We start from the raw sequence: 288358 nt of genomic DNA, 5'->3' as shown, positions 1-288358 counted from the left end.
ACTGGACACCACCAAGGGCTAGCAGAGGTGAGGAAGGATTCTTCCCTAGAGCCTTCAGAGGGAGCAAGGCCCTGCTGACACCTTGGCTTCAGGCTTCTAGCTTCCAGAACTGTGAGAAAATAAATTTCCATTGTTTTAAGCCACCCAGTGTGGGTAGCTGGTTATGGCAGCCTCAGGAAACTAATATACTCAGCAAGGGGAGTAATTGGAAGAGCAGAGTTGGGAGGCAGGCACTAAACTGGCCTGATGAATGGGACCTGTGGATTTTCTCCTTCTGTTCCTTACACGAGAACAAAATCTACACTCCTAGTACTCTCTCTGTGCTACAGAAGAAGATATGTTCCCCACTGACAAAATCATGCTGCAGCAAGGGGACTGTCCATTCGATTAGCCCCAAGGGGTGCCAGAAAGCTACGGAATGACACATAAACATGGAGTTTCACAAATATCACCATCGGAGACAGAAATTACGTGCCATCTTAGGCTTCCAGGAAGAGCCATCATAACCTCAGGGAGGGAGCACTACAGACATCAGCCAGCAACCTGACTCAACGTTGCTCTTATGGATGAGTCAGCCATGTTTTATGCAGATGCTGGGGTTTCTCCCATCCTGATTTGCATGCAGAAGCCATGTACAAGCACCCCGTCTCTTCAGGGTGCTTGGCAGAGCACAGTGCCTGGTAAATAGAGCAAGAAGAAGATCTTAACTACCCTGCTGGGCTAATCAGGCAGCAGGCAGGATGAAGCAGAGAGCCTCTGTGGAAGACTTGTAAGCGGACTTCCTTTCATCCAGGGCTCTGTCTTTACTGTACATGCTCAGAGCATAATGCACTTCGATTCCTTCCTTCCTTCTTGCCTAAAGCTTTCCCTCCTTTTATTTACTCATTTTTATTACCAAGTGATATATGAAATAGTCTCATTGTAAAAGATCTGAGTACAATGTAAGTAGATATAAGTAAATGGGATATCTTCACTTCCTTCCACCCCACTCTCTTCCACAGAGGTAACCACATTAGTACACATCTTTGCAGTCTTTCTTCTGTGCACTTAGATAGTCATATTAAATAATCTGTTTATTTTCATCTAAATGGATCATTCTATATGTGGTATTTTTACTTGCTTTTTTAACTCTACAATATATCCAATAAATCCTCCAGGGTCAATAATATGCCTGCCTCGTTCCTTTTAATGACTGCATGTATTCCACATAGTTTATTTATCCTTGCCAAAATTACTGGGCATTTTATTGCTTCCACTTCTCAATGTTATGCTGCAATGCTGCAATGGACATCCTTGCATAATACCTACCTGTGCTGGAATAAAGTTTGCTTTAGATAGATTCACAGAAATGATCCAACAAGATCATTTCTATGAATCTAGGCATTTTAACCTTGACAGATATAGCCAAATTACCCTCTCAAATGGCTGTAGCAGCTTATACACTCCCCCCAGAAGTGTGGCCCTCATCCTCATCAACTGGACATCATCAATACTTATAATTTTCTCAGTATAATAAACAAAAATATCTTGTTTTAATTTGCATTTTCTTTGTTACTGATGATTTTGAGCATCTGTTTATAAGTTTATTAACTACTTATTTTTATTCCTTCAATGTGTCTTTTCATTGAGTTGTTGATCTTTGGGTTTGCAGCATCCCACTTTCCCTACTCTGCATCTTACTACTTGTTATGTTTTGGCAAATATTCTTCCCACTATTTTTCTTGTATTTTAATTTGTTTATAATTCATGTTAGAGTGATTCATTCAACAAATATTTACTGAGAATCTACTCTGCGAAGTGAACAAACCAAATATTCTGGTAAAAAATACTCCTAAAGTTTTACCTAAAATTTCTATAGATTGTTAAATACATTGGGCTTTTGAATTTATCTGGAATTTAGAAGTACTTTCATACAAGAGATGTGTCTTTAGCTTTTTTTTCCAAGTGGAAAAGTAATCCAAAACTTACCCCTTGAATAATCTATCTTTCCTTTTCTGATATACAATCTTTATCATAACCCATATTCCCATACATAATGGGTCACTTCGGGAGGGTTTTTTCTGTTGAACTGACTCTTCTCCTCTTCCTGAGTCCACATTAATCACCGCATGTGTCCATCATGAGGCCTTGATTTGCTATCTAATAGAACAAGGACCTATAGTTGTTTTTTTACATATTTACTGAGTAGTCTTGAGGACTTTCTTCTGCAGATTAGCCTTAGAATCAGTTTATTAAATGTCACAAAGAGTCTCATTGAAATTTTGATTTGAATGTATATATTAATTTGTGAAGAATTGACTTTATTAACAATGTTAGCCAGAAACATGGAAAGTCTCATTTTATTGAGCACTTTGTAAAATCTACTCTACAGTACCTCCACAGTACAATTTCACAGTTTTATTTTTATAGATCTTACACATTTATTGTATGTTTATTTATAAGTAATTTATGTTATTTATATTGTAAATGATAGCACTTTTCCCCATTAAATTTGAGAAATAGCTACTGCTTAAGTATAAAAAGCTATTGTTTTAGGATATTAATCCTGTATCCAAGGACAAAAGCCATTATTAGTTGTTGGGAGGGGTTTGAAGGGGGTCAGGTGGAGAGCTTGGAGAGATCCAGAGAGGACAACACCAGGTTTAAGACAGGATCTGGAGCTCTGAGAAGGAATCCCGTACCCCTCAGCACCCTGGGCTTGGCTGAATGGAGTGAGGTGTAGGGGCAAGACAAAGAAGTCTCAGAGCAGTTTAGGGGAAGTGTTCTGTTTGGAGCGGAGAACGCTGAAGAAATGGTGGCACGGTGTGTTCAAACAGAGATGAAGCCTTAGCGAGTATACGCAACTTTCCCCGAGGCTGAAGCATGGCACAGAAGAGGCTGAGCAGTTTCTGCCTGTCCCAGTGGTGAATACAGAAGTTCTGAGAACCAGTGAGTGAAAGAGACCTGGAGTGCTGACCACAAAGGGCAGAGTCTACAAATGTGCAGGACAGACCATGCTGGCAACCACAGGTTGTGACAGCATGCGCCAGTGCACACTCAATGTCCAGGTGGGACAAGTTACACTCAGAGAGGGTGCAGTGGAGAAAGAGGCCAGCAATCAAAGGCCAAACCACATAAGACAAGCCAGGGTAGGACTGTGCACAAGAGAGATGCCCCACTCACTGCTATGATGGTATGTAAGCTTCCCCTGCCTCAGGATGCCATTCTGGGGATGGGGAAGCTCTTAATGTGGGAAAGATACCCCCAATACAGGGTATGCACATTCAAGTGACTATGTTTAAATTATGATTTTGCTGAAAGGGATCAAATTCTAAACTGGCAGATCCTGAGTTACCCTGAAATGGCAAGACTAAACTTTTTGCCCTCAGAGGAAATAGAAGCTCATAGCAAGTTGAATTCAGTCATGGGGAAACAATATTACATTTCTGCACATCTGAGTCATAGTGTGTAAGTTTTTAAATCTTTTTCATGCTAATTTGATTTGTGTGGTTATGTGGATCCTGTCAGACATGTAATCTTTGTCCTCTTGATGTGTGCCACCACGTGTACACACACTGGACTATGTTGCACAGTTTTGGGGATAAGGTTAAAAGCTATAGATTTTAAGTGAGAAGAATCACTGTGTCTTACAGAGTAACATTCCTGCACAGAAAGCAAGAACTCTGAAAACTAAACTTCCAAATATGCCACTTCATTTAACACTGTTTACATGCAACCTATTACATGAGTATTCTTGAAAGAAAAAGAAAAAAACAAAGATCAACAGCTCAGTCCAATTTTGTACCTATGGACACGCAATGATGGAATAGGGAAATGTGAAAAACATTCCCTCAAAGCTTCCCAGGCAAATTATGCTGCACATCTGCATTTTTACCTAGGAGACAAAGAATGATTAAAAGTTTGATTTTAAGGTTCCAGTTCTAGGTAGGATGGACTAATTGCACCCCATCCTTTCTCTCTCACTGAATGCAGCTACAAAATCTGGACAGAATATGTGTGGCAGCTATTTAGAACTCTAGAAAGTAAACAGTGGCAGGTAGATTGAAAAAGAAAACAAGAATTCAAAGGACCACTGAACCAGTGTTGAGTTCACCATGCTTTTCCCTCTGGTATCTCCGGACAGAACTTGGAGCCACCTGAAAGGGCGTCAAGCTGGACAGAGAACGCTCCTGGAGACTCTCCTAGTTAAGGCTTGAGGAGCAGAAAAGGGAGTTCTGGCAGTAATATCAGCAGCATCCAGGGGGCCAGAGATTTCTTTCCTGGAAGGTTTGTAACCTAATTTCTTTAATAGGTAAAAACTACTCATTATGTATATCATATTGGGTGAGTTTTGGTAATTCATGGTTTTTTGAGGAATTGGTCCATTTCATCTAAGCTGGCAAACTGATGTACCTAGAGTTGTTCTGTGGGGTCTTAGTGATATCCTCTCTTTCCTTCCTGATATTGGTAATCTGTGTCTTCTGTTGTTTTTCTCCATCATCCTTGCTAGAGTTTCGTCAATTTTCTTGATCTTTTCAAAGACCAACTTGTATTTTCATTGAGTTTCTGTGTCATGTATTGATAAAAGTAGTAACTTCGGTGAATCTCAGAGTTATCAATGCTGAGTTCCAGAAGCCAGTCTCAAAAGATGACATACTATTTGATTCCATTTATATGACATTCTCAAAACACAAAACTATATCGATTATGGAAACAGATCAGTGGTCCCTACTGGTTAGGGGAAGAAGCTCTGACTACAAAAGGGAGATTTTTGGGGTGATGGATCTGGTCTGTATCCTGACTGTGGTGGTAGTTACACAAATCTGTTTATGTGTTAAAATTCATAGAACTATACACCAAAATAAAGTCAAGTTTACCATATGTCCATGAAAAAATTAAATTTAAAGTGACTCCTAAGTTTAGAGGAGCAATAAGACTTTGGTTGAAGAAGTTTCCCAACTTGAAAATGTATATCCAATTACATAACTGTCCAAGTAATTAGTTTCTCAATGAAATATTTCTCTTCTTTAATAAATTTTAGGTCAACATAAAAATATGGTCGATTGTACCTCCTTTCAACAAGGTTTTGGGGAAACGAGCACTCTCATCTAACATTAGTGGGGTAAATTACTATAAGCTGTTTGGATGGATATCTACTACTAAGGAAATGTAACATGTGTATACCTTTTGATCCAACAATTGCACACCTAGGAATTTCTAGTACAGATATACTTGCACAAGATGCAATAATGTACACATAAGCATGCTTAATGCAGCATAATTTATAGTAGCAAAATACTAGAAACAAAATCGATGTCCATTAATAAGCAAATTATATACATGCATACAATTAACTACCAGAAACCATTTTCAAAATGAGGCCAATCATCAATCATTGATATTGAAAAATCTTTAAAATTGTTAAGAAAAAATAACCAGGTAAAGAATAATATATAGAGGATAGTCTCATTTTTGTTTATAAAAGGCCTTATTTATGGTGGGGGAGTTTGAATATATCTAAAAATTCCCAGAAGAATATATAAAATATTGCTGACAATAGTTATTTCTTTGGGGTGGGCTTGGAGATACAAGGTAGAGGAGAAAGTAAATAGTTTTACTTTTCGTTCATCACTTTTCTAAACTTTTGGGAACTCTACAAACATGATATTACACTCATGCATTGCTAAATGACGGGGACACATTCTGAGAAATGTGTCGTTAGGCGATTTCGTCCTTGTGCGAACGTCATAGAGTGTACTTACACAAACCTAGGTAGTATAGCCTACCACACAGCTAGGGTATATGGTACTAATCTCATGGGACCTTCGTTTTATATGTGGTCCATCATTTACCGAAATGTTGTTATGCGGCACATGACTGTACTAAAAAACTATTTAAAAAATACTAGTAAGACATAATAGTGCCCTTGTTTGGAGTTTGTTAATCAGGACAGCTGACCTTCAGCCAACCCTGGAAAACACCATTCCTGGAACACTCATAGTCAGAGAGATCTTAATAAACTCAGGGCAAAGTACCTGAAAGTTGGTCCTCACCAGTGAGTGAGATGCGAATACAAGAAAATGTTACTCTGAAGAATGACACCCTCCCTGCCTACTCAAAGGCAGTCAGACTTTAAAAGACATCCCCATACCAAGGGGGAAGCTTTCTGGATTCTGCAACCAGATTTTTTGGTAAATTCACAGATGAGTCCCAGGGGTTGGATCGAGTTTCTCTGTGTCAGCAATATATAAACCCTAGTTTAAAATTTTTTTGTGGTTTACATTAAAGTTAACATTTCCAGGACATGCATAAAAGAACACAGAAATTCTTGATACTAGAAAACATCATCACCACTAATAACAAAACTAGGTCTGTGATCTTGAGAAGATTACATAATTTTTGTTCATGCATGTTCATGTCCTTAACAACAGGGGTCTAGGTGACGGGTAAGAGCCTTGCCAGTTCACACAATTGGTGAGTCACCATGTCTGGTTTAGAGATTGAATCTAACACAATTCATTTTCCCCAATTCAGATTCCAGTTGTCATTAGGTTGAAATTGGCCAAGAGTCACAGGTCAATCTTTAAACCACTTTTACGAAACATTGTAAGTTTTGCATTGGTTGTTCAGATTTACTAATTGTAGCAGCAAAGCTCTTAAGCAACAAAGTCTTCACAAATTTAATTTTTTAAAATCTATTAATTGTTGAAATACATCTTACTTTAGAGATAAATTTATATTTCAAAATTGTGTGTGGCCTTAAAAAATCGTTCATGATATTTAATCACCAAAGGACCGTTTATTATAAATGTTTACTGTAAAATTGTCCAAATATTTTAAAATATATAAACACAAATATCAAAACTTGGTAGTTAAGGGGTAAAAGCTGGGCACAGCTGTTTTTCTCAGGCATGTGCATTCATTCTCATTATCCAGCACATTGCTGTACACAGAGCCTCCTGATTACCTCTGTACTGTTACTTCTTCTCGGATGCTTGTCCCAACTCTATTCCAGCCTCTCCCCAACAGCTTGACCTCGCTGGACCTCCCACGTGCAATGCTGTCCCTGTTTTCAATCCCACACCTTTCCTACCCTTTCTCTGCAGCATCATCGCCCACAGCAGCCGTGGGTACCCTACACCAGAACAAGCCGCTGACTTCCCTGCACTGGCCAGACAGAGTCTGCTCTTGAGGGGTGGGTGAGGGAAGGGGGAAGAATAGGGGAGACAGAGGAGGAGGGAGGAGGGAAAGAGCAGAATGGAGGGGGAGAGAAGGGAAAAGAAGATAGTTAAAGGATAGATATGTTGGTTGCTAGTTTGCCATACATGTTCAGTTTCTTCCTTCTCCACTTAAAAACTCTGCCTGGAAATAATTTCCTCATATTTGGAAAAGAAAGATCCCTTGAATGAAAGCAAGTGACATAATATGTGCTAATCTGATCTCTGATGAGAAACTCATTTGTTGCCTACATTTCAGAGCCCTGGGAAAGCTGACATGAAGGATAGAAGGATTTCAGGGCAGGCCATGAATTTTTGAGGTGCATTTCAGGAGCTCTCCTCCAAACAGACATAAAAGCAGGCTGGCTACTGCCTGGCACAGTGACCAGGACAAAACATCATGCCACCCAAGACCACCAGTGAACACCCTCCTCCCAACGCCCCCAGGGGATGACCAGATATTTTTAGGGAGATGTTTCCCAGGCTGACTTCTCCAAGAGCTCATCAGGAAAAAAAAAAAAAAAAAAAAAAAACAAAAAAACGCAGTTCAGAACACCAGAGCTTGAAAACAATTACCCAGAAAACATATTTATTTTAGAGAGCTTGATGGGTGGAAAAGAATCATGCAATCTTCAGTAAAGTGACCAGCAAGATTTCAGTTTTGAAACCTATCTGCTTCACTCATGCCCCCAAGACTGAACCTCCCATCCTGAACCATTTACTATAACAAGCTCACCATCAAAAGAAACCAGGCACCTGGCGATTACGTTTCCAGATACTTAACCATCCAATTTTAATACCCCTCTTCGAATCTAAAATAAATGAGTAAGATGATGGGGAGGGGAAGACACAGGAGGCTATAGCAATAATGACTTTAAGGAGGACCCAGGCCAACAAATAAGAGAGGAGATGTTACATAGCCCTCACGGGAGAGAGAAACTCCACCTGCCCACAGATCTTCAACTCCATCCATTTCTTCCCTGGCAGGTGAAACTGAAGAAACAATATCTATCCTTGGACATTTCATAGCAAAAGTAAACCCACGGATCAACACTTGTATTTCATTTGTTTGAAGATGGACTTGTTAGGGTCAAGCCAATGCTAGGGAGAAAAAAAAAAAAAAAAAGCAAAGATTGTGGATCAAATAGCTGGACCGTATGATGCACACCTAGTAACTGAAAGGAATTTAAGAAAGATTTTCTTTTTTCAAAGTACAGCCTTGATTACCATAGATATTCCTCAGGGTTCCACCCTCTGAAGATCAACATGAGCAATTTGGCAATAACAACACCACAGGCAAGGGTGTAAATTACAGCAAACTAACACTGTCAGAGGAGTATTTGAGTCATACAGTTGCTGGGAGAGAAGGATGGGGGGAGATGACACAATGAAATGGGAGGTTCTAGTGGCTTCAGTTGACTCCTAGGTGATTCTTTTTATTTCTAATTGAGGTAACATTGGCTTACAACATTATATAAATTTCAGGTGTACATCATTATATTTTGATTTCTGTGTAGATTACATTATGTTAACCATCCGAAGACTAATTACCATCCATCACCATACACATGTGCCAGTCACCCCTTGCAGCCTCCTCCCTCCAAGCTTCCCTTCTGGTAACCACCAACCTAATCTCTCTATTTATGTGTTTGTTTGTTGTTGTTATTGTTGTTTTTATCTTCTGTTTATGAGCAAAATCATACAGTATTTGACTTTCTCCCTCTGACTTATGTCGTTTGACATAATACCCTCAAGGTCCACCATGTTGTCGCAAATGACAAGATTTCACCTTTTTGTTGGTGAGTAGTATTCCATTGTGTATATATACCACATCTTCTTTATCCATACATCGCTTGATGGGTATACAGTTTGTTTCCACGTCTTGGCTATTGCGAATAATGCTGCAATGAACAAAGGGGTTCAACGTATCTTTACAAATTTGTGTTTTCACGTTCTTTGGATAAACACCCAGCAGTAGAATAGCTGGATCATACGGTAGTTCTATTTTTAATCTTTTGAGGAATCTCCATACTGTTTCCCATAGTGGGTGTCTCGGTTTGCACTCCCACCAGCTGTCTATGACTGTTCCCTTTCTCCATATCATCTCCAACACTTGTTATTTCTTGTCACGTTAATTATAGCCATTTTGACAGGCATAAGGTGATATTGTAGTTTTGATTTGCATTTCCCTCATAAGTAGTGATGTTGAACATCTTTTCATGTGGCTGTTGGCCATTTGTATATCTTCTTTGAGAAATGTTCAGATTTTTTTGGGTCTGCCTGGTGGCACAGCGGTTAAGTTTGCATGTTCCACTTTGGTGGTCTGGGGTTCACTGGTTCAGATCCCAAGTGTGGGCCTACACACTGCTTAGCAAGCCATGCTGTGGCAAAAATCCCAAATATAAAGTAGAGGAAGATGGGCATGGATGTTAGCTCAGGGCCAATCTTCCTGAGCAAAAAGAGGAGGATTGGCAGCAGATGTTAGCTCAAGGATAATCTTCCTCAAAAAAAAAAGTTCAGATTTTTTACTCATTTTTAAGTTGGGTTGTTTTTTTGTTGTTGTTGAGATGTATGAGTTGTTTACATATTTTGGATACTAACCCCTTGTCAGGTAAATGGTTTGCAAATATCTTCTCCCAATTGTTAGGTTGTTTTTTCATTTTGTCAATGATTTCCTTTGCTGTGTGGAAGCATTTTAGTTTCATGTACTCCCATTTGTTTATTTTTTCCATTGTTTCCCTTGCCTGGTCAGACATAGTATTTGAAAATATGCTGCTAAGACTGATGTCAAAGAGCATAGCGCCTATGTTTTTCTCCAGAAGTTTTACAGTTTCAGATCTTACATTCATGTCTTTAACCCATTTTGACTTAGTTTTTGTGTATCATGTAAGATAGTAGTCTGCTTTCATTCTTTTGCATGTGGCTGTCCACTTTTCCCAACATCATTTATTGAAGAGATTTTCCTTTCTCCAATGTATGTTCTTGGCTCCCTTGTCAAAAATTAGCTTTCCATATATAGGTGAGTTTATTTCTGGGCTCTTGATTGTGTTCCATTGATCTGTGTGTCTGGTTTTTAAAAAATTTTTAATTACTTTTATTTTTTTGTGAGGAAGATTAGCCCTGAGCCAACATCTGTCACCAATCCTTCTCTTTTTGCTGAGGAAGAGTGGCCCTGAGTTAACATCCACATCTATCTTCCTCTACTTCATATATGGGATGCCTGCTTGCCACAGCATGGCTTGACAAGTGGTGTATAGGTCTGCACCCAGGATCCAAACTGGTGAACCCTGGGCTGCCAAAGTGGAACATGCGAACTTGACCACTGCACCACTGGGCCGGCCCCCATCTGTGTGTCTGTTCTTGTGACAGTACCATGTTGCTTTTGTTACAGTAGCTTTGTGGTATATTTTGAAACCAGGGAGTGAGATACCTCCAGCTTTGTTCTATTTTCTGAGGATTCCTTTGGCTATTTGGGGTCTTTTGTTATTCCATATAAATTTTAGGACTTTTTGTTCTACTTCTGTGGAAAATGTTGGAACTTTGATAGAGGTTGCATTGAATGTGTCGATTGCTTTAGGAACTATGGACATTATAACTGTTAATTCTTCCAGTCCAAGAGCACGGAATATTATTCCATTTCTGTGTGTCTTCGATTTCTTTCAAAAATGTTTTATACTTTTCAGTGTACAGGACTTTCACCTCTTTGGTTAAATTTATGCCTAGGTATTTTATTCTTTTTGTTTCAATTGTAAATGGGATTTTATTCTTACTTTCTCTTTCTGCTACTTCATTGTTAGTGTACAGAAATGCAACTGATTTTTGTATGTTGATCCTGTATCCTGCAACATTACCGTATTCATCTATCATTTCTAAAAGTTTTTTGGTGGATTCTTTAGGATTTTCTATATATAAAATCATGTCATCTGCAGTGACAGTTTCACTTTTTCCTTTCCAATTTGGATCCCTTTTATTTATTTTTCTTGCCTGATTGCTCTGGCTAGGATCTTCCAATACTACATTAAATAAGAATGGCAAAAGGGTGAATTTCTACATGGGCCCTTTAAAAGCAGGCTTTTTCTTTGCCTTATGTTCGATGCTTCTGGTGGTATTTGCCCCTGTTGTTAACAGGCAGCAAAGCCACATATTATGACACTTGCCTTAGCTGTGCTGAGTTCAAAAGCTGCTTGTGACAAAGCTCTGCTGCTTAGATCCCCTGCTCATCCAGGGAATGCTTCATCCCTTAAAATTGCTCCTGGTCATCAAGTGCCACATTTAGAATGTGGCTTTTTCCTCTCCAGAAAGGAATTTCTGTCTCTTCCAGCTCAGTCAGTGCTGTCCTTATGGGGGCTTTTTTAAATCCAATGTCCAGTTCTCTCTCCAGGCTAATTGTTCCAAGGGTAGTTGTAAATGTCTTGTGTCCATGGGAGGAGGTGAGTTCAGAGCCCTCCTACACCACCATCTTCCCAGAAATCTCCTAGGTGATTCTTTGAGCTCCATTGCTCTGGGCAAGCCACAGATGGCTAAAGACTTTGACATCCATGACCTCAAAGAGTCACAGTCCAAGACAGCATCAGCACCCTGCTCCCCTTCTGGGCAGCCTCCCTTCAGGTTAATAGTGGGCCAAACCCACATTAGCCCTGTCGCACACAGGCAATTCTTCCTCTATGGTCAGGAGGAAGAAATGATTTTAAATATCTTATTTCAGAGGGCTGAAGTAATCAAGAAGAAAAATTAGCTCTGTCACAAAACAAGGAAGCACCAAGACCTGGGAAGCACAGAATTGTGTTAGTGACAGGTGTTTGAAGCAGATACCATGCTGGTCCCAGTGGCTGGCTCTCTCTGCACCACGTGTGAAGGTCACTTCAACATGCTGAGAACCAGGCCGCTTTTGATATTACTAACCAAGTTGTCCCTGAAGCTACTTAGGGAACGTTAGGAAGTGTCACTTTATACACCTTCAATTTATAAAGACATAAGAGGGATACTGTTGGATATGCATCAAGAGGTCAGAGAGCCCTCACTTAGGGGGTGCCCTGCCCTCTTGATACTGGGGAGGAAAGAAGAGGAGGGAACTTACCATCAGTTGAGTGCTAATACCTCACTCTGTCTCATTTGTGTCATGCAGCAAGCTCGAGTTTCTATATTATCCCCATTGTTTGATGTAAATACAAAACCATAAAGTTTAATAAGAACCAACATTTTCTGAGTGCTTACTAAGTGCCTGGTGCTATTCCAGGAATTTCCATGGGCTATCTTCACTGTCCCACTTACAGATGAGAAATCTGGGGATCAGGATGTTATACAACTTGCCTAAGGTCCCCGGTGAATAAATGTTGAAGCCAGCATGCAGTGGGATTCCAGAACACAGACTCATGACCTTGGTCATGTGCCCTGTGGATGGGTCGAGAATAATGTACAGTATTCTGCTCAATGAACACTGCCTCTTTCCACAGGAACTGAAAAGTTGAGGGGTCAAATCAGTAGTTTCCAATCCAGGGTGTCAGATCAATCCAGTCTACAAAAACAAGAATGGGGCGGTCTTTTAACTATTTCAAAATCATGAAGAATCTAACAGAAAACCATACATTTACCCCTGACATGCTGCACAAACAAACTAAAATTGCAAGTATTTTTGCTTCTGGCCAAAATTATATGAACTCATTTTGGGAACCCTGGTTATCTCCATTTTTGCCGATTTTTTTTAATGTGGTAAAATACGTATAACATGAAATTCACCATCCTAACTCTTTTTAAGCATAAAGTTGCGTGGTATTAAATACATTCATAATGGTGTGCCACCATCACCACCATCCACCTCCAGAACTCTTTTCATCTTGCAAATGTAAACTCTGCACCTATTAAACAATAACTCTGCGGTCTCCCCTTCCTCCTGGCCCCTGGATACCACTACTCTACTTTTTGTTATTCCTTGTAATCAGAAATTATGCTTGGTCTTTACACTGAACAGGAGAAAATGTATTGATTACACAACTTACCAGCTATATCACCTTGTGAAACGTGTTTAACCTCTCTGTGTCTCAATTTCCACAAGTATAGAATGGGAATAGTAATAGTGCCTACCTTGTAGGGTTGTTGTGAGGATGTTAAAAGTTAATAAACATTATATACAGGCATATGAAAAGTAATCAATCCTTGTTTCTTGATGCTGTCGTTACCTAATAAGTACAGTTTAATTGGGAGAGACATCATTCGATATATGGGACTCATGGAAGAGAATAATAAAAGGGGCCTCTGGTGATGAAATCACTTTTCCAGAAATAAATAAATAGCATCATTTAGAACTACAGGGAGAAAACAAATAGCATGCAGAGATCAATACCTATTGCTATTGTCTCACAGAGGGAGGATCACCAGTCATCTTGCCAATAAAGTCTGAAATATAAATATATTTTCCAAATTCTCTTTGCTTGGCACCCTTTGAACTCCTTGGCCCTTCTCTGCCTAGCTTCAACCTACCTCTCCACCTTTTCTCTGCCTCCAGGGATGACAGGTGAGATTCATTTGTGTGCCCACACTAGTTAGTCAACGGCCATCTCCCAGGGCTATGAGGAGGATCCCAAGACTGGGTGAAGGCTCTGTGGGAATGAGAGCCATGATGGATTGGCTGTGTCTTCCTGGAGGGGTAGGGAACATTTGAGGTAGGTCTCAAAGGTATTCACCATCTGTGTCCTAAATCAACTATTTTCCCTAAATGAACTGGCCTCCTCGTTGTCCTAGGAAACACCTGCAATTTGTGATCCGTTTGACCTTCCTCCTCCTCTCGGCCTGTTCACATCCTGTCCTTGCCTCCCAGGCCTCGTGTGTCTCAGTTACCTGTGTCCACAGAGTGATCACGACATACTTCTCCAGGACAGCTCTTCTTCCCAGTGGGACAGTTATGGGGTACAGAGCCCTAAGGAAAATAAGCCAGCGGTAACCATGTTTCAAGGGGTTACAGGAAATCATTTCTCCAAAGAGGGTGAAGCTCAACCTGTTGTATGTATTAATGTTTAAAAACCTGACTGGCCTATGGCCCAGCAGTTCCTTTATTCTCTAATTTGCCTATGTGAACAAAGAGGAACATAACAAGGATTTTCACTGTGATATTACATAAAATTACAAAATATTAGAAATAACATTAATGGCATTATCAGGCAAATGGTAAAAAAAAAAAAGCAAACCAACAACTGTGGTCTGTTCATATTCTGGATGATTGTGCATCAGTGTTTTATATGAGGTAGATCTTTATGTGGAATATGGTTAGATCTCTGAGGCACACTGTGGGATAGAAAAGGTGAGCTGCAAAATTTGTAATTATGGCCACAGTTAGTTTCCAAATCACGCACGGAAATGCCCCAGGGAAACAGCCATACTAGACGTCTGTCGGACACCATGTGAACCATGAGCTGGAGGAAGTCCATAGTTGCAACATTAGATCATGCGATATTCCTTTGATACCATACTTTTCGCAAAGCTGGGTTTCTAGTGGCTGCTGTGATTAAGTAGCATGCAGAAATAGATGTGGAACAGGCAAGGACTGTGTCAGTATCTAATCTGATCCCAGGGTTTGAGAAGCCATGGAGTGCCCGACAGGCACACACCTCCTGTTAGTAAGCAATTGTGTTTAAGAATGAACTGAAAATACTATTTTCCTGTGTTTAATGTTTCAATTGGCCACTAAGGCCATAATGGCCATGTTAGGACCTAAATACTTACTAAGTTGCTTGGATCTAACTCTTATAAATATCCTTTTGACCCAGGGCACCAGGAAATAGTTACTAAGATACTAAGGGAGCCATATACGGAGAAAGTTTGGGAGCTTCTGAACTATGGTATCATACAATTGATATGTTTTCTTTTTTAAATAAAAAGTACAAAACACTACCATCCATTTTCAAAGAATACAGAATAAGCATCTAAATGTATTTCTAAAGATGTGAAATGATACACACTAAACTGACACCAGTGAGGGTGGGTAACAGGGAGAGAACAGAAATTCAGGGGTGCTGGTCAGAGGAAACCATAACTTTCCTGTTGTTTCATCTGTGATGTTTTAACTCAAACTTTTTACATCTATTGGTGCATTACATGAATAATTAAAATTCAATTAAAAAAAAGAAAGAAAGGTAAGTTCTACTAAGAGGATAAGGGTGGATTTCACATAATTTAGACTCAAGAGGAAGAATTTCATACATAACAGGCAGATGCCAAATCCAGCTGAGCACCCAGGGCTGACACTGCCGTCCAGGTGAGGAGCCAGCAGGCCTGGGTTTGAACCCCAGCTCTGCCGCTTACTAGTGGTGTCTTCCTCTCTCACTCCCCGCCCCACCTGCCCTCTGCTCTGCATGGTCAGATAGTTCTCCTCCCCGTTTTCCTTTTTCCTTTCAGAGTTAGGGTTGGGCAATGAAGTCGCCTGTTCTACACCAACAGCCCCTGCTGTTACTGTAGGTACAGACGGATAACACGCCTGTGAGAAAATAACCACGATCTAGTGACTTGCTGCTTAGATATGAAGCTCAGAACATTTATTGCACTGCTACTTTGCTTTCAATTGCTACTTGGAATATACGCTATTTTTAAAGTCTGTTTCCGTACTGGAGACTGATACTCCCTAAGAGAGGCAGAAAGGAAAGCCTGCCAACCAAATATCTGAATTTGTGGCTGTTTACTGTAGCTGAAACCTTCATTTCCTCAACTCTCATTGAGAATAAAAATTGCAAAGGCTAAGGAAGCTAAGATTCAACCGCTGATTCTCCGACTGACCTTGGGGAGTAAGATGACCCCGTGGCTGCCTCCCTCAGCCTGATGTGAAGGTTCAGGAAGGCGTCTGCAGAGGCACTGTCAGGGCTCTGCCTAGGACCCTCGGGTGCCCTTCCCTTTAGGTACACAGCCATCCCACTCTTTTCAGGAAGGCTGCCCTCAGGTCACTGAGTCCACTGCAGGGTGAGGTGAGCCTCCCCACTCCCCCACCCACAGCAGAGCAGCTCTTAACTAACAACTGACAGGGTGGGAGGACAGACACCTCTGCTCCCTCGCCCCTGGGCCGGGAAAACTCTCAGACGTGACCTCCACTGCTCCAGGGCTCCTCTGTGGCCTGAGCCCATGTTCCCATCTGCACGACTGTGCCGCCATCCACACTTGCAGGGCCTCCTTCTCCTCCCTGTCCCAATCCCCCCTCTCCTGTGAGTCTCTTCCTGGGAACACTTCCTACTAAGACTGGAGTTTTCGTCTCAGGATCTGCTTCCAGGGAACCGGACCTGAGACAGCCTCCCTAAGTCTCCCCAAGAAACTGCCCTCCGTGATGTTTCAAATCCTTCCCTTGGGGTTGCTTTGCCTTAGGCCTGAGCCCTGGGAACCTGCAAGGCCCCTGTGAGAGGGCCCAACTGAACAGGGTTTTCAGTAGTGACATCTGGCCTGAACACTTTTCAAGTGATTTCTTAGAACAAATGCATTTTGATTGACAGCAGCTTGAAGAAAAACAGGAGGAGCAGAAGGAGCTACACAAAAGGGTGAAAAGCAGAGAGAGGCCTGAACCCTCTAGGCCCTGATTCCCTCACCTGGGACCTTGGGGCAGGGGCAATAGAGTCCAGGACCCTAAGAGTCCTTCAGTCAGCCCTCACGGTCCACATTCTCTGAACCTGAAGGACCAGAATGTTGCCAACAGATGTTTCTTTCTTTGTAATTTGCTAGGCCCAGCTGCAGTAAGCCCTAAGAAGGTCATTTTCTCTACCACATCCTAGAAATTGTGCGTTTTTTGGGTACTTTTTAATTTTGGTTTGTTTGGGGAAAAAGAGGGTGGGTGTGAGGTGGTGATTTGTGACAAAGTAGATTGATTTTTAATTTGGTAGCTGATGACACCAAAAAAAGGTCTCCCAAATGTAAGCAATATAACACTTAGTTATCTCTGAATGTTGGGATTCTGTTGAAATGGATTCAGCCTATGATTATAGAATAAATTACACACCTCTCGGTTCTCTCTCTCAAAACCCTTGATGCCCTAAAGCAGAATAATCTGTAGCCCAGAGAAATGTGTCAGATATCCAATGGGGCTTTAAACAGAATGAACGTACCTCCCCAAACAGGAGCTTGTTTCTCCCTCTGAGTAACGAGATCCAAAATCTGACAAGTTCCCAACACAGCCCTAAAAAGATACCTGATTCTCACGTCTCCCCTGGACAAAGCCCCAGACTAACTCAGTCTCTGCTTTATATAGCCAATTTATGCCATTTCTAGGCCCTTTGGCCTCTTTTAGGGGAAAGAATGCCATCTGAATGAATGCAGCCTAACAGTGGACAGTGAAGTGAGGGCCAGGCCTAGTGATTTAGCTACAGCAACAATGGTTTCCACTCCAGGTTCAATAAAATTGACCACACAACACCACCACCAACAACAAAAATATCTGTATATCAGGTACACTCAAAGGTGAGTGTCCTTTTGGAAGTCAATCTGCATAAAAAAATCTTCATTGCTTCCATGTAGTATTTTTTCCTCCTTCAGCCATAACTGCCTTTGCATTCTAGGTTCTCGGGGATGAGCTAAATAGAAGCAAGAGCCAGGAGAAGAAACCCTGTAGGAAACAGAAGTGGCAACAGGAAGCCTAAGAAAGCAGAAGCAGTAGTCTTTTTTTGTAAAAGAATAGATAGTAAATATTTTAGGCTTTGTGGTCCACATGGTCTCTATCAGAACTGCTTGACTCTGTTGGTGGAACATGAGAGCAGCCACAGACAATACATAACTGAATAGAAGTAGCTGTGTTCCACTAAAACTTTATTTACAAAAATAGATGGGGCAAGCCTGACCTTTGTGTTCCAGCCCCTGCTCTACATCCACACAATCCTTAGTGTTCACCTAAGAAAAAGCAGCAGTTGTCTGAAAATGCAATAGAGGGTGTAAAAACATTTACTGTTGTTTATTTTAAAGTACATCAGGATACCAAAGTGCAATTGTAAGGGAAATTATGAGATTCCTTCAATCTTGTTACAATGGATTTTACCGCTGGTAACAGCTGCTGTCAAGCCATAAAAATTTCACATTATCACCAAACTGTTCTAAGGTTAAAGATCTCTTGGTTGTCAGACCTATGGACCTTTTCAAACTCTTTAAATCATGGAATAGTAAAAAGATCAGTTGCATCTGTTGAAAATGTGGACTAATTCATTTAAACAACAGCCCTATGGTATAGATACTACTACTATCCCCATTTTACTGATAAGGAAATTGAGGCATAGGTTAAGGAGTCTGATAAAGTCATGAAACCAGCAAGTGGCAGGGACAGGATTTGACCCAGTCTTATTGGTGTCAATGCTCTTAGCACTTGAGCAGTAATGTCCTCCAATCCTTCTTCCTCCTTGATGTTTGAGACTGTGGTCCATTCCCTTTTATTGTCTATAACCCCCATTGCTTCCAGAACGTCTCTCTCTCCTCTCCTCGTTCCATTCTTTCTGCTCCATATGTTCCTCCTCAGTCTCCTTCGCTGGTATCTCTTTCTGGATCATCCTTTAAAATATGGATGTTCTTTAGCTTTCAGAGTCTCCTCTTGTTCTGTACTCTCTCCCTCAGCTCTGCAATCCATTCTCAGGCTATGAAGTAGTGGAGACCTCATGGGCTCCAAAATCTCCATTTGTGACCTAAATGTCTCCATTAAGCTTCAGATCCATATTTGCAACTATACACTGAACATCTCCACCTCAGCATCTCACAGGCATCCCAAACTCAACATGTCCAAAACTTACCACCTCGCCCCAAACCCACTTTCTTTGTACAGTTTATTTGGGAAGTAATTCTACCTGCACTTGGAACCAAAAGTTGCCATGTAAGAAGTCCAAACACCCTGCTAAATAGCATGTGGAGAGGCCCTGAAACCACATGTGGAGGGAGGGGGGCCCCCAAGTCCTACCTTCCAGCCATCCCCATCAAGGCAGCAGGCATGTGAGTGAAGACATCTTGGATTCCCTGGACTAGCCCAGTCCAGCCATCAGCTGAATACCACTGGGTGAACCCAGTCAACACCATGTGGATCAGAGAAATCACCCAGCTCAGTCCTGCTCAAATTTCTTAATCACAAAATCCTGAGATATAATAAAATTGTGCTGTCTTAAGCAATTGAGTTTTGGGGAGACTTGTTACACAGCAATAGATAACTAGAACTCTCGCTCCTTGTTACGGACTGAACACTTGTGCCCCACCTCCATTCATCTGTTGAAGCCCTAACCCCTAATGTGATGGTATTTGGAGGTGGGGAATTAGATGGCAATAAGATTTCAAAGAAGTCAAGAGGGTGAGGTCCCCATGATGGGATTAGTGTCCTTATAAGAAGAGGAAGAGAGACCAAAGTGTGCTCTCTCCCTCTCTCACTCTCTCTCTCTGTCTCTCCCTTCACCCCGTGAGGACACAAGGAGAAGACAGCTGTCTGCAAGCCAGGAAGAGAGTGCTCACCAGGAACCAAATCTGTGGGCACCTTGATCCTGGACTTTCCATTCTCTAGAACTGTGAGAAATAAATGTCCCGTTTAAGCCACCCCATCTAGGTTGTTTTCTTACAGCAGCCCAAGTTGACTAAGACACTCCTCACTGTTACCCTCCATGGCTATAACATACAGTTAAACCTCTGAAAGACACCTGCTGGAGCATGTGTGAAAAAGAAATAAAAGTCTGCTTCAAATTGTCACTTCCTAACCTGTACTGTTTTTATTTCCCCAAGTTATACATCACAGTTATATTCTAGTCTTCTTCCTACCTTGATTTAAAAATTTGCTTTAAAGCTATTTTGAAACTTCCAAACCTGCTGGGCTCCAGTCAGCTCTGATGTTCTTGCCTGCTGGAAGCCTCCAGTGAGTGCTTCTCTCTCTAGTGATGGTACTTAAACCTTATCTCCCTGATTAAGTTCTGTCCTCATCTGAACCAGGCCCAGGAGGTTCCCACCACAAGAAGGAAGACTGCCTGACCTTGGATAGCCTCCTGTTTTTTCCTAACTCAAATTGGGATAAAATGGCATTTTCCCATCTCACTCATTCTTGTGTCTGCCTTTTGGCAAATAAGATAACCAGGTCATGTGTTTGCTCTTCCCACCACTAAAATTATGTCATCCCAGTTGGCTAAGTGACTTCCAGACTGCAAGCTGTCCTTATCAGGTATCCTATGCCTTCCCAGGTGAGGGCTTCAGGTGTAGATGGAGTCAATCATCAGCCATCACTTTAGTAAAACACCAAATTCTGATTTCTGCTGAAGGAATATGACAATTTCCCCAAATATGTCAGTGTTAACACCCTGCGTCACAATTCAACCCCTAGAGGATTTATGCAATTTTCAAGCTGTGATGATAGTGCTGTTTTCCACAACTTGAGCATCCAAAGTCCTTTCCCATCAAGCCAAGTTACTTGTCCATACTCCTTCTCAAAATGAGCATCCAAGGAGTCCCGCCTTTTAATACCCTGGAGACTTAAAAATAAAAGAGGACTTATGAAGGAGACAAATTCATGGCCAGTGACTTGAGGCAGCAGTACACCCTTCTCTTCAGTGCACGGCTGCCCTAAATCTTAGGTACCACTCTTGTTCCTAGTTACGAACATCTGTGAAGCATTTGGCCCAGGAGCAGGAGGCACCTTTCAAAGGCAGGAGTAGTTGGTGGGACATAATGCTGCCTGGCTTCCTGGCACCATCCCCAGAGTGAAATCCCAAATCACTGGGCCTGCTTTTATTCCATTCCAGGTCATCCCCAAAGGTGCCTCCAGAACAAGCAAATTGCTCTGACACGGAAAGGTCTTTTCCCATTATTAACAAAACTCACTGATACGTTCACTAGTTCTTTCTGGCTGCCAACATAAAGACCCCATGGCTGTAATTACATTTGGAAGGAGGAGGCATCAGGGTTCATAATATCATTGCATCTATGATCTCCCAGGTCATCCTATCAGAAAGCCTGTCTGGTGGCCACATGGCACACAATGCCCTAACACAAGGGTGCTTGGGGAGATTGCCCCAGATATGTGCATTTCCAACGTGAATTTGCTGTCTTTGAGTATGAGTCAGAACGGTTCTTAAGTTAGGAAAGTCAATGACACAGATGTAAGATGCTTAGAAATAGGGAAATTAAAATCAAAAGCACTGGGTCCATCTCCTGTAGACTATACATCAACCACCTACAACCACGTCCTGGTATTTCTCCTCTGGGTGGGCTGGGGGTGGGGTACTTCCTCAGTTCTTAGGTGCTGTGTGTGGCTTCCCTAGCTGGGTTTGGGGAAAGGGAAAGGGTGCAAGAACAAGAAGGGAAACTCAGGACAATGGACATCTCAAAGCGTAGCCATAGAAACTAGAATTAGGAAATCCAACTCATTGTTTCAAAACTTCATCTTTCCAAGGAGAAGTCATCCAAACACCTGAGCAGAAGTGGTGGAAACAATATGCTGGATTTAAGAAAAAATACCTGGACTTATGCCAAGTGCTATTTTTTCCTTCTGGAATTATTTCTTCCAGAACTTCTAAATGTATAGTCCCAGAGTTCTCCATCAGTAAAATGAAGGGAATACCACCCACCTTTTTGCTAATTCTAGACAACTAAGATTATATGAATTCCTCAGAAGACGAATGTGGTGGAAACTCAAAGGGATTTGTATTGACCACTATTTAATGTGAACTCCCTACATCAAATTTTTAAAATAATGGCAATCCTGGGCACTTGCCATTAAAATAGCAGAAGATAGTCATCATTTACTGACTCAGTCCTCACCACTTTCAGAGCATATGCGGTATGAGACATCTTGTCGACCATATGGTGTTCCACATGTAAGAGTGCTAAATATTTAATATTCCACAATGGTTTACTGTCAATCAAGTCAGGAAGAGCTGAAGGCAAACTCCTACATCCCACAGCAGAGGTAAGTTCCACTTCAGTTTTTCTAACTACCTTGATTTTCTCTGTTGATTAGCTTTTGTCCAAATTATTCACTGGTTTTATTTCCCATTAAGAAAAGTATACCACCTGGTAAAAACCCAATGCTGGTCAATTAATCTCTGCTTAAAACTCCCATATCAGGACGTCTTTGTGTCTTTGATGAGCCCATTTGTCTAATTACCCAAGGCTCACTTTCCCCCTTCTCTCCCCAAAGATCCTAATAATGGCCTTCCTGCATTTGAAAGAAGTTCTTATGAACATTTATAGGTGGTGTTTTGTTGTTCTTGTCATTGCTAGGAAGACTGGCCCTGAGCTAACATCTGTGCCAATCTTCCTCCATTTTATGTGGGATGCCACCACAGCATGGCTTAATGAGTGGTGCTAGGTCTGAGCCCAAGATCTGAACCTGGGAACCTCAGACTGCCAAAGCGGAGAGGGTGAACTCAACCACTATGACACCGGGCTGGCCCTTATTTCTAGGTTTTAGATTTGCTAATCATGGCTATATTTCCTCATGCAATTGTCTCACCTAGACCTAGCCAATGCATAATCATTGTAATAATAGTAACAAATACAATTAATAACAATGATAACATACACCATGTTCTTAGTATATACAATTTGTTGAGCATTTACATATCTTATCTCTAATTTCCATGTTAACCTTACATGTAGGCATGGTTCTCTGTTTTAACAATCAGCGCAGGGACTCAGAGAGGCTCAGTAACTTGGTTAAGATCACACAGCTTACTAACTAAGCAGCAGAGACGGGATTTAATTCATAACTTTCTGAGTGCGAAGTCCATGAAGTTTTGGGCAGCACCTACTCTGCAGCCCATGTGGAAGCCACACTCATGCTGTATCCTCAAAATCAAAAGGCTATAACAGCTGTGTGATGCAGGGGAGAAACAGAACTGTTCAGGCAGCCCTCTAAGCAACTGAATGGATACATCAGATAAGACAATTTTATTTTGGGTGGCCCACAGTTTTTCCATTAATCTACTACCCAAATCTGGACAGCAAAAATTAAGCTAACCCATCAAAATGTAAAGAACAATGAAGCATGCCAACCAAAGGCTCCTCCTTTCTTAACTTAAAAAGAATAATTTTAGACATATTTAAAAGTTGCAAAAATAGTTTAAGTTTCACCCATCTTCCCCTAATGTTAGCATGTTGTATAACCATAGTACAATTATGAAGATTAAGAAATTAATATTAACACATTACAATTAATAAGTAACACTTAGTTACTACTAACTAAGGTACAGACTTCATCTGAATTCACCAGTTTTCCCACTACTATACTTTTCTCTGTTCCAGAATCCAACCCTGGATCCCACATTACCTTGGTTGATGCATCTCTCTAGTCTGTGAGTGTGCCCCTGTCTTTCCTTTTCTTTCATGACCTTGACACTTTTGAAGAGTATTGTAAGTTATTTTGGAGACTATTTCTCACTTTAGTTTGTCTGATGTTTCCTCAAGATGTGAATGAGGTCATGCATTATTGGGAAGAATACCACAGAGACCATGTGTCCTCCAGTTCATGAGATCAGGGAGATGCGATGTTGGTGTGTCTTTACTGGCAATGTTAATCTTGATCGCTCGGTTAAAGGGTGCCTGTCAGGTTACTCCACTATACAGTCATTTTCTTCCCCTTTGTCATTAAATATCCTGAGGGCGATACCTTGACGCTATGCAAATCTGCTGCTTCTCCTCAAACTTTTGTCCACTAATTTTAGCATTTGTTGATGGATCTTGCCCACAATAGTTATTATTGTGGTTTCAGCGGCAGTTTTCTATTTCTCTCATTCCTTCAACATTTATTATTGGAATTCTTCTGTAAGAAAGAGCTTCCCCTTCTCCCTCTTTTATTATTTATTCAATTATTTTGTTTATGTCAGTATGGACTCATGGATATTTATTCTGTGGAATATAGTCCAAAAATATTGTTATTTATTTTTTCTGCTCCACTTGTTCCATTGTGGCCTTGGGCAGTTCTTTCAGGTTGGCTCTGTGCCGTTCCTAGTGCCCTATCTTTTAGTTTTTTGAGTACTTCCTTACTTTCAGGTGCCACGAGATGCTCCAGGCTCATCTTGTGATTTCCTTGTCCCAGCGCTAGATTCAGACATTTCTGCAAGGAGCCCATGTTCCTTTTATTGCAGAATAGTATTAGAAACCAATATTGGGGCCTTGAGTGTGCTCATTGCCACTGGGTGTCGTTGCTGCTAGGGCATCTCTGTGGACAGAACTTGGACACACGCACACACATATATATTTATTTCCGCATCCATCTACATATTTTTTTTAAAACTGAATTCAAACTGATATCCCTGATTCCAATGGTAAAGACTTCTCTTAATATTTTGTCCAATATCTTCCCAATGAAAGGGTCAATAGAAATGAAGAAGGCTTGTGCATTTATCTGGTTTCCAGCTATTGTCCAGGCCAAGGGTCAGCAAATTATGGCCAATTGTCTGTATTTTGTAAATAGATTTGTTGGAACACAGCCACATCCATTAATTTAGGTATTGTCTATGGCTGTTTTCCACTAGAACAGAATAATTGAGTAATTATGACAGAGGCTGTACAGCTCACAAAACTGAAAATATTTTCTGTGGTCATTTACAGAAAAGGTTTACAGATCCCTGGTCTAGGCTATGTTTCAGATTTTCATTTGGGAGATGGAATGGAAAGAATGTGGGTTCAAATCTCAACCTTCCTCCAACAATTACTAGCCATGAGGCCTTGGGCAAGCCACTTACCCTCTCTGCACCTCTGTTACCTCCTTTGTTGCAGTGTTTTGGGGAAAACTAGAGATCACGTGAAGAAAATTCCTGGCACATGATAGATGCACACCTAATGGTAGCTAGAATTCTGTAGGTTTGCTGTTTAAAACTTAGAATGTAATTTTGCACAAAAAGTCTATTTTTAGTGGTGTTTAGATGCCTAATATAGTCCACAGAGTCTGTCTGGCCCATAGGGATTAGAGTTGGAACCATAATCCTAAACTCAACACTCACTCCCTCACTTACAAGCTGTGGGACCTTGGGCAAGTAACACATCTTGAGCCTGTTTCTATCTCCATACAAGAGTAATATCTTTACAAGCCATAAGAAGTTATGTCTACGCATATCTTTATGCCCTGGTCCCCAACACTGGTAAGAAGACCAAAGCTGGGATGACTTCATCAAAAATAGAATCAAGATGTGTTAAAACACATATTCTTGACGTTAGTCCCAGGATTCTGATTCAGGAGGTCTGGAATAGGGTCCACACTAAGCATTTTTAGCAAACACCTAAGGTGAATTTGTTACAGGGTCAGTTCACGAGTAGAAAATGCCACACAAATTCCCTCTGTGACCTCATGTCAGCTTTTCATCCTTACTTCAGGATCTTGCTTCATTCCTCTCATTCAGGGAAATGTGTGGCCCATTAACATTTCCTGCCAGTTTAATTTTGAATGAACTTGGAGAGTTTACTTCCTTTCTAAGAGAAACCACCTGAGGTAGCTCAAAAGGGACAAAACATCAGAATGAGATTTGTTTTTAGATTTCTGTAACTGTTTTTAACTCAGGATGCTCAGATGACAAGCTGTATCTGATGATAGCTGAATCCAGTGCCCAAAATACAATCAATGAATATAGTCTCTTTTACAGATTTACTCCTTAATTCATCCATCAAAAAGAGGATGCTGCCGGATCAAATCACTGAACATAACGCATGAGTTCATCATTTTATGACTGGATTGCCAAGCTCTCTGAAGTAGTATCTATTGTGGTGGACAACCCTCACCATGTACAAGACACATGAGATGTGTGGGTCAGGGCAAACCTCGTAATGATGTGGGAGTGAGCAGACCTTGATTGTGCCTGACAGCTGCTGCTAGCATTTTTCTCTGAAGATGTTCTCAAAAGCACAAGAAACGTTTTTTTTTTTTTTTTAATGATTATACACAGCAACCAATACATACTCTCCAGCAATAACTCCTTAGACTACCTAAGACCTTGAGAGAAGGAATTGCCACTGCAGACAAGGTGGCAACTGGAGTAAGCAGTGTGGCTGAAACAGGGATCACTGCCTTCCTCGAGAGCAGGGATCCACATACACACCAATAATTGAAACATGGGCAGAGAAGGCGGAGAGAGGACCCACCCTCATCACACTTAGAGGCTCCTGAAGTAAAGAAATTACAAACAGAATCCGAAACATGGTGGCATAGTTTAGATCAGAGCATCTCAACCTCTCTCTGGTGAGAGACCAGTCCTGGGTTTTGTTCCCCCAATCTATTTTGAACCAATACTTGTAAAGAACACAATGAAAATAAGTCATTCTTAATTTCTGTATTTATGTCATGCACTAGTAACAAAGAGTTCACATTCCAGCAGTCCACAGACCAGATCTTGACTAGCACTGGTTTACATTTTTAACACATTAAAACTATTACAATAGTACTCACAACATTTTAGTACAGTATTTGTAAAAACCATCAATCCACAGTGCACTACAGGTGTGAGGACCAGTATTAGGACACAAGTTTGTAAATGTGTCAAACCCAGGTCCAACACCTGTGCCCCAGCTGTACAACTTCAGTCTGCCTATGCATCTCCATTCTGTATGTGGAAACAGAAGAAAACAACAACATGAGGCTCTGGGAGTAGTATCAAGTCTCCCAATTACTACAATTTGCATACTGGCAGGAAGGAGCACCGGCTTATCTAACACCACACCAGACCTGAGGATGGGAAGTTTTATAAAACGCAAACCACGTTATAGTAGACATTGTTGATTGATTGCCCAGCATCCACACACTCCTTTGTCTTTCCTACTAGAGCTGAGATTTTGTTCAGGTATGAGCATGTGTGTTCACACACATAACGTACACATACGCACAGGAACATGCAAAGCTCATGAGCCGCAGTGAATTATAACACCCCCATCCCCTACCCACCTCCAGGGCTCACAGTCGGCTGCTAAAGGGTAATCCCACCCCTCTTGTCTGATTGGTTCAGGAAAGGACACATGACCCAGTTTAGGCCAATGAGACGTGAGGAGCAATGGAGGTTTCTGGGGTGGCTCTTGTTTGCTTTTCTAAAAGAGCTTCAGGAAGACACTTTGTCTTCCCTCTGGACCTTGTTATACAAAGGGCTGAGGCCTGGAACTGCTGCAGCCATCTTGAATCAGCTGAAGGATGAAGGCAACACAGGGTGGAACCAAAATATTCACAGAGAAGTGAACTTGTGTCTCCAGATTACCAATCATGAAGGTCACCCTGAGTGTGACCTTCTGGGGATGCCAACAAAATTCTTGTTGTTTCAGCTAGTACGAACTGTTTTTTCTGCCTCATGTACACAAAATGTTCACTTAGGAGAGAATGTGAATCAATGCCTCAGGCCACGTAGAAGCGTGCACAGGGGACAGCAGTGCTGGTGTGAAACACGGCCACAGAGGTTATCCACTAAAGAACCACAGAGGCAGTCCATCTACCAACAGGTTCTATTTGGCCAGCACAGTATTTTTAAGTTGGGAGATTGCACGTAAAATCTGGATGCTGGCTGTTCCTGAAAAGCTGGAGGATCTGGAAGCTGGACCATAAAGCTCTGCTTGAGCTCAATATCAGCTGTCCTTCCGTGGAGAGTGAATCCTGCAGTCCACCACGTTCCCACCCATCCTAGTGTCTTCCACATCTTTCAACACTTTCTGTACTCCTGGAAGAAGCTGAGTTTACAACCCTCATCTTAGGAAAACTAGAGGCTTCTGAAAGAGTTCCTTGAAAAAGTTTTCCTTAAAAATGCTTGGGAACATCTTCACAGCCAGGAAAAGTCCTCAGTCCACAGCTTTGAGCTGCTTTCTAAGGTTGTCCATCCACTGAAGTCCTAGGATGAGGGGGAGGAAGAAGGGCCCAACACAGAACAGACTTTAGGGAGGATCACTGAGGAGAGGAGAGCAGGCAATGGCCGGAAGAAGCGGAAGCACAGACCCGGGACCCTGGAAACAGTTCGTCCAGGGGCTGGCACTGTGCTCCCAGGAGCCCATTCTGGCAAACAGAAGTGGGGCTGTGAGACCTTGTCTTCTGATAATAAAGGCTGTGAGGTTATTGTTCAAAGGGCTCTGTTGCTTGGCACCCTGTGCCTTCTTGAAGAGAAGGGGCAGCCTCCGTGGATGCACATGTGGGGAAGAGCAGAAGTGTCAGTCTCTGCTGATTATTCTACCTGGGAAGGAGGAATCCAACCCCCATAGGGATACCTAGAAACTCCAGAGGGATTCTAGACAACCACAAGGCCCTAAACAGGAAGTGAATCCTCAGGGCTCACTGCCAGGAGTGTGTCTTCTACGGACAGGTGGTTGCATTTCTTTCATGAATTAAGAGCCTCAATCCATTTACCTTCATAGGAAGATAAACCAAGAATAGTAATAAGAAATTGGTGAACTAAATATTTACGCTTCTACTGTGAAGAACAATTATTCGTTAATTTAGGAAAGATTGTGGTTTGACCGAACAACAAAAAAATGCTCTGTTTATACATCTGCTAAAAAATTTGAAGCATTTTTGTATAAATTCACATATTTTCTTATGGTAGGGACCTTTGCTTTACCCAAAACAGAGCATGTATTTAGAACGGAATTAACTTTTGTAATTGAGTTTTAAATAGAAAGTGATGTATTGCTTTGTTAATATTTCTTTCCCATTGCAGACAGTAACTGGTGTTTGATATTTGGCTGTGGTATAAATTCAGAAGATTGCATCACCCCAAGACAGAGAGGAAAATTTGTTTAAATGGGGAGAAATGTAAAGAAAAACAAGAATAGAGGGTACTCTCATGGTTGAATCCCTGGTTCTCACACAGAAATTAAAAGTTACTTTGATTTGTGTTATTTAAACACTTTCAGATGAATGAAGGTTGACGCCAAGGTTTGGGCAACCTGCAGTACCTAATTCTGCGTACACACACTACATAGTAATAATAAGTATATTATGGCTAAGGTAATTGAAAGTCTAGGCTCGATTGATTAAAAGCATTTTTTTACACAATAAACAATCATAAGTTGGGGGATGGGAGGGGCATGGCTATGACTGTAGGAGTGACCTAAAACCCAGAAAATACCAAAAAAGCTACCACCAAAGCCAGACACTCATTGGGATAAAAAAAATCAATAGTTACATGAAAGTGAGCATCTGCCTACAAAACTAAAGGCAAGACACAAGTGACTGCCAAGCCCAGCCAGGCCCTTAGGTAGAGAGTCAAAACCCAACTGTCAATCTCAAGTCCATGGTGGCCCCTATGCACTCTGAGAAGACAGAAATATACTGCCATCCTCACAGCAAGAGGCTTAGAGGTACAAGGCTGCGGAAGATAAAAGGGCCCCAAGGAAGAAAGATGATGAAACAGTCCAACTACCAGAAGAGAGAGCAACCAGAACAGGTTGAACCCTGTATTGTTTGGGTCCTGAATGGTGTCTTCTGAGGGAACATCATGGTTGTCTAAGCAGGCAGGATGCTTGGAGCCAGTAATGTTTCATTCTGTTTTTCTCCTGGGTGTTCCCCACCTCCGTTACCTCTCCTGTGTTCTACAGCTTTCATTCTAAAAGATGGCTTGAGTGTCTGTGCTCAGTCATGGGTTTGTTTCTCTTCTGACTGGCACACAGATCCATCCCAATGCTTGGGGAATCATATTTGGTGTGTCAGTTCCTCTTAGCAATTTCTGCCAAAGCTCAGTACTCAAAAGGGTCTTCCTTCCCCATCTTTTTTTCTTCTTGCTGTTTCAAGGTTTAGTGCCACTGCCACACCCAGTTCCTGAAGCCATTCACCTCTGAATAATTCAAAAGTTTTCCAACTCCAATTCTTCCTACAATTTCAACAAGGTATTTTTTTATTTTAAGCTGAGGACATCAAGGCTCTGAAAGCCTAATTAACTCATCCAAGGTCAACACAGCTAGAAAGTAGCAGAGTCAATATTTAAACCCAGGTCTGCTTGATTTGGTTATTATATCCCAATTTTTTAAATGTCTAAAAAGACATAACTTCCTCAACTTGATAAAGAAGATCTACAAAAAACCTATAGCCAACATCATACTTAAGGAAACTAGATGCTTTACCCATAAAATCAGGTCAAAGCAAAATGTCCCCTCTCACTACATCTATTCAACATCATACTGGAAGTTCTAACTAATGCAATAAGATAACTAAGGGAAACAAAAAGTGTACATATTTGGAAGGAAGAAATAAAACTGTCTTTGTTTTCAGATGACATGATTGTCTATCTAGGAAATCCAAAAGAATTGACCCAAACAATGATCTCCTGAAATTAATAAATGATTATAGCAAAGTTGCAGGATACAGGGCTAATATAGAAAAATGGATTATTTTCCTGTATACCAGCAATGAGAAACTGGAATTTGAAATTAAAAACACACCACCATTTACATTAACACCACCCAAAAGTGAAATACTTAGTTATAAATCTGACAAATATACACAAAGTCAATGTGAAGAAAACTATAAAACTCTGATGAAGAACTCAAAGACCTAAATAAATGGAGAGATATGCCATGTTCATGGGTAGGAAGACTCAATATTTTTAAGATATTTGCTCTTTCTAACTTTATTACAGATTCAATGGAAGCCCAGTGAAAATCTCAGCAAGTTACTTTCTGTACATAAACAATCTGATTCTAATATTTATGTGGAAAGGAAAAAGATCCAAAAGGGCCAACACAATATTGATGAAGAAGAACAAAGTTGGAGGACTAAAACATTTCAACTTCAAGACTTACTATAAAGTTACAGTGATCAAGATAGTGTGGTGCTGGCAAAAGAATAAACAAATAGAGCAAAAGAGCAGAATACAGAGTCCAGAAATAGACCCATGCAAATATAGTCAACTGATCTTTGACAAAGGAGCAAAAAGGCAATTCAATGGAGAAAGGATAGTCTTCAACAAATGGTGGTAGAACAACTGGACACCCACATGCAAAAAAAAAAAAAAAAAAAACTATAAAAAACTAGACACAGACCTTACACCCTTCACAAAAGTTAACTGAAAATGTATCATAGACCCACATGTAAACACAAAACTACAAAACTTCTAGAAGATAATATAGGACAAAATATAGGTGATTTTGGGTTTGGTGATGACTTTTTATATCTAATATCAAAAGCATGATTCATGAAAAAAATGATGTTGGGGTCCATTAAAATTTTAAATCTCTTCTCTGCAAAAGAAACTGTTAAGAGAATGAAAAGACAAGCCACAGACTTGGAGGAAATATTTCCAAAACACTTATCTGACAAAGGACTTGTGTCCAAAATATACTTCAAAGAACTCTTAAAACTCAACAATAAAAAGACAAACAACCTAATTTAAAACTGGACAAAATATGTTAATGGGCAACTCACCAAAGAAGATATATAGGTGGCAAATAAGCATATGAAAAGGTGTTCCACATTACATATCATTAAGAAAATGTAAGTTAAAACATCATTGAGAAACCACTACACATGTATTGGGTGGCTAAAATCCAAAACGTTGACAACACCAAATGCTGGTGAGGATGTGGAGCTAAAGGAACTCTCATTCACTGCTGGTGGAAATGTAAAATGGTACAGCCACTTTAGAAGGTAGTCTGGTGTTTTCTTACAAAGCTAAACATAGGCTTACCATTCAGTTCAGCAATTGTTCTCCTCAGTATTTACCCAAATGAGTCAAAAACTTATGTCCACACACAGACCTGCACAAGTTTATAGCAGCTTTATTCATTATTGCCAAAAATTGGAAGCAACCAAGATGTCCTTCAAGGGGAAATAAACTGGTACATCCACACAATGGGATGTTATTCAGTGATACAAACAAATAAGCTATCAAGCCCTGAAATGAAATGAAGGAATATAAATGAATATTGAAGAATGAAAGAAGCTGGTATGAAAAGCCTACATATTGTATACATACATATTGACATTCTGGAAAAGGCAAACTACGGAGACAGTGAAAAGATCAGGGGCTGCTGAAGTTGGAGCGGGGAGTGAACAGGTGAAGCACAGAGGACATTTTAGGGCAGTGAGACTGTTCTGTGTGATAGTTTGGTGGTGGATACAGGACGTTATACATTTCTGAAAATCCATAGACTATATAACAAAAAGTGGAACCCTACTATAAGCTGCAGACTTCATTGAATAATAATGTATCAATATTGGTTGATCAATTGTAACAAACATACCAAACTAATGCAAGATGTTAATAATAGGAGGAATTGAGGGTTATGGAGGGACTATATGGGAACTCTGTACTTTCTGCTCAATTTTTCTGTAAACCTAAAACTACTCCAAAAGATAAAATCTATTAATTAAGGAAGGAAGGGAGAAAGGAAGGGAGGAAGGGAGGGAAGTTTGGAAAATAAAGAAACCCACAGAGCACCTCAGGGGGAACATGAACATAAAAATTCCAACTCAGGAAATTGACCAAGAAAACAATCTTGTAATTTTTCCAACTAATATGGGACATAAGGATATTTTCTTTCATTATTTAAAGTTCCAAATGGGAAAAATACATCCTTAAGTGATCCTCACTCCAGTAGCTCAGACAAGACATTAAGCAAAGTGCTTTCAGAAATCAGCTGTCTTCATGGATCAATACTTCCTGAATTTAAATAGATCTTCATTTAATACCTGCTTTTCCCCTTAGTCTAGCCTTTGAGCTGCAACATTCATTTCTCTAACAAGCCTTGTGAACTGACAGGGCAAGCCCTCTGGGCCTCGTGGTCTCCCTGAGCTGCACCAGGAGACACCAGCATCCTCTCCTCTTCTCTCTAGATCTGAATCGGTAGGCATTTGCTCAGAACCTCCTTAGAACCTGGCACGGTGGGCCATGCCCTTTATTTCCATTACCTCAACTCTTCATCTGATTTAATCCACTGGAGCTTGTTGCTTTTCCATTTTCTAGGAGATGAAGATCAAATTTAGGTTGGTTGAGTAACCTGCCTAAGGTCACACAGGAAACTAATCGCAAAATTCAGGTTTGAATCCCAACCTCTGAGTTCAAAGAGAAAGTACTAGAATTGTTATCAGTTAGGGAGCAGTACTAACTTTCATACTAAAAGGTGAAGAATCACGGAATGTTGGAGTTGGAAGGTACATAGAGAAAACCCGATAATTCAAAGCCCTCATTTCAGAAATGGGGAAATTGAGGCCCAGAGAGGTTAAGATGAAATAACACAAATTAGTGTTGGAAATTAGATTTAAAATCAAGAGATGGAACCAAGATGTATCAGTCAGCATAGGTTAGGTTAGGCTGCAGTAACAAAGAATTCCAACACATCAGTGGGTTAACACCACAAAGGTTTATTTCCATCTAGAATCCATAGCTATGCTGATTAGCCAGGGGAGGGCTTTTCTCGTCATTGCTTAGGGGTCAGAATGATGGAGACCTCCTCTTGACAGCAGCTTCAACAATCACCCCAGCGGTGGGAAGGGAATGTGCTGAATCTCACACTGGCTTTTCAACATATGTCACTTCAGCTCATTAGCCAAAACAAGCTAAAAATCTTGCCTAACTTTAAAGAGGGAAGGAAACTGAAATTCCATCATATGCCCACAGGATGAGAAATGGAATTCTTTTGAAGAATCTTAATACCTATCATAGAAAAGCTGCTCCAACACTTTGCTTACTTAGCATAATATGCCAGGTTTGCCCTCCAAAAGAGTATTTTTTAAATACTTACCTAAAACAACAGCATTGCCACTGATTTTACAATTCTCACAAATTTACCTTGAGCACCTCTATAATGATTGAAGGAATTCAATGAGTTTGGAGTGCATGATCCAACTGAAGTACCTGCTAATCATATTATTTAAAAAATATCTTGAGAATATAAGGCTCCAAGAAAATCTGGCAACAGTCAATTAGGAGCTGCCATTCATACACAAGGAGAAAAAAGAGATTGCTTCTGTTTATGGAATTCTAGCTTAATAAGAAAGATGAAATTCCTCCAGAAGTTGCACACAGGTTGTCTACACTGAGCTCAGTAGTTTAAAAACAACCAAGTCTGATTAAGCATAGGACTCTTCCATAGTCCTGGCTATCTGTTGAGAGCCTGGAGCAGAGGGATTCCCAGTTTCTGAGAAAATCTGACAGGGAAACTCTTGGTCCAACAAGGATGGTGAGGTAAAGTAGGCAGAACAAGAGGTCATGGATGGTTTGTGGAGAAATCCAAAACCTCTTACACAGTCAGCTAGGCTTCACTCAGCTAGGAAAGAAATTTCCTCAACCCAGGCCAGTAAGAAAAGATGACTGAACAAAGGCAGAGAGATGAATGTAATAGAAGACTGTGCACATGTAGCCCTTACATATCCATGGGCATCCACATGGCTCAGTCTTTGCACGCCTCAGACACATTTAAAGAACCATAGATCAATAGCAAAACTGCTTGGAAAGAAATGCAATTCTTCTTTATTTATTTTCAAGGAATATTTAAGAGAATCCGTGATCTAACCCACAACACCATTTCCCAAAGCCCTTTAGCCTCTCCACATGTTCTTGTACCCACCAGGTGCTGGGAAAACACCTCTTCCTCCAAAATTCCCTCCCCAGTGGCAAACCCACAGGCTTTATCTTTCATCTCACCATCCCCTGCTTCTCCCCTATTGATATGGAGGTTGGTGGCCTCCTTTACAGTAAGAAATTATCTTTTCTTTCCAGGAGAGAGGAGGAAGGGGAAACTGTGAAGGCCAAGCAGAAGGGTAGCTGAACACTCCTGTGTGCTCAGAACTACAAGGGTAACATGGTTTCACAGAACACGTGCAATGTCCCAAAGCATATCACTGTCATGTTCTGTGCAGTTTGCCTGAGAAGCGCTCTGATGAAGTTGAGAATACCGGGCAGGGAAAGGAGACCCCACTGGACAACAGTTTAGCCCTAGAATGTCTCCACTACTTGGCATACACATGTCTAGACAAGGACACCCCCACCAGAAATTATAATTCAGTGTGATAAGTAATACAACAAAGGTCGGAACAATAATAGGAATAACAACTAAAAATTACTGACTGCTAACTATAAATACTAAGGGCAGTAAGACAGAAGAAAATAACTCACAAAGGAACCCCTATCAGGTTTTCGGCGGATTTCTCAGCAGAAACCTTACAGGCTAGGAGAGAATGGAATGCTATATTCAAAATCCAGAATGACAAAAACTTTCAGTCAAGAATACTCTATCCAGTGAAAATCTCCTTCAGATATGGTGGAGAAACAAAAGCTTTCCCAGATAAACAAAAGCTAAGGGAGTTCATTGCCACAAGATCCCCCACTACAAGAAATCCTCAAGAAGGCCCTCATACCTGGAAAAAAAAAAAAAAAAAGGACAGGGGCGACAAGGCCCTGGGCAAGGAGATGAATACATAGGCAATAATCAGAAAACAGTGGCTCTGTATCAGAACAGGTTAGGACACGCTTAATTTTAACATCAAGGGTAAAGAAAAGGAAAACACCAAAACAAAAATGATCTCTTTTTAACTACAAACTCACAACACAAGATGGAAAGAGATATGACAAAAATAACTTACAGAGGGAAGAGGAAAGGGATGGAATCAGTATAGTCTAAGGAAATAAGAGGCTATCAGAAAACGGACTCAGTTATGAGATTTTTTATACAAACCTAAGGGTAACCACTAAACAAAAAATTACAATAGAGACATTTACAATAAACAAGGAGAAAACAAAGAAAATCAACAGAGAAAAAACTACCTAATCAAATTGGTAGTCCAAAATACACAGGACAAGAAACAAAGGAAAGGGAGAACTGGGAAATGTCTGACAAGGGAAGTATTAAGCCCTCACATATCAATAATCACTCTAAATGTAAATAGACTGAATTCTCCAATCAAAAGACACAGAGTGGCAGGATGGATTAAAGAACAAGACCCACCAATACGCTGCCTCCAGGAAACAAATCCCAGCTCTAGAGACAAACATAGGCTCCAAGTGAAGGGATGGAAGACAATACTCCAAGCTAATGGCAGACAAAAGAAGGCAAGTGTTGCCATACTTATACCAGACAAAGTAGACTTCAAGATAAAGCTGGTAAAGAGAGACATAGAGGGGCAGTATATAATGATAAAAGGAAACCTCCAGCAAGAATATATAAAACTTATAAACATGTATGCAACCAACACAGCAACACCAAAGTATATAAAGTAACTATTCACAAACCTAAAAGGAGATATCAACAGCACCGTAAGAGAAGGTGACCTCCACACCTGGCTTACATCAATGGGTAGATCATCCAGACAAAAAGTCAACAGATAGTAGACTCAAACAAAACTAAATCAGTTGAACTTAATAGATATATAGGGAGCCATCTATCCCAAAACAGCAGAATATACATTCTTCTCAAGCACACATGGAACATTCTCAAGGATAAACCATATATTGGGAAACAAGGCAAATATCAATAAATTTAAGAAGATTGAAACCATATCTACTAACTTTTCTGACCATAATGTCATGCAACTAGAAATCAACTATGAGAAAAAAAGCTGGAAAAGGAACAAAAATGTGGAGACTAAAGAAGATGCTACTGAACAACCAATGGGTCATCAAAGAAATAAAAAAAATATTTGGAGACAAATGAGAATGAAAACACACCATACCAACTCTCATGAGATGCAGCAATAGTGGTCCTAAGAGGGAAATTTATAGCAATACAGGCCCACATTAACAAACAAGAAAAAGCTCAAATAAACAACCTTAAACTATACCTAGCAGAATTAGAAAAAGAAGAACAAACAAAGATGAAACTCAGCAGAAGGAGGGAAATAATAAAAACTAGAGCAGAAGTAAATGAAATTGAAACAAAATAACTGTAAAAATGATCAATTAAACAAGAAGCTAGTTCTTGGAGAGGAGAAAGAAAATTGACAAACCCTGAGCCACACTCACTAAGAAAAAAAGAGAGAAGCCTCAAATAAATAAAATTAGAAATGAAAGAGGAGAAATTACAATGGATACCATAGAAATACAAAAGATTATAAGAGAATATTATGAAAAACTGTATGGCAACAAACTGGACAATCTAGAATAAATGGATAAATTCTTAGACTCTTACAACATTCCAAACCTGAATCAAGAAAAAATAGAGAATCTGAATAGATCAATCAGAAGTAAAGTGTTTGAAACAGTAATCAAAAATCCTGAAAAATAAAAGTCCAGGACGAGAAGTCTTCTCTCCAGAATTCTACCATTCAAAGACAATTTATTATGTATTCTCCTCAAACTATTCCAAAAAATTGAGGAAGATGGAAATATTCCCAACACACTCTACAAGGCTAAAATCACCCTGATCCCAAAGCCAGACAAGCACAACACAAAGAAGGAAAATTACAGGCCAATATTGCTGATGAACATAGACACAAAAGTCCTCAACAAAATATTGGCAAACTGAATACAGCAATACATTAAAAAGATCATACACCATGATCAAGTGGGATTCATATCAGGGACACAGGAATGGTTCAGCTTCTGCAAATCAATCAATGTGATATACCATATTAACAAAAGGAGGAACAAAAACCACATGATCATCTCCAGAGATACAGAGAAAGTATTTGACAAGATCCAAACCCGTTCATGATAAAAACTCTCAATAAAATGGGTATAAAAGGAAAATACCTCAACATAATAAAGGCAATAAATAACAAACCCACTGCCAACATCATACTCAATGGGGAAAAGCTGAAAGCCATCCCACTGAGGAAAGGAACAAGACAAGGGTGCCCACTCATCACTCTTATTCAACATAGTACTAGAGGTTTTGGCCAGAGCAATTAGGCAGGAAAAATAAATAAAAGGAATCCAAATAGGCCCTGAAGAAGTGAAACTCTCACTCTTTGCAGGCGACATGATTTTATATGTAGAAAACCCTAAAGAATCCATTGGATAACTATTAGAAATAATCAACAACTACAGCAAAGTTGCCACATACAAAGTCAACTTACAAAAATCAGTGGCATTTCTGTACTCTAATAATGAACCAAGAGAACAAGAACTCAAGAATGTAACCCCATTTACAATTTCAACAAAAAGAATAAAATATCTAGGAGTAAATTTAACCAAGGAGGTGAAAGACCTATACAAGGAAAACTATAAAACATTACTGAAAGAAATTGATAAGCACATAAAGAAATGGAAAGGTATTTCATATACATGGATTGGAAGAATAAACATAGTTAAAATGTCCATACTACCTAAAGAAATCTATAGATTCAATGCAATCCCAATCAGAATCTCAATGACATTCTTCACAGAAATAGAACAAAGAATCTTAAAATTCATATGGGGGAACAAAAGACCCCAAATAACCAAAGCAATCCTGAGAAACAAGAACAAAGCTGGTGGCATCGCAATCCCTGACTTCAAAGCATATTACAAAGCTATAGTAATCAGAACAGCATGGTACTGGTACAAAACAGGCACAAAGATCAATGGAACAGAACTGAGAGCCCAGAAATAAAAGCACACATCTACAACAGCTCATGTTCAACAAAGGAGCCAAGAACATACAATGGAGAAATAAACCCTCTTCAACAAATGATGCTGGGAAAACTGGACAGCCACATGTCAAAGAATGAAATTAGATGATTATCTTTCTCCATACACAAAATTGGACTCAAAATCCATCAGAGACTTGAAGGTTAGACCGGAAACCATAAAACTTCTAGAAGAAAATATAGGCAGTACACTCTTTGACATCAGCCTTAAAAGGATATTTACAAATACGCTGTCCACTCAGACAAGGGAAACAAAAGAAAAAATAAACAAGTGGGACTTCATCAGTCTAAAGAGCTTCTGGAAGGCAAACAAAACGAAGATCAAAATGAAAAAACAACCCAGCACCTGGGAGAAAATATTTGCAAATCATATATCCGACAAGGGGTTAATCTCCATAATATGTAAAGAACTCATACAACTGAAATACAAGGAAATAAACAACCCAATCAAAAAGTGGGCAGAGGATATGAATAGACATTTTTCCAAAGAAGACATACAGATGGCCAATAGGCACGTGAAAAGATGCTCAACATCACTAATCATCAGGGAGATGCAAATCTACACTTAGATAGCATCTTACGCCCATTGGAATGGCTATAATCACCAAGACAAAAAATAATAAATGTTGGAGAGGTTGTGGAGAAAAGGGAACCCTCATCCACTGCTGGTGGGAATGCAAACTAGTGTAGCCATTTTGGAAAAAAGTATGGAGATTTCTCAAAAAACTAAAAATAGAGTTACCATATGACCCAGCTATCCCACTACTGGGTATTTATCTAAAGTACTGGAAATAAAAAATACAGACTTATGCACCCTTATGTTCATTGCAGCATTAGTCACAATAGCCAAGATGTGGAAGCAACCCAAGTGTCCAGTGACTGATGAATGGATACAGAAGACACGGCATATATATATATATATACACACACACACACATATACCATATATATATGTATACATATACCATATATACATATACCATATATATACACATATATATGGTACACGTATACATATATACTCATAAGTACATATATATACATATATGTTTATAACATTTATTCTAAATAGTTTATAACATTGTGAACTTCAGTTGTAACTTAATATTTGTAAAACACTATATAAATGTGCCCCTTCACCCCTTGTGCACACCATCCCCCCCGCTTACCCCTGGTAATCAGTAAATTGTTCTCTTTGTCTGTAAGTTTGTTTATACTGCACATGTGAGTGAAATCATATGGTGTTTGTCTTTCCAGACATGGAAAGACATGTATACCGGACATGGTATATATATATGTGTATACATAGACATATACATATACATATACATATACATACACACACACACACACACATATACATATATATACATACACACACAGTGGAATACTACTCTGCCACAAAAAAGACATAATTGTCCCATTCACAGCCATATGGGTGGACTTTGAGGGCATCATGTTAAGCAAAATAAGCCAGACAGAGAAAGACATAATCAACATAACCCCAATCCATCACCCTGAGAGTCTCCCTAGGCAGCTCCAAGAATGCTGCAACAAATTATATACTCCACTCTGTTCCCCCAAATAGTCACTTCTGTGCAGGTCAGCAGCCCATTGGGGACTGCAAAAGTTGTGGGTCCGCAGGCATGAAGGTTAACTTCCTCTCTGCTAGGCTCCCAGAGAGCAGCCATGATAGAGGTGGGAAGCTGAGCAGAAAGGCCATGAATACAGAGGCAGAGGGTGCTTTAATAACACACAATGTGAAACCCAGGACAAGAAGTCAGGCACATTGAACTGAAAGCTCACTCTTGATTTTTCAAGTTACTGGTTTGAGAACGAGATCGGCTGCCCCACTCCTGCTGCCCTTGGCTTGCACCTTCCTTTCTAGCATTTCACTCCATCCAACTGGATCTCTGTTTATGAAGCTCCTAATTGCTTTCTGACTGTGGCTCTCTGGCTTGTCACCCAACTTCTGCTCTCCCCCAAGGAAACAAACAACATTCCATCAGCACAGGGAAATCTCTACCAGCTTCTTCCCATCTTGGTTCAGAAAAAGATGGACAAGAACTTTTGTAAGAGAATGTGAGACTCTTCAGATTGGCCACAACACACTCTCGTGTACAATGACAACCACCCAAACTTCTCAGTAAGAGCTAATATTTTAGCTCATATTCTGTGCCTGGCACTGTGCTAAGCCATTTACATGTATTAGCTCATCCAATCCTCACAATCACTTTGGGAGATAGCACTACTATCATCTCCACTTCACAGATGGGGAAACAGAGGCTTGAGCAAAAAATATGAGCTGGACTCAAGACTTACACTGTCTTCTGTGCCTCTCTAAAGCTTCTGCTGTTTTCTACCAAGTCACAGGTCGTCAAACACTGGTGTGCACCTTCGAGAACATTTCTTTTTCAATGAGCTCTTCTGTTACCAACCAACCAGTCTCTCTCACAGTTTTCCTGAATATTCACTGGACTAAGTGTGAAAGTGATGGACAGATACCCACCCCTCATTTTTCTGCTGACAGCCTTCCCTCCAGGTCATAACCCCTCCTAAATCTGTTCTCACTATGAAAGGGACAAAATTCTTCCTGGGTTAATGATTTTTCACCAGGATCTTTCCTCTCACAAATGAAAGGGCCAGGAAACCCTACATTCTCTTCCTAAAAACAGCAAATTTTCTCCCCTCCACCACAGGACAAATAATGCAGCCAGGCCAGCCCAGGAGGGTGAGTTGCTTTGTAGCTAGTTTTGCTGATGCTCTGGGTGTTTGGGAACATGATTCTTAATGACACAGCTCCTCCCTGGAGTGCCTCAGAATGTCTGGGGCGGGAGTGAAGATCCTCATCTTCTCACCTTCCTCCAGGGCTGTAACATCACCTGCCCTTTAGAGACCTGGCTTCTCAAATAGTCAATTCCCATCTGTGTCTAAGACTTCAGGCTATTTCCTCTCCCTGGCTTTTAACAAAGTCATTTTCGAGTTGTAAGATGAGGCTAACTATAATAATTTCAGCTAATATGTTAGAGCTTCCATTTTTCAATGCCAGCTTGTTCTCCCTGTGAAAGTATATTAACCCTCATGTGGAACTGACTTCCCGGAGTATCTTATTGTGTAAATCAGTCCCTACTGTTGCAGGAGGAAAGGGTTAGAGAGAAAGGGATGAGAGATTCTATTTACTGAGATTTGCTATGAGCAAGCTGTGGGCTGAGTGCTTCACCTATAGGATCCTACTTAGCAACAATACTATGAGGTAACCTCATCTTACATTTGAGGACACTGAGGCCCAGAGAAATACTAAAGAATTCCTCCAAGATCCAATAGCTACATTTCAAACTCCAGTTTCATTTCGTTCCAAAGACCATGGTTCTTCCATCCCATCATGCTATCTCCAATGTGTGTCCAGAAATGTCTCAGCTGTGCAGTGAGGGGTGGAGGAGGCAGGCTGCGGTTTAAGTAGGCTGATCGGAGTACACCTCATTGGGCAGATGATATTTCAGCAAAGACTTGATGGACATCAAGGCATCAGGTATGGAGATGAATAAGGAAACTCATCCCAGGTAGGAGAACAGGTAGGCAAAGGTGCTAAGGCTGGAGAGTCAGGATGGGTCTGAGGAATGTCGGGGGGCTGGAGTGTGGCTGGGGTAGAGTGAGCCAAGGGGACAGGAGCAGGTGAGGTCAGAGTGGTGAAGGTGGAAAGATCCTATTGGACAAGGAGAAGGTAGGTCCCAATCTGCACTAAATGATTCAACCCCCAACATACTCTAACAATGACTTGAAGCATTATTTACCAGTTCCTCATGGAGAGAGGGAGGGAAGAAGTCCTCAAAAGTCCAGACTCTTACTCTGCCAGATACCCCTTTGTAAAACTAGGCTGCTGTTTTGTCTAGGTGAGTAGAGAAGAGAGGGGTAGAGGAGGCCAGAAACCTGAGTTTCTTAATTTAATATCTTAGATGAGAAGCAAGCTACTTTAGATACAACTATTTCACTAAAACTCACTATTATGCATTATTTCACATCATCAAAGAGGGGTAAACACTAGAAAATATGCAAATTTTCACCTCATTCATTAATCCATGAGACATTTTGTGTCTAAATGCAGAAACCCTCTAGGAGTCAAGCTACCCATTCACATTTTATCTCAGGTTATTCATGATTCTTCAAACTCTGCACCAATTCTGGAATCAGTGTATGCACAGAAATGGACTTTTATCAGATAATCCTCCACACATAAGGCAGGACTGTCCTAGCTCCCCTTCTTGTTTTTTAAGTAAATATTTTTATTGGCATAACAGATATAAAGTACACATACCATAAGTACACAGCTCAATGAATTTTCACAAAGTGGACAAATCTGTACATCCGCCACCCAGATCAGCAATGAAACATGACCAGCTCCTCCAAAGCCCCTTCATATCCTTCTGTCATCACCTCCCGAAAGAGTATCCTCTACTCTGATTTCTGTCATCAGTTTTGCCTGTTTCTGAACTTTACTTGAAAGGAATCCTATGTATGGTTCTTGTTGTGTCTTGCTTCTTCAGTTCAACATGATTTCTGAGATTCATATATGTTGTTGTGTGAAACCATTCATTCACTTTATTGTTCTATGGTATTTCTATTTTATGGTGTTTGTATTTTATAAATATACAATTTGTTAATCCATTCTACTACTGACAGACATTTGGGTAGTTTCCAGTTTTTGATTATTACAATAAAGCTGCTCTGAACATACTTGTACTCATCTTTGGTGAACATATATAATCATTTCTACTGGAGTGGAATTGATGAGACACACAGTGTTTGTGTGTTTACCTACAGTATATACTGCCAGAGAGCTTTCTAAAGTGGTTGTACCACTTTACACTCCACAGGCAGTGCATGAGAATCCTTCTTTTTAAACATGTTTAGTTAATATAGCTTTTTGGTAGAGTGGATACATATGCTACAACTGTGAGACAAACAGGAAAGCAAGCTTCTCTATTCCAGTGATGTGGCTTTTGCCAGGACTGACCAAAGAGTAGCCTTTGTGAGAAGCTGACCATGTTGGCTAAATGATGCTTTGAAAACATTTTATCAAACATCAAAATATGGTCCAAATAAAGTTAATGCATTTGGCAGACATTCTTCCATATTTAATAGGCTGCAAATAACTCTGCCCAACAAGTCAATTCATTTAGCTATGCAAGGCTGTATTTTGAAATTGACTGATCTAGTTTAGTATATTAAAGTATGTCTATCTTTTGAAGGGGCCAAGTGGTAAGAACTCTTAAAATTATTTAGGCTCCAAACCATTTTCTCTCATACTTTATGGTACAGAAATCTAGGGAGCTGGCTATCTATTTTTCCAGGTGCCAGAGCAGAATGGAAGGCCTTTCAGTGAGGAATGTTGGCCCTACTCACAGAACGCCCTCTATCCATGCACAAGGGAGAAGTGTGCCAGCCACTGACAGGTAGAAATACAAGGACACACCAGAACCTTCAATGTTCCCACCAATATGTCAGCTCTGCCATCTGCATGACACAGCACATGAATCTTTAATAAACAATACAGCTGAACGTTGAATTCCTAGAAGCAAAGAGTAGAATGGTGGTTACCAGAGGCTGTGGGGGATGTAGGTCAAAGGGTACAAACTTTAAGCTATAAGACGAACAAGTGCTGGAGACCTAATGCACAGCATGGTGATTATAGTCAGTAATACTGCATCGTACACTTGAAATTTGCTAAGAGAGTAGATCTAAGCATCCTCACTACATACACACACACGCTAATAATAACTGTGTGAACTGACGGATGTGTGAATGAGCTTGATTGTGGTAATCATTTCACAATGTATATGTATATCAAAACATTGCATCGTACACCTTAAATATATGCAATTTTTATTTGTTAATCATTCTTCAATAAAGCCAGGGGAAATTTTACAAAAAGAAAAATTAACAAATAAATAATACAGCTTTTCAGGACTCTGGGCACTTGCCTGTCAGAGAATCTAACTGTGAAAATGACTGATCTGCCCTCATCAAAAGTCTGCTTCAGACTCATGGTATTTAACAGAATCATCCTGCCTACCTATTCCTTAGATTCTCCCAGTGTGTTCGGTTAGATCATCAGAAATCCATGGGAGTAAACCTTATTATTTATGCAGAAGTGCCTTCACTAATCTCAAGTGGGTGACAGATGGTTCCTTAACTCTCAGAGAGGGGCAACAGAAGAAATAACTATTCAAGATTTCTCTAACTCATGTCAAAATGTAACCAAGAACATTGCCCATTATATCACCCAATGTCTGTTATAAGACTTGATACAAATCATTCTTCCTGAAATAACAGAATTATAGTCCTAGCAGGAACCAGCCAGGAGGACCATGCAAAGCACTTGGATTCTCTTTCTGCTCTGTCTTCCAGAAAGCTTAGAGTTAGGGTTTGTGCTCAATTGAGAAAACCCTACTTCACACAGAAACACAGACAGACACACACACTCACACGGTCAAAAGGCAAGTCTAGAGAGACGGAAAGTAGATTAGTGGTTGCCTGGGGCTGGGCATGGGAAGGGGGAGTGACTGCTAATGGGTATGGGATTCCTTTTCTGGATGATGGAAATGGTCTAAAATTAGATTGTGGAGATGGTTGTACAGCTGTGTAAATTTACTAAAAATATCATTGAACTGACCTCTCAAAATTTAATGGTATGTATATTATGCCTCATTAAAGCTGTCTTAAAGAATCAATCTGAGATGGATCATAGACGTAAATATGAAAGGTAAAACAATAAAGCTCCTGGAAGAAAATATCATCATGATCTCGGAGCAGGCTAATATCTGTTGGTACTCTTCCTCTTTTTGCTTGATGAATACTGTCCCTGAGCTAACATCTGTGCCAATCTTCCTCTATTTTGTATGTGGAATGCCACCACAGCATGGCTTGATGAACAGTGTGTATGTCCGTGTCCGGGATCAGAACCAGTGAACCCCAGGACACCAAAGTAGAGAGTGCGAACCCAACCACTATGCCACTGGGTCAGCCCCTAGGCAGAGATTTCTTAAACAGAACACTAAAAGCACTAGTCATATAATAAAAACAATGATAAAATAGACTTCATTAGAATTAAGAATGTCAGTTAGACAAAGGACATCAATAAGACAATGAAGAGGCAACCAGAGGCTGGGGAGAGATCTTTGCAATATTTCTCTCTGACAAAAGACTCATGTGCAGAATGTTTAATACACTCCTACAAATAAACAAAGAGACAAACACTCCAATTTTAAAATGGGCAACAGACTTGAACAGGTAGTTCAGAAAACATAGAAAGATATCCATTTGGCCAACACACAGGAAAGGTGCACAAATGTCACAGGTATCTCCATCCTTACTTCTGCATCCCTATGCCTTCCACTTTGTTTAATGGTGTTTTTCTCTCTGTTATACAATCTGATATTCATATTTACCAAAATCCCAACAGGAAGCAGAGGGCACACTCAATTTAGGATATTGCAAGAAGGTTTCCTTTCCAAAGAGATTTTTACAATTGTGTGAGTTGGATGGAAGGGCACCACCAGAGGTAGTGTGGGCACTGGGTAAGGAGCAGCAGAACTGTCACCCCCACCACACACACATACCCCAACCAGGTGTGAATGGACGAGGGAGGAAGCAGGTACCGGGGCCCAGTGGAGAGAGTTGTGTAGAGGAGCAGCCTCAGGTGAAGCAGTGACCACGGGTCCAGTAACACAGCCAGCCCAAGGCCACCTCACAGGGAAGGAGGCAGAGAAAAAATACCTAGACCTCATTCTCTCATCCTTGTGGCCACCTGGCTGGGGCTCCCACTGGTCAAACCGAAGTGGAAGCCAAAGGACAAGGTGGATCTTGGTTCAATGTCCTTGATCAGGTCTGCCTCCTGGGGCAGAGTAGGTAGAGTGTGGCTCAGGAGGGGTGAATGGAAGAGATCTGGAACTCCCTTGTAAGCTGCCTGGAATCTCTTTTAAAATATGCAGGGAATAAATAATGAACAAATACCACAACCAGTAAAACTAGGCTCCTGGAACAGGAACAGGAGATACTTTGGAGACATTATATTAGCTTTTCATGGGCAATTTGTGGAGGAGAAGAAGGAAGAGGCAAAGTGTAGTCGTTCATTATTATATACCCAACAATGATAATGCCCTACTCAATTTATTTTCTATTGATTGGACGTAGAGTTCGTTCCTGTCCAAAAGTGAATTGACATCCTCAGCAGTAGTTGGTACAACTTCTCCACAAACTCATTTCGGAGCCAGCATCTGGCACTTGGGGAAGGTTATTATCCCGGAGAGATGCAAAGCAAATCTCCTCTTCAATAGGTAGCCCTTAGTTTGAATCTTACAGCCTTTCCCTGGTCTCCCCCCATCACAACACACTTCCTCAGCCACCTCGTCCCACCCCAGTGAGCCCACTCTCTTTTCTTCATCGCTTATTCTATCTCAGTTCCCAAACACAGTCTCCATTAGTGCAGGATCCGAGACATTGTCTGTACTGACTTTCTTAAAAGGCTTTAAAAGTGTCCATCGAGAAGCATGCTGATGCATTCTTCTGTTTCACAAGCCTCACCCTGCAAGGTGATCCCAGACTCTGCTCAGCTACTTCCTGTTCTAAACTTCTCTGCATTGTGGTACAAAGCAAACCAAGCTGTTCCATGCAGGAGGCTTCTATGAACCTGAAATAATCTTGTATCCTCATCAAGGTATATGTGTGTCATCTCCTCCACTGGTGTGAAGGTTCACACGAGCAGGGGCCTTGTCCGTCGCGTTCAGCTTGTATCCTCAGAGCCTCACACAGTGCCTGGCACCTAGCAGGCTAAATGTATGTTGAATAAGTAAACAAGTAACTGGATGTGACGTCTTTTCTCTGACTTCTCCTTTAGCAGCACTTGGCCTTAAGTCCGCCACCCACTCTAACTCAGCTACCTTTGTAATGAAAGCCCACTTGTGATAAGTTAAGGCGAACAGAGGATACGCCTTAAAGCATCTCTCTCTCTGAAAAGCTTCCTAGCCAGCTGCCGGAGCAGAGTCCGCCATCTTGCTTCAAGTCACACATGTTGTGCTAAGACAGCCAGCTCAACAGCCAGTCCACATGCAGCCACCTGACCACACTATTTTATCTGGCCCACAGCATCTTCCCAAACACATTCACCAAATACCACTCCTTTCTTCCCTGACTCAAACCTCTCTAATGTTCACCACACAAGAGAAAACACCAGAGCTTGGCCAGTGGTAAAAGTTAAACAATTGAGCACTGAAAGAAAAATTATACAATGATATTTTTAATTTTTGAGTTGAAAGGGACATTAGAGATCATCTGGTCCAATAGCTTTCAAAATTTTAACCACTACCCACAGTAGGATATACAGTTTACATCACAACTGAGCACACATTCATTCTTTAACATACATATATATATTGAATTGGTGCATGTGACTAGCACTTTTCTAGATGCTAAAAACACAACAGTAAACAAAACAGATTTTAAAAAAACCCGCCTGCTCTCATGGGGCTTACATCCTAAAATCAACTCACCTGTGTGTGCGTGTGTGCGTTCGTATCTTTTGTTTGCTTGCTTGCTGATTTGTTTGTTTTAATGTTGATCACAACCCTCTCAATTATTTCCCAGGCTCACCAATGGGTCATAAACCATAGCTTGAAGACTGCTAATATGATCCTATGTTTTCATTTTGTAGATATGGAAACAGGTTTAGAGACACTGAAGTCATCGGGTTTGACTTTGAGCCCATTAGCTGGAAGTGCCTGTACACATCCGAGTGGAGATGTCCAGGAGACATTTAAATGCACAGGTGTGAGGCTCAGAGAAGATGTTTAGGATGGAGATACAGCCCTGGGAAGCAGTCAGAGAATGAATGAAGTGTTGCAAAAAAAAGTGTATAAGCTCTTTTTTTTTTTTTTTTAACAGTGTGCTGTAGCATGTCCTGAGGAACACCAACATTTAAGGGATGTGCAAAGGAAGAAGATCAAGACAGTCAGAAAACCAAGGGAGAATGGAGGGAAGAAAGTTCCAAAAAGGACCACAGCATCCACATTGCAAAGAGGTAAAATAAGGCTGACAAGTGAGCATTTGATTTGGAATTAGGGACGTCTGGGGACCATGGCTCCCAGAGCAGTTAGAGTGAGCCAAGGGCAGAAGCCAGGCCACCGCCGACTGAGACGTGAATGGTAGACACTAAGGGTAGACCATGCTTTCAACAAACTTGACATAAAAGGAAGGAGTGAGCAACAGCACAATAGCTGGAGAAGAGGGAGATCAGAGGGTAGGAGAAGGATATTTAAAGCAAGAACGACAGAGACATATTCACACGGCTGAGGGATAAGAGCCAGTAGAGCCTGAGAGGCCAAATGTCAGAGAGCAGAGCAATGAGAGATTACGAGACAGGGAGTTACAAGAGCACAGATCAGAGACCAGGTTTGGACAGGAGGAGAGCAAGCTCTCCTGCTGAAACCGTGGGAAGAGGGTGAGCTTGGAGGCAGAAGCAATGAATTCTGGTCATTTCAAAATATATACTAATATTGAATCATTATGTTGTACACCTGAAACTAATATGTCAATTATATCTCAACAAAAAATCTGTATTTTTCATCATTGTACATAATAGTGTAGGAAGCTTCCAAGCCCTGTGATACAAGTTATAGAATACACAAACAGCAGCCTGAATGTACTCTTTCTCACCCAGGTTTCAAGGAGGAAGCTCATTTCCTCCTGTAAAGAGCCTCAGGCATCCCACAGCTGGCTCCTCCATTCAAGTGGCCTCAAGCAATGGATTCCCTTAAGGGAGAACAGATGCCCCTAAAGCAGAGATCTTTCAAACTTCACGCACATCAGATTCCTCCAGAGGGCTTGTTAAAACACAGATTTGGGGCTGGCCCCATGGCCGAGTGGTTAAGTTCACGGCTCTGCTTTGGCAGCCAGGGTTTTACTGGTTGGTGATGCTGGGCGTGGACCTAGCACTGCTCATCAGGCCATGCTGAGGCGGCGTCCCACATAGCAGAACTAGAAGGACCTACAACTATGTACTGGAGGATTTGAGAAGAAGAAGAAATAAAGATTGGCAACAGATGTTAGCTTAGGGTCAATCTTAAAAAATAAAATAAACACAGATTCATAGGCCCCACAGGATTTTCATTTCTAAGGAGTTCCCAAGTGTATTAGTTTCCTAGGGCTGCTGTAAGAAATTACTACAAATTGAGTTGTTTAAAACAACACAAGTTTACTAGTTCATAGTTCTGGAATTCAGACTTTAAGTCCAAGATGGGTCTCACTGGGCTAAAATCAAGGTGTTTGCAGGCCTGTATTCCTTCGGGGAGGCTCTAGGGGAAAATCCATTTTCTTGCTTCTTCCAGCTTCTGGAAACCACCTGCATTCCTTGTCTCATGACCTCTATTCTTCATCTTCAAAGCCAGTGATGGCTAGGCAAGTCTTTCTCAAATCTCTTTGCTCTGACACTGACTGTTCTGCTTCCCTCCTCCACAGTTTGTTTGTGTGTGTGAGGAAGATTTGCCCTGACCTAACATCTGTGCCAATATTCCTCTACTTTGTATGTGGGATGTCTCCACAGAATGGCTGATGAGCAGAGTTAAGTCCACACACAGGATCCAAAGCCATGAACCCTAGGCCACTGAAGTGGAACGTGCAGGACTTTAGCCACTTGGCCACCTGGCTGGCCCCCCTCCTCCACACTTAAAGACCCTGTGATTAGAGTACATTGGACCCACCTCGATAATGCAGGATACTCTCTTTATCTTGAGGTCAACTGCAAAGCAACTTGAGGTCAACTGAAAAGAAGTCATCACAGGTTTCATGATCAGGAGTTGCTGGATGTGTGTGTGTGTGATATGTATGTGCTATGTGGGTATGGTGGGGATCAGGACAGGAAAGATCTGGGAGGCACGATTCATATTCTGTGTTCACCTTATTCTAAAAATCACTTATAACCTCCAGCTTAACTCTCTCATGTGAATTTGTTTTAGTTTTATTTTTATCATTATTATGATTTTAAAACAAATGTTGATCTTTTACAGCAGTTCTTTGGGGCACTTCTCTTCCAGAGATGAGAGAAAGTGAGTTGAACTATGTGAGAAAACAACCTAAGATAGGCCATGCACTAGAAACTCCGCATGTTCCCTCCACATGAAGATTCATCCGTGGCCTAAAATAGAAACTCATATCCCTCTCCTGTTTGTCCCTATAAACAGATCCACGTTTGCCAAAAACACCATATCTTCACAGCTCTGTTCCGCAAATGATATGTCCAGTCAGTGCTGAGCTCCCTCGAAGATCACGTGCTCGTTATCCTGTAACTCTGCCATAGGCAGCAGAATTCCAGCCGGCGGGGGAGAATGTCTCGTGGGTGGTGACAGAAAAAGGGTGGAAAAGCTAGTGAAGAAGAGAACAACCCACCACATCATCCTGAATTCCTCAAAAGGCTGAACAGCAGAAAGTGGACCAGTTGGCTTGGCACATGTGGGTGTCGGGACATTTACATTTTAAGGAATCAGACATAAGCAAACATAGTTCTACTTCTGCCTCCTGCATTCTCCAGATTAACAGATATGCATATTCCACACTCATTCCCAAAGTAGCTCAATGGTAAGCCTTCCCAGGAATTGTGTTTCCTCAGCCACCCACCCCTCTGCTTATGGCAACAGTAAAGCTAAAGAGATGCTTTTTGATCTAGAAAGACACAAGTCCTTCCTCAGCAGCTCTGAAATAGTCAGCAGAGAACAATGAAAATGGCTGTCATTTGTGGAGGGCCTGCTCTGTGGTTGGCACTCTCTATACAATCTGGCACTGAATCCTCATTTCAGCCTGCAAAGCAGGTATTACTCTCCCTCTATTTTTAGTCCGAGAAATATTTGGACTCTCTGCCCCAACACTGCACATACACACAAAACTTTGCTACAATTTTAGGGGTTCATGGCCCCCCTGAAGACCATTTATAGACCTATAAGTCAAGAGACCTAAATTCCTAAGCTGGCTCTTCTGCCACTCCCAGGGAAGCCCCACAGAAGACCCTTCGCTCCTCCACACAATGAGGTGACACTCCAGTCTCTTCCACTCTCAGGGTCCAAGTGTGGGTCCCTCTCCATCAGTCAGGCAATAGTTAAGGACAAAATTAATACAAGGAGATGACAAGCTCCCCTATAACTGATGACAAAACATTTCTCAGGTGTAATCAAATGTATATTTGTTAATAAATATTTCAATTTTAGAATAAAAGTCATTTGCTATCACACTAAGCTTCATTTGCATTCATCAAATGGCTCTTGGATTTCCCTCATGTCAACAGAATTCTGAGGTCACATGGGAAGAGGCGAGACAGATGGTCACAGAACTCCCTTTGGTGGAAACTGAGGGTCATTCCAGTGACAACAGATGTTTGCATCATTGCTTAGCCATGTATCACCAGTGAGCAGCTGGGGACTGTTTTGTATTGCCAAATTTGATACAAAGAATTTGTATGGAACCATGATTAGAGATGATCAGCATGGAGAAGGTAGAAAAACGAGAGAAGTCTTAAAGTTACAGAACCTGCTTAAGTCATCACAATCACACAAGCGGGATCTCAGAGAGGAACGGGCGGGCAGGTGCAGGGGCTCGACGTAGCTGCCTTAGTCAAATGTATTCAGAGTAATGAAGGGGAAGAAAGAAGCTCTCCTATCTTAAAAACAGAACATTGCGTCACTATAGGAAAACATACTGCCACAGGTAAACACCAAATATAACATCTGTAGCACTGCCACCGTTTCCAAACAGATGCAACCCAGCTGGTTTAGTCTTTGAAAACAAGGAGCTAGTCTCAGCTGTGGTGTGCGTAACTCGACATTCCCACGTTATCTCAGTTAATCCGCAAACCTAGCCACACGAAGCAGGTCTTCTTATTTGCATTTTTACAGGTGTGAATACAAACTTTCAGGGAAATTAAGAAGCTGCCAGGGGCCCATCCGGGTCTCTCTGGCTTAGCAACCAATACTCCATTGTCCTGGGCTATTGCTCAACAGCACTGAAAAAAGAGTTTATGAAGATGAGAGGGAGGAGATTACACCCTTTAAGCAAAATAACTATTGCAGACTGGCAACCTCTTCTCCCATCTATCTACTCTCTACTCACCCACAAGTAGAATGCCCCACACATCAGTCCATTAAAGGATTACTGCAACCATTAAGAGGTTTCTGCTAAAAGTGCTGTGTGAGAGCAGAAACCATTGTGCCCATTATTTGAGTTTGCTGGGTTTTAGAGGATGTACAGTATTTATAAGTTAAAATGGACATATGTTCTAGTTTACAGAATAACAGTTGAGACTATGTTCAAGAGTGAGCTGGGAAGAAGACCCCTTCATGAGCATTAGTGGTCAGAGCTGGAAGCCTGGGACCCGACAAGCTGTGCAAGCGCCTTCTCTCAACCAAGCGACTTAGCTAAAAAGGGGAAGCAGGAGGCTGTGGGGAGAGGCCAGGGCCAGTAACTGAAGGGCCATGGGAGGAGGGCTGGCATGTCATTCACCATCCTCACTGGAGACCTTGAGAATGAAAGGGGACCCTCAGGGACAACCGGAGTAAGTGTGGACCGTCCTGGGCACCTTGTTCATAGCAATGATGGGATGTTTGGACTTTTCCCTGAAAGGAGAGGGAGCCACCAAGCATGGCATAACCCCAACTGGCATGTCTCAAAGTCCATTGTGGCACCTGGTGGAGAACGGGGTCAGAAGAGGAAGAGGCTATGAAACCTCAGAGACCTACTCCATAAGCCATGTGTGCACGTGTGCTTACAAGCATCAGCAAACGAGCCAAAGAAAATCCAGAACCTGGGACTAATTTTAAACCCATTAATCTAAATTGACCTAAATGACCTAAATTAGCAAAAAGAGGTTGAATTTTCCCAATGCCAAAGCTCACCACCCACTCCTCTGCTCCTCCCCTGGCAAGTTTGTTGCATTACAGAAAGTGAAGCCACCCCCTCAGGCCACAGGGCATCATCTGGAAAAGCAGCAAGTCACTGGCCTCAACAGGGAAACAGCCACAAACAGCAAAATGCAGCCAGACATACATCTGTCTGGAGTGTGGGAATCATTTGTTTGTTCAACAGATATTTGTTGAGTGTCTCCTATGTGCTCGGCACTGCAAATATAAATAATGATAAACAGGACACATTTCCTGCCCTTCAGAGACTTACAGACAGAAAGGCAGTTACTGTAACACAGAGTGAGAAGCATGTAGAGGTTGATCCAGGTGCTAAGGGCACAAAGGAGGGGCATTTACAGCTTTGGGAGGAGCAGGTGTTGCCCAAGCTGAGGCTTAAAGTCTTACGACTCCAGGTGAGGTTCCCAGACTCAGCAACATCCTGCAGCACCTGGGAGCCCGCTAAGAATGCAGAATCTCAGGCCTACTCTAGACCAACTGAATCAGAATCTGCAGTTTAACAAGCTCTCCAGGTTATCCATGTGCACGTTCAAGTCTGAGAAACACTGTCTCAAAGGATAAGGACAAGTAAGCAGAGGGAGATAAGAGGGAGAGGAGATCTGAGATGCAGGAAAGAGCAGAAGCAAAATGTCTGGTGAGAGAGAGGGTCTCATGTTTCCACACCGAAGAGATCAACATGCTGGAAACAGAGAATAAGTCACAGGCAAGGAGGGGTCAAAGAAAGTGCTTCCGGGAAGGGACAGAAAGGTCCTTGTGACTCCAGGACCAGGCTAGGTCTTTCCTAAGAGCCCTGGAAGCCCTTGAAAGGTCTCATGCAGGAGACATTTAGAAAGACTGCCTGGCTGCAGTGGGGAAGGGGCAGGTTTGGGGACCATGGAGAAAATTATGCAACCCATCAATGTACCTGGCAGTGAAGACACCAAGGAAGTTAGGTGGCCCTGGGTCAGCTGCTGGTTGGAGGGAGCCAAGAGTCGTCTGGCACAGACTTGAGCACTTGGAAAGGGAGCTTAGCTGCTTATGGGAAACCAAGAAATCTTCATTCTAGAGCCACATGTTGTCCCCTAATTATATTGCTTCCCAGCTCCATTTGTGCCAAAGAAGTAACAAGGAAAGCACTCAAGGGACCTTCACCACTGGATCTCAGTTCCAGGAATGGGGCTGGAGCAGGATTTCCCAAAATCGCCTAGAAATAGGAATTATGTGGGGCATCTGTTGGCAAATCAGATTCCCAGGCCATTGGCACACGCCATGGAATGTGAATCCTGGGGGAGCAGACGAGGTGCTTCCACACAGCAGGAAACCAGAGACCTCTGGGGCACGGTGTGGAGAGCACTCGGCTTCTATCACTGTGGGGGGTGGCACATCGGGGCTCCCCTTCCTCTGTCACAATAACCCCAGAGGCCAGGAGGCGCAGACTTCACTAAAGGAGCCACCACTAAGGGGTTATCCAGTCACCCAATCCTTAGGGAGCCAAACATGGAAAACAGGCTTGCAGGGTCCTGGTTTAGAACAGCCCCTCTCGTGATGTGCTAAGTGTGCATCTTTGATGGCAGACCTGTTTGTCTCTCTGTATTCATTCACGCAATACTCATCATCCAGCACCTGCTATGATGGGGACTTATTAGATACAGCACTGAATGTGGTGTTTCTGCCACATAAAATAAGAATATCAGTTAATGTTAGCATGAATTGACTCTTGAACTTTGTCATATATATATGTATACATATATACATATATATGTCTGACTCAGTGCCTTTATACTTTTTAAAAAGATGAGTCTAGAAAAAAATGAACAAAAAGCATGAATAGGCATTTCAAGAAACAGAAAACTCACAACGCCAACAAACATGTAAAAAGATGATCAACTGATCAGTAATCAGGAAAATACTAATTAAAAAACAAGATGGCATTTCATTCCCATGAGAATGGCAAACATTTTAAAGTCTGACATTTCCAAGGGTTGGTGGAATTCAGAGAAACTGGAAATTCTCACACCCTGCTGGTGGGAGTGTGAATGAGCACAACCACTTTAGAAAATGATTTGCCATTACCCGGCAGAGGAGAAGATGGACATCAGGAGGACCTCCGCTCTCAGGGAGAAAGTGTGGAGAAAGTCTAGCACGTGCGCACCAGGAGGGATGTACAAGAATTTCTGTAGTAGCATGCTTTGTAACAGAATAAAACTGGAAACAATTCAAATATCCATCAACGAGGGAATGAGAAGGGCCGGCCCGGTGGCACAGTGGTTAAGTTTGCACACTATGCATCGGCAGCCCGGGGTTCACCGGTTCAGATCCCAGGTGCGGACATGGCACCATGTGGCAAGCCATGCTGTGGTAGGCATCCCACATATAAAGTAGAGGAAGATGGGCATGGATGTTCACTCAGGGCCAGTCTTCCTCAGCAAAAAGAGGAGGATTGGCAGATATTAGCTCAGGGCTAATCTTCCTCAAAAAAAAAAAAAAAGAAGAGAATGGGAAAATAGTTCATGTATATACATATGTGCATTTATACACATACACAAACCACACACCTATTATACACATATATTGTACTCTTATGTTTGTCTGATATCTTTTATAAACAGCAACATTTAGTCCCCAGTTGATTTATTACTATTATTATTTCCACCGTTTACTAAGGCATGTGCTAGGTGTTTTCACATATTTCTAATTATCATGAAAACATTGTAAGGTGTAATTGTTACCTTACAGTTGGCGACTCTGAAGTGATGCCTTTAGCCTAAGATCACACCCTTGGGAAACACTGTAGTGATATTTGTACCAATAACCTCAAAGTCCAAGTTCTTTCTTACCAATAACATGGAGCTTTTTCCAGAAAAATCTCAATCAGAATGGGGTATATGTTAAACCCATTATCTTGTTAATGACTCATCACAATAACAAATGACTCCCTCTGATATTGCTCTTGATATGTAGCCCTAATCTTCACTGAGGCTAAAATCAAAAGCAAAATGAAACTTCATGTGACAGCAACTAATAATAGCATGGTCTCCAGGGAAAAAAGTGAAAGCCAATTAAAGTTATCTCTACTTAATCTAGGCTGGATTAATTTGAGCTGGAGTATCTATAATTCACGAGCATTTACATGAATATTCCAGAGAAGATGTTCAGATAAAAAGAAAAGCGACAACAAATACTTGCGTTCACAGTACTGTGTAATTGCCCATCAGCTCCCAGAACAGGTCACTCCTTCCAAATCTGTAGCTCTCCTGCTGTGATGTCTCACCACTACTGAGGGCTGAGCTCCTCGGCCCATGGAGAGTGTGCTTTCAGGTTCCTGTCACTCTGAAGATCTCTCGACCCCGGCTTCTCATCTCAGCCCATCAATTATTTACTCCATCTCCAGCCTCATCTTCTGTCTCGCCCTCTCCCTTTCACCCCTGCCCGCAGATGACAAACATGCTCCCATGACATCCTCAGAAATGCCCCTTCCTTTCACTCCGACATGCCCTCACCCACCAAGCTCTCTCTCACTCCCTTCCCCACCCATCTTCTTGAAAGAACCCACTCTGTCCCACAGTCCCACTTCCTTGCCAGCCTCTCATTTCTTAACCCAGTTTCCTCATCTATAACATGGGGCAATCACATCTCTTCCTAGACCCTTATGAGGTTTCAGTGACAACATGCTCATGACACCAGGTACCAAGTGGGAGCTCATTAGTCCTCCACTTCTTGAAACTCTTTGCTCTCTTGGCTTCCATTTAGCTCCTGTTCTTTTTCCTGAACCTACATCTTTGTCTCTTACCTGTTTGTCATTTGCTCAGGGATCTCATGAGCCACCTAGTTCCAAATATGGCTTCTATGTGGAGAAGAGATGGCTCTCAAGCTCTACATCCAGGTTTGACATCTCACCTGTAAATCAACAGATCCCAAGCCAGAATCACCTTCCCTGATCACACAGAACCTTCACCGACTGCTTCTCCTTGCCACCATTTGCCAGTTTCTTAGACTTGAAACCTTGCAACCTCCAGGAACTCCTTTGTTTCCATCACTAACCACTTACTAAATGCTGTCTTATTCTATATGACCCATGTTTTCATCAAGCCCCTCCTTATCACATTGAGGCTACTTTATCCCTACTCTTGGCCTCAACAACTCCAGTTGAGAGATCTTCAAGAGACTCCTGCCCAACTCATCTCCCTGCCCCTCTATCTCATCCCTCCTCTGTATCATACAAACCACTGCAAAGAGACCTTCCTAAAGGACAGCCTCTTTCTGCCACTGCCCCCTCCTTCTGCAGCTCACTGCATCTCCCAAATAAAACCCAAGGATCAGATCAATTTGGGAGAAAGTGAGTAATCAGTACCAAGAGACATACTGAGGAATGTTTATTTACGTACATGTGTGTATATATATCTATACATATGTGTATATATACATATATATATATATATCGTGTGTGTCTAGATACACACAGATCACAAAGATGTCACTAATGCTTAGAGGAGAATAGAGTAATTAGTAAGCTGACACATCATCAGTCTCTTTGCCTGTTTATTCCTCAAGTAAGAAAATTATAAAATTATGACCATGATAAAAGAAAAATTCTTTTTACTTTCACAAACTTCCTTGACTTTTCAAAAAATTCTTTCATTTCACACCAGAGAGCCAGAAAACATTTGCCTATTATATCCTTTAAGGTTGAAAGCCAAAGTTAGCACACTCCAGGCCCAATGACCATATCTTTGATGTCTCAAAGCCAATGTTTAAAAATTAGAAGCTTTCCCCTAAAATTTGAAAAACTGGGCTCCCTTGCAAACTCACCTGATCAGGTAACAGCAGCTCAGCACATCAGGGAGGGAGCCGGGGGAGAGAAACCAACAGCTGCCCCTTTGGCCAGGCACCCACTCTACTCTCATTAGTTCACTCAGATCACCTGTCTGACCCCACTAGGAATTTTAGCCTTTGATCCCTAGGTTCAGCAACGAGATTTTCTTGTGATTTATATAAAATGACATTGGATCCCTCTGAGACACAAAGCATGTCCTGTAAGTTCACACTGAGCAGTACTGCCTTCCAGATGGGATCCATTGGCCCCTTATGAACACGTTTAAGGAGCGTGTGTGTTCCAGATTCTGCGTTTCTAGCTCATTGGGACTGTCTGATGGTGTGGATCTTTCAGAACGTCGCCCACTTTAGATGCATTGCTTCCCTTGTCCAACAAGACCTCAGCCATAAATGAACATGACGTTGCTGTAAGGTATTTCTTGTTTTGCAAAATGAAAACAGCCCCACATGTGCTTCCAAATGTTTATTATTCCCTGTGAATAACTTATTCTAGTACATTTGCAGGAATAGGAATTAGGAGGACTTGTTCTGCCCTCCAAGATCATCTCTGTCTTCTTAAAAACTCTAGGACAAACAAATTCCAAAGTTTGAATTTATATTAATTTGTTTTCAATGCTTTTCATCCTTAGACTATTTTGATTTTTTTTAATTCTATTTTAACGTTTTACTTTGCATTTCACAGGTAATACTCTTAAACAGCTTTGCAGTTTAGCTTTGTTTCTTTTTTTCAACACTGAGATTAAACATTTGGCATCTCTGCTATTTCAGTTCCCAGGAGTATCAGCTTTTGCTGAACCTACAAAGGTGTCAAAAGTGTCACTTGCCTTGGCTCTCCCTTTTTGGTGATCTGTTGATTTTAATGCCCTTTTTAATTTCTGCAATCTGGAAGCTCCTTTATTATTTTGGTTTTCCCAGTTTTGTGACTACATTTGTTGTTATTTTTCAATACTCTTGCCCCACGGCCTGGCCTGAGTTCTAATTGGAAGTTTCCATTTGCCTTTCAGGAAAGAGCTCTTATCGAACGATCCCCACGTGGTGAACATGCTTGCCTGCCAGCTGCTGGCACAGCGTTCTGCAGAGAGAGGACACCTAGTTACATGTGGGGCTTTGCCTTCTTCAGAGAAACCCTGGGACTCTTCAGAGGAACCCGTGGCAGCTCTAGGCACAGACAATCCTCACTGGGCACTGAACATCCCATTCATTACCTAATTCCCTACCCCTGCTGCCCTCCCAAATCTGGCAGCTGGAGGGGACTGTGCCACACACCTGGCAGGGTTGGGATCAAAACACTGCAATTCAAGAGTCTTCCCTGTGCCCCTGCCCTCTGCATGCCTAGCCTCTTCCCGGGATGATGAACCCTTTTAGAAGCCCTGCCACCACCTCCCCCCCCCATCAACTGCTTCTACAGCTCTGGCCTTGACACTGAGCCAGGAGCAGTGTCTGCCTAAGTCACTGTGCTTCCTCTGCACCAAGGAATCCAGGAATCCACTCCTAGGAGAATGCCAGAGAATACTGCCAAATGGCCATCAGCCACCATGCTTGCCTGGTGGCCCTGGAGGAATGTGACTGTGTGCCCTTTGTGTGGCTGCTGGCCCACAGCCTGGCCAGCCATGTTCCCCCACAGCCCATTCACATTCCAAGGTCTCAAGTGTGAAGCATAGTGAACCCTGCCACCACACCACAGAAAATGTCAACACTGCATCAAGCCCTCTGGAACTGTCAAGGATGTCCAGCCCAGCAGGTTAAACTTTTAAAACAAAGGCTATAGGTCACTCACCCAAAACTTGCAGAAATATCTGTTTTGAGGTGTAGTATAAAAAGGATATAACTTCATATGCAATATAAATTCAAGCACAATAGAAAAGCACTTGATCATTTTCATTCTTAAAATGTTTCTTTACGAAAAAAACAAAAATCTAGGGACAGTAAGAAGTCTAATTAGTGCTTGCTTTGTGCATTATATTAACAAAGGACATGGGTGGAAGTGACCTTTAACCACATCACAAATTTCTGCATGCTCAGCAAGGATGGAGGAAGCAAGAGGTGAGGAAAGACTGTAAGATAAGGGGAAGAGGGATTAGGCCTTCTCCCAGAACCACGCCTGTCCCTCTCCTGTCTTCCTTACAGGCAACACTCTTTAAAGGGGATCCCTCAGAAGCCACCACCTTGCTCAGTTCCGCACTTTCCCCCTTTGCCACCTCCTCTTCAGAGCAGCAGGGGGCGCACTGTTTGAGACTGAAGGGAAGCGGAAGGCTTCTTCACAGACTTCTCTCCAAATATCAAATTCTTTCACAAATATCAAATTCTCCCCAAACCCAAAAAATGAACACTACTCCTAGCTAGGTTGTTCTGTGCCTCGACTACTGGACTCTTGGCCACCTGAGTCTCGGGTAGAGTTCCAGGTCCCTTTTAGGATGTTGCGCCACTGGTCTCCACAGAGCAGAAAAAAAATTTGGTCTGTTGTCCCTGGCAGTGGCATTAGACACAAAGGGACTTCAGTTCACATCTTGGTCCTGGCCCTTCCTGGCTGTGTCACCTGGAACAAGCCACTTGGCTCTCTGATCCTCAGTCTCCTCTACTGTGAATGGGGCTAAGTATCCCTCATTAAGTGAGAGGGTGCATGTGAAGCCCTCGGCCCCCTGCCTGGCACATGGCACCAGCCCAGTAAACCTTGACTCAACCATGCCCTCCTGCTCGACCACAGTAGAACAGTGGGGTTTCTGGATCATTAACTCATTCAACAAGATTGTAAAAGCAAATCAGCTCACACCAAAGCAGACACAGGCCATGTTTATGAACAATTCTCTCCCAATGTCTTAGACTTAAAGCTTAGGGATACTTCTGGTTTCCAATGGAGAGCAAGGGGAAAACAGTGTCACACCACAATCAGTAATTTATGACCTTTCAAGAGAAAACTATAATTAACGTAAGATGCTAACATCTGCATCCTTTATTTAGTTCTTGTTCAGTGCTTACCCAGTTCTGCAGCTGCCCATGTGGAAATTGGACCATCACTCCAATGATGATTTTCTTTTAATCTCTCTTTATATGTATTTATACGATATGGCCCTATTATCACGTGCAACATATATTATGTGTACACGTGCATATGGACCCACTCACATAAGTGCACATACATACACACACACACACAGAATGACAGAACAGTCTGGAATACGCATACTACGTATAAACATGCTTGGCACTCAGGATGTGATGTGAACATCACACAGACCTCATTTCATTTCCTCTCAGTTGACATGCAGTGTGCCCAGGAGCCTTCTGAACTCAAATATCCAGGCCCACCTTGAAAATCCTCCTGTCCAGCCTAGTTTGGAAAAGGGAAGTTCTAACAAAATCAAGTGTCCTACTTAAGAGAAAGTGGTGCCTCTCAAAGTGGGGTCTGAAGCCCCTGCAAACCAGGAAGCCAGTGGGGAGCTCGGGACTCCAGATCAAGAAGCTCCCGTTGAACACTGGGCCTCCCAGTGAGTCACCAGGATACAAAACCCTTCCCGAAACCACAAACACCCTCCACAAGGCTGCCTTTTAGCCACTTCTCCTTGGTAGGAATTATCTTAGTCTGGTAGCTTTCATCTTAACAGGAAGCCAACATGATTGCAATGAAGAATGTTTCATTTATTTGGTTTTTATTTGGGACGAGGGTTGAGGGGTGAAGGGGGAGGCACAAGCAATACAACACTCGTTTCAGTGATTCTCAAATTTTTGAGAATTACCTGAGAGGCTTATTTAAATTGGAGACTTCCTGACCCACCCCCAGATTCCAATTTAGTAAATCCCAGGTGGAAAATAGGAATCTACATATTTTTAACGATCCCCTGCCCCAGTGACTCTAATGTGCTCCTCAGACCACCATATGGAGAAACTGGACAATGCTGGACCATGCAAAAATCCCTAGAACCTTAGAACCTGGCTTGAAACAAAAGTTAATCCCCACAAACTAATTATTAGGAAGAGTTCCTGAATCTGCACATGTCTGGGAATTCCTGGAGCCCCGAGGCCTCCCTGGCAGCCCCTGCCACGTACCCACTCCTTTCACTCACGGCTCCATTGCAGGGAGAGGGGTGGTCAAGTCTCCAGTGACAACAGCGGAACCATCTACTTCGCCTTGTCGTTCTACCAGTTTTCACCTCACGTGGTTGGATGCTCTGTTGTCAGACACACATGCTAAGGATTGTTATATCTTCTTGGAGAATTGGCCCCTTTATCATTATGTAATGCCCCTCTTTATCCCTGATAACTCTCCTCTCTCTGAAGTCAGCTCTGTCTGAAGTTAATATAGCTATTCCCATTTTCTTTTGATTAGTGTTAGCAGGGTATATCTTTCTTCATCCATTGACTTTTAACCTATACGCGCCGTTATATTTAAAGTGGGTATCTTGTAGATGACATATAGTTGGGTCTTATCCTGTGACTCATGGGTCCCAGCTTCAGTCTGAACCCAGCTTACCCTCCTCCTATTCCCAGCAATCCCTATCCTACCCTTCTGATCCGGGACTCTGACTTTGCAGCATCCTCCTTGAGATTAAGCAGTTCCAAAAGAAAGAAATGACCGTGGAAATCCATTAAAACTATTTGTTGTTCTGTCATGCTGCGGGTCCAATCATAGCTCCTGAAACGTAACTAAGTAAAGTAATTGGCACATAAAGCAGTCTGCACAACAGACACTACAAAGGACTTGAAGGGCTTCATGATATTTAACTTTTTCTAAATAAGAATCTAGTGTGTCTGAATTAATCACAGATTTTTATTTCATGAGGTCGAAGTTAGTCAGATTTATAATATGTGTGCCCATGTTCTGTGTGTCTGCGCATGCACAAAAGGTCGACACATCAGCAAAGAAAACGGTGCTTCAGGGGGCAACATGGGGTAATTTGAAAGTTTTCAAGTCAAAAATATAAAATGTTATTGCTTATAAACTTAAAGACACTATAGTCATTTCCTGTATTGAAACCAATTACTTAGAAAGATTCATTTAAAACTGTGTTCTGGAAGTAGACAAAAGCACAATTTTGTTTTTAACTTATACCCCTCCAAATTAGGATATACATTTTCACTCTATGACTGAAGTTTCCCAACCTGGACCAACAGTAAAAAACAAGAGAGCTGCACAGGAAAAGAATAGAGATCCAGATGGTTTTCCTAGAAGCTATCGTCCCTGAAAACAGTCCCATCAGACCACACTGGGAAGAAAGAAGGATCGAGCAAACTGAGACAACATTCAGGCCCTAGGTACCCCTGAAATAGCTAACCCTTTAGAATAAACAGCAAACGAAATCAGAAGGCTGTCCACATGTTCACCATTGGAACTACTTCTGCGACGGTTCCATTATGTACTGTTAAGAAAGATTGGCTGAAATTTGGAAATAAGTAAAAAATATGACTAGGTTTCTTTCAGGTCACATAGAGCATTGTCTTACAAAGCCACATAGGGCACCTGATGCTTTATGGAAAATAACTTGACAATATTTACTACTCTTTAGGGTCCAGCCTGTAAAGTTAGATGTTAACTTGAAGAAGAATGATGAGCTGAAAATAGTTTCCGTCCCATTTTTGTTGTCCCATAAGCCAAAGGCAATGGTTTTATCACCTTATATAAAATTGCATATCTCAGTCCTGTCTCAGGAAACCTTATTTGGGCATTGTTTCATTTCATTGACTGTGTATACCAAAGTCTCCATATTCTCCTTGGAATCAGCTTTGCCTTTCTGCCAGTTCCCTCGTTAATGAGGTAAATAAATCTTTGACACATGCTCACTGTATGTTTGTATAAAAAGAGTCATAATTTTCATTTATTGAAAATTATACTTTGAGACTTTCTTTCTCATTCGGTCCACCCATCTCCCTGCCCTGGAAACAAATGTCTGCTCTATTCTTTCTCACTGAAGTCAGAGCTTGAAAATTACTTGCAAAATACCATAAGCCTTGAAAGGTTCCATTTGGTTCGCATAATCGTCCATCATCACTGACCAAGGTCACAGTGACTCCTCCAGCCAACACCAAACAGCTCTTTCCACAGACCCCACCATCCTCTGACCAGGTTAAGACTCAGCATTTAACCAAAGTGTACAGATCTGGGTCTTTCTTCCTTGGAAGCAGAACAAAGTGCAAAGAAAAGAGAGACAAGACACACTTGCATCTCTTTAAGTCCGGTGTCCTATTTCATTTCGCTCCAGGGCATGGAGTTTGTATCAGACTCATCACTGTAGAAGCATGTGTATGTCACTGGAAGTGACAGAGCAAGGCTAAATGAATGAAGCCGGACTTATCCTCAAGAGCACAAAAGGGAGTGTGGGATAAAGGAAGCCAAGGAAGAGAAAGAATGAGGCCATGCGAGGGCACATGAGGGAAACACACTTAGTTTTGCAGAACCAGCCTCCACTCTCAGCCTCACCTCCCACACACTGGCTGTTCTGGTGCTCTAAGTAGACTCCCAGTGAGGCTGCCAGTGCCAGTGCAAGGCTCGAAATTTCTTCTGCTTTACTATAAGCACACCAAGAAAAGATCTGACTCAGGGAAACACCTTACTAGATTTAAAAAGGGAAATGTATTTTCCAAAGCAAGCCACAAAGTGTGAGGTGGCTAAGTGCATAGAGCATTATCCCAAAGGGACAAAATCCATGAATTCCATTTCTTAAATTGCTGAAATGAACACTGATTGGCTATTTGGGGAAAATCATGACCGTCACTTACAGAAGACGTCTTAAATGCGTCTTAAACAAGGGGACTCAGGAGGAGTCCCAGATGGTTTCCCTCTGTCCTTCAGAAGGGAGGGAGTGCTTTCTCCACACAAATGCGGACTTGTACCATGAGGACTGACAGTGGGCACAGCCTGAATTAGGCCAAATGACCTTATCGGGGGCAAGACGTAGAAACAGCCTTCCTTGTTCTGAGCCTTCTGTGTGTCAGGCAGCTCAGAGCCATTCAGTGGAGCTGCTCCTGCCTCTGGGCTGTGACTCAGCATAGCCTTCCTCCCACACAAGGAATAGTGGCAAATGGTCGCTGTCCAGAGAAATAAGACTCTTCTGGAAGAAGGGAGGAGATGCCTGCAAACCCTCACCCCTTTGTGTGAGCTGCACCTTCACACATGTGAGCTTCTTTTAAAAAGGCGTCTGTGAGTGAGCACTGCTCACTGGACATGCCCATTCTGAGCCCCAGAATCTTGATCATCACTACGTGGGGGCCACACACAGTCTGGAAAACTGTATATAATCATCTATTTCTGACAATATTTGACAAGTGTGGTTAAATATGATTTAGACCATGAAAGCTATAAAACGTTTAATGTCCATAAATGGATAGTGTCCGTACAGGCTCCAGAGTGGGTTAGGATATTAGTTTCCAATTCCTCTTCCTTATGGACAGGGTAACAACATAACCAATGACCACGGGAAGGTCCCTATAATGACTGGGTCTAGATCCTCTGCTCTCAGTAACCACATGCAACATTTCTTCCTCAGGTCTGGTCTACTCTGAGGAGCCTACTTCCGGCTTATTATGGACCAGAGAGAGCCCTCAGTCTTCATCAGACGCAGGCAGTGAACGGTTACAAAGCACTGAAACATCTGTCTCTCTAATGTGACCCACTCCCTGCCTGCTATTTTTCTTGTAGTCAGCTTCTCTTTGCAGGATCAGCATGTTGTGGGGTGGGGAGGGAAGATGAAACTCCTCTGTGAGATAACAGGAAATATATATGTTGGTCTCTGCCCCCGGTTCCTGGCACAGATTTCCTAAAACCATTGTAACTTCCTAAGTGATATAAGTACTAGGAGCATCTTTTATTCTAATATTTGGTCTTTGACCCTGGTTCCTGACACAGAGTTCCTGAATCCCTTGTAACCTCCTGGGTGACAGCAGTATCTTTTGTTCTAATGAGGTGACTCCTGTATGGATCCTGATTGGGAGGTGATCACCAGAAAGACCAAGCAATGATTAGAAGCCTGGAATTTTAAGCTCCAGCCTCCACTCTCTCAAGAAGGGAGAGGTTTGGAATCAGAGTTAATGATCATTCATGCCTACGTGATGAAGTCTCCATAAAAATCCCAAAAGTATGGGATCTGGAGAGTTTCCAGGTTGGTGAATGCATCCACGTACTGGGAGGGTGACGGGCCCCAACTCCACAAGGACAGAAGCTCCTGTGCTTAGGACACTCCTAGACTCCACTCTATGTATCTCCTCATCTGGCTGTTCACCTGTATCCTTTATCATACCCTTTATTATATAATAAACTGGTAAACATAAGTAAGTATTCCCCTGCACTCGGTGAGTTGTTCTAGCAAGTAATTGTATCCAAGGGGGAGAAGATCAGTGGAGCCTCTAATTTGTAGTCAAGTTGGACAGAAGTTGTGGGCAACCTGGGGACCTATACTATTTGTGATTGGTGTATGAAAGGGGTATAGTCTCATGGGACTGAGACCCTAACCCATGGGATATGACACTATCTCCAGGAAAACAGTGTCAGAATTGAGTTAAATTGAGGACAATCAGCCAGTGTCTGAGAATTGCTTGTTTTTGGGAAGGTCCCCTCCCCAACACATGTGGTGTCAGAGCACTGTGAGTGTGAGTAGTGTGAGAGCAAAGGAGAAACCCAGGAGGAACAATGAGATGTTCTTTATACTCTTTTAGCAGGGTTCTTTCTTTCTGTTTGGTGGGCAGTTGAAAATGGGTTTTCTGTTATGTAGAATCTTCTTGAACAGCACCACTGCATACATATTATGAATATTTTATTAGTAGGTAGAGACAGGATCATGAAGAGCTATGACGTGTGCTTTGCTGAGGTGTCTGACATTTACGCTGTGGGCAATGAGAAGCCATCAGAAGTTATTTAGTCAGTGAGTGACAGTAAGTTATCAGTCAGTTCACAAGGTAACATGAGCAGTGGTGTGTGTAAAATAAAGGGAAGCTGGTTGGAAGACCAGATAGGAGACACTGATCTACTATTTCAAATTCACTTCATTGTAATTCAGATGTTTCTCAAGCAAGGAATTTCTTTTCGAGACTCATCTCAAGATTCCCAAACCCACTCACTTCTACCTCAGTGGCACTATTTCCCTGGCATTAGTCATTTTGAGAAACAAGGAAGGTAGTCTTTGGCATCAGCAGGTTTATTGTCACAGACTGGCTGCCCAAGAGAACATTCTTGTCTCTATCAGCAGAAGAGACCAGAGCAAGACTTCTTTCTAGCTGCTGACCACAGGCCTGGTCATTTCAAGGACAGACCTTCACCTCCACTCTCATTCTGCAATCCAAGTCATGCCCAAGGAAATATTTTGGCCAAATTTTCACTTAGATAAAGAAACACATAGCTCCCCTTTTAAATATAAACTTAATCAATGTGTCATGTTGGCATAATAGTCATGTGGTCCCTAGAGTCCAGTGACCGAGGACAGTCTTTGTCCAGTTTCTGACTGCTTCAAAGGACCCCTAGTTCTTCTGTAGTCACCTCTGGACTCTATATCCCTGCAGACATGATTCAGTGGATCAGCTCCCAGCTGGACTACTCTTACAGGCCATCAGCAGTTGTCCCTTCCAGCTTCCTGGTGCAATCTTCAACAATCAAAGGGCATACAAAAATTGACCAAAGGAGGAGAATTAACTGGCAATGTTATATCCCTGGGAAGTGTCAAACTGGGGAAAAGGTGAAAGTCAAAAGCAATGTAAGAAACATAGAAGAAAGTGCACAAAGTTTAGTATCGGATTGGATTCAATCTCAACCATGTGTGCCCATGGGCAACTCACCTCACCTCTCTGAGTCTGTTTTCTCATCTATGAAATGATAACAGGAACCTGTACTTATAGAATTGGGGTCAAGATTACAGATGATATATTGAGGCACCTAACTCAGTCTGTACCTGGGAGGGGTGGTGGCCATCTGGGTGGCTCCCACGTATTCTGGTTCTCCTCTCCTTCCAGGCACATGGTAGAATCGTACTTTCCAGTTCCATTTGAAGTAGGTCTTGGCCATGTGACTGTGTTGGTCAATGACACTTAAGAGGCCCGTGAGATATTTACTCCCTTCCCCACACTCCCTTCCCACTACTGTCATGGTCATGGAAGCTTCGAGATGAAGCCTCTGTCGTCCTGGGTCACCATGTGACCATGATGAGGAGAAGGGCCCTAAAGACCCACAGAGGGCAATACAGCATGAGTAAGAAAGAGACTTCAGCTGCTGAGATTTGGAGTGTTTTTGTTACTGCAGCATGACCTCTCCCATGCTGACTGAGAGACGAAGTACTCAGTGAATTCTAGCTAACGTGATTCTGTTTATTTCAAAATGCTGCCTTCAAAAGGAAGGTGAGAATGCCTGAGGGGTCAAAGACTTGGACTGAACTGAGTGAAGACTGAACCCAAGGCAGTTCACCAGGCAAGGACTCTGACGCCTTAGTTATTTAGACTTAAAAGGAGCAAAAACACATAATCCCACTTCCTGAATCTCAACTATGCTTCCATGAATTAAGGATTTAAATGGTCGCATTGAGTAGGGGGATAAATACACAAAAGAGTTTCTGCACATTAAAATCTCTAGAGTGTGGACCCCAGTCAGAAAGATCATAATCCAAGAATCGAGGTCAATAGCCCTGGAAAGTAACTCTTACGTATTTCCAAAGTTTAAAACTTCTCAATGGATCAGAAACATCTGTTTCCTAATCTAGTGGGAAAAAGCTTAATTGTTAAGTAGTATTCAGCACCCCTAAGCATGAAATTCATTGCCATTTTCCTGGGGAAAAATAAACACACATTAACCCTTCTTCCCTTGTTATCAGAAGATGCCTCCAGCTACAGATGCCACACAGGAGGGACACTTCACAGCCAGAGAGAACAGAATGCTTCCATTTCCTTGACGTTGCCAGAAAAGGACAGCATGAACTCCCAGGTGCTGGCATTCATCCTCACAGACACTAGGCGTAGAAGAAATGAAATATGTTGTACCATTAAATCAACATAGTCTTGTTTTCTTTTCCAGTGACCTACTCCAATATGAAGAACGTGAGCTACAAAGCCGGACAGGCTTGAGTTCAAATCCCGTCTTCACCACTCACTAGCTGTGTGGTCTTAGGCACATTACCTTCTCTGACTCAGTTTACTCACATTTGGAATAAGAGTACCACTTGTGAGGGCCTGTTATCTTCCAGGAGTGAGTGCTTTGTGTGCATTTCATCTTCAAGCCCTTACAGTAACCACATGAGGGAGGATTTATATGGATCTTATGGATGAGAAAAAAGAGGCTCTAAACCAGCAGGAAGTAAAGCTGAGATGCACATTTGGCTCCGTCTGGCTCCTGCGCCTGAGCTCTTATTCCTGAAGACTTTGACTCTGTAAGCCTCCCTCTGGGGTCACAGAAATCACAGTGTGTGTGGTCACTCCCCACGCTGCCTTGACGCCCAAGTCTGCATGCAGCCAGCGTTTGTTTCCTTTCCCTAATTGTCCTCATTTCATCCACCAGCTTTTCTTTATCTTTCCACCTTTTCCCTCAGTGGTGTATCTGCAATATTCCTTCCGAACCTGGAATCTTCAGTAGTCTTAGAAAGACTCTGGGACACATCCGGACCTTCATATTCATCTTGCCATTAATCTGTGAAGATATGAATATCAACATAAATATATATGCCTTTAGCTGTGTAGAAATACAGAAAAAAATAGAAGAAAATGTCAACAGAGATTATCTCTGGGTGGTGGAATCATGGAGGACTTTTAATATCTTTAAGCTTTTTGTATTGTGTCCAAAAGAGACAGAATGCAAATAAGTGTACATTTCTTTGACAAGCAGGAAAAAATCAATAGTTTCAAAGCCATAAAAGGAGATTATTGGGCTCTTTTTAATTTTTGCAACACTTGCATATTGTTTCCAAAATAAACAAGGGTATTTCAGCCACTAAAAATATATTTCTTTGTTCTTGCTTACTTAAAAATATGTTCAAAAGTTGCAATTAATGCACAGGAAAAACATCTAGTCTGCACTTAGATCTGATTAGCTTGATATTCCTTCAATGCTGTGAACAGGCTGCCATAATCATGGGGGACCTGAGACAATGAGCATATATTCCTGTGGGAGGTGGGGAGACCCCCACGCACAGCCACAGGACCTGCTTGCACAAGACAGGAAGCTGGACTTCCATCCGAGAGCCAGGTTCACCCAAGCTCCTCCTGACAAGCCTTTCCCCCACCCTTCCCAAAGTGACCATTTCTGTACAGAAAACCAGGCTTAGGTCTGGCTTAGCTTCCACGTCACTGATGCAATGACTGATGATTCTCCCAGACAGTCAGGGCTGCCTGGACCGCCTCAGAAAATTCAAGCCAGGAATAAGATGCAGCCCGTCCTCCTCACATCTTCCCAGGCACAACAGGAAGCACTGTGTGCTGTCTTTGGAATGTCCTTCAAAAATCATGTGTCCTTCGGCTTGGCATAGGTGAATTTAGTTGTCACTGTCCCAAACCACAGTCAATATAGCCATAGAAAGCTGTGTGTTTGGACCACATTGACCCAAATTGGCAGGGTATCATTAACACCAGGGTCTGGAAGTCACATGCCAAGAAACAAGAGGCTAGAAATCTGCTCTGATTTTGGCATAAGATGTTGTTGAGGCTGCTGTTGTCGACATCTCCTGTTGTCTGTGCAGCCCCTGGGGGGAGCTAAGCCCTGAGAAATTTTTGCCTCCATAGTAACTGATGAATTTTTCCTCTCATGCTTAGATTACATTTCCTTTGTCAAGTTACCTTCCAGAAACCTCACAAATGCATGGCCCACTCACAACAACTGTGCAAGTCACACAGCCTGAAAACCTGCATTCCACTTCTCCCCATGGCTGGACATTCCATTTATCCTGATTCTTACTTTGTGTTATTTCTTAATATTTTGATTCTAGTACCACTTGTTAGCCAACTCAAATCTAATATAAAAATGTAAAATCCTAAATAAAGTCCTATATAAAGGGAGGCAGGACCAAGATGGTGGAGTGAGTAGTCTTCTTTGTCTCTTCCCCTTCGAATCTACAACTAATTGGACATTCACTGGTTAACAAAGGATATCCAGATAGGATCTCAAGATGCCTGAGAGACCCGTGATGCTATACATTGGAAGGTGGATGGACTTCCCCCCGGGAGGAGGTGGAGATAGGTGAAAACTCTCTGACCCCCGACCCCATGACAGCCTAGTACTTGCAGAGGTTCTCTTCCAGTGGACTCCTCCATAGCATTACCATGCACCAAGGGCAGGAGTGTGCACTCACCGGCAGAGTGACGGTGGAAACAGGTGACAACAGCCCTACCTAAGCCCCCCACAATTACACCTAAGCCCAGGGGGAAACTCCAGGGTCCCGCACCTGCCAGCAGGGAAAGCCTCTGCTTGCCATTAGCAGAGAGGCCCTCCCAGCATTCAGAACATTGGGAAGCTCCCAGGGAGCTGATTCCCTGGCAGGGCACTGGCCTGCCAGCCGCTGCCAGGCCCACAGACTCCGGTTGTGCATGGGAGGGTACAAGAGGCACTCAGACTTCCCGTGGATGTGCTTGGGGGCTCTGTGGAGCTCCAGCGCCCAGCTTCACTGCCCAGGGGGAAACTGCAGTGTCCCGCACCCGCCAGCGGGGAAAGCCTCTGCTCACCATTAGCAAGGAGGCCCCACCCAGCATTCAGAACACTGGGAAGCTCCCAGGCAGCAGATGCCCTGGCAGGGCACCAGCCTGCCAGCCACTGCTGGGCCCATGGACTCCAGCTGTGCATGGGATGTTGCAAGAGGCACCCAGAGTTCCCATGGGCATGCTTGGGGGCTGTATGGACTTTCAGTGGAATGGCTATGTGTCCCAGGGGGGAACTCCAGGTTCCCACAGCAGCCTCAGAGAAAGCCTCTGCAGAGCACTAGTGGAGAGATCCCAACTGGCAATCACAAGGCTGGAAGGCCCTGGGGCAAAAGTAGCATAGCAAGGTGAGCTAACCACAGACTGCAGAAGATACCCATAGCTCTGCTGGGACCTATAGTGGACAAGCATGATCTTGTGGGCTCTGACAGTGACACAGCTGCGATTACAGGTGATCCTGCTCCCAACTGCTGGGAAAGCCCATAATACCACTGCAGACCCCAAGGAGGGAACGCATCTAGGTGGTCTGCAACAGTAGGTACCAGCAGGCTGAGGCCCCCTTGCAACTGCCCCCACAACTGACGAGGGACCCCACAGGACCACTGTGACTATGAGGAGGGGCCCAGGTCCAGTCAGTAACAGCTGACAGGGTTCCTCGTTGGTGCAGTCTAAACAGCTTCTCCCCCCCACACACCAGTTGCAACAAGTGGAAGCAGCAACTAAACTCTTTCTCTATGCAGAGGCACAAATACACGCCATCAAGCAGTATGAAAAAATATATTAAATCTCCAGAACAGAAGGAAAATGATAAGTACCCAGAAAACAATCCCAAACACAATGAAATCTATAACCTAAGTGATGATGATTTCAAAACAGCCATTATTAAAAAACTCAATGAGTTAAAAGAGAAATCAGATAGACAACTCAATGAGTTCAGGAGCTATGTCACAAAAGAGCTTGATACTATAAAGAAGAACCAATTAGAAATACTAGAGATGAAGAACACAATGGAGGAGATTAAGAAAAATCTGGACTCTCAGAACGTAATATGGAGGACAGAATTAGCAATTTGGAGGATAGAAATATAGAAATGCTGCAGACAGAGGAGGAGAGAGAACTAAGACTAAAAAGAAATGAAGAAACTCTTTGAGAATTATCTGACTCAATTAGGAGATGCAATATAAGGATTATAGGTATACCAGAGGGAGAAGAGAAGGAGAAGGGGGCAGAAGGCCTGTTCAAAGAAATAATGGCTGAGAACTTTCCAAACTTGGGAAGAGAGATGGAACTTCATGTGACAGAAGCCAATAGACCTCCAAACTTTATCAATGTAAGAAGACCAACCCCAAGGCATATAGTAGTGAAGCTAGGAAAAGTCAAGGACAAAGACAAAATACTAAGGGCAGCAAGGAAGAAGAAAATAACCTACAAAGGAACCCCCATAAGGCTATCAGCAGATTTCTCAGGAGATACCTTACAGGCCAAAAGAGATTGGAAGATTGGAATGAAATATTCAAAACTCTGAAGGACAAAAACCTGCAGCCAAGAATACTCTACCCAGCAAAAATATCCTTCAAATACAATGGAGAAATAAAAACTTTCCCAGATAAACAAAAGTTAAGGGAGTTCATTGCCATAAGATCTCCTTTTCAAGAAATGCTCAGGAAGATCCTCATACCTGAAAAATCAAAAAAAGGAAAGGGGTTACAAAATCCAGAACAAAGGAGATAAGCAGAAGGACAATAACAGAAAGTAGCAGCTCTCCATCAGAACAGGTTAGCAAAAGTTAAATAAAACATTAAAGATAAATGGAACAGAAACACCAAGAATAAATATAACCTAGACATTTTAGCCACAAACTCACAACACAAAAATGAAGAGGAAAAAAACAAATCTGACAATGACAACCTAGAAGGGGAAGAGAAAAGGGATGGAACGTTTTAATTTAAGGAAATAAGAGGCTATCAGATAAAGGACTATCTCACCTACGAGATGTGTTATACAAACCACCTGGTAACCGCTAAACAAAGAACAAGAATAAAGACACAAATTACAAATAAGAAGAAAGCCAATACAGAAATTTACCTACTTGAATTAGGAATCCAATAATCATGGGACGAGAAACAAAGGGAAAAAAAAATCCTGTACAAAATATATAAACTAACAAGACACTGCTAGCAGGCACAGACATGTCAAAGAGGTGCCACCCAGAGAGCACAGCCTGAAAGGCACCAGAGGGGCCTCTCCTTTCCCACCACAACCTCGTCTCAGACGCACGATAGTTCACCATCTGAAATTCACTCATTTAACAAAACCACTTCCTTCTGTTCTTGGCAGACAAAGCAAATACACTTGGGAGGGATGCCTCACTGTCATCCCTGCAAAGAGTTTACTATGATCCTGTCTAATCGCACACAGCCCGGCACAGGTGTGGGTTTAGGAAGAGAGAAAATGTACGAAGAAGGATAATTGAGTTTAATGAAGGATTTAAGGGATGTTTGGGGATCAGGAATATTCGCACAGTGGGGAGCTGCTTTTCTGGGACAAGTAACCTTTTAGACACAGGGCTTCTTGACACAGAGAGGGAGTGGGAAGGGGCTAGGACTTATTTACCTACTTCACAATTTGGTAGAAACATCAAACTCACTCCTATGAGTCTGTGGTGAGGACTTGATGCTTCTAGTACCAGCACTTCATAGCATTTCCGAGCTCACAAGGAGCTCTCTATGGATATTATCTCATTTCATCTTCAGAATGACCCCGTAAGTTTCCCTTATTCTCTTTATTATGTAAATATGAGAACTGTGGCTCAGGGAGGTTAGCGGCTTGTCCAAGGGCACACAAGTTATCTAGTGGCAGAGGTGAGAGAAGAGCATGGGTCCCTTCCACAGAAATCAGCCATAGGGCAGAACCACACGGTGCGGGTGGAACAGACCAGCAGGAAGGCCCAGAGCAGGATGCCCTGGGGGGCACCTGACCTCACTGTGAGTCCACAAGAGCCGGGGCTTCACTCCACGCAGCTGCCTTCAGGGGACCCTGAATACGGATCTCTGAGCGAAACTGTAACTCACACTTGAAAAGAAAACTCTCGTCTGCCACAGCCGACCTCCACCCCTGAGAAAGCACTTGCCACTGGAAAGTCCTTTCCTTGTACTTTTCACCAATTGCCCTTCACTCACCCCGTGAACAGGGAGTGTTTCTGGGCACTGGAGGGGGAGGTGTGAAATTTACTGGACTCCAAATGTTCTAATTTATTTACAATAGAGAATATATGAAAGGGAAGGAAAACACAACCCTGCACAGCGAATTATGTTCCTCCCCACACATGTTGCCAACGTCCAAGCCCTCCCCACAGACGGCAGATCACATTCAAACAAAAGGAGAGAGGTCACCTGCCCTCCTCTCCAGTGGTCCTGTGGGGTGAGCTTCCAGGCTCTGAGGTCGTGGCCATGGTCTGTTGGCTGAGGTTCATACCCTCTCCTAGCAAACACCTAAACCCGGTAGACAGGGATCCTCACCTGAGGAGACCGACAGGGAATTGGACCTCAGGAGTGAGCCAGGCTGGAAGGACCGAGCCATGAGCTGAAGGCACTGCGATGGCTGGTGTGACACCTGTCACGGGAGCAGAACAGGGAGCTGCTGTCAGCATCGCAGGGACACAGGCTATGGAGGAGAGCCTGACCTCAGAGTCGGAGGGTCAGCCCAGAGCAGGCAGACAGCCCCCAGAGAGGGCAAGGGGCACCCAGCAGGGATGGAGGAGACCAGAGGGCAGCAGAGGCCACAAACCCAGCAGTACTGTGGTGCAGGTCAGGAGCTTCCAGACTGGAGACAGAAGTCAATGCTAATGCCACCACATCCGGCTGAGTAACCCCAAATGGTGGGCCCTCACTGTGCCTGTTTCTTAATCTAAGAATTGGAGATGACAGACTTACTTCACAGGATTGTTGTGAGCATTAAACGAGATAATATTTACAAAATGCTGGTGCGTTATCGGGTACATAGTGGGTGCTCAGTGCATCTTTCTTTTTCTTTCAAGACTCTACCGAAAGTAGCAAATTCTCAGTGCCCAAGCTAAATACCTGTAGATGTGTGCTTGGGGTTTTCTGTTGTTTGTTATTTTTAGTTTGAATACCTAAAAGTTGGTTATTGAGTGTGTACAAGAGTACAGTTTCAATGTTACTTCCCCTACAGTCTTCACACCTTTCTAATCTTCCTAAAGGTATTCCTAAATACCCTCCTCTAACAGACATTATGTCACATACCTAAAAAGAAACATCTTTATCTGAGAAGAGGCATGTCCATCTCTGCCACAGTCTCCACTACTCCCTATTGTCTTGTCCCTGGCCCGATTTGCACATTAATGCTACCTGCCTAGACCTGCAGGCATCTGAGTTTGTGACCCCTGCCCTTAAGCCAAGAATCAGAGTAAATGGCAGGCAGAGACCCAGGCATATGAGAGGTGAATGCCAACAGCTCATATTGCCCACCCTCAACCCTATCACAGGCAGCCACAAGTCCACGATGACCACCCTACTGCTAACACAGCTACATCCCCTGGCAGCAGAGCTAAACCCAGCAGAGCAGCTCTGAGTCTTGAGGTGGCATCAGACAAAGGGTGCCTTAGAAAGGTGGGGAGGAAAGGAGGTGCATCAGCAACCTTTTGGGGGCGGTCACTGAAAGCTCAGAACAGAAACAACTACCAAGTTAAGTGAAGGCACATGAGCCAGTGTCTAATCATCTCCCCAAGACCTCGGAGGGGAAAAGATGCTTGAAATCGGACCTGATTTTTAATCTTCCACTTCTCTTTGGCTAAGATGACTAAAGCTATTGAAACCTTGAAAGCACCTCGTCCCACAAGTTCCCCATTATCCTGGCCGCAGTGGAGTGAGCAGTGACCAACACTTTCTTCTCTGGATTTCTTGCAACTCTAGCTGTACAGTGGGAAGAAGCAAAAGCAGACACCCCCCAACAGCAGATCCAGGCTTTGCTAGAGATTCCCGGGTGTCCTGCAGCCTGTGGTCTTGTTCAGCTCACTGTGATGCAGCTGAATGAGCCTTGGGGTTTTATTCACGTGAAACATGACTGTGTTCCAAGCAGAAGGCTGGCTGAGCCCCTGCAGGCAGCAGGGAAGTCAGGAGGCGACACTGCATTTATTGAGGGAGGTGCCCAGTTCTCATGGGATGCTTTGGGGGCTAGTACCATATTCAAAATATGTAACAACAGAGATGACAAGGCGGCCCTGCCAAATAGAACAATTGTCCCAGCAGCCAACAGCCCCCTTGAGAAAGTAGTATTATTATCCACATTTTGTGGTTTTGAAAACCTAGCACAAATATTCAAAAAAGAAACAAATAAAAACCCTGGCACAGAACTAGTGAATGGCTCTGTAAACGTGCGTCCAGCCTGCTGAGAGGCCTGGCCACTGCCTCCAGGAAGACAGAAGGAGGCCGGCGAACAGCTGTAAGATGTCTTTTAGAAAACCGACGTCTGATCTGGCTCCCGGATCACGGAAGTTTCCTGGATGAACTTTGGGGTTTCGGGGTTTTCTGTTTTTACATGACAGGCCATATTTCCACTGGAATCATACAGCTGTCACATTGTAGGGCAGGACTTCAGAAATTAAACCCAAACACAGTGAGGTTCCCTGATGGCTAGTGACAGAGCTGGGTGCAGAACACCGGCCTCTGGCTCCCACTCCAGGAATCTCCAGGCATCAAAGTCTCCGATTTGTGTCCATCTGACCTCCATGGCATCGTGAGCTGTTGCCAACCTCAGGTTCGTCTGCGGTGAAGACAGGTGCAGACATTGCAGCCCTAGCATCACTTTCGTTGGTTGGAAATTATAACCAAGTGACAAACTTCATCTCAGGAGCTTAACATGAAGATTCAGGAACTGGGAACTGGACTAGCAGGGTAGGGAAGGGCAGTGGTGGCCGCTGAGAGTGGAAACTCATGTATTCCTACAATGATCAAATGAAGGCCTGTACCTTGCTGAGTACAGGAGCACTCTCACCTTGATTGGGGCTGTCGGCTTACGATAGTTCACTGGAGGCATTTACTGTAAGCATTTCAAGCCACAGTAATGGAAAAAGAAAGCAAAGCCATAGTGTGTCTATTCTTCACAGTGAATGCCCCTCGAAGGAGGCTACGCTGAAATTTACAGATTTTCACAGAAGCACCCATAAAGAAAAGTAACCAAGCCTGGTGCAACCCAACTGACAATGTTTTTTAAAGCTGAAGCAAGTAAATTACATGGCAAAGCCTGAAATGTCTGCCCTACCTCAGGGCATGCAGTGCACACACACATATACACACACACGCAAGCGCACACACAAGTGCAGTTTCAGCTCCTCAGACACCATCAGCCGCATGCCCACAGCCTCCTTCCTGGATATACTGTGACAGCCACTAAGCTAATGAAATCCCAATGTGACCCTCAGTTTTTACATCTGTCTTTCATGTCTTCCTCCCAAGACCGTTGCTCAGAAAGCAGTGATGGGCAGAACGCATACATCAGCGTTCTTCCTCCTCCTCTTCACAACAGCAGGGTGCCCACGTGGCTGCCTGGAACAAAGACCCTCAGCTCCTGGGAAGGGAGGGCTGGCTATCCAGGGACACGGCAGAGCAGGGGGTTCTGTGGCCACCGGGCCGGGTACCGATCCACCAAGGCTGCTGCTGCAGAGACTGCCTGCCTGTCGTCCTGGGCAGGAGAGAAGAAATTCTGCTTCTCTAGAAGAATGCCGTGCTGGGAACCAAGAGCCAGAGCCAGCAACAGGGACAGCTGAATGGTTGCGCTGGAGAGATCATTCAGAGTCGGAGCAGTGTAAGAAAGACACAATTTCAAATTGGATGGGGGCGATCTTTCCAAACGGATAAAATCTGGGAATGAGGCTGTAATGAACGCCCATTTAAGAAGTACCCACACGTGAAACATCATGTCTGTAGAAGCTCTGGGACGTAAGCAATCCACCACAAAACCCCCCTCAGCCCGAGAGCACTGAGCGCAGCTCCTCGGAGCTGCAAGCAATTTGTTTTCTGGTTTTTATAACCAAAAACCCCATAAAACCTACCCCTTATCCTTTTAACCCAAATGGGTGGAATTTTTCCTACAGGATTATTTTTAAACACTGGAGGGAGATAGTCTTCCTCGGTGATCATCTTGAGAGGCGAGTTAAGTGGGAGTATATTGTCCTTTGTGCCTTTCCATATGTTCCATAAGATGCATGCATTTCTTAGAAAAGGTAGTATTTGAACTTCTTTTAAGAGCAATAGAAGGAAATGTTAAAGTGCCCGAAAGCACAGGTACACATGCACACAAATACACACATCTCACACACATAAATACTAAATACTCCCATTGTGTCTGTATTGTAATGGGACCCACCAGGGTGATTCTCTTGGAAACACTGCAGGGTGACAGAGCCACAGCTGGGTGCAGGCTGCTGCCAGACAACCTGAGGAATCCCTGACAGGGATGCTGACGTGAACTCTTCAGGAGCACTCGTGGCTGGCTTCTTACAGGATGTGCTGTGAAATCAGGTTGAAGGTTTAACCAGGCAAGAGAGTGAAGTGGGAGCTGGCAGGGATGAGGTGAGAAGAGACAGCCATTCCCCTCCTGAAAATGAGTCATCCCCGGGATGCATCCCACAAAAGAGAACTCAAGTCAGATTTGGTCCCTTCCCTGCCCCTCCCTTTGACAGACAAAACAGCCTGTCAGGGAGTCTGTACATTATTAATAACTATTTCAGGGATCCCTGGGGTTTGAGAGTTTAAGAGGAAGAGCTAAGGCTATTTCCTCTGAAAGTCCCAAGTCCCAGGCCTTGATTCCTCTTATAAGACATCAGCAGGGATGTGGCAGCACTAAAGACTCTTGCTTCCTTTCTCTGGGCTCTGAGAACGTTCCAGCAGCTGTGCTGACAGGGGAACAAATACCTGTGGCCTTCCTCCAACAGCTCTCTTCTAGCCAACTGGACCTTTGACGTCATAGACTCCCACATCTACACGAGTCTCCTCTTACACGATATGGGACGTGTGAAAAATCTGGAACAAAATCTATACTCAAAACTTGTTTGCTCAATTTCCAATTCTACTAGTTTATGTTCAGTAGCTAAATAAACCATCCCTGGTTACCTAACTCTTGAGATTCATTTAAACCATGAAATTATATTTTCTATATTTTTAAAGTTTTATTTGATTATTTGTGAATGGACTTTTTCTTTTCTGTCCCAATTTATTACCTTTTTCTCTAAAAACTGGAAAGTTAGATATCACTTCTTAGGCTAAGATTTACCTGGATCATTTGACCTGAGCTTGAGTATATTTGTGAAAGAATTATCATCCGGAATTTTATTCACCTTAAATCTTAGATCTTAAACCTGAGTTCTCAGAATCAGGTTCATCAAAACAGCTACAACACTCACGCAGAAAACTAATTTAACTCAAAGCAACATGTACCGCTGTTTTATTAGTTTATAATCTACTCAAGAGTAAGGTACGTCTAACCTTCATTATATACCCTCAAAAATATATTAACAAACAGATGATTGGAATCAGGAAAGAAATCTGATGTAGAAAGTCATGAAAAAGTTCTAACTCTGCACCATACTGAGTACTCAAAGTGTCAGTAGTGAGACTGAGGAACTAAACATTTAATTTTAAATAATTTTAATTTAGAAACTGATGCCCATTCAGTTATTGGAAAATTTTAAAGTATATATAGAACAACTTGGGTATGTGAGTCTACTTTTTCAACTGTGAATTCTGTAAAATCTAAATACAGATCTAGTATTTCTGATGAAAATTTAGCATCCCACTGCAGATACAAAATACACATAGGAGGGATGGATCCAAGATGGCACCGTGAGTAGTCCTCTTTGTCTCTCCCCCTTCGAGTCTACAATTATTTGGACACTTATCGCTTAACAAAGGATATCCAGACAGCATTTCAGGACGTCTGAGATACCCTCGCGACTATACATTGGAAGGCGGACGGACTTTCCTCCGGGAGGATGTGGAAATAGGTGAAAACTCTCTGACCCTGACCGAGCAGCCTAGTACCCGCAAGCGGCTTTCTTCCAACGGACGCCCCCAGAGGATCTACGCACATCTGGGGCAGGAGCGAGCACACAACAGAGGAGTGACGGTGGAAACAGGTGACCAGAACCCTAGCTAAACCCCCCGCAATTACTCCTAAATGCAGAGGGAAACTTTGGAGTTGCACACCTGGGCCCATGGGGAGAGTCTCTCCCCGCCATTGGCGGGGAGACCCCGCCTGGTGTTCACGGTGCCCGGAGGGTCCCAGAGAGAGTCGCTGAGGGTACTGAGGTCTCCCGGCTGCCACTGCCGGCACGGTGGGGCTAGGGATTGCCGGAGATCTCCGAGCGGACTGGGGCTGGGTGAAGCTCCAAAGACTCCACGCACCGGAGGGGAAGCTCCGGAGTTCCGCCCGCCGGTGCAGCAGACAAAACTCTCTGTCTGCCATTAGCGGAGGGGCCACGCCCAGCATTCACGGCTCTGGGAAAGCCCCAGAGAGAATCCCAGAGGGTGGGGCGCCCCCCAGCTGCCATTGCCCGTCCCGTGGGACTAGAGATTGCCGGAGATCTCAGAGAGTACTGGGGCTGGGGGAAGTTTCAAAGGCCGGCTCTGTGTCCCGGAGGGGAAGTTACAGAATTCTGCCTGGGCAGCAGACAGAGCTCTCTGTCTGCCATTAGCAGAGGGGCCACACCCAGCTCTCAACTCCGGGAAAGCCCCGGAGAGAATCCCAGAGGGCGGGGCGACCTCCAGCTGCCATTGCCCACCCCATGGGGCTAGGGATTGCTGGAGATCTCGGAGAGGACTGGGGCTGGGGGGAGTTCCAGAGACCCAGCTCCGTAGCCTAGGGGGAAACCCTACAGGCTCACAGCAGCCTTAGGGAAAGCCTCTGCACAGCACCAGTAGAAAGCACCCAGCTGGCAGCCACAAGGCTGGAAGACCCCAGGGCAAAAGCAGCATAGCTAGGGGAACTAACCACAGACTGTAGAAGATGCCAATAGCTCTCCTGCGACCCATAGAGGACAAGTGAGATTTTGTGGGTGCCGACAGCAACGGAGTGACAAATATAAGTGATCCCACCCCTGGCCGCTGGAAAAGCCCATAACACCGTTGCAGACCCCAAGGAGGGAGCACATCTAGGTGGGCTGCAACAGTAGGCACCAGCAGCCTGAAGCCCCCCTGTGATGGCCCCCACGGCAGAGGAGGGAATCCAAAGGACCACTGTGACTACGAGGAGGGGCCCAGGCCCAGTTAGCAACTGCAGACAGGGTTCCTGGTTGGTGCAGTATAAACAGCTGCTCCCCCACTGCAGCAGCTGAAACAAGTGAAAGGAGCAACTAAACTCTATCTCCATGCAGAGGCACAAATCAACAACATCAAGCAATATGAAAAAATACATTAAATCTCCAGAACAGAAAGAAAGTAACAAATACACAGAAAACAATCCCAAAGAAAATGAGATATATAACCTAAATGATGATGACTTCAAAACAGCCATCATTAAAATACTCAATGAGTTAAGAGAGAATTCTGACCGACAACTCAACGAGTTCAGGAGCTATGTCACAAAAGAGTTTGATACGATAAAGAAGAACCAAACAGAAATATTGGAAATGAAGAACACAATAGAGGAGATTAAGAAAAATCTAGATGCTCTGAACAGTAGGGCCGATAATATGGAGGAAAGAATTAGCAATTTGGAAGAGGGCAATATAGAATTGCTGCAGGCAGAGGAGGAGAGAGAAGCAAGACTAAAAAGAAATGAAGAAACTCTCCGAGAATTATCAGACACAATTAGGAGATGCAACGTAAGGATTATAGGTATACCAGAGGGAGAAGAGAAGGAGAAAGGGGCAGAAAGCCTATTCAAAGAAATAATGACTGAGAACTTCCCAAATCTGGTGAGAGAGATGGATCTTCAGGTCACAGAAGCCAATAGATCTCCAAACTTTATCAATGCAAGAAGACCAACTCTACGGCATATAGTAGTGAAGCTAGCAAAAGTCAACGACAAGGAGAAAATACTAAGGACAGCCAGGCAAAAGAAACTAACCTACAAAGGAACCCCCATAAGGCTATCAGCAGATTTCTCAGCAGAAACTTTACAGGCTAGAAGAGAGTGGAATGATATATTCAAAAATCTGAAGGACAAAAATCTACAGCCGAGAATTCTCTACCCAGCGAAAATATCCTTCAAATACGATGGAGAAATAAAAACTTTCCCAGATAAACAAAAATTAAGGGAGTTCATTGCCACAAAACCTCCTCTACAGGAAATCCTCAGGAAAACCCTCATTCCTGAAAAATCCAAAAAAGGAAAGGGGCTACAAAACCAAGATCAGAGGAGATAAGTAGAAGGACAACAACAGAGAGTAGCAGCTCTACATCAGAACAGATTAAACCATGGGACGAGAAACAAAGGAAATTGAAGAAAACTGGAAAATAAGACACAAAATGGTAGTGGTAGGCCCCCACATCTCAATAATCACTCTAAATGTAAATGGATTGAACTCCCCAATCAAAAGACACAGAGTGGCAGGATGGATCAAAGAACAAGATCCAACAATATGCTGCCTCCAGGAAACACACCTCAGCCCCAAAGACAAACACAGACTCAGAGTGAAGGGATGGAGAACAATACTCCAAGCTAATAATGAACAAAAGAAAGCAGGTGTCACTATACTAATATCAGACAAGGTAGATTTCAAAGCAAAACAGATAAAGAAAGATAAAGAGGGACAGTATATAATGATAAAAGGGACTCTCCACCAAGAAGACATAACACTTATAAATATATATGCACCCAACACAGGAGCACCAAAATTTGTAAAGCAACTCTTAATAGAACTAAAAGAAGACATCAACAACAATACAATAATAGTAGGGGACCTCAACACACCATTAACACCAATGGACAGATCATCCAGACAGAAACTCAACAAGGAAATAATAGAATTAAATGAAAAATTAGACCAGATGGACTTAATAAATATATATAGAACACTTCATCCAAAAACAGCAGGTTACACATTCTTCTCAAGTGCACATGGAACATTCTCAAGGATTGACCATATTTTGGGAACCAAAGCAAACATCAATAAATACAAGAGAGTTGAAATAATATCAAGCATCTTTTCTGATCATAATGCTATGAAACTAGAAATCAACTACAAGAAAAAAGCAGAGAAAGGTGCAAAAATGTGGAGACTAAACAACACGCTTCTCAACAAACAATGGATCATTTAAGAAATTAAAGAAGAAATCAAATTTTATCTGGAGACTAATGAAAATGAGAACACGACATACCAAATCATTTGGGATGCAGCAAAAGCAGTCCTAAGAGGGAAATTCATCGCAATACAGGCTCACCTCACTAAACAAGAAAAAGCTCACATAAGCAACCTCAAACGACACCTAACAGAACTAGAAAAAGAAGAACAAACAAAGCCCAGAGTCAGTAGAAGGAGGGAAATAATAAAAATAAGAGCAGAAATAAACGATATTGAAACAAAAAAGACAATAGAAAGGATCAATGAAACAAAGAGTTGGTTCTTTGAAAGAATTAACAAAATTGACAAACCCCTAGCCAAACTCACCAAGAAAAGAAGACAGAAATCGCAAATTAATAAAATTAGGAATGACAGAGGAGAAATCACAACAGATACCAATGAAATACAAGAGATCATAAGAGAATACTATGAAAAACTATATGCCAACAAATTGAACAACCTGGAAGAAATGGACAAATTCCTAGACTCCTACAATCTCCCCAAACTGAATCAGGAAGAAATGGAGAATCTGAATAGGCCAATCACAAGTAAGGAAATAGAAACAGTAATCAAAAACCTCCCCAAAAATAAGAGTCCAGGACCAGACGGCTTCTCTGGAGAATTCTACCAAACATTCAAAGAAGACTTAATACCTATTCTCCTCAAACTGTTCCAGAAAATTGAGAAAGATGGAGAACTCCCTAACACATTCTATGAAGCCAACATCACTCTGATCCCCAAACCTGACAAGGACAACACAAAGAAGGAGAACTACAGGCCGATATCACTGATGAACATAGATGCAAAAATCCTCAACAAAATTTTGGCAAACCGAATACAGCAATACATCAAAAAGATTATACACCATGATCAAGTGGGATTTATACCAGGGACACAGGGATGGTTCAACATCTGCAAGTCAATCAACGTGATACACTACATCAACAAAATGAAAAACAAAAACCACATGATCATCTCAATAGATGCAGAGAAAGCATTGGACAAGATCCAACACCCATTTATGATAAAAAACCCTCAGTAAAATGGGTATAGAAGGAAAGTACCTCAACATAATAAAGGCCATATATGACAGACCCACAGCCAACATCATACTCAATGGACAAAAACTGAAAGCCATCCCTCTGAGGACAGGAACAAGACAAGGGTGCCCACTTTCACCACTCCTATTCAACATAGTACTGGAGGTGCTGGCCAGAGCAATTCAGCAGGAAAAAGAAATAAAAGGAATCCAAATAGGTAACGAAGAAGTAAAACTCTCGTTGTTTGCAGACGACATGATCTTATATATAGAAAACCCCAAAGAATCCATAGAAAAACTATTAGAAATAATCAACAACTACAGCAAAGTAGCAGGGTATAAAATTAACATGCATAAATCAGTAGCATTTCTTTACACTAACAATGAACTAACAGAAAAAGAACTCAAGAACTCAATCCCATTCACAATGGCAACAAAAAGAATAAAATACCTTGGAATAAACTTAACCAAGGAAGTGAAGGATCTATACAATGAAAACTACAAGACTTTCTTGAAAGAAATTGACGATGACATAAAGAGATGGAAAGACATTCCTTGCACATGGATTGGAAGAATAAACATAGTTAAAATGTCCATACTACCTAAAGCAATCTACAGATTCAATGTTATCCCAATCAGAATCCCAAGAACATTCTTCACAGAAATTGAACAAACAATCCTAAAATTCATATGGGGGAACAAAAGACCGCGAATTGCTAAAGCAATCCTGAGCAAGAAAAACAAAGCCCGCGGAATCACAATCCCCGATTTCAAAACATACTACAAAGCTACAGTGATCAAAACAGCATGGTACTGGTACAAAAACAGGTCCACAGATCAATGGAACAGAATTGAAAGCCCAGAGATAAAACCACACATCTATGGACAGCTAATCTTCGACAAAGGAGCAGAGGGCCTACAATGGAGAAAAGAAAGTCTCTTCAACAAATGGTGCTGGGAAAACTGGACAGCCACATGCAAAAGATTGAAAATTGACCATTCTTTTTCACCACACACCAAAATAAACTCAAAATGGATCAAAGACCTAAAGATTAGGCCTGAGACAATAAGTCTTTTGGAAGAGAATATAGGCAGTACACTCTTTGACATCAGTTTCAAAAGAATCTTTTCGGACACTATAACTCCTCAGTTGAGGGAAACAATAGAAAGAATAAACAAATGGGACTTCATCAGACTAAAGAGCTTCTTCAAGGCAAGGAAAAACAGGATTGAAACAAAAAGACAGCTCACTAATTGGGAAAAAATATTTACAAGCCACTTATCTGACAAAGGGTTAATCTCCATAATATACAAAGAACTCACACAGATTAGCAACAAAAAAACAAACAACCCCATCAAAAAATGGGCAGAGGACATGAACAGACATTTCTCAAAAGAAGATATCAATATGGCCAATAGACACATGAAAAGATGTTCATCATCGCTAATCATCAGGGAAATGCAAATCAAAACTACACTAAGATATCACCTTACCCCCGTTAGATTGGCAAAAACATCCAAAACCAAGAGCGACAAATGTTGGAGAGGTTGTGGAGAAAAGGGAACCCTCATACACTGTTGGTGGGAATGCAAACTGGTACAGCCACTATGGAAAACAGTATGGAGATTTCTCAAAAAGTTAAAAATAGAAATACCCTATGACCCAGCCATCCCATTACTGGGTATCTATCCTAAGAACCTGATATCAGAAATCTCAAGAGACCGTTGCACCCCTATGTTCATCGCAGCATTATTTACGATAGCCAAGACGTGGAACCAGCCTACATGCCCAGAAACTGATGATTGGATAAAGAAGATGTGGTATATATACACAATGGAATACTACTCAGCCATAAAAAAACACAAAATTGGCCCATTCACAACAACGTGGATGGACCTCGAGGGTATTATGTTAAGCGAAATAAGCCAGTCAGAGAAAGACGAACTCTATATGACTCCACTCCTAGGTGGAAGTTAGTATATTGATAAGGAGATCTGATCGGTGGTTACCAGGGAAAAGGGGGGGGTGGGGGGAGGGCACAGAGGGGGAAGTGGTGTACCCACAAAATGACTAACAAAAATGTACAACTGAAATCTCACAAGGTTGTAATCTATCATAACATTAATTAAAAAAAAATACACATGGGATTTCTGAGACTCAATGTGAAGAAAAATAACGTAAAATCTCATTAAAACTTTTTACCATTGATTATGTATTGAAATGAACATATTTTTATATTGAGTTAAATAAAATATATGATTCAAATTAATTTCATCTTTCTTTTCGTTTTGTATTAGTTTATTGAGGTCATATTGGTTTATAACATTGCATAAATTTTAGGTGTACATTATTATATTTCAGTTTCTGTATAGACTGCATCATGTTCACCACAAATAGTCTAGTTTTCATCCGATACCATACATATGGGCCCCTTTACCCCTGTCATCCTTGCCCCGCCCATTCTCCTCTGGTAACCGCTGATCTGTTCTCCTTATCTATGTGTTTATCTTCCACATATGAGGGAAATCATACTGCATTTGTCTTTGTCTGACTTATTTCCCTCAGCATAACACCCTCAAGGTCCACCTGTGTTGTTGCAAATGTCACAATTTTGCCTTTTGTTATTTCTGAGTAGTATTCCATCGTATGTATACACCACATCTTCTTTATCGACTCATCCGTGGAGGGACATTTGGGTTGCTTCCACACTGTGGCTACTGTGAATAATGCTGCAATGAACATGGGGGGCATAAATATTTTTGAATTATTGATTTCATGTTCTTTGGCTAAATACCTACTAGTGGATTAGCTGGATCATATGGTGTTTCTATGTTTAAATTTTTGAGAAATCTCCATATTGTTTTCCATAGTGGCTGCATTAGTTTGCAAGCCCACCAGCAGTGTATGAGGGTTCCCTTTTCTCCAAATCCTCTCCAATACTTGTTATATCTTGTCTTGTTAATTGTAGCCATTCTGATGGGTGTGAGGTGATGTCTCATTGTAGTTTTGATTTGCATTTCCCTAATAATTAGTGCTGTTGAACATCTTTTCACATGCCTGTTGGCCATCTGTAAATTTTTTTTGGAGAAATGTCTGTTCATATCCTCTGCCCATCTTTTGATAGGGTTGCTCATTTTTTTGTTGTTGAGTTGTATGAGTTCTTTGTATATTTTGGAAATTAACCCCTTGTTGGATATAAGATTTGCAAATATTTTCTCCCAGTTGGTGGGTTGTCTTTTCATTTTGTTGATTGTTTCTTTTGCCTTACAGAAGCTTTTTAGTTTGATGGAGTCCCATTTGTTTATTTTTTGTTTTGTTTCCCTTGCCTGAGTAGACATGGTATTCAAAAAGATACCACTAAGACCGATGTCAAAGAGTATACTGCCTATATTTTCTTCTAAGAGTTTTATGGTTTCAGGTCTTATATTCAGGTCTTTAAACCATTTTGAGTTAATTTTTGTGTGTAGTGTAAGACAATGGTCTACTTTCATTCTTTTGCATGCAGTTGTTTTCCCAACACCGTTTATTGAAGAGACTTTCCTTTCTTCATTTTATGTTCTTGGCTTCTTTTTTTGTAGGATATTTGTCAAAGATAAGCTGTCAAGAGAGATGTGGTTTTACTTTCAGGGTTTTAATTCTGTTCCATTGATCTGTGTGTATGTTTTTGTGCCAGTACCATGGTATTTTGATTACTATGGTTTGTAGAATATTTTGAATTCAGGGAGTAAGATACCTCCAGCTTTATTCTTCTTTCTCAGGATTATTTTGGCTATTCAGGGTCTTTTGTTGGTCTATATAAATTTTAGGATTCTTTGTTCTATTTCTGTGAAGAATGGAATTGGTTTCTCATTTGGATTGTATCTGTGGATTGCTTTAGGTAATATGGGCATTTTAACTATGTTTATTCTTCCAATGCATGAGCATGGAATAATTCTTTCTAATTCTTTATGTCTTTTTCAATTTCTTTCAATAATGTCTTATAGTTTTCAGTGTATAGGTCTTTCACCTGCTTGGTTAAATTTACTCCTGGGTATTTTATTCTTTTTGTTGCAGTTGTAAATGAGATTGTTTTTTTGACTTCTCTTTCTGCTAGTTCATTATTAACGTATAGAAATGCAACTGATTTTGTATGTTGATTTTTTACCCTGCAACTTTACTGTATTCGTTATTTCTAATAGTTTCTGGGTGGACTCTTTAGGGTTTTCTATATAAAGAATCATGTCATCTGCAAATAGAGACAGTTTTACTTCCTCCTTTAAAACGTGGATCCCTTTTATGTCTTTTTCTTGCCTACTTGCTCTGGCTAAAACTTCTAGTATTATTTTGAATAAGAGTGGTGAGAGTGGGCATCCTTGTCTTGTTCAAGTTCTCAGAGGAATAGCTTTCAGTTTTTCACCATTGAATATGATGTTGGCTGTGGGTTTGTCATATTTGACCTTTATTATGTTGAGGTACTCTTTTTCTATATCCATTTTATGGAGAGTTTTTATAATAAATGGATGTTGGATCTTGTCAAATGCTTTTTCAGTATCTATTGAGATGATCGTGATGTGATTTTTATTCACCATTTTGTTAATGTGGTGTATCACATTGATTTATTTACAGATGTTGAACTATCCCTGCATCCCTGGAATAAATCCCACTTGATTGTGGTATATGATCCTTTTGATGTATTGTTGTATTTGATTTGCTAACATTTTGTTGAGTATTTTTCTATCTACGTTCATCAGTGGTATTGGCCTTAAATTTTCTTTTTTGTGTTGTCTTTGTCTTGTTTTGGTATCAGGGTAATATTGGCCTTGTAAAATGAGTTAGGAAGCATCCCGTCCTCCTCAATTTCTCAGAATAGTTTGAGAAGGATAGGTATTAAACCTTCTCTGAATGTTTGGTAGAATTTGCCAATCTGTCTTGTCCTGGACTTTTGTTGTGTGGAGGTTTTCTTTTCTCTGGCTGACATCCCTGAGCTAACATTTGCTGCCAGTCTTCCTCTATTTTGTATGTGGGATGCCACCACAGCATGGCTTGATGAGCAGTGCATAGGTCTGTGCCCATGATCCAAACCCTCAAACCACAGACCGCCAAAGTGCAGCATGAAAAATTAACTACTATGCCACTGGGCTGGCCTGAGGATGTTTTTGATTACTGTTTCAATCTCTTTACTTGTGATTGGTCTATTCAGATTCTTTATCTCTTCTTGATTCAGTTTTGGGAGGTGGTATGAGTCTAAGAATTTTTACACTTTTCCTAGGTTAGCCAATTTGTTGGCATATAGTTTTTCATAGTATTCTCTTACAGTCTTTTGTATTTTTGTGGTCCCTTATAATTTCTCCTCTTTTATTTCTGATTTTATTTATTTGAGTTTTCTCTCTTTTTTCTTATCGAGTCTGGCTAAGAGTTTGTCAGTTTTGTTTATGTTCTCAAAGAACCAGCTCTTAATTTCATGTATCCTTTGTATTGGTTTTTAGAGTCTTTTAAAAAAAATTTCTGCTTTGATATTTATTACTTCCTTTATTCTCCTTACTTTGGGCTTAGTTTGTTCTTCTTTCTCTACTTCTTTTGTGTATAGTATAAGACTGTTTATTTGAGATTTATCTTGTTTGTTGAGATAGGCCTGTACTGCTATAAATTTCCCTCCTGGTACTGCTTTTGCTGCATCCCATAATGCTTGATATGTTGTGATTTCATTTTCATTTGTCTACAGGTATTTTTCAATTCCTCTTTTGATTTCTTCATTGACTCAATAGTTGTTTAGTAGAATGTTGTTTGGTCTCCACATATTTGTAACTATTCCCACTTTTTTCTTGTGGTTGATTTCCAGTTTCATACCATTGTGCTTGGAAAAGATGCTTGATATGATTTCAATCTTATTAAGTCTATTGAGGCTTGCCTTTTTTCCAAACATATGATCTTGAAGAATGTTCCATGTGCACTTGAGAAGAATGTGTATTACGCTATTTTTGGATGGAATGTTCTATATGTATCTACTAAATCCATCCTGTCTAGTATTTAATTTATGGCCATTGTTTCCAGCTTCACCTTCTGTCTGGATGGTCTATCCATTGATGTAAGTGGGGGTTTAAGGTCCCTTACTACTATTGTGTTGCTGTCAACTTTTCCCTTTAGGTCTGTTAATAGTAGCTTTATATAATTTGCTGCTCCTGTGCTACGTGAATATATATTAATAAGTATTATATCTTCTTGCAGGAATGTCCTTATTATCATTATATAATGCTCATGTTTTTCTCTTGCCCTCTTTTTTGTTTTCAAGTCTGTTTGATATAAGTATGGCTACACTCACATTTTTTTGCTTGCTATTTGTTTGGAGTATCATCTTCCATTCCTTCTCTCTGAGCCCATGTTTGTCTTTAAAGCTGAGACGTGTTTCCTGGAGGCAGCATCTTGTTGAGTCTTGGTTTTAATCCATCCAGCTGCTCTGTGTCTTTTGATTGGTGAATTCAATCCATTTACATTTAGAGTGATTATTGATATATGAGGGCTTAATAGTGCCATTTTATCTTATGTTTTCTGTTTGCTATATATTTACCTTTTTTCTTCTTTCTTGTATTTCTGACTGTCATTTCAGTTTGGTGGTTTTTTGTGATGGTTTTCTCTTTATTTATGATTTGTGACCTTCCTCCGATTTTTTGTTTTGTGGTTACCATGAGGTTTGTATAAAAGATCTCCTAGATGAGATGGTCCATTTTCTGATAGCCTCTTACTCCATTAGACTAGGCAGGTTCTGTCTTTTCCTCTTACCTTTCTATGTTTTTGTTGTCACAAATTATTCTTTTTTGTGTTGTGAGTTTGTCACCAAATTTAAGTGGTTATAATTATTTTTGATTCTTCCTTTACCTTTATCCTTTGTGGTATAATTATGTGTTTACTAACATATTTTCTGTCTATTTATCTCCTCACTCAAAGCTTTGTAAACTTTTGCCTTTTTGTTTCAAGTAGGAGGCTTCCTTTCAATATTTCTTATAAGGCAGTTCTGGTGACAATGAATTCACTTAGTTTTGTTTGTCTGGGAAAGCTTTTATTTCTCTTTCACAGCTGAAGGATGATCTCACTGGATTAGAGTATTCTTGGCTGATTGTTTCTGTCTTTCAGTATTTTGAATATCATTCTATTCCTGTTAACTTACAGGGTTTCTGCTGAGAAAGCCACTGAAAGCCTGATGAGAGTTCCTTTGTAGGTTATTTTCTTCTCTCTTGCTGCCTTTACTATTCTTTCTTTGTCATTGACTTATGACAGTTTTAATATTACATGCCGTGGAGAAGGGCTTTTTGCATTGAGATAATTAGGAGTTCTATTAGTTTCATGTATTTGTATGTCCATTCCTTCCCCAGGTTTGTGAAGTTCTCAGCTATTTCTTTGAATAAGCTCTCTGCTCTTTTGTTCCTCTCTTCTCTTTCTGGTATGTATGTTATCCTTATGTTACTTATCCTAATTGAGTTGGGTATTCTTGTAGAATTTCTACATTTAAAAAAAAATCTTAGTTCTCTCACCTCCTCCACATCAATCATGTCTACATTTCTTTTTTTTTTTTTTAAGGTACGCTTTTTGGTGAGGAAGATTGGTCCTGAGCTGACATCTGCTGCCAATCTTCCTCTTTATTTTTTCTCCCCACAGTCACAGTACATAGTTGTATATCCTAGTTGTAAGTCCTTCTAGGTCTTCTATGTGGGCTGCCACCACAGCATGGCTTGATGAGCAGTGTGTAGGTCCGCACCCAGGATCCGAACTGGCAAACCCGGGGGCTGCTGAAATGGAGTGCATAAACTTAATCACTCAGCCATAAGGCTGGCTCCTATTTCTAGATTTCTATCTTTGAGCTCACTAATTCTCTCTTCCATATGGTCTGCTCTATTTTTAATGTTTTCTACATTATTTTCCATCTCATTAATTGTGTCCTTCATCTCCAGAATTTCTGTTTGGTTTTTTTATTTAGAGTTTCAATCTCTTCTGTGAAGTATTCCTTCTGTCCATTAATTTCATTCCTGAGCTGACCAAACTGTCTTTCTGAGTTTTTTGTAGCTCATTGAGTATCTTCATGACAGCTCTTTTGAATTCTCTGCCAGTTTGATTGTAATCTTCTCTGACTTCAAGTTTGGTTTCTGAGTAGCTGTCATTTTCTTTCTCTCCTGCCATGTTACTACAATTCTTGGTGGTGTTTGATGAATTGATCCTCTGTCAGCTCATCGTGGTAGTACTCACCTTTCTTATTTGAGTATAGCTTTTGCTACTTTGGTTCTGAGCTGCTTCTGGTTGTATTTAAGAGCCTACACTTTCACTCTCCACTGCCTCTGCCAGAGGCATCATCAGTGCCCTCCTTGTCCCGCTTGTCCCCCTGAGGTTGCCAGTGCATTGCTGCTGATGATGTTACTGCAGTCTCAGGTGTTTCCACTGGGGTCACCATGCTGCAAGCATTTCTGCTACTTCTGGGGTTGCCTGAGTCTCATGTCCTCTACTGTCTTTCTGTGGGCTCTCCACATTCTCAGATGCTGCTGCTCCTTGTACCAGATGTGCTGCTGCTCCAAGGTTGTCTGGCGGTGCTGGTTGCTCTGCTGTCAGGGTTCTGGGTTTGTGGGTGTTGCTGCTGCTGCCAAGGGCCTAGGGACCTTGGGATTTGTGAGCAGCCCCTGTGGCAGTGGAAGCTAGTGTCAGGGGTGCTGCCATTAGGAGCTGGGTTACCACTTCTGCTGTGGTTCTTGAAGCCTCTGGTCACAGGTTCACCTGCTACTCTGGGGTTGAACAGAGTCTAAGCAAGGAGAGGTCGTTATTCCCGTTCACTCATGCAGCCTTTGTTCTCTGGTGCTAGCTGGCATGTTTTTAAAAATCAGGTCATGGTTGCGCAACCCCAGGAGAATCCGAGTTTTGCATGTTGTCCCCCAAGTTGGAAAGACCTAGCCACTGCTAGGGGAGTGGGAGGAGGCACCCACATTAGATCTGCTGGGAGATGGGCCGGGACCAAGCCGTGCCTAATGTATTTGGTCCTGGTGGGTCTGCTTGCAGTCGTATGGGCTGGGTCCACTAGGGGAGAGGCAAGGACCAACCTACACCTTTGTTTCTGCTCTCCCAGAGTCTGCCCACAGACACACATGTCAATGTGAGGATCCACACCCTGGATCACTGCTGAAAGGAAAGGGGTAGGGGCTGCTCTCATGTTTCCACTTCCTACCAGAGATCCAATCCACCCATCTTCAGAGGTCTAGATGCATAGATCTCTTAGGCATCCTGTTGTGCTCTGTAGGGAATCCTCTGTTGGTCAATGGATGTCCAATTGGTTGTAACCTAGAAGGGAGAGACAAAGGGAATAACTCACTCTGCCATGATGCTGACATCACTTTGACATTAATTTTTCACAGAGAAGAACTACATCCTGAAATTCTTATAAGTGTGCAATGTTCTTTCATGGGAGTGTTATAATGCATTCAGGTTATACAGCTGAGTTATCAAGCTAATGGGTATAATATGCAATTTCTTACAGACATAATTACCTACACTTCTTCTGTAGAAAAATGACACAAATGTGTCAATAATTACATTATACAAAATTAAGCATTTTAAACTAAGCAGTAATGTTTGAAATTGTAGCCAATACCTACCATGAAACCCCATATTTGCTACCTCCAGGTAACAAGGTGCTTGCTGTGAAGGAAGCAGCAAGGCAATCACATCTTCTGCAGCCAAGAGCCCACATTGAGACATGCACCTGATTAAGTGACTCCATGCACTCGAGTAGAGAGGAAAGGAAAACCAATTCCAAGTTTAGTACGACCCTTTTTGCCCTGTAATGAATTTACCTCCTCCTTTCACTGCAACTCTAAATGAGGCACAATTGAAATCAAGCACCAAAATTTGTTACTTATGGAAGTAACTTCTCTGAATTGCCTGAATCATTAACTTCTTTTATTTATTTATTTATGGGCCTTATTCTGGAAAGTATTTAAGACAGGAAACATTAATTGTTTCTAGGTTAAGACTTGGGATGACTCACAAGACTGGGCAATGTCAGTAGGGAGAACACACAAACACCTAAGTTCCAAGGCGACCGCGTCCCATCATAAGTAGTAATGGTACCTACTCTGAATGATGCCTTGTGCTAGGAGCTGGGGATACAGAGGGGAGTACAACAGAGAAGGTTCTTGCGAGTGATGGAGCCTACATTCTGAAGGGGTACCCAGCACCAAAAGGGAAGTTAACATGCCAGGCAGCCTGGCAAAGCTCAAGTCTAATTGGAGAAGAGATGCTCTGAGTATTGATATTTGCCTCCAAACATCTGAATAACCATATTTTATAAGAAAAAAGAAGCAATTCGTGTGGCTATAGGCCATAAATGGCTACTCTTGGTGAAAGTCAGAAGGATGCCAATATGGGCCAATAAAAGAAAGAATTTTTTAATAAATAGACTTGTCCAAGAACAGAATAGAGCGTATTGTAAGGTAACGAGCTCCCAGTCACAAGAGGCACCAGCAGAGGTGGAAAGACTCATTCGGTATGTTACCTGGAAGTTGGCTGTGATGGGTAAAAGCAGATGCTCAGGAACATTGGAAATTCCTTCTCATTTTATGATTCAGGAAACTCCAAACACAAAAAATACCTTGACCATCTCAGCCCTCATAATTTCACCTTTAAATAGAAGCTTTAATGATCATATAATGATATAATAGGCCATAATTTCTTTGGTTTCCTTTCATTCAGAGTCAGAAACACTAAGCACTGATTTCTGATCACTATGCTGTGTTTTGAGCACCAAGTGGCTTCAAAATGCCATCTGCCTCTCTAAAAATCTTTTAAATAAAAAAGCACTGTTGTAATTGCCAAGGCACACCAGCCATGAGGGAAAAGGCAGGTCTGCAAATACTACTGATATTGGAAGCAAAGACTCTCTTGATTAGGCAGAATTTCTATGGTGGCCCCTAATAATGTCCTGCCCTAATCCTTGGAACCTATCACCGTGATGAGAGAACAGTCTCAAGCTTCTGCTGTGCTACGTGGCGCAGTTGACCTTCACACAGGGAGGTTATCTTGGATTATCCAGCTTGGCCAAACATAATCATGTGAGCCCTAGAAGCTAAGACCTTTCTCCAGCTGGTGGCAGAAGAGAAGTCAGAGAGAGTCAGAGCATGAGAAGAATTCGATGCACCATTGCTGGCTTGAAGATGAAGGGGGCCACATGACAGGGAATGTGGGTGACCTCTGGAAGCTGAGGGTAGCTCCTGGCCAACAGCCAAAAAAAAGGGGGACTTCAGTTCTACAACTGAAAATAACTGGATTCTACCACTAATCTGAATGACGTTGGACACAGATTCTTGCCCTGAGCCTCTAGATAACAGCCCAGCCCAGCCGATGCCTTGATTTTGGCTTTGTGATTCCCTGGGCATAGGACCCAGCTGAGCCCACCAGACTGCTGGTTACAGAGCTAATAAATGGGCGTTCTTTTAAGGCACTCACTGTGGTCATTTGTTACACACCAGCAGATAACCAATCCAGAATCCAAATGGTGAAGATGAAGCGTTTTAAACCAGACCTAAGAGTTGGAATGACCGACTCTCACGGGCCACACCTCCACCAGCTAAGTGAACCAGGTGAGTCCAGTCCCTGAGGAGTCTGAGGAAAGTGCACCCTGGTTGACTTAGGTGAATTCATGGTGAGAAAAGGCCCAACTCCACCTCACACTCGTAAAAATGGCTATCATCAAGATGATTAAAAAAAACAAGTGTTGAGAGGATGTGCAGAAAAGGGAATCCTTGTGCACTGTTGGTGGGAATGTTAACTGATGCAGCCACTATGGAAAATGTTATGGAGGTTCCTCAAAAATTAAAACTGGAAGTACCATATGATCCAGCAATGCCACCTCTGGGTGTATTTCCCAGGATATTGAAGACATATATGTGCTCCCATGTTCACAACAGCCAGTATATGGAAATGACCTAAGTGTCCATCAATGGATGAATGTATAAAGAAGATATGGTCTATTTATACAATGGAATAATTTTCAGCTATTAGAAAGAAGGAAATCCTGTCATTTGTGACAACATGGATGGACCTTGAGGGCATTATGCTAAGTGAAATAAGCCAGACAGAGAAAGACAAATACTCTATGGTTTCACCTGTATGTGGACTCTAAAAATTCTGAACTCATAAAAACAGGGAGTAGAAAGGTGGTTACCAGGGGCTGGGGGTGGGGGGAGGAATTAGCGAGACATTCCTAAGGGGTAAAGACTCACCACTAAAAGATAAATAAGTTCTGAAGATCTAATGCACAGCAGAGTGATTGTATTATATACTTAAAATTGCTAAGAAAGTAGATCTTAAATGTTCTTATCACAAAAAAGAAATAATTATGTGACACAGTAGAGGTATGATAGAACACTATAGTGGTAATCATATTGCAGTATATAAATAGATCAAATCAACACTTTACATCTAAATCTTAGACAAGGTTATATACCAATTATATCTTGATTAAAAAAAGAAGGAAAGGCCTAACTCATTCCCACAAGAAGGCCGGGGGGAAGGCACAAGGCAAAGCCCCAGTGGGGGCTCTTGGTGATCAATGCTGGGTGAGACTCTCCAGCTCCTCAGACGAGGGGGCTGCCCTGCAGCTGGTGACAGTGGGAGTGGAAGGTGAATGATAAGGAAACACCTGGGGACCTACTGTAATTTCAGGTGTGCGAGTGTTTTTGACACCCAGATGTACACTGCTCTGCTCAGGTTTATGTTCTGTGGTGACAGCTCTCAGAGAGGAAGAAGGTGGGAGCTGGGGACCAGGGAAGCCCTTGCCAGCTCCCTCTCCAAGGCCAAGACCGTGTTTATCTCCTGAGCTTGAAATTCACACAAAAGTAGAGCTGCCTGTTCTGGACCACTGCACATTCTGGCAGCCTTGGGCGTAACGAAACTTCTCACTACACAGGGCACATCTCCCCTGGAGTAGTGCACTAGCCTCCTAAGGGGTCTCCCTGCCTTTGCTCCTGTCGTCCTGGGCCTACTCTCAATGCTGCAACTGAGGGATCCTCTTAAGACACATAGTCTGAGCTGGCCAGCCTCTACCAGAGCCTTCCAGTGGCCCCCAAGTTCTCCCAGTGACCTGTAACACCCTCCTGGTGGGCCCCCACTCCCTCTCTGGGCTTCTCTCCCAGCCCTCTCCCCTCACTCACTCCACTCCCTCATGTTCCTCAAACACACCACACTCTCTTCTGCTCTAAGACCTCTGAGCCTCTTCTCCTTTCCCGGAACGCTCTTCTCCCAGATATCCACTCAGCTCTCTCCCTCATTTCCTTCAGCCTCTGCTCAGATATCACCTCAGGAGAGAGACCTTCCCAGACCACCTATGGAGAACACCCCTCTTCCCTGCTCTGCTGCACTCTAACCTCTTACCCAGCTTTATCTTCTACACAGACCTCATCAGCACCTGTCCTGACTTTTATTTGCATGAGTGTTTGCTTCCTGTCAGCCTCTCCCCACAGAGCAGAAGCCCCACGAGGTTATCTCGTCTGGTCCACCACTGTTTCCCAAGATCCCCTCTGGGTACCTGGCACAGCGAATATCAGATGAATTAATGAATGAGAGGAAGTCTTCTAGAAGATGATGGTTGGTCAGACTGGGTCAGCTAGAGTCAAACAGCAAGCAATACTGGGTTCTGGAGACACCAATATAGTGGATGTCAGAGTTGCTGCATGAAGTTCAAAGACAGACTTTCCCTATTCATTCTTTCAGTAAACAATTTCCACGCATCTACTTTGTGCCAGGTGTCTATTCCTCTCAGGAGAATTTCTTCCATGTTGGATAAGGAGAGCACCCCTCCTATAATAAGGCACCATGAAACAGGTATTTTACAATGATTCTCATAGTACAATGGAATAGTCTAGAAAAACCCATGCTATTGGGAACTCGTGTAAAACGTGTCATACATATATAAACACATGAGAATGTTCAGAACTGCTAACTTGCAAGGTCTCTCTTGCGTTTTCCAGCCTAATCATTTCCTCAGATTACCAACTTGTTTGTCTTCTTTGGGCTCCTCAATTTAGAATGAGTCCACAAGGAGGAATTTCCCCCTCCAGTCAGATCAGAGAGTGCTTAAGGACATGGAGGCCATGGAAACCCGATGGTGACTCAGGAGGGTTCTATGATTAGCCAGGTGCCAAGGCCATCTGATCGGCAGCTGGGGCCACAGGGTTTACTAAGAGGATGACTTACAGATGGGAGGGGAGTTGTATAGGCTTAGCAGAGGGGCAAGAGGACAGGTGGGGCTGGGAGAAATGGGAGAGCCACCAAGGTCATCCTAATAAAGTGATCAGGTTTCCACCTCATGACTCTACAGCTGCACCTGGTCTGCATTCTCAGCACAAGAACCACGTTCTCAAAAAGGTCAGCTTCAAAATCATCAAAAAGTGATCTGCTCATGGTGCTGCTTGAGCACGTCATGAAGAATATTTGCAAACAGTCTTCTCTTCTCTTGGCAGATTCCCCTTGAGTTGCCTAAATTTTTAAGTTCCTTCCCAGGACGTGGGAAGAAAATTTCCTGCACCGTGGGCTTACAGGTCTGGAGAAGGCAGGTTCTTCGTGATCCCACAGATGTGGCTGTGGATGAGCCTGTGAGAGCCCCGGAGGCCCCACCACATAGAAGCCTCATCCTGGAACAGACAGACAAATACCTACTGGAGGAACGTCAAAGGGGAAGGTGGAGTGTGCCGAGGACAACTTGAGCAACCACACCAACTCGTGATGAACGTCCACTTCCTGCCAGGCCCGGGCAGCTGCCGTGCGGACGGCTCTGACCTCTTCAGCTGCAGCAGCAGGACGACCACCTCACCCCTGGATGGGTCTGCGAATGGTCCTGGCCTGTCCTGTTCTCAAAGAAAAGCCTTCCACAAACTCCAAAAGCCCCTAAATATTTAGCTGGCTCTGTGTACTTAAGAGTTTACTATTTATTAAGAAAAAAAGTTAAAGCTAACAACCAGTTTGTAATGGCCCAAACTGTCTATCAACAATAGAAAAAATAACTAAATAATGTCATATTCATAGAATTGACTCCCATACATCAGTGAGAATTAAAGAATTACAACTACAAGCAGCAACAAGGATGAATCTCAAAAACACGACAGTGTGCCCAGGGAGCCAGACGCAAGAAGACAACCGGGTGCCAACCGCACGATGCCTTTATGAGAAATTCTATGAAGTTCACCAATGGGCACCTCTAACCTATGGTGTTGGAAGCCAGGATGGTGGTCACCCTCCAGCAGTCGCATCCGAGAGGAGGCATGAGGAGGGCTTCTGGGGTGCCAGTCATGGGGTGTTTCTGGATCTGGGTGCTGTCACCCCAGAGTGTTCGCTTTATAAAAGTGTGTCAGGCTGTACACTTATAATTTTACTGTACACTTATAATTCTTTTCCATCAGCATGTCATACTTCAATTGTTAAAAAAGCAGTTCATTGATTGTTCTTTTGAATCTTCTTAATAAACATGTACTGAGTTTACCCCGGCCTGCGAACCCCCATAGGATTGGCCCTATTGTCTCTCTCACCTCATCTCCTGCTGTTCGTTCACTTGTTCACTCGACTCTTAACTGTTATCCTCTCACACCACCCAAGGGTGTTTGCACTGGCTGATGCTTCTGCTTGGAATGATCTCCCCACAGATATCTGCAGGGCCTGATTTCTCACCTCCTGCACATTTTATTCTAATGCAAGGGATTGACGAACTGCAGCCTGTGGCCAAACTTGGTCTACCGCCTATTTCTGTAAATGAAGTTTCATGAGGCACAGCCATGCTCATTCCTTTATGTAATGTGTAGGGCTGCATTTGCACTAGGACGTTGTTGAGCAGTTGGCCAGCAAAGGATAAAGTATGTACTATCTGGCCCTTTGCAGAAAAGGTTCGCCAACCCCTGCTCTGAGGCCACCTTCCCAGGGAGGGCTTCCCTGACCCCGTTTAGAACTGGAATCCACTGGATGTGGAGAAAAGGGGACCCTTGTGCACTGCTGGTGGGAGTGTAAGTTGGGGCAAACAGTATGGAAAACAGTATGGTAGTTCTTCAAAAAATTAAAGAGAGAATTACCATATGATCCAGCAATTCCACTTCTGGGTATTTACTGAAGGAAAAAAATCACTACATTGAAATGATATCTGCATCCCATGTTTGCTGCAGCATAATTCACAATAGTCAAGACATAGAAACAACCTAAGTTTCCATGGATGGAAGAAGAAGAATATTATTCAACCATAAAAAAGAAGGAAATCCTGCCATTTGCAACAACATAGATGGACCTTGAGGGCACTATGCTAAGTGAAATATGTCAGAGAAGGACAAACCTCATATGATCTCAATGATATGTGGAATCTAAAAATAAAAGAATGCATAGAGACAGAGAACTGATTGATGGTTGCCAGAGGCGGAGGCTGAGTGGTAAGTGAAATGGATGAAGGCCGTCAAAAGGTACAAACTTCCAGTTACAAGATAAATAATTCCTGGGGATGTAACGTACTGCAAGTGCACGCTAGTAAAAATTTCAAGAGAAACTGGAATCCACCCCCAGTCCCCTTCCCTCCCACTTTGCCCCTCCCCTCTACATTTCACCCAAAGCGTTTACCAACAACTGGCAGACTCCAGATATTACTGTTGTTGTTGTTGTTTTAAATGTCTCGGTCTCCCCTCAGGAGAATGTAAGTTCCAGGAGGGCAGGGCTTTCTGTGTGCTTTGTTCTCTAACTGTGACCCGAGCACCTCAGCAGGGCCTCACACAGAGTGATAATTCTATAAACGTGTGGAATCAGTGAGAGCACTGGACTCAGCTGATGTGCCAGGTGCCACACTGACCAACTCTATAATCTTTAGCTCATTTACATTCTTTGCCTCATTTAGAGGATTTTTTTTCCTAGTGTGGGTAGGTCTAAGTTAAAATGAGATCTTTGGCAGGTGTAATTTCTTTTAAAATTTCAGTGGATTAGGGGTAGCAGCAGCCATGGTAGAAAGTACCCAATATTAGCATCTGACACTTAAGAGCGGGGATGAGCTTAAGAAAGAGAGGGGTGTGATATTAGGTTTGTCTACTTTAAGCCAAAACAAATTGCAAAGCTGAAGAGCCCCTGTCAAGAAAGAACCATCCTTGGGAGCAGCTCATATGATCATGGGGTCCTATGGCCCTCATCCTGGGAAAAGCAGGAGCTGATGGCAGCAGAGTTTGAATCCTTGGCTCACTTCCGGAGTTGTTTTCCAATTCCTCAGTAAATCTTCACTTTCTCTCACAGTGAAACAGATCCAAGGATGGGATCTCTCAGTATTACTTCTTACAGCTACCTGTGAATTTACAACTATCTCTAAATAAAGAATTTAATTAAAACTACATTTCCAAGGTTTGGCTCTGCTTATCTCTTCATTCTTGAGGACAAAGGAAAGCTGGAAAGCACACATATTCTTCTGTGCTGTGGGCTTGACGTACAGTGTCTTCATAAAAACGCTTGTGGCCTTAGAAACTTCATAACTAATGTTGTAGGCATGACAGGACAACTCTGTAACTGACTTTTAAAAGCAAATTGCTTTGAATCTTCATTTTCCTAGTGGATCGTGTGGTAATTAAAAACAGCCGGTACAGCAGAAGGCCAACTCTGACGGTGGCTAACAGAGTGAGGGCCTGGGCAGTGGTTCGGTCATTGTCCACCATCCCCAGCCCTACAGATGGAAAAGGCTCAGGGTGGGGGGTGCCCCTGGACATGAGGCTGCCTGAGGAGAGTCGGGCTCCAGAGACAGCCCCACTCTCCTCACCTGTTCAAATGTTAACCCCAACAGAACGTCCAGCCACCAAAGGAAACACTTATTGTCAAGATGCAGGTTGCAGCCATCAGGGAAATGCAAATCCAAGCCACAGCGTAAATCCACTTTACCACGTCATACCCACTAGGATGGCTACAATCAATAAGTGAGATAACAGCAAGTGTTCCTGGTGAGGACATGGAGAAATCACAGCCCTCACACACTGTCGGTGGGAATGTAAAATAGTCCAGCCTCTGTGGAAAACAGTTGGCCAGTTCTTAAAAATTTAAACATACGGTTACCACACAAACCAGCAATTCTAGCCACTCCTGGGTAAATGAAAACATACATCCACACAAAAATGTGCACACACGCGTTCACAGCAGCAGTATTCATAAGAGCCAAAAAGTGGAAACAACTCAAATGTCCATCAGCCAATGAATGATCAGCACACTGTGGTAGATCCATACAATGGAATCTCATTTGGTAATAATAAGAAATGAAGTCCTGATACACACGACAATGTAAAGGAACCTGGGAAACCTTATGCTAACTGAAAGACTCCAGTCGCAAAGACCACACGTTGTATGATTCCATCATATGATCTGTCCAGAACAGGCAAATTGATGGAGACAGGAAGCAGATTAGTGGTTGCCTAGGGCCAGGAGAAATGCAGAGGTTGGGTGAGCGACAACCACGGCGGCTGATGTCTCCTTGGAGGGAATGAAGTGTTCTAAAATTGACTGTGGTGACGGTCTCACAACTCTGTGAATTTACTGAACACCACTTTAAATGGGTGACTTGTATGGCATGTATTTTATATCCCAATAAAGCTGTTAAACAAACAGATGTGAGAGGATGCCGCTCAGAGACTCTGAACAGGCCTGACCCTCATTCACAAGATGCACCCGGTCCCTCTTGAAAGTTCTGCCCTGGCCCGGTTACCTCACCAGCCTGAGCCTGGCTGTGGGGCCTGCATCTCCCAGGTTCTCCTCCTTCCCTGCTTAGTGAATGACTTAGGAAATGACCATAAACTGAAGGTGAGGCCTTTTACAAAATACAACGTGCTGTATAAATTCACCATATTCAGCTCAGTTGGTCCCAAAACAGCATAAAGCCGAGGAGGCGGGGAAGCAGTGGGACCCGGAGAAGGAAGGAGTTTGCCAGGACGAGGGCACTCACCAGGCCTCTTACTTCTCTCTGCTGGAGCTCTCCTGGTAGGAAAATGCATCAGACTGAGCACTCTCTGGGCACCCAGAAGGGGAAAATGGCTCTCGGGTATTTGGCAACACATGACGTAACAAAAATAAAAAGACTCACACGCAGGGGCCATCCGGAGAGCCAGGAAAGAAAAACAAAAAGGTGAGACACAGGGCTGATGAAGGGTGGTTTTCTCTCCCCCATTCATTAACAGGAAAATAAATGAGTAACTGCTGAACCTCTCGACTTTAACTTCACGCACAATTTTCAGTTAGGATTCAATGCCAGGAAGCGTTTCTGCCTCTGTACCTAAATGATTCACAACTGCTCAAAACATCTCCCATAAACCTGCATCAGGGATAAACGTGCTCCGCAGCACTCTGTTGACGGGCTCTGTGTGTGTGTGGGTGCGTGTGTGCGCGCATGTGTGTGTGTGTGTGTGTCTCCATCTCAGTTCCTGAAGAGCAGGTGCCTGGTCTCCTACCATCGCCGGACCTCACCTGGAAGGCGGAAACCTGCTCTTTGGCCGGCCCCCTTTCTGAAGGTACCACTTAGCCTGACATCTCTAGGGATTACACTTTAGTTTGTTAAACTTCTTAGTCTTGGACAGAGAAGGGTTCAAATCTCAGTCCCTTACTCACTGGCTGTGGGACTTGGGACAGGATACATCTCTGTGTTCCATTTTCCGCACCTGTAACACAGAGACATGAATTCCCACTTCATAGGGCTGCTTCTAGGATGAAATGAAAGGAAAGGAGCTTAGCAGGGGGGCTGGCACTGTAGCAAGTACTCAGTAGACTGTGGCAGTCCCTGTCACCACTGTCATGACTATTTGGTAAAGTGTGTTCACGTATGGATTCTTTCAGCTAACCAATGTTTGTGTTGAGCACCTGTGGTGTCCCAGGCACTGGGGATGTTCTAGACCCTGGGAAGCAGCAGCATCCCTGGCCCCCCTCTACCTGGGAAGACAAGCAAGCAGGCACCCAAAGGAAGAAGGAGTTAATAATCAGCCATAAGTGCTATGAAAAAGTGACAAGGAGCAATGTGATCTGGAGTGTCACTTTAGAGAGAAGACTCAGACAGTGTGTGCGATGGGGCATTAAAATTGTGTGGTTCCGTAAATGCTCACTGGTTGATCAACTGATTGACTGGAGAACCTTTCTAAGCCCTCCTGCAAAAGTGAGGTCAGGGACCAGTGGACGGACATGCACCTGATAACTTCACTGCATCCCGCTCACACATGACTGAGAAATCTCCAGGCCTTCCCTTTCCGCTTTCCTCCTCCCTGAGGCCAGGCCCCTTTCTTCTTGTCCCCACTGTCTCTGGTCCTCGGGGATCTATGTAAATGACTATTCCTTGAAAGGAATCTCACATGTCAGATGTCTTTCAGCTTCTGTGACTCTTCTTCACACATCACTGAGGGAGTCCAATTTTAAACAGGGTCCTTGGGATGAAAGGTCCTCTCTGAAGACATCCTGAGTCTGAAAGACACAGAGGCAAGCAGAGAAGGGGGAACAGCATTTATTCCAGTCACACTGGAAAGGAGGAAAACAAAATGATGCAACGGAAGCAGTGAGGACATTCCAAAAAACCGGGATGTGAATTCCATTCATCCAGCACAAATACAAGCCCAGGTCATTCTGGCCCATGCAAACTACCCCTCCATGGGGTTGCTATTATTCCCTAATAAAAGATGGTCAACATTGTTTTCTAAAACAGAAAATTCTGGAAGGATGCACCAAAAAAATCTGTGGAGAGTGGTGACCCCTAAGGAGTACATCTGGGCTCTGGTATATGAAGATGATTTATTTTTCATTGAATCATCTTTTGTATTATTTGAACTTTCACTATAATAATCATTAAAGAGAATTATTGTGCTCTATAATAATTATTAAAGAAAAAAGATATTCTCACTAAAATAAATGATGGGAAATTACTGATTTGAGAGGTGCTTTGTATTAATCAATGATTACAAGTTTTAGGAGTTACTATCCTTTGTCTAAACCATTGGATGATCCAACAATGTATAAAAAGGATTACACACCACAATCAAGTGGGATTCATCCCAGGTATGCAAGGCAGGTTTGCCACTAAAAATCAATTAATATAGGGGCTGCTCCGGTGGTGCAGAGGTTGTTTGCACATTCCTCTTTGCCAGCCCAGTGTTCGCCAGTTTGGATCCCGGGTGCAGACCTACGCACCGCTTACTAAGCCATGCTGTGGCAGGCGTCCCACATATAAAGTAGAGGAACATGACCATGGATGTTAGCTCAGGGCCAATCTTCCTGAACAAAAAAAGGAGGATTGGCAGCAGATGTTAGTTCAGATCTTCCTCAAAAAAAAAAAAAGAAAATCAATTAATATAGTCGATCACAACAACAATCTGAAAAAGAAAAATCACATGATCTTATCACATAAATGCAGAAAAATCTTCTGACAAAATCCAATACCGATTCATGATAAAATCTCTCAGTAAACTAGAAATAGAGGAAACTTTCTCAACTTGACAAAAAATAGCTACAAAAAAACCTGCAGCTTGTATCACACTCAATGGGGAGAAACTCACAGCTTTCCACCTAGGATCAGGTACAAGGCAAGGATGTCCCCTCTCACCACTCCTTTTCAATGTCACACTGGAAGTCCTTGCCAATGCAAAAAGGCAACAGAAGGCAATAAAAGGCATACAGCTGGGAAGGAAGTAATAAAGCTATCATCGGTCACAGATGACATGATCATCTATGTAGAAAGTTTGAAAGAATCAACAAAAAAACTCCTGGAACTAATAAGGGATTATAGCAAGGTTGTAGGATATAAGGTTACTACACAAAAGTCAATCTCTTCCCTATATACCAGCAATGAACAGGGAACTTGAACTTCAATCATTGTATGTCACTTATTTCTAGAACAAAGGAAAAACATAGCAGCGGTGACCATGCTCACGTCAACAACGCCTTATCATGAGGAGAAAAGAACCATGCAAACAGGAGTCTGGAGGCCTGGGTCCCGGTCCTCTCTGTCACTCACCAGGTTAAGTGCATCCTTCTCTGCTCTGGACTTCAGGGGATCCTGAGAAAGATGCAGGCATTGGACTAAAAGTCGAGAATCCTTTCCAACTTCGTAAGTCCTCTCTGACAATAAAGGCATTTTTACCTTCTTCAAAGTGACTTATGTTCTACAGATTACAAAACTAACACATGCTTACCAAGACTTCAAATGGTACAGAAGTAAATAGAGAAAGGCAGGGAAATTATCATGTGCTTCTCCCCACCTGGACTTGCAATTCCTCTTTCCTTGCAGAGTTAACACTGCTAAGAGGCTAACACGGTGCTGTCCAATATGGCAGCCACTAGCATGCAGCTATTTACATTTAGGTTTTAGTGAATTAAAATTATACAATGTTAAAAATTCAGTACCTCAGAGATTTAGAAGTCCTCCAAATACCATGGTCTAGGATTGCTAGGTTTTTCACTTCCAGAGGCAACCTCAAAACTACAAGGTAAATTACCATAGAGGACGGATAGAAAATTCTATTGGTATCATCATTCATCTTTTTTTTCTTTGCAATTTCTTAGGAGTGAATTTTAAATTTCAAACTACAAACAGTGTCTGAACCATGCCAAACATGTGAAGGGAACGGAAGATATCTTTCAATTACCTAGTTACATTAGATGGCAAAACATTCATAAATACACGGTAAGTTGATTGCAGTTTTCATTTGGATAAACATTGAGCCACATGTTGACTAGAAGAAAGTAGAGAAGAACTAAAACTCTGTCCTTAGATCACAGGTCTAAGATATCAAGGTGCTTGCTGGCCCAGAAATGCGGTCAGTGCACGGTTTTTCTCTTGTGCAATTAAAAGTGTTGTCAGTGGAGAAGAATTACATCATTTAGGCTACCAAGGAAGATTCAAAAGCAAAATAACAGTAGTATTTAGTGGTGGAGGAGCACACCTAAAAGCTAAGACACCATACCCCATCCTAACTTTGCTAAATATGCAACCATAGGCAAATTACACACCATCTCTGGATCTCAACGTAATCAAATAGCTAATGTACACTATTTCCATAAGACTCAAGGATATCAAGAGGCTTATGAGTGAAGAGAAAGGATGCTGCTAAACAAAGAACCAATAAATACCCAACAGCACCGTAACACTGTACATGACACCTATATACAGATACAGATCACATTATTTTCACAACAATGAGCAGTAATATGTGTACAGACAAGCCCCCAAAATAACATCAGCTGGCAACATCAAGGAAGAACTAGTAGCCAACGTATTAATTAGGTTTTGGTCCTCTCTTCCTTTAATATGGCTAATTATTACTGATTTTTTAAAACTGCTTAATTTTATAATCAATCCATCAAATACAATGATATTGTATTTGAATTTTTAGTTTGTATGTGAAGACCCTGGTTCAGTAAGTCCTTTTCAGACCAACATTTACCACCAAGACCTAGTGCCTTAAAGCCACAAATTATGCTTCTGAGGTGACAGATAATAAACCAAATGCCGATCTGTTAACATGCTAATTGCATTCCCCTGCTACAGAATGACCATATTCCAAACCTTATCATAGTATATAGATATATTCAAACAAAAATATATTGCACATCTAAGGTCCAGGTCATTACGTTACTAATACTAGATTATTTCTTGGAGCAATTTTACAGAATTTGGATTTATTATAATTAATATTCACAATAACCCCCTGGAAAGCAAACAGAAAACAAAATTTGCCAAAGAAGACATCTGAGATATAAATCAATACTAAGCAAAGGATAAATTACTGTAGCCTAACTTGCAAAGCTGTCCCTCATATAACATGTTAACTTTCATTTGGTGCCACATTGACAGAATTTTTAAATGTATTATCTATTTAATGTTCATGACACTGTCTTAAAGGGCAACTTTCCTGGAGTGAAAATCCTGTGCTTGTAACTCAGAACCTTAAGGCTGAGAGAGGCCTTTTTCATTTGCTAGTCCAAGGTGGGAAATGCGGATTAAGAGCAGGAAAATACTTTTCCACTGATAACTCTATTTGGCTGCCTTGTTTGTGGAAGAACATGGAGAAGCTCTTGTTCAGGTCAGAGTTGCCTAATAAAGGAAAAATGATCAAGTACCCTAGGAAAGAAGTCCGAGCTCATAATCCATTGGCTTCATCTACAAGGATGCCCCAAGCAGAAACAGACAAAAAAGGAAGAGCAGCATGATGAAGTTTTGTTCATTCCACATGGTTTCAACCTCCATGTTCATGAACACTATGACTCCCTTATCTGTGTCTCCATACCAGACCCCTCTGCTGACTTTCATTCCTTATTTCCAACTCACTGCTGGGAATTCTCTGCTCAGATACCCTAGAGGCACCTCAACGTGAATACCCAAAATGGGACTCATCATCTCCTCCCCAAGCTGTTTCTCCATTACTCTAGCAGCTCAGGGCCAGCTTCACGGGCAGGTGACCTGTGCATCTGCACAGGCACCGTGTTTAGAAGGGCCCCAACTTAGTTTAACAGTCTGTTGTTGCAATCTTTAATTCTTAACAAGTTTTGAATATTTTCATTTTGTACTGGGCCCCCAAAATTATGTGGCCAGTCCTGTCTCTCCAAGAGTGGCATCGCCATTACTCCTGTCACTGAAACCAACCACCTGGGACTAATCCCTGATTCTGCCTTCCTTCATTTCCACACCCAATCACGCTGTTTCACGCCCAGGGCTTTGTACCAAGCAAAGGACCACCTTGCGTGGAGTGCCTTTTTCCCCTACTTTAGAGAGTTAGCTTCCACTGTCCTTTCATTGTTAATCAAGATTCACCTCTACCAGAGATACTACTGATGCCCTAGTCTGCTACTGACTCCTCTTCTTGGTCCTCCACCTGCATAATCCTGTCCCTAAGTCTGTCATTTTGTCCTTGCGTCACTATCTTGTCTCTCTTCTCCCAACTGACTGAGCCTCTTGATGGCTGATTTTATTTTCTTTTTATCTCTAGTTCCCAGCTCAGTGTTTGGCATATAGAAAATATTTTAAAAATATTTATCGAATAAGATTGATATTATTTCAAAAAAGTCTACTAATTCACTTTTGAAAAACGTAATTGCTTGAGCTGTACAAATGTTCTTCCCTTTTAAAACAAGATTCATTTTCTTCTAAAGCGATCCTCTCATTTCCCTCCTGCACCTTCAGAGAAACTCACCACAGCCAACTGCTCCAGAGCTTATGTTACACCTCGAATGCATTTTTAACCATCCTCCAGGACATAGTCCCTTGGGGTTACTTCTGCAAGTAAGAACAGCTGGCCCCCATGCCTCTGGGAGCTTCCAGACAGTGCTGGCTCATACACAATGAATGGTTTGTGCTGAAAAGTTGCCAGAATTCCTTGGCAATGCCACCAAGATTCCAGGATACAGGAAAGCAAACTGGGAAGCAGAGGGACAAGAAGTCTCTCACTAACCCCAGGCCCCCATTTGCTCTCATGGACCTTCAACAGTCATCAGACTGGCCATCCTAGGAAATCCTGTTTAAAAAACACTCTCTTGATTTGGCTGCAGCAGGGAGTTAAAACGAACCATCCCATCCCCATCATCAGAACCTAGTCAGCATTGGTCATCACCTAATCATTCACTGAACATCTACTGAGGGAAACGCGTTGGGTGAGGTATTATCAAGGGAGATAAGGGTCAAAAAGTCCCCACATTCAGGAAATTAAGAATATTATTATCAGACAGATAAATTTCACTAACGCCTTACTACTCCAAGTGTGGTCCACAGACCAGCAGCATCAGCATCCCCTGGAAGTTTGTCAGAAATGCCAAATTCCAAGGCCCTCCTCAAGACCTCCTGAATCAGAATTTGCATTTTAACAAGAGCAGAGAAGAGCCACATGAACACCCTAGGCCGAGAAGTGCTTACACATCCCTCCCAGGGCTGAATACTGACTCCTTTTAGCTTGAATCGAGTTCAAATCTCAGTTGCAAAACCTGCCATAATGTCTTCTGATCATAATCTCATTTTTTTTTTTCCATCTCTGGACTCCCCATCCGGCTCCCTGATACTTCATAGGAGGAGCGACTTGAATCCTTCATCACACAACGTGGGAACGAGGAGAACACCGTGCTCTCTGCAGAATGCCTATCATGCACACATGTCAATCTCAGATTCACCATGGGGTAAATTCTGATATTTCCATTCCTGCAATGTTTTTAAGTTGTCCCCAAAAGCTACTTACAAAAAGAATAACTTAAAAATTCAAGTGACTAACAGACCTGATTCAGGTGGCTTACATTTTAAACACAATACATTGTTGCTGTACATTTTCCACAATCCAGATGGGTCTCAACGTGTGACATGGCTTTATATAATTATTAGAGTTGAAAAACTCAAGATTCAGCTGGAGAGCAAGTACAATGGGCAAATGCTTACTACAGCAGAGCCTGACGTTGTCCTTACCTTTAACGTTGTGACACACATATGCAAGTATACAGTTACTACTAAGAATTCCAAATACACATATATACATTTTCCGTACATATTGGGTGTTTTTAATTTAAGCGGTATCATTTCAAGCACTTGTACCTTGCAATCTTGGAGGCCAAGATGCATGAGAGCTTTATTTCATTTTGTTTTTTAAAAAATTTTACAGGAAGTTTGCTATATTGACAGTCACTGAAATCAGCAATTCTTAAGCTAGTTAGCCGCAAAACTTCTTTACACTATTGAGGACCTATAGAACTCTTATTTGGGTTGTTTATATCAATATCTGCTGAGAATATTTTTACATACTCAATTTTTCAATCAAATAAAAATAATAAGAAATCCACTGCACATTAACATAAATTACATATTTTTATGAAAAATATATTTTACTTAGAAAATAATAACTAATTTAGTGAGAAAGGGAGCATTGTTTTACATGTTTTCAAATATCTTTTATGTCTGGCTCAAGAGAAGACAGCTGGATTCTCACATCAATTTCTTTATTCAACGTGTTGCCATATCACCTATCACACAGTCTCTGGACGACTCCACTGTACACTTGTGAGAGAACGAGAGTGGAAAGGCAAACAACATCTCAACAAGGGTGACAATACAATTCAATGGAGAAAAAATAGTTTTTTCAAGAAATGGCTCTGGGACAACTGGATGTCCACATGCAAAAGAATGAAGTTGGATACCTGCTTTACACCCTACACAAAAATTAACTCAGAGTGGATCCAAGATGGGGAGTTGCTGTGTGATGTAATTTATATTAAGAAATATACATTTTGTTTTCCTCCCGGTTTCTGACAAAGAGCTCCTAAAACTCTGAATTTCCTAAGAAGTGAGAGCAATAAGGGTGTCTTCTGTTATGTTAAAGAGGTGGCTTTTGGGAAGCACCTAAGGATGGGGGCTGGTTGCCAGGGAAACCAATCAGGTGACTAGAGGATTGGAATTCTTAGTGCCACCCCCTGAGCTGGGGGGTTAAGGACTGGTGATTGAGTTCAATCATCAAGGACTAATGATTTAATCAATCACGACTGTGTAATGAAGCCTCCATAAAAACCCAAAAGGATGGGGTTCAAAGAGCTCCTGGTTGGTGAACACATGGACATGTGGGGAGAGTGGCGTGCTCCTATAGGACATGGAAGCTATGTGCCCTTTCCCCATACCTTGCCCTATGTAGCTCTTCCATAGGGCTGTTTCTGAGTGGTACCCTTTTAGGATAAACTGGTGATCTAGTAAGCAGGATGTTTCTCTGAGTTCTGAGAGCCAGTCAAGCAAATTAATCAAACCCAAGAATGAGGTCATGGGAACCTCCAATCTGTAGGCAGTGAGTCAGAAGCCCAGGTGACAACCTGGACTTGGGACTGTCACCTGAAGGGGAGGGCAGTCTTGTGGGCCTGAGCCCTTAACCTGTGGGTTCTGATGCCATCTCCAGGTAGACAGTGTCAGAATTGAGTTGAATTGTAGGTGCAACTGATGTGGATTAAGGCTGCCCCAGCTAGAGAAGCCCAAGGTGACCTGGCCTACATGCCAAACTATACGACCCAGTGGACTTTTTTATGGTATGAATTAGGACCGCCCCAGGGAGAGAAGCCCAGGGCATCCTTACCTACATGCCGATCTATATGGCCAGATTCGTATCTAAAGTTATATGACCGCACAATAACTAGACCCCATCTGCACTGAAATCACTTAATGACTTTTTACATCATCTTTTCTTTTCTCCAGTAAAAATAAGTCACGTACCCATGCCTTATAAAATTAGCCATAACCCTCAACTCGGGGCAGCAGCAGGAGCTCTGACTGCCTGTGGGTCCTGTCCCCATGCACCAGCTCTGCCTGCCCATGGGCCCTGTCCCCATGCCAACGGGGGCAGCAGAAGCGGCAGCAGCAGAAGCTCTGACTGCCCATGGGTCCTGTCCCCATGCTATTCTCTAAATAAAAGAGCACTACTGCCAGATCTTGAGAGTCTAAGAAATCTTTCTTTTGACTCCTCGGCTCACCGACCCCGCATCACAGCTGGTGTCAGAGAATTGTTGTATGTGTGGGGAAACCCCCTCATACAGTGGAATTGGTACCAGAACACTCTTAGGCTGTTAATGGGTACAGGTGTATTTGGGAGATGATGAAAATGTTTCAGAATTAGACAGTGGTGATGGTTGTGCAGCCTTGTGAATATACAAAAATCCACTCAATTGTACATTTTAAAATGGTGAGTTTATCATATGTCAATTACATATTAACACAACAATGATTCAAAGATCTGAATAGAAGAGCTAAAACTATAAAATTGATATAAGAAAACATAGGCATAAGTCCTCATGACCTTGGATTAGGCCATAGTTTCTTAGCTATGACATCCAAAACATAAGCAACAAAAGAAAAAAAAAACAGATACAGCAGATATCTTCAAAATTTAAAAAGTTTTGACACCACCACCACCAGGAAAGTAAAAAGACAGCCCACAGAATGGGAAAAAATATTTGCAAATCATTTATTGTATAAGCGGTTTGTGTCCAGAATATACAAAGAACTCTTACAATTCAATAATAAAAAGACAACCCAATTTAAAAACGGGCAAAAGATCCAAATAGAGAGTACTCCAAAGAAGATATACAAATTGCCAAGAAGCTCATGTAGAGAAGCTCAACATCAAGGAAATGCAAGTCAAAACCACAATGAGACACCACTTCACACCCACTAAGATGGTATAATCAGACAGACAAGGGTTAGCAAATATGTGGAGAAATTTGAAACCATTATGCACTGCTGGTGGGAATGTAAACTGGGCAGCCACTTGGGAAAACAGTTTGGCACTTCTACAGAAGATTAAACATAGAGTTGCAGTATGACCCAGTAATTTCAAGCCTAGGTATATACCCAAGAGAAATGAACTATGTATTTATACAGCAAGTTTTATAAGAATGTTCACTACAACCTTATTCATGTTAGCCAAAAAGGGGAAACAATCCAATTGATGAGTTAATAAATAAAATGTGATCTATCCATACAACGAAATATTATTCAGCAATCAAAAGGAAAGAAATATTGATATGTGCTACAAAATGGATAATCTTGAAAACATGCTAAGTGAAAGAAGCCAGACACAAAAGCCCACACATTGGACAATTACCTTTTTATCAAATGTGTACAATAGACAAATCCATAGAGACAGAAAGTAGATTAGTGATTACCTAGGGCTGAGAGGATTAGGAGGAAGCGAGGGTATGACTGCTAAAGGGCTCAGGGTTTCTTTCGGGGATGATGAAAGTTCTAAAATTGATTGTGGTGACGCTTGCACAATTCTGTTAATATATTAAATTTATACACTTTGAGTACGTGCGTGAATTTTACAGTATGTGAATCATATGTCAATAAAACTGTTACCCAATAAAAGCAAACAACATCTTTGTACTATTTTGAAATTACTGTGAACCTCATAGATGCCCTGAAAGGATCTCAGGGACTTCCAGGGGTCCCGGAACACACCTTGAGAACCACTGACCCAGACAAAGCGACTACACTAGCTATTGGAGGTCATCTTCCTAGAAGTCATTGCCCCCTTCCCCTTCCTCCTTCTGGAAAGAGGCCTGGGTTTTGGGTATTGACCCCTCCCCCATGCAGAACACCACCAGGAGGGAAGTCGGACCCACCCTGAGTCCCAGGGTCAGGCTCTGGTCACCTTAAGCTAATAGGCACATTCCCTTCCACTGATGACAGTCACTGGTGCAGGGTTGGGCATGTGGCCTAGGAGGTCTGATCAGAGTGACTGCAGGACTTTTGCTTGGAATGCTGAGTCGGAAGAGGTTTCTCTCTTCCTCTGGAGGGGACCCTATGAAAACGTGAGAATTGGAACTACTACAACCATCCCAACAGCAGTCCGAGGATAAAGCCATCACAAAAGGCAGGACGGTCCTTGAATTAAGTCCTTAACCCAGGACTCCTGGATATATGAGCCAGTAAATGTCCTTAATGTTAAAGTCAGTTTGAATTAGAGTTTGCTAGATGAGTGAAAAGCATCCAGCTATATACTGTCCAACCAATGTGGAGCTAACATTGCATTTTCCTCACAGTCAATGCACTCTGCCATTGCTTTGAGGACGTTAAGACATAAGATCTTAGCAGACCATTGAAATAACATTACTTTTTTTCAGAATATATTTAATACAAAGAGTTGGCCCATGTAATCTAGGCCTAAAAACATCAGAGCTGGGCCACAGTATTTAACAAACTGTCTCTCCCTTCTGTTCCTTTTGTGTCTGATTTTCAGTGGACCCTGAATGGCATTCTAGATGAGTTTGATAAAGACAAGTGTGGGATTGTCCTTTTAGCAGAAAAGCTGTGGCTGGGGCCAGCCCCATGGCCAATTGCTTGGGTTCCCATGCTCCACTTAGGCAGCCCAGGGTTCGGATCCTGGGCGGGGACATGGCACTGCTCATTAGGCCATGTTGAGGCGGCGTCCCACATGCCACAACTAGAAGGACTCACAACCAAAATATGCAACTATGTACTGGGGGGATTTTGGGAGAAAATAAAAGCAGAAAAAAAAAGAAAAGGTGTGGCCGTTAGTTGCTCTTGGCTTGGATTTCACAGCAGGATTCTCATGGGGCCCGACACTCAGCTTAGCACATATAGATGTCTGCATGTGACCATCCAATTCCTGCTCCAACAGAGAAGAAACTCGGGGCAGGAGCTACTCCCCTTTTTTAAACTAAATTGATTAGAGTAGTACTCTCCATTCGGATGGTGTTTTGACAGTCACAATGTGCTTTTACACACATCATCTCAGGTCTTGCACAGTCACAAACTGATAGAATTTGGGCTTAAAAACGTTAGATTCTAAGTCAAAGCCTTCCCGCTACTTAGGATTACCTCTAATACACCTTCACATAATATCAAGATAACAGTTGATATTTTTCTCAGCGCTTACTGTGGGCCGGGGACTAAGCACTTGACATATGAGATGGCTTGTAGCTGCCCAGAACCCAGCAATTCAGTAAGGACTGAACTGATATTTAGTAACACAAACTAAGAAGAATTATCCAATAATTTTTCTTGTCCTGGAATTTGATCACACAGAGATTCCCTGAAATAAGCCAGGGTTTACGTAACTTCTTATTAAACTCTCCTGACAGTTTTATTGTAACAATAATTGTAACTCACTTTGACCTATTCTGACAGACACTACTGCTTGCTCAGCCAACAGCCATCCCTGCCCCTCACCACAGACACACACACACCTCTCCATTCCCCCCATTATGGCAAAGTCCATCTCTCGTTATAGAGAGTGAAGAGTGAAGACACCAGACACACACCATCCTAGACTCTTCTGCAGCTAGGGCATGGGTATATGACCCAATCCTGGCCAATGGGATCTGATGAGAAGATTTATGAGGGCCTCCAGAAAAGGTGTTCTTCCATGATTAAAAGAAATGCATGAGGAAATACCACCTTTTATATGGTGGATGTGGTAGTGCCTAGCGACATCCAGAATTACTGCAGCCATCTCATAATCATGACAACTGGGTGACATAGCTGGTGTGCTGAGGATGGCAGAGTGGAAAGGTGGAAAGCGTCTGGGTCCATGCAGAGCTGCTGAACAACACTGAAGCTGCCCTACCTCTGGACCTCTCCTTAGGTAAGATAATAAGTGTCCTTACTATTGAAGCCATGTTAGCTGGCCTGCTGTCTTACTTTCAGCCAAAAGCATCCTAACTCTCAAGTCTCAAGAGGCAGTGCTCCAGAGAAGAAAGGGCTCTGGACTTTGAGTCAAATGACCTGGGTTCTGGTTCACTTACTTCCCAGGTGACCCAAATTGCTTCATCTCTCTGGACCTCCTTTTCCATAGCTATAAGACTGAGATAAAACAGAGATAATACAAGAGAGTTATAAAAATCACAGGAGATAATAAGTATACAACCACTCTGTCAACAGCAATGTTTTACGCAAATGTAATTGATTTTATGTAATAAGTAAACCTTACACTTTTAAAACTGGAGTCATCCGTCTACCCAATTCCCTTATTTTACAAAAGAAGAAACACTGACTCCAATGTCAAATGAGTCACTCAATGTCACACAACTGGTTAGTAACATAACTAAACCACACATCTCCTGATTCCCAATCTAATGTTGTCATGCTACCCTCACGCTGATAGGTAATGAGCTAGACTAAATGCTGGGCACTCATTCATTCAGCAAGTGTTTACTGAACACATACTATATGTCAGATTCTACTCTAGCTACTGGGGACTCCTTGATGAACAACAACAACAAAATATTCCTGAACTCATGGATTTAATAGTGTGGAAAGGAAGTTAATCTATATCTACAAGTATTTGCTGAGTGCCTACTACATGCTAGGACTATGCTAGGTTTCCACTCAAATCCAGATCCAAATTTGCAGCTGATTCCAACAATATCAACCATGTGTACCAGGCTTTGCTAAAGAATGAATAATGTGAAAGTCTACATATTACTCAATCAAAGTCAGCATTAAAAATAGCAGGTTCATTAGAAGGACTTGTGAATACCATGCTGGCATCTGAAAAAGTGGACAGATGGTGAAGATGGCTAGGACTCCACTCCACTTGAAAGAGGAAGACTGAATGAAAGAGGTTAGAGCTCAGCCATGTCCTTCTACAGTCTCCAGGATCAAGGGTTGGCTCAATCCGAAAAGACCAGTAGAGACCATTTAGCGACTCCTTCCCTTCCCCAGGCCTCTGTCTGGTGCCCTAGACTCTGCTTTGCTCCTTGTCAATTTGAATTCCTCTTCCACCCTACCTAAACATTCACATGCAAATGACGTGATGACAAAGAATTCCAGACCCTGTGAAAAAAGACAGAGCAAGTGGCTTTTGGCATCTCCTCCTGGGAATGGCTATCAGGCTGCTGAGACCTGCCATTAGGTCGGTTGTTGGAGAGTTTTCTTTGCCAAAATACAGCACAATATATAATTTGGAAAAAGAATATTTAAAGAATATTTAAAAGCTGTTGTTTTTCAAAAAGAACCCATAAACCACCTCTTGCACAGGTTATGGAGGGAGGATGTGTTCGTCACTGTGCAACAGTCCACACACTCCTTTAACTTGGTGATTCCAAGGAATGGAGGAAAAAGGCAAGGAAGGAAGGAGGAAGGAAGGACAGATGGACTTCCCAGGGTACGTACTGGTGACTCCAAAAGGTTCTTTAAAAAAAAGACTCCTTTTGTTCTCACTCTAAAACAAATGGAAAGTTTCTTGGGACCTTACATCCAGAAGCGCAATTTCAATCCCTGGGTATAGAACACTAGGAAGGTACAAGGTCCAAAATTATCAAAATAAAAACCTTTTAATTCATTTTAATTGGTTAAATGATAATTTCCACTTAGGGGCAGCAAAAGATGTACCACAAAGTGAAACGTTGGATTTTTTTTTCAGAATGCCAAAATCAACATTTTGGAACATGGCATTTTACCTCTTTGGCATCAGTTGGGCAGAACAAACTCTAACTTTCCACACTGTTATTGGGCTGGCACAATTTATTGTTTCCCAGAACACCAGACAACAAATACACCTCCTTTGGGGACGGCTTATCTATTCTAAGCAAGACATAGTCCAGAAAGGGGAAAAAGTCAGGGGCGTTCCCACCAAGTGAGGCTGGACAGGGCAGACAGAGGGCTGAGAGAGCAGAGGAGAACTCCACAGCCCACTCCCTGCTCTTGCCCCTCATTATCGCCATGTTCAGGATGGGTTAAAGGACTTGTACATGCACTTTAGGACTTAAAGCAAAGAGCACGATCCCTCTCTCTGGATCACAGGACAGTACACGGCAAACGTTTCTTCACAACCCTGTGGCAGCAGGAAAACTGCCCACGCTGCTAATCCTTTCATTAAGGATTAAGCAGTGCTTAGCTCAGAATGAAATCAAGATCCTCCAGAACATTCAGTGGGCAGGGAGCCCTGCATTTAAAAGACAGCTCAATCCTGGAGCTTCAAGCCTTGGAGTAGGTGAGAAGAGGAATTCCCAGAGATAAGTAAAGAAATTCGAGTCAGAAGCTAATATGCTGAGCCCTGACATGACTCTTCCAGATTGTGGGCACCGAGTGGGTCATGGCAGCTGGCACACACCAGCCTACGTATACACGCACCGAAAGCGCACACATGCGCCTACACGCCCACACAAACACACACACCCTAGCAGCTCACACCAGATCTCCTGCAAGCACAAAGGCACTTTCTACCCTAGGATGGGGCTGTCAGCAAAACTGCCCTCGCCCAAACAGCTCTCCCTTCTCCAGCTTGGGCGAGAGCGAACGTCCACCAACAATCCAAGGGGCGTTTTTTCTCCGGGACCCAGGTCCCGAAGGGTCCCTCCCTGCCCACCTCACAGCCCTTTTCCTTTGTCTGAAACAGATTTCACAGGATTCCTTCTGAGGTAGCTCCAGTTCCGCGCAGCGCGTGTCCGTCCCTCAACGCTGGAGCTCCGGGCAGCCTGGCCGCTCTCACTCCCAGGAAAAGTCGCCGCCGCCTCACGCGAAAAAAGGGCACGGGAAGGGAGGCGGCAGGGAGCGGGAGTGGATCCCTGGGGCTGAGGACACCTTCGGAGCCCAGGTGCGGGAGCCAGAAACGAGGCAAGGCAGGCTGGTGCATGCCTTCTCCACATGGAAGAAGGGAGGAAGGATAGTGGCGACACACAGGTGCCCCTGTGGGCTCTCAGAGCTCCCATTTCCTGGCGGGGTGGAGGACAGTAGGGTTAGGGTCTCCTGGCAGACAGCTGCCCAGAGCCCCAAGCCTGGCCCCAGCGAGACGTGCGCATAGCATGCTCTCCAGAAAAGAGCCAAGCCGGGTACATGACACTGGCGCCTGTCTGGGACACTGTTCCCCATTGTTTGGTTCGCTCCCAGCCTCAGAGGGCGGAGGAAGTGAAATCTGGCTTTCCAGTTGGCACCAGGGTCCTCGCCCCTGCCAGCACACGCCCACGCGCGGAGCCCCGCCTCCCGCCCCGCGCGTCCCAGGCTCCTTCGTCGTGCTCTACCCACACCTGGATGCTTCAGGAAATATCCGAATCGTTCAGTGCGTTTCACCTCCTGGGTGAGCGATTTGATGCTTGAGCTCGAAAGTGGATCCTTTTCATAGTCCTCCTGCCTCTCGGCACACAGTGGCAGGCGAACATGCACCGCGGCCCGGAGGAGCTAGCTGGAGGCTTGGGGTCGCGGCGGCGCTGGTCCGCGCGGACACCCTCGCGCACGCACCATCCCGACACCGGGAGCTGCCAAGCCACAGGACATCAGTGGAGACGAGCGCCTGCGGCCACACATGCTGGACAGCCGGGTTGCGGCAGGCGGGTCCCTCCCTCGCTCTCCGTCCTCCTCCCTCGCCACCGCCTTGCCTCCACCTCTCCTGCTCCTTTCCCCGTCTCCGCCCCTCGTGCGCGCTGGTGCGCCTCCCTCCGCCTGGGCTCCCTTGCACGGGACGCCCCTGAGCCCGTGACCCCCGGCGGGCGCGCGACGCCCTCACTCCCACGTGTGGTGAGCAGCAGGAGGACAAGACGGAGGGACGGCTGGAGCTGGTGGCCTGGGCGCCCTGGCAGTGGGCTGCACTGGCGTCACTGCATCAGGCTGGGCCCGGCCGCCTCCTGCTCCAGTGGCCATTGCTCTAGGTACTGGTCGCGCTCTTCCCTGCCCGGGCTCCCCTACTCCTCCGTCCCACAGCGCCCTGCTTGGCGGGGCCCCAGGGACATGGCCGCGGGCAGGGATGGAGGGTGATCCCGGCCTACACTCTCGGGGAGGATTCCACCGCGGGAGCGGATTGTTGGACCAGGGGCGAACCCTGAAGAGTGACACAGACCTTGGCAGGGCTACACCAGGAATGTGGCTAATAGCAACAACAATCTTTGTACTCATGGGGATTTTTTTTTAAGACTGTATTTTATTTAATGTTAACCAGGAGTCAGTCTCCTCCTCTAGGAATTTCAGAGCCTTCCTTAACGCAATTTCTCGTTTATGCCTCCCAGCAGCTCCCTGTGATCTCTGGTAGAGCTACCTTAGACCCAGCAAGGGGGTCCCTATCCTGCCCCTCCCTCTTTAGGAACCTTCCTCCTGCTCCCCTTTGTGGAGAAATCCAGATGGGCCCCGTCCGGATTTAGACCAATCTGTGGGTACTGGGGACTCTGGAATTCCCTGCCCGCCTCCACGGTGTTGGGGGTAGCGGATCTCCTGCCCCTCTGTCTGCACCAGGGCGGCTCAGTCCCCCCGTGTGATGTGTCCATAAGCCCAAGGAGGGGCCAAGACTCGACTCTGGAGGCAGGTGGTCGGAGGTTGGACCTGGGGTCCAGGACGTCCTGGAGTAGAAAGAGAAGGAGGGCCTCTCACCCCGCTGCCCTTCCTGAGCTGAACAGGTCATTATCACGGAGTATTTGTTAGAGGAGGGACTTGTCGCCCTGTTCTCAGCTCTTGCTGCAGCTGCCCAGGGCCCCCTCTCCAGAGGTACACCCTGTCCTGGGGCTGGGGGCGAGGTGGCCCAGCCATTTCACCCAACCTTGGCAAACTCCAAGGGGCCACATATCCTCTGGGACACCAAATGGGGTCCACTGAGGCTTGGTGGGGCCTGCACTGCAGTGGGACATCTCCCTCTGCCTGCTCCTGCTCCCTCCCCCTACTGATTACTAATAAATGCCCTACAGGGCAAACTCAGTCTCAGGATCTGCTTCTGGAGACTCCAAACTGTGACAATTTATCAAGATGGGAGGATAGAGTATATTTTATTTGACAGTTGCTGTCTTGATTCTTACATTTGAATCTTTAGATAATAGTGTGTGAGCCCCCATGGTAGCCTTGCCCTGGGCCTGTGAGGGTTGGGGCCAGGCCTGACAGGGAGGTCAGCATCGAGGCTCTGGGAAGATGTGGATTCGATTCTTGGCCTAGCTATTGGCCAACGCTAGGGGTCCTGGGAAAGTCTCTTCATTTCTTTTCTCAGCTTCCAGGGCGAGCACATCTGAGTTTGTTCTGGCCATCTCACAGGTGGCTGAGAAGCTGGATGAGGCAAGGCCAGTGGAGGGCAGGTTACAGTCTGCGGTCTGTAAAGCCCCATGTGCATAGATGAGCTGGCAGTGATAGGACTGTCCCACTCCAGTGTGAAACTGCAACGGGGGTCGACTCATCTCTCCCACCCCAAGCAGCAGATCTGAGACTGGCCAGAAATCAAAGAAAAGTCAACACCCAACACAGTCCAAGCTTTTTTTTAAGGTTATATACTTGTCCATCCTTATTATAGCAACATTTGGCTCCAAAAGAGTCATGTTCAATACCCCAAAATTGTTATGTCACATTTCAAGGAAGCAGAATAAGGACAGTGGGAAAACGAACAGAATGAAGATCACCCAAAGTGGGACTGCAAGGCACAGAAGTTTGAGGAAATGAGAAGAAACCAGGATTGGCCTCCTGTCCTGTTTTGTCATGAAGGCTGGGCTTTAGCTGCTGTAAAGATCTGGTCTCTGGAAGCCCTGGACACACATGGAAAAACAACTAATTACTCCTCATGGTCACCTGGAGTGACGTACCCACTGAAGACAAGGCTTTGGGAAACCAAGTGGCCACAGTCAAAAAAATAACATGAAGAGCAAGAGGAATTCAAGACTGAACTCAAGTGATGAGGTTAAAGCTGGACCACTCAAAGGAATGCAGTGACACGCTCGGAGTCCTGAATGCTCAGCTCAAGAGTTAAAAATCTGTGTTTTCTTAGAACAGAGCTAAAAAACAATTATTAATTGAACTGCAAGGCTAAAACCCAAACTCAAAATTTTGCCTACAAGTTGCCAAATTACAAAGTCAATTGACTTATCAGCCTCCCATATTTCATGTGTGAGAGATAGTTATCACCAGGAAAAAGTGGGAATCTGGGAGTGGAAATGGGGCCATAAAAGAGACTTTGGATAAGCCTAGAAACTCAAGCTCCCAGGCCCCTCTTGGCAGCAGCAACAGAGCCTTTTACCTTCTGTATGAGGCTGTCCCTGCCTTATTTGAGGCCCTATCTGACCTCCCCTGACACAGTTACCTTGGAGAGGGAATTAATCTCCTACCCTGCCCACCAGCCCATCTCCTCTGACCTCTGTCACTCTTAATACTTGGATCAGATGCAGGCACATCTTGGGAGGCCAGTTACATAGTCAATCCCAGGAACAGGAAGAATTGCAAGGTTTTGAGAATTTAAATAGAAAAGTATACATGTGAATGAGCCTAGATTTGTCAATTTGAGTGCACTGTCCAGTGACTCTGGTTTCAATGTATCGTCTAGATAAATTGATTGACTTCTGGACTCAGCTAGATGAGAATGAGAAGGAGGAAATCCCCTGGTATTTGTATAGGAAAAAATCCAAAGAATCAAGAAGAAGGCAATATTGAAGTGCATTTTCACATGTAGCTGGCTCACTTCTCTTGTAACCATGTCTCCTGAAGGGGCCTCCACCAAGGCTTTTGGAGAATCATTGGTGAAAGAAGCACTGCCACCTATAGAAATTACCACAGTGGCTGCTCTCAGTGACCAGGGGTGCTGTGAAAGACAGTGCAGTTGAAAGGAGCTCCCTGGATTAGCAGAGGACAAGTTGTAGTACTTAACCTTCAGTGCTGAGGAGGGTGTGAGGACAGACATGAACAGAGGAGCTCAAGTAGACTTCAGAGTGATGTGACCCACAGAGAATTTGCTGATCACCAACATCCAACTGAGGTCCTGTTTGATCTGTAGGACAGACAAAATGTCTAGGTCTGGTAAACAAAAGGCTGAGTAAAACTCCCCTCCAAAAATTCCCAAATCTGAACCTGTTCCGAGAGATGACTAGAGGCATTTGAGTAAAGGAAAGATGGGCCTACCTGCAGAGTCAGAATTGAGAATGTTGGTTACAACCGGAAGAGCCGGCAAGAGCCAGTTTTTAATAAACAAGTGGCAGTGGAAGAGTGTCTCAGTCTCAGTGGTAGCAGCTGCTGCTCCTCAACAGAAAATTCCTAACCCACGGGTCACCACGCTTGGATGAGCCACAAATGGAAAAAGTGTCCGAGCCACAAAACATTGAGGGTTGTAAGTGTTGTGCATTGCTAAAAAAATAAATAAACATTTTTATAGCCATTAAACGTTGATAATTGAAAAAAGAAATAGGTATAAATCTAAAAGAATAATACAAGATTTGTAGGAGGAATGCTACAAAAGTCTGATGTAAGAAATCGAAAAAAAACAAAGTAAAGGCAGAGATATTCCGTGTTTGTGGATGAGAAGACTCAGTGTTGTCAAGACCAGTTAATCTCAACTTGATTTATGGATTCAATGCAGTTCAAATCAAAGTCCCAGCAAGATATTCTGTGGGTACTGACAAATTTATTCAAAAGTCTCTATGGCAAGGCAAAACACAACACAATACTGAAGAAAAACAAAGTTGGAGGACTGACTTTAAGACTTGATATAAAGCTACATTGATCAAGACAGTGCCTATTAGGAAAAGAAGAAAGAAATAATCAATGGAACAGAAGAGAGCCCAGAAATAAACCTACATAAATGTAGTAAACTGATCTTTGACAAAGAAGCAAAGTCAACCCAATGGAGAATGGATGGTTTTTTTTTTTTCCTACTGTCCTTTTTATGTTCTGGAATAACTGGACATCCACATGAAAACAAACTAATCTAGATACAGACCTAAACTATTCATAAAATGAACTCAAAATGGATCATAGACTTAAATGAAAATGCAAAACTATAGAACTTCAAGAAGATAATATAAGAGAAAATCAAGATAACTTTGAGTTTGGTGATGACTTCTTAGATCGAACACCAAAAGCACGATAAGTCAGACTTCATTAAAATTGAAAACTTCTGCTCTGCAAAAGACACTGTTAAGGGAGTGAGAAGACAAACCACAGTCTGCAAGAAAATATTTGCAAAACACATATCAGACAAAGGACTTGTATACAAAATATACAAACAACTCTTAAAACTCAAAGTAACAAAGTGAATATTTCTATTTAAAAGTAGGCAAGAGATCTGAACAGATAACTGTAGATAAGACTGCACACCTTTTAGAGAGCTAAAATCCAAAATACTGATGACACCCAATGCTGGTGAGGAGGTGGAGCAGCAAGAACTTCCAGTCAGTGCTGGCGGGAGTGTCAAATGGTACAACTGCTTTGGAAGACAGTTTGGTGGTTTCTTACAAAGCTAAACATATGGTTCCCATGCAGTCCAGCAATTGTGCTCCTGGGTATTAACCCAAATGAGTTGAAAACTTGTGTCCACACAAAACCCTACAGACAAATGTTTATAGCAGCTTCACTCATAATTGCCCAAAAGAAACATCCAAGATGCCCCTCAATAGGTGAGTGGATGAAGACAGTGGTGCATCCATATAATGGAATACTATTCAGCAATAAAAGCAAGTGAGCTATCAAGCCATGAAAAGACATGGAGGCACCTTAAATGGATATTGTTGAGCTAAAGAAGCCAGTCTGAAAAAGCTGTAATGCTGTATGATTCCAACTATATGACCTTCTGGAAAAGGCAAAGATGACAATACTAGGGAAAATTGGGGCCCAAAGCCTGGAGGTAAGATATATGGGACCTGTGTGTGTTTTCTGCACAATTTTTCTGTAAACCTAAAAATGCTCTAAAAGAATTAACTGTGTTAAAAATTTGATCACTTGGGGCCGGCCCGGTGGCACAGTGGTTAAGTGCACACGTTCCGATTCTCAGCGGCCCAGGATTCGCCGGTTTGGATCCCGGGTGTGTACATGGCACCACTTGGCACGCCATGCTGTGATAGACATCCCACATATAAAGTAGACAAAGATGGGCACAGATGTTACCTCAGTGCCAGGCTTCCTCTGCAAAAAGAGGAGGACTGGCAGTAGTTAGCTCAGGGCTAATCTTCCTCAGGAAAAAAAAAATTGATCACTCTTCACCATGTGAGGACACAGCGAGAAAGCAGCCATCTGCAAGCCAGGAAGGGAGCTCTCACCTGGGGCCACATTGCCTGGCACCTGATCTTGGACTTACCAGCCTCTAGAAGTGTGAGAAGATAAATTTCTGCTGCTGAAGCCAAAAAAAAATCATTCAAAATATTTTCTTTTGAGGAAGATTAGCCCTAAGCTAACTACTGCCAGTCCTCCTCTTTTTTGCTGATGAAGCCTGGATTTGAAAGTAGGCTTTTCAAGTATAAAATTTGATCTAAAAGAAGTTATATATCAAATTGTCAAAAGTCATCAAATTGTACACTTTTAATGGCTGCATTTTTGTACATAAATTATACCTCAATAAAATAGGTTCACAGAAGCAAACTCAAGCTTTTAATAAAAAATTGAAAATATTTTATTTAGAAGTTTACTGCTTCTTCAATATTTAATATCTTCCCTAATATTTTGTATTTTACCTATGTTATTATAAGTATATACTGAATTTTTTCACCAAGTCCCATATCGATGGCCCCAAATTCCTTCCATCTCAACGCAATGTGCTGTGTAAATTCTACAAATGCCAACAAATGAAAAACTTACACGTGGCAGAGATTTCTAACTATCCATAAAAACATATTCTACCCTTCATTCACAGGGTGTGGGCTGAAATGTTGCTCTCGATTATTCATGCACCCTCTGTATTAGAATTACACACCCATGCCTTTGCTATATGAGTTCACAGTATCTCTCAATAGAGCAGGCAGAGTATTTTCCCAGCCCCGTTGATGTTGGGCTTAGTCATGTGACTTGCTTTGATCAGTGGAATGTGGGTGAGAGTGACTATGTGACACTTCCAGACTGAGTCTCCAGAGGCATCAAGCATTTCTGCTCACTCCTGTGGTCTTCTCTCAGGAGAAGAATGTGCCCCAGAGAGACACTGCCTTTGCCACCTGAGCCCCAGAACAAACCTATGTGGTGCAGGTCTGAACCCAACCCACAGCCTGGCACATGCCCAGTCAACCTGTAGACTAACGGGAGCCTTCCAGCCCAGCCTAGCTTAGAGCAGCTGAACAGCAGCCAACGTGCAAATATGTGAGGGTGTGAATAAATGCTTGTTTAAAAGCCACCAGGTTTAGGAGGGTTTGTTACAGAGCATCATTGCAATGATACTTGATGAACATACATCCTGATAGTACTGTTGCTGGACACATGGTTACCTCACTAAACTCTATGCCCCCTGCAGCTGGATGTTGACATGTGAGGAATTTCTTCCCAATGAAATATAAGTAGAAGTGTTAGATGCCAGTTTCAGATTTGGGCAAGACTATGAATGTCTTTCCTCTTCTGTCTTCCCACTGGCTGGGACCCAGATATCGAAGCCACTCAACCTTGATATTCTACATGATGACAGTGCCCTAAGGGATAATGGAACAAGGATGTGGAAGGATTCTGGGCACCTAGATGACCTAGACTGCTCCCCTCAGAACTGCTGGATGAAAGAGAAGTAAGATCTCTATTCTTTCAGGCAGCATATTTTGAGTGTTTTTGTTAGTCATTTATTTTTACCCTTACTAGTGGAGTTGGGAAACACTGCCTTCTCTGAGAAGTTCTGTGGTGTTATTCCTGGAAACTTAGCCCCAAGTCTGCTTCTCTGTCCCACTTCCCCCTCCCCAGTGATTGGATGAGCCTCCCAATATCCTGTGAATATCACTTCTTTTCTGGCTAATCAGTCACATCAGCTCCCAAAGCTTGTGTGTGACATAGCGGCAAACAGAAGACATAAAGGGAGACAAAAGCCCTGTGAGCCTTTCCTGTTGAGTTCATCTGGAAAAGATTATGACACCCACCATGGGCAAGCTCCTGCTGAATTTCTTAACACAAGGCCTTCCGGACCCCACAGCACCTCCCTTCCTCACTCTCTCTCAAGGATATTGAATCCTTCATCTCTTGGCTCATTCAACAAACTTTATGAAGTAGCTACTACACATCAGACACTGGGGAACAAAGACAAATAAAAGTGTACAGTCAAAATTAACTAGGATATGCTTGAGTAACAAATGACCCTAAAATCTCAATGACTTCAAACAATTTACTTTTTCCTTGTTCTGCATGACCATCCTATGCCAGCTCCTCTCTGGGACCCAAGCTAACAGAGCAATCTTGAGTATTTGCTGGTCATCATGGCAAAGGGCAAAAGGGAAGACTATGGCTGACCACATGCTAGCTTTTAAGGCTTCTGACTCAAATGTTACACCTCATTTAATTGACCAAAGCAAGTCCGTGGCCAAGGCTGACTTTAATAGAGAGAAGTATAATAACAACAGCATGGAAGTATAAAGCTCAGCACAGAGAAGAGCAGTGTATCTTTGCAAACAAGAACACAGTCTACCACAAAGAAGGGCCCAGCCTGCCCTCTTCTCCTCTGTGCTTCCACTGTTCTCTTATGTACTTCTCCATCTGTACCTCCTCTGCTGTCTCACAGTAACTGTGTAAGTGTTCATCCCTTCCCCACTACTGTGAGCTTCACGAGGCAGGGATAATGTCTTATGCATCATCCAAGCCTAGCACATTGCCTGGTTCCTGATGACTCTTATTTATTTGGAGAAGAAAGGAGTAAATGAGTGGATGGAATCAAGGAGTCCTGGTCTAGAGAAGGCAGGAGATCTGCAAGTGAACACACAGAACAATCTGGCTCAATATTTAGGAAGTACTAATGGAATGACAATGGCTGCTTCCATTCAACAGGCTTCTTCACCCAGAAGGTATAAAACTACCTCTAAATTGAGATGAGTGAGGGCATGGGATTAGCATTCATGACAAGTAGGTTCTTAGTTGTGTCACCCTTTATTGCTTGCCTTTGTTGTCAGTCCTTGAAGGAAGGTGCGGAGAGGGAAGATGAAATAACCCTAACTATGGCAGAGGCAGAGACACCAAATTATGCTGATGACAAAGCAGGCCGCAGCAATGAGCTCGCTGATGGAGGCTGCCCACAAGCAGCTGGGAGTCTCCCCACCAGGCATCAGCAAGCTGTGCTCGGGACATGATTCGAAAGCTTAACAAAAACCACATCCCTGGGCAGACCACCACAGGGCACTCAAAAGCTGTGCTCTCAGTGACTTCAACCAAAAATAAATACAGGAACATAAGATTCTGCTACCAGCCCACCTGGAACTTGGTTCTTTTCTAGGCCTTAGCTGCCTTCTCCACCACACTTGGCTCCAAATGGCCTTTAGACATTTCCAAATATTGAAACCAATCCATCAGGGCAAGAAATTGCTGTCATTGAGCCACAGCTCTGTGAAAGAGGGGTTATATCTTTTTGGGGGGTGGGTAAGATAATGTAAAACTTGCAGTAATAATAGAATTACAGAATGGCAGAATTGGCAGAAACTTAGACCAATCACTTAGACTCCCTTAATTTGGATCTCTGGGCTGGAAGTTCCTTGAAGACAGACCCCATCTCCGTTTGTTATGTCCAGTGCCCAGTACAGGTTTTCACCTATAAATGGTGCTCAATAAATGTTTATTATATTCGAGAAGACGTTGGGAGTTGCTAAATGAAGAAAAAAAATGAATGAGAGGGTAAATGAATGAACGCATGCAGACAGTGTTGAAACTGAGACCCAGAGAATGTGGTTTTATGTCCAAGATCACATGGTGACTTGGGAGCAGAGCTGTGATTAAAGCCAGGCCCCCTAGCATCCAGCCAGCGCCTTTTACGGCATCACGAGGCTGTGTTAACCCTGTCTCAGTGCAGGGACTCCCAAGTTCTTTTCTCTCAACTCCCACCCATACTCTTTCTGGCATATGTTTTTGGAATTTCCCTCCACCCCACCCTCACCCGCTGGGTGTCTAGGATCCCATGCTACTTCTCTGGGTTCACAGCTGTCCTGAGAGTGTGCAGGGTAGGGGGACAGTCCTCACAACATGAAAATCCTGCTGCACAGCTTCGGAGTAAAGTTCTAGTGAATGTGGAAGTAAAGGCTGCATGGAACCCGACAGAAAGCCAGGTTAGCTGGTTAGCCCTCAGCTCAGCTCATGAGCAATGTTATTCAAGTGTGAGTGCTGACCTGCTCCCCAGCTGGCTCCTGGGGGCTCAAAGGAAGCCCACAAGGCCCTCCTGGTGGCCCCAGAGGGAAACCTCCTCCCTCTGGCTCCACTGACTCTGTTCTCTTGGCACCCCACCCCACCTAGGCTATGAGCAGGAAGCTTTCCTTGGCTTCCCAACACTTGAGCTGTGCCTGAGTCCTCTCCACTCACAGAGGGTGCGGGCTTTTGAAATGCAAAGCCGGAAAGAAACCTTCTTTTCTCTGCTGTCTGCTAATGATGGAAAAAGTAATAAATGATGGGGCGCGGGGCTGGGAAGACTACCCAATATCTCCAACATTATCCTGCCACAAAGTGCTTGAGGGTCTTCAGAGCACTTAACTGGTGTTATTTTATTGGACTAAGAATATATCTCTAGAAGGTGGCTGCTCCGAGCAATAACATGGACAAAACCCCAGAAAAGGGACTAAATGAAACAGAAGCAAGTGACCTACTCGACAAAGACTTCAAACAAAATATCACGAGGATGCTCACAGATATGGGGAGAAGAATGGATGAACGCAGTGAGCACATCAGTAAAGAACTGGAAGATATAAAAACAAAACAATCAGAAATGAAGACTACAATACTGGAAATGAGAAATTCACTAGAGGGACTCAATAGCAGTGTAGAGGACACAGAAGAACGGATCAGTGAGCTAGACGAAAGATGAGAGGAAATCGCCCAAGCATAATAGAAAAGAGACAAAAGACTTAGACAGAATGAGAACAGTCTAAGGGAACTCTGGGACACTATCAAGCATGCTAACATTCGGATTATAGGTGTCCCAGAAGGAGAAGAGAGAGACAAATTGGGCAGACAATTTATTTGTAGAAATAATAGATGAAAATTTTCCTAACCTGAGGAAGGAAACATACATCCAAGTACAGGAAGCACAGAGAGCTCCAAATGAGAAGAGCCCAAAGAGGCCCACACCAAGACGTATTATACTTAAAATGTCCAAAATTAAAGACAAAGAGAGAATCCTACAAGCAGCAAGAGAAAGGCTACAAGTGACATATAAAGGGAAGCCCATCAGGCTATCAGCAGACTTCTCAGCCGAGACCATAGAGCTGAGAAGAGAATGGCATGACACATTTGAAGTGCTAAAAGGAAAAAACCTACAGCCAAGAATACTCTATCCATCAAGGTCATCATTCAGAATGGAAGGAGAGATAAAGAGCTTCCCAGAAAAGCAAAAGTTAAAGGAGCTTATCACCAAGAAACCAGTTCTGCAAGAAGTGCTGAAGGGGCTTATTTAAGTGGGAAAGCAATGACCACAAATAGAGATTAAAAAAAATTATCAAAAAAACAAAACAACAACAAAAAACCAGGCAATAAAATCACTTGTAAAGGTAAATATATAGTAAAGGTATCAGATCAACTACCTGTGAAGAAAATGTGAAGGTTAAAATACAAATGTACTAAAATCACCTATTTCAATGATAAGAGGGTAATGGATAGACACACACTAAACAAGAGACTATATATGATTTGAAAAACATATAATGTTGGAGGAGGGGAGTAAAAAAGTAGATCTATTAGGAAGAGGACAAGCTAAAGAGTCTATCAACTCCATATAGACTATTATATGCATAGAATACTAAATAGGATCCTCATGGTAATCACAAATCAGAAACCTATAAGAAGCAAGAAAAAAAGTAAGACAAAAGAAATCAAACATATTACTAAAGACAGCCATCAAACCACAAGGGAAGAGAGCAAGAGAAAAAGAAAGGAACAGAGAAGAACTGCTAAAACAACTAGAAAAAAAGTGACAAAATGGCAATAAATACATATTTATCAATAGCTACTTTAAATCTCAATGGACTAAATATGCCAATCAAATGCCATAGGGTGGCCAATTGGATAAAAAAGCAAGACTCGTGTATATGCTGCATACAAGAGACATGCTTCAGACCTAAAGACACTCAAACTGAAAGTGAAAGAATGGAAACAGATATTCCATGCTAATGGCAAAGAAAAGAAAGCGGGGGTAGCAATACTTATACCAGACAAAACAGACTTTAAAACAAAAAGTGGAACAAGACACAAAGAAGGTCACTACATAATGATAATGGAAACAATCCAACAAGAAAATGTAACACTTGTAAATATCTATGCACCCAACATAGGAGCACCTAAATATATAAAGCAATTGTTAACAGACATAAAAGGAGAAATAGACAGTAACACAATAATAGTAGTGGACTTTAACACTCCACTTACACCGATGAATAGATCATCTAAATAGAAGATCAATAAGGAAACACTGGCCTTAAAGGACGCTTTAGACCAGATGGACTTAGTAGATATTTACAGCACATTCCATCCAAAACCCAGAGAATACACATTCTTTTCAAATACCCATGGAACATTCTCCAGGATTGACCACATACTAGGCCACAAAACAAGTCTCAATAAATTTAATAAGATCGAAATAATACCATGCATGTTTTCTGACCAAAAGGTATGAAATTAGAAATCAACTACAGAAAGAAAACCAGAAGGCCACAAAAATGTGGAGATTAAACAAAATGCTACTGAACAACGATTGGGTCAATGAAGAACTCAAAGAAGAAATCAAAAAATTCCTGGATACAAATGAAAATGAAAACACGACGTGTCAAAATCTGTGGGATACAGAAAAAGTGGTTCTAAGAGGGAAGTTTATAGCAATTCAGGCCGACCTCAACAAAGATGAGAAATCCCAAATAGACAATCTAAAAGCACATCTAAAGGTACTGGAAAAAGAACAACAAACAAAGCCCAACAGCAGCAGAAGGAAGGAAATAATAAAAATCGGAGCAGAAATAAACGAAATAGAGACTAAAAAAAAAAAGAAAAAAATTAATGAAACCAAGAGCTGGTTCTTTGAAAAGATAAACAAAATTGACAAACCCTTAGCTAGACTCACCAAGAAAAAAAGAGAGAAGGCTCAAGTAAATAAAATCAGAAATGAAAGAGGAAAGTTTACAACGGACACCTCAGAAATACAAAAGATAATAAGAGAATGCTATGAAAAGCTATACGTCAACAAATTGGATAATCTAGAAGAAATGGATAAATTCTTAGAAACATACTACCTTCCAAAACTGGACCAATAAGAAGTAGAAAATTTGAGTAGACTGATCACCAGTAAGATCAAAACAGCAATTAAGAACCTCCCCAAAAATAAAAGTCCAGGATCATATGGCTTCCATAGTGAATTCTACCAAACATTGAAAGAAGACTTAGTACCTATCCTTCTCAAACTCTTCCAAAAATTTGAAGAGAAGGGCAGGCTTCCTAACTCATTCTATGAAGTCAACATTATCCTGATACCAAAACCAGACAAGAACAACACAAAAAAAGAAAATCACAGGCCAATATTACTGATGAACATTGATGCAAAAAATCCTCAACAAAATACTACTAAATCGATTACAACAAGACATTAAAAAGATCATACATGATGATCAAGTGGGTTTCATTCCAGTGATGCAGGGATGGTACAACATCCTCAAATCTATCAACGTGATACACCACATTAACAAAATGAAGAATAAAAATCACATGGTCATCTCAATAGATGCAGAGAAGGCATTTGACAAGATACAGCATCCATTTATGATAAAAACTCTAAATAAAATGGGTACAGAAGGAAAATACCTCAACATAATCAAGTCCATATATGACAAACCCATAGCTAATATCATTCTCAATGGAGAAAAGCTGAAAGCTATCCCTCTAAGAACAGGAACCAGACAAGGATGCCCACTGTCACTACTCTTATTTAACATAGTATTGGAAGTCCTAGCCAGAGCAGTTAGGCAAGAAAAAGAAGTAAAAGGGGTCCACATTGGAAAAGAAGAAGTGAAACTGTCACTCTTTGCAGACGACGTGATTTTATATCTAGAAAACCCCAAAGATTCCACTAAAACACTTTTAGAAACAATAAAGGAATACAGTCAAGTCGTGGGATACAAAATCAATGTACAAAAATCAGTTGCATTTCTATACACTAACAACGAAGTAGCAGAAAGAGAAATTAAGAATACAACCCCATTTACAACCAAAAGGATAAAATACCTACGAATAAACTTAACCAAAGACGTGAAAGATCTCTACACCAAACACTATAAAACATTGTTGAAAGTAATTGAATAGGACACAAAGAAATGGGAAGATATTCTGTGCTCCTGGGTTGGAAGAATTAACATAATTAAAATGTCCATATTTCCTAAAGCAATCTATAGATTCAATGCAATCCCTATCGATGTTACAACAACATTTTTCACAGAAATAGAACAAAAAATCCTAAAATTTATATGGAACAGCAAAAGACCCCAAATAGCCAAAGGATTCCTGAGAAAAAAGAACAAAGCTGGAGGTATCACACTCCCTGATTTCAAAATATACTACAAAGCCATAGTAACCAAAACAGCATGGTACTGGCACAAAAACAGACACACAGATCAATGGAAGAGAATTGAGAGCCCAGAAGTAAACCCACACGTTTATGGACAGCTAATATTCGACAAGGGAGCCAAGAGCATATGATGGAGAAAGGAGTCTCTTCAATAAATGGTGTTGGGAAAACTGAACAACCACATGTAAAAGAATGAAAGTAGACCATTCCCTTACACCATGCACAAAAATCAACTCAAAGTGAATTAAAGACTTGAATGTAAGACCCGAAACCATGAAACTTCCAGAAGAAAACATAGGCAGTACGCTCTTTGACATTGGTCTGAGCAGCATATTTTCAAGTCCCATGTCCTACCGGGAACGGGAAACAAAAGAAAAAATGAACAAATGGGACTACATCAAACTAAAAAGCTTCTGCAGAGCAAAGGAAAACATCAACAAAATGAAAAGGCAACCTAACTATTGGGAGAGGATGTTTGCAAACCATATATCAGATAAAGTGTTAATATCCAAAATAAACAAAGAACCAATACAGCTCAACACCAAAAAAAGCCAAGAATCCAATTAAAAAATGCGCAAAGGATCTGAACCAAAAAAGACATACAGATGGCCAACAGGCGTATGAAAAGATGCTCCACATCATCAGCTATCAGGGAAATGAAAATCAAAACTACAATGAGGTATCACCTCCCTCTGGTCAGAATGGCTATAATTAGCAAGACAGGAAACAACAAATGTTGGAGAGGATGTGGAGAGAAGGGAACTCTTGTTCACTGCTGGTGGGAGTGCAAACTGGTGCAGCCACTATGGAAAACAGTATGGAATGTCCTCAGAAAATTAAGGATAGATCTACCATACGATCCAGCTATCCCATTGCTGGGTATTTATCCAAAGAACTTGAAAACACGAAGGCATACAGATACTTGCACCCCTATGTTCATTGCAGCATTATACACAATAGCCAAGACTTGGAAGCAACCTAGGTGCCCATCAAGGGACGAATGGATAAAGAAGATGTGGTATTTATATACGATGGACTACTATTCAGCCATAAGAAATGAGGAAATCTGGCCATTTGTGACAACATGGATGGACCTTGAGGGTATTATGCTGAGTGAAATAAGTCAGAGGTAGAAAGTGAAATACCGTATGATCTCACTCATAAGAAGATGATAAAAACCATGGCAAACAAACACATAGCATTGTAGATTGGATTAGTGGTTACCATAGGGGAAGGGGAAGGGGGGAGGGCAAAAGGGGTGATTAGGCTCACATGTGAGGGGATGGACTATAATTAGTTTTTGGGTGGTGAATATGATGTAATCTACAGAATTTGAAATATATTATGATGTACATCCAAAAATAAATAAATAAATAAATTAAAAAAGAAAGAAATGGAGTATAACAGAGAATGTAGCTATTACTATTCACCCAGAAGAGTAATTTTCTGATCGTACATTGCCTCAGTTCACTAGCTACTAAGAGAAAGGATGTTCCTGGCTGAGTTACATCCCTATTCTGTCACTCTCTCATTGAGACTCACCACTGACTGTGACTGCACCCAAAGAACACAGAATGCAGCCTCTCTTGACTACAGTTACAATGCTCGCTCCCCGGGACAGAGTTCTCTACTAGTCAAGACTCTATTAGTTGTATTTGAAAGATGTCTTCTCAAAGGCCTTAAGAAAAGAAGGCTGTGAGAGTGAGAAAACATTGACAGACATGCAACTAAATTTCAGTAATATGAACCAAAACCAGTGATTTAATCCTAATCAAACCTCTGCCTCCCATATTTACTCCGCGAGTTGGCTTCACTGATGCCTCTCACTGCAAAATGGTTTCCCCTATTTTTCAGCTAATGGGATGGCAAATGTGGCTACCAAGAGCTTCTGAGCTTACATGTAACTGCTTTATGAGACTGGAGAGAAGAGAACACTTTTCCAAACCACAGTTGGTCAGATGAGCCAATCAAGGGTAGGTAGGCAGCCTGGCTTACATCTTATAAATGTGGCTGGGGAACTCTGCCACTGTAACTACAGAGAATGGGGGTGGACAGCTTCCTGATAAAGAGGGGATACAGTTGGTGAACACACACATAAAACTGTATGCCAACAAATTTAGATATCTTAGATGAAGTAAATTCCTAGAAATATACAAACTATCAAAACTGGCTCAAGAATAAAGAGAACATCTGAATAAACTCATAGCATGTAAAGAAATTGCAGCAGTGATTTTAAAACTTCCCACAAAGAAAAGCCCAGGCCCAGATGGCTTGACTCATGAGTTCTTCCAAGGGTTTAAGGAAGAAAAGTGCCAATTCTTCACAAACTCTTCCAAAAAAAAAGAAAAGGAGGAAACACTTCCCAACTCATTCTGTGTGACCTGATTCCAAAGCCAAAGACGTTATAAGAAAAGAAAATTACAGACCCATATCTCTTACAAATATAGACACAAAAATCCTGAACAAAATACTACCAAACCAAATCAAGAAACGTATAAAGGATTAATCACCATGATCCCGTAGGATTTATCCCAGGAACACAAGGTTGGTTTAACAGCCCAAAATCAATTAATCATATCAATAGGATCAAGGATAATTCCACATGATAATCTCAATAGATGCAGAAAAAGCACCTGACAAACTCTAACACCTTGTCATGACCAAAACACTCAGCAAACTAGGAATAAAAGGGAACTCTATCTGATGAAAAGTATCTACCAAGAAAACCACAACGAACATCACACTTAATGGTGAAAGACTCAATGCTCTCCCCCTAAAATCAAGAACAAGCCAAATATGTCCATGCCCATCCCTTCTATTCAACATTGTATAGGAGATTTTAGCCAAGGCAATTAGGCAAGCAAAAGAAATAAATGGCATCCAGATTGGCAAGGAGGAAATAAAGCTCTTTCTATTTTGACATGATTTTATGTAGAGAAAATCCTGATGAATCCACTAAAAAGCTATTAGAACTAATGAACAGATTCAGCAAAGTTTCAAGACACAAGAGCAATATACAGAAATCAATTGTATTCTATACACTAGCAATGAATATCTGAAATTTTAATAAAATCATTCCATTTACAATTGCATCAAAAAATAAAATAGGAATAAATTTTTTAAAGAAGTACAAACTCTGAAAAGTTCAAAATATTGTCGAAAGAAACTAAAGACCTAAGTGAATAGAAAGATATCCCACCCCAGGTCAATGGATAGAAATAACATTGTTAAGTTGGCAATATTGCTCAAATTGATCAATATAGATTTAGTGCAATTCCCAACAAAATCCCAACTGGCTTATTTCTTTCACAGAAATTGACAAGCTTATGCTAAAATTCATAGGGAAATATAAAGTGCCCCAAAGAGCAAAAACCATCTTAAAAGTGAACAAAGTGGCCGGTCCCGTGGCTGAGTGGTTCAGTTCATGCACTCCACTTCCACGGCCCAGGGTTCCACCAGTTCGGATCCTGGGCGCGGACATGGCACCACTCATCAGGCTATGTGGAGGCGTTGTTCCACATAGCAGAACCAGAGGCACTCACAACTAGAATATACAACTAGGTACTGGGGGGCTTTGGGGAGAAGAATAAAAAAGAAGAAGAAGAAGATTGGCAGAAGTTGTTAGCTCAGGTACCAATCTTGAAAAAAAAAAAAAGAGCCCAGGTAGAAGACTCACAATTTCCAATTTCAAAAGCAAATTCAATTTCAAAGTTAAAAAGCAATAATGAAGACAGTGTGGCAGTTACAAAAGGACAGCATATAGGTCAGTGGAACAGAATCAGAGTTCACACATCAACCTTCACATTTATGGTCAATTGATTTTCAACAAGCATGTAAAGACAATTCAATGATGAAGGAAGAGAATTTTCAACAAATGGTGGTGGGACAATTTAATATCTACATACAAAAGAATGAAATTGGACCCATTCACATTGTACACAAAATGGATCATAGACCTAAATATAAAGGCTAAAACTATAAACCTGTTAGAAGAAAAAAATAGGCATACATCTTTGTGGCTTTCAGTTAGGCAAAGCTTTCTCTTTTTTTTCTTTTCTTCTTTTAAAGAGCTAACGACTGTAGCCAATCTTCTTTCTTCTTCTTCCTCTTCTTCTTCTCCTTCTTCTCCTTCTTGCCCCCGAAGGCCCCCTAGTACATAATTGTATGTTGTAGTTGTGATTGCCTCTGGTTGTGCTGTGTGGGATGCCACCTCACCATGACCTAATGAACAGTGCCATGTCCACTTATATAAGACACTCAAAGCACAAGGAGCAAGGGAAAAATAGGTAAATGAGATATGATCAAAATTTAAAATCTTTAAGCTTCAATGGACACCATCAAAAAAGTGAAAAGACAGCCCACAGAATGGGAGAAAAAATTTGGAAATTATGTATCTGATAAGAGAATTACATACAGAAAGTGTAAAGAACTCTTACAACTCAATAATAAAATACAAATAACCCAGTTAAAAAATTGGCAATGCATCTTAATAAATAGATCTCCAAATATATACAACTGTCCAATAAGAACATGAAAAGATGCTCAACATCACTAATCATTAGGGAAATGTAAATCAAAACCACAATGGTATACCACTTCACAACCACTAAGATGGCTATAATCAAACAGACAGATAATAACAAGTGTTGATGAGGGTGTGGAGTAATTGGAAGCCTCATACACTGCTAGTGGGAATGTAAAATGATGCAGCCACTTTTGAAAACATCATGGCAGTTCCTCAAAAGATTAAACGTAGAGTTACCATACGATTCAGCAATTCCACACCTAAGTGTATACCCAATAGAAATGAAGACATATATCCACACAAAAACTTTTACACAAATATTCATAGAAACATTATTCAAAATAGCCCCAAATTGGAAAAAATCCAAATGCACATTAACTGATGAACTGATAAAATATTTAGACAATGGAATGAACATTACTTGACAATAAAAAGTAATGAAGTGTGGATACAAGTTATAACAGGGATGAATCTTGAAAATGTTATGCTGTCAAAGAAACCAATCACAAAAGAGCACATATTATATGAATCCTTTTATATGAAATGTCCAGAATGGGTGGGGTGGTTGGGGAGAAATGGGCAGGACTGCTAATGGGTGGAAGGCTTCATTTTGGGGCAATGAAAATGTTCTCAACTTGATTTTCATGATGGTTGCACAAGTCTTTGAATATATTAAAAACCATTTAATTGTACACATTTAATTATATGGTTTGTGAATTGTCTCAATAAAGCTGTTATAGAAAATAAAAAGCAATATTTTAAGTCTTGGGATAAGATGCAGATCATAAAATGTTGAGAGTGAAGCATTCCAGGTTTAATGAAAACATCCAATGGATCTTTAAGAAAGCTTCTAATCCTTAAATTCAGTTAAAGTGATATTGCAGAGTTTATTTCCTCTTAAACTTGCTTTATTAGGCAACTTAGATTTGTTTAAGATTGGGTATTTCAATAGAGAGTTGTCTTTTTATCTTAAAGTTTCAGGAGAGGAAAGGTGTTAACTCCTCTTACACTGGGACATCCCCAAGTCACCAAGTTTCCACATGACACTGTTCTAATGACAATTCTGTGCAAGGCTCAAAACTCTCCCGAGTAGTATTTGTTAGCTAAACAAACAGAAACACAATAAAGTTACTCACGTTATAGGCCCTTGATAATGAACTTAAGGTGAATTAAGCGGTAGAAGGAAATATTGATGAAATGTTCCCTTTCAATTTCAATGCCCTGGAATTGGTAGCTTTTAAAGAGGTTCCAAATTTTATTTCAGAGTGTGAGTGAGTCAGCTCTCAAATTTAAGTTTCTTTCATGACCTAGAATTGAGACCAAGTACAATTAGTGAAGCAGCTGAGAAGATTCCTCAAATAGGTCCAGAAATCAATCCCAGTTGTAAGAGAAATTGCAATTGAGGTAGATACGTCTGCAGCCTCTTTGTGCACAAAGGTTTTGAATGCAGAACACATCTCAATCATAATGAAGCAATATGTTGTTGGGGTTCTTTTCTGATTTTTATTGTTTCCTTCCTTCTACTGATTTTAGGCTTTGTTCTTATTTTTCCAGTTTCTTTAGGTGCACGGTTAGATTGTTTATTTGAGATTTTTCTTGTTTGTTGAGGTAGGCCTTTGTTGCTATTAGCTTTCCTCTTAGAATTGCTTTTGCTGTATCCCATAAATAGTGGCATGTCATATTTTCATTTTCATTTATCTCCAGACGTTTTTTGATTTCTCCTTTGATGTCTTCATTGACCCAATTGTTGTTCAGTAGCATTTTGTTTAATATCCACATATTTGTGGCTTTTCTGATTTTATTCCTATAGTTGATTTCTAGTTTCATACTATTGTGGTCAGGAAATATGCTTGGTGTTATTTCAATCTTCTCAAATTTATTGATATTTGTTTTGTGCCCTAATATATGATGAATCCTAGAGAATGTTCCATGTGAATTTGAAAAGAATGTGTATTCTGCAGTTTTTGGATGGAATGTTCTGTATATATCTACTAAGTTCATCTGGTCTAATGTGTTATTTAAGAGCAATGTTTCCTTATTGATCTTCTGTTTGGATCATCTATCCATTGGTGTAAGTGGAGTGTTAAAGTCCCCTAGAATCATTGTGCTACTATGTATTTCTCCTTTTATGTCTGTTAATAATTGCTTTATATATTTAGGTGCTCCTATGTTGGGTGCATAGATATTTACAAGTGTTATATCCTCCTGTTGTATTGTTTCCTTTATCATTATGTAGTGCCCTTCTCTGTGTCTTGTTCCAGTTTTTGTTTTAAAGTCTATTTTGTCTGATATCAGTATTGCTACTCCAGCTTTCTTTTCATTGCCATTTTCCTGGAATGTCTTTTTCTATCTCTTCACTTTCAGTTTGTGAGTGTCTTTAGGTCTGACATGTATCTCTTGTATGCAGTATATATGTGAGTCTTGTTTTTTTATCCAATCAGCCAGCCTATGCCTTTTGATTGGAGCATTTAATCCATTGACATTTAAAGTAGCTATTATAAGTATGTACTTATTGCCATTTTGTTACGTTTTAATGGATGTTTTAGTAATTCTTCTCTGTTCCTTTCTTCTTCTCTTCCTCTCTTCCATTGTGGTTTGATGGCTTTCTTAATATTATGTTTGGGTTCCTTTCTCTTAATTTTTTATATATTTATTATATATTTCTGGTTTCTGATTACTATGAAGTTCATATATAATAACCTATATATTCAGCAATCCATATTAAGTTGATAGTCTCCTTAATTCGACCTCTTTCTAAAAGCTCTAATCTTTTATTGTCCTCCTCCTACATTTTATGTTTTTGATAGCATAGCTAACCTCTTTTTTTGTGTGTATGTATCCATTACCCTCTTATCATGGAAATAGGCAATTTTAGAACTTTTGTCTTTTGACCCTCATATTATCTTCGTAGGTGGTTGATCTGCTAGATTTATTGTATTTTTGACTTTACCAGTGTTTCTATTGTGATTTTTTTTTGCACAATTTTCTTGTTCCAATTTGTGGTGTTCTGTTTCCACTTAAGTCCTTTGTGCATTTTTTTGTAAAACCGGATTTAACTTGGTGATAAACTCCTTTAATTTTTCCTTGTCAGGGAAACTCTTTATCTCTATTTCTATTCCGAATGATAACCTTGCTATGGAGGGTATTCTTGGCCATAGGCTTTTTCCTTTCAGCACTTTAAGTATATTGCACCATTCTTCTAGCATGTCAGGTTTATGCTGAGTCATTTGATAACCTTATGGGATTTTCTTTGTATGTAACTTGTTGCCTTTCTCTTGTGGCTTTCAGGATTCTTTCTTTATCTTTAATTCTTGACATTTTAATTATAATGTATCTTGGTGTGGGCCTCTTTAGGCTTATCTTGTTTGGTGTTCTCTGTGCTTCCTATATGTAGATGTCTGTTACCTTCCTTAGGTTAGGAAACTTTTCAGCTATTTCTTCAAATAGATTCTCTGCCCATTTTTCTCTCTCTTATCTTTCTGGGACACCTATAATACGAATGTTAATGTGCTTGATTTTGTCCCAGAGGTCCCTTAGACTGTTCTCATTCTTTTTATTCTTTTTTCCTTTATATGTTCAGCTTGGGTGATTTCCTCTAGTCTTTTGTCCAGCTTGCTCATCTATTCTTCTGTATCATCTACTCTGCTCTTGATTCCCTCTGGTGAATTTTTCATTTCCAGTGTTTTATTCTTCATTTCTGATTGGTTGTTTTTATGTTTTCCAATTCTTTGTTGACATTCTCTCTGAGTTCATCCCTTCATCTCCCAAGATCCATGAGCATTCTTATAACTTTTTGTTTGAACTCTTGGTCAGGTAGATTGTTTATTTCTGTTTCATTTAGTTCTTTTTTTGGAGTTTTGCTCTCTTCTCTTACTTAACATATTCCATTGCCTTCTCATTTTGCCTCTTTTCCTGTGTTTATATCTATGTATTAGGTAGGTCAGCTATTTCTCCCAATCTTGGAGAGGTGGCCTTATGTAAGAGATACCTGGTGAGGGTCAGCAGTGTGCTTCCCTCTTGTCACCAGTTCCAAATGTTCCAGGAGTGACCCCTGTGTGGACTATGTGTGTCCTTCTGTTGTGGCAGGGTTGCACTTGCTCACAGTGCCCAGGGAGGCAAGGCTGTCCCCCTGGCAGGCTGGTTGTAATGCTCAGCTGCGTGTGGGTGCTATGGACCCTTCAATCACTTTATTGGGCATGAGGAGCCCCAGCACAGCTGGCTGCAAGATGTATTAAAACATTCCTGTTGCAGCTTTTCTGTTACGTGGGTAGGCCTTGAGTATGGCTGGTTGCTACGCTCAGGAACTTACAATTGCTCTAGGCCTCTGGCCTACAAGCCTCTTTTTCAGCTGTCTCAGCTGAGTGGAGCTGGTGCCAGGCACAGGAGCACCCCATTGTTTCAGGCTTTGGAAGGTGGGACCAATCCCCTATGTGGCTATTCGAGAATCATAAGTCTTCCGCAGCTGACAAGCCCCACTGCCCACAGAGCCATACCCCATTAACCCAGTCCTGTCCCATGCACTCACCCAAACTCCCTGAAGTGGACTTAGTCACCTCACTGCAGAGGCCCCACACACTCCACCAATGCCCCAAACACTCCACCCACTCCTTGTGCATGTCTTGCCCCAAAGAGGCAGACCCACTCACCTAGCTGCAGAGGATCAAGGCACCTAGCCTATGCAGGCCAACAAGTTGCCCAAGGGCTTGCTGTTTGTTAAGGCCAGTCCCTGGCCGAGCTCAATTAAATAAATTAAATCAGTGCTGTAGTGGGTGGGGCAGACCCTTGGCTAACAGGCCAGGTGAAGAACTTCAATGGCATCTGCAAGCACCTGTGTCAGCATGCAGGTACTAGGTCACAATAATGGCTGCTGCCAATGTCTCCGTCCCTGAAGAGGTCTCATCTCTCACTGAGATGCACCCAGCATCTATCAGATGAGTCTCTTTTCACCAAAGGACTGTGCACCTTTCTTTCTGGTGATTTTAGGTTGCTTTCAGAAATGGGTGGATTTGTGTGTGGGCCCTTTAAGAGCAGGCTTTTTCCCCCTTATTTCCCATAGCTTTTCTGTGGGTATTCCCCATGGTAGTTAGTAGCCAGCAAAGCCAGATACTATGACACTCATCTCGGTTGTGCTGGGTCCAAAAGATGATTATAGTGGCAATGCTCTCCTGCTCAGGTCTCCCACTCCTCCAGGGAAGGCTGCATGCCTTAGGATTGCTCCTGACTGGCCATGAAGCACCGTGGCTTTTGAAAGTGGCTATTGTTTTCCTCTCCAAAAAGTAATTTCTGCAACTTCCATCTCAGTCAGGACTGTCCCTTGTTGCAGGGGTTCTTTTTATCCAGTTTTCAGTTCTCTCTCAGGGGTAATTGTTCCAAGAATAGTTGTAAATTCATTGTGTCATAAGAGGAACTTAGTTCAGAGTCCACCTATGCCACCATCTTGACCTCCCTCTTCAACGTGTTTTAAGAATTGAAATTATTGCAGTAAACACTATGCCCTTTTCAAGTGATATTTAGAATCCTCACTAGTCATGACTTAGGACACATTTCCAGAGCAAAGAGTAATTATTTTCCATTCCAAATAATTCTGTGACTTTCAAATCTCCTTTACCCTTTTTGAGAATCCATTTAGGTAAAACTGTATTTTCCTACTTTTACTGCCTTTTCTGCACACGAACTTGTCCTTGTAAAAAATCTAGTTTGCTCAGATTATGCTTCTCCAAAAAAGGACATGCTGGATAAAGTTCACTTTGGAAAACTTCGCCTTAGCCCTACATCACCTTACTGACACCTGGTTCCTCTAAACACAGAGCCGGCCATCTCCCACCCCCTCCACCAGAGGGAGGAGTGGAGATCCTTCCTAGCAATACCATCAGCACTTTTTAAATGCAAAAGCTTTTCCCCCCCAAACTTTCCCTTATTCCTGGACACATTTCTATTATATTTTTCCAAAAGGAAAGTACATTTTCAAAGAATAATTTAAAGCATGTGACCAAATCCATTGGACACAACCCAATCTTCTTCTCACTTTCAGTAGCATTAGAAGGTTAGTGGCTCCTTGAAGCTTTTCTCTTCTTCTCCTGCCTCTCTGGCCGTGCCTCTTCAGTCTCCTTTCATGATGACTCCTCTTCTACCTGATTTCTAACTGTTGGGATTCCAGAGACTCTGTCCAAAATGGAGCTTTTTACCTCCCACATGATCATCCTCCTCCCCTACTCCTCCTTGTCACAGAAATAACCTCTCTATCCACCTGGTTTCTTCAACCAGAAACTAGAAGTCATTCTTAACTCCTCTCTTTCTCTCACTGTCTCCACAACCAACCAATCACACAGTTCTATCAACCTACGAGCTAAGTGCATCTTGAATCCATTCCCTCTCTCCACTTCCCCTACCCAACCCTTGACAATCATCAGCCTCCCAGAACACCCCATCCCTAATGCTCCCCTCCTTCAGACTGTCTCCTACTCCTCCTTCAGGTACCACATTCTTAAGGAGATCTTAAACTTTGAGTCCCCCAAATTTTTTAGTTTGCTTCTCTTTTACTCCATTTTCTAATTCTTTAATAATATGGGTGCCTTTGTTGTATGATGATTGTGTTTTCCTCCACATCAGCACTATCCAATAGAAATCAAATGTGAGCCACATGTACAAATTACGTGTAATTTAAATTTTTCTAGCAGCCACAAATGAAATTAATTTTAACACCTTTTACTTAACTCAGTATATTCAAAATACCTTTTAACATGTAACTAATATCAAAATTATTAATGGAATACTTTATGTTCCCTTTTTTTGGTACTAAATCCTCAAAATCTGTTGTGCATTTTCCACTTATGGCACAGTCAGTTTGGACTGGACAAATGTGAACACTCAAATAGCCACATGGGACTAGTAGCCACCATACAGGACATTAGATTTTAACCTCCCTGAGGCTAAAGACCATATAAGCTTTGCTCACCGTTGTTGCAATAGTACTTAGCAAGTGCCTGAGTATAGTAATTAGGTAAAAAAACGTTTATTAAATGAATGAATACAGAAAATCTCCATGCTCTTCTCCACAGGGTAGCTTTCAGTGAAGCGCATGCTAAAGGTAAGTCTTCAGCTTTCACCACAATCATTCCCAGAAGTAACTGTGTTGATCACTTCTCCATGCGTTAAACTGCTGTCAAAGATACTGTCCATCATCATGTCAGTGTTTCCTACATGGAAAACAAGTCTATTAAATTTTCCTAGAACTCTCTTTTAACAATTGCTATCATTCATCCTTTCTGAGAGCAAGAATCAATAACTTCCTTCTACCAGGGCTTCAACAAAGGAGGCCAGCCCCATCAAATATAGTATCTCTTTTGCTAGTATGTTTTATTCTTCATTTTAATCAGAACTCTCTGAAATTAAGCAGTCATAATGATTCATGAATATCCAGAGCTTTGGTTGGGAATTGGGGGGTGGAGGGAGGTGTGGTGGTTGGTGCAAACTGATTGCATTTCTAACATACTGCATTTTAGGAGCTGTGGAGGGTAAAGGTTCCTGAAACCCAACACCCATTTCCAGAAGAGTAACAACAAAGGTCTACCTACTCATGGGCATTGCTCATCTGACCAGAGGAAGGACTGACACCTCTAGAGATTTATAGACTATCCTGGGGAAATTGAGGAGGAGTGGTCCAAACTTCCACCACATTTCAACCACAGCCTCAAGAGAGGATTATGCAAAATGAGATAGCTCATGTCACGAGACTCGAGTCTCCCAATATTAATAAGCCTTCGTGCAAGGCTGGAGATGGGACTAGCACACACTATGCCTCCCCTCTCTCTTGGATGGTGGCAGAGCCACTCCCCAAGGTACACACATGTGTGCACACATGCATGCCTGTCCCGCTCTGTTTTCCAGCTCCCATAAGCAGGGCACCTACATCCCTACAAGACATTACAACTGTTTTTATGCAGATTGTATTATTCATATTCTACTTGTATATTCTATATTCTATTTTTAAAAGATACTTGCTTAAAGACCGTCTGTTGTGCAAAAAGCATAGATTAGTTTAATTTTAAGGATGTGTTACTGTTAATACTATTCAAGAACACCTTCCTCTGGCAAGTGCCCTCTTTTCTATAGAGAAAACCTTTGAGAGTGTTTTGCACATGATGCTTACAATATAAAGGTGCCCCTGGGCAATCTTTGATAGTAGTGGCTGATGTTTAATGGTGGCAGCAGGACTTCTGCCATTTGAGAGGCAGCAGAGTAGCTGAGAGCCTGGTTCTGAGTCAGATGCACCTGGATTCAAATGTTTGCTGTTTTGAAGCTTCGAAGACTTGGGCAAGTTCCTTAATCTCTCTGCCTTAACTTCTTCATTTGTGAAATGGGAGTGTTAATTTCTTCCTTAAAGACTTTAGTGAGGATTACAAAAGACAATAGATGTATTATATGAAATTATATGAAAGCTGATAAAATATGGTGTAAAAATTGGAATTTAAACTTATATCTCTGAGCTTTGGTAAAGAAGTGCACATTTATCAGAAACATTTTAGTAGTTTTCATGATCAAAATGCCAAAAAAGGCTAAAATTAAACTTCCTTCCAACTTTGACTTGTTCTCTTCCATTTCTAAGCAAGTGAGACACCACACCCTTAGTTTTACACTGCAGGGTTCAATGGTTATATTGGTCCATGGCATTAGAATCTTTTGAGAGCTAGCCAGAAGGAAGGGAACATATTTCTTGATCTCTAGAATGAACAAAAGGCAATGCAGGAAAGCTCTAAAGCAAAAAGGACACACGATCTTTCCTTGTCCTCTGCACCGAACAGTCCCTAAAGACACCACTGTATCTTCCTCTCTCATTTGAGAGTTTCACAGGCAGTCCCCATGTCACAATGGCAGAATTCCAGTGGTTCATTTGTAGAAGTGAGTTATGTGGGACTCAGAGTCCACTCTCCAGGGAAACCATATTATGCATGGTGCCTAGCTATGTTTAGCCCATAATGCTCTGAAGTAGAGTTCCAACAGAACTATAAGACTTGGCCACTCAATGAACAGTATTTTTACAGGGAGATGTGTTCAGGGCTCCAACTAAGGATGCCCGGAATGAGGGACTTGTCCCTCCCCAACTATCCCCGACTTCTAAGTCACCTACTGCAGAAAATCTCCCTACTAGATGGTTGGAAGGAGGATAATGAGGTGTGGAGCTGGACGATTTCAGAGTTTGGGGACTGGGGGATGATGTGTAGTGAGAAGCTGAGAATTCGTCCTTGCTCAACTTCAGAGTACCTCCTGACACGCTTCCTTTCTTTTCATCCACTGACCCTGATAATCGATCTTCTTCCTTCTCCCTCCACAGCCACAAACAACCTCTTCCTTCAGAGAAGAATTTCTCTCTTCTCGTTTTGAATCAGAACAAGGAATGTCTTTCACTTGCCTGGTCCTGAAGCAAATACACAAACTTTGTCAGATACTCTATCGAGTTAACAAAAACAATTTCCCTCTGACCCCCTTCTCAGTATTGTTAGTAGGTTCTACAGGTTAAGGTCAAACCTTAGTCAATGGTCAGTGTTTTTTTTCCTACTTAAGGAACTGGTGTGAGGTTTATCAATATTTGAGGGGGAATCATAGATTTAGGCCTTAATATAAACATTTCATCTAGAGATGTAGCTGATGGAGGTTTAGGGGTGGAGAGCATGACAATGAGGTTGTGTGGCACAAAATAGGGTAAAATGACAGTGTGAGTAGCACCCTCTAGTGTTGAGGAGGAGCTGTGAGTCGGGGGAGGTGCCTGGGAGAAGGGGTGTGTTACAGAGCCCCTCTCTATGCCTTTGCTCTAAGTCCACTCCCACAGGAGCAGGAGACCCAGATGCTGGGTTCGGCTGCTCAGAGACTTGTGAATAAAGTGCTTCAAGGACAGCATCCGGGAATGAAACCACAACTAAGATGCCATCAAAAGGAACCAGGGAGAGAGGTGAAATCCATGTGACAGGTAATGAAATAGGCAGTGGGGGAAGGTAGGCCAAAGCAAGAGATCCTGGTGGAACCTGGAAAGACTCCCGACTCCCAGCCTCTACCTGAGGGAGCACTATAAGCATTTCCTCTTCTAGGATTCTCAGGCTTGAAGAGGGAAGGAAACTTTTGAAGGCACTCATTAGATGTGCATATCATTCCTCAGATCACCACCAGTCTTGCCTGGGCTAAGGACAAGAGTGTCAAAATAGGAGTGAGGAGCGCTTGGAGCATCTGGGCAGGTGAAGCAAGCAGAAGTAAAAGCCACAAGGCTTAACAAACAGGTATAGGGCAGAGTTAGTCATTGGCTGCCTAAATGCCCTTAATTGTTTGTGACTTCAGATGCCTCCTTGGTTTGGCCCTCATTAGCCTTTCTGACTCTGGCTACTCTGATCTTTTGTTGAAGTTGACGTTTGTCATCATGCTGACCCCATTCTAGGTACAGACCAGGTTTTATTCACTGGCCCAGCCCTGCCTCCGTCCTGTCCTATGGAGTGTGATGAGCTATGAGGAGAACCAGTCAGCTCCTGGACTTTCTTCCTTTCTGTCATTTATTTCTTGACTACCTACTATGTGCCAGACACTGCATTAGATGCTGGGGACATAATAGTGAACAAAACTGACTAAAATCTCTGTTGTTATGGAGTTTACCATCTAGTGGAAGAGGCAGACAAAAAAATAATAAATAGCAAAAACACAATCTATGATATATTGTGTTAAAGCTGGAAATGGGTATATGGTGGTTAAAATTGGACATCGGGTGGCAAAAGGGGTGACTTTTGAATAAAAATTTGAAGGAGATTATATTAGTCTGTATTAGAGCTATCCTAGAAGGATACTACAGTCTAGGCACCTCAAACAGCAGACATTTATTTTCTCACAGTTCTGGAGGCTGGAAGTCCAAGATCAAGGTGTTGGCAGGGTTGGTTTCTGGTTAAGACCTCTCTTCCTGGCTTGCACATGGCTCTGCCACTTACTAGCTGTGTATTGTTGAGGAAGTTGCTTCACCTCTTTGAGCCTTGGTTTGTTAATCCATAAGATTTGGACAATAAAGAACCTGCACTGAAGAGGTAGAATGAGGATGAAATTATCTAAAGTACAAAATGTACTAGTGTAGTGTCTAGTCCACAGTAAGTGGCATACAAATATTAGCTTTCATTCTTATAAATGTTTGCCTTCTTGGCAATTATATGTATTGCAAACTAGCCAATCTTTGGTGACTCCAAATGTGTGAGTTGCCATCTCCTCTCTTATGAGGTTCAGATGGGCTTACCAGGCTTTCACAGACAGCAAACAGAGTCAGAGGTCAAAGGGCAAACTAAATAAAAGAGTCCAATAGGAAAACACAAGAGCCATTTGATGGGAACACTTGGTTGGAATACCAAATCCACAGGGCCAGAGGTAGGCTCAAAGTTTGAAGTGCAGAGAGCCATGGTTTGGAGTCAGACAGAGGCGGGGCAGAGTTCCGAGGAAGAAGGAGAGTTCAGAGTGACAGCAGGCTAGGAATGATTGAGAACGTGTCCAGGATGGCTGAGGCAATGCTTCACCTCCCCACTCAGCTGCATCAGGAGAGCTCCATTAAAGGCCCCGGACAGGGTCTAGGATATGTTTGCAGTGGGAGGCTGATGCTCGCCACAGTTCTTCTGGCTCCATAATCTCCCCACAGTGTTAAAGATAGAAAGAACCAAGGTACCAACCAGCAGGCCTCTAATACTTTTATGTGCTCTGGTTTCCCAGCCCAGGCTTCTGGGCTGAGAGATAACATTTGGAGGTGGGTAAAGGTCTAGAGGGACTAGGCTCAGCAAGAATCAGTGGAAGCCAGGGTGAATATGCAGGGATGAGAATAATTAAATCCGAGCTTCCACATAGTAGATAAAGATTTTGAATATGCTAAGGAAGATATATTCCAGTTCTGTGCAGGATTGAGTAGACCAGATGTTTCGTCTCCAGTGCTGCCTCAACCCAATGGTCATCGGTGTGTCTGAAGGTATTTTATGCCTCTCTATTGGTGTTCTGTGGCTTTTCTAGGTGCCAACCATTAGGCTGTTACTAATGATCAGTTAATATGAGAATTTCGGGTAAATAATGGTCTGGAAGCTATAAGAGCTATGGAATTGTCTGTAAGCAATGTTTACAGGCTGCCGTGGAGGCACAGTGCCCTTTGCTTGTGTTTGTGGAACCTGAGGGACCATTTTGTAGGGCAGCTTCTTATTGCCTGGTTTTGTTGTATAATAAAGAATTTGGCTGGTCTTTGTCCCTGATTCCCTGGAAGGACTCTCTAAATCCTTGAGATTTCCTGAGCAATAGGAGCATCTTTATTATTCTTGGTGGGTTCCTGGATAGTTTCAGGGTGAGGGCTGGCCACGCTGGATAGACCCAACCACGGGGTTAGAAGTTTGGGGATTTGAGCCACATTATCCCAGCCTAGACTCCCAAGCTCTGGAGAGGGAGGTGGGGCTGGAGATTGGGTTCAATCATGAGGCCAACGATTCAATCAATCATACCTACGTAATGAAACCACAATAACAACTATGGACACCTGAGCCTCCTAGGTTGTTAATGATACATCAACGTGCTGGCAGGGTGATGCAACCTGAGCACATTAAAGCTTCAGATTTCCTCTCAGATCTCATTCTCTGTGCCTCTTCACTTGGCCACTTCTTAATTGTATCCTTTACAGTAAAACTGTAATTCTAAGTATCGTGCTTTCCTGAGTTCTGTGAGTCATTCCAGTGAATTATGCAATCTGAAAGAGTAGTGAGAACCCCTGAAAGTTTGTAGCCAGTTGGTCAGAAATGTGGGTGGCCTGGGTTATAACACAGGTTTCTTAGTCAATATTAGGATAGATGAAGCCATACTACGGAGTTAAAATGTGACAAAATAAAAAGGAGGTCTACGCATGATGTGAAACAAAGCCAATTAGGAAGGAATCAGTTTGATCAGGACTTTTTGTGAAATGTTCACAGCCCCTGGTAAATAGCTATGCTGGGCCTCAAGTTGTGTGGCGCCTGCATGGGTGTCTGTTATGTTATCGTTTATTTTTCCCCCATATGAGTATAGGCTCCATGAAGGCAAGGATGTTTCTGTCTGTTTTGCTCACTGCTGAATCCTTAGCACATAAACTGTACCTGGCACATAATAGGTGCTCAATATTTCTAGAGTAAGCAAGTAAACTTTCATAATTGAAAAAAACAGCAATATGTTAGGAGTAGAGTTTCCTCCTCTTCCCTGGTCATGCTGCCAATGTTTCCCTACTTTGCCAAGTGTTTCCCAAGATTGCCCCCTGATTCATAACTTTCCTAGTGGGAATAAGTGATTTCTGTCACCTTACAAACCCAAGTGACTCTTCTGGCATGAGACTTCAGGGTTTCTGTGGTGGTGAAGTTTTGGCATCATGGCCCAGCTCACATTCACTTCTTTGGAATTGTGTCCTGCCCTCAGTTCTGGCCTAGGGAGTGAGTCTGAGTGGTCACATGGCAACTCTCTGCACGTCTGCTCCGGTCTGCTTTCAGTAGATCATCTTCTGTGCTTGCATATGTTCAAAATACAACAAAAAACCCACATCTATATGACTGCACAGACCAGTTAGCATCTGACTGAGTCTTTTTATCTCTTAGTTCTAATGTTTCAGAAAGAAAATTTAGCTGAGCCAAGTCTATGAATTGTTGCTTTCAGTTAGGTACAATTATTCTTCCCCAGTCAGTTGCAAGTTACTGGGAGGGGCAGAGAAAGAAGAGGAGAGTCTCCTTGGAGAGGTAGCAGTATGTTGGATGCATCAGTTTTGATGCCATGGGTCTGAGGCCAGGTAGCCAGGATTGGGGTACAGGTGACTAAAACCTTCAACTTCCAGAAGAACTTACTTCTCTTCTTGAGGCTTCAATTATTTGGGTGGTAGTATAGATACACAGGGAAGGAACTTTTAAATTGCTTGATGAACTGTCAGGAATTGCCAGACATTTTTGACTATCTCAGGGACCTGCTTAGTAATTTCTGAGAGATGGCTAAGTGGCATGATAATGTGTTTATACTAGCTGGCCAAGGTGCATCACCTGGAAAGCATTTTTCTCTTTGTCACTTGCCTAATGTGAATGAGGCTCTAGACACTGGAAGTTGTGGCATCATTTAGCCTTCCACCAACAGATCTGGCCAGCAGAAGTGGAACGTGGTCTCAGATGGTGACTGCATTGATGCCCCAGTAGATTTTATATATTGTCACTCATTTTTTCCCCTTACATTGGAGTTCATGGGAAAGAACTGAAATTCCATGGCCTAGATGCAACTGACCTCATCCCCTAGCTGAATCAACAAATGGCATCATTGGCCCCTTGACTGGTAGGGCCATCAAGACCATTGCCTAACACTATCAGAAGACCTACACAGTTCTGTGTCAGTGGTCACTGCTCACCTCTCTGCAATCCATGCAAGCCATCAGAGTAGGTATGTGATATAGTTTCTGTCGAATCTTGAGCTTAGAAGTAAAATAGCCTCCAGAAGTTGCTGGTGCATTTCTCTGGGTGTGATGCTAGGGATGTGCTGGGATATGTATGATGGCAATTAACAGGGGCTTGGTACTCTCCTCCCATCCTTGCCAGCTGCATGGGGAGTGTGAGAGCCGGAACTTTCAACCCTTGTCTTTACTTTCCACCACATCCTCTTCACTCATATGGGCAATGGAAGACCAAGAAAACTGAGAGCCTCAGTTTTTGTTCCAATATATCCCCTAACTTGTGGTTCTCAGGGGATGAGCCAGACCCAGGGATGGGGTATCTTTGAGGGTTCACATATTTCAGGAACTATTGGAAATTGCATCCTGCAATGGCCAAGTTAAAATAAAACAGGCAGACGTTAGGCTAAAAAATCCAAATAGGGCTACATGAGTAGAGCTGACCAAATTATGAAGACAGACCACAGAATGAGGGGAAGCAATGTATGGGAAGGGTAGAAGCAAGTGGAAGAAAGGAAATCTGGAGGAAACCTTTGATCCAGAGTCCACATTCTTGTGGAGGAATTTTATTGGTGTCCATGGCTATTGATGCAGGTGTGCTGGAATCCAACAAAAGAGCCAAAGCAAAATGGATGTGCAGGTCCAGCACAGTTAATATCTAGTCTTTCCAATTCTACATCCTTATCAACTCTCAAATCTTTCCATCCCTCTCTCCCATGCAGTTGTTTCCTAAGTCTTGGAGATTCCTCCTCTTAAAACACTTCTCTATCTATTTCTATGGTGGCCAGAGTGACCTACCTAAAACACAGATTTGAGTTAAGTACCTTCAATGCTTCCTCATTTCCTACAGGATTAAATACTAATGTCTGAGATAGCACATAAGTTCTCCCTTACTTAAGTACCTTCAATGCCTCCCTATTTCCTACAAGATAAAATAGTAATGTCTGAGATAGCATATAAGATCTTGCCCCCGTTTATTTCTCCAACCTCATCTCTCACCACTTCCCCCCTCTCTTTAGCCACAATGACATTGGTATTTCCCGGAACATGCCCGTCTACTACATTCCTTCATGACTTAGTTCCTCTGGATAGTGTCTGGAATGGTCTACTCTTATCTGTCTGGCAAATTCCTACCAGTCCTCTAAGACTTTCTGCCTGAGTTCTTTTCTGACTTATCAAGGCAGAGTTGAACACCCTTCTTCACAGACTTCCTTGCCTTTAGTACCTACTGCAGTGAATTGTAATGATTTGAAAATCTGGTTCTAGGGAGCATGGACCATGTCTAATTAATTTCTGTTCCTTCAGAGCCTGGAACAGTGCCTGACACGTAGTAGGGTCTCAAACTGTCTTTGAATAGGGAAGTAAAATGCTTCGTTTAAAAGGAGGAGGAACTTGTAAACCGGTTCATGTTGTTGATAATCACTTGGATCCAAGATGTGATGTCTGAAGTATGTGATATTGATTCCTTCCTTGGTTCAACAAGTATTTATTGAACATCTACCCTAAGCCAGCCATGGGAATACAATGATGAACAAAAATAGATATGTTCTTTACTGCTCTCGGGGAGTTGAGGATTTATTGGAGGAAACTGTTACTGCATTTGTTTGAAGTATTAAATGAAATAGAACATGTTCTTGGTTGGCCCATGACGTCAGTCGGAGATCTTTCCTAACACAAGGATTTCTGCGGTATGGGGTCAAAGCCTTTGCCTGTTGCACTACTTGGCCTTTATGCATGCTGCAAGTTTGTCTCTAGTTCTTCAGTATAGAAAACCATTGTGGTTGATAACAAATTAAAAAACAAACACATAAAATAGTTGAACATCTTGTTTTAATCCAAGCAAAACTTTGTCTTGAGAAATCTGTAGAGGGTTGGAATACATCAGTGACTTTACAGTGTACCACATACTTTTGCATTTATGTGGTACTTGGTTTTGCTGATGGGAAAACTAAAGGAATACAGGGGGAGCATTCAAGAATCAACAAAACAGGGTCACTTTCTTAGGCTGGAGAGACTCCCTCTAGGCAATGAGACGTTATCAATAAATACCCAGGCAAATAAAGGTCCGAGACCCCCTGCTAAAGCCAGTTAGACACAAACTTTTACCTCACGAAGTTTGACTGGAGGAATGAAAGAGCTGCCAGGTCCAGGCATTTTCAAAATGGAAAAGGAAACAAACAAAATAAAAAGTACCATAGCCCCTTTGAAAATCAGATACGAGAAAGTTTGAACCCACTCAAATCAGGTTCCTATTAACCTGACATCCCCTGAGGGTCGGGTTGTTTCTTTCTCAGTTGGGGTTAACTATAAACAAGCACAGACTTCTAGTCAAGGAGCCCAGTGATGGGCAATTAGGTAGGTCCATTCAAAGGCATGACAGCCAGCATTACAGGACACAGGCATTCTGTCTTAAATGTTGCTTATGACAGAGGTTTACCTTTCTTGAACTTGGCTGTGCTGTTTTTCCCTCCAGCCCCTCAGCTGGAGGGGGTAACTAACTAGGAATTGCTACAGAACAGAGAAGCAATATTCTTCCTCTTGTGGCATGCTGCTGTGGCAGAGACACGCTGCCACAAGGGTTACGCTTTAAAACTCTCTTTTTTTATATATAAAAAGATTGTAAACAAAGCGCAAGGCAAAGCAGAGTTGCAACTTCACCTTGAGTCCAAAGTAGTTAATCTCCTAAATCGAAGCTAAAGTTACTTTATTTAATTAGGAACTTTAAAATAAAATCAAGTTTTTAAAAAGTTATAGGATTATAACAATTAGTCTACTAATATTTTTCCCCTTTTCTGAGGTCTCAAGAGAAAAACAAGTTTTCTTGATCATCTTTTTAAAATAAAAATCGTAGGCCAGGTGCAGCTTTCAAGGTCCTTCTGAGATTTAGGGAAGGAAGGAAATGGGAAAGGATAGAATTACACATTATTTCATCCCTTTTCCCAGTTCTAAACAGAAACCTACTTCATCCTTCTGACAGATTAGTTTTCCAAAAAAGAGTTTGGGCTTTGCCTAAGATCCCTCTGGAGCCATCGTCCTGTCCATTTAAACGCAACCCCGGGAGGGTTAGGATAGTGATACATTTCATCTATAAATTTCAGTGTAAAATAACTGGATATAAAACGTTGGGTTCTCTATCTCAAGGGCAGCCAACATCTACGTACACATGGGCATTGCTTTTCTCAAAATTGGACTCTGTCCATATCCTGAATTAACTTTACAATTATCGTTTGGCTACTTGTTTTGGGTGGGCAGAATTGCAGCTGTGATGAGGGGAGTTCTTGCACTGGTTAGGTGGCCAGGCAAGGTTACCAAGGGGCTCATTCCGGCTTCAGAAAGGGCAGCAGGTCATCCCCACTCGCTAGAACCGGATCATCTCCACTTCCAGAAAGCGGATTGTTCCCAGTCTCAGAAACTGGGAGCAGATCATCCCCACTGCCCGCTCAAGAAGGAAGGCAGTCACTGCCAAGCTCTCTGCCACCTGGGCCTCAGGACTTGACTGTCCCCATCAGACCTTCAGAGGATCTGAATGTGGCCGACGTCTTCATGTCTGCAAGCTTCCCGCAGATGGCAGAGCCCAAGGTGAACAGGGCAGCTGACGTCTTTTGTTTCACGTGGGCCTTGGAGACCTGAACGTCGTGCCAGCTCTTGGGCAGATGCTGCCTCAGCCCCACCAAGGCCGTGAGGTCCAGCTCCCTCTTGAGCTCCATGCAGCATCTCTCTCTGGCTGCCAGCGCATGGTGCAGGACAATTTCCGCCTCCAATTCAGGGAGCTCGGATATGAGCTCCCTTTGCTCGGCCTCTGTGAGCCTCTGGCTAGGCAGTTGGGTGGGATTCCTAAGTGGGCTTAGAGGTCTCTGTCATGGCGCCGGGCACGGACTGAGAAAAAAGATGTTCTTTAAGAGAGTCTAGGGCCAATTCTTGGTGCGGAGAGTTGAACTGGTGGCCAGTGGAGAAATAATCTGCGCCAGCAGAGGCGACATCGAGGCCTGGGGTCAGACTCTCGCCGGCGGGTGGGACTCTAGGCGGGAGGGATCCACGTCTGGGCCGGAGAAGCGGACGCCCAGGCGCTGGGTGGCCGCTGCCGCCCGCGAGGCCCACTTCCGGTGTGTGTGCGGTGGGGGTGCGGGGTCGGCCCGGGATCGCGGAGGCGGAACTTCCGGCGGGAAGGCAACCGCCAGCGGAACCGGCTTGCCCAGGCCTCTCGTGCTGGGAGCGGTGTTGGCTCTCACAGCGGCCTGTGAGGTAGGTGGTGCTGTGGTTATTATCAGAGAGAGAGGTTTGTTCCCTCCTGTCACAGCGGGTGACAGGCTCTGGCCTTCAAGCCAAGTCCGACTCCCCTTAGGACCTCCTTCTGTCACAAAGGCCATTCTAAACCCTTGAAAATCGTTTGAACCCTTTGTACTAAGAGAAGTTTACGAACAAGCCCAATACGTAAAATAAAGGAGAACTGCGCCAAAGTGGGGCAGGGGGCCCAGGAGGTCTGGCCTCTACCGTCCCCGTTTTCCCTTCCCAGGTTCCTGCAGGGGCCTCAGAAACTCCTGGCCCGGCTCGATAGTGGGCTTGTGCGCTGCTCAGAACTCCTGCGTCCAGTGGAGACTGATGCTCGGGGCCCGAAGCATCCACAGCGCCAGGGGCTGGGGAGAGCAGAGCCCAGAAAGTGAGTCTGACCAGTCACAACTGGTATTTTTGGGGGGAGAAGGAGGGAGAGAATGAGCAAATCTGTAATAGTTATGTCAAATTTATGCTTAATAAAAGCAAAGACTATTGTGAGAATTTAGGAAAGAAGGAATAAGATATGCAAATGGACGGTACATGGATTTTCAATATTGTGGTTGGATTTTCTTTCTTTCCAAGCATCCACTGGCATTTTTGAAAGCATGTCTGCCCACCTACGTGGTTATCAGTTGTGGGAGGTGGTCAGCACAGTAAAGTTGAAGCAGTTAGAGTCTGTCAGGATGTCAACCCCCCATATCCCCTGTTTCTACTCAGAGCTTGTAATTGATGCAGTGGAAGAATCAGGACTTCAATCCAGTGAGGGCAGGTGGTCAGGTATCACTTAGCTCCTTGTCTGCCTGCTCATTCCCAGGGAATAGCCTTGAGCAAATTCTAGATTCCAGTGATATTGTCGGACATGCTGGTAGTTCTTGCAAGCGTGATCTTGTGGAACGTGATAGATCCTCAGCAAATTTCAGCAATTTGCCATACTCATGTCGCTGCAGTGAAGCATCTAGCTGGGCATCCAAACCAACTTCAGCCCTCCTTTGGGTTTATCTTCAGTGACCCTTTCACGTAACTCAGTAGTGTCTATTATTGCCTTGCCCTGAAGCATGTGCCTCCCTAGATTGAAAAAATGAGAATTGTTCTTGTTGGAAACATGAAGGCTAATGAGGGATTTTGCTGTGTATATAAAGGCCTGAAAAGGGCAGCAAGGACTGCCTAAAACCTATGGTGTTCCAGAAAGTGGACTTTTCCTCCATTGCCTGCAGAAACACTCGTCGTTTCAGGAATGCTCTGACTCTGAACCAGAAATCCTCTTTCAAAACTGAAGATGAAGGGTAAAGAAGCCCCTGAATTAATAAGCCAAACAACACAGAATGCATATTGTCCGTTCAAAGTTCAGATTCCAAGTGACCAGATTTGAACTTGCGCTTGATTATCCTTCTCTGAATTGTTTCGGCCACCAACCTCACTATGTGTTTTCTTGTTTCTACATTTCGTTGTTAAGCTTTGATTCCCTTTGGTAGACTAATGATTTCCCTCATAGCAAAACTGACCTCACTTCTCTCAGCAACTTTGTTTCCAGATCCCAAATCAAAACATGGCCTCGCGAAGGGGGCCTACCAGCTAGGAATGTTCTGACCTCCCGAGTAGACCTGCACACATCAGTAACACACTGGAACAATACATTTTGTTAGGCTTTGCATAACCACATAAAAACAACACATATTTTGAAAACATAGATCTATCAAGTAAAATTTCACTGAAGTTACAGTGATTCTAACCAGCTGTTTGACTAAACTATCCTCTTAAGGTATAAAATACCAAACTGTTGCCCCATTGTTCTAGAATTTCACGTCTTTAGATTACACAATGAAATAATCTGTATTACATAGAAAGGCTCATAAAACTGTTCGTCTGAAAGAGAAAGGCTTTTGATGTTATTTGGGCACTAAAAGTAGCCACAATATTTGATTCAGTAACCTATGAAGAAAGAATTTGGGAATTATTTTTGATTCTACAATGGTTTGCTGTCTTTGTTTCCAAGGAAGACACTATTGACCCATTTTTAGTAAAGAATGAACTTTGAAGTATTTCTCTAGGAAAGGTGATGGATATATACGAATCCTCTGTAAACGTAAAGGTAGATGGTACAGCAAACTGATGTTTTTTTCCGCCATGTTCAGAAGCCTGTATGTTATGTTTTATGAATAGATTATTGAAATTTGAATATAAAAGCAAAGCCATACACTTCGCTAGGTCCGGACTGTTTGGGGATGGAAGACTTGAGATTGTAGTAATTGATACTGAGAAATGTTTAGGGACTTGTAGCAGTGCCAGCAGGTTTAACCATTTGACTTCTTTCGTTATAAAAGATCAATATGGAGCCTCCTGATTGCATCGACTTGTAAAGTAGTCCACCTTGGTGGTTCCGATTGCTTCTAAAGACCTGACAACTCACCCTGCAGTCTGGTCATTTGCACTGCTAGATCTAACCACAGCGAGTTTTCTAGAGCTTTATTTCTATTACTACAGAACTACTACCATGAACATTTTGTTCATTTTAGCTGAATTCCAGGAGAAGTGTTTAAATATTTAATTGAGCCTGAAAATAAGGGATATAGTTGAAACCCTAATCCAGTCAGAATGTTTCACAAGTAGGAGGGGAAAATTGGTAGTTGGGCTTTTCTCGCAGAAGGCCAGAATATTGTGTCTGATTTCAGTTCACGAGTTGTTTTCACGCTATCGCACATCATAGCCCAGCTCCATCAATAATATATGCAGTGAGTCACCACCCCATAGATATTCTCCAGCCTGAACTGGAGTATTTGCTGCAGTTTACAGCTGCAAACGATATTCCTAGCAATTGCCATATTTCGGTAGTTGAGTTGATCTTCATTTAGGACCAGGATGACATTTCCTTTCAGCAGCCCTCCTACGTGGACTAATTAGCTTTTAAGAAAATAGTTAGGGGCCGGCCCCATGGCTGAGTGGTTAAGTTCATGCGCTCTGCTTCGGCGGCCCGGGATTTTGCTGGTTCGGATCCTGGGCGCAGACACGGCACTGCTCATCAGGTCACGCTGAAGCAGCGTCCCATATGCCACAACTAGAAGGACTGACAACTAAAATATACAGCTATATACTAGGGGGATTTCGGGAGAAAAAGGAAAAAAAAGAAAGATTAGCAACAGTTGTTAGCTCACGTGCCAATCTTTAAAAAAAAAAAAGGAAACAGGTATATTACAGAATAGAATTTTCCTCTCTGAAGCCCAAACTTATTATCAGGATATTAAATTGGAGCTTATTACTCACTGTTATTCATTCTCTTTGGTGGTATATATAATTGTGGCAAGAGTCCCTGGGAGGACCAAGTTAAAATTCAGTATCTTGTTGAATCTGGAGAACCAGCATCCTCCTCCTGCCAAGTGTCCATCTGTGTGAATTGATATGTATGGGATGAAGGGGCTTGTTAAGAAGAATTTTGTGCACAGATCCTCAGAGGCAGAAGAGGAATGACAGGGAGATGGAGGGGTGGAGAGAAGGGAAAGGAAAGTGATCAAAAGATGAAGGAACATCCCTAGATGAAAAATGAAGGTTCTTCTTGTTGGAAACTTGAAGACTGTAGATATAAAGGCCTACAGGGGGTAGCAAGGGCTCCTTAAACACTGTATGTTTTTCCAGAGAATGGACTTATACTTCAATGCTTAAAGAAATGCTAATGGCTCCAGAATTTCTCCTACACTCTGAACCAGAAACTGCCCTCTCAATGCTGAAGATGAAGGGCAGAGAAGCCCCTGAACTAAGCTAAATGAAGGGCAATATGGGCAGACTTTGGGGGAATTTCACACTGGAAGTTGTCCTTACTCCCTTTTCTCATTTGGATGAGGAAAGTGGGGGGAACAGATTCTCCCTTCCCAGAAGTTTTGACCTTTGTTTTCTTTTTACATATTGGTGGATAGCATGTTGAAGATAAGTCCTAGGGGCAACAGTGGGGAGTCATCTAAGAGAAGAAAGTGGGCAAAGCTGGCGCGAGAGCCAGAAAAGACTTGGTCAGTAACAGGCTGATGGATGTAGGTCATCTGTGCTCTGCCAAGGAACCGAGGGCTTGGTGTATTTCTCTAGTCCAGATCTAGAAATTTGGAGGATGCCTTAAAAGGGAGCAGGGGGTTGTAAAAAAGACAAGATTGACACTTGCTTCACATTTATCACCTTTCTTCCCAACCAGCACATTTCCTGAATTACAGCAATTCCAACAAAGACATAGACAGCTGCTAAAATGTCTGCAGGGGACCCCGATTGCTTGACCCTTAACTCAGCAGGAAGATTTAGCAAGAAATTACATCTGGAGGATGCTCAGATTTTGAGTACCAGGAGATACACTGGGCACGGAGAGGACATCTACAGAAAGGACAGAGCTGAAGCAAATGGAAGGGCTGGCCCTGAGCATAGAGGATTCCCAGAAGTCACTGGGGAGACCTGGGGTGAGGGGCTGAAGTCTTGAAGCTTCGGCACTGAAGGTTTAGAACCAGCAAAATGTGGGGCCCGAGCAGTTTGACTTACTTGTATCTACAGGCTTCAGAGGCTTGGGGGCGATCAGGCTATTAATAGAAAACTCATGATCTTTTAAGGTTATGACCATCATGGTGGCTTTGCCAAGGCCTGGCCTCTACTCCCTAGTTGCTTACCTATTCCTGTCTTAAAACTGTCATGTCTGCTATGGCAACAGCATAATTACTTTATTTCCTGGATTCTGGGACACAGTCAAGTCTAAGACATATCTTTGCTTTAATAAGATGTTTCTAGGAGGTAAAACCTCCTATGTTAAATTGTACATTGATTAGAAGATGCAATCCCAATTTTAGAAACATTAAAATGCCACAAAATGTGCATCTTAGAATTGAAGAAATTCAATAGTAATGCAGCTACGAACTCTAATGGCTCTGCCCGATTCTTCTGCTGGAATTCAGAATGGACCTTGATGGTACTGGTTCCTCTTCCCTTTCTGAAAGAAAGGACAGAAGAGAAATTAGCACTTATTAAATATCTGCTATAATAATAAAAATAAGGGAGACCTCTAATATCTATTAACTGCTTATTATGTGCCAGGAATTGTTCTACGTGCTTTCACATATGTTATTTCATTTAATGCTCATAATAATCTTGAGAGGTAGGTATTAGGAATACAGTTAATCTCTGTGAGACTCAGTTTCTCCATCTTTGCAGATCAGGGAACCAAGGTGCCCAGAGAATAACTTGTCTGAGGTAACATAGTTTATTTTGGGATATTAATCTATAAACTTAGGGCTGCTTAGATTTTTTTAAAAAACTCATTTTTTAACTTTTTCTTCTCTTTCTTAAAAATTCTGAAATATATCATGCATATAAAAGTATGTATACTATATGTACCTTTAAAAAATTATAAATAGGGCTGGCCTGGTGGCGCAGTGGTTAAGTGTGCATGTTCCGCTTCAGAGGCCCGGGGTTTGCCGGGTGTGGACATGGCACTGCTTGGCATGCCATGCTGTGGTAGGCGTCCCACATATAAAGTAGAGGAAGATGGGCATGGATGCTAGCTGAGGACCAGGCTTCCTCAGAGAAATGAGGAGGATTAGCAGCAGTTAGCTCAGGGCTAATCTTCCTCAAAAAAATAAAATTATAAGTAACTATGTACTCACCACTCAACTAAGAAATAGACCGTATGTTCCCAGTATTTTAGAAGCTCACTGCATGTCCTTGTCATTCTCTTTCCTTACCCTCAGTTGACCTCTACTCCAAACTTTGGGGAGATCATTCCTTTTTTTCCTGATAAGTTTTTACCACCTATGTATGTATCTATAAATGATGTATTATTTAGTTTTGCATGTTATTTACCTTTATTTATTTATTTTTATTCAGGTATAATTGATGTATAACATTATATTAGTTTCAGGTGTACAACATAATGATTTGATGATCACCATAAGTCTAGTTAACATGGCACCATTTTGGAACTTTATATAAATGGAATCATACCTTATGTATTCTTCTGTGGCTTGCTCATTGATTTTAGATTCTTCCATGTTGATGGTGTTGCTATAGTTTATTCATTTTCACTGCTATATAGTAGTCGATGGTATGCATATAGCACAACATATGAATACATTTCATCTATGTAAATTGTTTACTGAGACATTAAGTGACTTGAAGGTCACTTTCTTTGCCGTATCACCCCTAGCTTCAGGCCTGTCTGAAGTCTATTCCTCCATATACAGTTAATGTTTTTTTGTGCGTGTGACTTCATATTTGTCCATAATAGACTTTTTCTTCCTGAACTATATCCTGAAACATATTTGAAGGGTTATCTCTCCAGCTGCCTTTCTTCTACCTCCCATCATACACTTTATAGTCAGCATATTTATTACTGCAGTTCTGAAAACTGCAAGTTCACCGTGCTCTCTTGCCTCTAGGCCTTTGTCTATATTGCTCTTTCTGACTAGAATGCTTATTTCCTGGCTAACTCTTGCCCACCGATCAGGTTTGTCTGGTTACAAAAGCCTTCCTCCCCTACATTCTAGTGTGGGCCTTCTCCTTGAGCTAACACAGGGGGCTTCCTGCCATCTCCTCAGGGTTTAGTCAGAGTTGGTTTTCCAAAGGATCCAACATATTATGGAATAAAACCTCGTAGTTATACTTGGTGCCTGGAAAGACTGTATAAAAGGTCTGTTTCGTATAATAGTAGCTGTAAGAGGAAACATGGAAATACCACTTAGAATTGTCAGTACTCAATTTTAAAATGTCCTTAGGTTGAGCGTAGGGCACAAATCACATTCTTGTTGGTAAAAAAGAGATGGATAAATGCATATTATTTTATTTTGCCTTCAGGACTTTTGGCTAGATTCCAGAGGACTTTCTCCAAGAACAAGATAAGTCAGACAGAGAAAGCCAAATACCTTATGATTTTCACTCATATGTGGAAGATAAAATAACACCAATAACAACAAACAGACCCATAGACATAGAGAATAGATTGGTGGTTACCAGAGGGGAAAGTGGGAGCAGAGAGAACAAAGGGGTAAAAGTCCCCATTTATTGGGTGATGGAGGGCAATTAGACTTTGGGTGCTGCACACAATGTAGTCTACACATAAATCTAAACATAATGATGTACACGTGAAATTTATATAGTGTAATAAGCCAATGTTACCTCAATCAAAAAAATTAATTGTAAAAGAAGACCCGACCCTCTTTGCCTGGAGTTAGCTCCCTGGCATGGGAAAGAAAACTCTCATTTGCTTCCCTCTTTGTGTTTTTCTGACACCAGCTGCTTATCTATTCAACATCTCACGAAGAAATACCTCAAGGGATGGTTGGAGATGGGAAGTAAACACCAAATTAGTTGCTTATATACTTAAAAAAATAAGCTTTTGATTTTGGGGTAGTTTTAGATTTACATAAAAGTTGCCAAGATTGCACAAAGAGTTCCTATATCCCCTCACCCAGTTTCCCATTTTAATATCTTACATTACTGTGCTAGATTTGTCACATCTAAGGAATCAACATTGGTATATTACTGTTACCTAAATCCCAGGATTTAGATTTCCTAGTTATTCCCTAATGTCCTTTTTCTGTTCCAGGATTCCATCCACAATGCCACATTACATTCAATCCTAGTGTCTTCTTAGCCTCCTCTGGTCTGTGACAGCTTTTTGGACTTACCTTGTTTTTGATGACTTTGACAGTTTTGAATAGGGTTGGTCAAGTATTCTGTAGAATGCCTATCAATTTCAGGTGGTTTCATGTTTTTCTTACGGTTAGACAGGGGTTATGGATTTGGGGGAGGATGACCACAGAGAAGACTGCCATTCTCATCACATTATATCAAGGATACATGCTATCAACACGACTTATCACTGAGCTTACATACTTTTTAATACCTTTAGTTAAACGGTTGGATGGTGAGAGCATAGATGTTGAAGTTGGAAGACTGAATTCAGATCATAGCTCTGTCATTCATTAGTGTGTGACTTGGCAAAGTTAGTTAATCTCTCTATTCCTTAGTTTCCTCATCTGTAAAGTAAGGATAATAACAGTATCTACCTCATTAAATTAGTAAATACATGAAAAGTACATAGAGCCGAGCCTGGCACAGGGGAAGCAGGATATAAGTTTTGACTATTATTAATATTATTGAGTAACACAAAAGTTCTTTGTTTCTTTTATATATGTCTCCCAGACGCTCTTTACCTCAGAAAATTAAACTAATGGTTTTTAGTGATAAAAAAAATCCTGTCAACCTGGGTTTTAAATTTTGAACATGGGAAGATCTTTGTCTTATTGTCTCTTGGGTTTTGAATTATCCCTACAATATCACAGTTTCCCTTAAAATTTGCATTGTCTGCTGATGAGAATCTTTCGCAGGAGACTCCTTTGAGTATTTTCATTATCATTCAAATCTTACAATTTGAATATTCTCTTCAGAGTGCTGGCTCTTGTAGCCATTGATCCACTGATATATTTCTGGTTCTCCAGGCCCAGATGTACAATTCAAATTAATAGTCTATGAAAAAGAGTTATTACTATTTTCTTCCCTTTAGCCCAAGCAAAAGATTCCCAAGGTATGTTTCAGCTTTTATTAATATTACAAATGAAGACCTAATATTGTTCACTGCGTACTTAATGGTTGATCTTAACAACTCCAAATAGGGAAGACAATTGCGTTTATAAATATGTATGTCAGTTTTCTGATGCATTTTCCAGTTTTCTATTTGTAATTCTAAGTGATAATTTTGAATACTCATTCTGAATATTAAAATACATTCTTTTGCTATTAGGGTTTCTGAAAATTTCATTTGAAACTTTGCGAAATGTTTTTTGCAAATCCAAATATGCATGTTTTGATATACTTTTATCTAATGCCTTATATTTTTCCTGAAAATATTATCACCCTGGCTGGTTTGTTTTGCTTTGTTTCGTGGCAATTTTGGCCAGTAGGATAGAAACATTTGTAGAGAATCCATGTGTATGTGTGTGTGTGTGTGCCATGCATAGGCGTGTCATGTGTTGGATCAACAAAGAGAACTTCTACATTTACCTTTAGCAGCAGAAGAAATTTTTCCTGAATACTTACTATGACCCATATACTCTTTTAAGCACTTCACATACAGTATCTCATTTGATTCTTACAATAATCTTGTGAGGTTGGTACTATCATTGTTCACATTTTTATAGATGAGGAAACTGAAACAGGGAGAGGCTGATTAAGTACTGGCCTGAATTCACAGAGCTAGTAAGTGGCAGAACTGGAATTCAAACCTAGGTCTATCTGACTCCAAAGTCCATCCTCTTTCTCTACCATTCATTACATGTTCCCTGGAACATCCCTATTCTGCTATTTTTCTCTTGAGATATGGCATATATAATTAATAATATCTTTGTGTGTATGTGTTCAGGAATATATCCTTCTAGGCTTAATTTTTAAAGTGAGGTATAACATACATAAAGGGGCCAAATTTTGAGTGTATAATTCAAGGTACTTGCACATATGTGCACACCCATGTAACCACCCCCCAGATCAAGACATGGGGTATTTCTCATACTCCAGAAGACTATCTCATGCCCCTTTCCAGTCATAGCCATTCTGCCCACACAGGTAGTCGCTAATCTGGCCTTGATCAACATAAATTTTGCCTGTTCTTGAACACCTATAAATGGAATAATATAATAAGCACTCTTTTTTGTGTGTGGCTTCTTTTATTTAAAATTATGTCTGAGATTTATTTATGTTGTTATGTGTTTATTTTGTTATATCTTTTTATTGCTGTGTATAATATCCTTTTGGAGCTAACATTTCCTTCTAGCTGCAAAAGTCATACATTTTCAAAGTAGAGAATTTGGGTAAATAGGAAAGAGCACAGAAAGGAAAATAAAAATGACTAGTAACTCCACTATCCTGAGATAATTATTTTAAAGCGTTTGACTATACCCTGCCAGGCTTTCTTTTCTATGCATATATGATTACTAGATTTGAATTATATATGCATTTCTGTTTTATAATCTGTTAGTTTCTCTTAGCACTTATCTTGAAAATTTTTCATGTGATTAAACAGATATCTTTCTACAATGATTTAAAAATATTTTAAAAACATTTTTATTAAAAAATTTTTGATGGTGATAAGGGAATATGTAAAGTATTCACAAGACACAAAATTCAAAAGGTACAAAAACGGATGAAAAGCCTCTCTCCTATCCTTACCCTAGCCACCCCTCAACCTCCTCCCCGACCCCAGGATCCAGCATTACCACTTTCCAGTGTATTCTTCTAGAGCTGTTGTGGGCACATACAAACAAATATGTATATATGTTATTTTTCCCCTCCTTTGTGCACACATGTTAGCGTACTATGCTATTTTGCCCCTTGCTTTCTTTACTTAATAAGGTTTCTTGGAGATATTTCCACATCAGTGTCAAGAGCTTCCTTGTCTTTAATGTAGAATAAAATGGTTATTTCACGCATATTAAGTGAAATGCAAATTACAGCTACACTGAGAAACCATTTTTCATTTGATTGGCAGAAATATAATATCATTTGATGTTATCAAGGATATAAGGAAATAATAATAGTCAAACACTATTCTGAACGGTTAACTTGATTTTTTGCTGAGGAAGATTCGCCCTGAGCTAACATCTGTTGCCAATCCTTCTCTTTTTTCTTGAGGAATATTCACCCTCAGCTAACATCTGTGCCATTCTACTTTGTATGTAGGTCACTGCCACAGCAAGGCCACCAACGATTGGTGTAGGTCTGCACCTGGGAACTGAATCCAGGCTGCCAAAACAGAGTGTGCCCAACTTAACCACTAGGCCATGGGTTTGATGTCCCTTTTTTTAAAAATTGAGGTAACGTTGGTTTATAACATTATATAAATTTCAGGTGTACATCATTATATTTTAATTTCTGTGTAGATTACATCATGTTCACCACCCAAAGACTAATTACCATCCATCACTATATACGTGTGCCCAGTCACCCCATTTGTCCTCCTCCCAACCCCTTCCCCTCTAGTAACCACCAATCTAATCTCTGTCTCTATGTATTTGTTGTTGTTGTTATCTTCTATTTATGAGTGAGATCATACTTTCTCCCTCTGACTTATTTCGCTTAGCATAATACCCTCTAGGTCCATTCATGTTGTCGCAAATGCTGAGAATTCATATTTTTTAATGGCTGAGTAGTATTCCGTTGTGTATATATACCACATCTTGTTTATCCCTTCATCCCTTGATGAGCACTTAGGTTGCTTCCATGTCTTGGCTGTTGTGAATAATGCTACAGTGAACGTAGGGGTGCATATATCTTTATGTATTTGTGTTTTCATATTCTTTGGATAAATACTCAGCAGTGGAATAGCTGGATCGTATGGTAGTTCTATTCTTAATTATTTGAGGAATCTCCATACTGTTTTCCATAGTGGCTGTACCAGTTTGAATTCCCACCAGCAGTGTATAAGAGTTCTCTTTTCTCCACATCCTCTTTAACACTTGTTATTTCTTGTCTTGTTAATTACAGCCATTCTAATGGATGTGAGGGGATATATCATTGTAGTTTTGATTTCCATTTCCTTAATAATGAGTGTTGTTGAACATCTTTTCATGTGCCTGTTTCCTATCTGTGTATCTTCTCTGGAAAAATATCCATTCAGATCTTTCACCCATTTTTTAAATTGGGTTGTTAGTTTTTTGTTGTTGAGATGTATGAGTTCTTTATATATTTTGGATATTAACCCCTTATCAGATATATGGTTTGCAAATATCTTCTCCCAATTGTTAGGTTGTTTTCTCATCCTGTTGATGGTTTCCTTTGCCTTGCAGAAGCCTTTTAGTTTGATGTAGTCCCATTTGTTTATTTTTTCTATTCTTTCCCTTGCCTAGTCAGACATGGAACTTGAAAATATGCTGCTAAGACCGATGTCAAAGAGTGTACTGCCTATGATTTCTTCTAGAACTTTTATGGTTTCAGGTCTTACATTCAAGTCTTTAATCCATTTTTGAGTTAACTTTTGTGTATGGTATAAGATAATGGTCTAGTTTCATTCTTTTGCATGTGGCTATCCTGTTTTCCCAATGCCAGTCATTGAAGAGACTTTCCTTTCTCCATTGTATGTTCCTGGCTCCCTTGTCAAAATTTAGCTGTCCGTAGATGTGTGGGTTTATTTCTGGGCTCTTAATTCTGTTCCACTGATCTGTGTATCTGTTTTTGTGCCAGGACCATGTTGTTTTAATTACTATAGCTTTGTAGTATATATTAAAATCAGGGAGTGTGATACCTCCAGCTTTGTTCTTTTTTCTCAGGACTCCTTTGGCTATTCGGGATCTTTTGTTGTCCCATATAAATTTTAGAATTCTTTGTTCTATTTCTGTGAAAAATGCCATTGGAACTTTGATAGGGATTGCATTGAATCTGTAGATTGCTTTAGGAAGTATGGACCTTTTAGCTATGTTAATTCTTCCAGTCCAAGAGCACAGAATACCATTCCATTTCTTTGCGTCTTTTTCAATTTCTTTCAACAATGTTTTGTAGTTTTCAGTTCTTTCACTTCTTTGATTAAATTTATTCCTAGGTATTTTACTCTTTTTTTTGCAGTTGGCAATGGGATTTTATCCTTAATCTCTCTCTCTTCTACTTCATTGTTAGTGTATAGAAATGCAACTTATTTTTGTATGTTGATTTTGTATCCTGCAACTTTACCATATTCATTTAGTGTTACTGAAAGCTTTTTAGTGGATTCTTTAGAGTTTTGTACGTATAAAAGCATGTCATCTTAAATAGTGACAGTTTCACTTCTTCTTTTCCGATTTGAATCCCTTTTATTTATTTTTCTTGCCTGATTCCTCTGGCTAGGTCTTCGAATATTATGCAAAATAGGAGTGTTGAAAGTGGGTAAACAGTTAACTTGTAATGAGTAATTCAATCCTAACAGCAACCACATTAAGTAGGTTCTATTTTTATGCCCATTTCATGGACAGTATATATAAGTTACCCAGGGCACTCTTATAGAATGCTGGGGGAGAGTAAACCAATACAATTTCTATGAAGACAAATTAGTCAATAGCTATCAAAATCATGCATTTACTCTTTGACCAGAATTGCTCTTCTAGAAATTTATCTTATCACGTACTCCCACATGAGAAGTTACACATACATAAGGTTATTTTTTGTAGCAGTGTTTATAGTAGGAAAGTGTCAAGAGCTGAGCTGGAGAGAGCTGAGCTGTCAAAATGAAATTAACAGTCAAGCCTTTCATTATTTACCTCTCTAGCATAAGCAAGAGGCTGACCAAGAGGAAGAACAGGCTCCCCAAGTGTTTCAAGCTTCCCCATGGAACAGCACCCAGCAAGGATCAGTGCGGATGTGAGGATGTGAGGTTGTTTTCACTGCCAAGGGAGCCCTTAACAAAAGGCTTCTGCCATTTTATGGGCCCAGGAGTTGGGAGGAGGGAGAAGGGAAAGGAGTGAGAATGGAAAGATAGTACTCACTGAGTACTGAGCCAGAGTGGAGAAAATGTCTTCAAGATTCCTCTCTCCCCCACATAAGGAAGTCTCAGCAGAAGTGTCTATGAAAGGCTCCTGATAAAGAGGCCTCCAAATGGAGTTGCCTGGGCTAGGAATGCAGATATATGTAAGAGCATGGTTGGCTTGGGGGCCTGAGTCCTTGAATACAACTCCTTTATGACACTGCAGGGCACTGGCTGTGCACCAAGTCTGGTGTGGGAGGGCAGCCTTTCCCAAGAGACTTACCAGGTAAAGCCTTTTTAATTGCCTGTGGTTGGGCCTGAGAGATCACACATAGATTTTTGTCCAGGAGTCAGACTCTTCACTAAGATTAGAAACAGTTTAAAGGTTCTTCAGTAGGGTATTGGTTGAACAAATTGTGGTAAACCCATACAATGTCTTACCATATAGAAGTGAAACAGGATTTTTGGTGCAGTGAAGTCAGAATCCCAGCTGGAAATAGGTGATTTACTTAAAATGGATAATTTAAGAGAGTTTAGGAAGGGTTGTGGGATACTACAACAGCCAGGGCTAGCAACAGGGAAGCCATTACTCTCCCTAGGCCTGAATGGTTGCAGGAGCGAATGGTTACAGCAACCCCTTGAGACCTGTGGCCTTCAGTAGAGGCACATCGCCATTGTCAAACTATGGCCCAGCGGGGAGGGAGCAGGAGGAATAACTACCCTGACGTCTCTCCTACCATGTTTGATCAGAACGTCCATCTTTGGCTGATGCTTTCCATCTGCCAAACCTAACCTGAAACCAGACGGTAAGGGACTTGTTAGATGCAGTCTATAAAGATTAACCTTACAAGGCACTGAGGAGGGAGGAAAAGAGTGTAGAAAGTGGAGAAGGGTGGAGATTGAAGCTGTACCCAGCAAGTGTTAGGTAGATCAGTGCAGATGTGAGGCAAAGAAAATATCTAGCTCAATGATTTCATTGTATAAATACATAATTATTTAATCTACCGTCTGTTGTTGAGCATTTAGGTTGCTTCCAGATTTTCTTTTTGCTTATTATGAACATTCTTTTATTTAAATGTTTTCATGCCTATTCTTACTTCCATAAGATACATTCTTAGTAGAGTGGCTGGGCCCCACTTTTAAGATTTTTGATATATATAACTTTCAGAAAAATTTAACAGTTCACCCTCTACCAGAAAATTGTGAGGGAGCTTGTTTTCCTGCATTCTCATTAACACTAGGTATTATCATAAGTCTTTGCCAATTTACTAGGGGAAACATTACATCTTGCTGTTTTAATTTATATTTCTTTGGTTACTAGTTGAACTTAAAAATTTTAAAAATCTTCATTGGCCATCTTTGCTTTTGTTGTTTTGTTAAATTATCTTCTTGTTTTAGTATAAAATCCTTACTCTAATTTGTGGCTAGTGCCCTTCAAACCATAGATCCTCTGTTTTACCCTCTCTAGGGAATACACTTTCAATATTTTGTGATGGTCTTTGCCATGGTTACTTGACTAGAGTTGGGGCAGAGTTGTAGGATTGTCTAACTCCTGAACCGGATTTTCAACCAAGCTTCATGTTCTTAGTCCCATTTTCATACCACCACCCTCTTCTTCCTACTTCCAGAGACGCCTCATGCTGCCAATTCCCAAGCCTTTTGGTGGCAATGCAATGTAGTTTGCTTTGATTGTTGACTTTCTCCTCTGCCAGCTCAAATTCAAACTTCTCAGGTCTTCCAAGTAAGTTACCACTCTTCCCTTTGCTTTCCGTCTTCCTCATTTTTGTGGTGGTGATCTCTTCTCCTGATCTCTTTGTCCTTATATATTATGCCTGAAAAGTATATAATTTCTTTCCCTGTGATTTTAATGAGTTTGTTGGAGGGTGTGGCATTTTAACAGAAAGTCCCAAGCTGAATTTTTATCTTAAATTTGAAAGTGTTTTACTGGACCTTGTTAGGTTGGGAAATCCTAGAGATGTCTCATAGACTCAGAAAGGATAGAAAGGATAGCTGTTTAGACCAGAGAGCCTTAAAGTTGCCTTGGATCCGTGTGAGGAAGGCTCCTCTATTGATGAAAATTGTTTCCACGACCTCTTAGAATATCTTTGCAGTGACATTCATAAAGGTGTTAAACAGTTGGGTTGTTCATGCAAAAACATTTGTGAACTTGTTCATTGGCATGCAATCTAATGAATCAGACAGGTACACACTTATTATATTCAAAATTTTGGTTAATCCTCTCAGGAACATAGCAAAATGGTTAATAACTGATGATGCATGATCACTGACAATCAGAAAGGACAGTGGCTGGAATAGGGTCCAGGGGGCCTGCTGCTGGGCCATTTATATGCTGGGTCATGAGGTGGTCTGGGTCACTGAGAAGGTCTAGGAGGGGCTGGGCTGAGAGGAAGGGGACACTTTGAGGGCTCAGTGCAGCTGCTCTTTGCCAAGTAGTGTGGAAGCATTTTCGTATTTTATGGTAGGTATGGTCATAATGGTGCATATAACTAATTATCAGTCCTGAGTCTTTGTCTTTTGCTCCAACCATCTTGCTTTTATGTGAATTATTTACCCTCTCTAGGATGCTCTAGATGTGACTTTAATCTATGTTTTACCTATGCTGTCTGTCACTGCCTTATTTCCTCTTCTCAATACCTTTCCTAGCTTTCTACGGATAATGGATCCCCTGTATTAGATTCAAGCCTTCAGCAGTACCTAAGCCAGTTCTGAAGGTGGTGGCCATCTAATCAATAACATCAACAACCTAGTGCTTGCTTTCCAACAAAAGCCCTGACTGTGTAGGTAATCCCTGAGTTGTAGCTTTCCCTTCCACCCCCCAACGTGGCTTTATTTGTAGGGTGGACATTTGCCTCAGTTTCCCTCCCCACTGTGCTTGGTACCTGATACCTTTTGGTGCATCCTACACATTTTGATGCCCCCCCTCCATGGTCACCTTCTGTAGTCTTGCTGAAAATGGACAGATATAGCCTGGAATCATGATATAGCTACCTATGTGGCTTTTAGCCCACCTGCCATCTCCACTCTGCTCTCTAGCCCTGGATTGCACTCCTTTGGTATTGACGCTTGCCCAACCCATGACCAAGTATTGCTGTGCCCTTTGGATGCTATATTATAAACTGTCTAGCTGCTCTCACAGGACAATATTTCATACGTTATATTGGGCAAATTTACCACCCTAAACAGAAAAAGTCAATGTTCTGTTAGCAAGGATGGAGAGAAGAATGGCTGACAGGTCAGATACCAAAGAGCTTTTGCTACTCCATATCACAAACTGGCATTGGAGGTTCCCAATTAAACAGGCCCTGCAAAATATCTAATGATGAAGCTTATGGTGGGCAAGTGCCACCCAGGTACTCAGAGCTTCCAATTAGCTTTTTAGCCCACCTCTCTTATCTATGAGAAGAAAACCAACAATTATAAGACATTTGAGGAAAGATGTATACACAAAAGAAAGATCAACTTAAAAATAACTTGGAGAAAACAGAGGCAATGTAGGGAGAAGAAAAAAGTTTTAATATTATTGTTAATATTCTCAGAGAGGTAAGAGAAGGTAGTGTAATAATGAAACAAGAAGAGAACACTATAAAAGGAGTATTTAAGGAATAAAAGAACTCTTGGAAACTAATAATATCACAAAAATGATAAAATCACTAGAAAGGTTGGGCAGTGAAATTGAACACATCTCTGAATATAGAACAAAAAATAAAGTAGATGAAAAATAAGAGAGAAAAGAACATTAGAGTGTCATTCTAGTGGATCTAACAGCTGAATGAACCACTGCTGTCTAATATCTGTTCAGTATAGCTTAATATATTGAAAACCCTATTTGGTCTCAGGTTGTATGTTAGACATTACAGATTTTAATATCTGGAAATTGCTGGTGCTTCCATTATCCTAATTCTGTGTAGATAGTAGAGATCTGTCGTCCAGAGACGGGAATGAGCAGGATCCTTTCCTTTTGGGAGGTGTAAATGGAAGAAAGGACAGAGAGAGCACAGATAGAGGATGTTGGGATGGACAGGGATCAACAAAATTACTTGTTGAGAGCTCTCTTCTCAAAAATGTCATTGCAGATTAAACTAGTATTTCTCAAACCTGAGGGCACATAAGAATCACCTGGGGCACTTGAGGATGGTGCAGATTACTCTACGCACTGAGGTTCTGATTCAGTAGTTCTGGCAGTGGGACAGGGGAGGCAAAAATTTATATTTTATATATGCAGCTCAGGTGAATCAGGCAGTTGGGCCTTGGACCATTAGTGTGAGAAACACCGCATTAGCAAGATTGGTAGTAGTCTCTGGAAAAAGAAAGCAAAACACAAACAAAACTGGGCAAATGTTTCTGTCTGTTTTGATTGGGGTCTTTTGGAGTTACTGTAAGAGAGAAAGGAAGACGTCCCGCTGCTCAGCAGACAGGGCTTTCAGACATCTGACTGTACGTTAAGCAGGCTCAAACCGTGTCAGTTCTCTGAAGCAGGATGGATGGCCATAATTTACAGGAACGTGTAGTTTACAGCTGATAGGAATTTTAGAAGCTGTCCAACGTTTTTGGCTGTGACCTATAGCAACAGATACATTTTATATTGTGTTCCAGGAAACACATGCATGCACAGACACACTCACACAACACATACACATATGTTTATTTACTTCATCAAGCAACACTCTTACAACCTGTGATGCTCTGATATACTTTTTGTTATATTTAAACTTAAAGAAATTCTGGTCATGACCCATTAGGTTGATTGTATGGCTATTGTGTTACAACTTGCCACTTGAGAAACACCAATCTAGTGCATTCACGTTATTTTAGAAATGAGAAACAAGCTTGGAGAGGTAAGGCTTGTCCAAAATCACACAGCTATAAATAGAAGAACTCAGAGCTAGAGCTTTCAATCCAGCCATCCATCCACCATGGCCTACAGTATATCTAAGTGTTTGTTTTATTGCTCTTAGTCTGTTTTCTCTCAGGACAAAATAGTCCATTTATATTTACTAGATTGCCTATCTAGTTGAAACACTTCGAAGGGTATAAATGTTTTTTCTCTAAATGAACCACTAGATGGTAGTGTCAACTCTTCTGATGGTGAACTATTCAGCTGAGCCAAGGTGCCTTCAGATTTGTATGTTTGCACCCTTATCTCACAATGCTTTATAGATTGGTATTTCTCTGTAGGTAAGCTGAGATTTATGCCCATCCTGAAGAAACTGTTTTACCTGATTTTACAAGCAGGATCTATCTTGTTATTTGGCATTTGTTTTTTTTTTTTTTACCTGTGTAGAAAAGATATTTAGAAAAACAAACACATATGTGCTTCCAATATCCCCAAAAGAGCTCTCTTGTTTTGTATTCACTATAATTTTATTTTCCATATCCTTATTTTATAGGACTATAAATAATCATTTTCTGCTATTTCTATTATCCCAGATTGAAAACTAAATTTCTTTTAGTGTGGGAAGTCTACATGGGCCCGTTTCGGTTTGAAATAAGTGAACAAAACTTCCGAACAACTTTATATTTATCATCTCCTAAGAAGGAAAAGTCATATTCTGCTGTAGAAGATTTTTCTTCCTTACTTGCAGCAAGGTTGGCAGAGTGATCTGTGCGTGTAAGAGGAGCTTCTGAGGAAGGTGAGTGTGAAGAATCTGCTGTTTGTTGGGGTTTCAGGGTTAAACAGGCTGAACAGTTGATTCCTTCCTCAACCATACCGTCCTCACAGTTTGAGCTGGAGGAAAAAGAGAGAATCAGATGGCTATCCTTGACCCTTATTCTTTCTTTGCCTTTTCTTGCCTTCTAAACAAGGTCTCCTTTTTAAAAAAAACACAATGAATTCAAGGATATAGGAAAGAGAAGAAAGGATAAGAAGTGTGACAGTTAATTTGTTTTGTTAACTTGGCTGGGCCATGGTGCCCAGATATTTGGTCAAACATTGTTCTGGATGTTTTTGTGAGAGTACTTTTTAGATGATATTAACATTTAAATTGGTGGACTTTGAGTAAAGCAGATTGGCCTCCATAATGTGGGTGGAGGGCCTTGTCTGATCAGTTGAAAGCCTTAATGGAACAAGTACTGACCCTTCTCCCCCACCCTCCCCCAAATAAGAAGGAATTCTTGCAGCAAACTGACTGCCTTTGGACTCAAAATGCAACACTTCCCTGAGTCTCCAGCACGCTGGGCTACTCATTGTACTTTGGACTTGCTGAGCCTCCACAGTCACATGGGCCTGTTCCTAAAAATAAATCTCTCTCTGTATACATCCGTATGTATACATGCATGTATATGCGTATACACTTATATCCACTCAACCTCCTATTGGTTCTGCTTCTCTGGAGAACTCTGACTAATACAAGAAGTAAAGGGATAGGTAAGATAGGGGACTTCAGGATGATTAACCCAGCTTACCAATTAAAAGCTCAATTAAAGCATATGGAAAGACAATTAGAACACTGCTGTTCTCTCCTCTATTTCTCTCCCACAACTTCCTGTTCTCTGAAGCCTAGAAAAATGCAGGGACTTACTCTGTTTTCTGCATCATTGTATCCTCAGTGCTTACCACAGCTTTTGCCACATTCTATACTCTTGGTAAATATTTGTTGGTTGAATGAATGAATGGTTAGGAGTCTTAATTGTAAAACATGGGGAAGGACTGAATGCTCAATGTCACAGGAGCATGAAAATATATGACAAGTTTGGGGAATGATGAATAGTGCAGAGTTGAAGGTGTTTGGGGAGAGGGTGGCTAGAAATAAATCTGGAAGTTGCTGAGAATTGGGACTTTTTCCTGTGTGAGCAGCAGAGAGCCATCAGGCAATTTTAAGGAAGGATTATATCCATGTTTGCCCCTCAGAATTCTGATTCCCAGGATTTTCTGAAGGATTAGCAAAGCTCAAAGGCTTTTATTTTTATTTACTGCACTTTAGAGTGTCTTAAATCCAAATGTATTCCCTTGCCTCTGCCTGTTTTAAGTCTCCCTAGTTAATGTTTTTGTCCACTGACACAATTGATAGAAGAACAGGGGTCTTGGATTGATGTTGAAGCCTGGGTTTATCCCTCAGAGGCCTTATGATCTTGAGCAGCTGCTTTACTTCTCAGCAGCACGGGTTCTTCACCTTTAAATATTTGCATAACCCAATGTTGAAATGTTGAAGGCATTTTCTTAGGATCCGGAACAAGAGGAGAGTCTATTATCTAGTTTCTTTCAACATTGTACTGACGTTTCTAGCAAGTGTGATATGGCAAGAAAAAAGGAATAAAGTATATAAAGTTTGGAAAATTAGTTAATAGATAAATTGTTAGAATTAATAAGAAAGATTAGCAAGCCTACTGGGTACAATATAAATATACTAAAAAGTCACTATATTTTTATACAATAGCAACAGAAAGCATAATTCAATAAAATTTACAATGGCATTAAAAAATATTAAGTTCTAGGGAGAAATCTAATAAGAAGTGTCCAAGTACTTTATGGCAGAAATTACAAAACTTTATTGAAAGACATTGGAGAAGACCTAAATAGCAAAATATACCATGTTCATGGATTGGAAGGCTTATTATTGTAAAGATTTTACTTATCTGAAGTGATCTGCAGATTTGATGCAATTCCAATCAACATCCCAATTTTACATTTAAACCCAATGAGCCAATTCTAAAATCCATGTGGAAATGCAACGGACTAAGAATAGATAAGCCATTTCTGAAAAAGTATCAGATTTGGGGACTTGCTTTACCAGAATACTAAATATGAATATTTATAAACATGTTAGTTCAAAGATAGACAAACAGACTAATGGAACAGAATAGAGAGTTAAGAAATAGATCCATGTATATATGGAAACTTAAAGCAAATCAGTCGGGAAAAGAATGAACGTTTGAATAAATGATGCTGGGAAAATTGATTATCCATGTGGTAAAAATAAACTCTAGATGCATTAAGATTTAAACATGAAAATCACAATTATGAAATTGTTAGAAGCAATACAGAAAAATGTATTAAGGACTTGGAATAGGGAAAGACTTCTTAAGTAAGATACAAAAAGCATAAACCATAAAGGAAAAGATTTATAACTTCCTCTATGTTAAAATTAAGAATTTCTCTTTCCTGGGGCTGGCCCCGTGGCCGAGTGGTTAAGTTTGCGCGCTCCGCTGCAGGCGGCCCAGTGTTTCGTTGGTTCGAATCCTGGGCGCGGACATGGCACTGCTCATCAAACCACGCTGAGGCAGCATCCCATATGCCACAACTAGAAGGACCCACAGCGAAGAATGTGCAACTATGTACTGGGGGGCTTTGGGGAGAAAAAGGAAAAATAAAATCTTTAAAAAAAAAAAAAAAAGAATTTCTCTTTCCTGAAAGACACCACAAAGAGTGAAAATACAAGGCACAAACTGGAAGAAGACATTTGTAATTGATAAAACTGACAAAAGGTCAGCATCCAGGATATATACATAACTTCTACACATCAGTTAGAACAAAAAATCCGTAGAAAAATGGGGGAAAACTTGAACAGATATTTCACAGAAGAAGAAAGCCAAATAGCCAATTTGCCTATTCAAAAATGTTCTACCTCATTCGTAGTTAAGGAAATGCAAATGAAAACCATAACATACTACCATGTCCTCCACCCATGAGACTGGCAAAAATAAAAAACTAACAATAAATAGTGTTGGTGAGAATATGAAGCAAGAGAAACACATATACTGTGGGAGGGAATGTAAATTGGTATAATCACTTCAGAATAAAAAACATATATAAAAATACCCCATGATTGATCAGTCCTACTTCAGAGAAATTTTTGCACATTTGCACTGGGAGACGTGGGAAGGCAGTAGAGGAATGTTCATAGCAGTGCAGTTTGTGACAGCAAAACACAGAAAACAACTCAGGTGTCCCTTGCGAGCTGTCAGCCTCACTGCTCATGAACAAGGAGGAAGGACGCTATGACTGTCCTCATGCCGTATAATTCATGAATGGTGTCTGCCGTACCATCTAACAGGAAGGCTCAAAGGAACTCAAATTATTTCTTAAACCCGAGAAATGATAACATAGTCCATTTTGTTCTTTCCTTTAACCTGTCACTTTAAAAATAATTCACAGGCCTTTAGGGATAAAGAGTACGATGTCAACAATTGACTATAAGAGAGGAATAGTTTGCTGAATTGAACCTCTGCATTCTGGAAGGTTTAGAGTGGGTGTGGTATACCAGAAAAAGACTTTAAAAAACATTTTAAAGACCAACATTGAAATCAAGGTGTCAGTGTGTAACTTGTACACCTACTTTGTATTAATTTTGAAGCTGACTTACGCCCTAACAAAATCAGACCACGAAGCCCGTGCAGAAGGTGTGGTCAGTTGTTTTTGCAATAGTAACAGGCTGACTACCTGAGAAGACTCCTTTTTCCTCATAGCTAAGCCTACTTGTGTAGTTAATGATGCAGCAGCTGCCGTAGGAGTTGTTCATTCCCCATCCATCAAATCACAATGCTTTTCTAGTGAAGGCAGTAGTGCCAGGGCGAATGTTTCCTCTCTGTAGCTCACAGTTATGAGCATATTTAGCAGTGCCTTAAGAAAGCCTAATTTTGTCAGCATCATTGGAATATTTGAATCTTCCCCATCTTTCCTCATCCATGACTTATGGAGGAACTACTTTTTTTCCCAAGAGAAATAAAGAAAGGAAACCCTGTGAAGAAAAGGGATGCTTGGGGTGTGGGAGGGGAGTTGTATTTCCTATTCTAGGGAAGGAAAATACTGCTGACATTTTAGGTAATCATGTTAGGCAAAACAATAATCCCAAGAAAGCGGTGAAAGTTTGAAGGGGTCAGACACACTTGGCTTCCCGTGTGTCACTACTAACACTTACTTCTGGGCTGTCACTTACTAACTGGGCTGTGATGCTACATAGCATTGAGAAAGCTGGTTAATCTTGCTAAACCTTGGTTTCTTCATTTGTAAACTAGACGGAGTAGTAGAGCCACCTTGCAGGATTGCTATGAGAATATGACGATGCATGTAAAGCATGTAGCCCAGCATGTGGTAGGTGCACAGTAAACCTTAGGTTGGGAGCCCAGGTTCCTGAGCTCAGTGATCCATTTCATTTATCAAAGATTGCTCTGAAAGTGTTTTCATAATGGAGTCTTTAAAAAGAGCCTCCATACTGACAAGTTTATGCTAGAATTTAAGCTGCAACTTGGTGGTTACTGGCTCTGGAAGGTACAATGATGAAATTGATCTCTCACTGAAAATGGGATTAGGTAACAGCAAAACAATAATGGTGCAGATTTTATCTCTGTGAATAATGCCTCTGAGCTCATGAGCCCTATATGTAGGAACTTGTTTAATATCTGCTTGTAAATGTGTCAGGCATCTCAAACTCAACTTATCCAAAATGGAGCACTTGCTCATCCATCCATGAATCTCTTCCTCTTCAGGCTTCCTCATCTCAGTAAACAGGGCTTTTGTGCATCCAGCTGCTCAAGCCAGAAACCTGAGTCATTTCCAAGTCCCTTCATTGCTCACTTCTTAAGCCAGTTCATCTCCAAGTGCTATTTAAAGCTCCTCTAAGTATGTCTTCAATTGGTCTACTCACTCCCATCTCTACCGCCATCACCCTAAATGCAAATCAGCATTTTTTTTAAAACCTGGATTACTGGAATAGCTCTCCAGCTAGTCCTTCTACTTCTACTCTTATTCCCCCTCCAATCCACTGGATCTTGTCATCTTCCTGCTCAAAAGCTTTGGTGGATTCCCTTTGCACATAAGATAAATTCAAAATCATTAACATGACTTATAATGCCCTGAATCATATGTCCCATGCCTAGCTTTTCTGACTTATCCATCATTATTCTCTCCCTTACTCACTCCAGTAGATTAGTAGGAAACTCAGTTCTCCACTGTGAGAATTTAGCATCAGTAATGTGCTATGCTTGAAAAGACTTCACCAGGATTTTCTATAGGAGAGCTGAAGTGAGTCTGGGGGTGTCCCTCCTCTGTCCAGATTAGGTCCCATGATTTTAGTGGACATTTGTTTTTGCCCCCTCTCATGGCGAGGGGGAAGGATCTCCCCGAAGTCTCCCTGTGTGCTTCCAGATTGCTGACTTGCCCCCAGACTTCACAGTGGAGCCTGTACATTAGACCACAGTTCCTCAAACTGTCTGTGGTGAAGGACCAGTTTGCTTTCTCTCCCACATCCCCATCCACTGTGAACTGATACTTGTGAAAAATACAATACAAATGAAGCACTGGAAAAATGACACAAAAAATAAAGACACAATATAAGGCTTTTTTATTAGATTTAATTACCCTTGTCAAGTTGCAATACAAATTTCTAACCATCCTTAATTTCTATACTTATCTTGTTGCAGCTGAGAACAAAAATGTGGGACCAGGAACTGGTCCATGGAACTTGAGTAGAACTGACTTAGACTAGGCCGATAGAATTCTCTGGTTCCCGGTTGTTATTTCAGAGGTGCTCTTATGACCTGAGCTGATCCCATTTACTTGAATGTTGGGACTTTAATTGGGAACACTGAGACAACAATTCTTGGCTTTTCCTGGCTGGATGCCATCTTGGGACCACAAGAGAAGTGGTTTGAGAATGAGTTAACACTAAGAGATCAGAACCAAGGGATGGTGAGTCAGAAGCTGAATCTACTCATGTATTATGGAGAAATACAAGCCAATAAATTAAAAATTTGGTGTAAGCCAGAATTTACCCGGTTTTCTGTCATCTGCAAGAGAAAGAGTTCTATGAGATACAGTGATTAATGTGCATATTTCCCATGAACTCTCAGCCAGCTTCTCTTTTGCCAGTCATCTTTCCAAAGCACAGATCTGGGTATGCCATGCTTCTGGTTATGAAAACCTTAGCTTCCCACTGCCCTCAGCACAAGTTCAAGCTTCTTAAACTGTCATTCAAAGTCTTTCACAATTGAGTCTTCTAGTTTTTCAGTCTAAGTGTTTTCTACTCTCGTTCTCAGGCACATACCCTGTGCTTTAGCGTGACCAGACATGTGCTTTCATATATGTTACAAGTTTGCTCATGTTCCCTCTGGCTGGATTGCACTTCCTCTTGTTACACTCATTTCTGACTTTCTAGAACTCAAGAATAGAACCTTGAGATCATAAGGTGTTCATTATTTTCAAATGTTAAGCATTAGGCATCACCATCATTCCTACTGATTCAGGCCTAATTTTGAGAGTGTTGGTAGGAGGGCAAATTGATGCCTCCAGACATTGGATAAAAACTGCATTTAGACCCCAAAGATCTCATTTCATAGGGAATCTCACATGGTTATACTACCAACATCTCAGAAAGCAAGAAGCTTAGATGAAGGACACGGAGGAACCTTAAATGCATATCAGTAAGTGAAAGGAGCAAATCTGAAAAAGCTACACACTGTCTGATTCCAACTATGTGAGTAACATTCTGGAAAAGGCAAAACTCTGGAGATGATAAAATAGATCAGTGGTTGCCAGGGGTTAGTGGGGAGGATGGGATGAATAGGTGGAGCACAGAGTATTTTTAGGGCAGTGAAACTACTCTGTATAATGCTGCAATGATGGATACATGGCATTATACATTTGCCCAAAGCCATAGAATGTATGACACCAAGAGTAAACTCTCATGGAAACTATAGATTTTGAGCAATAATGATGTATCAGTGTAGGTTCATCTGTTGTAACAAATGTCCCACTCTGGTGCTGGATGTTGATAATGGGAGATTTTGTGTGTTTGTGTGTGGGGAGCCATAGAGGAACACCTTATTTTCTTCTCAATTTTGCTGTGAACCTTAAACTGCTCTAAAAAATAAAGTCTAAAGCAAAGAAGAGGGGAAGGAAGAGGAAGAAAGGGAAGAGGAGAAGGGGACAAGTGACCTCAAGGCCTATTTCACTTGGCACCAACTCTCAATTTTCCTTGAATCCTCTCTTGTCTTCCTCTGGGCAGGAGAATTAATTGCTCCTTTATCAGTGTTTTCACTGCGTTCTTATTCCTACTTCTTTTACAGTTTCTATCACTTTATCATAGTTGTTACAGGTCTCACTTGCGGAATTATGACCTGCCTGAGGGCAGAGGCACTGCCTTATTTTGTTGATATTTCTACTAGAAATACTACATAGTAGAGTTCAGTAAAAGTTTATTCTGTGAGTGAATGAAGGACATGGTACAGCTGTCGTTTTAAATGTAGTTTTAAAGGATATTTCCCCAGAATCTGTTCTTCTTCATACTTTTTGGAATCCTGAAAACAGCTGCCCCCATGTGGCTCATGCCCGCGACAGTGGTCAGGATGTGAGAGGACTGTCCCTAGAAAATTGAGAATGTATGAGAATCCCAAACTAATGACTTAGCCCTATTGAGTCTCCTCCAATGGCAGCACGTTATTCTACTAGAGCTTGTGGCAAACACAATCCTGGGAGACAGAAGCAAGTGCCGTCTGAAATCCAGGACCAGACTTCTGTGGTCATGTCAGTCCACTGGGAAGATGTCATGGGGTTGTGGGGAGAAGATCTCACGCTGCCAAAAGCCATCTCTGCCACCTCTGCATGGCTGCCTGAAATGGTCTGGCGAGGGCTTTGTTACAGCGCTTAGGGTGAGAGAGATGTAAAATGTGTGAGGTGCATTCCTTGAGGGGTGACATTTCAAATGCTATTATTCATTTATACCTTACTGAGAGTCAAGTGTAATACAGTTCTTGGAGGCAAGTTTTAAGAGGGGAGTAGAGAAGCACTATAAAGACATTTGTGCTGAGAGGGCAAAGGAAAATATACCTAAGAGGGGACAGAATAACAAAAATAGCTTTATTTGTTTTTGGTGAAGAGACTGGCCCTGAGCTAACATCTGTGGTGATCTTCATATAATTTCTGTATGTGGGACGCTGCCACAGCGTGGCTTGATGAGTGGTGTGTAGGTCAGCGCCTGGGATCTGAAACTGCGCACCCTGGGCCACCAAAGCAGAGCATGGGAACCCAACCACTATGCTGCTGGAACGGCCCCAAATTTGCCAGCATTTAATGGAGACAGTAAACATTCTTAGCCACACAACTGCTTTAATTTTAGGACTCTGGCATTCTTTTTGTTTCAAGAAGTCTCCTACTAATATTGTTGAAAATTGACACGTTGAGGATGTAGGGGATTTAGTAGTCAGGGTTCTGCTACTCACTTGCTGAATGATCTAGGGAAGTCACTCACCCTCTCTGAGCTTCAGTTTTACTCATTGATAAAAGGAGCACAATAATACCTCTCCTGCTTGCGTCCCAGGGTGGTTGTGAAAATCCACTGAGATCGTGGCAAGTAAAGTGCTTTAGAAATTAGACACATAAGTTTCTTATTTACAGTTGATGTTAGTGTGGGAGGGGCAAGTGCTATGGACCTCTCCCATTAAATATTGATGGGGTTTCTTTCCCGTGGTACAAAAAGAAAAAACAAAAAAGTTGTACCTTTAGAATCTTGTTTCTTGTTTAGAAAAGGAATCGTACCAGCATTTGGGGGAAAGCCTTTTTATTGACACTTCTGCTAGGTTTGAACTGAAGGCACTCAGTCTATGTTAAGGATATCTCGCCAACATGTGCCCTTGTAAAGGAGGCAAGCTGCTCTTTGACCATCTTTGTTGATTTGTATCAGAAACTAGAGAGGGGAGAGCTGCAGGGACACCCTCCTGAGGAGCCCAGTGTGTTGGAGCAGTTGTCACCCACAGTGTCTGTCCCTTCTCTGATCTCTTCCTGAGATCTCTTGGCAGTTCCCAGATGTGCCGGGGCCTCTCCTGTGCAGTGGTGTCACTCTTGACCTGTGCAGGGCTTTTCCCTAAAACCGCAGCTCATGGTTCAAGGACAGAGACATGACTTACAGGTACTTGTGTTTCCTGGTTTCCAGCAGTAAATATTTATTAAATGAAACTTGGCTCAGGCTGCCTATCAAGGCAAGGAGGACGTGGCGCCTCCCAGCAGGTTTTGTCCTCCAGGCAGGGTACCTGTTCCTGTGTAATTGAAAGGAGACCCCACCAGAGTGAAGACTGTCTCACCCTTTCACAGAGATCAGGTGACAGTGCTGGGCTGTGGGTGTCAGAGCAAGGGCATCACAGCTTAAGAAAGACGTGAGAAATTAGGAGACCCGTCAGAGGACAGCTGTCATGAAGATAAGGAGTTTGGAAAAGAATATGTAGGAGGAGGGGAGGGAAGTACTGGGATTATTTAAACCTGACAGGAGGAGCCTGAAGAAAGCGTGACAGGTGGTTGATTTTTAAACATATGTGGGGTGATCATATAAAGCAGAGCTTCTCAGCCTTTTTCGTGGCAAGGCGCTCTTAGGAAGAGATCATATTTACAGGGCCCACAAGGGCACTCGGATGAGGCTGCACAAGATGAGATTCTGCCCTGGGCTTTGACACTCCTGGGTCCCACCTGCCACCCGAGGGCTGAGGGGATCAACAGCTTAGCACAATGCAAACTATCCCTGCCTTTGGGCAGTATATGGACTGAATGTTTGTGTCCCCCCAGTTCACATGTTGGAACCTAATCCCAATGTGATGGCATCAGGAAATGGGGCCTTTGGGAGGTGGTTCGGTGATGAGGGTGGAGCCCTCATGAAGAGGATTAGTGTCCTCATACAAGAGACCTCACAGAGCTCCCTCACCCTCTTTTTCCACCACGTGAGGTTGCAGGGAGAAGGCAATGGTCTGTGATCCAGGAAGTGAGCCTGGCAAGACACTGAATCTGCTGGTGCCTTGATCTTGGACTTCCCAGCCTCCAGAAGTGTGAGAAACAAATGTTTGTGGTTTAAGCCTCCCAGTCTGTGGTATTTGTTACAGCAGCCTGTACCAACTAACGCATGTGTCCACGTGTAGAGGCTGGGGACTGTCTGTATTTTAGGTAGAGTAAGAAAAAGTGGGGTCAAAATAAAGGAAAGATTGAAAAAAAAGGAGAAAATGCTTTATTGTTGGATTTGAAAATGCTGGATTATGTCGATGCAAAATAACCAATAACCATTTTATAAATAAGAGTAATAAGGTGAGTTTAACTTGAGCCAGAGTGAGGATTATAACCCAGGAAGGCCTTTCCCAGAAAGAAAGAAAGCATTCCACAGAAGCATGATTTTCAATACAGACATATCTTTTTAGAACAAAGAACATCCATTAAACGTGCCCAGGATACATTTTTATCAAAGTTTCAGAGGTATTCAGTTGCAAACTAGCAGCTCAACATGATCCTGAAGTCAGGAAAGGGAACTTATTTTAACAGTTCTAATGAGGGCCTTACCAATAGCGCATAAGGCGGGGAAGTGTGCATTCTTATCTTAAGAGATTGCACTCTTCACTTTAATGGTTAAAGCATATGTACGGTGCATGTTTGAGAGGCCGTAAGGTAGTCTTCTTGAGTTCAAGTCAAATCAATTTTGAACACAAATAGTTACCCCATATACCTCAATGTGAAAATCTCTTGTCATTTGGTTTGTCAAAAGATGTGTGTGTTTGTGTGTGTGTGAGTGTGTACTGTGTCTGAAAGTCTTTACGCAGCTCAAGCTTCACTAACTTCAGAAAAATAAGTGCTACAGACTTACCCCCAAGATCATTTGAAGGTACAATTATTCACATTTATATTTTATTTATCTAGTTTTGTGAGTGTTGAATAATGAATTATGCATTTAATTATTTGCGTCATCCTCTCTGAAGATGCTAAAGACTGACTGAAAAAAACCCCTAAAATTTGCTATTCAGTATTCACAAAACTAAAATGTAGAACTTTAAGTTGTGTATCTGGGTTCATTTAAGGAAAAAACATTCTATAGAAAGGATAGATTTGGGGATGATTACGATCCTGAGTGTAAATGTCTGGGTACAAGCAAAAATTCTGGGCAGTATCTCAGACTTGCAAGGCATTAGAATTGGTGAGACCCAAGTCCAGTTCTCCAAAGAGTAAAGGTGGACCAAGGTGATATGTGGGGTACAGATGGAACAAGCAGAAAATTCCATTAAGTAAATATATTATCTGATGTAAAGGTGGAGTTGGAAAATAGGACTACAGGCAGTGTCACCCCAGGCCCTCCAGGACTAGTTCAACTGACTCCATCTCTTATCAACAGAGTGACTAAGAATTATCCTTCAGACAATCTTCAAAGTCATGTAGCCAGAGCATGCACAAAAGACGTCTTGACCCGAAATGACTTCAGAACCACGGATCCCCCTTCCCATGGAACCCAAGGACTGGGACACGACTGAAACTTAGAAGTCAGACTCTTTTCAGAAGCAAGGGGTCCCTCATTCAGTAAGATTTGGTGTTAAAATTCCTTCCCCATCTCATCATAAATGTTTACAACCCTATCATAAAAGTGTAGAACCTCATCATAAATGTTCAGAACCCCATCATAAATGTGTAAAACCTTACCATAAATGCTTGAAGCCCACCGATCAAAACCCGTGCCCCCAGTGTTTCAAGGTGCCACACTGTTCTCCCTAACCTCTTAAATTTCCCCAAATTCTGAATCAAGGACACAGATCTGAGGGCACATGCCACCTGTTCTCCCTGCAGATGGATCTTTCAGAATAAAGCTGATCTCTTTTCCCAAAGGCTGATGCCATAATTAATTGGCTATTTTGGTGCATTGGGCAAAGAACCCCAATTTTGTGTGGTAACATTAGCAGGGCAGAGGGACCTAGAGGGCCCAGGAGGAGTGGAGAGATCTGCCAGTCTGGTGGTGGGGGGAGGGCTTGTGGGCACACCCTCTTCATGTCCCCTCCCCGACCCTCAGAAACCCTTTGTGACTCTTCTGTGCTCTGTGCTGCAGGCCTGGGACTATAGGCAAGCACTGGCACTCTCAGAGCTCAGGTGCTTCAGGCAGCCTCGCGATTCAGACAATGGAGTTCAGCCATTGGAATGTTCTCTCATTTCTGAATAGCCCTATTGAGTTGTGTCTGAGCATCTGCTCAGCATTCTTAGATACTGACCCCAACCTCACCTTCCTGTGTGGGTTGTGGTTGCTTCTTCTGTTCCTGTGCTACCTGGTGGGGATTCCATCTTTACCAACCTTCTGGAAAACCAAAGCTTTCCAAAAGGTAAGGAATGCTGGACAAGCCAGTAACAGTGATTCTTTATTGTTGTTTCTGTCTTTATCCCCATATTTTAAAAGGAGTTTTGTTGCTCAGAGAGACACCTAAGATGGGAAGTCTGAGTAGCGGATGGAGTTGCATCCTTCTAGGAGCATAGGCCGAGCAGGGCTAGGGGTTCAGCAGGGAATGTTTCCCTTTGAAGCTCACAGACCATCTGGGTGTAGTGGAGGATTCTGGGATAAAATCCCCAACAGTGATTTCATGGCCCCAGATTGGGTTATTTAGAGAGTTTGGGATCTCTGCAGGAGAACAGAGTTCCCAACACTGGATCATGAGTCACGTTCACCTGTCAGGTGTCATTTTTATCTGGCTGATCAGAAGAGCAGGTCTGAACCTCTGAGCAGAGGCTGGAGTCTGAGCTCTGTCCAGGACACAGGGTCTATCTGAGGGAGCACAGACGTGTCTGTCGGCCTCAGAGTCTATGCCCTCCTTGAGCAGAGGACTTCTGACTCAGAATACCAAATGTAGACCTCATAGACAAAATCTTTCTTCGAGTTGTTCAAAGAAGGAAAAATGGAAATACTTTATCATTAAAAAAATTAATAACAGGAAGGAACACAAAGTTCTGTTCATTAAAGTAGGCATATTATTCATGGATAATGAGTATCTGAGTTTCCTAGAGAGAGAAGGGAGAGAAATGAGTCCCAGCTTCTGATTCTTTTCTTTTTATTCTCAGCGTAAGGGCACAGCCAAGAGGAGAAGGAAAGGTGGAACATCAGGAGGTAAATTTCTGCTTATTCCATCTAAGCTCTCCAAGGATGACTCTTCTTGTCGTTTCCATGAGGTCCCAGGACCATGCCTTCTGAGGATGTCAGTTGCTAGCTACAGTCCCTGTCAGAAAACAGAGCCCTCAGAGGAGAGGCTCATGGGAAGGCAGTCAGAACCTGAAACGCTTCTCAGATTCCTGCTCTGCCCACCTCTGGGCATGAAGCAGTGATGAACCTGGACAATGGGTATTGCCCAATAGGTGGCCATGTTAGATGTCAAGAGTCAGACCTTCTGTCCCCTGACCCCGTTAAAGTACTTTGACTTCCTGGATGATAAGATTCGTCTTTGAGGTAACCATTGACCTGTGTTCCTCACATGGTGGTTTCGAGCATCACATGAGATAATGTATGTGAAAGTACTTTACAAATGAAGCAACATACACATATGAACCTTGTTAATATCATTGACCATTTGACCTCATCTGCTGATTCTTGGAGCCTTCAGAGTTTAATGTCCCAAAGGTCTCCCATAAAGGGACTCCTGTGGGAGTCCATACTAACACCTATGCTTCTACCCACTCCCTCCATAACCCACTCTCCTGGTTTCCCAGGTTGGAGACATTACAAGAGAGAAACAGAGGACATAAGGAAGCTGATTTCCATTCTGAAAAGGTAACCAGTCTTTCCACTTCTTTCCTGATCCCTCTTTAGCATGTTCTGTGCAATTCCAGGGATTCAGTGCAGCCTGCCCTAGTCATCCGAGGGGGTTGCCATAGGAACGGGTATGTGAATGAAGGCCTTGGGGTGAGGGCTGCTGAGTGTGTTGTGAAGTCATGGATGTGGGGCAATGTGAAGGGGCAGTAGGCTTCAGGTGGCCTCTACCCCCCCCCAGGCCAGCGGGTCCTCATTTCTTTCTTCTGGTCCTGGCTGCAGCTTTGTACCTCCTGTCTCCCACAGCCCTTCAGGCCAGCATCATGATACCACCCGCTTTCATCAACTGTTATGTCCAGACCCCTCCTGTGAGGTGTGTAATAGCACAACTGTGGAGGTCAATCGGCTGCTGTTCCTGGAAGACCTGGAAGATGATACCCTCTCTGTGTCCTCTTTGGCTTCCACAGCTTCTGTGACTGAGTCCTCATTCACTCTGTCCTCTGCCTTCTCAGAAGTCCCTCCAGGAGGCCTAACACCAGCCCCTCCACCTGAGCCTTCCCCATCACCCCCCTCCATTCTTTCACCTAACTCAATGACACCCTTAGCTGACTTTCATTCGCCCTCACCAATGGGTCACTCTCTGCTCCCAGAGACTTTTCCTCCCTTGGATTCTGATTTCACAATGGACCATTCCCCACCCCAACCCCTTGCCTTTCCCCGTCTGCGACCACATGACACTCAGACAGTGGATCCTGTTCTCCAACCAGAGGCCATTTTGTCCATGCATACCATCTTTTCTCTTGACCCAGCCCTTTCCCAAGATGTCAACGTCTTACGAAATGTGTCCCAGACAATGGATCCCACTGATTCATTGACTTATTATCACACGCCACCAACCCTGTCTTTTTCACCACCACAAGACAGTGCTTTAACTGTGACTCAATCCGATTCAATTTCTACCTTATTGAATCCTGTGCTGGAGATCTCATCTCCAGATAGCCCTGGTGGGTTTTCTACTTGTGTCCCACCAATCAAAGGCACTGACCATTCAAGCCTCTTGGTTTGAGAATTCTCCTCGTGGCAAGCTCATGCCAAAGACTTGTTCCATTCCACTTTGGCACAATGTGATTTCAATCAAGAGTTCTTGCCCTCCACTCTTCAGAGCGCTTTTTGAGGGGAGACCCTGCCAACAACCTTGTGGAGCCTGGTAACCTCCCATTTCTCAGCCCTGATGTCCTGGCACTTTTGGAGAGACAAGACCAAAAGAGGAGTGATTTTCTGATGAGGGGTTCTTTTCCAAAAGAACTTAGGCCAGACTACCAATTAAATTCTTTGGAGAAAATGGAGTCAATTGCTGATAAGCATGACTCAGCATTCTCCCACCAACAGGTCACTCTCTGCCACCAGAATCTTTTACTCCCTTGGATTCCAAATTCCCAGGGGGCCAGACCCTAGCCCTACCCCTTGTCTTTCCCCCTTTCCCACCACATGACACTCAGATACTGGATCCTGTTCTTCAACTAAATGCCTCTTTATGTCTGCATGCCATCTTCTCTCTTGATCCCACTCTTTCCCAAGACATCCACCCCTTACCAAATTTGTCCCAATGATTCCCACTGATACATTGGTTTGTCATGATTTACCATCAAGCCTGTCTGATTCACCATCACCAGACAGTGCTTTAACTGTGACTCAATCTGAATTGGCTTCCATCCTGCTGAAGCCTGTTCCACAGAACTCATCTCCAGACACCCTGGTGGGTTGTCCACTTATGTCCCAACAATCAGAGGCACTGACCGTTCAAGTCTGTCAGTTTCAGAATTCTCTTCATGGCAAACTCATGCCAAAGACTTGTTCGCTTCCACCTTGGCACCATACGATCTCAATCAAGAGTTTCTTGCCATCCATTCTTCGGAGGCCTCTTTTTGGGGAGACCCTGCAGCCAACCGTGTAGAGCCTGGAAACCTCTTGTTTCTCATCCCTGATGTGCTGGCACTCCTGGAGAGACAAGTCCAACAGAGGAGTGATTTCCTGATGTTGAAAGAAAAGGAAAAGAAAAGAGGTTCTTTCCCAAAACAACTTAGGGCACACTACCAATTAAATTCTTTAGGGAAAATGTTGGAGTCAGTTGCTGATAAGCATGACTCAGCATTCTCCCTTCCTTTTTGGAGCAGCAAAGGGAAACCAAAGGAGCTGTTTGTGCACCAGCAGCTTCTATATCCTAAGACCTCAGAGGACCATTTACAGCAAAAATATGTGCAGCTCTTCTGGGGTCTCCCATCTTTGCACAGCAAGTCCTTGCCCCTCTGCTGACCATGTCTCAGGTGACTGTTCCTCAATCTTCATTTTCAATAGAATCTCAAATGCCTCCATGGACCAAGAATCCCCAGTACTTTCCCATCCTCTACCTTTGTCCTTGCCTGAGATCCAGCCTCAAGCCTTGCCTCAAATCCTGTCCCAATCCCAGCCCCTACCTCTCACTCAGGTCCAGCCCCAGGCCCACCTTCAGTCCCCACTCTCCATCCTACCATCTGGTCCTCTACCTGAGACCGAGATCTGTGGAGTGTGTTTCCATAGACCCCAGAATGAATCAGAGTCTTTCATTTCATCTGAAATTCAACAACTGGAATGGAATGTGTTGCAGAAGCAACAGGAAAGATTGTGGGGTTCACCTTCTGTGGGCCAAAGATCTGGGGAAGACTTATGTCCTTGAGCTCCCAACTCTCCTTACGCCCAGGCCTTGCAGGCCCATGTTTCAATCTCCATCCTTCCTGGAGCATTTCCTCTCAGTGATGAGCTTCAGAAGAAACTAGACCATCACCTTCGAAAGAAGCTCATCTAACACCACTGGGGCCTGCCCTGCAGGATCCATCAGTCTCTGTCACTGATGATACCTCTGAGAGATTTATCAGACATAGCTGATTTGGAGAGCAATCATGGACTCTCATGGGTCTCTGTGAATAAAAATCAAAATGTTGGATTGAGCCAATCTGGAAATTTCCATGAGAGGGGCTCAGAAATGCTTCACCTAGAAGAGGACGTGGGGAAGAATCAGGGACATAGCCCAGAGAATGGCCCAAAAGATCATCTGTTCAGTGACCCATGGAGCTCTCCAGATAAGGATCTGGGGTATACCACTCTGAGAAAGACCTAACTAGTCACATGGCGAGTCTTTTAGCCTCACTCATGCTCATGCTGAGTGTGAGCACATATTTGTGAAACTGTGTAAGCCAGCCCTTCATGCCTTTATATCCCCCCATTTTAGACAACCAATATTTTAATCACCTGTTCCAATTCTCTATAAAACTACTACCTGAGGAGGATATCTCTCTGCACATTGTTGGACCTGGTGGGTTCTAAATCATATTCCTTGGTCTGAAGAAATGAGTCAGCCATTCAAATCAGTGTACTATCTTCTCTTTCAGTTCTTTTATAGGGCTCTGAGCATTTGTATCTACCGCTGAGTGAGCAAAGCCCAGTCCAGAGTCAGTGTCTATTCCTCTTAGGACCCATTTATAGCCCCCCAAGGGCTACCAGCATCAGTCTCACTTGCCAGCTATGTTCAGGCCTTCCTACCAGGGAATCTGCCACAGAGCCTCTGCAATCTCCATGTACCTTGTTGGCAGGCAGAACAGTTCTTACTGGCATTTTGTGCCTCACAGGGTGTAAGAGGACTCTGTCTAAAGTTGCCCATTTCTGCATTGCTGCAGTGCCCCCATGTCCACTCATTTCAGGGAACCAGGTGTGTGCCTCAAGTGAACACAGAGAGCTATCTGTTTGTGGATTCTAATCACCTTCCAAATCTGGAAGGGAGTTCTTCTCAAAGGCATCGACATGTCCTAGCTTAACACACCTCTCAAAGTTCCATAGGGCCATGCCCCATACAGGTATCCCTTTAATAGGCCAAGTTTCCATTGCCCTTCTACCTGATCATATGGCCAAGCCATTGGCTACTGCCCATGCATCAGTAAAAAACCAAACACAGGGTCTTTTACCACTGTTCAATTCTTCCATCACTGCTAGGAAAAGAGCATGTAATTTAGCCCACTGAACTGATTTGTATTTACCTTCTTGAATCATTGGTGACCTGCCAAACAGGATGTTGCATGCTCACCTTGGAACTGCCATCCACAAGCCAAGCAGCTCTTTGCTAATCAGTTGAGGGCTCTTTACAGGGCACTGTCCAAGTGACAATAGAATCAGGCAGCTCCTCATGCATTTCCAACGGCAGTCCTAGGGAAAAAAGTCTCCCTGCTCGTGAGTATCTCTTCCTTGCATTCCCCAGGCAGAATTAAGCTGTATAAACCAGTTCCATTTTATTATAGAATATTTCTGGGCACTGATTAGACTGTTTCTCTGACATCACCAAAAACACTGTGGATATTTCAGGTTTTCATGATCATTTTGTGTCCTACAGTCTTAGAGGTGGCTTCAATTGACAATGTCAGATACCAAGGTAATAAATGCCCCTAAAATGGAAATTCTCTAGTCCGAAGTCCCAGTAGTCGATGCTGGGAGGTGCTCCCAGGCTCTTGCCATAAGCCCCAGTCTATGCCCCACGTAGGGCCACTACACAGAGAATTTGTCCCTACCAGCACTCCAGCTTCTATTCCACACTACGTATGCTCAGACAATCTTACTGGTTCCCATTTACCATGTCCAATTAATATAGCTTGAAGGGCAAATTTACATGCCTTCTGTTTTACAATACTTGGTAGGGAGAACATTCCCCAGTGAGATACAACACCCCTCGCCATAATACAATCAGGTAAAACAGATGCAACAACTTCACATAAAGCCTGGTCAAACATACCACTTCTCCTACAATTTTTTACCTTAATTCCATCGACTTTTACATTCTTAACTGTAGCCTTTATTAGGACTTCACTCTACAGGTTTGGTTTCACAATTCTAGGTAAGGGAAGTGTTCCCTGGCCAGATACAATACCCATTCCCATAAAACATTCCGATAAAAGAAATCTAACTTCTTTACATAACACCTGCTTAAACACTCCAAATTTCATAATCCTATCAAACATTACATATTTACTTTCTCTCTTTCTAATTGTAGTCCAAGTCAGGGCCTCCCCAGTGGCTTTTGGTACCCCAGTTTGCGGGGCTCCTGTATCAAGGAGTCCTGGGAACTTCTCTTCTCCACCCCTTGACCATTGGTGCCCACTTTTGTGCAAAAGGTTTTGGATCCCCAGGAAGGAGTCAAGCCAAGGGACCCTGGGTCTTGGTCAATCTTTAACTTGTTTAAGTTTAACTTCCTAACCATTGCCCCAAGGGATTCCTAGTCAGGTTTTTGGTTGTAGTCTTTGCCTTCTGGTTTAAATTCCTCCAAAATGGGGTAAACAGAGCAGACTTGTTTGGGACCTTTTAATGTTGGGGGACCAACAAGGAGCCCCATTGGTCTACCCCATCTCTGGCAGTGCTGCATCAACACCTTTGTTTCACCTCCGTCAATGTCCACTTTATTCATCCCATATTTCAACAACCATCCAAAGACTTCCACTGGGTGGAGTCCCTTGACTCTCCCTATTTTCTTAATTACTTTAATGTTCTTGGAATCAGTAAGACCCACATGGGGAAGCTAAGATAGCAAATCCAATTAAGCCTTCTTGAACTGTTGTTTGATTTTGTAGCCATAAAATTACATGGGCTGCCCATGCAACAGGGCCCTCTTAATTACAGCATTTACCATAACCTGGGTAATGAGCATATTCAGTGGGTGAATGTCATCATAAAGCCAGACGCCCATGGCCTGCATTTGAAGCATATCAGCTGCTTCATCTGGGAGTTCCATTTGGCATTTACAGGGGGAGTTGGACAGTCCCCTTCTCAGTATAAACACACTTTACAGTGGCTGTTATCCAGTCCACCAGGTTGGCCATTCCCTCAGGAATAACTTTCTGTGTGTCTGGATCACATACAGCCATCTGTAATAGTTCAATAGTGAGCTTCTGATTCTGCATCAACCCAAACATGCTCTTCCAGTCTGCAGCATTCAACACCAAAGACACAGCCCCCAAACTGATTATTCTCATAATCCATTTTGGTAAAGGCTCTTCAGGAAGCTGATGATACCAACCCACAAAATGAGCCAGCTCCTTCATGCTATATCCCCTGGTTCCAGTTGTTTCTTGGTTTTGCCCTCCCTTACATTTATGACCTTCTTGGTGACCATAGGTCTTAGAGGTACTTTCTGTTGTCCCTTCATAATTTTTCCTTTTTTAGGAGGCTTTGAGGCTAATGGCTGAAGCTCAGATCCACCTAGATCTGAGAGCTTGGTTCAGCATCAAGGTCTGACCCAACACTTTCTTTTACTTCATTTTGGCTATTACAGGTAGCAATAACCAGGAAATCATAGATTTAGCATGCTTCTTATTTTGCATTTCCTTACATAGTCAATGAGCCAGATCCTCAGGAGTCAAGATTCCTACCATTTCTAAATTCCACTGTAACTGGTGGGTTCCCAGATAAAATCCCAAACACAGTGATTCTCTAGTCCTGGGTTGGGTGATTTAGAGAGTGTGGGATTTCTGTAGGAGAACAGGGTATCCCAGTACTCCAAATCTGGGCACTTCAAGCCCTTTAGAGGAAGCTATAAGTCTCTTCATGGAGACAAGTGGGAACAGCAAATTCAGTGGGAACAGCAAATTCAGCTCCATCCTGAGTGCCTCACCTGTGGGCAAGGAAGGACTGGGGACTCTGAGACAATCGCCCTCTGGTATCAACCATGAGCTTGCTGAGGATGTTCAGAGAAGTGAGGGTGCCAGACATACTCTTCTGCCTGTCACACGTGGCACCACAGGCAAAACAAGTCAGAGACAGACTCAACTAGGCAACAGATGTACGCCAAAGCTGCCTGCAAGGCAAGCTGGGGCTGGACATGTGCCAAAGGATAAGAGTGTGAGTTCCAGGGATGGAATAGAAAAGCAACAGGGCAGAAAGGTGGAGAAGTCAGAACCTTTCTCTGTGCTCAATGTATCTAGGGAGATATTCAGGGCTGAGGAGCTCAATGCTCTTCAATCAAGAACTGGAGACATCTTGACAACCGGCAAATTGGGAAGACCCCAAATGGTAAATGCAAATGAGTTTAAAGTAGAAACCGCTGTTACCACTGAAAGCCGCCCACCAAAAAGACCAGTTTGCCAAGATCCTAAATAATTAGACCTTAAAGAACAGCTGTTTGGTGAGTTAAAGTCTAAACTGGAGAAGAGGGAGCAGAGCCAGCTCCAAGGCCAACCCACTGATGGGTGCCTTGCCTCACAGAGCTTGACTTACAAGGCCTCACTGACTCATGCCCAGGGTGTCTCACTGGCGACATGGGAGCTTCCCAGGTACTGCATGTCCATTTGGAGGACAGAGGAATCAGCATGGAGCAGCAGCAGGAGCCTTGGGTCCCTAAGAAAGTCTTAAGGAGGTGCCAGGATAAGAATTTCCCACCAGCCACAAAGCAGAAGAGCTTGGTGGAGGGGATGCAGGGTTGGAGACATCCCAACCTAGAAGAAAGAGTTTCCCTGCTCAGGACATGGCATTAGAGCAGACGGTTTGGAGCAAGTCTTCCCAGACCCCATCACAGAAGGGACAGTCTCCTCCTGAAAACCTTTTCAGAAAAAAAAAGAATCATTTTTTGCAATGACTTCATCCTGGGATAAAATGCAAAAGGCAAGAGAATTCCAAGGAAAAGGGCAGCCCCATTTCATCTGTGCAGAGCAGAGGCCTAGTTAAAAGGAGAGCTGCTTTTACCAGGATGACTGAAGCTGAGAAGATCATGACAGACACTATGAAGTTCCCAGAGGAGAAACTGGGGCTTCCCAAAGGTGACCCATCCCCTGGAGCTCTTTTTGAGAGATATAGAAATAGATATTGGCCTTGTGACCTCTCAGCTTCTGAATCTCCACATGAGGCCTGGCCTGAGAAGATGCTCAGAGGCCTGGGGGGAGGGGTGCTTCACCTGCTGAACACAGGCCCCGTTTGCCATGCACACTCAACAGAATTCCACCCAGGTGACCACAGTAATAAATGGAGTAACAATATTCATGTATTAAGGCTCCACCTTGCACTGGCTGCCTTGCCTTGCACAAGTAACCTAAGTCTCAGATCTCATCTACTATGTAAGGAGATACTAAGATGTACTAATAGGGTTGGCCCTGAGAACTGGAATGAACAAGTAAAGGGCTATGAACAGTGTTAAGGGCTAATGTTCAGGAATGGGCAGGGAGCCCTGATACAGTTACCACATGGACCATACCAGCCTCCAGAGAGCCTGATGCCTTGGAAGTGCATGCACAGGTCAGAAGGACAGTGACACGTCAGGGTGGGAGTCCACTACACTAAATTAAGAATTCATCATCTCTGATTCTCTGCGGGACAAGTGACTAGAAGGATGCTCACAGTCTGCTGGTCATTGTTTTTACAGAGGAACCAACAAAAGTTTTAACTCCCCCTCGGCCCAATCAGTGAATCTAATAGGAGTGGTTCCTGGGAACCCCAGGTAAAGCACCATCAAGGCATTAATGTCAGTGGACAGAGACGATAAAGGCAGAGCTGTTCATCACGCACTGCAAGATCCAGGATGGCAGGACACGTGGCTCCTCAGAACAAAGGACGGCAAGCTTTTTATAAGGCAGAATGTATCAGACAATTGCCTTCAGTTGCAGGTATTGATACAGTCATGCATGTATCAAGGGCCCACTATATGTCCAGGTTCTGTGTTAATTAGGAACTGTAAACATGGTTATCTTAGTAAGGGGTGGAAGAGAATCCTTTTTGTGACTGCTTCCCTTATTAGGAAGTATTATTTAGCAAATAGAAAGATGGAAAAGTAAAAGGAAGAACTTTATGGACTTCCACCTTCAAACAATTACTGTTAACGTTTTGATGCATCTCTTTCCAGATTTTGCTATTGCGTATTTTTACATTGCTTAAATAAAATGTACTTTAAAAGAAAGCACACTATCATAAATATTTTTGTTATTATAGTCTTTCATAAATAACATTTTCAATGATAATATCCTATTAAGTGGTAGAATATTAAATTCTACTTTTTCTTGACATTTGGGTTGTTTCCAATTTTTTGAAATTTTAATACTTCGCTCCTCATGTTTGATCATAATTGTACTTTCTTATAAATGGCCCTATTCCAAATAGCATAAGGCTTCTCCTAAATGGCTGATTAACCCAGGCTTCTGCCCTGGCTGACTGGCTTTTCTCTTTTTCCAGCCTCCTTAGAGGAGTTATCCCCTCATGTGGTTAGCTATTTCAGTGCTAGATTTTCCTAAGTTTCAGGCCAATGAAACCAACTGCTTGCTAAACATCCTCAAGGTACAGTCTTCCAAACTTAACCCATTGTCTTCCTCTGCCCCCAACCTTCTTTTACTCTTAAAGTCCCAGGATCAAGTAGTAGCACCTAGACACCCAAGCAAGAAACACAAGAGCCATCCTATACTCCTTTCTCTTCATTTTCTCCATAGCTAGTCAGCTACTAGGTGATGAAGTGGAAAAATATGCTGGGCAGAGAAATCCTAGGGTTCTCATAGTCCATTCCATTCCTGCCAAATAGACTGTAAGATCCTTTAGGTCATGAGCTGTATTGTTGAAGTTAACTTTTAATCATATTAGTAATATATGTTCACATTATCTGAGTCAAAATTAAACATTTGTCATTAAGACTAAATATCCCATTGTGTTATTCTGATTTTTAGCATTTCTTACTTTCTGACACAATATGATGTTTCAAGCTCTTCATATAGTTTTCTCTGCACCAGCCCCGGCTTCAGCTATTTCTCCAAGTAGCTCTGATTCCTTTAATGGAGAATGGTATTTAGAAGCCAAGGTCAAGGTCAAGGTCAAGGTACTAGATGTGTTCATTATTATTAGGATGTTGCTGCTTCTAGGTCCAATCAGTGGACAGAAGTAGAAAATATGTGTGTATATATATATATATATACACACACACATACACGCACGCTTTCACACATTTAATCAATTTCTCTATACAACGATATGGTGAAAATTGTGAGTTCACATCAATACCTCCAGTTGCAATCCAACACTGCAGGGTTCATTCTAGCTTCCTCCCTTTCCATGTTTGTAATTTGTCTCTCCAACAATGAGAAATCTGGTTCCATTATCCTTAATATATTTACATGATCAATCTGTACGTAAGCAATCTCTCATCGCCATCACCGTCCCCTCCATGTGTGGCTGTACTCTTCTACCACTTGTGCTTAGACATCAACATGCCTGGCAGCTGTGTTATGTAGACACCAACACCTGCACCAGGCAACCAGTCTATGCCAAGGTCCTCTTCACCTGCTTGGGCTCTGACACGCTGCTCTGGGACAGTGCAACACCTCTTTAACTGCCCCCTCCATCCCCCTTTTGTGTGGATGCCTACAACAACACACACAACAAACAAGAACATAAACACACAAACAAGATAACTTCAGGTAGCACTAAGATCTGTGAAGTCCATAAACACAGGAATGTGATAGAGCCTTGGGGAGGGGATGCTGCTGTAGATAAGGTCAACAGGGAAGGGATCTCAGGATATTTGAGATGCAACCTGCAGGAGAAGCCCACCCTGTACAGGTCTGCTAACCAGATGATGGAATGAATGAACTCGCCAAGTAAGCTAGAGAGAAGGGGGTCCAGGACAGTCATAGTTCTGTGGTTATTCACTTTGTGTACTTTAGGGATATTCTTAAAACCTCTCCAGGACCCTTAGAGTCATGGCCTCTGCAGTGAGGGTTGCTAACACTGATCACCTTGACAGCTGCTCTGTGGAATAATGGGTTGTGAGGAGCAACATAAATGCTGAAAAACGATCACAGGAACAACCTTTAATTAAAGTCAGCAGCATGGTAGGCAGCTCACACTCAGATGCCTCAGCAAATGTGGAAATCAACACGACTGCTACCTGCACACATCAGCATTATCCTTTAAAGGATGAAAAACTAAATGAGCCAATGGTCTAGATATTCAAAGTGGTTAATGATAAACTAACTCTCTGGGGAGAAAGCTGGTGTGTGAAGTGTAAAATGGGGGCAGGAAGATAATGGCACATCACAGCCCAGCACAGGCATAGGGTAACTGGTGAATCAACTGGATGCTTGCTGGTGCACACGTCATCCCCTATAAGGTGGTAATTCTAACCTTGTCAGGTCAAGGCGCTGCCACCAAAAGCCCCAGCAGATGAAAAGTGGGGTGAGAAGGAGATGGATTAGCAGCATCTCTGGCAGCAGCCCACTCTGGCCCCCTTGGCTTTGGAAAGCCTCCCCTAGAGGAGGACTGAGCAGCCAGCACCAAGGGGCCCTACCTTGGAAGGGCACCAAGGAAGTGGGGAGGGAGGAAGGGGGATGGACATTCCATTTTCTCCTTTCTCAAATGAAATATCTCAATGCCAGGAGAGACTTCAGTTGTCTTCAGAGCTGAGCCTCCCCACACAGAGATACGAATCTATCTACTCGCAGCTCCCCTTCTGTCTCCCCAACACTTCCCCAAAATATAACATTAACATCACAAAAAATGAATTCATTTTTGTGGGTCCTAACATCTCATTGATATAAATACGCATGTGCTTAAACATTCTTTCCTGTCTCCCATCCTACATTGGCAATCACATTGTGTGACACACATACACACACACACACAAGCACACCCAACTCCATTCTTAAGCCCTGGCTCAGCTATTATAGAGTGCCTGTGGAGTGTAGGTCACATAGCAGAAAAGTTCAAATTATTGTTGCTTTTCTCTGAAAAGCAGAAAGCAAGAAGAGAATAAAAAAAGAGAACACTTATTTCAAGGCTGATAGTAAACACTTTGCTCCATGTTGACTGAGCAGGTCACTTTCCCACTGTGGGGCGGGGAGAATTGAGATGATCTGAGGTGCCACGAACCAGCAGTACAGACTTAATGCTTTGAGGCTTGACTAGAAATGAGGGGGTTTCAAAAGAAAATGGCAAGATAATCCTAGTCTTCAGGAGATTATGGTTTAAACTGGGTGAGGGAAGATCGAGATCCTCAAAAAAATCTAATTGATTTTAACCAAATGGAGTAACTTTAAAATGTTAAATACACTGCGATATTACATTAAAACACTCTGGGTGAGCATGCTGCATGGGACATGGTAGGTGCTCAGTCAGTTTCCTGGTGCTAAGTGAGGCATTTCCATCTGCCAGTGTCTCAGGGTGCTCACACCTGAAATACTTGTTTAAGTAGATATTTGTTCAAGTGTTTTGTTTCCAAAAATAGTCAATGGAGGAATGTAGAGAGAACTGTCCTCAGGAGATGTGGTCATCATCATGGCCAAATCAGTCTGGACTAAGTTGGTTCATTAGCAGGGCTACCCAAATGGCTTCCAGATATGGTTTGGTAAGGGCTTATAATGCCTCTACAATAATGGGCTATCAATCAGGTGGGAAATAAAGTCATAAGGAGGGAATGCTCAGAGCCTGTGCTTTGAAATTAAGCTAAACCATACTCAATAAAATCCAGTATCAAACCCCAAGGAATGTCCCCAATTATTTTCTTGGACCCTTCATTTCACTGTGCTTTGTTTTTTTTTCAAGTCCCTATTTCTGTTTTTACCTGGCGTTGACTTTCTTGACTCCCCTTCTCCTCCCAGCTTCTGGCTCTGTGCTCCCCCTTAGGACTTGAGTATTTTGGCTTTCCTGCTTTTCATCTTTGGCACTCCTTTAAAAATGAGTTCTATTTGTCTTCTGGCTCTTTCTACTTCTGGCTGCTCAGAAGTTTTGACCCTATTCAGCCAATTATTGATCTCAGGACCTTTCTCTGGCTTTGACCCAACTCAGTAGCATCCATGCTGGGCTTGACTCCTCCAGGCGAGGGCATGGGCAAGAGGAAGGATAAAGCAAAGAGCAAGCAAGGAAACAGGAAGAATATCTGGCTCAGCTTAAACTGTGCAGGGCACTGAGGCCTTGCTGGCTGTCCAGTCTCTTCCTCCTCCTTCTGCTGTTTTTATTCCCTCCTGTCACTGGCTCTCCATTTTTATTAAGTCTCCACCTTCTGACTGGTCAATCCTCCTCTAGCATCCTTTCGTAAGACTTAAATGAGAGTGAGAGTAAGTGATATCTATTAGCCAAGATAAATCTGATAGCTAGGAGAAACTGCTGAATCTCTAGTGTCTTTACTGCATTTAAATGCCATCTAACCCCATATTAGTTGGTGAACTGCTCTGGCACCCCCAGGGATTCAGCTGGTAGGTGAGTTAATAAATATCTGTCAAATGAATGGATGCATGCACACTAATTGTGCAGCACTGCATCAGGTACTTTAAATAATACAAAATGTAAGACTTCATCCTTGGCTGAAGAAGCACATCTCCTCATGCCCATTCTCAAAGGGACTGTTTTGAAATATCACCAAGAGCCAGACCAGGTTCACTGTTTCTTCTAGAAAACAAAGAGTCATCTCTTAATGCGTGACTGCTTCATGTGAGCAAAAGGGTACATGAGCAAAACCGTAGTTATGGCATAAGAGACGCCTAGGGGCTAATGAACTGTCAAAGGTGAACACTGCATTAATATCAGTGGATTTTCTACATAACTGCTTTATAAACAGCAAAATGCATAAAACACACAAAGAGAAAGCATCTGTAGACCCACCACCCATATCAAGTCATACAGTGTTGACACTGCCCCAGAAGCCTTCACTCTCCTGTCAGATCATGTTTTACTTCTCATTATTATTTTACCACCTTTATAAACTCCTCTAAAAAGGTTTTTTACTCAGTTTTGAAATGAAAAGAGATTAAAAAAGAAAAACCACTGCATGCACATTCAGCATTGGACATAAAAAAGAAAACTTATTTTAGTAAGATATTTTGAAGTGTACAATTTCTACTGGTGATCGAGACATTTGCTCATTAGTCCACTTTTGTATTTGTTGGCTATCAGTCACTCTACTCCTTAACACTTCAAGGCATTCATCCCAAAGCTTCCCCTGGTCTTATACTAATGCTTTCCTGGATTCAACAGAACTTTGAAGGAGACTGAGCTCATCATTATGAAATGCATGTTGACATTCCACAATCATTGCTATAATTATTCCTAATTTGTACATTGTTTCAAAATCTCTCTTAGCCTGCCCCCCGAAGCCTGTAATTTCAAGAGTGTCTACAGCTTAAATTGTACCTGACAATAAAGGCATCACACCACAAAGTCTGTTTGAACATGGACTGCACCCATCATTATCCTCAAATATCCTATTTTTTTAAAATCCCATTTATATCAGGCTCCCAAAGAGTTATATTAGTATAGGTGCTTTTAACTGTTTCTGTAATTATTATTTGTAATTACTGCCAATCAAAGTTGTACAAATGGAGGCTTGTCGAATTATCTACCAAACTAGGGTGAAATGGTCCTTTAAACTACTGTATACTGAACAAATCTACAGAGTCAAAATTAAAATGGAACTTGGGCGTCTTGGTCTCTGTAGAGAAGCAAATTAGATGCTGTAGTGTTAACAAGGTACTTTGGGTGCAGAATAATCCTGCTAATTGCACTTCTTCCAAATTAATCAGCTACCATCAGTTTCCATGAAGAAGAGGAGTTCTTGTGCATCCTGGTGAGACAGTCTTTGGGAAGGCAGAGAGCAGTAGAGAAATCTCCTGGTGATAGGATCCATTACAGCAAAGGACAGAAGACAAAAAGGAGAAGACTGTATTTGTCAGAAGTGATGTAGACCACAAGTGCTATAATTATAAACCTACAACGCTGCCACACTTTATGAAACATAATATTTTTATTATTTTCCTTGATTCAGATTTCATATTTTTCATAATGTAATAAATAGTGAGATCTAGTCTCATTTTTCTGTGTATTTGCATACAGTGAGTAGAGCCCTGGATGAGTAGACAGTTTCATGTAGGGGAGACTTGAGAAACAAGATTGTCAAGGAACATTAGGTCAGATTATGAAAATCCTGAAAATGCTTATACTGGACTTTATCCTTCAGCAGTCATTTAGTGTTTCTTTTTTTATTTTATTTTTTTAATTGGGAACACCATGAAGAAAACAGTGTTTTTGATGGTTTCTAAGGGGATAAAAATCCTAGGCAGGGAGATTAGGTAAAATGACAAAGCAATAATTCAGGCATTAAGAAAGAAGGTTAGATTAGGCTGGTGGTGGTGGCAATGGATTAGAAAGGAAAACGGGATAGAAGCAGCATTATAATGGAAGAATTTGGCTTCTTTCCCTTTGTCTTTTCAGCACCTTGGACTTAATACTGTTCAGTCTTCCTGACTCATTTCACTTCCCATTTATATTTTCCTTCCTCCTTTGATAATCTACTTTTTCTTTCCAATTTTTCCCTCTCTTTCCTTTGCCTGCATTTAAAAAATTTCTCTTATTATCTTCCTAGATAGCATGATGAGTGAATCAGTCAGGCAGATACCAAATGGGAGGTCTGGGTTAAAATCAACCAAGAAATTAAGATTTACTCACTGATTAGAATACGTTGCTGCTTTTAAAAAGTGTTTTTTTAATATTTTATCTTCATTAGAAAGGAGGAAAGAAAGGAGAAGGAGACGAGGGAAAAAAAGAGTAGAATGGGAAGGAGAAAGACAGAGATTTTCATTCATTCATTCATTCATTCATTCAAGAAGAGCTGTGTTTCCAGAGAAAGAGACAGAGCCAAAGAGAAAGAGAAAATACCACACAATAATCTGTGTTATTGTAGTTGTGTTATCTATTTCCCCTTCTAACTCGGTTGGGTAAAGCAGAGATGCCAGAATGGGAGGCTAACAACTAGGGTGAGATGGGCAGTCTCCTTCCCTCCTTTACTGTCTGCTGTTTCTCACATCAAAAGGGGGAGTCTACATCCCTCTTTCTAGGCCTCAGTGACTGGCTCAACCAATAGGATGCTGTGGAAGTGACTTTCTGGGACTTTTTTTAAATTGAGTTCACAATAGTTTACATTGATGTGAGATTTCAGTTGTACATTATTTCTTGTCTGTCACCACATAAGTCCTCCCATTCACCACCACCTGTGCCCACAACCCACCCCCCCCCCCCCCCCGGTAACCACTGAACTGTTTTCTTTGTCCACGTGTTTGTTTATATTCCACATATGAGTGAAACAATCTGGTGTTTGTCTTTCTCAGTCTGGCTTATTTCACTTAGCATAATTCTCTCCAGGTCCTTCCATGTTATTGCAAATGGGATGGATTTATCTTTTTTTAATGGCTGAGTAGTATTCCATTGTATATATATACCACATCTTCTTTATCCAATCATCAGTCAATGGGCACTTGGATTGTTTCCATGTCTTGGCTATTGTGAATAGTGCTGCAACGAACATAGGGGTGCATATGTTACTTTGGATTATTGATTCCAAGTTGTTTGAGTAGATACCCAGTAGTGGGATAGCTGGGTCATATGGTAGTTCTATTTTTAGGTTTTGAGGAATCTCCATACTGTTTTCCATAGTGGCTGCACCAGTTTGCATTCCCACCAGCAGTGTGTAAGGGTTCCCTTTTCTCCACACCCTCTCCAACATTTGTTATTTTTTGTCTGAGTGATTATAGCCATTTTAACAGGCATATGGTGTTATTTTAATGTAGTTTTGACTTGCATTTGCCTGATGATTAGTGATGTTGAACATCTTTTCATGTGTTTATTGGCCACCTGTATATCTTCTTTGGAAAAATGTCTGTTCATATCTTCTGTCCATTTTTTGATGGGGTTGTTTGTTTTTTTATTGTTCAGTTGTGTGAGTTCCTTATATATTATGGAGGTTAGCCCCTTGTCAGGTATATGATTTGCAAATATTTTCTCCCAATTGGTGGGTTGTCTCTTTGTTTTGATTCTAGTTCCTTTTGCCTTACGGAAGCTTTTTAGTCTGATGAACTCCCATTTGTTTATTTTTTCTTTTGTTTCCCTTATCTGAGGAGACATGGTATCCGAAAAGATTCTTTTTACTTCAGTGTCAAAGAGTGTACTACCTGTATTATCTACCAGGAGTTTTATTGTTTCAGGACTTACCTTCAAGTCTTTGATCCACTTTGATTTTATTTTTGTGTATGGTGTATTCTTTTGCACGTGGCTGTCCAGTTTTCCCACCACCATTTATTGAAGAGACTATCTTTTCTCCATTGTATGTTCTTGGCAGCTTTGCCCAAGATTACCTATCCATAGATGTGCGGATTTATTTCTGGGCTTTCAGTTCTGTTCCATTGATCTGCATGCCTGTTTTTGTACTAGTACCACGCTGTTTTGATCACTATGGCTGTATAGTACATTTTGAAGTCAGGGATTGTAATACCTCCAGCTTTGTTCTTTTTTCTCAGGATTGCCTTTGCAATTCAGAGTCTTTGGTTGCCCCGTATGAATTTTAGGGCTTTTTTCTCTATATCTGTGAAGAATGTCATTGGGATTCTGATTGGGATAGCATTGAATCTGTAGATTGCTCTGGGTACTATGGACATTTTCACTATGTTTATTCTTCCAATCCACATGCATGGAATCTCTTTCCATATCTTTATGTCATCACCAATTTCTTTCAGTAATGTCATATAGTTTTCATTGTATAAGTCCTTCACTCTCTTGGTTAAATTTATTACTAGGTACTTTAATGAAATAATTAACAACTACAGTAAAGTTGCAGGGTACAAAGTCAACTTACAAAAATCAGTTGCTTTTCTATACTCCAATAACGAACTTACAGAAAGAGAACTCAAGAATACAATTCCATTTGCAATTGCAACTAAAAGAGTAGTTTTCCATTGAATTCTTTAAGGTTTTCTACATATAAGATCATGCCATCTGCAAAAAGTGAGAGTTTCATTTCTTCACTGCCTGTTTGGACTCCTTTTATTCCTTTCTCTTGCCTAATTGCTCTGGCCAAACATCCAGTACTATGTTGAATAAGAGTGGTGATAGTGGGCATCATTGTCCTGTTCCTGTTCTCAGGGAGATGGCATTCAGTTTTTGCCCATTGAGTATGATGTTAGCTGTGCATTTGTCATACATGGGCTTCATTATATTGAGGTTATTTCCTTCTATTCTCATTTTGGTAAGAGGTTTTATCATAAATGGCTGTTGGATTTTGTCAAATGTTCTCTCTGCATCTATTGAGATGATCATGTGGTTTTTATTCTTCAATTTATTGATGTGGTGTATCACATTGATTGATTTGCAGATGTTGAACCAACTCTATCTCTCTAGTATAAATCCCACTTGATCATGATGTATGATCCTTTTGACACATTGCTGAATTTGGGTTGCCAAAATTTTGTTGAGGATTTTTGCATCTACGTTCATCAATGATATTGGCCTGTAGTTTTCCTTTTTTGTGCTCTCCGTGTCAGGCTTTGGCAGCAGAGTGATGTTAGCCTTGTAGAATGTGTTAGGAAGTGTTCCATCTTCCCTAATGTTTTCGAATAGCTTGAGAAAGATAGGTATTAAATCCTCTCTGAAAGTTTGATAGAATTCCCCAGGAAAGCTTCCTTGTCCTGGGGTTTTATTCTTTGAGATGCTTTTGGTTACTGTTTCAATATTTTTCCTTGTGATTGGTCTATTCAGATTGTCTGTTTCTTCTTGATTCAGCTTTTGGAGGTTGTAAGAGTCTAAGAATTTATCCATTTCCTCTAGATTATCCATTTTGTTGGCATATGGTTTTCATGGTATTCTCTTATAATCCATTGCATTTCTGTGCTGACTGTTATTTCTCCTCTTTCATTTCTGATTTTGTTTATCTGAGCTTTCTCTCTTTTGCTCTTTGTAAGTCTGGCTAGGGGTTCATCAATTATATTTATCTGCTTAAAGAACCAGCTCTTTGTTTCATTGATCCTTTCTACTGCTTTTTTTTTGTTTGTTTCAATAGCATTTATTTCTGCTCTGATTTTTTATTATTTTTCTCCTTCTGCTGGCTTTGGGCTTTTTTTGTTCTTCTTTTTCTAATTAAGTCAGGTGTAATTTGAGGTTGCTTATTTGGGATTTTTCTTATTTGTTAAGGTGTGCCTGAATTGCAAGAAATTTCCTTCTTAATACAGCTTGTGCTGCATCCCATATGAGCTTGTATGGTATGTTATCATCTTCATTTGTCTGCAGATATTTTTTTATTTTTCCTTTAATTTCTCCAATTATCCATTGTTTGTTCAATAGCATGTTGTTTAGTCTCCACATCTTTGTCCCTTTCTCAGCTTTTTTCTTGTAATTAATTTCTAGCTTTATAGCATTATGATTGAAAAAGATGCTTGTTATTATTTCAATTTTCTTAAATTTACTGAGGCTTCCCTTGTTTCCCAATATATGGTCTATCCTTGAGAATGTTTCATGTGCACTTGAGAAGAATGTGTAGTCTGCTGTTTTGGGATGGAGTGTTCTATATATGTCTATTAAGTCCAATTGCTTTAGCTTTTCATTTAACTCCACTGTTTCCTTGTTGATTTTCTGTATGGATGATCTATCCATTGATGTGAGGGGAGTGTCATTGTGTTATTATTAGTTTCTTCTTTTAGGTTTGTTAATAGTTGCTTTGTGAACTTTGGTGCTCCTGTGTTGGGTGCATTGATATCTATAAGCATTATTTCTTCTTTTTGGAATGATCCACTGATCATTATATATTACCCATTTTTGTCTCTCTTTACTTGTGTTAACTTGAAGTCTACTTTGTCTGATATAAGTATTGTGGGACCTGCTTTCTTTTGTTTGCCATTAGCTTGGAGTATCGCCTTCCACCCCTTCACTTTGAGCTTGTGTTTGTCATTGGAGCTGAGATGTGTTTCCTGGAGGCAGCATACTGTTGGGTCTTGTTCTTTAACCCATCTTGCCACTCTGTGTCTTTTCGTTGGAGAATTCAATCCATTTACATTTAGGGTGATTACTGATGAATGAGGGCTTAATGCTGTCATTTTATCACTTGTTTTCTGGTTTTCCTGCATTTCCTTGCTTTCTCTTCTTGTGTGTTTTGGTCTACCCATTGAATTATGTAGTTTTTTATGATGTGCTTGTTTTCTTGTTATTGATTCTTTGATCTCTGTTTTGCTTTTTTGTTGAGTGGTTACCCTGACGTTTGTATTAAGAAACTCGTGTCTAAGTCCATTTTCTGATGGCCTCTTATTTCTTTAGTCTAAACCGATTCAGTCCCTTTCCTCCTCCCCTCCTAAGTTGTTTTTCTCATATCTTACTCCATCTTGTGTTGTGATTTTGTGGTTGAAATGACAGGATTACCTTTGTTTTTGGTATTTTCCTTCCCTCTAGCATAATGCTGTAGTTGAATATTTGCTATCTTATTCTGATTCTGTCTACCTATTTATCTCCTTGCTTTATATTTTGTGATGCCTTTCTCCCTTCTTTTTTCAGGTATGAGGGCCTTCTTGAGGATTTCTTGTAGGGAGGGTCTCGTGGCTATGAAGTCCCTTAGCTTTTGTTTGTCTGGGGAAGCTTTAATTTCTCCCTCATATCCAAAGGATATTTTTGATGGATAGAGTATTCTTGGCTGACGATTTTTGTCTTTTAAAGATCTGACTATTTCATTCCAGTCTCTCCTAGATTCTAAAGTTTCTGCAGAGAAATCTGCTGCAAGCCTGATAGGGGTTCCTTTGTAGGTTATTTTCTTTTGCCTTGCTGCCCTTAGTATTCTTTATTTGTCATTCATTCTTGCCAGTTTTACTACCATATGCCTTGCAGTAGGTCTTTTTACATTGACAAATCTAGGAGATCTGGAAGCCTCTTTCACACAGATTTCCCCCTCTTTCCCTAGGTTTGGGAATTTCTCAGCTATTATTTCTCTGAGCTCTTTTTTCAGCTCCATTCCCCTTCTCTTCTCCTTTTTGAATACCTATAATTCTTATGTTGCATTTCCTCATTGATTCAGATACTTCTCATAAACTTTCTTCAATTCTTTTTAGTCTCAGTTCTCTTTCCTCCTCTGTCTGGAGTATTTCAACTTGCCTATGTTCGATTATGTTGATTCACTCCTCTATGATGTCCACTCGAGCATTCAGGGAATCTGTATTTTGTTTTATCTCTTCCATTGTGTGTTTCACCTCTAATATTTCTGATTGATTCTTTATACTTTCAATTGCTTTTGTGATGTAGCTCCTGACCTTGTTGAATTGTTCCTCTACATTCTCTTTTACATTGTTGACTATTTTGATGATACCTATTTTGAATTCATTGTCATTTAGATCACATATTTCTGTGTCCTCAGGACTGAAAACATTATAAGAAAATTCTACAAAAAGCTATACATGAACAAATTGGATAATCTAAAAGAAATGGAGAAATTTTTAGAATCATACAACCTTCCAAGACTGAATCAAGAATAGAGAATTTGAATAGACCAATCACCAGTAAGGAAATCAAAACAGTCAACTCAGCAAGATTGCCAAGTGAGTTCTCTTGGGCTACATCCTCCCAGCACTATGGCCTGGAAACTTCCTCCAGGCAGTAAGCTGAGCCAATTATAAGTCTGACCTCATTTGTTTCATTTTTTCCAGGGGTGATAGTCCTAAATTCTACTATCCAGTGTCTAGAAACTATCGTTTCACATATTGTCCAGTTTTCTCATTTAAGGCAAGAACATACATTTAGTTCTTGTTACTAAAGCATGGGTAGAAATGGAAGCTGGTCAGACATTGATCTGATTAGACTTCCAGAGAAAAGAAATAATCAATGGTTATCACAGGAATAGAAAAAAATTTCTAGGACTGAATAAACATGTTTTTATATTGAAGGGGTCCAGAGAGTTACAAGCAGAGTATAACTGGTGCTCTAGTGGGTGGTGCCAAACCCTGCACTAACAGCCCAGAAGAACTCCAATGGTGTCTGCCAGTGTGTGTCAGTGTCCCTGTACTAGGTCATAATAACAGTTGCTGCCAATGTCTCAGCCCCTAGGGAGGTGGTCCAAATCACCTCCTGCCTCTCAAGCACCCAGAGCCCATCAAGTGAGTCTCTTTTCATCAAAGGACTGTGCACCTTTCTTTCCGGTGATTTTAGGTTGCTTTCTCAAATAGGTAAATTTGTGCTTGGGCCCTTTTAGAGGGAGCTTCTCTTTCTCTTATGTTTGATTGCTTTTCTGGGGTATTCCCTGTTTGCTGTATAGCCAGAAAAGCCAGATGTTACTATATTCATCTTGGTTGTGCTGAGTTCAAAAGCTGCTTATTGTGGAAAAAGCTCTCCTGCTCAGGTCCCCTACTCCTCCAGGGAAAGCTCCATACCTTAAGATTGCTCCCTGCTGTGTACTGCCACAGCTATAATGTGGCTTTCTTCTCTCCAGAAAGGAATTTCTGTCTCTTCTACCTCACTCAGCACTGTCCCTTGTTGTGGGGGTTTTTACCCAGTTTCTGGTTCTCTCTCAGGGGTAACTGTTCCAAGGATAGTTGTAAATGTGTTATGTCCATGGGAGGAGGTGAGTTCAGAGTTTGCCTATGCCACCATCTTCCCAGCCGAGCCTCTAGTGTAAATAAGTGCATATCAAATAAGAATTTTAATTCAGCTCATATGTTCACATATTTAAATTTGAGAGTCAAACTGATATAATTGGTAACATTACCCATTTGCTCTGATTTGAGATGCCAGGTGATTAAAAAAATTTTGAACTGAAATAGAAGCAAATTCTCCTGCTTATTTGAATTCACCATTTTTGCATAATTAGGATGAACTAATTTAAGTTGCAGTTATCCTTTTAAATGACTTAACTGATGTCTGCTTAGATACTCAAGGCCATGTGATTAGTGGAGTCATCCTGAACATCACTGTCTCTTAAGGTTGGAAAGTATCAGTGAACCTTATGAAGCCTGGAAATAGAAGTTTCAAGCTTGACCTTTTCTCCATTAAGGTTTTTTTCTGTTTTGTTCCCCTCACCTCACTCTAGGCTGATTTAGGTTTTCCAGAGGGACACACATCACATTTGGTGATGGTCCTCCTTTCCAACTCTGCTTTTATGTCATGTTTACTTGGTGTTGAGCTCACATCCTAGTTCTACAAAGGAAAGGCTGGTTACTTATCTGGTGAGTTATGATTGGAATCCCCAAGACAGTGCTCTTTACAGGGACTGAGGTTTCTTTAGCAAATGCTGCTTTGATGATGCATTTTAATGGGCCTTTTAGAACTCTGGACATAAGAATACCAGCTAGAGTATCTGGAACTCATTATCTTAGAAGAGTGGTTTTCAAACTGCAGGTGAGATAGCTTTTAGTTACATATTTTAAGGGGATTGGCAAGTTACTTTTCCTGCTAAGTTTAGCCCTGGGATGTCTGGGCATTTTCCAAACGGCCAGGAACCAGTTATCCCAAGAAATGGTAGGAGTCCAAATGTTTTCTCTCTGGGAGGCTCTGAGGTAACACGTTCCTCATCTCATCTGTGATGCTGCTGTTGCCCTGCTGCAGTGGCTGTTGGAAGTACTGTGTCTTCCCAAACCAGATCAGAAGGACCCAGTTTTCCCAAGGACTTGGTCTGCCAGAAAGATGCCATCACACTTCTCTCCCCTTTGTGGGACCTGAACCTGGCTTGGAGAGCTGGAAAACTCCAGCCCTTAACACCATTCTTTGCTAAAGAACCTCCCTTTTCCTTCCCACTGGGTCCTGGGAAGACAGGAGGCAGCAGTAAAGGTTATTTCAGTTTTATCCACACCACGTGAGTCTGTGTTTTTGTGTGAACACAAACTCACGGAGAGGGGAGCTCCATCCCTGGAATTACAAAGTTAATCCTAATCAGAGTAATACAGGGTCCCACTTTCAATCTTCAATGAGCTTTTTGGAGAGATGATGCATCTTTTTGGAGCTGATGGATGCCCTCTTTACAGGATCTACAGCATCCTCCCCAGGTCTTCACTTAGCTTGGGCTAACAGCCTTCAGAACCAAAAGAATCCTCAGGGCAGGACAGGACCCCTTACTTGTCTTGCTCTTGCCCCTTTGATGTTTCCCAACTTTTCCTCACTTTGCAGTCTAGTTCTCTGGCATTAAAACGGCTGCTTATTAAACTCATCAGAAGAATGTGCCATATTGTGTCACTTAACTCGTTCCATTTGCTTATGGTTTTTAACTTTTTTTCCATAAAAAGCCCTCCATAAATCCTTTACTCTTCTTTTATAATGTTTTCATTTTGACCTTGCCAATCCTCCTCTTTTGGCTTGAGGAAGATTGTCACTGATGGATCTGTGCCAATCTTCCTCGATTTTGTATGTGGGATGCTGCTACAGCATGGCTTGATCAGCAGTGTGTAGGTCCATGCCCAGTATCTGAACCTGCAAATCCCAGGCCACTGAAGCAGAGCATGTGAACTTAACCACTATGCCACTGGGCCTGCCCCACAGGTTATTTTATATACACTCAAGAGGTAGTTAACAATGATATGCTAAATCTTTCCATGGGACTTTTTGTTTCACATGGCACATTTTCAAGAATAAGAGCATTCAGATGAATTAACAAAACAAGGTAGATAAATTTATAACAACATTGGAATCTCATTTTAAAATATTTTATACACTCAAAACATGGCATAAGGCAGATTCCAATTTAAGAGAAAGGGTCTTACTATAAGTTGCCATGAAGACCCTGAGATTGTCCTTAAGAGCAGTGCTATGGGAGGATATGAGGCACAACCTCAATTGCCCCAATAGTTAATTTAAATGGAGAAAGTGAGATGGTCTCCCAAAGCACTGAAATTGATTTTGCCCTGAGCCTCTCCTTAGTTTTAAATTCTTATGATCATAGAATATAGAGAAGGAAGAAACTTGGTGTTCATTCCAACTGCCTCATTTTAAAAACCAGAAAATTATGGCTCAGAGGCACAAGGTCATTAAGATCATCCAGTTATTTAGTTGGTTACTTGCACTAGGGTGGTTTCAGAAAGGATGCAGAAAAGTAGAAGTATTTGAGAGCTATTCAAGGACTGCAATAATCAGTACCAAGTGACTGGTTGGTCGTGGGATGAGAAATTACGCACTGAGGGAGAGGAAAGATTCAAAGATGTTGCTTGAGTTTTTAGCTTTAGCATCCATGCAGATGAGAGAGCACTCATTTTGAAGGAGGACTAGGAGGAAAAGCATCTGCAGAAAAAGATTCCGAGTTTAGTCTGGGAGTGTTGAAATTTGCACACCTTTGTAAAATCCAAGACAATGTATTGCAACTGAGTATAGAAAGGAGGGAAACCACAAGACTACTGAGTTATGAAAGTTTAGTAAAGAGAGTGTCTCCAAGACGATGTTATCATCCACAGCCACTGTGAGGCCAAGTGAGACAAAGATAGAAAGGTGTCCATTAGGTTTAGCTATAAGGAAGTCATTGTTGACCTCAGCAACCCCTAGAAGAAAACATACAGACAAAGCTCCTTGACCTCAGTCTTGCCAATGGTTTTTGGATATGACTCCAAAAGCACATGCAAAAAAAAAGCAAAAATAAAAGAGACTGCATCAAACTAAAATGCTTCTGGACAGCAAAGGAAAAACAATCCACAGAGTGAAATGATAACTTATGGAATGGAAGAAAACACTTGAAAATTATAATAATTATTACAAGGGATAAATATATACCATATATGAGGAAGTCATACAACTCAAAGGCAAAAAAGCAATTTACCAGATTAAAAAAATGAGCAAACGACCTGAGTCGACAATTCTAAAAAGAAGCCAAACCAATGGTCAGCAAGTATATGACAATGTGCTCAACATCAATAACTGTCAGGGAAACGCAAATCAAAACCACAATGAGGTATCACCTCACACCTGTTAGATAACAGTGATTACCAAAAAGACAAAGACAACAAGTGTTGGTGAGGATGTGGAGAAAACAGAACCCTTGTACACTGTTGATGGGAATGTACACTGGTAGAGCCATTTGCAAAACAGTATGAAGGCTCCTGAAAAACCTAAAAATAAAACTACCCTATGATCCAGCAATTTTACTTCTGGGTATATATCCAAAGAAATCAGGATCTCAAAGAGATATCTGCATTCCCCTTTCATTGCAGCATTATTCACAAGAGCCAAGATATGGAATCAATCTAAGTGTCTGCTGATGGATGAATGATTAAAGATTAAAGAAGTGGTATATATACATAGACTGGAATACTGTTCCAAATTTGTTCAGCCAAAAAAATAAGCTAGACACAGACAGACAAATATGGCATGATCTCAGTTGAATCTTAAACAGTCAAACTTACAGAACCAGAGAGCAGAATGGTGGTTTCCAGTGGCTGGGGAGATGAAGAGTGGGGAGATGTTGGTCAAGGGGTACAAAGTTCAGTTACACAATATGAAGAAGCTGTGGAGATCTCATGTATAGCAATATGACTATAGTTAACAATACTGTATTGTATTCTTGAAATTAGCCAGGAAGATAGATCTTAACTATTCTCTCTACAAAGAAAAAAGGTAACTATGTCAAGTGATGGATATGACAATTAGCTTCATTGTAGCAATTAATTTACAAGAGATACGTATATCAAGACATTAAGTTGTAAGCCTGAAATATATACAATTTTTACTTGTCATTATACATCAATAGAGATGGAAAAAATGCACAAAAGCCACAAACAGACAACTTACTGTTTAAAGACATATAGATGGCATACAAACATATAAAAAGATATTTAACATCACTAGCCATTAAGGAAATGCAAATTAAGACCATGAGGAGATATCACTATACACCTTTACAACTACAAATACAAAAAATACTGGCAATACCAAGTACTAGGAAGGACAGGAAGTAACTGGATTTCTTATACACTGCTGGTGGAAATGCAAAATGGTACTGGCACTCTGGAAAATAGTTTGAAAGTTTCTTAAAGAACAAAACATACACTTAACATACAACCCCAATCAAACTCCTGGATACTTATTCCAGACAAATAACAATTTATGTTCACACAAAAACCTGAACATGAACATTCATAGCAGCTTTATTGATAATAGCCAAAAATTAGAAACATCCAAAATATCCTTCAATAGGTGAATGCCTAAGCAAACTACGTTACGTTAACACAGTGGAACACTACATAGTAATAGAAGAAATAAATGATTGATACACACTATAACTTGGATTGATCTCAATCTCACATCAAATACTCTATGATTCTATTTACATAACCTGAAATGGCAAAATTATAGAGATGAAGAGCAGATAAGTACTGGCCAGATTAGAGAAGTTGTGGGAGAGGGATGGATATGATTATAAAGAGGCAGCACGAGAGAAACTTTTGTGGTGATAGAATAGTTCTGTATCTTGATTGTGGTGGTGGTTACCTGAATCTCCACATGTGATAAAATGGCACTGAGCTATTCACACACATTGTACCAGTGTCTGTTTACTGCTGTTGAGACTATATTATGGTTATGTAAGACATAACCAGTGGGAGAAACCTGTGAAGAATACAACTGTGCCAATTCCTGTGAATCTATAATTATGACATATAAAAAGTATTTTTTTAAGTACATGTAAAACTAAAAACAACCTGAAAATATTTTCTTCTTAAAAAGACAAGGCTGAGACACATTAAAATGTTTGCAAACAGTTATTTGATAAAGTTCTGAACAACTACTAATCAACAAGAACCAAAAACCAAACTAAACTCAACAAGAAATGGGCTAAAGATTTGACACAGATTTCATTAAAGGAGAATTATGAATAATTAAAAAGCACATGAAAAGAGATTCAACACTTAGTGCCCAGGGAAATGGAAATCAAAACTCAATAATATACAAGACACCAACTAGAATGGTTAAAAATATTAATACTTACCAAAGCATCTGTTGGTAACCAGAGAGCAATGAGAACTCTCGGACATTGCTTATGGGCATGAAAAACAGTAGAGCCAGCTTGGACACATTTGTAGCTTCTCACACAGTTACATGTCAACTTACCAGAAGACCCAGCAAACTCATTCCTAGGTGAGAAATGAAAACACGTCAACACAAAAAATTCTATGTAAATATTCATTTTAGCTTTATTTATAATTGCCACAACTGAAAGAAAATCCATGTGTCCATCAACCTAAAGGATAACAAACTGTGGTTTATGCACAGAAAGGAACACTGCCCAGGACAGAAAGAATAAACTAGTGATTCACACAAATGCACAAGTCTTAAAATCATTGTGCTGAGTGAAAGAAGCCAGACAAAAGACAATCTATACTTCATGATTTCATTTATATGAAAATCTAGAAAAGGCAAAACTAGTGCAATAGAAAGCAGACCAGTGGTGGCTCTGAGGGTTCTGAGAGGTAAGGATGGAGGGAGGGGACTCACCGCAAAGGGGTACAAGGATATTTTTGGGATGATGGAATTATTCCAAATCATGATTTTGATGATGGTCATCTACTTTATCATTTTTCAAAACTCACTCACTTGTACACTGAAAAGTACTGAGTTTTATTTTCTGTTAAATACACCTCAACAAAAGTGATCGACATTTAAAAAAGAAAAAACAGAATTTGCAGTCTAAAAGGAGTCACATGGTGAGGTTTGCTCACCCACAGGGACGAGGTGGCTGTAGTTCTCCAGCATCATCACATCTCTGCAGAGTGTCCTCTGTGCAGTCCATCTGCCACCACTCCTCCTGGTGAACTCCACAATCATGTCCTTGAATGACACTGATGCCTGTAACAGCACATTTCTAATCAATGTGAGGGCCCAGAGTCAGGGACATAGAAAATACTTTGGGAAACTATGTCTGACTATGTTTACTCTTCAGAATTTAAAATAAAATGCTATAAAGGATGACTATCATGGGGCCCTAATTCTGTCTTACACTCTGTAGATATGTACATAATTAGTAAAAAATAAATTATTTGCATGCTCTGATTTATTCATATTTATTTTCATTTTATACACACATATTATCACTTAATATTATGAGAAACCTTAATGCCTTAGTTTTTAAGGTAAAGTTATTAAAAATAGGAATCCTGTATACATTTCCCAAACACCATGGATTATGTTGAGCACTATGCAGAGTACACACTCCCAAGCATGGAGGTCTCTGCTGTGGTAATAGGCAACCAATAGGGTAATAGGGAATCATGTAAGCTCGGGGAGGTATTACATATGACTAGATTTATATTTCAGGAGCAATGCTCTAGAACAGGGTTTTTTCAACCTGGCACTACCGACACTGGGGCCTGCTGTATTTTTAGAATACTGTCCTGTGTATTTTAGGATCATTTATCAGTATCCCTGTCTTCTATTGACTAGATGCCAGTAGCATCCCCAGTTATGACAATCAAAAATATCTCTAAACATTGCTAAATGTCATTTGGGGAGCAAAACTGACTGTAGTTAGGAGCCATTGATCTATATGAACAGTGCATAATGTCTTAAGCAGCAAAAGAAAAGACCAAATTTAAGAGATGACGTATATTAAGGCAAAGTAACAAAGATAATGAATGAGAAACTAATCCTTATAGAAAACAAAAGATGGTCATTATTTTCTTGTGCAACCATACACAGAGATTAGAAGAATAAATAACAGTCAGTGGTTGGGTTATAGTGAGGCCGATGCTTTTGGTTTGCATCCAAAATGCGTGTGGAACATACAGAAGGAATTATTTATTTCACTATTGTCACATGATTTTGGAACAAAGATTGAGGTCTAAAATGAAAATTAGAATTTAGGAGACATTAGTCATTAAGATAGTAACTAAAGTTAGAGAAAAAGGGCTGGTTCAGAAAGGACATAGAAACTGAAGAGAGAAAAAGCACCAAATACAGAATTCAGGGAAATAGCAAAATTGAAGAGGTGGGTAGAAAAACAATAGGCCATGAAGGCTGAGAAGAATTTCTAAATGGTAGAAAGAGAAAGCAGAAAGATTAGAGTACTGGAAACTAAGAGAGGAGAGACTTAGAAGCATAAATGATTCCTCTGTTTCAAGGGAATATGCTGAGCACACACATTTACATCCCCTGCCTCCAAAAATTTACTCAAGTAAAATATAAAACCTACAATGAAAATACAACAAAAAAGGAATACAGGGAAATGTCCCCCAGCAGAAGGCCTGAAAATCTGAACAAACTCTGGAAGACAGAGGGTAAGACTGGATTAGATAAGGAAGACAGCACAATGTAGCCGCCAATCTAAGGCAAACAGAGAAGTGGGCAGAGGAGCAGAGCGCTGATGAAAGCCCAGAAAGAAGTCCAAGCTTCAAGCGAACAAGACCTGGAACAAAGTGTGTGGTGAGAAGAACAATTAACAGAGTAAACTTCCTATCTGAACACAGGTGACGTCATTCAAATGAGTGAGGAAAGGCTGGACACTAATGTCACAGGGATAGCTGGAGGCCACCTGGGAAAAGACAGTTAGATCCCCCTCTCACACAACAGAGCAGGACAAAATTAAAATTCATTCAAGTTCTAAATGCAAGAAATAACATCACATTCTAGAAGACTACATAGAACAATGATCTTACGTTAGAGTGGGAAATGCCCAACTATGACTGAAAATATAGGAATCAGAAAAGAAATAACTACTAAATTTGACATCAAAATCAAATGCCTTTATGGCACAAGAAAATCATGAGCAAGACAAAAACACAAAAAAATCCTGTAGGAAAACCGTGCAATTTATATCACAGAAAAAGGGCTATAAAGGTACACTGGATACAGTCATTAAAATCAGTACTTCAGTGAACCACAAACAAAAAGTGATGTTCCACTTCACTCATGAGAAGAACAAACCGTATAGAGAGATCAGTTGTAAGTGACACTGGTAAAAATCCAACATTTAACGCATACTCTACTTGCAAGGTTGTGGGGAGGAAACACGTGCTCTCAGACTGTTGGCTGTACCCTCAATTACACCCACAACCTGACCATTTCAAAGTAACTAACAGCCTTATGATCCCCATTTCTTGCTAGGATTACAGAAATGGTCACTCCTACATTGTACCTGCTTCCACCACTGCCCCACTAGAGTCTATTTTCAAACAGTAGACAGAGTTATTATTTTAAACTGTAAGTCAAAACTCTCCTTTTGACTCAGAAAGATAAAAACCCAAACCCTCCATGTTACCTAACTAAACTGTGTTCATGAATTGGAAAACTCCTTATGATCAAGATGTAAATTCTCCTCAAATTGATCTTATTGCAAATTCTGTAGACTCTGTGCAATCACAAACAAAATCTCAGCAAGCTCTTTTGAGATAAGCAAGTTGATTTTTAAAACCTTCTATAAACATGCAAAGGATCTATAATATCCAAAAGTTGGAAGACTTGCACTACCTGATTTCATGACTTACTGTAAAGTGACTCATCAAGACAGTGTGGTATTAGTGAAAAGATTAACACAGATCATCAGAAGTGAACAAAGTCTGAAACAGACCATACATACATTGCCGGTTGACTTCCCACAGAGGTGCCAAGGTAATTCAATGGAGAAAGGATAGTCTTGTAGCCATTGGTGCTGACAGGGGGCCGTGCAGAGCTAGAGAGCACAATATGGCAAGGGCCTGTTCCTCTACTCCCGATGTTTAGAGTCTGCTGTCAGCACAAAATACGAAGACCCTCAGACCCAGAAATTCTAGGTTTCAGATTGTGTCAACTAGAACATATTTTCTCCTTTTCTGATTAGCAGCTTTATACTAAAATAAAATTTAAGAGCTTATCAAAAAAGAAAATTATGGATATAATGGATAAAAGACTGAAATCTTAAGAGAATACTATCAACCAGTTCATGAAAACACATTGAAAAACATAAATAAAAGCGAACAGTTTTCTATGAAAATGTAATGACCAAAGTTATACCAAGAAGAAAATACAAATATAGTAGACTTATGACTAACAAATTAATTCAATATCCAAATATTCAATCAAAAAGTTTTCGTAAGGCCCAAATTTATAGCTGTTTCACAAAATCTACATGAAATACAATTTTCTTGTCTAAATTGTTAGAAAATAAAAGAAGCAGGACCACTTTCTTTTATGAGTCTGTGGCCTTGATACCATAATTGGACAGAGAAACTAGAAAGTACAGTCTAATCCAACCTATGGATACAGAAATAAAAATCCTAAATATAGTATTAGCAAAAAGTTCTAGGAAAATATGTAAGAAGCAACTTACCACACTTAGCAACTAGGGTCTATACAGGAATTCAAGTTCATATTAGAAAATCCATTATACTGTTTACAGTATCTGTAGATGGAAGGAAATAAACTATAGTGTTATTCCAATAGCTGCACAAAGGGAATCAATATAGTGCATTGCACAGTCATGACTGACATGAAATCTCAGCAAACTGGTACCTGGAGGGAACTTACTTACCCTGACAAGGTCACTTACAAAAGCTGACAGCAAACATCACAGTTAACAGTCAAGACAGGGTATATTTTCCCTCAAGATTGACGTGATCTATTTCTATTTGTCCTTTTTCCATTTCATGCATGGATCCTTCTAAACCTATAAATCTCTTACAATACAAAGAGGGAAATGGAGAAAGTGCTCACCTGAGGGATGTTCACTTTCTGTGGCTCCTGGGCAAGTGAAGAGAACTGTGGCTCAGCTGAGGGGACAGAAAGAAAACAGGGGTCCTGAGATTTGACCTGCCACAGCTCCTAGAGTCACCTCCCCACATCTCAGCACCTCAGCTGGGGATCATCCTCCCCTAGGCATAGGGCCACCTATGCCTCGAAAAGGCATAAAGAAGATCATAGAACAGGTGGCACCACTTGTCTTTGTGTGACTCTGAAATGATCATCTACAGTTTTTTTTTGAGGGAAAATAAACTTTTCTTGATTGATTTAATAATAATGCATGTGTCCTTATGACTAACACAAAGAAATAAAAACAGATGAGTTGAATTAAAGTACACCAAAGGATAAGACACTACTCTTTCATTAAATACTCACTATGCATCATTTATCTATTATTCTCAGTAATATTATTTACCCCCTGGAAGAGACAATCCATAGAAAGCCTAGTAAAAGAGATGGGATGCTTGAAGGCAGGAATATTTAACTGTGTGTGTTTCAGCTGGGATGTATTGCTCAGCAGACCCTTTTAATGCTTTTGGTGACTTATCTGTGAGAGAGGGAACTGCAAGAGGACCAGAATGGCTTCTGACCATGCAAATCTAGGACCTGCTCTTTCTGGGCTCTTCTGTCTCTGCTCTGAAGCTCTGGAGAGACGTCTAAGTTCAGAGGGGTGCTCTCCTCCAGGTAAGACTCCTGCACAGAGGCCCCTCCTTCCTGCCTCACGAGGGTTGCTTTGTTCAAGGAAACTGGGACGTGGATCTGGGAAATAAATTCACTTCAGGGGACAAAATCTGACTCTTGAAATTCACTACAATATCAGACTTAAAGGACATCCCATCAGTGCAGAAGGGGCCAGGCCTGTCTGTCTGACCCAAGGGACCTGAAGAGACACTAGAAACCCCAGGGTACATGTGACACATGTTGGGATTCCATCCACATCCCTTCCCTTACATCCCTGGGGATGTGGGGACAGGCCATGTTCCTAAGAGCTAGGAAGGCCGCAGTGCCAGTCTTGGGCAGGTGTGACATCAGACAAAGCCCGAGGCTGAAGGGAAGGCACCTGCCCTTGAACCCAAATCCTGTGCTGCGACCTCCTGACCCAGCACCTCGGGCCACCAACCTGAGCCTCGGCTGCTGGGGAAGCGGTCGTGAGGGCACATCAGGCCATCCAGCGACACCAACAAACTGACTTCCAACTATGGCAGCAGCTGTCCCTTACCCAGGGCTTCCTACCTGGCCCTCATCTAAATACTGTACAACGATGACTCGGACCTCAAAACGACGCCATGAGACGGTGCTATCAATCTCACGTCCAGATGAGCACGCTGACCCAGGCCCTTCTGTCGCTCCTGCTCACAGATGACAGAGCCAGGACTGACAGGTCAGGGGCCCGAGGCCCCCCACTGGCTGCCCCCGCCGAGGGTCTGTCCGGGCGCACACATGGCGCTGGGGGCGACGGGGGCCCAGGACCTCCCACCCCAGCGCTCCCTCTCACTTTCACCCTGGGCGCCCCCGTTAGTTTCCAAGGACACTGTGAGGTACCTAAAGGCTCCCGCGGAGTCCAGAGAAGACGAGGGAGGAGGCGGGGCTATGGCTACACATGCGCAGAGGGAGCCCGGAATCCCTTTCCCATAGTGCCGCGCGGGAGCCAGAAGGATTCAAGTCTACGTTTCCCATAGGCCTCGGCGGCCATTTTGAGGTTATGCTGGGAGCGACTCTGGTTTTCGGGAAGCTGGGGAATGATATTGTCACTGAACCTGAAGAGGTTAAGGATCAAATCAGAACTCAGCCGCCAAATGCAAAGGGTGGTCCTCTATTGGCTCATGATTGAAATAGCATTTTTTTGTAAGTCATTTGTAAAGAAATTGGAACTTGAATACAGCTGGGTTATTGAAAATAGGAAAATCACCATTGCTTAGGTGAAGTGTGAAGAAATTTGGGGGTGGTGTAGTAAATTTTATTTTGAAAAAGAAAAGGCATGACGACTGAAGTATTTAAGATTGAAATTATATAGCTGTATAATTATAATTTGTCAATCTGGGACCTCCCCTCATTTATAGCCACCAGATTCACCAACCCCTGAGCTCAGTCGCAGCGCCCCTGGAGCCCAGTGGGAGCTTCTCCTGGGGGTGGAGACAGGGGCTGCAGGTGTAGACCTTTATAGGAAAGCTGTTGGTTTTTAAATATTAACATTGTTTCTTGCCGAATTCTCTTATTGTTTCAAAAAAATTTTATGTTAATTATCTTCAATTTCTGTGGACATAAGTTTGCTTGCTTTTTACTGACATTTATAATTCTTTGTCATTCTTTAATGAATTACAACTAAAAGCACAAAAATGCTAGTCAAACTATATTAAATCAATCATAATAGATTTTAACATAAAGTTCACTGATGGAGTGAGAGTGCTCATTTGTTCATATGTTCATTTAACAAACATTTATTGAAAACCTTGAGAAATAAAAATGGCAAGCAATAGGATATATTGGAGAATATGAGGAAGCCATTTGGTATAAACCTAATTCGATCTGACCTTGTCTTTCCAAAAGGGCCTGACCGAGGCCATTGAGCATGCATTGTATATCTGCTTTAGATATTCCCTATGGCAAGAACAAAGACCCTTGAGATAAAGGTGCAACTTCCCTCCCCCTCCCAATGTTGGCATTCCCATAAGGATTAAGCATCTTTCCTTAGGCTAGGAACTGATTGCTGTGCTCACCTGTGACCACCCAGCTCAAGACAATAGACTTGACTCCTGCTATGCCCTCCAAGATAGCCGACCCACTTGCTGTGTCCATCAAGCACTGTGCTGACAGGGCAATCTTGTGACTATTGTGGGAGGGACATTTCAATCATATGTGAAACGTCCTGTATGGGGTTATATAACCACGCTGTATACCTCACTTCCTTGGTGCCCTTTCTTCCTTTGGGAAGAAAGGCCCCGGGCCATGGTCCTCAGATTTCAGTTCAGAATAAACTCACCCAAATTTTCATTTATAGATTGGTTATGGATTATTTTAGTCAACAACCTGTTGTGCAATAGACTTCATTCTAGATACTGGGATAGTGGCATCGAATAAAAGAGATTGAATTCCCTACCCCCATGATCAGAGTTTATGATCAGGGTGGTTGTGGGGGATGTCTTAGGGTCCCCTCAAGAAACAGGTGTCAATTGACAAGAAACAATGGGACACTTGAGGAGAGTCTATTAACAAAGCTCTAAAAACATGGGTGGGGGCATGAAACATCCTATAACTGGTGGTGGTAGGGATTCTTTATCACACCAGGTCTATAATGAGGGTAGGTAATATTACCAGACCCTGGCAGAAAAGGCCACTCTTGTGAGAGCTGTGGCCTTAGCAAGAGAAATATTGTAATGGCCATTACATGACTCAGCACAGAGAGCCAAAGGAGTGAATATCAAATCTCACTTGTTTTTTTTCCTCCAATGTCTTATCCTCTGTTAAGCATTTGTAACCCCACTTGATAACTATTCCTAGAATTCCATCCACATACATCTCCTCCAGAACCTTTGTCACCAATATTCCAGTCTTATTCTCATCTAGCCACCTACTACTGGTCAACTCATTGAGCTACTAGACAGGAATCAAGTTAAATCTAAACTCATGACATGTCTCTTCTTCATGAAGTCAACAAGTAAATATGCCTCCTTAAACTCTGCCCCCTGGAAGATTTCTTTTCACCACACATTTTAGAACCACCCCTAAGTGAGACCATAATTGCAGCAGCCATATCTTCCAATGATGCCCACCATACATGGTAGACTCAGTCTGAAGGAGATTCAACTGGTATATGGCCACAGGTCTCCCTTGGGGACTTTTGGGGAATGACTAATTGTATGTACTTCTGGCTAAGTTATGAGGAATTTTGTTATGAGGAATTTTGTCAAAGGGACTCAATATCCCCTTCAGCTGAAGCCTCTTATCTATAAAGTAGGATATATTAAGGACTGGGAAAGAGGATCTGAATCCCTGTTATGATGACTTGTGTTAGTTTTCTCCCATGACACCCAGAATTTCAGATATTTATGGATATATATCTTAAGAAGTATCTTAGTAGGGTGCCCATCTATTTCATTTCAGTGGACTTCATGATCAAAAAGCCACCACTACACATTGCTTCAGGTCACCACAAAAGATGGCTGCACATCAGAAATATGGAGTGCTTTAAAAAATATTTGTCAGGATTCCATTAAAGAAATATATATCTCATTGATATGAAATGCAGCATGGGCTGCTCCTGAGTCCACAGGGAGTATCCTCACATTGATAAATTTGGCCCTATGCAAACATAGTAATTCATCTTTCCTGGTCTAATTTCCCAAGGACGCACCCTCATATATGCTACCTATTTCTGCTTGTACTGTTGAGCAAGATCTTGAGTTCTTTTTGTGTTTTGTGTTTTTATTTCTTGGTTAGACCTTTCACTTTTCCTCTGAGCATAGCTGGTTTTTTATTCCCATTATGGGCCTGGAGTCAGTAAAAGAGGTTGGACAGGCAGGCCCTGAGGAGAGTGTGAAGCTCCCCTCAGGGATGAGTTATACTAGCAACACCCCTTAGGATTTGGAGAGAGAGAGAAGTGAGAGAGCCACTGTCAGAAGTCAGTTAATCTTCACCTCTTTTTCTCAACTCCCCAAAAGCAGTGACTTTTAGTAAACACTAAAGGCCTTAAAATTGCATATATAAATATCTCACTTTCTTTTTTTTTATCCATTCATCCATAGTTTGACACTTAGGTTGTTTCTATGTTTTGGCTTTTATGAAAAATGCTGCAATGAACATGGGAGTGCAGACCTCTCAGCATAATGATATCATCTCCTTTGGATATACGCCCGGAGATAGGAGTGCTGGATTGTATGTTGGTTCTATTTTTAATTTTTTGAGGACCCTCCATACTGTTTTTCATACTGGCTGTGCCAATTGACATTCCCACTGACAGTGCACCAGAGTTCCCTCTTCTCCACATCCTTGCTAGCAATTATCACTTTTTGTTGTTGTTGTTGATAATGGCAGTTCTAAAAGATGTGAGGTTATATCTCATTGTAGTTTTGATTTGCATTTCCCTGATGATAAACGATACTCAGCACCTTTTCATGCACTTGTTGGCTATTTGTGTGCCTTGCTTGGAAAAATTTTATTCAGGTACTTTGACCATTTTTTAATCAGATTGTTTGTCTTTCTGCGGTTGACTTGTATGAGTTCTTTATATATTTTGGATATTAACCCCATATCAGATATATGGTTTGCAAATATTTTCTCGTATTCCATAGGTTGCCTTTTACCTCTGTTGATAGTTTCTTTTTTTGTGCAGAAGCTTTTTAGTGTGATATAGTGCCACTTGTTGATTTTTGCTTTTGTTACTTGTGCTTTTGGTGTCATATCCAAAAAAAAAAAAATCATTGCCAAGACTGCTGTCAAGGAGCTTTCCCCCTATGTTTTTCTATAGAAGATTTATGGTTTTAGGTCTTATGTTTAAGTCCCTAATCAATTTTGAGTTAATTTTTATCCTTTATTTATATGTATATCATATATTTTCTATATAAAATATGTTATTCAGCCACAAAAAAAAAAAAGAGGAAGTCTTGCCATTTGTGACAACATAGATGGCCCCTTGAGGGCATTATGCCAAGTGAAGTAAGTCATACAGAGAAAGGCAAATACTGTATGACATCAGTTATATGTGGAAACTAAAAATCTCAAACTCATAGAAACAGAGAGTAGAAAGGTTGTTGTCAGGTACTGAGAAGTGAAGGAAATGGGAAGATGCTGGTTAAGGGGTAACAACTTTCAGTTATAAGATGAATAAATCCTGGAGATCTATTGTACACATGGTGACTGTAGTTAACAATACTGTGTTGTATACTTGAATGCTGCTATGAGAGTAGAGCTTTAATGTTCTCACCCTAACAACAACAACAAAATGTATATTATGTCAGGTGAAGGAGCATTAGCATCCATGCAAATGAGAGGTGTACGTTTTGAAGGAGGACAGCAGGAGGAAAATCATCTGCAGAGAAAGACCATGAGTTCAGTCTTGGAATGTTGACTTTGAGTGCCCGTGTAAAATCCAAGACAATGTATTACAATTGAGTATACACAGGAGGAAAACCACGAGACTACTGAGTTATGAAAGTTTAGTAATGAGAGTGTTTCTAAGAGGAAGTTATTATTCATATCCACTGTGAGGCCAAGTGAGACAAAGATGGAAAAGTGTGCATTAGGTTTAGCTGTAAGGAAGTCACTGGTGACATTGGCAAGTGATGCTTCAGTGGAGTGATGGGGCGAGAAGCCAGACTGCAGTGGACTGAGAAGTGAGAAAGTAGAAAATGCGAGTATGAAAAAGTATCAAGAAGTTTGGGACAGTCAAGAGGAGGAAGAAGTAGGGCAGCACCTGCAGGGGAAGATGGGGAGGGAGGGTTTTGTGTGGTATGGGAGAGAGCTGGGAAAGTTCCAGTGCTGATGGTAAGGGGGCTATATTCCTACTGAAGAAATTTTTCCCTTCTCTGGCTCCTACCTTCTGTGTAAAGGTCTGTGTGGTTCCTGGAAGTCTCAGAGCAGATCTTTTAGGAGTACCAAAATCGTCTCTCGCTAATCCATTATCAACTAACTCTTAACAACCAGCTTTTGCTACTAACTCATAAGCCCATACTCCCCTCTGATTACTTTCTGGATGCTCACACTCACATTAGATCAAAACATCTCTCAAATTAATTAATGGGGGTAAAGAGAGCAAAACTAATCTTCCCACATCTCAAAATGGCCTGTTTCTGAGTTCCAACAGAGAAATTAACATTTTAGAACAATTTTTAAAGATTTGAAGAAATAGTTATTGATGACTAATATTAATCACACATTTAGTTACTGACTCTCTTCACTATTGTTTATTGATTGCCTACTGTATAGCAGGTGTTTGTCATGAAACACCTAAAGATGGCCTGAAAGTATTGATTTTTAAGTATTTTACATTTTGAAGATAAGTTACATGAGTTTATGATGATTTTCTACATTTTTGGTAAAATGTTCTCTGCTATGTCAAAACAGTGCTCTTTAAGGCATAGCCAAAACCTTTTTTTGATACTCTACATCTAAATCCCTTTTTGCTTCTAAAATAGGCTCTGCTGTGTGATTATTACTAGGAAAAAGGGCCATGCTTCCTACTCTGAAAGTTGAAGAGGCCAGATACCTTCTCTCAATGATCACTGAAAGCTGAGAAGTGGACGACTGATCTAGAATCAGCCAACGGGTCCTCTCATCCAGGGTGTTACATTCTGAGAGCATGGTAGAAAATCCAAGGACACTGAGAATCACACTTGGTGCTGAGTGTCCAGTTGTGTTCATGGCATCAACCTGACCAGACTGGTCCTGGGAGCTCATCCTGGCATGTCCTCAGCTGCCCGGCCTCTCTTGGTTCCCATCTCTGTTCTGAGCCGGCTCCCTGTGGAGTCGCTGAGCTCTCTGAGACTCTTCTATGAAGCTTCTCTTCTGCTTAGGTTAGCAAGGCACTTTCTGTTGTTTGCCATCAAGATCCCTGATTGATCCAGAGGGTCACATGGAATATAAAGCAACCAACAAAACTACTTAGATTCAGCTAACATTTGTGGACTCCAGGCATTGTGCTAAATGCTTTAAATAAGTGAAGTCACCAAATCCTCCAAATGACAGGGTGAGGCAGGCATGTGGATCTGTCCTTTCAAGTGTCATCTTTTCTATGAAGGCTTTTCTTACCTTTGAAACCAGTAAACAGTTAGCCATTGATGACTAGGTAGCTAGTAACTAAGGTTTTTTTTTTCTTTTTTGTAATTACTGATTATAGGCTCAGTGAAATAAGCCAGACAGAGAAAAACAAATGAATTTCTAAGGCCCTTTATAGTTTACCAAGAGGGTTCAGAGAACAATGGTTTGCAAATAATAGGAACCTCCTGCCCATGAGTAACCCACCTAATGTGCACAGTAAATGGAACTCAAGGGGAGGGGTGGGCCGGAGGAACTCCTGAAAGTTCATAGTCAGAAGCTTGTCTTTCTGCACTTGGGTCTGTCTGGCTGACTGCAAAGGAGGATCAAGGACTTCAGAACTGTGTTAATTAAAAGCAAAGTGACATCATTCTCCTTCTGGTCTGTAAGCAGCTCCACTGGGCCTGCTGTGGCTTTAATGGGGCTGGCGATGGCTGTTGAGCCTAGGCTAACTATATCTTGGGGTACAGTCATGACTTTGCCATTAAGCATGAAGCAACTGGGAGAGTCCTCATGAAAACAAATAAGATCTCAGATCTTCCAGTGCTATTCTCCTTGCAGTTTGCTTTATTTATAACTGTGTAAACGTGTTGTGGCAACAACTCATTTGGCAAACACAGCCACCTCACTGCTCATTAATAAACAGGAAGATATTAATCAACAGCCACCTCTCATTTTAAGGCAACCTGACCTATAGAACTTGGCTAAGAATTAAGTGGCAAAAGGAGGTTTTAATTTACTACACGTTGTTCTTGTATTTGTTTTAAAGGGATTCTGAGGTGGCCTTGATTTCTGGGTCAAGTGGGAAGCCAGTGTCCAAGTGGGTAGCCCAGATGTCCACTATCCATCTGCTTGTGGCCTGTCCCCGATATACCAGTGGAGCAGAGGGGAGGGCACAGGGGTTACTTCTATTGCTTTCAAAACCTTTAAGACAGGGCTGGCCCCGCGGCTGTGTGGTTAAGTTCGCATGTTCTGCTTTGGCGGCCCAGGGTTTTACTGGTTTGGATCCTGGGCACAGACCTAGTACCACTCATCAAGCCATGCTGAGGCGACATCCCACTTAGCAGACCTAGAAGGACCTACAACTAAAATATACAACTATGTACTGGGGGGCTTGGGGAGAAGGAAAAAAAACCTTTAAGACATCTCGAAAACCTTTTCATATATTTTTTTCTTTCTTTCAGCATAAATTATGAACCTTCTCCCTTTGCCACTGGACATATAAATGGCAAAGTTTCTGCCTCCAAGATCTAACAATCTAAGAGGAAGATGTTCACCAGAAATGCTAACTGTAACGTAGGAGATGAGGACTATTCTGAAGTTTGGAGACTAAGTACCAGGTGAGCAGAGGAGAGGAGATGTTTAATTACATTGGCTAGACTAGGGGAGGAGGGTCTGGTACGGGGCGAGACTAGTGAGGGGTTGAGAGATGAGACCACATTTAAACTGGACTTTGAAGGATTTCCTCAGACAATGAAGGGTATGGGAGTGCATGCATGTGTGTGTGCGTGTGTGTATGTGTGTTTGTGTGGTGGGGACAGGGAGGAAAGTTTTCCAGAGCAATGGAGGAGGACAGAACTCTGTGCTGAGTTGAATTTAGAAAGAGACGAGACTTATATGATTGGAATGTGGGAACCAACTAGAGGCCACAGTGGGGACAGAGTTGAACAAATCTCACTTCCCTATTCTTGTCAGTGAGAAAGAACAAAGACGTGGGAAGTTTAGGCAGCTGACTTTAGGTTCACAAAATGAGAATGCAGAGAGTAATGGGAAAATGATGCAAAGGGAAAAATGATCCTTTGAGATGCTAAGAAGGACCAAGCTTTCTGTTTTCCTAGGAGTACAGATGATTGTGTCATGATTTTAGAAAATGTGAGAAAATACACCATTGAGGGTCTGTCTTAGCAAAGATGTGAAAAGAGCTGGTACTTTAATAGTCTGTGCACACATGTCCATGTGGGTGAGGTGGGCTGAGGCGTGGCCTCCATTTGTGAACTCACATGGGATCACTGTATCTTCAGCTTTCACTTTTAGCATTTTTATTTCCAGATTTGTTTTGGTGATTAATTTTTATCATATGATTATCTTCATTTTAGATGAATAACATTTATGTGTAAATATATTTTTTTATCCTCTTAAGGCTGATTTCATTGGCCTTAGGTTAATTTTTTCTCCTTGAAGAATATAATTCCATTTTTTTCAAGGAGACTCAATGGGGAAGTTCTACTTTATCATCAGTTTTATGTAATTTGAGTCTTCTATATGTCAATTACAATTATATTTGTCAGAATTGGCAGCCACTCCCTCCCCTGTCCCCCTGCAGGCCTAGGGGTGCTAAGGGCTCCCAGTTGTTGCTAGCTCAGAGATTCATCAACTTTGGTTCTCTACCCCTTAGCCCCACCCACATCTGTGTAAACTCCTCAGTCACTCTCTTTGGACATTCCCTGATTCCTGCAGGACATGACTGATGCATTACTTATGTATGTTCACAGAAAGTATGTTGAAGACACATACATGATGCTTTGCATTCGTATAGTAAGTTTATTAAATAAACTGAATTCAAGGTAGTACAATTAGGAAACACCTTTTTTCTTTACATTAAAATTTAATGTAAAACTTTAAAAAATGTTCCCACAACCAATAGTGTTCTTTAGGACTTTGTCTTCTTCACCTCTTTTTTTCTTTTTTTGCTTGAGGAAGATTCACTCTGAGCTAACATGTGTGCCAATCTTCCTCTATTTTGTATGTGAATCACTGCCACAGCATGTCCACCAACAAGCAGTATAGGTCTGTGCCCAGGAACCAAACACAGGCCGCTGAAGCAGAGTGTGCTGAACTTAGCCACCAGAACTTGGGGCTGGCCCTGAGTTTGGTCCCTTTTAATAATTCCTGAGAGGCTATGTCTAGTGCCTCCCTAGGGGGACACTGTCACCTGTTTCAAAGGCTTTGAGTCTTTAGCTAAAATTGTGAGACATCAGGAAATGTCTAATCTCACATCCTGTTATGTTTGCATATATTAAAAGTCTTATTAATGAAAGAAAAAGAGGACTATAGATTTAAGGAAAGAATTTAGAAAAAGGAAAAGTTAGCAAGAAAATAGAGGGAGAGAAAAATAAGGGAAAGTGGAGAAAGAGAAAGAACAAGAAAGAAGACCACCACTGACCTGAGTGTCCTGAAATTCTTGCTAATGTCTTGTCTGATGTTAGATGACTCTCAGCCTATCATTGCCCTTGGATGCTCAAGTGTATTTCATTTGGAAAGAGTTCAATGTAGTGAAATAAGTAATAATTTCAAAAAGAAAAATAGGCATTTAGGAACACTGTACTAAATTTAAATTGCTAAAAAATATTGTTTACTTGTAGCAGATGCTGAAATTGTTCTGTAACTTCCATTTCAGTTTCCTTGAGTGACAACCATGAAGTTCAAGAAGGAAGAAACTTATCTTCAGATGCAGAGGAGGGCCCCGCTTGGTTTAAGCCACTCAAAATAATGACAATTCTTTGCCACTCAGAATAATGGCAATTCCTTGTCATAGTGATTGATACAGTTTAAGCCAATCAGAGCATAACATTCCTGTAGCTACAGAGATTGTATCTGGGTGGTCCAATCAGAGTGAAGCTTGGGACTTTTGTATCATGGTTATAAACACTGGCCTTGGCCTTTGCTCTGCCCTTGGATGTGAATGTGGAGCCACCATGAATGCTGCTGGCAGTCATTTTATGAAGCCAGCCCAAGAACAAAGCCAACATCTGAAGGCAGACAGAACTGAGAGAACTGCAGAAAAATTGAGCCAGTGCCTGGACCAAACCATGCCTGGACCAAGCCATGAAAATCCTATGGCTTCTCAGTTACAGGAGCCAGTAAATTCCCTTAATTTTTTAAGCCCCAAAGGAAATGCTGATATGGGGGAAGTTACATCCCTATCTTTAAGAGCATTATTCTTGTCTTTGGGACGTGGTAAATATTTAAAGCAGATGTACAATGCATGCTCAACAGGCCATGTCAGGCCCTTTTGGAAAAACAAGATAAGGCCGAATTAGTTTTAAACCAAATATCTTCCTCATATACTCCAATATATCCTATTGTTTTTCATTTATTCATCATCTCTATTTCTCAGTCTGTTCTCCAACTGCCTGTGAATACTGTTGGCTTCCAGCCATCCTTTTAGGTTTCCTTTGACTTGAGTCGACAAAGACTCCAACTTCAAATGTGTCCTGCAGTATGAAACCTAGAAGGCAGAAGTTTGGGTGGTGTGTGGGGGTTGGTCTTGGGCAAAGGCTGTTTTCCAATGCTTACAGAAGCATTTCAATATTTCAGTACCTGGTACAGCCCTATAGTTGGGAATCACATGGGTGCCAGCCCAGAATATGTGCTCAGATATAGGTCTGAGAGGAAACACATTAGAGCTTTAGCTTTGAAGGTCTTAGAGAGAGAAGAGGAGGATGTCCATTTCATGCTTTACACAACCCCATACCACCTGAAATTTTTACAACCAACACGTTCTGCTTTGTGTGATCTTTTTTTGACCCAGCAAAAATGGCAAAGATTTGCTGCTCTCTATCACCTTCTGGAAGACCATCCCAAGATCCCAGTAAATAACTACCTGACATTGTTGTATAAAATATGAGATGCTACACTTTTATTGCTGCAGACCATGGTACTAATGATGGATAAACAAGAGGAAAGACAATTTGGGGACAGCTAGTTAAGCATCCAATCCCAGTAACTTAAGTCAAGCAGCAAGATGTTGAAAAAGACCATTGAAAGTCCTCAGCCTGCCACCTTTTCCTCCCTTCCCTTCCAAGAGAGGGAGGCACAAAGGTGAAGTAGAACTTGCACAAGTTGGGCAATACTCAGAGTATTGCTTGGCCTCCCTGGGATGCCTGTGTGGCTGGAGACAACAGGGGCAGCTGGCTCAACCCCCGCCCCTGGCCACAGTGGGAAGCTCAGTGCAGGTGAGGCCCTCCAGCCTGGGGGCTGTGGTAGCTCCCCTCAGAGAAGGGCTGCCCAGAGTGTGGGCCCTGGAGCAGCAGCTGCAGCACCTGGAGCTCCTAGGAAATCCAATTCTCAGGCCCCACAGCAGCTGAATCAGAGAGCCTGAGGGTGGGGCCCAGCAATCTGTGTTTTAAGGAGCCCTCCAGAGGAGTCTGAGGAGCATAAAGTGTGAGAGTCTTTGCCTTAGGACATCTGTTTCTTTAAGGGAATCCATTGCTGGAGGCCACTTGAAGGGAGGAGCCCTGTGGGAGGCAGGGGCCTCTGTACTCCCCAGGAGAAGAGCTTCCTCCTGGAACCTGGGGGAGACAGGGTACCTTCAGGCTGCTGTTCGTGTATACCATAACCTGGATCACAGGGCTTCGAAGCTTCTAACACTATTATATGAAATAATGAGATATGTAGGTAATAACATAATGAAACAATAAGGAAAAATGTAGTGTTTTTTTTTAATTTGAGGAAAACATAGAGAAGGGCAAGTTGAGACAGAAAGTTGGACCTGGGATGATTTAAGAAGGGATTTGCCCTTCTGAAGAAACACATCCTGCCTGCACAGCCTCCTTGGAGCCTGGAGTTCCACCACCAGATGCTACTCCTGGGCGTGGCAGCCTGCAGATTGTCAGCTGGCACCTCAGTGGGATGAGAGCATTTGAGAACCCAGAGCAAGGACCTCTGGGGAAGAAGGAGGCAGCTGGGCTGCTGAAAGGGAAGGGGAGAGATGAGAAGATAACCGAAGCACCCCCTTCGCTGTTCTTCCTAACTCTAAACCCCAGTGGGGATGAAGGAGTGAACACTTGGAAGGCAGCAAGAAAGTGATGTTTCTTGAAACTGGCATCTTGGGAGATTTCAAGCAAGTTTCACTTTGCTTTCAGACTTGTGGCATAACTCTTCCAGTTTCCCTCAAGAGGCAATATGAGGGAGGGCCAATGCTCCTCTCAGGACACAGCTCAGGACTCTGCCACTTATTGGCTGTGTGACCTCAGGAAGTTACTTAAGCTCCCTGTGCATCAGTTGTCTGGTCTGTGAAATAGGGCAATAACTGTATAAGTAAGATGCCCGGCATGTAGTAAGTGTTAGCTGTTATCATTACTCAAGACTCCTATTATTGGGTTAAGTGAATTGAGATTTCATAGTAAGACACTGAAAGACAGGGGCTACCTGGGAGCAAGAATAAAGCATTTCAATTCATCTCATGTTTATGTCTGAGGCTCTTAAACTAGAACCACATCAAAATCCTAGAAACGTATGATTTTCCCATTTGGAGCCCTTTAGGGGGACTGCCAACATCCCGGGTCCTCCTCTGTTTTGGTTGTAAACTTCGGGGGGGTGGCAGGTCACCTGCTGACTCCCATAGGTAACACTGTCACTCACAGGTGATAAAGGGAAGTAAGTGAGTCAGGAAACCCACAAAGCAAACACGGGGCAGCCTCATTCTGTACAAATTAGAGACCTCTCCCGACCAGGGTGGTAGGGAGGAGTGGGGTGGTTCCTTTAAAACAGTAAACCAACAGCCCAGGATGGAAACCTGAGGGCCAAAAGAATCCTTTCTGCCCTGGCCAAGGTTTCTGGGTTCCTGTAAAGGCAGAGCCTGAGGCTTGGGCTTGAGTGTGAGCAGTCGATTTGGGGGTGTGATCTCTGGAGCATGGGTGAAGGGCAGGAGTGAAGCAGGGAAGGAGCAAGTGCCAATGCAAGATGCCTTATCAAGTCCATCACCACCACTGGCTGGGGCCAATGCAAGATGTCTCAGAACTGTCCCCAGGAGATGTATACTCAGCATTGGCTCCTGTCCCCCACTGGTCAAGGGCTTAGTGGTTAAGTTCAGTGTGCTCTACTTCAGTGGCCTGGGTTCAGTTCCTGGGTGTGGACCTACATCACTTGTGGACATGCTGCAGTGACAATCCACATACAAAATAGAGGAAGATTTGCAACAGATGTTACTTCAGGGTGTATCTTCCTCAGCAAAAAAAAAAAAAGTGACAAAAATATATTTTTAATTAACTGAAAATTTTTGATCCATATGTTTCTTGAATATACATTAGAGGCCCTACAAAGAGAAAGAAATTCAGAATTATGGCATAGGGGTTTGCAAACCATGTTCACAAAGAACACTCAGTTTTCCATGAGATGGACCTATTAAAATCGTACAGTGGCAATTCACATTTTACCAATCCACAGCATTAAAGTAAGATTATGGACAGAATTTTCTCAAGACTCTATTTTTCTCCCACATATTTTCTTACATTTCTTGATACATGCTAATCTTGTCTATATATGAGCATCACCAGTAAACGATAAAAGCAATAAACTAACAAAAAAGTACTGAATCTTTTCATTATGTATTTTTTCTGATATGCATAAAACATTTTTTTTTTTTTGCTGGTAAAATGATTCCTAGCTGACATGACAGAAATAAATATCAAAATATTTCAGTGTATTATGTAAAAAGTGCCATGACTTCTAGTTTAACTTCAAAAAAATTATTTCAGAAATTATGTTAGATAAAAATCTTAGACTTCTCCAGGGCAAAAAGAAAATACAATAAATAAAGTAACAAAAGACAAATTGGAAAAAAATACATTAGAAACAAATACACAAAGAGGCTTTTACAACACAGTAAGAAAAAGAGAGATGACCTACAGAAAATGGAGAAAGGACGTGAATTTAACTTCCTCAGAAGAGGGGCTACAGTCACGGGTCTACTGCAGGTCTGTGGTGACTCCTGTGGGACAGGAAATTTTGAACCTGCAGAGTAACACCTATGCCTTCTTAGACTCTTCCTGGCTTGTGGCAAATGTCTGGTGAGCTCATTCAATACTTTTTAACTCTGAATCCATGCTCCCCAAGCAATATTCTGATTAAACATTTGTTTTTCTCAGGGTTTTGTAACCTCAAAGGGATGAGTTAAGTTGTAAATCACAATTCATAAATAAGCCATGGGACTTATACATGAGTCTCACGAAAAGAAACTAACCCACGGGGGAATTGGGAGATGTTAAGAGCACAAACTTTCAACTAGTAGATAAGTCCTGGGGATCTAATGCACAGTACAATGATTACAGACAACAATACTGTGTTATAAACTTCACAGTTAGTCAGAGACTAGATCTTTTTCCCACCACAAGAAAGAAATGATAATTACGTGACATGATAAAAGTACTAGCTAACACTATGGTGGCAATCATATTGCAATATATATACACCTAAAATGTGCACAATGTTATACACTAATCATATCTCAATAAAAAAAGAAAATAATACTTTGTAATAGAAATTTATAGATAACAAAGTACGTTCACATTTGTTACAAAACCTTGGTGTGAAAAGGTAATTCGAATAGAAGATAACAGCCTTAGCCAGCAATTAATGCACAACTCCTAAAACAACAGTTCTCAAAGTGAGGTCCACAGAACCCTGGGGTCCCTTGGGAACTTGACAGCTTCCCAAGACTTAAAGACTTCTCTGATGAGATCAATGTTGCTATTATGAATGTGATTTTTTGATATATTGTATGATGAACTGTGTCAAAATCTGGATAAATTTGCATCAGTGAACCAGTATTAGCCAAATGATCAATACATAATGTTACAAAATCATTGCAAGGGTAAAAAAATCCATTCAAAAAATAAGATAGATGAAAAGATTTTAAATATAACAATACAAAAAGTTCATTTGTATGGTTTCAGATTCCATATTTCAATCACATTTTAAGAAACTACCATTTACCAAGTTTTGATATAATATCAAAGGAGAATATAGAGAATTCTCTTAAAAGCCTTTTAAAATAACCCCACCTGGGCAATCTAGCCAACATGACAGCATAAGCAGACCCTGAAATCATCTCCTCCCATGAACACAACCAGGCTACAACTATTTTTGGAAAAATTACCCTGGATAGAAAACTGAAAACTGGATAAAAAGAACCCCCACAACAAGGGACAGTCCTGACTAAAGGGAAAGAGGAAGAAATTCCTTCTGGAGAGAAAAAAAGCCACCTTCAGGAGCAGTGGAGTTTCTCAGCCAGCCAGGTGGGAGCCACCTTATGTTACCAGCCCTCCCTAGAGGACTGAAGTCTGGAGTGGGGGCCAATACTGCTATAAGCATTCTTCAGACTCAGCACAACTGACATGAGAGTCTTACTATCTGGTTTTGCTGGCTATTAACTGCAGTGGGGAATACCCCCAGAAAAGCTATCAGATGAAAGCCGAAAAGACCCGGGTCTTAAACAGCCCATGCACAAACTTATCGGTCTCAGGATCCTAAAATCACTAGAGAGAAGGCTGACAGTCGTTTGGTAAAAAGAGACTCATCTGGTGGGCTCCGGGTGCATCTTGGTGAGAGGAGAGACCTCTCCAGACACAGAGACATTGTGGTGGCCATTGTTATGACCCAATCCAGGGGTGCTGACACAGACCCCAGCAGACGCCATTGAAATTCTTCCCCTGGCCTGTTAGCCCAGGGGTCTGCCACACCCACTAGAGTGCAGATTTAATCCAGTTGAGCCAGGGCAGGCACCTCACCCTAGGGACCAGCCCCACCCAACAGCAAGTGCTCGGGCTCCTTGTTGGTTTGCATGGACTGGGTGCCTTTATCCTCTACAGGCAGGTGAGTGTGTCTTCCTCTGTGGGGAAGGGCCTGTGTGAGGACCAGGTGAACTGTGGGGGGCATTGGTGGAGAGGTAGGGGCCTCTGCAGTGGGGCATCAGGGTACACTTCATGGGTTTGGGAAGTGTGCATGGACCAGGACTGTGTCAACAGTGTGTGTGGTCCTGTGGGGAGTGAGGCTTATCAGAGGCAGAAGACCTGTGCTTCACAAATAGCCATAAAAAGGATCAGACCTACCTTCCAAATCCTGAAACAATTGATAGGTCCCTGCCTAGGGCCAGCCCCACTCAGCTGCATTCCTAAGAGAATTGACAGCAGCCTTGTAGACCTGAAGCCTATAGCAACTGAAAGTCCCTGAGCCTAGCAACCAGCTACACTAGGTGCCTACTCAGTTAACAGGAAAGCTGCAACAGACGTAGCCAACAGCACTGAGGCTCCCCAAACCAGATTTACAAACAGCTGGCCAGTGAAGGAAAGACTAGACTCCCTGAATACCTGCATTAAGATCAATACTGCCACAGCAGAAGGACATGAGTAGCCCATAAAGGGGCCACCCCTGGATCATTAGACTGGTGATGAGAGGGAAGCACACTGCTGGGCCTCAAAAGGCATGTCTTACATAAGGCCAATTCTCCAAGATCAGCAGACATAGCCAGCTTACCTAATACATAGATATAAGCAAAGAGAAACAGGCATAATGAGAAGACAAAGGAATATATTCCAAGCAAGGAAACAGGGCAAAACCCCAGAAAGAGGACTAAATGAAACAGAAATAAGCAACCTACCAGACAAAGAGTTCAAACAAAAACTCATAAGCATGCTCACAGATATTGGGAGGAGACTGGGTGAACACAGTGAGCTCATCAACAAAGAACTGGAAAATATTAAAAAGAACCAATTAGAAATGCAGAATATAATACTGGAAGTGAAAAATTCAATAGAGAGACTGAATAGCAGAGTAGATGATACAAAAAGAACAGATCAGCGAGCTAGACAAAAGACTAGAGGAAATCACCCAAGCTGAACAGAAAAAAGAAAAAATTAGGCAGAATGAGAACAGTCTAAGAGAAATCTGGGACAATATCAAGTACACTAACATCCATGTTATAGGTGTCCCAGAAGGAGAAGGGAGAGACAAAGGGGCAGAAAATCTATTTGAAGAAACAATAGCTGAAAATTTTCCTAACATAAGGAAGGAAACAGGCATACAAATACAGGAAGCACACAGAGCTCCAAACAAGATAAGCCCAAAGAGGGCCACATCAAGACACATTATAATTAAAATGTCCAAAATTAAAGATGAAGAGAGAATCCTAAAAGCAGCAAGAGAAAGGCCATAAGTGACATGCAAAAGAAAGCTGATAAGGCTATCAGCGGACTTCTTAGCCAAAACTCTACAGGAGAGAAGAGAATGGCATGACATATTTAAAGTGCCAAAAGGAAAAATCTACAGCCAAGAATACTCTATTCATCAAGTTTGTCATTCAAAATGGAAGGAGAGATAAAGGGCTTCTCAGACAAGCAAAAATTACAGGAGTTTATCACCAAGAAACCAGTTCTACAAGAAATGCTGAAGGGGCTTATTTAAGTGGGAAAGTGATGACCAGAAATAGAGATTAAAATATTATCCAAAAAAAACCTCCCAATAAAACAGGCAATAAAATCACTGATAAAGGTAAAAATATAGTAAAGGTAGCATATCAACCACCTGTGAAGATAATATGAAAGTTAAAAGACATAAGTAATAAAATTACCTATTTCAATGACAAGAGGGTATTGGATAGACACAGACAAAACAAAAGATTAGATATTATTCCAAAAACATAAAATATGGGAGGAGGAGAGTGAAAAAGTAGAGCTTTTAGAAATAGGTCAAGCTAAAGAGTCTATCAAACCCATATACACTGTTATATACATAGAATATTATATAAGATCCTCATGGTAATCACAAATCAGAAACCTATAATAAGTAAGCAAATAAGTAAGACAAAATAAATCAAACATTTTACTAAAGAAAGCCATCAAAGCACAAGGGAAGAGAGCAAGAGAAAAAGTAAGGAACAGAGAAGAACTACTAAAACACCCAGAAAAAACAAGTAACAATAAGGCAATAAATACATCTTTATCAATGGCTACTTTAAATGTCAATGGACTAAATGCTCCAATCAAATGCCGTAGGGTGGCCAAGTGGATAAAAAAAAGACCCATACGTATGCTGCATACAAAAGACACATTTCAGACCTAAAAACACTCACAAACTGAAAGTGAAAGGATAGAAAAAGATATTCCATGCAAACGGCAAAGAAAAGAAAGCAAGGGTAGCAATACTTATATCAAAAAAAATAGACTTTAAAACAAAAACTGTAACAAGAGACAAAGACAGGCACTACATAATGATAAAGGGAAAAATTCAACAAGAAGATATAACACTTGTAAATATCTATGCACACAACATAGGAGCACTTAAATATATAAAGCAATTATTAACAGATTTAAAAGGAGAAATGAGAGTAATACAGTAATAGTAGGGAATTTTAACACGCCAATTACACCAATGGATAGATCATCCAAACAAAAGATCAATAAGGAAACACTGGGCTTAAAGGACACCTTTGACCAGATGCACTTAGTAGATATCTATAGAACATTCCATCCATAAACCACAGAATACACATTCTTTTCAAATGAACATGGAACATTCTCCAGGATTGATCACATATTAGGCCACAAAACAAGTCTCAATAAATTTAAGATCGAAATAATGCCAGATTTCTTTTCTGACCACAAAGGTATGAAACTAGAAATAAACTACAGGTAGAAAACCAGAAAAGCCACAAAAAGGTGGAGATTCAACAAAACGCTACTGAAGAAATCAAAGGAGAAATCAAAAAGTTCCTGGAGACAAATGAAAATGAAAACACGACATGCCAAAATCTATGGGATACAGTAAAAGCAGTTCTAAGAGGGAAGTTTATAGCAATTCAGGCCTACCTCAACAAAGAAGAAAAATCCCAAATAAACGATCTACAGCGTATCTAAAGGTACTGGGGGAAAAAACAACAAAGAAAGCCCAAAATCAGCAGAAGGAAGGAAATAATAAAAATCAGAGGAGAAATAAACAAAATAGAAACTAAAAAACAATAGAAAAAATAATGAAACCAAGAGCTGGTTCTTTGAAAAGATAAACAAAATTGACAAACCCTTAGCTAGACTCACCAAGAAAAAATGAGAGACGGCTCAAATAAAGAATATCAGAAACGAAAGAGGAGAAATTACAACGGACACCTCAGAAATACAAAAGATAATAAGAGAATACTATGAAAAGCTATATGCTGAGAAATTGGATAATCTGGAAGAAATAAATTCTTAGAAAGATATAACCTTCCAAAACTTGACCAAGAAGAAGTAGAGAATTTGAATAGACTAATCACCACTAAGGAGATCGAAACAGCTATCGAAAACCTCTCAATAAATAAAAGTCCAGGACCAGAATGCTTCCCTAGTGAATTCTACCAAACATTCAAAGAAGACTTAATACCTATCCTTGTCAAACTCGTCCAAAAAATTGAAGAGGAGAGGAGGCTTCCTAACTCATTCTAGGAAGCCAACATTACCCTGATACTAAAACCAGACAAGGACAACACAAAAAAGAAAATTACAGGTCAATATCACTGATGAACATTGATGCAAAAATCCTCAAGAAAATACTAGCAAATCAAATACAACAGTCCATTAAAAAGATCATACATCATGATCAAGTGAGTTTCATTCCAGGGATGCAGAGATGGTTCAATTTCTGCAAATCTATCAACGTGATACACCACATTAACAAAATGAAGAATAAAAACCACATGATCATCTCAATAGGTGCAGAGAAAGCATTTGACAAGATACAGCATCCATTTATGATAAAAACTCTAAATATAATGGGTATAGAAGGAAAATAACTCAACATAACAAAGGCCATATAAGACAAACCCACAGCAAATATCATTCTCAGTGGAGAAAAATTGAAAGCTTTCCCTCGAAGAACAGGAACCAGACAAGGTGCCCACTGTCACCACTCTTATTTAACATAGGATTGGAAGACCTAGCCAGAGCAATCAGGCAAGAAGCAGAAATAAAAGGGAACCACATTGGAAAAGAAGAGGTGAAACTGTCACTCTTTGCAGATGACATGATTTTATATATAGAAAACCCTAAAGATTCCACTAAAAAACTTTTAGAAGTAATAAATGAATACAGTTCAGTTGTAGGATACAATATCAATGTACAAAAATCGGTTGTGTTTCTATACACTAACAATGGAGGAGCAGAAAGAGACATTAAGAATACAATGCCATTTATAATTGCAACAAAAAGATTAAAACACCTAGGAATAAACTTAACCAAAGACGTGAAAGATCTGTACACCAAAAACTATAAAACTTTGTTGAAAGAAATCGAAGAAGACACAAAGAAATGGAAAGATATTCCCTGCTCTTGGATTGCAAGAATTAACATAGTTAAAATGTCCATACTTCCTAAAGCAATCTATAGATTCAACACAATCTCTATCAATGTTGCAACAACATTTTTCACAGAAATAGAACAAAGAATCCTAAAATTTACATGGAACAACAAAAGACCCCGAATAGACAAAGAATTCCTAATAAAAAAGAACAAAGCTAGAGGTATCACACTCCCTGATTTCGAAATATACTACAAAGCCATAGTAACCAAAACAGCATGGTACTGGCACAAAAACATATACGCAGATCAATGGAACAGAATCGAGAGCCCAGAAATAAACCCACACATTTAGGGACAGGTAATATTCGACAAGGGAGCCAAGAGCATACGATGGAGAAAGGAGAGTCTCTTCAAAAAATAGGGTTGGGAAAACTGGACAGCCACATGAAAAAGAATGAAAGTAGACCATTCCCTTACACCGTGCACAAAAATCAACTCAAAATGGATTAAAGCCTTGAATGTAACACCTGAAACCATGAAACTTCTAGAAGAAAACATAGGCAGTATGCTCTATGACATTAGTCTGAGCAGCATATTCTCAAGTCCCATGTCTGACTGGGCAAGGGAAACAAAAGAAAAAATGAACAAATAGGACTACATCAAACTAAAAAGCTTCTGCACAGCAAAGGAAACCATCAAAAAAATGAAAAGACAACCTAACAATTGGCAGAAGATATTTGCAAACCATATATCAGATAAGGGGTTAATATCCAAAATATACAAAGAACTCATACATCCCAACAACATAAAAACCAACAACCCAATTAAAAACGGGCAAAAGATCTTAACAGAGATTTCTCCAAAGAAGATATATGGCTGGCCAACAGGCATTTGAACATATGTTCAACATCATTAGCTATCAGGGAAATGCAAATCAAAACTACTCTAAGACATCACCTTACACCCATTAGAATGGCAAAAATAACTGAAACAAAAAGTAACAAGTGTTGGAGAGGTTGTGGAGAAAAAGGATCCCTCATACACTCCTGGTGGGAGTGCAAACTGGTGCAGCCACTACGGAAAACAGTATGGAGATTTCCCAAAAAATTAAAAATAGAAATACCATATGACCCAGCCATCCCACTACTATGTATCTATCCAAAGAACTTGAAGTCAGCAATTCCAAAAGTCCCATGCACCCCTATGTTCATTGCAGCATTATTCACAATAGCTAAGATGTGGAAGAAACCTAAGTGCCCATCAACTGATGATTGGATAAAGAAGATGTGTTATATATATATATACAATGGAATATTACTTAGCCATAAAAAAGAATAAAATTGTTCCATTCAAAACAACATGGATGGACCTTGAGGGAATTATGTTAAGTGAAATAAGCCAGATAGAGAAGGACAATCTCTGTATGACTCCACTCATATGAGGAATTTAAACATGTGGACAAAGAGAACAGATTAGTGGCTACCAGGGGAAAGGGGGTGGGGGGGGTGGGCACAAAGGGTGAAGGGGTGCACCAACAGGATGACTGGCAAACAATAATGTACAACTGAAATTTCACAAGATTGTAAAGTATCGTAAACTCAATTAAAAAAATAAACACCTTTGTATCTTTATTAGTCAGTGTTCTCCAGAGAAACAGAACCAATAGGATATGTAGAAGGAAATTTATTACAGAGAATTTGTTCATATGATCATAAAGGCTGAGAAGTCTCACAATCTGCAGTTTGCAAGCTGGAGGGCCAGGAAAGCCAGGGTGGTAGTTCTAGTCTAGTCCAAGCCTGTAGGCCCAAGAACCAGGAGAGCTAAAGTTCAAGGGCAGGAGAAATTGGACGTCCCAGCTCAAGCAGACAGAATGAATTCGCCGTTCCTCTGCCTTTCTGTTGCAGTAATCACCCTTTATCTGTGGGTGATACATTCCAAGATTCCCAGTGGACGCATGAAACCATGGATAGTATCGAACTTTATATGTCTACTATGTTTTTTCCTATACACACATATTTGAAGTGTGACAGCAAAACTAGCACAAACTTCATTTTCTGTCTTCACCATTTCCTGGATAGAAGACTCATTCATAATGAAGATCTTGGTAACCTCTGCATATGATTTTTTTCTTTCCTCATTAAATCTGGAACTTTCATCTTTTCACTTAAAGGAAGCACTTTATGGCTTCTCTTTGGCATATGCAAATTGCCAGCATCACTGTTCTTGTGCTTTGGGGCCATTATTAGGTAAAATATGTGTTACTTGAAAAAAAGCATTGTGATACCACAGCATTAGATCTGATAACCGAGACAGGTCTTGGTAAGAGCTTCCAGTACTATGCTGAATAGTAGTTCTGACAGTGGGCACATTTGACTGGTTTCTGATCTTAGAGAGAAAGCTTTCAGATTTTCACCAGTGAGTATGATTTTAGTTGTGGTCTTGTCATATATGGCCTTTATTATGTTGAGGATTTTTCCTTCTCTACCCCATTTGTTGACAGTTTTCATCTTGAAAGGATGCTAAATTTTGTGAAATGCATTTTCTGTATTTATTGAGATAATCACATGATTTTTGTCTTTCATTCTGTTACTGTGACATATCATATTTATTGATTTGCATATGTTGAACATCCTTGCATCCCAGAAATAAATGCCACTTGATCATGGTGTATGGTCCTTTTAACGTGTTGTTGAATTCAGTTTGCCAGTATTTTATTGAGAATTCTTGCATCAGTATTCCTCAAGGATATTGGCCTGCAGCTTTCCTTTTTGCAGTATCCTTATCTGGCTTTCGTATCAGGATAATGCTGGCCTCATAAAATGAGTTTGGCGTTGTTCCCTCCTCTTCAATTTTCTGGAAGAGTTTGTGAAGAAATGGCATTCATCCTTCTTTAATTTAAGAATTTAATAATTCTTAATTCAACTGTGAAACCATCTGGTCCTGGATTTTTCTTTGTTGGGAAGTATTTGGTTACTGATTCAATCTCCTTACTCATTATTAGTCTGTTCAGATTTTCTATTTCTTCATGATGCAGATAGGGTAGGTTGTATATTTCTAGGAATTTATCCATTTCTTGTAGGTTGTTCAACTTGTTGACATATAATTGTTCACAGCACTCTTTTATGAGCCTTTGTATTTCTGTGGTATTAGTTGTGTTGTCTCTGCTCTTTCATTTCTGATTTATTTATTTGAGGCTCCTCTCTTTCTTCTAGAAAAAAAGTCAAAGTTTTGTCAATTTTGTTTATCTTTTCAAAAAACAATTCATAATTTCATTGATCTTTTCTAGTGTTTTTCAATTTTCTATTTCATTTATTTCTGTTCTGATCTTTATCTTCTTCCGTCTGTTAACTTGGGTTAAGGTTGTTATTTTTCTAGGTTCCTCAGGTGTAAAGTTAGGCTGCTTATTTGAGATCTTTCTTTTTTTTAATGTAGTCATTTTTCACAATAAACTTCCCTCTTAGCACTGCTTTTGCATCTCATAAGTTTTGGTACATTTATTTCCATTTTCACTTGTTTCAAGATATTTTTCTGTTTCTCTTTTGATTTCATCTTAGATCCATTGGTCATCTGGGAGTGTGTTGTTTAATGTTCATGTACTTGTATTTAATATGTTTAGGTACTCCAATTGTATGTGCATATATATTTACAATTTTTATATCCTCTTGATGAATTGGCTGCCTTTAAAGTTATATAAAGTTATATAAAGATCTTCTTTATCTCTTGTAACAGTTTTTGACTTAAAGTCTCTTTTGTCTGATATAAGAATGGCTACTCTTGCTCTCTTTTAGTTTGCATTTGCATGAAATCATTTCCCACGTCTTCACTTGAGCCTATGTGTGTCCTTGAAGGTGAAGTGAGTCTCTTGTAGGAGGCCTATAACTGGGTCTATTTTTTTTTTCATCTTTTATACACTGTATGCCTTTAGATTTGAGAGTGTGATCTATTTGCATTTAAAATAATTATTGATAGGTAAGGACTTACTCTTGCTATCTTGTTCATTGTTTTCTGGCTGTTTTGTAGTTCTTTTCTTCCTCTCTTGCTCTGTTCTTTTGTGAATTAATGATATTCCATAGCGGTATACTTGATTCCTTTCTCTTTGTCTTGTGTCTCCAAGTTTTTATTTGATGGTTATTCTGTGGCTTATTTGAAACACCTTATAGCTGTAACAGTCTACTTTAAGCTGTTGACAACTTCACTTTGTTCACATACAAAAACTCTGCTCTTTTACCCTCTCCCCCCAACATTTTAAATTTTAATTTCCCAATTTACATCCTTTTATGTTGTGTATCCACTAACAAATTGTTGTAGCTATAGTTATTTTTAATTCTTTTGTTCTTTAACTTTTATTCTATTGTTAAGTGATTAACACACCACATTACAGGGCTGGAGTAGTCTGAACATGACTGTATACTTTCATTTACCAGTATATATTTTTATATGTTTACATGTTACTAGTTAACCTCCTTTCATTTCAGTTTGAAGCAGTCCTTTCAGCATTTCTTGTAAGGCAGGTCTAGTGGTGATGATCTCCCTCAGCTTTTATTTATTAGGCAAAGTCTTATCTCTTTCATTTCTGAAGCACAGTTTTTCTGTGTAAAGTATTCTTGGTTGGCATTTTTTCCTTTCAGCACTTTGAATATATCATCCCACTCTCTTCAGGCCTGCAAGGTATCTGTTGAGAAATTTGCTGATAGCCTTATCGGGGTTACCTTCTTTGACAGAAATTGTTCTCTCTTGCTGCTTTTAAAATTCTCTCTTTGCCTTTGATTTAGACAGTTTCATTGTAATATGCCTTGGAGAAGATCATTTTGGATTGAAATTTTGTGGTGACCTTCTAGCTTCATGAACTTGGATGTCCAAATCTCTCCCCAAGGTTTGGGAAGTTCTCAGCCATTATTTCTTTTAAAAAGATTTCTACCCCTTTCTCCCCCTCTTTTCCTTCTGGGATTCCAATGATATGTAGATTGCTTCTCTTAATTGTGTCCCATAAGTCTTGTAGGTTTTCTTCATTCCTTTGACCATTTTTCTCTTTCTGCTCCTCTCACTGGGTAGTTTCAAAAGATCTGTCTTCAAGCTCACTGATTCTTTCTTCTGCTTGGTCCAGTCTGTTATTGAAGCTCTCTACTGAATTCTTCAGTTCAGTTATTGCATTCTTCAGCTCCAAAATTTCTGTTTGGTTCTTTTTTATGTTTAATATCTCTTCGTTGAACTTATTTTTGTTCTTGTAATGTTTTCATAATTTTGTTTATCTGTGTTTTCTTGTAGTTCTCTGAACATCTTTAGAACAATTATTTTGAATTCCTTGTGAGGCAATTCTTGTATTTCCATTTCTTTGGAGTCAGTTACTGGAAGTTTATTGTGTTTCTTTGGTGGAGTCATGTTTCCCTGATTCTTTGTGATCTCCATAGCCCTGCATAGGTATCTGAGCATTTGAAGAAACAGTCATGTCTTCCAGACTTTATGGACTGACTTTGGCAAGGAAAGAACTTCACCTGTGGGTAGGAGCATGGTGTGACCCTAGGTCTAAGTCACCAAGTGTGAGGGCATGTGGTGGCTTCAGTTTTGTGGGTGGCGTATGCTGACTCACTGGCTCAGGCCACTGAGTCCTTGGTGTGGTTGACAATTGTGTAGTCATTGGTGAACACTGCAAGGAGTTCAGAGAGCATCCAAGGGTTGTTGGGGTCCTCAGAGTCACTGCCAGCTCCAGCAACTAGGGATCAGGGAAGGCAGCAGTGGTAGCTAGAGCCAGTAGTATATACAGTCATCATCAAGGGTGGCTGTGGGTGCCTTTGCAGTGCCAGAGACAGTTTCAAACACACATATAGTCTTGGGGGCCAGGTTAAGCAGCAAGGGCCAAGGCTAAATGTGGACACCCTAGCAGCTATAGGGGCCCTGGCTGTTGGCATGCTCTACCATGTCTGCTGGTTGTTGCCAAGAATCCATGATGGTGGATGCCAGTGTTTAGAGTCAGGCCAGGGGCATACAGATGTACAGCTGGAGGGGCTAGCTGCAAGTGAGCCCAGTGGTGCAGGCCAGTGACAGGAGACCGGGCTGGATGCAGGCCCACAAACAGATGCAGGGGCCCTGGCTGTTGGCATGCACTCCTGTTGCTACAGACTCTCCTCACAGGCATGCACATGGCAATGGAGGCCAGGGACAGGGGTCAGGCCGGGGGCATGCAGGTGCACAACTGAAGATTCTAGCTAGAGATGAGCCCAATGGTGCAGGCCAGTGACAGGAGACAGGGCTGGATTCAAGAACACAAGTGGCTCCAGGAGTCCTGGTCGTTGGTGTGCACTCCTTTGGCTGCAAGATCTCTCCACAGGTGTCACATGGCAGTGGAGGCTGGTGATGAGAGTTGGGCTTGGGGCATGCAGATGGGCAGATGTGAGAGTTAGTTACAGGTGAGCCCAGTGGTACAGGTCAGTGATAGGAGATAGGGCCAAAGCCAGGCCCACAGGCAGCTGTGGGGTCCATGGCTATTGGAGTGTACTTTCTTAGCTATAAGTTCTTCCTATGGGTATACATATGGCAATGGAGGCTGGTGGTGTGCAAGTGTGCAGATGCCTGAGCACATGCAAGGTGGTGGAGGTCAGTCATGGGGGTCTAGACTATGCAGCCACAGAGGCCTGGGCTGGCTGCCAGGATGGCTCTTAGGCTCCAGTGGTGTTGGGGAGCAGGGAGGGACTCAGGTGGCTAACATCAACTAACAGGAAGATATACCTATAGGGCGATAACCAATGAAATCTGCAGGAGGTTTTCAGTGGCTGGGCTAGCCATTGGTTTCTTCAGTGGTGAAAGCCGCTTGAGTCATCTACAAAGCAGGTCATGGAACCATGGTTACTCACACTGTGTGGCTGATGTTGGTAAACTCTCCACTTCTTTCTTGTCCCTTGCCATCTCTACACATCTCAGCTTTGCCAGTCTCTGGGTGGGGTGAAAACTAAGCAGGTGTTTCGTATGTGCCCTGAAAGGATGGGAAGCTGGTCACTTAGTCCATTCTCCCTCTCCCTGAAAGGAGAACTCTTTCTAGCTGGGGAGTTCCTTCTAGGTGCTGAGCAATGCCAGCTTGGAGGATGGAGTGACAGGTAAAATGAAGCTGTCCTTTCCCTTTTTGTGTGGTTATTTTCAAGTTTTTCCTTCTGTTCTGTTGCTGAAGTTTCTTAAGTGGACTCCAGAGCTCTCCCAGAGCTCTTTTGTTTGTGGATAGCAGTTTGTTTATCTGTGTAGGGGGAGGGAGACTAAGTTCTCCTACTCCACCATCTTGGTGATGTCACTTACCAACGTATTGTTAAGGATTTTTTCATCTATATTCATGGGGATATTGGTCTTTTCTTTGCAAGTGGTGTCTTCATTCGCCATTGCTATCAAGATAAAATCTGGCCTAATAGAATGATGGGAATTATATTCTCTTCTTCTATATTTTCTGAAATAGATGATGAGAGATGGGATTATTTCTTCTTTTAATATTCAGTGGAACTCACCATTTGAATCATCTGAATCTGGTCCTTTCTTTCTTGACAGTGTTTTAATTACTAATCTAATTTTCTTTTTTATTTTAATCTATTGAGATTTTCTTTTTATTGTTGGGTCAGTGTTGGAAATTTGGATCTAAGAATTTGTCTATATCTTATAAGTTGTCTAATTTGTGGCATAAAGTTGTTCATAACATTCTCTTATAACCGTTTAATTTCTGTATGGATGGCCTTTTTTTATTTCTGATTTTGGTAAATTGTATCCTTTCTCTTTCTTGAGGATGCTAACAAAAGGATTGTCAATTTTGTTGATCTTTTAAAAAGCCAGTTTTCCATTTTATTGATTTTTGTGTTTTGTACTTCATTGACATGTGTTCTAACCTTCATTATTTCCCTTCTTTTGTTTTTTTTTCCAGTTTATTTTCTTCTTCTTTTTTTAGTTTCTTACTGTGGAAACTGAGGTTACTGATGTGAGATTTTTATTCTCTTCAACTATAGGTGTTTAATACTATAAATTTCTTTCTAAGCACTGCTTTAGGCACATCCCATAAATTTTGCTATACTATTTTTAAAATTTTCCTTCCTTGAAAGTACTTTCTAATTTACCTCTCAATTTACTCTTTGACTTGCTTGTTATTCAAATGTGTGTCATTTAATTTCCAAATATTTGTGGATATCCCAGATGTATTCTTTTCTTGGTATCTCACATTCTATTGTGATTGGAGAATATATTTTATAATATTTAATTCTTTTAAATTTATTGATATTTATTTTCTGGCTGAGGACATGGTCTATTCTGGAGAATGTTCCATGTATTACTGAAAATAATGTATTTTGTAGTGATTAACTGCAATGTTCTATATAGGTCACTTATGTTGATTTGGTTGATAGTGTTCAAGTCTTCTACAATCTTGCTGATTTTCTTTCTTCTATTCTATCAGTTATGGACAATAGGGAATTGAAATTCTAACTATTATTGTTGAGTTGTGTATTTTTTCTTTCATTTCTGCTAAATTCTGCTTCATGTATTTTGAAGCTCTGTTATTGTGTTTGTATGCACTTGTAATTTTTATGTCTTTCCAATGTATTGCTATTTTATCATTTGGATATGGACCTCTTTGCCTCTAGTAATATTTCTTGTTTTAAAATGTACATTGTCCAGTATTAATACAATACTTCCAGCTGTCTTTTTGTTACTATTTGCACGATGTATCTTTTCCACCCTTCTACTTTCTAACTATATGTGTCTTGGAATCTAAGGTATGACTTTTGTAGATTGCATCTAGTTGGATCTTGCTTTATTATCAATTTTTCCAATCTCTGTCTTCTAATTGGGTTGTGTAAACCATTCACATTTAGTGCAGTTATTGATAGGGTCAGAGTTACATTTGTCATTTTGTTATTTGTTTCCTAAGACTTCAGTCCTCTTTCTTCCTCTATTCTTCCTTTATTCTTTTGTGTTAAATAAATCTTTTAGCGTATCATTTTAATTCCTCTATTGGTTATTTTTTACTATATTTTTGAGCTATTTTCCTAGTATCTGCTCCAGAAATTCCAATATGCATCTTAACTTATTACAGTCTATTTCAAATTAATATTAACTTAATTCCCATGAAATATAGATGTTTTCTCCAATATAACTCTATTCCTTCCCCTTTTGTGCTATTATTTTCATATATATTACATCTGTATACCTTACAAAACCAACAATACTGTCATAATTATTCCTTTATACAATCTTATGTCTTTTAAACAATGTAACAGAAAAAATGAGAAAATAGGTTTATAAATTCTTTCATTTTTAAGGCAGATACTTGCTACTCATTTCTTCCAATTGATTTGAGCTACTGTCTGGTATTATTTTCTTCTAGCTCAAAGAATTTCCTTTAGTATTTCTCATAAGTCAGTTCTGAAATCAAGGAATCCTCCTAGTCTTTTTAAACTTAGGAGTGTCCATATTTTACCTTTATATTTGGTGGATAGTTTAAGTGGATAAAGTTTTTAATTAACAGTTTTTTCTTTCCATATTTTATGTATGTCACTCCACTGCCTTCTATGGTCCATTTTCTCTGATGAGAAGTTAGATGCTATTTATATTGATGCTGTCCTGTACATATTAAGTTGTTTTTCTCTTGTTTATTTTAAGATTTTCTCTTCAGGTGTGGCTTTCAACAGTTTGACTTTGATGTGTCTCAGTAAAAATCTCTTTGTATTTATCCTACTTAGGGTTCATTAAGTTTCTTGGATGTATAAATTAATATTTTTCAACAAATTTAGGAAGCTTAAGGCAGTTATTTCTTTAAAAATTACAATAACTAATGGATGCACAATTTGAGGACTTATACAAGATGAAACTTGGGACATTTACTAAGAAAATCTGGGGATTCAGAAATTGGAATGATTACATGTCTTTGGATTTGGATATAGTCGGAATTCATCAGGCAAAATGAGTCCCTCTTGATCTCATAAGCAGTTGTTTCTTTCTGTGTGAATCTGTTCCTGTATTGCTGGTACTCAACTATAGGAATCATTTTCCTGAATGAAATCATTATCATTATCCTGAATGAAAAGCCACACACTGCAAGTACACACGGTATAATTCCTTTTGTATGAAACTCTAGAAAAGATGAAACTAATCTACAATGACAGAAATCGAGAGGGACAAATCCTAGATGGAGGTATCTGGACAGTTTAAAAAGTGATCCAATATATCTGACTCTCAGTAGAGGGAGATTACCTCAAGTACTCATTCAGATAAGGTTTGAATACAAGAATATCTTCAAGAGGGACATTATGCTTCTGAATCTTTCATAAAATGGTCAGAATCCATATGAGGATGGATGGCAGGTAAATACACCTTCTCCCCCAATCCCTGCTAGGATGGACTCAGTGTGAGGTGAAGGTTAAGATGAAGAAATTGTATTCCTTCACTTAGGTTGGTTTACTAAGCATCCAGGAAGCCAAAAGTTATTATCAGAGGAGAAGGATATGGTCAAACACCACAGCTGGTTGCTCAGAAAATTAGGCCTTAGAGACTTACTAGGAAGTTCAGGTTCCTTGTACCTGACACGTTCTCTGAAATTTTAAGGCCTTTAAGGTTTACTAAAAAAAGTCACTGCTTGTGAGGAGCTGAGCAAAAGAAGTAAAGATTATCTGACTTCTGACAGTGGCTTTCTCACTCCAAATCCTAAGGGATGATCCTAGTATAACTCACCCTAAAAGGGGATGCACACTCTCCTGAGGACCTGCCCCTACAACCTCCCTTACTGGTTCCAGGCCCATAATGGGAATAAAAAACCAGCTATGCCAGGAGGAAAATTACAAGGTCTAACCCAGAAATAAAAACACAAAACACAAAAGGAACTCAGGATCTTGCTCAATAGTACAAGCAGAAGTAGGTAGTATATATGCGAGTGAGTCCTTAGGAAACTAGACCAGGGAGGATGAATTATTATGTTTGGATAGGGCCAAATTTATGAATACAAGTATACTCCCTATGGACTCAGGAGCAGCCAATGCTGAATTTCATACCAATGAAATATATATTTCTTTAATGGAATCCTGACAAACATTTTTTAAAACTCTCTGTATTTCTGATGTGAAGTCATCTTTTGTGGTGCCCTGAAGCAATCTGTGGTGGTGGCAGCTCTTTGATCATGAAGTCCATTGAAATCAAACAGATGGGCACCCTACTAAGATCATCTTTTTCTCTTGTTGCTGAGGAAGATTCATCCCGAGCTAACATCTGTGGCCCGTCTTCCTCTTTCTGTATGAGAGCCACCACCACACCATGACCACTAATGGACAAGTGATGTGGGTCTGTGAGCAGGAACTGAACCTGGGCCACTGAAGTGGAGGGAACCAAACTTAACCAGTAGGCCACTGGGGTTGGCCCCAAAGATACTTCTTGAGATGTATATCCATATACATATGAAATTCTGGGTCTTGTGGGCAGAACACTAACAAAACTCATCATAACAGGGATTCAGATCCTCTTTCCCAGTCCTTGATATATCCTACTTTATAGACAGGAGGCTTTGACTGAAGGGGAGGCTGAGTCCCTTTGACAAAATTCCTCATAACCTAGTCATAAGCGTATGCAGTTACTCATTCTTGAGAAGTCCCTAAGGGAGATCTGTGGCCACACACCATTCGAATCTCCTTCAAATTGAGTCTACCATGCATGGTGGCATCATTGGAAGATATGGCTGCTGCAATTATGGTCTCATTTAGGGGTGGTTCTGAAATATGTGGTGAAAAAAAAATCTTCCCAGTGGGTAGAGTTTAAGGAGGTATATTTAGTTGTTGACTTTGTGAAGAAGAGACACATGCTGAGTTTTGATTTGTCTTGATTCATATCCAGTAGCTCAATGAGTTGACTACTAGTAGGGAGCTAGACAAGAATAAGACTGGAAAATTGGTGACATAAAAGTCTGGAGGAGATGCAGGTGTTATATATACACAATAGAAGACTACTCAGCCATAAAAAGATGAAATTTTGCCATTTGCAAAAACATAGATGAACCTTGAAGGTATTATGCTAAGGAAAATAAGTCAGAGGGAGAAAGTCAAATACCTTATGATCTCACCCATAAATAGGAGATAACATCAACCAAGTAAACACATAGATACAGAAATTGTATTGGTGCTTACCAGAGGGGACAGATGAGGGCGCAGGGCAAAAGGAGTGACTGGGCACATGTGTATGGTAATGGGTGGTAATTAGTCTTTGGGTGGTGAATATGATGTAGCCTACTCAGACATCTAAATGAGATGTGCATTTGAAATTTATATAACATTATAAACCAATGTGATCTCAATAAAAAAAAAGTCTGTAAAAAAGAAAAGGAAAACATTTGCACTGGAATAGAGAACCACATTCAAGACATGAAATCAGAGATGTTGTCTTGTCCTAGGTTATACAGTGATAAATGACAGAACTAGGGTTTAAACTACATCCTCTGATTACACATTACTTATTTTTTCACATTGATATCATTTTATCCTGAACTCAGAATATTGATAATGCTTTAGCATTTCCTAGGATTACTGGTCAAGGTCAGTTTAGATTGTAGTTTCAAGGCTAATGAGTAATAAAGTGATCTTTAAAAGAAAAAGGATGCATAAAAAATATACATGCATTCTGAGTGACATATGAATCTGTCAAACATTTGGTAAAGTATTCTTTATGTTTCACGTGAGGATGAAAGAAGTTATATATTGTTATGTAACAAAACACACCAAAGTGTGGAAGCTTAAAACAGTAATTTACTCTTGTCTCTTACTGTTCTGTGGATTGGCTGTGGTTGGATGGGCAATTCTTGCTTGGGGTCTCCTGGGAAGTACAGTCATATGTCAACTGGGACTGCAATCATCTATGAGCCCAATTGGTCTGTATGTCAAGATGGTTCACCCCCATGATGGCAGGGGATGATGGTTATTATCTTACTTGGGCCTGCCAACTGGATGGCCTACATGTGGCCTCTCCATGTGACTTGGACTTCCCTCAAAGTGATGGATGGCTTCCAAAAGAAAGCATCCCAAGAGTAGATGTTCCAGAAGACCTAGGCTTCTTACAGCCTAGCCTCAGAAGTCCCAGAAAGTTACTTCCACAGCATCCTATTGCTTGAGCCAGTCACTGAGGCCTAGGGGGAGGGATGAAGACTCCACCTTTTGATGTGAGAAACAACAGACAATAAGAGAGGGAAGGAGACTGCCCATCTCACTTTGGTCTTTAGCCTCCCATCCTGGCATCCCTACTTTACCCAACTGAGTTAGAAGAGGAAATATATGATACAACTACAATAACATAAATTATTGTCTAGTATTTTCTCTATCTCTTTGGCTCTGTCTCTTTCTCTGGAAACACAGCATTTCTTGGATGAATGAATGAAAGTCCCTATCCCTTTCCCATTCTACTCTTTTTTTCCCTCATTACCTTTCTTCTCTTTTATTTCCTTTCTAATGAAGATAAAAGATTTAAAAAAATTTTAGGCAGCAACGTATTCTAGTAAGTTAGTAAATCTTATGGTTAATTTCCACCCAAACCTCCCGTTTGGTATCTGCCTGACTGATTGAGTCATCATCCTATATAGAAAGGTAATAAGAGAATTCTTTTAAACGGAGGCAAAGGAAAGAGAGAGAAGAATGGGTGGAAAAAAGTATATTATCAAGGGAGGAAAGAAAGGAAGTGAAATGAATCAAGAAGACTGAATAGTATTAAGCCCAAGTGGCAGAAAAGACAAAGAGAAAGAAGCCAAATTCTCCCGTTCTAATGCAGCATCCATCCTACCTTCTTGCCAATCCATTGCCACCATCACCAGCCTAGTCTAACCCTCTTTCTTAATGCCTAAATTATTGCTGTGTCATCTTACCTAATCTCCCTGCCTAGGGTCTTTATCCCCTTAGAAACCAGCAAAAATTGTATTCCTCACGGTGCTCCCAGTTAAAAAAAAAAAAAAAAAACACTAAATGCCTGCTGAAGGATAAAGTCCAATATAAGTGTTTGAAGAATTTTCATAATCTGACCTAACCTTCCTTGCCAATCTTGTTTCTCAAGTCTCCTCCACATAAAACTATTGACTCAACCAGGACACTCTACTCACTGTATCCAAATACACAGAAAAATGAAACCAGATCAAACTATTTATTATATCATGAAAAATAGGAAACCTGAATCAAAGAAAACTATTAATAAACAACAAAAATGTTTCACAGAGCAGTGTGGCAGCACTATAATCTTATAATTATAGCACTTAGGGTCCAGGTCACTTCTCACAAATACAGACTTTTCCTTTTTGTCTTCTGTCCTTGGCTCTAATGGATCTTATCTCCAGGAGCTTTGCTGTTGCTCTCTGCTTTCCCAAATCCTATTTCTACAGGATACACAAGAAGGGCTCTTCTTCATGGAAATTGACAGTAGCTGATTAATCTGGAAGAAGTGTGATTAGCAGGATTATTCTGGACCTGAAATACCTTGTTCACACTACAGCATCTGATTGCCATCTCTGTGGAGACCAAGACACCCAAGTTCCATTTCAGTTTTTACTCTGTTGATTTGTTCACTACATAGTAATTTAAAGGACCATTTCACCCCAGTTTGGTAGATAATTCAACCAGACTCCAATCATTTGTACAACTTTGATTTGCAATAATTACAAACAGTAATTACAGAAACAGATAAAAACACCAATGCTAATATAACTCTTTGGGAGCCTGATACAAATGGGATTTCTAAAAATTAGAATATTTGAATATAATGATGGGTACAGTCCATGATCAAACAGATTTTGTCTTGAGAGAAGTTTACTGTCAGGTATAATTAAAGCTGTAGACACTATTTTGAAAATACAGACTTTAGGGGTCAGGCGAAGAGAGTTTTTGAAGCAAAGTATAGATTAGGAATAATTACAGTGATGATTGTGGAATGTCAACATTTGTTTCATCCTGATGAGCTTAGTCTCATTCATGGTTCCATTGAGTCCAGGAAAGCATTAGTATAAAACCAATGGCAGCTTTGGGATGAATGCCTTTGTGGTATTAAGGAGTAGAGTGACTGGCAGTCAACAAACACAAAAGTGGACTATAGAGTAAATGTCTTATTAAAAAAAACTAGTTTTCTTTTTTACACCCAATGCTGAATGTGCATGCAGTTGTTTATCTTTTTAAATCTATTTTCATTTCAAAACTGGGTAAAAGTAAACTTTTTAGGAGTTTATAAAGGCGGTAAAATAATAACCAGAAGTAAAAGATTATCAGACAGGAGAATGAAGGCTTCTGGGGCAATGTCAACTTTATGTGACTTTCATGGGTCTATGGGTCCTTTCTCTTTGGGTATGTTTTATGGATTTTGCTGTTCATGAAGCAGTTATATAGAAAATCCACTGATAGTAATGCAGTGTTCACCTTCAATAGCTCATTAACGCCTGGGCATCTGTTATGCCATAACCACGACTTTGCTCACATTCCCTTTTGCCCACATGAAGCAATTGTGCATTAAGAGATGACTTCTTGTTTTCTAGAAGAAATAGTGAACCTCGTCTGGCCCTTGGTGATGTTTCAAAACAGTCCTTTTGTACATGGGCATAAGAAGATGTCCTTCTTCAGCCAAGGATGAAGTCTTACACTTTGTATTAGTTAAAGTACTTGATGCAGTGCTGCACAACTAGTGTGCATTCATGCATTCATCTGGCAGATATTTATTGACTCACCTACCAGCTGAATCCCTGGGAAGCCAGAGCACTTTGCCAACTAATATGATTAAATGGCAGTTGATAATTGTAATAAAGACACTAGAGATTCAGTAATTTCTCCTGGCTATCAGATTTATTTTCCTAATGGATATCACTCTTACTCTCATTTAAGTCTTACAAAGGGATGCTAGAAGAAGATTGACCAGTTAGAAGGTGGAGACTTGATAAAAACGGAAAGAGTCAGCAACAGGGCGGAATAAAAACAGCAGAAGAAGAAGGAAGAGACTGGACAGCCAGCAAGGTCTCAGTGCCCTGCACAGTTTAAGTTGAGGCAGATATTCTTCCTGTTTCCTTGCTTGCTCTTTGCTTGATCCTTTCTCTTTGTCAAGTGGCCACCTGGAGGAGTCAAGCCCAGCATGGATGTCACTGAGTTGGGTCAAAGCCAGGGAAAGGTCCTGGGATCAAACATTGGCTGAGTAGGGTGAAAACTTCTGAGCAGCCAGAAGTAGAAAGAGCCAGAAGATAAACCAAACCCATTTTCCATGGAGTGCCAAAGATGAAAAGCAGGAAAGCCAAAATATTCAAGTCCTAAGGGGGAGCACAGAGCCAGAAGCTGGGAGGAGAAGGGGAGTCAAGAAAGTCAATGCCAGGTAAAAACAGAAATGACTTGAAAAAAACCAAAGCACAGTGACATAGTGGGTCCAAGAGAAAGATTGGAACATTCTTTTGGGTTTGATACTGGATTTTGTTGAGTATGGTTTAGCTTAATTTCAAAGCATAGGCTCTGAGTAGGTACATTTCCTCCTTACAACTTTATCATCCACCTGATTGGTAGTCCACTATTGCCAAGGCATTAAAACCCTTCTAAGTGAGATCTAGAAGCCCTTTAAGCAGTCCTGCTAATGAACCAACTTAGTCCAGACTGCTTTGGCCATGACGATGACCACATCTCTGAGGATAGTTTTCTCTAGATTCCTCCATTGACTAATTTGGGAAATGAAACACTTGAACAAATAGACTATTTAAACAAATGGTTCAGGTCTGAGCACCCTGAGTTGCTGGCAGATGGAAATGCCTCACTTTCGAACAGGAAACTGACTGAGCACTTACCATGTCCCACGCAGCATGCTCACCCAGAGTGCTTTAATATAATATCACAGTGTATTTAGCTGTTTAAAGTTACTCCATTTGGTTAAAATCAATTAGATTTTTTTGAGGATCCTGATTCTCCCCCATCCAATTTAAACCAGAATTTCCTGAAGACTAGGATTATCTTGCCATATTCTTCTTAAGCCCATTCATTTCTAGTCAAGCCTCAAAATGTGAAATCTGCACCGTGAGTTCGTAGCACCCCAGAGATCATCTTGATTCTTCCTGTGCCACAGTGAGTGGGAAATGACCTGCTCAGTCCACATGGAGCAAAGTGTTTACTATCAACCTTAAAATAAGTGTTTTCCTTTTTAATTCTTCTTTTCCTTTCTGCTTTTCAGAGAAAGAGGAACAATAATTTGAACTTTTCTACTATGTGACCTACACTCTGCAGGCATTCTATAAGAGCTGAGCCAGGACTTAAGGATGGAGTTGGGTGTGCTTGTACGTGTGGTGTGTGTGTGTTATACAATGTGATTGCCGATGTTGTATGGGAGACAGGAAAGAATGTTTAGGCACATGCATATTTATATCAAAGAGATGGTAGGACCCACGAAAAAGAATTCATTTTCTGTAGTGTTAATGTTATATTTTGGGGAGAGGTTTGGGGGGTTGGAAGAGGAACTGCTAGGGGGTGGATTCATATCTCTGTGTGGGGAGGCTCAGCTCTGAAGACTACTGAAGTCTCTCCTGGCATTGAGATATTTCATTTGAGAAAGGAGAAAATGGAATGCCCATTCCCCCCTTCCTCCTTCCCCACTTCCTTGGTGCCCTTCCAAGTTAGGGCCCCTTGGTGCTGGCTGCTCAGTGCTCCTCCAGGGAAGGCTTTCCAAGGCCAAGAGGGCCACAGGGCGCTGCTGCCAGAGATGCTGCTAATCCGTCTCCTTCTCACCCCACTTCCATCTGCCAGGGCTTTTGGTGGCAGCACTTTGTCCTGATGAGGTTAGAATTACCAACCTGTAGAGGGGCATGTGTGTAGCAGCAAGCATCCAATCAATTCACTAGTTACCCTCTGCCTGTGCTGGGCTGTGACGTCCATTGTCTTCCTGCTCCCATTTTACATTTCACACACCAGCTTTCTCTTGAGACAGTAGTTGATCACTAACCACTTTGAATATCAGGACCATTGACTCATTTATTTTTTCTGTTTTAAACGATGGTGCTGGTGTGCTCAGGGAGCAGCTGTGTTTATTTCCACATTTGCTGAGGCATCTGAGTATGATCTGCCTATCACGATGCTGACTTTAATGAAAGGTTATTACTGTGATCATTATTCAGCATTTATGTAGCTCCTCACTACAACCCGTTATTCCACAGAACAGCTGTCAAGGTGATCAGTGTTAGCAACACTCATTGTAGAGGCAATAACTCCAAGGGTTCTGGAGAGGTTTGGGGAATATCACCTAAAGGATACAAAGTGAATAACAACAGAACTGTGACTGACCTGGACCCCCTTGTGACTGTCCTGGACCCCCCTGCCTCTAGCATACTTGGCGAGTTCACTCATTCCATCATCTGGTTTTCAGACCTGCTCAGGGTGGGCTCCTCTCTCAGGTTGCAGCTCACATACCCTGAAAGGCCTTCCCTGGCAACCTTATCTACAGCAGCATCCCCTCCACAAGGCTCTGACTATCACATTCCTGTGTTTATGGACTTCACAGAACTTAGTGCCACCTGAAGTTATCTTGCTTGTGTGTTTGTGTTCTTGTCTGTTGTCTGTCTGCACCATTCAGGAAGGTCATCTTCATGACAGTAGCACTCTTGCCCAGGTTGTTCATTGCTGTATCCATCCTCTGTTGAAAGTATCTGGCATACAGTAGGTGCTCAATAATGCTTCTTGAGAGAATGATAGTGACAAGAGCCCTGTAAGTACTGTTATTCATGCATCATTTCCTTTGCCTTTTCATCTCTTTCTGGACTTTCTGGCCATAGTCACACACACAGTCAATTATTCTCAATTACCCTGGAGCTAATGATCTAGTTTGTGGATCGCCCGGGTCCTTGGCTTCCTCTCCCCTGGAGATTCCTCCAGATCTTTCAGTCATTTCTAGCCTTAGTTGAGTGAGGTCAAGAAGAGAGTAGGGTGAGGAAAATCCTATTAAAACAACTTTACTACTTCTAATAGCTTTGGAAAGGTACAAAGATGAAATTACTGATTCTAAGGTCTCTGTTTTGCCTTACTCATGGATTTCAAAAAAAAAAAAAGCCCATCTGTTTCAAATATGCAGTACAGTGAAGATTTGAAGAAGTAAATAGTACTGTATAAATGTACAATATAATCTTGTATGCATATAGTCCCACTAACCTTGGTAATTGACAGTTGATTGTATATTTAAGGTTTAATTAGTTTTGATGAAACAACAGCTCACACTTTTCTAATGGGTAGGGCTGGACAAGGGCTTAGAAAATGTGTCTTTGTTTTATTTTCTTTTTCAGCCATCAAATAAAGACAAAGCTTGAAATCCCTTCAAAGCTTAATGTACACCTGAAATTACACAATGTTGTAAACCAATATAACCTCAATAGAATAATTATTTAAAAAGGTTGATGTAAGAATAGACAGAAGGTCAAATAAGAATAGACAAATGGCCGTAAAGGTTTGAATTTTCTTGCTTCAAATTTCAGATAATGAAAATACAATTATTTCCCTTGAAAAACTCTTAGCCTGATCTTGGAAGAAAGACCCCCGTGGATAGTCTAAAAATGAAGTTTTCTATTTAAAAGCTGTTTTTAATGTTCCTTATAGCCCTATGTGTAATCAGAAAATGGGTGGCCTTTTCATTTTAAACATAAGGAATCAATGCAATACCTTACATTTGATAACATGTGCTGTTGCATGAGGTCCTCACTGCAACTCTGTCCATTGATAGTATTTTTACCACTTTAGATGGAAAAATGGAAGCAAAGCCTTCATTTGTCTTTCTCAAGGTCTTAGAATAAGTCAGCAAGAAGACAATCTGGCTCAAGTCTCTTGACTCCAGTTTAATATTCCCCACAATAATGTTGGAAAACCGCTTTGGGAAGGGAAGATTCATTCCTAGTACTGTTGTCACACCACCAAGCTTCAAAGGTGAGGCAAATATTTTACTTTATGCTTAAATTGGCCACATTTACTCAGTGTGTACTATATCCCAGGCCCTGTGCTTTGCCCTGGGAGGATTCAGAGAAAGTAAAAGACACATTAGACTTGCCTGGCTCTTACAAGCTGGTGGGGATGGGAGACACACATATACAAATGGGGCTACAATACAAGGGCCGGAGGGACAATGCACTAAGAGAGGTACAGAGCTCTGAGGGAGCAGAGGAGGAGCAGCATATGAAAGCATTTAAGCAAAGGGGTCACCTTCAATGCCATGAAAAACTGGGACTGAATCAAGATTTAACTGAGGAGAGATTGAGAAGACTGAAGAGGGGAATGAAGTGTTGACCAGATTTTACTCACCTACTGTTTTATCTATTCAAATTTTATCTACCATGGCAAGAATTTAGTAGATAGTATTTTTTTTCTAAAGATTGGCACCTGAGCAAAGAATTGTTGCCAATCTTTTTTTTTTTTTTTTCTGCTTTATCTCCCCAAATCCCCCTTGGTACATAGCTGTATATCTTGGCTGCAGGTCCTTCTAGTTGTGGCATGCAGGACAGTGGCTCAACGTGGCCTGACCAGCAGTGCCATGTCCACGCCTAGGATCTGAACCACCGAAACCCTGGGCCACTGTAGCAGAGCGTGTGAACTTAACCACTCAGCCATGGGGCTGGCCCCTAGATAATATTTTTAATTTACTTTTAGATAGAAGTATTTGCACATTAGTTATATAAATAGAGGTAAAACCAAGAAGAAATACAATAGAAATGGCTAAAGTGGTTTCTGTGGGGAATGGAACTGGGGGGATAGGAAGGATTGGGGCTGTGAGGTGGGGGAGGGCCTGTTGTGGCTCTTTATAAACCCTTCAGAACTATTTGATTTTAAAGGCACAGGTATGAATTCCTTAGAGAAATATTAATTATTAAGTGGGCTTTAAAGAATGAGTAAGGTTTCTACAAGGAGAGGGAGGAGAGGGGGCATTTCTAGCAGAGGACCCAACATTAACAGAGAGAGGAGGCAGGAGAGCAGAGGGAAGAGCGGGTAACCCATGAGGATGACAGTGTGGAACACACCTCGGTGGATAGGGACACATGATCTGGTGCTCGATTGCAGAAGGGCTTAGATAGAAGGACACGCATACACACGTTTACGTGGTTGTTGGCAGGAAGGCAATAAAGGGTGTTGGCCAAAGGGGTGATATGCTCAGCACTGAGCTCTACATACAGCAGTGGGTCTTACCTTGGAGATTACCCGCTTGTTGAAACAAAATTGCTGGGCCCCACCCCACAGCCAGAGTTTCTTCTTGAGTAGGTCTGGGGTGAACCCCAAGGATTTCATTTCTGATAAGTTCCCAGGCAATGCAAATGCTGCTGGTCTGGGAACCACAATTTGAGAACCAATAACAGAGTATTCTAGCAACAAGGAAAAGTCGAGACTAGAGTAATGCAAGAAGGAGGTCAAGGGACTGTGTCCACCAGGACAGAGCAGAAGGAATGAGGCCCTGACAGGGAGCTGATGGTGGGAAAGTACAGAACAGCAGTCAAGAAAACAGACCAACTGCTTCAAAGGACCATTGGGCCATGTTCTGGGTCACTTCAAATCACAAACCACTGTTAAATCTCCAGTGCCTGTGCCAGGTACACGAGAAACACCTGAAATTCATTTTTAAATATAAATCCTGCCTACATGTTAAGCTATGAGTTTGATCTTACTTTCCCTTCCTTCTCCATCAGTAACCTCATTCTAGTGCAATTTAGGTTACAAAAGCATCTTCCAGGGAGATCATCCATTTCTGTACCTAGTCAGCATGTGTATCAATCTGTATAAGTAAAATTGTATTAAAACGGATTTCCTTATTATTTCATTTTAGAATGTCCTTGTAGCTGAAAAGTGTTCAAAATAAATATGGAGTATAGGAAGCATCCTTCTCTACTGAGTGGGGCAAAAAACATTAACTCCGCATATCACAGATATACCACATGAAAACAGAGGAATCCTTTATCCACCAACATTCCCTGAGTATCTACCACATGACAAGCACTGTGGATGTGCTTGGATACAAAGATGAATAAAACATGGACACTGCTCACAGCAGTTCAACATCTAGCAGTCTTTGTCCTGTGCTCTTAAATCTGCCTAAGGATTGTGTTTCGTTTGTAATAAAAAATCAAAATCAGAGACCAAAGAAAATAGCTTTTCTAAATTGACTGTCTCTGTTGTCTAATTATTCCACTGAGGAGAACACTTGGTCCTGGATTATTTCACTGAGCTCATATGTATTTTTCTGACACATAGAGAGTCTGGGAAACATCCATCCCCCATTTACTCCCTGGTCTTTAAGTATAGTAAGTCTGGATTTTTTGTTTAGTTTTTTGCTGAGGAAGATTAGCCCTGAGCTAACATCTGTTGCCAATCTTCCTCTTCTTTTGCTTGAGGAAGATCACCCCTGAGCTAACATGCATGCCAGTTTTCCTCCACTTTATATGTGGGTCACTGCCACAGCATGGCTGATGAGTAGTATAGGTCTGCACCCAGGATACGAACCTGAGAACTTGGCCGCCTAAGCTGAGTGCACCAGAGTTAACCACTTTGCTACTAGGTGGACCCATAGTGTTTTATCACTTACACCTTTTGATGCCCAAAGAAAGTGCCATTCATGTTTTTTAAAATATCATTTCCTTTACTATCCCCCAAAATAACACAGTCCCTTCAGGACCAGTGAGTGGTTGGCACTAGGACGTGTTTCCCAGAAGTGCTAATAGTTCTGGAGAGGAGCAAGTATTTCACAGCCACAGTCTGGATGCTGAACTTTCTATTGTCAGTGAGAATCATGTCCCAGTGGAAATATAGAAGTAGAACTGACCCTCAAAGGGATAAGGTGACAGGGAGTGGTGTTTACTCCAGTCAGAGAGCAACTGAAATTGACCTCTGCAGCTGGGAAAAACAAAGACAAGGGATGAAGGTCACCTTCCTCTTTGATTTGGGCCAATCAGGATGCCTAAGTGGGCCTTCTCAAATATTTCAGGTCTGCTTATTATTTCAACTCTATAAAAGACCCCGCATGCTGTATCAACCTAGGCCTCTTGGGCACTGGAGGGAAACGAAAGGAAAAATGTTCAGTTACATTAGAATTAATGAAGTCATCCATGGCACCCAGATCTCTCTGCCTCATCTTCAATCACCATCTCCAAATGTTAGGAATAAATGCTACTCACATCTGTCCTCATCACTGCACCTTGCCCACAATCCATATAGTCCATGCTGATGTCATCTCTCTCATAGATTACTGCAACAGCCTTTTCACTGGTCTCTCATCCTATTTAACCCCCTCCAAACTATTCTTTACATTAATTTGCAGTAATTCATTAAGTCACAGTATTAATTCACAGTAATTCATTCATAGTAATCTTTTGGAAACTCAAATACTACTAAAATCTGAATACCCTAGACATGCAGGTAAAACCTAACTTAAAATTTTTCTCTGGCTCCACTTTGCTCAAAAGACTTAACTAGTTCATTTGGCCTAGAGTGCTCTGCATAGTCTGTGCCTTCTGAGATTTTGTCTCTTCTTGTTGCATCGCATTCCTCCCTCCTCACTCTCTCTGTTGTCATCACCCAGATTCCCCTACCTGGAACACTCCTCCCTCCCTGCTTTGCCGAGTTGTCTCCTCACCTTTTTGGTCTTCACCCATATCAGCTCCTGAGGGATGCTAGAGCAAGAACTCTCCTCCCTGGTTAGGCCAAATCCCCATGTTTTAAACTCCCTTGGCACCATCAACCAGCTCATGAGCCCTTCATAGAATGTATCACAGGACATTTACATGATGTTGCATGATTGTTTAATTTCTGATTGGTCTCCCCATGAGGCTGTAAGATCCATGAAGGCAGGGACTCTATCTCTTTGCTTTTGTATTCCAGAGCCTAGCACAGTGTCTGGCACATATTAGGTACTAAACAAATACATTCTTTGTGAAGGAGGGAAGATGTATGTGTGGCAAATTGATACTACTAAAGTAAGAAAGAGCAGGTCTGGCATTTTAAATGAATGATAATAATAGGTTGCACATATTTAAACTTCCAATGGTGGGTGAAGTTCTAAGATGTATTTATAATTTATTCCACATGGCAACCTGGTGGGGTAGTTATTTTTATTATCCTCATTTCATAGATGAGGAAACTCAGTGGCATAGAGATTAACTAGTCAAAACCACACAGCTAGCAAATGTAATATACCTCATAACTGGAAAGATATGATCATACATAACCACAAGAAGCCAGTCTCTTCTTGGCATCTTTTTGCCCAAACACTTGTAAGGGTTTTAGCAACCACTTTTTTTATGGGTCAGGGATTTATCTTATTTGAAATTGGACTTTGAAAGTAAAGAACTCTGTGTCCTCTGTACAAATGTGTCAATCTCATGTATAGATGAAGATCAGAGAAACTCTTATCTGGGCTTCACCTGCCTCTGTCACTTTTCAGGTTGAAATTTTTCTACATGAACGTAAGGATGGGCCAATTAAAATGAGCACAATGCAGGGCAGTAGCCCCTCCTCCCCTCAGTTTTGACTATATTGTTTTAAAAATGAACAGAAAAGGCATTGAGATGGTAAGTAACTGGAAGAAAGAAAGAGAGACTATGGGAAGAAGAAGGGGAGAGCAGTTCCCTAGGAATGAAGATTGAAATAGAGATATTTTTGCTTAGAAAAGAGAAGATGAAAAGGAATGTGCTGCCCTTCAAATGTCTGCAGGAAACCACCGTTGATCACTGTGTTTGGGGCCTAACCTGGAATAGAAAGCCTCATGTTTAGACACGGCAGAGGCTTCTGGGGAAGAGAGGAAGGGAGAAAGGCCACGACGTGGAAGGAACAAATCACTTGTTTGGAAATGGAACTCTAGATGGAGCCCTTCCCTCTATTTGAATTCTTTTTGAAGACTGATAGTGATTTCACTGGATTAGTAACTACTGGAAAGATGACCAGTGTGAATACCTTTGCTCTGTGATAGGAAATAGAATTGAGTGATCCACCACTTAGAAAATAGAACCTGACTCTATGTGTGGGATCTACATAAAGAGGGGGAGGCAGAAGATTAAGAGGAGGAGGAGGGGGGAGCAGCGGGAGCAATTTTAGGAGGAAGAACTTTAAAAAGGTGTCCAAGAACGTGGAGTGTACTACAGAACAAGACACAGGCACAAGCTCTGGGGTCCAACTGCTGGGGTTTGAATACAAGCTCCATTGTCCACTAGTTGTAACCTCCCTAAATCTCAGATTTCCCATCTTTAAAATTGGAATTATAATGATATCTGGCTCAAAAGATTTCTTTTAAGGATTAAAGAAACTAATGACTGTTGGCTTGATAGCACATAGTCAATTCTCAATAAATATTAGCGCCGCTGCTGCTGCTGGTGAAGATGATCTGTCACCTCAGTGTGTAAACCTGAAGTACCAGCTATGTTGAATCATGTTGGAATCCACCAGAAATAACCAGGAATAACGCTTACTGGACTCTCTTCTGGGGGAGGTCATCACCTGACAGTGAGCTTTATACCTTCAATGCAGAAACCCAAGGTAAGATACCATCTTCCAGAAATTTTCCATTCTAGGCTTATTCTATGAAATCATTTTCTTCTTTCCTCCTTTTAGCTTCCATTCTCCATCCTTTTCTTCCTTGCTTGCTTTTCTACTTTGTGTTCTGTTTTCCAGTCTTTTGAAACCTCTGCATCTCTTCCCATGTAAAGACCTATGAAATAAACAATTTGAATAACTCTGTACCTATAAAGGAAAAGAATATTTAACTTAAAAACTCCCAAGAAAGAAATCTCCAGACCCAGATGGTTGCACTGCAGAATTCAACCAAATGTTTAAAGAAGAATTAACACCAAGTCTACAAAATCTCTGCCAGAAAATAGAGGATGAGGGGACACTTTCCAATTTGTTTTCTGAAGTGTGACCTTGACACCAAAACAAGAAAACGTCACTACAAAAATCAAGAAAACTACAGATTAGTATTCATAATTCTATATATGCAAATATCCTTTAAAAATATTAGTAAACAGAATTCTGCCATGTATAAAAAGAATTATACACCATAACTAAGTAGCATTTGTTCCAGGGATACAGGGCTAGTTCAAAGTCAGAAAATCTGTCAATGTAATCCACCTTATTAACAGGCTAAAGGAGAAAAATTACAGCAAAATTAATGCAGAAAAATTCTGACAAATTTAAACACCCATTCATGATTAAAAAAAAAAAAACTCTCAGAAAAATAGCAAAAGAGGGGAACTTCTTCAACTTGATAAAGAAAGCCTATAAAAACCCTAAAGTTAACATGATATTTATGGTGAAACACTGAATGCCTTCACCCTAAGATTAAGAACAAGGCAGGGATGTCTTCCTTCACCACTGTTATTCAACATAATATTGGAAGTTCTAGACAGTGCAATAAGGCATAGAGATCAGAAAGGAGGAATTAAAACTGCATCTTTTTGTAGATGACATGATTGGCTACATAGAAACCTCAAGGAATCTACAAAAAAAAAAAAACCTCCTAACTTATATGTGAGTTCAGCAAGGTCCAAGAACGTAAAGTAAAATCTATCATATTGCTATATACTATCAATAAGTACATAGGCACCAAAATTTTAAATGCAGTATCTCTAACAATCATTAAAAAATAAAATACTTACTTAAAAAGGGAGCGGAGCAAAATGGCGGGGTGAGCTGACCCGGGATTCTCTCCCCTCCAAAATACAACAAAAGATTGGAAGAACTGAATTTCAGAGAATAAACATAATGCCAGCTTGTTAGAGACCTACAATACCAAGAAAGCGGAGACCATAAACCTAGCTTACACCCTCGGAGGCGCTGGGACGGTAGGAGAGAACATCGCTCCCTCCCCTAGAGTCTGCGATCTCTGCGGCGTGGGTCAGGAAGGAGTGGGGGAGGGGCCGCGTGACCGGGGGATCATTCAGGACTCCTGCCGCTGGTTCAGTGGAGACCTGCTGATGGGGGTAAGCTTCCGTCCACGGGACCCCATAAATCAAGGGCCTTGGGAGACCAGAGAACAGAACTGATCTGAACGCAGACCAGCGCTTGTGAGTAACAGCCCCTCCCCCCCAGCAAAGCCAGTGGGCGCAGCCATCTTGCCCCAAGGCGGAGAGCTCATAACACGTGGCTCTTGATCCCCATCTAGTGGCGACAGGCTGTAACTGCAACTGAATTCTACCACCATGAGAAAACACCGCTCCTCTACCATCCAGCAATTTATAAAAGCCCCAGACCAGAAGGAAAACAATAAAAACATAGAATTAAGTCCTGAGGACTTGGAATTAGGTAAACTAAGTGATGATGAGTTCAGAGCAGCTATAATCAAAAAACTCAATGAGGTAGAGAGAAAGATAGAGAAACAAGCCGAGTTCTGGAGTTACTTCACAAAAGAGATTGAAATCATAAAGAAGAATCAAACAGAATTACTTGAGATGAAAAACACAATGGACCAGATAAAACAGAATACGGATTCCCTGAATGCCCGTGTAGACAACATAGAGGAGAAAATTAGCATAATCGAAGACAGACAGGCTTAATGGCGCCAGACAGAGGAAGAAAGAGAACTAAGAATTAAAAAAAATGAGGAAAATCTCTGAGAGATAATGGATTCAGTGAGGAGTAAGAACATAAGGATCACAGGAATTCCCAAGAATATGGAAAAGGAAAATGGAGCAGAAAGTGTGCTTAATGAAATTATTGAAGAGAACTTCCCAAATCTAGGGATCGATGGAGAAATGTGTGTAGAGGAGGGTTTTAGATCTCCTAGATTTATCAATGTAAAAAGAGCTACCCCACGGCACATAATAGTAAAGTTGGCAAAAAGGAAAGATAAGGAAAGAATACTCAGGGAAGTAAGAAGAAAAAAAGAGAATAACCTATAAAGAAGCCCCTATCAGACTGTCAGAGGATTTCTCTACAGAAATCCTACAAGCTAGGAGAGAATGGAGTGACATATTCAAAGCTTTAAAGGATAAAAATCTTCAGCTAAGAATACTCTATCCAGCAAGAATTTCCTTCAGATATGAGGGAGATATTAAATCTTTTCCAGACAAAAAAAGTTAATGGAATTTGCAACTAAAAGCCCTCCATTACAAGAAATCCTCAAGAAGGCTTTCATACATGAAAAAAGAAAAAAGGGAGAAAGGGGACACAATCCACAGACTAGGGAGACTGATGGATAGAACCAGAACAGGATAGCAAATATTCAATTAGTGCATTAGGGTAAAGGTAAGGAAACTACCAAAACAAGGACGATCTTAGCACTCTAACTACCAATTAATAAGACGAGTTGGAATAAAAAATGAAAATAATTATTTAGGAGGGGAAGAGCAAAGGGTTTAAAGCAGTATTGGTCAAGTAAGTAAGAGACCACCAGAGAATAGACTATATTATACACGAGATTCTAAATACAAACTTCAAGGTAGACACTAAAATAAAGTACAGAACAGAGTCACAAATCATAAATAAGGAAAAATCTAAGAAACCCAGCATAAGAAATTGCAGTATGAAATGGGTAGTCTAAAGCAAACAGGAAAAGAAATGCAGGAAAACAAGATAATGAGCGACAGATTAACAGCATTAAGTCCACATGCATCAATAATCACTCTCAATGTGAACAGATTGAACTCTCCAATAAAAAGACACAGAGTAGCAAAATGGATTAAAGAACATGATCCAACAATTTGTTGCCTCCAGGAAACACACCTCAGCCCCAAGGACAAACACAGACTCAGGGTGAAGGGGTGGAGGACAATACTTCAAGCAAATAGCAAGGAAAAAAAGGGAGGTGTTGCAATTCTCATATCAGACCAAGTGGATTTCCAAATAAGACAGGTAAAGAGAGACACAGAGGGACAATATATAATGATCAAAGGGACACTTCATCAAGAAGAAATAACGCTTATAAATACCTATGCACCCAACACAGGAGCACCAAGATTCTTAAAGCAACAATTAACAGACCTAAATGAAGATGTTAAAGACAACACAATAATAGTAGGGGACCTCAACACCCCACTCACATCAATAGACAGATCATCCAGACAGAAAATCAACAAGGAAATAGTGGAGCTAAATGAAAAACTAAAACAACTGGACTTAATAGACATATATAGATCACTCCACCCTGAAGGAGCTGAATACACATTCTTCTCAAGTGCACATGGAACATTCTCTAGGATAGACCATATGTTGGGAAACAAGGCAAGCCTGTACAAATTTAAAAAAATTGAAATAATAACAAGCATCTTCTCAGATCATAGTGCTATAAGGTTAGAAATTAATTACAAGAAAAAAGCTGAGAAAGGCACAAAGATGTGGAGACTAAACAACACACTACTGAACAAGCAATGGATCATTGAAGAAATTAAAGAAGAAATAAAAAAAATACCTGGAAACAAATGAAAATGATAGCATGCCATACCAACTCATATGCGATACAGCAAAAGCTGTATTAAGTGGAAAATTCATCGCAATACAGGCACATCTTAACAAACAAGAAAAATCTCAAATAAGCAACCTTAAAGCACACCTAACTGAACTAGAGAAAAAAGAACAAATGAAGCCCAAAGTCAGCAGAAGGAGAGAAATAATAAAAATCAGAGCAGAAATAAATACTATTGAAACGAAAAATGCAGTAGAAAGGATCAATGAGACAAAGAGCTGGTTTTTTGAGAAGATAAATAAAATTGACAAACCACTAGCCAGACTTACAAAGAAAAAAAGGGAGAAAGCTCAAATAAACAAAATCAGAAATGAGCGAGGAGAAATAACATCAGACTCTGCAGAAATACATATTATAAGAGAATACTACAAAAAACTATATGCCAACAGAATGGATAACCTAGAGGAAATGGATAAATTCTTGGGCTCCTACAATCTCCCAAAGCTCACTCAAGAAGAGGCAGACAATTTGAACAGACCAATCACAAGGAAAGAGATTGAAACAGCAATCAAAAACATCGCAAAGAATAAAACCCCAGGACCAGATGGTTTTCCTGGGGAATTCTACCAAACTTTCAGAGAGTATTTAATACCTATCCTCTTCAAGCTATTCCAAAAAATTAGGGAAGACGGAACACTTCCTAACACATTCTATGAGGCCAACATCACGCTGATACCAAAACCTGACAAGGACACCACGACAAAAGAGAACTACAGGCCAATATCACTGATGAACATAAATGCAAAAATTCTCAACAAAATTTTGGCAACCAGAATTCAGCAATTCATCAAAAGAATCATACATCATGATCAGCTGAGATTCATCCCAGGGACACAGGGATGGTTCAACATCTGCAAATCAATCAACGTGATACACCACATCAACAAACTGAGGAATAAAAACCACATGATCATCTCAATAGATGCAGAGAAGGCATTTGACAAGATCCAACAGCCATTTATGATAAAAACTCTGAACAAAATGGGCATAGTAGGAAACTACCTCAACATAATAAAGGCCATATACGACAAACCGACAGCCAACATCATACTCAATGGGCAAAAACTGAACGCCATCCTCCTGAAAACAGGAACGAGACAAGGATGCCCTCTATCACCACTCTTATTTAACATAGTACTGGAGGTCCTGGCCAGAGCAATCAGGCAAGAAAAAGGAATAAAAGGAATCCAAATGGGGAGGGAAGAAGTGAAACTCTCACTGTTTGCAGATGACATGATCTTATATATAGAAAACCCCAAAGAATCCATTGGAAAACTGTTAGAAGTAATCAACAACTACAGCAAAGTTGCAGGGTATAAAATCAATTTGCATAAATCAGTAGCATTTCTATACTACAGTAATGAACCAACAGAAAAAGAACTCAAGAATACAATACCATTCACAATCGCAACAAAAAGAATAAAATACCTTGGGGTAAGTTTAACTAAGGAAGTGAAGGACCTATATAATGAAAATTACAAGGCCTTTCTGAGAGAATTGGATGACGACATAAGGAGATGGAAAGACATTCCATGTACATGGATTGGAAGAATAAACATAGTTAAAATGTCCATTCTACCTAAAGCAATCTACAGATTCAACGCCATCCCAATCAGAATCCCAATGACATTCTTTACAGAATTAGAACAAAGAATCCTAAAATTCATATGGGGCAAGAAAAGACCTCGAATTTCTAAAGCAATCCTGAGAAAAACGAACAAAACGGGAGGCATCACAATCCCTGACTTCAAAACATACTACAAAGCTACAGCAATCAAAACAGCATGGTACTGGTACAAAAACAGGTCCACAGATCAATGGAACATAATTGAAAGCCCAGAAATAAAACCACACATCTATGAACAGTTTATCTTTGACAAAGGAGCTGAGGGCATACAATGGAGAAAAGAAAGTCTTTTCAACAAATGGTGCTGGGAAAACTGGAAAGCCACATGTAAAAGAATGAAAATTGACCATTCTTTTTCACCATTCACCAAAATAAACTCAAAATGGATTAAAGACCTAAAGGTGAGACCTGACACCATAAGGCTTCTGGAAGAAAATGTAGGCAGTACACTCTTTGACATCAGTACTAAAAGGATCTTTTCGGACACCAGGCCTTCTCAGAGAAGGGAAACAATAGAAAGAATAAACAAATGGGACTTCATCAGATTAAAGAGCTTCTTCAAGGCAAATGAAAACAGGATTGAAACAAAAAAACAACCCACTAACTGGGAAAAAATATTTGCAAGTCATATATCTGACAAAGGTTTAATATCCATAATATATAAAGAACTCTCGCAACTCAACCACAAAACATCAAAGAACCCAATCAAAAAATGGGCTGGAGACATGAACAGATATTTCTCCAAAGAAGATATACTGATGGCCAATAGGCACCTGAAAAGATGCTCATCATCGCTGATCATCAGGGAAATGCAAATCAAAACTACACTAAGATATCACCTTACACCCATTAGAATGACAAAAATAACTAAAACAAATAGTAACAAATGTTGGAGAGGTTGCAGAGAAAAAGGAACCCTCATACACTGCTGGTGGGAATGCAAACTGGTGCAGCCACTATGGAAAACAGTATGGAGATTCCTCAAAAAATTAAAAATAGAACTACCATACGACCCAGCCATCCCACTACTGGGTATTTATCCAAAGAGCTTGAAGTCAGCAATCCCAAAATTCCTATGCACCCCAATGTTTATTGCTGCATTGTTTACAATAGCCAAGACATGGAAGCAACCTAAGTGCCCATCAACAGACGAATGGATAAAGAAGATGTGGTACATATATACAATGGAATACTACTCTGCTGCAAAACAGAACAAAATAATTCCATTTGCAATAACATGGATGAACCTTGAGGGAATTATGCTAAGTGAAATAAGCCAGCGAGAGAAGGATAATCTGTGTATGACTCCGCTCATATGAGGAATTTAAAATTATGGAATAAGAACAGTTTAGTGGATACCAGGGGAAAGGTGGGGTGGGGGGTGGGCACAAAGGGTGAAGTGGTGCACCTACAACATGACTGACAAACATTAATGTACAACTGAAATTTCACAAGATTGTAACCTATCATTAACTCAATAAAAAAAAAATAAAATACTTAGCTGTAATCTCACAAAACATGTACAGGACTTGTATGCTGATAACTACACAATGTGATGAAAGAAATTCAAGAAGACCTAAATAAATGTTGAGCTATACCATGTGCATGAGTTGGAAGAATCAACATACTAAAGTTGTCAGTTCTCCCCAAATTGATATACACATTTAACACAATCGCTATGAAAATCCCAGCAGATTTTTTGTAGACAAGATTTTCCACAATTTTTATGGAAAAAGAAAGGAATTGGGATAGCTAAAACAATTTTCCAAAAGAAGTATATAGTGGGAAAAATCAGTCTACCTAATTTTAAGACTTAGCTTACTGTACCTACAGTAATCAAGATTATGTGGTGTTAACTGAGAGATAGAATACAAACTCCAATGGAACAGAATGGAGAACCCACAAATAGACTCACACAAATGTGTTCAATGAATTCTTAACATAGTATAAAAACAATTCAATGGAGTAAAGATAACCTTTCAATAAATAGTGCTTGAGCAAGTGTACATCCATAAGCCGAAAGAAAGAAAGAAAGAAAGAAAGAAAGAAAGAAAGAAAGAAAGAAAGAAAGAAAGAAAGAAAGAAAAAAAAGAAATGAACCTCAGCATAAGTCTCACACCTTACACAGAAATTAACTCAAAATGGACCACAGACTTAACTGTAAAACATAAAACTATAAAACTTTTATGGGGGCCAGCCCCATAGCCAAGTGATTAAGTTCGTGCACTCCACTTTGGCGGCTGAGGGTTCGCTAGTTTGGATCCTGGAAACAGACCTACACACTGCTCATCAAGCCATGTTGTGGCAGAAGCACACAGAGAAGTCTTCCTCATCAAAAAGCATACCTTTAACAAAAAACTTTTAGAAAAAAAAACAGGAGAAAGTCTTCAAGTTCTAAGACTTGGCAAAGAGTCTTTGGATGTGACACCAAAACTATGAACGTAAAAGGAAAAATTGGTATATTGAACTTCATCAAACCTTAAAACTATTGCTCTGCTAAAGACCCTGTTAAGAGGGTGAAAAGACAGGTGGATAGACTAGGAGAAAATATTTGCAAACCACATATCCAATATAGGGCTGGTATCAACATTATATAAAGAACTCTGGCAACTCAACAGTAAGAAAGCAAACAGCCTAATTAGAACATGAGCAAAAACAGGAAGAGACATTGCACCCAAGAAGATATACAGATGGCAAATAAGCATGTGAAAATGTTCGCCATTGTCAGTCATTCAGGAAATGCAAGTTAAAGCCACAATGAGATATCACTATAATCGTTCAAAAAGTTTAAATAATGACAATACCAAACGCTGGCAAGGATGAGGAGAAATTGGATTACTCATATAATGCTGATGGAAATTTAAAATGGTACAGCCACAGTTTCACAGATTCTTAAAAAACTAACCATGCAACTACCATACCACTCAGTGATTACATTTCTGGACATTTATCACAAAGAAATGAAGACCTATGTTCACACAAAAAACTACACACACATGTTCATAGAAGCTTTCATTGTAACAGCCAAAACTGGAAACAACACAGCTGTTATTCAACTGACAGTTAAACTGTAGTACATCTATCCCACGGAATACTACTCAGCAATAAAAAACAATGAACTATTGATATACATGACAGCCTAGAAGAGTCTCCAGAGAATTAAGCTGAGTAAAAACAGCCAATTCCATCAAGTTGTATAGTATATGATTCCATTTATATAAAATATTATTGAAATGGCAAAATTATAAAAATAGAAAACAGATTGGGAGAGTAGGGGCAGGAAGAAAGTGAGTGTGTCTATAAAATGGCAACGTGAGGGATACTTGTGGTGATAGAAATATTCTGTGTCTCAACTATATCACTGTCAATATCTTGGCTGTGGTATTATAGTATTGTATTGTAAGATGTTATGATTGAGGGAAAATGATAAAGTGTACATGAGATCTCTCTCCTATTTCTTACAACTGCATGCAAATCTACACTTATCTCAAAGTAAAAGTTTAATTTCAAAAAACTCAAAATGAATGTTTGTTATCTTGATTGTGATTATTTCATTATCAAAATTCATTAAGTTGTACATTTTAAATATGTGCAGTGTTTTGCATGTGAGTTATGCCTCATTAAAGCTGGGGTGGTGGGATATAGTATTTCTCTTTCTTTTCCTTCCTGAATAATTCATTCTTCCAGCCCTTAGGTGAGCCAAGAATAATAGGCATCCACACAAAAGGGAGATAAAGGGGGTGGATAGAGAGGTGTTGCATTGTCCCAGAGCAGAGTGTCAGAGCCCAAGTGGGTAAAGAGGACCTTGGCATAGACTGGTTGCCTGGTGCAGGTGGTGGTGTCTACATAATACAGCGCCCTGGCAAGTTGTCTAAGCACAAGTGGTAGAAGAGGACAGCCACACACGGAGGGGACGGTGGTAGTGATGAGAGATTTCTTATATACAGATTGATTATGCAAACATATTAAGGATAATGGAACCATATTTCTCATTGTTGGAGAAAGAAATTGCAAACATGGGAAGGAAGAAAACTAGAATAAACCCTACAGTGTTGGATTGCAACTGGACTAGTGTGAACTCACAATTTTCAACATTGCTGTATAGAGAAATAATTGATTAAATGTGTGAAAGCACGTGTATGTGTGTGTGTGTGTATGTATGTATATATATGTGTGTATATATATATATATGTATGTATGTATGTATACATATTTTCTAGCTTTGTCCACTGATTGGACCTAGAAGAAGCAACATCCCAATAATAATGAGCACATCTAGCACCCTGATCTTGGCTTCTAAATACCATTCTCCATTAAAGGAATCAGGGCTACTTGGAGAAATAGCTGAAGCTAGGGCTGGTGCAGGGAAAAGTATATGAAGAGCTTGAAACATCCTATTGTGTCAGAAAGTAAGAAATGCTAAAAATCAGAAGAATGCAGAAGGCAGATTGAAGTAACTAGCTCAAGCTGTGACAATTTGGGCACCAAAATAAATATTGATAGTAACAGACTGAATTTAATCAAGTAGGAAACCAGGAGTCTGTATTGATATAAATAGCAAGTAAGTAAATAAATTAAAAATTTCATGTGGAATGGGATATTTAGTCTTAATGGGAATGTTTTAACTTTGGCTCAGATAATGTGAACATATATTACTAATATGATTAAAAGTTAATTTCAACAATACAGCTTATGACCTCAAGAATCTTACAGTCTATTTGGCAGGAATGGAATAGACTATGAGAACCCTAGGATTTCTCTGCCCAGCATATTTTTCCATTTCATCACCTAGTAGCTGACTAGCTATGGAGAAAATGAAGAGAAAGGAGTATAGGATGGCTCTTGTGTTTCTTGCTTGGGTGTCCAGGTGCTACTAATTGATACTGGGAATATAAGAGTAAAAGAAGGTTGGGGGCAGAGGAAGACAATGGGTTAAGTTTGGAAGATTGTACCTTGAGGATGTTTAGCAAGCAGTTGGTTTCATTGGCCTGAAACTTAGGAAAATCTAGCACTGAAATAGCTAACCACATGAGGGGATAACTCATGTAAGGAGGCTGGAGAAAGAGAAAAGTCAATTGGCCTAGGGCAGAACCCTGGGTTAATCAGCCATTTAGGAAAAGCCCTATGCTATTTGGAATAGGGCCGTTTATAAGCAAGTACAATTATGATCAAACATGGGGAGCAAAATATTAAAATTTCAAAAAATTAGAAACTACCCAAATGTTAAGAAAAAGTAGAATTTAATATTCTACCACTTAATAGGATGTTATCATTGAAAATGTTATTTATGAAACACTATAATAACAAAAATGTTTATGATAGTGTGTTTTTCTTTTAAAGTACATATTATTTAAACAATGTAAAAATAGGCATAGCAAAATCTGGAAAGAGATGCATCAAAACGTTAACAGTAATTGTTTGAAGGTAGAAGTCTATAAAGTTCTTCCCTCTACTTTTCCATCTTTCCATTTGCTAAATAATAATTCCTAATAAGGGAACAGTCACAAAAAGAATTCTCTTTCACCCCTTACTATGATAACCACAGTTACAGTTCCTAATTAACACAGAATCTGGACACATAGTGGGCCCTCAATACAAGCATGACTGTATCAATACCTGCAACTGAAGGCAGTTGCCTGATATATTCTGCCCTATAAAAAGCCTACCGTCCTTTGTTCTGGAGAGCCTCGTGTCCTGCCATCCTGGATCTTGCAGGGCATGACAAACAGTTCTGCCTCTACTGTCTCTGTCCACTGACATTAATGCCTTTATGGGGTTTTACCTGGGGTTCCCAGAAACCATTCCTATTAGACTCACTGATAGGTCCCAGGGGAAGTTAAAACTTTTGTTGGCTCTTCTGAAAACAACCAGCAGATTGTGAACATCCTTCTTATAGTCACTTGTCCTGCAGAGAATCAGAGATGATGACTTCTTAATTTATGTATGCACTGCCACCTTGATGTGTTACTGTCCTTCTGACCTGTGCAGGCACTTCCAAGGCATCGGGCTCCCTGGAGGCTGGCATGGTCCATGTGGTAACTGCATCAGGGCCTCCTGCCCATTCCTGAACATTAGCCCTTAACACTGTTCACAGCCCTTTACTCGTTCATTCCAGTTCTCAGGGCCAACCCTATTGGTACATTATTAGTATCTCCATACATAATAGATGAGATGTGAGACTTAGGTGACTTGTGCAAGGCCAGGTAGCCAGTGCAAGGTGGAGCCTCAAGATATCAATATTGTTACTCCGTTAATTACTGTGGTCAGCTGGGTAGAATTCTGTTGAGTGTGCATGGCAAAGGGGGCCTGTGTTCAGCAGGCACAGCATCCCTTTCCCCCAGGCCTCTGAGCATCTTCTCAGGCTAGGCCTCCTGTTGGGAGACAGGAGCTGAGAGGCCACAAGGCCAATATCTATTTCTATATATAATTCTATATTTTTCAAAAAGAGCTCCAGGGGATGGGTCACCTTTTAGAAGCCCCGGTTTCTCCTCTGGGAACTTCACAGTGTCTGTCATGATCTTCTCAGCTTCAGTCATCCTGGTAAAAGCAGCTCTCCTTTTAACTAGGCCTTTGCTCTGCACAGATGAAATAGGGGTGCCGTTTTCCTTGGAATTCTCTTGCCTTTTGCATTTTATCCCAGGATGAAGTCATTGCAAAAAATGATTCTTTTTTTTTCTGAAAAGGTTTTCAGGAGGAGACTGTCCCTTCTGTGATGGGGTCTGGGAAGACTTGCTCCCAACCGTCTCCTCTAATGCCATGTCCTGAGCAGGGAAACTCTTCCTTCTAGGTTGGAATGTCGCCAACCCTGCATTCTCTCCACCAAGCTCTTCTGCTTTGCAGCTGATGGGAAATTCTTATCCTGGCACCTCCTTAAGACTTTCTTAGGGACCCAAGGCTCCTGCTGCTGCTCCATGCTGATTCCTCTGTCCTCCAAATGGACATGCAGCACCTGGGAAGTTCCCATGTCCCCAGTGAGACACCCTGAGCATGAGTCAGTGAGGCCTCGTAAGTCAAGCTCTCTGAGACAAGGCACCCATCAGTGGGTTGGCCTTGGATCTGGCTTTGCTCCCACTTCTCCAGTTTAGACTTTAACTCACCAAACAGCTGTTCTTTAAGGACTGATGATTTAGGATCTTGGGGAACTAGTCTTTCCGGTGGGAGGCTTTCAGTGGTCACAGCAGTTTCTACTTTAATCTCATTTGCGTTTAACATTTGGGGGCTTCCCAACTTGCCGGTTGTCAAGATGTCTCCAGTTCTTGATTGAAGAGCATTGAGCTCCTCAGCCCTGAATATCTCCCTGGACACATTGAGCACGAAGAAAGGTTCTGACTTCTCCACCTTTCTGCCCTGTTGCTTTTCTACTCCATTCCTGGAACTCACACTCTTATCTTTTGGCACATGTCCAGCCCCAGCTTGCCTTGCAGGCAGCTTTGGTGTACATCTGTTGCCTAGTTGAGTCTGTCTCTGACTTGTTTTGCCTGTGGTGCCATGTGTGACAGGCAGAAGAGTCTGTCTGGCACCCTCACTTCTCTGAACATCCTCAGCAAGCTCATGGTTGATACCAGAGGGCGATTGTCTCAGAGTCCCCAGTCCTTCCTTGCCCACAGGTGAGGCACTCAGGATGGGGCTGAATTTGCTGTTCCCACTGAATTTGCTGTTCCCACTTGTCTCCATGAAGAGACTTAGAGCTTCCTCCAAAGGGCTTGAAGTGCCCAGATTTGGAGTACTGGGGTACACTGTTCTCCTACAGAAATCGCAAACTCTCTAAATAACCCAATCCAGGACTAGAGAATCACTGTCTGTGGGATTCTGGGGGGGAGTCCACCAGTTACAGTGGAATTTAGAAATGGTAGTTGACCTGATTCCTGAGGAGTTGACTCCTTGGATGTGTAAGGAAATGCAAAATACTAAAAAGCATGCTAAATAGACGATTTCCTGGTTATTGCTACCTGTAATAGCCAAAATGAAAGTAAAAGAATGTGTTGGGTCAGGACTTGATGCTGAACCAAGCTCTCAGATCTGGGTGGATCTGAGCTTCAGCCATTAGCCTCAAAGCCTCCTAGAAAAGGAAAAATTATGCAAGGGCAACCGAGAGTACCTCTAAGACCTGTGGTCACCAAGAAGGTCATTCATGTAGGGGAGGGCAAAACCAAGAAACAACTGGAACCTGGGGATGTAGTGTGAAGGAACTGACTCATTTTGTGGGTTGGTATCATCAACTTCCTGAAGAGCCTTTAACAAAATGGATTGTGAGAGTAACCAATTTGGGGGCCGTGTCTTTGGTTTTGAATGCTGCAGACTGGAAGAGTATGTTTGGGTTAATGCAGAAACTGCAACTCACTATTGAACAATCTACAGTTGGCTGTATGTGATCCAGACACATAGAAGGTTATTCCTAAGGGAACAGCCAGCCTGGTGGACTGGATAAAAGCCACTGTAAAGCATGTTATACTGAGAAAGAGGACTGTCCAACTCTCCCTATAAATGCCAAATGGAACCCCCTGATGAAGCAGCTGATATGCTTCATATGCAGGCCATGTGGGACCAGCTTTATGAGGACTGGGACATTCACCTGCTGAATGTGTCCATTACCCAGGTGATGATAAATGCAGTGATTAAGGGGGCCCTGTTGCATGGGCACCCTATGTAACTTTACTACTACAAAATTGAACAATAGTTCGAGAAGGCTGATCAGATTTGCTATCTCAGCTTCCCCATGTGGGTCCTACTAATTCCAAGAACATTAAAGTAATTAATAAAATAGGGAGAGTCAAGGGACTCGACCCAGCAGAGTGGAAGTCTTCAGATGGTTATTGAAACATGGCATGAATAAAATGCCATTGATGGAGTTGAAACAAAGGTGTTAATGCAGCACTAACAGAGATGGGTTAGACCAGTGGGGCTCCTTGTTGGTCTCCCAACATCAAAAGGCCCCAAACAAGTCTGCTCTATTTACCCCAGTTTGGGGGAATTTAAAACAGAAGGGAAAGACTACAACCAGAAACCTAACCACATATCCCTTGGGGAAATGGTTAGGAAGATTAATCAAGTTGAAGATTGACCAAGACCCAGGGTCCCTTGGCTTGACCCCTTGCTGGGGATCCAAAGCCTTTTGCACAAAAGCGGGTACAGTGGTCAAGGGGTGGAGAAGAGACGTTCCCAGGACTCCTTGATACAGGAGGCCCATGAACTTCATACCAAAAGCCACTGGGAAGGCCCTGACTCAGACTACAATTAGAATGAGAGAACATAAAAATGTAATGTTTGATATGATTATGAAAGTTCGAGTGTTTAAGCAGGTGTTATGTAAAGAAGTTAAGTCTCCTGTACCTGACTGTTTTATGGGAATGGGTAGTGTGTCTGACCGGGGAACACTTCCCTTACCTAGAATTGTGAAACCAAAACCTGTAGAGTGAAGTTCTGATAGAGGCTATAGTTAAGAATGTAGGAGTTGATGGAACTAACATAAAAGTTTGTAGGAGAATTGGTATGTTTGAATAGGCTTTATGTGAAGTGGTTGCATCTGTTTTGCTTGATTGTATTATGGGGATGGGAGTTGTATCTCACTGGGGAACGTTCTCCCTACCAAGTATTGTAAAACAGAAGGCATGTAAATTCTCCCTTCAAGCAATATTAATTGGACATGGTAAATGGGAACCAGTAAGATTGCCTGAGCATACGTAGTGTGGAGTAGAAGCTGGAGTGCTGGTAGGGGCAAAATCTCTGTGCGATAGCCGTACGTGGGGCATAGACTGGGGCTTATGGCAAGAGCCTGGGAGCACCTCCCAGCATCAACTACTGGGACTTTGGACTAGAGAGTTTCCATTTGAGGGGCATTTACTACCTTGCTATCTGACATTGTTAATTGAAGCCACCTCTTAGACTGTAGGACACAAAATGATCTTGAAACCTGAAATACCCACAGTGTTTTTGATGTGTCAGAGAAACAGCTTAATGGGGCTGGAAGTGCCCAGAAACATTCCACAATAAAGTGCAACTGCTTTATACAGGTTCATGCTGCCTGGGGAAGGTAAGGAGGCAATACAAGCAGGGAACTGTTTTTCCCTAGGACTGCCACTGGAACTGCATGAGGAGCTGCCTGATTCTATTGTCACTTGGACAGTGCCCTGTAAAGAGCCCTTGACTGACTAACAAAGAGCTACTTGGCTTGTAGATGGCAGTTCCATGGTGAGCGGACAATGTCCTGTTTGGAAGGTCACCATTCTGATCCAACACAGTAAAAAAACAAATCAGCTCAGTGGGCTAAATTGCATGCTCTTTTCCCAGGAGGAAGAATTGAACAGTGGTAAAAGCCCCTGTGTTTGGTTTTTTACTGATGCATGGGCAGTAGCCAATGGTTTGGCCATATGATCAGGTAGAAGGGCAATGGAAACTTGGCCTATTAAAGGGATGCCTGAATGGGGCATGGCCCTGTGGAACTTTGAGAGGTGTGTTAAGCTAGCACGTGTTGATGCCCATCAGACGAACTCTCTTCCAGATCTGGAAGGTGATTGGGATCCACAAACAGATAGCCCTGTGTGTCCACTTGAGGTGCACACCTGGGTCCCTGGAATGAGTGGACATGGGGGCACTGCAGCAATGCAGAAATGGGCTGAATTTAAACAGAGTCCTATTGCACCCTGTGAGGCACAAATGCTAATAAGAACTGTTCTGCCTGCCAAGAAGATAGATGGAGATTGCAGATGGCTCTGTGGCAGATTCTTTGGTAGGAAGGCCCTGAACATAGCTCGCAAATGAGACTGATGCTGGTAGTCTTGGGGGGCTATAAATGGGCCCTAACAGGAATAGACACTGACTCTGGACTGGGCTTTGCTTACCCAGTTGTAGATACAAATGCTCAGAGCGTTATAAAAGAACTGGAAGAGAAGATAGTGCACCAATTTGAATGGCTGACTGTCATTTCTTCAGACCAAGGAATGCAATTTACAGCCCATAATGTCCAACAATGTGCAGAGACATATCCTCCTCAGGGTAGTAATTTTATAGAGAATTGAAACAGGCAATTAAAATATTGGTTGTCTAAAATGGGGGGATATAAAGGCATGAAGGGCGGGCTTACATGCCTTCACAAGTATGTGCTCACACTCAGCATGAACATGAGTGGGGCTGAAAGAGTGTCCCCAGTGGATAGATTTGTCTGTTCTTCTGGTGATTCTAGGGAAGAGGGAGTGGGGAACGTGCTGGTATTCTTTCTTCCCCTCATCATCTCAACTTTTTTCTTTTCTACCTTTATGTCACAATTCCTGGGGGCCTGATGGGGCAGGATGTGTTTTCAGCCCACTGGGCAAAATTTGGGCTAACAGTGAAAGCAGCTATAATGCCTGATGGTAAAGATAGCCCACTAGTTCTGCATCCATCTAACTTTACCCTATCTGAATAGAAGTGGACTTAGGGAGAGACACTTGCTAGACTAGTACTGCTGCCTACAATCTACACGAGTGCAAGGAAAACCTTATATTTTCCAAAGGTGGAAAAGTTTGGGTATAACTGGAGAGAAAGAAAAATGGTAGCTATGGGTAAAGGAATGAATAAATGGGTTGCGTAACTGGGAAAATCCAACATTACATTAACACCTCAAAAGAGGCTCAGCAAGAGCCAGAATTGTCTCTTAGCTCAATTATACAAGATGCCTGAAAGGGTGAAGCCATATATTATTGACACCACTCCTGCCTTTGGAACCTGACAGCATCGAATGGAAGCCAGCAAACCTGAGTGGGCTCGCCCTGGGAGACATTTTCCTATGATATGATCATCGACTAGATAGTTACTAATGACTGAATGAGATTCTAGTAATGTGCCTGTATATTTT

The sequence above is a fragment of the Equus asinus genome, chromosome 23 (genome assembly GCF_041296235.1).
Source record: "Equus asinus isolate D_3611 breed Donkey chromosome 23, EquAss-T2T_v2, whole genome shotgun sequence".
NCBI classification, from domain to species: domain Eukaryota; kingdom Metazoa; phylum Chordata; class Mammalia; order Perissodactyla; family Equidae; genus Equus; species Equus asinus.
Note: the sequence above shows the minus strand (reverse complement) of the source record.